This window comes from Toxotes jaculatrix, chromosome 14, assembly GCF_017976425.1.
Source record: "Toxotes jaculatrix isolate fToxJac2 chromosome 14, fToxJac2.pri, whole genome shotgun sequence".
NCBI classification, from domain to species: domain Eukaryota; kingdom Metazoa; phylum Chordata; class Actinopteri; family Toxotidae; genus Toxotes; species Toxotes jaculatrix.
In genome coordinates, this window is record NC_054407.1 from 15843666 (window position 1) to 16131395 (window position 287730).

Below are 287730 nucleotides of genomic sequence, written 5' to 3' on the forward strand. Positions count from 1 at the left end.
TGGCCCGGCAGCTCTGCAGAGGCCTGAGGATAAGCCTTAAGCCAGAGCACAGCAGATAGCCAGGGGTGAGGTGAAAGCTCTGACAATACGGTTAGGCTCTGAGGCAAGCATCCTGCTGCAATGGCAGACTACACCAGATAATGTGTCACACAGCAGTATGTTGGTGTCGCAAACAACAAGACCCTTATTCGCACCATCAGGGGAACCTTCATGGAAAGAATGAGAAAGTACGGAGGGAAGAGTTTGAGGGGGAAAGAGAAAGCAGAGCAAGAAATGAAAATCTCTTGAGTGGGATCTTAAGAGTAGGTTAGTAAAGGTGTGATGCTGCTGGCGTAGAGAATAGATCTTGATTTCTTTCTGTCCTTCCCTCTGTTGGAACTGGAAGGGCTGGTCGGATAATATAATTGGTTCCAGGAGCGGTGAATGATGCAGGGAGGGACTTTAGCGTACCCCAAGAAACCTGACAGTACATGCTGGAGAAAGAAAAGAAAAAAGGAAAACAAAATAAATGCAAGTTGACAGGCAAAGTGGGGGACAGTTAGGCTTAGTGTTATTACCATGACAAAGAGAAAAGAGCACAGTGTCTACTCCCTGCATGGAGGGTGAAGAGGTTTAAGGACAGAGCAGCAGGAGATGAGGAAGTGACACACTGAGCTATGTGTGTGTGTGTGTCTGAGTCTCTCTACGCTTGTATCAGCCTGCGGGTGTGTGTGCGTGAATCCGTGCATGCTCTCTGTCGCTCTCCGTCTCCCTCTGTCATGTGTATGTATGTAATCATACCTCTTGCAAGGCGTAGCACTTTGTCTGCTCTGATATTAATACTCTGTAACTAAAACATAACTAGGGAGTCTCACAGAGGAATCTCTCCACTTCTAACGACAGAAATGATTAAGTATGTTTGTTATATGCTCGCACAGGGCCTGAAGTGGTGTTACAGATTGAATCAGCCACAATAGAGACAACTATCAAAGACTGATAACTCCTAAGGGGCCCTTCAGGCATGCAGGAGACTGATTACTCCTCTGCAGGGCAAGAAGTGACATCATCTCTGGCTGGAAGCTGTTAGGAGGAAGGCTAGCAGAGTGCATGCTTCATATACCATCTTCACATGCCTCACACACAACTCCCAACATTAGCATGGAGACCGGTTCATGTATCCTTACACAGTTGGCTGTGCCGCTTTACATCAGCCAACCACATCAAACAGAAGAGGACAGGGTTAATCTCTCCCCATGGTAATGCCCAGAGGTTTGTGCAGAGAAGAGATGCAACTTTTCAATCTGCGAGCAATCCTCGCTGCCATATCTAATGACATGGCCAGCTGAAACCCTCTTTTCCATTCTCGCTATTCAATATTGAATCGAATTTAATCCATTAATAAACAGCAACGAAAATAATTGGATGAATCTGCATCAGAGTGCAGTCGTTCAAGAGTTTTATTCCAAACTTTGCTTTTCACACAGCATAAAACATTACTGTTGTCAACTGCTGCACGCATTACTAACAAAACAGAAAGAGGATTCAACCTTTTGTTGTATTTTTCAGGATTTTTGTTCTTTGAACTTTAAGCAAACTATTTAAAAATTATGTGAGCATTTTTTCGAATTAAGCTTGAATATCATTTCACACTAAGATAAAAGAATATGCATGAGAACAACTGCAAGTGGGAAAAGTGGACGAGTAAAAGCTTAATTAAAAAGTATGTTCTGTTAAACAATTTCATACATAGCTTCAAGTCATGGTTTCCATGGAGCAAAATGCAGTAAAGGCTTGAGACACCACGCTTCTATCTTCATAACATTACCTTCATCTTTGAAAAGGTATGAAAAAATTAAAAGCTTAATAATTTTATTGATATTGTCAAATTAACAAACACACACACACACGCGCGCACACACGCACACGCACACACACACACATATATATATATAGCTTAATATAAGCAGAGTGTGACCACTCGTACTGAGTACCTTCTCCCTGTGTTATCCATTATGTTGACTAATGTAGTATATTCTGTGTGGCTAGCTGGCCCCCATCTGACAGAGCTTTGCAGACTCTCATCAAAATATTATTTTGTTTTCATTTCTGTGAAGATTCTCAGCCATCCTCATGGTTAATATAAGAAGAGTTGAATCAAGGGCAACTGGACTTCCTTCCTAGATCCTTGACGATGCTTTACCTCTCATCCAAGAGGCTTCTTCAGCTCCGACTTTAAGCACAGAGGTTAAATACCTGGGAATCCCCACCAGTCAGTCAGAGCTGAAGAAGCCTCTTGGATAAAAGGTGAAGTATCTACAACCAAGTCCAGTTGCCCTTGATTCAAATTTTCTTGGATTCTGTTCTCAAAATCAAAATTGCATGGTCATCACTGGCTGTGACACAAACAGAAGGGTAATTCATTTTGTCATTTCTGGAGCCAATTATCTGATTAGGCATTATGTTTTCTTGTCTGGCTCCTTTGAGTGTGCTATAGAATTAGACTCACCATATCAGACCTTATCTGCTGATATTTTTATACGTGTTTGGATTTTCTTGCACTGAGAATCAGCATAAGCAGCAGGTCACACCACACCATATTGCCACAGACAGGCAGGTTATGTTTTCCTAAACTCTTGTTTTTGAGCACCACACAGTGTGACAAAATTCCCTCTAAAAACCCTCACTAAGTGATCCGCAGAAAGTAAGCGAGAACAGCAGCAGCACTGCTCCACAGTTTTATAACAACACTGCCAAGAGATTGACCCATCAATATGAATTTCATTGTATACAATAAACTGAGCACCTACGGCTGTTTCTGCACTGATTATACAGTAAACACTGAGAGTTACCAGACATCTATTATAGGAATTATGTTACTGTGAATAAGACAGGTGGTGACAACACGCAGCGATATGGATTTTTCTATAGGGTTCTGCACTCATAGTGTTTAAACAGACTACCACAGTTATCTTAACAAGATACCTGACACTAATATCAGTCAATTGGACAATGTTGTTATGTTATACTGATCACATTTCAGCTCCTAGTGACTGAAGTGTACTCCTCGACATGCTAAACGGTGTTAAGTGGAATTGTGCACATTGCAGTTGAGCATCCCAACTCATTTTACACCAGTTGTATTTCTAAGTGGCCAAATGTTTGTCCAAGCACAGGATAATGGGAGGGACAAATTAGGGGGTGTGAACTGACAAATGTGTTGTGTCATTATCAGCATGGCATGTAACACAGCAGTGGCACGGTGCAGTGTGAATTATACAGCAGCGAGACATTTAAGAACATAAGCAGTGTAGGGATTATGGGGCAGAGTCCTGGGTTGCCTGAACATGAGTGTCAAAAAATATTTCAATCACAATTATTGTGTTTTTGTAGCCACTGTTAAAAACTCCAAGTTATTATTAACTCTCTGGCTTATGATTATGTCAATCATGAAGAAATGATTGACACATCCTGTCACTTTTGAGAAGAAGTAAGATTTTCTATGATGTTTGCAGATAAGATGCTGTGTTATGAAGTTGGAAAGTCAAGACTTTGTATAAATGAACAACAAAACTGAATACTGCAATACTTTTGACACCTTGACATAATTGATATGACATATTTTAGATATGGCTATTTGTGATAAATGTAATATTTCAATTCAAAGTGGTTGTTTAATGTGGTTGATAAGGCATTTACACAATTAGAAAAAAAATCACTTTTAATGTAGCCTCAAAGACAATTACATATAAACTCTCATACCATGATAAAACTATTGTTTGTCCTCTCAGTGTTATGTCATACAATGCACCAACACAACAAACTCTAAAATGACCATGCAATCAATGCCTTTCTAAAACCGTGAAAAGATATAGATTTATATATTATTGCAGGGCTTTTGTATTTGATTGCACTAGATTTAGCTAAATGTACCTAATAAACTGAGTGTATGTTTACAGAGGTATGTAGATAAGCTGAAGTGCAATGTGACAGTTGGGCAGCTGTCTTACAAACTACATATGCAAATGATTAATGTTTAAGTTTTGCATTTTAATATAAAAAGCCAGATTTTTTTTGGACCTGTATTATCATCGCCCTTTTTATTTTTTCTTTTAGTGTAGCTATGCAGTTTGTCACATCTCTGATTAGCAGATTTGCAGATGGCCATCTTTCATTTTATTAAATTTAACTACTACTGCTATTAATACCACAACTATATTTTTATGGACTGTGTAACACTGTGAGAGAGGTCTGCCAGAAGGGCTTAAAGTGTTTAACTGTTTTACCTGTGAGTGAACAAAGGTTATTTTGTCTATATTTGGAAGGTTTTATTTATAATATAAATGTTAACTAGGGCACAAAGGAAGCAGGCACAGAAGAAAAAAAATTAATCGTCTTCTCATCTTTTTTTTTTTTTAATCTTTCTCATCAAGCAAAGGTTAACCTTCATCTGTGGCTAAAAGAAGGTTACAGCAGAAATATGCACCGTCACTGATTATTAAAGAAGAGACAATTAGATTTATAATGCAGCTAGAAAATTACAAAACTTAAAAACTCAGCATTAAGGAGAAAAAAGTTTGGAATTCTTTTGGCTTCCCTGTCAGTTTGCATTAGCTGTGATCTGTGCTCTGTGCTCTGTGCCTAACTTTGAACACAAGCAGAAAAGCAGCTTGTAACCCTGAGCGACAGGGAGCAGTCTGACTGCAGCCTATATTAAAAAAAAGTATAAAATCTCAGATCTCACTTGTGAAAGCTTCCCTAAATTTAGGACTAGCGGCCATCCTTCACCCTGTAATCAATTTGAAATAGTCAAGCACATACAACCCTCTGACCAACACCTGAATGGTAAACGTTTCTTGGCGCAGTTTGCCTCGAATGCAATTTGAGACAGGCTGAGAAAAGGATTTCACTTGCTTTGCCAACTTTTTTTGTCACTTTTCACCCACATGACAACAGCGTAGAAACAGTGACAGCATCAGTAGCAGCAGTGGCCGTATTTCTAAAGCACACAAATGAATGCTTAACACTTTACCCGATACGTTTTCAGTAATCATTTCTACACTCCTGTAGCAGTGTTAAATTGAATCAGCATGACATTTCTGGACATGCAGAGGAATGAAAGATTTTTTATTTTCCCTCCTGAGACGAAAACGCGCTTTCTCTTTATGCTACATTTCTCTGTATTTTTGCCAGTGAATGGGATTTCCATGGAGTTCAAGGTTTCTTGTATTTGATTCTTGGGCATTGTGCCAACTGCAGGAATACAGTAGGAGCAAAAAGAAGAGAAATGCATATGTGTTGGAGTTTAGTTTGTGCAACAAAAGAGTAAGGTTTTTTCTTGCATTCAAACTTATCAAAGAAGCGTACACTTCTGCTGCTGCAAAGAGAGATCATTGAAAAAAACTGCTATCATTTATATCCAGTATAATTCACATTTTACAAAGAATTGTCCTTTATCACTGGACTTAGGGAGGGAATACATACTAAATAATACTGACAAGCACAAAAAAATTCTTTGGGAATAATACAGGTCTATCATGTAAAAAAAATGAAGCTCATAAAGCAGCTCTCTGTTTCTTTAATACATCCTTGACCCTGCACCAAATTATCTTTTTAGCAGCGTATTTACTGCCAATCAGAGAAACGGCACAAAAATTGTAAAAAAATTAAAAAATTATCAATGTTTAATGTGTTTTCAATCCACATTTTGGTATCATAAGTAAGTTTTCAATTAAATTAGAACTAATCCTGATTTTCATCATTGATTAATCCACTGATTATCTCCTTGATTAACATAACGTCTTCAAATGCCTTGTACAGTCCAAAGCTCAAAGATATTCAGTTCATGATGATATAAAACAGAGAAAAGCAGAAAATCTTGGATACTGGAGAAGCTGAAACCAGAGAACAGACGAAACTCAAAATGATAAATCAAGTATCAAAATAGCTGCTGATTAGTTTCCTGTTGATCAGCTAATCAACTAATCACTGCAGCTCTAAATGAAATAATGTTGTAATTGTGAATGAACAGATACGGGACATCCACTTAAAAATCTTTACAGCACTTGACTTGCTGGAATTTCAGCAGAAGATTGGCAGAGTTTTGCAAAACCAGCAACAGGATGTCAGACAAAGGGAGAGGTTGGGATGCTGCTTGGCAGGAGATTCTCTATTTCTGCTTGTATTATAGACAAATTAGATACGCTGCAGGCCTACTTTTTCCCCCTATGGAAATGACTCGCATGGTGTAATTTAGGAAACTTGCAGTGGATGGCATAAATGGTCCACCTTCCCTCATAATCTGTCTTGCTGAAGATTTTCAGTCCGGCAATGAGGTTTCTGTTCAGAGCCACTGTGGCTGCATTGTTCATTGACTAATGGAGCTTTTTCTTTAATGCACAGAATAGACATTTTAGTAGCTAACTCTGCGTTCTCTGTAAACTTTTTATATTTCATCTCAATTGAATTCCAAGGATACTACACTTTTCAAGAGATATATTACCCCTTACATCAACTACCATTTCACCGGCTTGTCATAAATCTAAAAGGGATAGTTTTTGATTTAAAGCAAGTAAGGTAGCGAATGGAAGGAACAGATATAACACTACGCAGAGCTCATTATTGTGTGGCTCTGTATTCAGCAGGAGATAAATCCAGCAGGGTGGGTGCTCAGGCTAATAACTATTTTAAGTCCCAATAAAGCCCAAACATCTGATATGACTTAGGAAGCTGATAGAGGCTTGGCAAGAGGGAGTATGCACAAAATGCTGGAACCCTTTTGTCAAAGCTATCCTGCTACAAAATCCCCACAGATAGTCTTAATCACCTTTCTCTCATTTTATTTATTTATGTCTTATTAATGTTTGTGCATAGCACAAATGCCAAATCACTCGCTCTGCAGGCAGTGATTTACCGAATGTAAATATGGCAAGAGAGCAATTTCCCCTGCTCTGCCAATGTCTTCATACATCAAACCTTTTATTACCTGGATTTGATAATAGGGCAAATGTGGGGATAGTTTTGTTTTTGGCATATTTCCATTACATTTGGCTACCCTGTCTTTTTAAGCAAATAAACATGTGTTCCACTCAGTTTGCTAATTACTTCAATTGCAAAATTTGGACCAAGTTAACCTTGAGAATAACACAGATTTTTTGCTGGAAAGTACTCCAAACACTAGATTGCAAGTAAATTCTTTACACATGGTGAACAACACAGGCCAATGATTTACAAGTGCACAAAGTCTTCTTTGATAACAACATTTCTAAGATCATTTTTCACACTCGCTGGCTATTCATTAAGGGAATTAAATTCCCTTTTAAATATTTTCAGGATGCTTGAGGAGCCCATCTGCTGCCAAGGTGTTTGGCCACATTTACTTGTAATTTGGCATGAGTAACAGCAAATTAGGTGGTAACATCAATTTTTTTTTAATTCAGTTTCATTGACAGTGTGTGTCGGGATGTGCATTTGGCTACCAAAGAGGAAAACATTAAAAAGACACATTAGTAGCTGTCAGTAATGTGTTGCACGCATCTACAAACTGCTGACAACCATCTTTAAGAATGAAGCCTATTTAATTAAGACCACATCACATGTGTCACTAACACAACCTCCACAAATCAATCGAAATGCTCCTTGTCACTGTCTCTGAAACCCTTTGTAAACAGCCCTAATATGAACCACAGGTATTCTGCAACAGGGCACACTTGTCCTAGTGGGAGGTTGCACACACATTATCAACCCTAATCCTCTTATTTCCTTTCTCTTTTAAAAAATTTGTCTTTCCTCTCGACCTCATCAGAGGAGGTAGTATTTCTATACTACATGCCGTCTGGCAGCTGCTGCAAGCTCACACTTCATTTTGCGGGGGCTCCATGAACCTCAAGGTCCAGAGAAACACAAATAACACATGCCGCTGAAAATATAGAATATCTTTTTCCATGTGCTGCTCATCTGTACTTTAGGCTGAATGACAAAAAAGATCTGGCTGACGGAGAATGCTTTGAAGGTTTTAGTCATACCCAAATGTGCTGGTTTTCTTCTCATGCGCCTCGTCAAGGTTTCTCCCTCGTGCGTCTGGATCGTAGATGCTGGGAGAGGGTCTGGCACAAAGAGAATTGCAGATCAACTTCAGCTTGACAGTAGATGAATACAGCCAAGCACAAAGAGCCTAAACAGCGTTGCCTGCACCTCAACATAAGTAAGAGGCACACTTCATTTACCATGCGATGTGCAGAGAGGACACTATGCTTGTATATAACAACTATTTGTACATTTTCCTTATGTTTCCTTGGTATTCTCACTAAAGAAAACAATAGTTTGCTGTTTCATAACTGGGGCACATCCTCGTTGCTGGCAATAATCAGGAACTGTTATGAGAATATCATTAGAGACATTACAACATTCATGAAAGTGAATCTCCAGACAGTGAATCAGAGGCACATGGCGGTAGTTTGCAGTACAAAGCAGGCAGACAAGGCTTTACAGAATTAAGCAACACTGAGGGTGCTGCTGTGATTGTCCTTGCCAGGCATGATGTTTCCAGTATCTCATAAACAGACACCCACCCCTGCTCTTTTCATGCACTGGACAACCCGCAAGCCTCCAGTCAGCGATAGTACTAGGGCAAAAAAGGAGCTCATTAATGGCCGAGATCGAGGGAGGCAAGGAAGGATCGAGCAAGTGAACGGGTGGACTGCAAACAAGCAAATAATAAGCACAGTACGGCACTCAGATACAGAAACCGCATGATTTTGAAGACCAGCTTAAAACGTCAGAGTGATTTTTTTTTCTTTCCCAAACACAGCTGTGTCAGTTTCTGCAACTAAGATGACATTTTGAAGACAAAAAATATCTATTCCTGTTTGTTTACACAGGAAGAAATGTGAACTGGCCTAATTTATGTCCCACTTAGCACTGTGCAAAAAAATAATACAATTAAAACAAAAACACTGTTTTAAAAAAAAAAAAAAAAAAAAAAAAATTAAATTATTCTGTGACCATGGATGTAATTACACCATTAGCTCAGAGTAGTTGTATTTCCCTCAGTTTCTTTCAATCAGGTGCAGGCTGCTTTAACACCGAGCAGATGTTCTTGTCAGTTCAAACCCCACATGTGCAAAGTCTTTGTGAATGAAATGGGCAATTTAACAGCCAGAATTCAGATACTATGAATAATGAGTGTAATTTTTTTAATTCTCAAACTTGGTGTTGACGTTCTTTGTTAAATTTAGAATTATTAATGTTACCTTAGGATAATTAGACTTTTAGAAAGGAAAATAAAGTGTTAGACATTACAGGGCAGTAGACAAAATATTTTCATTTGCTTGTTAGACTCTTTTAGTTTTGTTAAACTGTATAAAAAGTCAGAGGTGATCAGGAGGGACTGTGTGCACTACAAATATGTTAATCATATATTATATATTATTGTATATTACTTTGAAACAGTCATTCACTAAAGCAGTAGTGAGCAGCCCACTACATTCATTCAACAGTTTATTACTACAAGTTACTTTACAGATTCATATGATAAAACCAAAGCATAATAAGCAAATGGTTTATGATGTATTATTATAGATTAAGCAACCTGAAGTTATGAGAATATAAAGTAAAAATTAACCTTTTTGAATGTAGGACTTTTACTTCTGTACTACTGCAAAAACAACCTGAATACATCTGTCAACACTAAAACAGTCACATAAACAGCTACACTCAAAAAGACTGCAACCACACACACACACACACACACAAAATCCAGTTCATGCAACTGCCAATACAACTTACAAATTACAGTGTATGGGATAGAATGTCACATTTCACTCCCTGTCTTTGAGGAAAAAAATAACTCCCTCCTGTATTTGCCATGGAGATGTTCTTTTTTAAACCACTCAGTGTGTAACAGACAGATGTAAGCCGTTAATAGTAGATTTTGAGGAAAACTCCAGCAAGTAGACTTAAATAAGCAAGATGATATGGGCAGAAATATGAAAACTGATACAACCATCACGTCTAGAAAATTTAATAAAAGTACAGCAAGAAACAAACTCTCTGTTACTGATAACAACAGCAAGAGCAAATGCACTGCTGCATTTCACAGAACAAAACCCATCAGCCTTTGTCACAGATGAGCTGCAGTGAAGGGAGACTGGTCTCCTGCAAGCTGGATGTACTTAATAAAATAGCCGCCGTGTGAGAGAAATCTAGGCCAGAGCAGTATTTCTGTTTACCGCTATTTACCCCCACAATGCACTCTAAGGGGTTTCTGAAAAAAACAACAACAAAAAAACAGGTGCAATATCTGCAAAATCCTGTTCCACCTTAGAAAAAAATTAGCACTGTTCTTGTCTTCTCTGAGCTCCAGATATGCTGCCATCAATAAAATCTGTTCCCTCTCTGCCATGCTTTAACCTCACATAAACCGCCTTTAATCAAATCTGCAAAACTTATATGAATGTTTTCCCCTTTAGATGCTTCGTACCCCCTTCTGCTTCCATTTTCTGTTTTATGATTTCCTATACATGTCAGCTGTTTGTCTCTATTCTTCTTCTTTATCTGTTTGCCTCTTTTATTCTTCTTCTGTTTCCTTTCATTCTCCTTCTGCCCTCACTTCACGAAGCTGCAAATCAGTAAACTTGCTTGAAACAATGTGATTATGTGGATTTGAATCGTCTCATTTTTTTTCTTTTCCTCAGCAAATAAGAGAAAAAACCTGAGGAAGAAGAAGATACCTAGTGCACTGAAGACATTACCAGGAAAATGAAGGGCCTATTTCATAGACATGGATTAAACTAATCCTGGTCTAATACACTGAAAAAGAGAACTTTGGCTGTCTGTCTGTGAAACCAATCCTTAAATCTCATTGAATTTAAAAGTCTGATATTTCTAATTTGCACTCAGCTGTATTACACAATATGGCAGACCTATCGGTACAAATGCTTTATAGATAGCAGAGAGCTGGGTCGTATAAGCTTCTATGTTGATTTACATTAACGTGTTTACGAACGATTTGAAGAGCAAAAGATTTACATTAAACAATAAACTCTGACGGCTCTTGCATTTGCTGAGCAGTCGCTTTGAACTTTCCACAGAATTCAATCAAAGAACGTTCTCCCTATATGATTTTTCCCCCATCTCATCGCTTTCATTTGCTTAATATATTAATCTATTCCCTTTTATCTATTTCATATTATATCAGACCTTTGCTGTATCTCTGCAGTGACAACCTATACAGTTAACTGTCGCCACAGTGTGAATTTTGCCCGAAGACAGAGAATTAATCGCTAAATCGTGATGTTCCCGTCCCATACATTTTTTTTTTTTTTTTTTTACATTTAACTGACACTTCTACACTGAGGGAGTTACAATGAAACAGCCGTCAAATTGTCTTCTTCCTCCCCATCTTTGCTTTTACACTGAAAACATTTCCCAGCTACCCACAATGGCGAATGTTACAATTGCATCAATTATTCATGATTACATGATCTCAAATGCATTTTGCTCCCTAAACACAGCTGACTGTGTGTGTGCATTTAGCTAATGTTGAGTCTGGCAGTATGTAAAATATTTAGGTGTACAAGCCCTTTATGATTAGAGGACCTCTGCACAAGATACTGCAGTCAATATTACAGCAGAAAAATGATCAATGATGACCACAGTGCTGGATATGAATAATATTTGCATTGCTGCCTTTGGATTGAGCCAAGCTAGAGATTTTGAGCTCATCTGTCCTTGACTCAAGTGTTGCCTTTATGCTGCATGTCTGGAATTCTTTGATGTGAGAACATTGCCCCCTGCTGATTCCCTTTTGTACACTATCAGACGCCTCCACAAACTATGCTGACTGACAGGAGACATGTGGGATGGGGTCACTCAAATGCTGCAGAACATCACTCTTAGTCTGACAACTTTTTTTTTTTTTTTTTTTGGTTGTCTATACTCTTGTGTCACTCGAGAGTCATTTCCCTGTGAGTTTCATCTGCAGCAGCAAATGTGTCACGTCCTGGATATGTTGTTGACATTTGTTTGGACTTCACAAACAAAATCACACTGGATAAAGTTTGAATGGTCTCAGTAATTCACACATATCCCAAATAAACATACATTACATAACAAAAACATACTAATTGATTCAGAGGCAGCACTTATTCTGACTGCAGCATTAAGGCCCACGAAAGCTTGGATTCAAATATTTCTCTATAGCATTAAATATTGATGAGTAAATAAAAAACAATTTAGAGGGGAAGAAAACATACTTTGGTGTTATTTATTTAGTTTAACAGCTGAAATCTCAGGTAAACTGCGTCACCAACAGTCATCAGATTGTGAGTCAAATATTGTTGAATCCTAATTGGTTAATGGAAGTAGATGACATCATCATTTTCCCAACTGAGCCACACCCTCCTCAACAAGGTAAGAAAAGCACAGACAATTAGTCAATAAATGATTAGCCAATTAATGGACCTGGCAATTGCCAGAAACTTAATCAGCTACCAGCTTGATAATTGATTCATCATTTAAGTACGTTTCTGAGCAAAAATGCCTAACAAACATAGTTCAAGCTTGTCTTATGTGATAGTTACCTGAATAGTTCTGGGTATTGGATTGTTTTTGAACAATTGTTTGATTGTTTTTGTTAGACATTTTTCAGAACCAAATAAATTAACCATTGATTAATTAATTGCCAAAACCTGCACAGTAAAATAACAGTTTGTTGACCCTATTTTGTCCTATCTGTCCCTCCGACATTATTTTTATCTGACAATGCAAAATATGTATAGGCATGAAGGACACTCTGCCAATGCTTTCTGACTTGGCAACAAGTTATCTCTGTATGCAAGCAACATCCACACCCTCAGAACGTACATTTTCTACTGCTGGGGACACTATTAGCCTGGAGCGAGCTTGTCTGACACCTGAAAAAACAGACATACTGATTTTTCTAAAGAAGAATTGCTGAGTGATATAATGGTATGCTGCAGTAAGCCTAATATACTGACTTGAAACTGTTAATTTTGCACTGGTTCATTGTGTTGGTTACATTTGTTACGTTGTATTTTTATCTAGCCACATAGGAAGATGAAATCCACATTATTAATCTCGCCTACCAAGCTCTGATTAGGGCTGCAACTAATTTTAATATTTTCATGCAAATTGTTTTCCAATCACTTGTTGAGTCTATAAAACATTTAAAAAAACAGTGAAAATGCCCATGGCAAGATCCAAGACCCCAGTGTGACATCATCAAACATCCTGTTTTGTCCAGCTACAGTCCAGAGTGTAAAAATATTCAATTTAGTTTAATGTGAGACAAGGAAAACTAGCGTATGCATAGCTTCATATGTTAGAACCTGGAACCAACAAATGCTGGGCAGTTTAGCTTGAAAATGACTTAAACAGTTAACAGAAAATCAAAATAGTTGCACACTAATTTTCTAACAATCAATGTGGATGACTCAGAGGTCTGAAACCAGGTTACAGACCAAACATCACAGACAGAAACTGGTCACATGACATAACCAAAACTGTTTTCACTCCGGTAGAAACTTGGACCTGACTTCTCATAGTAGGAAGGTGATTAAGAAAACTTAGTTTCAAGTACTTTAATAACACAAAAAAGGAATCAAGAATGAATGCTGTAAGCTGAGCAGATGAAAGTCAAAGCGTGAGCTTTACCATAAATTATGTGTTTGTTTCCTGATAAAGCATCAGACAGCAGCTGTCAGAGATAAAGTTCTTAAGTTCAAGCATGTGTCACGGTTCTACATACCATGTGGATTCTGTTTCATCTGTCAGCCAGGAAAGTATATATTTCATGTTGAAATTTTCATGTCTGCTAGTTGAGTCATCCAACATACTGGTTGAAAGACTCTAAATAATCGGTAAAATTGCCTGGTGAGAGAAATTGGTATTCTAACAGCAACCCTGCTTCCAACCGATGATAATCTGTATTCACGTAGTCTGCCATGTTAGATGAAAGCCTTCAATTAGCAGTCAATTCCATTCAGTATTTCCTATCATGCCAACACTGTTTACATCCACTGTCAGCACCCAAGGCAGCTCTCTGCCTGACAGTTGCAGGAATCACTCCTGGTGAGAATATGAGTAACCCTGCTGTGAACAAAGTGCAAAAACAAGTGTTTTGTAGTAATCAGAGTCATAGGTTTCTAATGTCTGATGCTCCCTACCTCGTGGCAGTAGATGTGAGGAACCAGAAGCTGAAGTGTCATCCTTTCAGTCCTAACCCTGGATGAAAACTGAGACTCCAGTGAAGAGATGAAACACCTCTGATGCTTTGATTTGAAGCTCCATGCTGGTGGGGGTCTGCGCAGGCCCTCAGCGTGATGCTTGTCCCCTCACCAGGTGTTCCCAGTGAAGACGAGCCAGTGATTGAATTTTGCTCTGCTACCTACATGACACGGGTGGATTCACAGCAAATGCATTCAAAACAATAGACTAACTGCTTCCCAGTTTAATGCACTTCAATAACATAGCAGGCACATAAGTCTGGGTAAGCTATGATAATATTAGCTTTGTATTTGTGTGGGTGGCATCATGCTATTATTGTGAACTGACAAGCATTGCCTTGAGAAATTCTTTTCTGAGGATAATAAAGCATCAGCAGTAGGCCTCATCTCTTGCAACTCAATAACCACACTCACACTGAGATGCTGAGGAGCCTCTCAATTCCTTTGTGTGTTTGTAAATTGGCCCAGTGTGGTGATTTCCATTCAGTGTCATTATTATTAATATTGTACTGAGGTAGTATGGGGGGGGGGGGGGGGGGGCAGGCACATAAAGAAACATATTTTCGAAGCCAAGAGCAGGCCAGTGGGAGTCCATTTTCAATGAAAAAGAGCTAAAGGCCAGTCTGTAGCGACCCCTCTTCTACTCACCCCATGTGTCTTGCTGGGTCAGCCAAACAGCGCTCCAGGTCAGCTGGATTTCTGGTGGAACCCTGCTGGACGAGGTGAATTGAAACAAAAAATTAAATCCTGTTTCATAGAACGTGGTGCATTCACAAAAACATTGTGTAAACACCAAAACAAACTGGCTAAAAGATGATAAAAGATGATCTGAGAGCTAACCTGTAGATATAATAATAATAATACAGACTACAAATGTGCAAATTAGAGTTGCAACAATCAATAAATGATTGGATTAGCCAGTTAACTGAATAGTTAAGACAGAGCAACAGCAACAAAACTGATTTATTGTTTAGGTTGTTTGTCACTGAAAAATGCCTGTTTCCAAGTTCTAAAATGTGCTGCTTTTCTCTGTTTTATATTATTGTAAACTGAGTATGCTTGATTTTTTTTTAAATAAAACAAGCAAAGTGAAGACATGTAATTGAGTTCTGGCAAAAATTCTTATCCACAGCTTTAGCTTTAGAGAAATGCAAAACCACCACAAAGAGACACAAAACGACCAGACACAAGATTACTGCAGAGACACACAAAATGACCACAAAGTGACACAAAACAACCACAAACAGCAAAAGACTGCAGAGACACACAAAATGACTACAGATTTTTTGCAAAATAATGACAGAGGCACTAAACAACACAAAATAATCAAAGAGACACTAAACCACCACAAACATGAAATGACTACACACAAAACAATCACAAAGAAACACAAAACAACAGATGCAAAACGTCTACAAAGACATACAAAACAACCGCAGAGAGCCACAAAATGAGAAACTCAAAATGACCACAAAGTAGCATGAAACAGGTGAAGCAAATTACCACAAAGAGACACAAATTACCTACAGAGACACACAGAACAACCACAAAGAGACACAAAACGACTACAGATAAGCGCAAAATGACCACAAAGAGCCGCAAAACGACCATGAAAAGGCAAAGGCCGGTATAGAAGGACTGGGGGGGCTTTTACCTGTATGTGCCCAGGGGGGGCATTTCCTCATAATCCGTCCATGGTCTCTGGGTCAGAGAGGGTGGTGTTGCGGTCTGCGTCGCTCCCTGTCAATACAGAGCAGGGGAAGTTGTAGCTCTTCACTGCACCAATCAGCTGTAAGGATACTCGGATGCCCTGCCCAAACAACACAGGGAGTAGCACTGTTTGCTGGAAGTACAGCGCCGCAGATTTAGATTGTATAATAGATTGGGTTTGTTAATCTATTTAAAGACTTTTTGCCGTGTTTTCGAAATGAGCGACGTTAGGACGGGTAACTTTAAATCTCGCTGAGACGAGGCGATCGCACAGTAACGTCAACCAGCCAAGTGTTAGCTACTGTTAGCAAGGTGTCAGATGTTAGCTGGGTTAGCTAACGTATGTGATAAACCGGCAGCCAGTCACAAAAAGTTGTTGTAGAAAGGCTTTTTAGGGAGAGTAATGTAATGCCGACAGACTGCTGAACATTTTTGTCTATTCGGTGTTAGTCAACAAAGCAAACAACCCGCACAGTCCGATGTGTTTATATCCGTCAGAGCCGTTGCGTGGTTGAAATTCAAGCTAGCAGGCGAACATTGAGTTAGCTCAGCTGCTACATAAACAACAACATCCACCAAACTGGACAAAACGTTGGATTTAGTTGGGTTTAAATCGGGCTCGGCGGGTTCGCTGACCCCTCAGAAGAAGATGAAGAAGAGAAAGGAGCTCAATGCACTGATTGGACTCGGGGACACCAAGAGAAAGAAGACTAAAAAGGGGTCAGGTCACCGACTTCTCCGAACCGAGCCGCCGGACTCAGAGTCCGACTCGAGCTCGGACGACGACGAGTTCAACAACATGAGCGGCGGAGCCAACTTTGGGAAGTAAGTGATCGACTTAATAACGTTTTATTGTGGAATACGATATGGTGTATTACAGCTAAAGTAGGTGATTAGCGGCAGAAAGATTTTGATAATCGATTTTTTATTTTAATCATTTTTCAGGCAAAAATGCCTGATTTGCTGGATCTCCAAATGCGAGGATTTGACTTTTTGTCATACACAATTGGTTTTGAGTTTTGGACTGCTGGTTGAATAAAACAAGCTGTTGAAATAGATTACCTTGGGGAATTTAAATTGCCGTTTTCCTACTGTTTTCTGGTATTGTTTTTCTGACAGAACAATTAGTTCATTGAGAGCATAATCGACGGATTAATCGATAATGAAAGTAATCATTAGTTGCAGCCCTAAAGTAAAAGAAAAACTGAAGCAGAGAGTTGAAACAACTGGTGGTCATTTTAAGAACAGTACTTTATACCACATCAGCTATATGAAGTCAGTTCAGGTAATCTGTCTATTCTAGGTAAAAGTACATTGTAGTTATAAATTGCTGTTATTAAATTATTGACATTACAGACTTATAGACATCAGGTTGCCAGTACATCGGAACCAGAGCACCTACTATTTAATTCTTCTTTACAATTCATACAATTTAATTCTTCTTTGCACAAATGTATGTATAGATTGGCAGTGAAAAATCCTGAATCCTGAATCCTGAATTTTGTTTTTCAGCTCACATGCTCTGAGACAGAAACAGTCCAATCTCACTTTGTCCAGAGTGCATCAACTACAGTATATTGTGGTCATTGTGCAGATGTCAAAAGAAAGTATTTAACATGACTTGATCAGTCTGCTTGCTCCTCTTCTGTACTTGGAGCATTGTAAAACAGAACAGATATATTTGCAGACTACAAAGATGGTCAAGCTTTTTTTCTGAAGCCTGATATCAGCCAAATTAGAAATAATATATTCTACATACAGCATGAGTATGATTTGATGATATAGTATGTAGCAGCACCGTCTTCTGAAGCACCATTTTTTTTATCACTAAGCCTCCTAATTCCCATAGCATAGCATGCAGTCTTCTGCATGTCTCCTTCATTATTAATGAAAGAGGCTGTGAAGTTGTAATGTCTAACGTTACTGTTTTTTCTTTCCCATAGAAGAAGCTACACGCAGTGCTGCAATGTGTGCTACCCCTTGTTTCTGTTCATCATACTCGCTGCCTGTGTCATGGCCTGTGCTGGACTCATATGGATGCAGATTGCTCTGAAAGAAGATCTAGACTCACTGAAAGAAAAGCTGCATAGCAGTAAGACTCATTATCACACACCAACAGTTACCTTGTGATTGTCATAAAAAGCTCACCGACCTTTGGACACTTAAACCTGTTAAATCCCAGGTACACAGCCATGCATTCCTTTGTTTTTAACATTGCTATTAACATATTGTAATGTCTTTTGTAACAGTGGAATCCAGCCAGAAGGTGTCATCAAGTGAAATACCAAAACTAAGTGAAGACCTGAAAAACAAGGAGAGAAGGTTTGATGACATTGAGAACGGGGACAAGGGGTTGAGCAAACTCTGGTCTAACCTAACAGAGATGAACAGAAAGGTCAGTTGTCATCTGTGCCCGGAGGGGTTTTGAAGCTGCATTGACATTCAATCTGTCACGGACTACCTAGAGGTCACAACAAACTGTGGAAGAATATCAAGAGTTTTAATGTTGGTCATACAAGTTAGACTGAGTCTGTTAAATGTGCTTGTGATACTCTGCTGCTGAGAGTCCCTGTTAAATAGATTATACCATACAGTGATAATAGAATAGAGAATAGAAATGATGCCAACTGTAACTTGAAGATGTAATGATGTGCAAGTCTTTTCTTTGGGTTGTGGAAACTGAGAATCAGAGGTGAAAAGGAAGCCATACACATTCCACATGATACAATAATAGCATGATATGACTGTACAGTTGTAAAGCAGTAGTGTTACTTCCTGCAATTAGAGAACTAGCAGAGCAAGCTTAGCTTTTTTTGGTGCCACTACGAAACCAGATTACTCTACGAATGGGGTTTGCAGTGAAATAATCTGAGTATCTATCATTGTTTTATAATGGCAACATTGTTTTTACTCTGAAAAAAGAGTTAGAGCTGGTAATACAATGACTAACTGTGTGTGACAGCTGCACAAATGTTTCAATTTCAGATATATTTTTAGAGAGAAGTTTCACACAGGTTTTAAGTTTGCACACACTGGAGTAAAATACTCTATTTTTATTCTACAAGCTTGCTTAGTCTTGATTTTAGGGTCATTAAAAAAATTAGGTGGCCAGACAGTTTGGTAATCCTGTCTTGCAGATGGAACTGAATGGTTTGTGTCATTTTACCCCTGCAGATCAGTTTGCTGGACTCTGCCGTAAACCACTTAAAGGCCAACCTGAAATCAGCTGCTGATTTAATCAGCCTTCCGACAACTGTTGAAGAGCTTCAAAAGGTAAAGACAAAGCAAAATGGAACAAGAAAATATATTTACTTCAGAATCTGTTTTTTACCTAAACATTTTTCAAACTATTTTTCTTTTTCAGAGTGTTGCTACAATTGGCAGCACACTAACAAGTGTCCAGCACGATGTGAAGACTATGCAGGCTGCTATTGAAGATCAGAAGAAAGATGACGAATTGAAGAAGACAACGGTAAATTCAAGCTAGTGATATTTTTAATAGTTTCTCACTTTAACACTGAACAGCTGACTGAGTTGGTATAAAAACTGCGTTTCCACTTCCCTGTTCTGCTTAATTAATTGTAATTGTTTGTGTGGCCTTGTAGAGTAACAGCCACATAGGAACCACCTTTTCTTTTTTTGCATTGTTTGTGTACATTTAATCATTCATGTATATCTCATAATGAATCAGCTCTTGTGACTGTTTCCATTCTTTAGTCACTGTGATGATAAATATTGTCTGCAGTGAGAGGGAGGTAGTCGATGAGAATAGCCTTAACCTTTCAGAATAATTTGTCAAACTGACAAACATAAAAGAATACAAGCTACGCTCCTTCGTACGTGGTGTTGGGCTGCAAACTCTAGTATTTCACATGAGCAAAGCCGATGGATTTTTCATGAGTCAAAGTCAAAGCTGGATTTCACTTATGCTGTTTGACAGCTTGTCTTTTTTTATTTACTTCTCTATGTTCGCTGCGGAGATTGCTAGAGACCACTTTTCTCCTTATTTATTATATATGTATGAATGTATTGACGGGAGTGTGTGTGCAGAAGACAAAACAGGACATTGTGCTTCAGTGAATTAGCTGAATAACTTGACGTACCAGTGTGTAATGAAGCACTTCTCAGCTGTAAGATATTCTGGTTCTTTTGCATATTTGTCTCACTCAGAATTGTGGCAAATGCACTTACATATGGCAACGATGACTCCGTAGATGAAATGTCACTTGATCTGCTTAACTGTAGCACAGATACAAACCAGAAGCGGCAGTGAACTGTGCCACTGCCAGATTAATTTGTTTATCTCTTTACCCAAGCAAGCATGCATGTTTTTTTTTTTTCACTTCTTCTCAGGCTTACATTGAAAGAGTCACTGGGTTAAGAAGGTCCTGTCATTTCTTGGACCCACGCGTTGGGTTTTCATTCATTATGCATGAAACAAGTGCCAATCTATTTTGGGAGGCTCAGATGCTTTAGTAAAACTAGGTCAAATATGTGAGACAACTGCAGAATGTTTTCTCCACTTTATTTTTTGTAAGCTAAATAGGATGGGGAAAAAGAGCAAATGACCAAATAATAATATGTGTATATTTTTTATGCAGTAACCTCAACAATTATGGGATGTCAGTTATGATTTGCTTGCAGGCTGAGGCCTCTATAGTCTGACTCTAATCTGTAGTCATGACTTAAGATTCAGAGGTATATTGCCAACTTTTAACTTAAGAAAATGAATAACTTGGTACACAGTTTGCTGTTTACCAGCCTAATCTCCCAGGACGCTTGATCCTCTGCTGGAATTCCCATGTTTGCACTCGTCTTAGAGACAAGAAATCTTATCCAATAGTAAGCTGCAGGTTGCTTTACATTTTTTTTTTTTATTGTCATAGGACATAACAGACCTGAGAAAAGCAGTGAGTGAGGCTAACAAGACAGAGGAGCAGCGCCACACGTGGACTGCTGAGCAGATCAATGTCCTCCTCTCTACGGTTGCAGATCTTCGTCAGAGAGTGGTCTCATTAGAGGATGCCTCAAAACAAAGTGTGAGTCACACTTAGTTTTTGATGGATTGTTCAGCCCAGAGAGTAAAATTCCACTTTAAATTTCATCTTCCATTCTTTTCGCAGTTAGAGGACAGAGATGCATCTGCTCAAATGGCAATCACAAGTGAAACTCCAGCAACTGAGACAGTGAAAGAAGCTACTACAACCAAAGCAACACCTGGAGATGCACAGGGTACAGTGTTGGATCATTCAGGCTGTCAATTAATTTGCCCTATGTTGCATTTTTATATTTTTTTCTTCTAATGTTTCATTTTCACAGAGATATCCACGCCCCTGGCAGAGCCGCACACAAGCAGACATCCACGCTTCTTAACTCCAAACCGCTCCAAGAGAAATGCTGAGACAAGATGTCCAAAGAGGGTGTCCTTGCCTGGTGTCAGTTCCCTGAAAGGTGTGCACTACAAAGTAGTATATCTCAGAATTCATTAAAGGAATATTGTGACATTTTGGGAAATACATCTGTTTTCTTTCTTGCCAAGAGTTAGATGAGAAGGCAGGTATCTCTATGGTAACCAACCGGCAGTCTAGCACAAAACCCTCTGTAAAGCTGCAACTCCTCATTTTTACACTTATAATTTTCAATCAGATCCCGGTAGTCGAGTTTGATAGCTTTGTACAGTACTAAAGCTATCTGTTTCCCCCTGTTTCCAGCCTTTATGCTAAGCTAAGCCTTCATGCTGGCTTTGGCCTTTATATGTCCTGCACAGATATGAGACTGAAATCAGTCTCATCTCATCTAACTCTAAGCAAAAAATGTCAAACTATTGCTTCAAAAAGCTACAGATAGAATTGTTAATACAATTGCGCAGTTCCCTCATCGACAACCTTGTTTTTGTTTTTCCTAATAATAATAACAACATTTCTTGTTTGCAGACTTGGAGGACGTCTTCCAGCAGGCAGGCGTTGGACGTAATGCACTCGGATTAACTTACCAAGACCTGAGGAAAGTATTTGGAACATCAACTCCTAATGCACGTACATTGGCGTGCTTTGACAATGATGGGGACCAGAGGTACTCCCTGATGGAGCTGAGAGCTGCTGTAGGTTTGTGAGCACATTATCACTGACAGCAGTGAACAGTATTGAAACCCAGTGGGGTCTGGGGGCTCGGAGTTCCCGACCCTCTTCTGTAATTGCTGCACTTTTGTGAACTGAATATTTATCATACTGATTGTGGAACAGTGGCGCTGGCATGCCCCCCTAATCACCCCTCCCTCCCCTCAGTCCATTTCAACACAACCTCAGCCACAAAACATCTTAAATTTTAACAGTTATCAATATGAGTACCTGTCTGCAGGATATCCAGCTCTTATTTTAGCAAATCCCTTTGAATATATTAATAAACCATGAAAATTAAGTGTTGTGAATGATTTTGAATTCCATTTTCCACACTGTTCTCAAACTTGCTGTTTTCCTGCACCTGTGTTTTGTTCTTTTTAACCAATCTGTCTCATTTTGATGTAACATTTTTGTGTGTTTAGCTTCTGTGGAGGCTGTAAATGTCAGTCTGTTGCAGATGTCCTCACCCATCAACAGAACCACCTGGTACAACTCACCTGAACCTTATTTATAGAGCTCCAGAATTTTATGAATGTTTACAAATGACTACTAGAAATAGACTTTTTTGTGAGACATTGGTTTTGTTTTTAGACAGTTTCCTAACTTATCTGAAACACACAATTGAGCATAAGAGTAAAGATTTTTGTATGCTCTTTTCTAAGCTGAATCTGAAGTTTCTGATTTCTTTTTCTGTTGAGTGTTTTTCTCATTTATCTTCAGTTAGTTGTAGTTGCTTTTGGGATCATGTGTTTAATCCACCTGTACATTTGTCTGTTGTTTTGTTTTTGCAGTTTTCTCTTCTGCATAATTTGAAGGGCTATGAACACTTTGAATCACCCAGAGAAGAATTTTGAAGTGGTAACTCGTGAGGCATATGTAGCAATAACAAAATTACTTAGATATTGCTTGATTAAAAATGCAGTAGACAGAAGGCACACTTAGCTCACAATGTGTAACAGGTAGTATAAGAAGCACTGACCATCATTCTTTACTTGATTCATTTTATTCCATTTCTATGGACCTAATAATGGTGTATTTACATAGCAAATTTGTCATACTCAAACATTGTTGTAATCTCAAAATGGTGTAAATGTATTGTCCACCATCTTGTGAAGGGGACTGGGTTGGTAAAATTTGCTTTACGGTCTTAATCTCAGCATTGTACATTTTTAAGATAATTCTGTTGTGCTTTGCATGTTGCTTATAATGTAACATGAACAAATAATTTATAAACTTAACATAGTCGACTACTTGTTTTTGCAGGACAATGGTTAGTTGAGCTCAAAATGTAATGTAGCTTTGGCCATTATGACTTAGATTTTGGGTCTGTGCTGCTACTGTACATGAGAGATTTTAAGAATGTGTTTTTGTGTGAGCACCAATGAATAAACACACACTTAAAGCTTTGTGGTCTGTCTGGTGTTTCGAGACATAAACTGAGAAGTTCTGTCTTCTGGTGGTGGTTAAATGTTTTAGTAGAATGTTGCAAAACACTTACATCATCACATTTAACCCAGTCTGAAATATACAAAAAGAAGCGATGAAGATGTTTTAACAAACATATTTACAGTTTTCTGACATACAAAAAAAATACCTCTCTTAGATGCTTCAACAACATTCTGGACAAAATCATTTCTCACAGATATTTATGCCAGTGCCCCTTTGGCCCTCCAGTCCCGGGACAAAAGCCCCAGCAGCTCCTCTTCATCCTCCTCTTCCTCCTCAATGCTGCCATCAATCTCCGTGTGTTGCTCCTTCCTGGACAGTGGTTTGCTTTTCACCACATCGCGCTTGTCTCTCAGCAGCTCAACCCTCCTGTAACACTCAATTTGTTCATCGATTTCGTCGATCTGACGTTCAAGACGGCCCTCCTCGTCGTCCTCAGCTACGATAGCCTCTGATTTTGTGTTCACCTGTCGTATCTCCTTCTGAAACTCTTCCCATTCCTTGTCCATTTGATCTTTGGGCGCGTCAACGTTGCGCACTTTGGCATCTCTTATTGGATCATCGAAGAAGCCCTCCGGCAGCGCCTCGGCTGTGTTTTCTTTCTTTTCTGCGCTTTTCTCCTGCACATCTGCTTTGAGGATGGACCCAGAGTGGGAGATGGCGGGTGTGGATGGGATGGAGCTGTCAAAGAAATCAGCTGGTAGTCCTGCAGCTTCAGCCCTCTGAGGAGGGTGGTTTGTGGTTCCTGTCTGAGCTGCCTCTTCAGCATCTGCTTCATCATCCTCTTCATCATCATAAACTCCAGCCAAGAGACTCAAACCTGCAGACTTGTGAGCAGAAGCAGCTTCCTTTTCACTGGATTTCTCAAAGAAGTTTCTTGGCAGCCCTGAGGTAGACTGGCCTGCAACCGGTGCTGGTTTCGCCTTTTTCCCGTTAACGTCCTCCTCATCCGATGCTTTTCTCTTCACTGGTTGGTTCTGTGGAGTCACTGGCTGACTCTTTTCTCCCTTCAGCTCAGCAACTTTCTCTTTGTGCTGTTTACCGAGGACATGAGCCGCCCATAGCAACTCGGACTTCACCTGCACACTGCACAGCACACAGCTGAGGTGCCCAAGGCTGTTGTATTTAGCAAAAGGAGACTCAATGCGCTTCTTGTCTGTCGATTGTCTTTGTTTTTCTCTCATCAAGCGCCGCAGCTCCTCTTGATTTACAACTTTCTTCCCTTTCTTAGCAGCTGCCATTTTTGAAAACAACTTGTGAGCGAGCTAGCGAGCTAGCTACGTGCTTGCTCTGAAGTGTGTCTCATAAAGATGACACTCATGCACGAATTCGCGTTCGAACTGGAAGGGGGGGTGTTGTTGGATTGTCTCGCGAGATTAGCCAGCTAGCGGAGACCGTTAGCTCAGCTGGTTCATTGTACCGTCTGAATTTTGCCGCAAAGCAAATTGAATTGATGCAATTTTAAAGCGTATAACTCAGAAGCGGTGGGTAAGACAACGATGTAGTCGTTTGCTATTCGTTCTTACTCTTAGCTGTATGTTAATTTAGTGCGTGTGTGTTTTGTTATGTTTAGTATTATTTTCTGCTTTCATCGCCGCACCCACTTCATTTTTTATTGTGGGCTAGCTAGCTACCAAACTCTGCTGGGAGCTAATGTTGGTTGTGGAACCGGACAGCAGGTGTAACGTTATTAGATCAACGCAGAGCAACCAGCTTAACAACGCTTAAATTGCCACCACGCTGAAATTAAATTATATTTGCGGATATTGCTAATGCTCACTAGTCCCCAGATTTATTCACCAGCCTGTAGCTTAGTGATTCGTTAACCTGGTAACCTACCACAGTCATCATGACAGGTGAGAAGATACGCGCCATGCGGAAGGACCACAACAAACAAACAAATAAAAATGAAGAGATTATGGACACTTATGAAGAGACCTCCAACGGCACTATTCCCAACGGTACCAGTAATCATTTCAAATCCAACAAGGCTTTTCAGAAATCAATCAAAACCTCCGTACTGCAGCAGCAGCAGCAGCTCAATGCAAACAACATTAACGGCAACCCATCATCAATTGGCACCATAGTCAATGATAACAACAAGAACCCAATAATCCTGACAAGCGAGGACTTGGAGTTCCCTGTTCACGAATGCGTGTTCAAGGGAGATGTGCGTCGGCTCTCCTCTCTCATCAGGACCCACAGCATCTCTCAGAAGGATGTACATGGTAAGCTTTCTGATATTACCTGATTGCCTTTGGAGTAAAAACCATTACATATGTGGTATTATTGATGTTTATATTTATCTGTATTTATTGTCCTAACGTGCTTTTCTTTTTAGGGAACACGCCTCTTCACCTGGCTGTGATGCTGGGCCACAAAGGTAAATCTGAACATTAGTGTGATCAAATATATTGTTTTTGTTTTTTATCTTAACAGCCTATTGTTATACACAGGATTAACCTAAATGAACAAAAAGCTTCTCAGAGAATAATCTACCAGTCTCAATTTGAGCCCAGAAAATTACACTAAATCTGCCGTGGTCCATGGCCTTGCATCTGTCATAATGTGGCTTTATCGAAACAGTTTAAGGCATCCTCATTAAAAGGCCATTTTTAAGGCACAGTCAGTTCTGCTATTCTTGCAGTAGCATCCATACTCCTGCAACATCTCAGCATGACTTTTCAGACCTCTGCAGTGGCATAACATAAAAGTGGTCTAATGGTTGTTTGATAAAGAGAAAAAAAGAATCTCTCTCCCCTCCTTGCTTTGAGAAGTGGCTCAGTGATGTGGTGTCTTTATTAAGTACTTCCAATCTGACTCATACTCTGAATTTGTTCAGATTTGGGGTCCCTTTATTGATTAAATCAGAGAGCAAATGGACTTGGCTACAACTAAGTAGTCTATGCTGATTTATCTGGCCCTCTTGAGTGTGGCTAAATGTATTTGACCTACCTTTTAAATCATACTTAGTGAATGTCCCAGGACTGTGCTAATGTACGGATAGTTCCAGCCCTGTATGGACATTTCTATCATGGCAGCGATGAACACTGGAGATATGGGATATCTGAGCATGCATAAACTATTATTTACTCCAGAAACCTATTTTTTGGTTTTTTTGTGTACAGAATAAAAGCAGACTTATTCCCATTTGTCTCTATGATAATTTGCTTCTCTTTCAGAATGTGCCCTGCTTCTGCTGGCCCACAATGCACCTGTAAAGATAAAGAACGCACAGGGATGGAGTCCTTTAGCAGAGGCCATCAGCTACGGCGACAGGCAAATGAGTAAGTTATGTCAGCAGTGCTGTCAATAGCTGTATGCTGTTCTGGGCTTTTCATAATTGGGATGTCAACCCTGAACATTACTACTTTGATATTATGGTTAATAATGTGTACATCATGTTGGTTTTTCACAAAGTCCCCCCAAAAAATCAAGGGGACTAAATACTTTAAGAGGCCACAGCATATGTGTGAGTGTTCAGATGCGACTGCTATCTCGTCAGCCCAGCTAAAAAGCTAAAGGCGGGGATTTTCTCTGAGCGGTCATCATCCAGATGGGCTGGAGCTCAGCCTGAATGATGGCTTAGTGTTAGGACGCCCTGAGCTTACAGCCTGGTCACCACCCTGCTTAATGATGCCACTGCTTTTAAATCTAACATCCACTGAAAAGAGATTTGCTGACCTTTTTTTTTTTTTTTTTTAGGTCTGTTGTTAATTTTGTATAATTCACTAAAGATAAAGGAAAATATGAAGGACAGGCTTAATTTCTAGTAAAGGCACCAAGCACTAAATAGTTTATCCCAGTTTTTGTGGCTAAGCCGAGATCACTAATTTCAGTTGTTGTTGTTTGGCTGTATAGATAACGTTATGGTGAATTATCAGCATCCTGATCTTATGTTGCCTCTCATGGGGGTTGTGAGGCCCAGCAGTTTGAGCAATGACCCTCGACCTTGTTAGTATGCGTCTCGACTCTCCGTGCCTGCTGTGGCAGGCTGGCTTGGGACTGGGACCAGGAGTTTCGCTTGGAGAAGGTCACATCACTCACAAGGGTGAAGGGGAGGCAGGGAAGCAGAGAGAGGGGGCTGGGTACATTCACACCATCAGCAAGGACATGCAGAGAAAGTCAAACTCTGACAGTGTGGTGTTTAGATTTAGATTTTTGGTCAGATAAAATGCAGCACACAGCTGACAAATGTAGAATAATGTGTTCCTAAAAGCAAATGTGTGGGTTACAGCTTTTCACGAAATACTGCAGTCTTGTCATCAGTCTTTTACACATGTGCACATTGCGTCAGCAGCTCGCTCACTGGTGGTCTGTGTGTGCAATGACGATCTGCCCGAATGCAGTGAGTGCCTCCTCAGCACTTATCTACTCAGTCCACATCCATTCTCAGTCCAGTATTTCCAGCCTGGTCAAGATAACCAGGGTGCATTTAAAATGTTATACTTTTTTTTTTTTTTTAGTTAATATTATGTTGATTTATTATGGCTGATCCGGCATCATTAAGTGTTTGCTGGTCAGTTTGTGAGAGAGAGCTCGGCTTCATGCGACAGTGCGTTCAGCTGATCCAATCAGTGCTACTGATGCATGTAATATGAAATATGTTGCTTCTGTACGGAAATTAATTATAGCAGAGTAGGAATGCTCACTCACGTTTATGTGTAACACTATAAAAATCTGCGCAGGGTGCTGGTTGAATCCTTTGGACTGTTTGTTTTTAGAGTTTCAAAACATCATAATGACACACACTCAAGTGGTCAGTTTATTAGGTACACTTGTACAAGCTGTTCTTCCCTGAAGTGTACTTTCATGATGCTAATAATGTTCAGGCTTTGTTGACACTGTCATAGAGGTGTTATTTAAATGACATGTTTTAGCATTGATGTCATAGTCACTGGTGGTGGTGTACTGGACTGCAGTATATTCAGAGGTGTTTTTGATATTCTGCGTTGGCATTTCTGTGCTGCAGTTTCTTGTTATTTATCTGCCGACAAGTATGCTGATACTGTTATACGTGTGACAAGCTAAAATCAGCCGAAACGATCAACTGTGTCCATGTGTCAGCCTGACAGTAATTGGGAAGCCAAGCTGTGTACTGTTTTAGAACAACTACGTTTTGAAAGTGCTGTAAGAAATTGGACTGCATACCTTACTCAGCATCATTTAGGTGTGAATGTGCATCGCTGACATGAGAGAATGACTGAATATATTCTTTCTCACCCTCTTTCCCTAGTCACAGCAATATTGCGGAAGTTAAAGCAGCAGTCCAGGGAGAGTGTGGAAGATAAGAGGCCAAAATTACTGAAAGCTCTCAGGGAGGTGAGGATCACAGCTGACTTCACTTCCACAGATGTTTCTGCCACACCAAACCCGTGTGTAGAACTGCTATCATTCTGCATCGCAGAACTTTCACTCCGTCATATTTTAAAAATCTCTGCAGGCTTTGATTTGCATAAGTGACTATTGCCCGTCCTTGAGGATGCATATTAATTGCTGGAATGCAGAGTGTGAAATCTTCGCTGTACTTTACTTTTTGTCTAACCGGTGAAACTATGATGCATCAGTTGAAGTTGCTTTTAGTCTGAAATGTTTCTTTTCTGTAGCTTGGTGACTTTTATCTGGAGCTGCATTGGGATTTTCAGAGCTGGGGTGAGTTTTCTTATTTCCCACAAATAAAAAGTTGTTTACATGCTCTATTGTCAAACCTTATACCAACACTTGTTTGATAAGACCAACTTTAATTTGAAGTCACTTTCCTGAGTTCCTCAAAGTTGCAGGATGGGTCAGTTGTGTTTTGTGAATCATCAGTAGAAAACCTGTAGAATGAAAATCTTGTAGTATCAGCCACACCTGAACTTATTCATGTTCTCATCTGTATCGTAGTGCCTTTGTTGTCCCGGATGCTGCCATCTGATGCTTGTAAAATCTACAAGCAGGGCATCAATATTAGGTAAGACATCAGATAGTAAAAAAAAGGTTGTTACTGTACCTAATGATAGAATCTTAAATCACTGAAAGTTTGAAGCAGCGAATGGTAGATATCCAGGTCGAAGATTTCTTTTAGATCTAAGAAGTAGGGCGCAACAGTCTTCATAGACCCTCTCGTCTCTTCTCTCTCTCTTTTAATTTAGACTTGACACCACTCTCATAGACTTCACTGATATGAAGTGTCAACGCGGAGATCTTAGTTTCATTTTCAACGGCGACGCTGCACCCTCCCAGTCCTTCGTGGTTCTGGACAACGAAGCGAAAGTGTACCAAAGAATACACCACGAGGTTAGCGAGTGGTAATCGCTGCATCTGTGTTTCACACTGTGTCATCAGCTGTTGAAGATGAATAGCGAGACCCAACTCTAAAACTGTTTTTCTCTAAGGAGTCAGAGATGGAGACTGAAGAAGAGGTGGATATTCTGATGAGCAGTGACGTCTACTCTGCAACTCTGTCTACCAAGTCCATCACTTTCTCCCGCAGTCAGATTGGCTGGCTCTTCAGAGAGGATAAAACAGTAAGGCTCTTGTGATAGAGATCGCAAACACAGTGAGACTACTTCATGATGAAAAACGGTTGCGTAAAGTTTTCAGAACTTGAATCCCCTGCACACCCACACTGTGTCTGATTGAACTTCTGCTCAGGTTGATGGGTGGAGCTTTGCTGGGAATTATGTGAGTTCACCAGCCTCCACATCCTAATAAGAATGATAAAGGTGAAATTATTCCTTGTCCTGCCCAAACAGGTTCAACGAAGCTGACTGGGAGAGCGAGGGAGATGCCAGTCAGACGTAGTCGTAGTCTGTATACGATCAAACAATAGACCAGAAAAAACAAAGGTGTAACAAACAATATTAGAGATATAGAGCCTCATTCAGTTTATTTGTCCCTGTAAGCTTTACCAGCTCCAACACCCATAATAGCAGGGCACTGGTACAAGTAAAACTAGATGAACTGCATCCATATTATTTACACTTGTGGTTTTCTTATTATTAAAACCACCTGTTTGGGTTTACCATTGGTGTACCATATGTTCATATGAACTCTTTATAAAAGCAGAGTTTTCAAACTGATTTCTCTTATGCAGCCTGTGCAGCACAGTCAAAGTTATATTGATGTCTGAAATGTTTTGTTGCACAATGACTCTGAAAGATCTGTGTGTACTTTATCGCCTCTCTCTGTTCAGTGGTTGTATAAACTTACACACATTTGACTGCTGATTGGGATGAGAGAAGATGGAAGAAAATGAAACCTGTAACCTCTTGTAAAGTTAGCACAGTCCTACGCTCAGGCTGCTCCCTGGCACATTTTAAGAAGCAGAACTTGAAATCGCTGGGTGACGAAACACCAAAATCTACTTGTTTTCTGTTCAGGAGAGAGTTGGAAACTTCCTGGCTGACTTCTATGCAGTGAACGGTCTGGTGCTAGAGTCGAGAAAACGGCGAGAGCACCTCAGTGAAGAGGACATCCTGAGGAACAAAGCCATCATGGAGAGCTTGAGTAAAGGAGGCAGCATCAGTGAACAGAACTTTGAGGTGAGATGAAAGGAAGCCAGCAGTCAGTCTTGATTCACTAATGTTAAATAGTAAAGGAGATCTGATGATTGTGATTATGCCGTTGACTGATATCTTCTTGTCCCCAGCCTGTAAGGAGGCAGTCCCTCACAGCTCCAGCCCCCAACACCATTTCTTGGGAAGAGTACATCACTGCAGAGCATGGAAAGTACGTATCTGGTATTTTCTTTGATTTCTTCAGTCTTTACCGTGATTAGTCAGTTATTCACTGCAGCTACAAGAAAAATTGTATGAACTCTGAATCCGAAATCCATGTGAACCACCATAGATTATAAAAAGCAATGTCTTTGTGTGTTTGTCTGTGTCTTTTCCCACCTTCAGGCCACCTCATCTTGGGAGAGAGCTTGTGTGCAAGGAAAGCAAGAAGAACTTCAAAGCTACTGTAGCCATGAGCCAGGATTTCCCTCTAGGCATTGAGTCGTAAGTAACATCCTTTCCTCCTTAGATCTATTTACAAAGCTTTCTGCACAGATTGATCCTGGGTGAATACACTGGGATACACTTGGGATTTTAGAAAAGGGTAGTGTGGAGATGAAATAATTCAGATCAGATAATTGGACCAGGTAGACGCGAGGGCTTCACTGATTGCGTGGGGGAGCCACAGATGAGATGCTTGCAAAATCAACTGCTCCATCATGTGACGACAGAATTTCAGTGTTTTACATTATTATTTAGCCCAACAAGGGTATGATGTTAGCTGTGCATGTGCTGTTTGAAGGATGGGGGGGGGGGCTTCTTATTTCTTTCTCATTTCCTATAGACTTATGTCTTTATTCATGCACCTTGTGGCATTTGTGTCAGGTGAAATTTTATTTCACAAAGTGCAGTAGCACTTATTTTCTATGGTTTCTTCTAGATCTGCAGTAGTTTGGGCTGTGCCTTCTGCTTTGGTCAAATAAATAAATGAAAATATTGATATTAGCGCACAAATAGTAAGGGAAACGCTCTCTACAGATTCGATTTGGATAAACCATTACAAATACTTTTGCCTGTCCACCAGACTTTATGTAGCCTAACCTAATCCAATACTTTATTCATTTTTTATATTTTCCAAATAATGCTTACATGGAAAGCCAAAATAGTGTTTTCTTTGCTGTGAATCATGATCATGTGAGAAAGAGGTTCATGGAGCGCAAACAAGATCTGAGGAAAAGAGAAATTGGTTGTAGAAATCAAATATGATGTGGTTTGTAATGGGTTACAGGCAGCACTGTAAAACATTACTGGGACATAATGTAGTAAATTGCTTCATCTCTTTTACTGATTGAACCTTAATGGAGCCAGCAATAAAACCCCACCCTTTATAATAGCTAATGGTTTGTAATGCCATTTGTGTCCTGTGCTTTATAATGTTAAAAATATGAAGTTCTTAGTACTTTTTTTAGTACAAGGTAAATCTGAGTGGTGGCAAAATAATAAATGATAAAGAAAAGAAAACTTACATCGCATAGTCTCATGTTTGCTAATCTTATCAGTTATTTCTCATCCTCAAGGATACTGTTTGAAAATATGAGCATTAAGTCATGAGTTTAACCACTGCATTGCTTAATAAGCATCCAAACCATTCAAGGATGGTGTTTGAATGAATAACATTTTAAATGTAATAATTTTAATACTGTATTACACAAGCTAACTAGTTTAACCTGGCATTCGCCTGGCTGATTAATCGATTAACCCATCAAAAGAAAATTAATCTACTGTTTTTAAACTATTTTTGATAGTTTATTAACTGTCATTTTACAACAGCAATAATTTGATGGTTCTCAAATGTGGAAAATGTTAGTATTCTTTGTTCACTCAAGATATCAAATTGCAGTTTGGCCTAATCCCCTTTCTGTTGCTGTCGAGACTTCAGGAGTTTGTCTGTACCTGACAGGAAATGTTGGCAAAGAAAAGGCTGTGAAAGAAAACTGCTGACTCACTTTCCACTGCCTGCAGGTTACTAAACGTGTTGGAGGTCATAGCCCCGTTCAAGCACTTCAACAAACTCCGTGAGTTTGTTCAGATGAAACTTCCTCCTGGGTTTCCAGTCAAACTTGGTACGTGTACGTCGATCTACTACTGTGTTCCTGTGTGTGGGTGAGCTTCAAGAGAACAGTCACAAAAACAACATGTTTTCTTCTTTGGTTTCCTCTCTCGCAGACATCCCCGTCTTCCCCACGATCACAGCAACTGTCACCTTTCAGGAATTTCGCTACGACGACTTTGAAGAGTCGATCTTCTTCATCCCTGCTGAATACAAAGAAGATCCCAGTCGTTTCCCAGACCTCTGACCAGTAAACACAACTGACACAAACAGGAATTGACCAGCGAGTAAATATGTTTGGGGGGTGGGAAACACAAATGAGGAATCTTGTATTAATTGTTTAATTGTATAAAAAGAAAAAAGGCAAGGAGAGCTGGTCTTATTGATCAGTTGTTATTCATTTTGCTGGTGGATCCAAAGCAAATCAATGCAAGCAGCTGTTACAGAGTGCCATCTCACATATAGATGCGTACGGGCAGTTGTTTTTGTGAAATGAGTGATAGCTTTCATTGTACTCGCTGTTCACCTACTGAGCAGTTATATCAGCTGCTCAGTGCTGCTGTTCTCTCCTGTGAAAGCTGTCAGAAAACTCAGCCTGGGCTCTTCATCGGCACCATTTTAATATTTACTATATCTCCTCATTTCCTGGGGCTGATGATTGAACTTTCATTCTTGAAACTGCACTGACACGGTCATCTGTAAATAATTCACACCTCATTTGAAATTCATAACAAAAAGAATCACAAATATAGCTATATCGTCTGAGCTTAATATTAATTTATAGATTAAGTACTATATATATATGTGTGTGTGTGTGTATACATAAACACACACATATACATATACATGTATACATATATAAAGATGCTCAAAGGAGTAACACTGTGTAGCAATACATTTCCAGTACTTAAGAATGTTTTTAACCAGCTGGGACAAGGTTTAGCATAAAAAAAAACACATTCTAACAGTTCAATATCCAGGCCTTTTCCCCTGTGCAGGATGCAATCTCCTGTATTTTCAGGTTAGCTCATGTTACCTCTCGACTGTCTCCATGTTTGTCGTGATAGTATGAATTCTGTGCTCAGTGTGAGTGACTAATTGTACTGTATCAAGGGTTATTGTATGTACGTTTGTGTGTGGGAGAACCCAGATGGGATATCAGGTAAACTGTTCTTTGTTTAATACTGCACTGATATAAAGTATATTTAAGGCATGCTACGGCTGTGTTGGCCTACTGGATCACATGCATCTTTAAGCTATATTCTCTCAACGATTGTTATATTACCTGCAGACTTACTGGTATTTAGATTAAGGAAAAACTGAAAATTGTAACACTAACACTTTGAAACACCTTTTAGTGCTTATAAAATCTCTCCTTGATGGTTGTCTGCGCATAATTTTTTATTTTATTTTTATTTTTAAGTCTAAGGAGAGTAAACGAAGCTGTGAAGTTGATATTGCTGGATATCCCAAAATTGCCCAGATGGGAAATAGTCTGATCCATTGAGTTTTCTCTGGCTTCAGCTGATATGTACTGCAACCATACCTACTTCACATCCCTTTAAATAAAGCACCAGCATCATGTTTCAACTGACTTTGTGCAAGTATAATAAAAAAAATAGTTCTAAATGATGCTTCCAAATACGGGTGAGTAATATGTCAATATCAGTTTGTCAGCAGTCAGATATTTTTTCTTCCACATCATTTAAACCATTAAGTACTTTGACTTGTCATTTGTTGAATTTGCAGGGTCATCCATAGCCCCAGTGTGCCTCTCCTGTGCTGCCATTACATTCGAATATCAGAGGTAAGCATCCGATTTTCTTAAAATTAATTACGTTGTGATCTTTGAAAAACCCAGAGGGCTTTTCCACTGTCACTCTTATGAAGGTATTTCCACAATCCTCAGACTCTTGAAACCATTTGGATGAAAAAATATGCGTATATCTACATTCAGTTCTCAGTTTATAATGTGCACCAAGCTAAGACTAATGCCATCTAATACAACAGTCCTATAATAAATCCTCTGTCATGAAGGTTTCAAAGGTCAGTTTTTGTTGAAACTGTTTAAACTGTTGATTCAACTTTCATGATCATTTTGGAGGCTGCACTGACAGGTGTTCCTATTATTCTGTCCACCCCACTCAAATCAGTGACATGTAGGTTAAATAACAGTTCAACAGCACCAGAAACTGCGGTATATTGTGATCCGATTTTGGGTTTGAGAGGATACTGCCCTTACGTCTCACACCCACCTGAGGTAAAAGCTGAAAATGATTAATTCAAATTCTAGGTTCTCCAAATAGGCTTTATTATAAAAGAAATCCTCGATAAAACAATCAACACTTTCAAATAACAAAGAAGCTGATGTAGTAACTGTTTCCAAAAAGATGGGCATAGAGGCCTGAGCTTCACACCACAACACCAAACAAAAATGTAAAGATACAACATTATATGAAGAAGAGACAAACTCTCACAACACAAGCTCAAGAAAGCAAAGCAAGCCTACTTCCAGTTTTAACTGATTTCATTTGTAGAGGCAAAAAGCATAATATGGATACTTTAACAGTCTATCATTGCACATTTCTGTGTGGGAAAAATCAAACACACTTCACATTTTAGATCCACTCCCGCAGGGGCAAAAAAAAATTGTTTTGTAGCACATAACCAAAATGGAGGGATAATGTGGGAAAAAACAGGATGGACCTCTCAGTCGCTGACATCCATGTCCTCTTCATGGTGATCGTCAGCACCGTTAACTTTGGCCTGCTTCATGGGCCGTGCTCTGCCGTTACCTTCTACTGACTGAGGAGACAAAGCAGAGTCGTCTGAATCCTTCCTGTCCTCCCTCTCCTTCTCGCTGTCATAGCCTTGTTCTTCTTCGTCGTAATCCCTGGTGATCTGTGAAAGGAAACCAATGGATGTGACATTTTAAACGCATTAACACCTCCGGTCTGGTTTACATCAGAACAGCAATGCTCACGGTGTGTTAAACTGAACAGTGTGTCTCAGATACGCTAAAACCAACCTTAACATCTCCTTTCTCGCCGTCCGATTTCCTCTCCCGCTCTCTTTCTTTGTCTTTACTTTTCTTTTTCTTGCTGGTGGAGTGTTCACGTTCCTCACGACTGCGATCTTTATCGCTCCTGCGGTCCCTGTCCCTTTCCTTATCCCTTTTTTTCTCCTTCTTATGTCTGTAGAGGGAAGAGAGGAAAAGTCTGAGCTGTCATAACCAGGATGCGGCCATGCAAAGTATATTTAGGTTGCTTTAGCAACTCAGGTTAAATTTATTTGGTCTGGACCAATGAAAAAATTACACATTGCTTCCTTTTAGTTCAAAGTAAGCCTGAAGTCATAAGGAGTAACTGAACTCATAGTCTGTGGTTTTAGCATGAATTCTTTTTTTTTTTTGTGAACTCACCTACATGCACCCAAATTTGTTTTGATTAAATATGACAGATATGAAATCACCCATTACCAAATTACTTCATCAGGATCTTAAAATAAGCCTAATGTGATTATGTGCTTTGTATTATCCAGAAATATTTCACATCAGTACACCAACCTTCGAGGAGATGGAGACCTGGAGCTTCTCCTTTTAGGGGACTTTCTAGGAGATCGGCTGCCGCTGCGACTTCTCCTGCGTCTCCTGTGAAGTGGAATGAGACAAAAACTGAGGTTACCACTGTATCATGACTTGGAAACAGAGGTCTGAGAAGCTGTTTAACTACATTTTGCTGAAGCACATGAAGAACCAGGATGTACTCACCGGCTCACGCTGCGTGACCTCCTGGTAGTGCTGTAGCTTTTGGGTGGTGTTTTGGATCTTCTTCTCCCAGAGTCATCTTTCTTTCTATCTCTGTAAATAAATGAAATGTTTTCAGATTTCACACAGGCTGTTAATCTCAGAAAGGAGGCTAAATGCGATCTTTTAACACAGTTAATCCACCTGGATCTGCTTCGAGATCGTCTGCTTCGGTCTCTGGAGTGGGTGCGCCTCCTGCGTGGGCTTTTGGAGCGTCTCCTGCTTCTCGAACCTGATTGTCGCCTCGACCTGCTTCTGGTTCGCCTGCAAACAGACATTCAAAACATTTAGCTTTTTGGTTTGCCGACAAAGTTTCTCCTTCTCAGCTGTTCACTTCATCAACAGAAGATTTCACCTGTGTCTTGAACGAGATCTGGACCACCTCCTCCTGGACCTGGACCGGGACCGAGAGTGCTTTCTTTTGCTCTCCTTATCTGCAGGGCAGCAAGACAGACACTGTTTAGGATTTTCAAGGTGCAATATTACACATTCAACCTGAGTGAAAGGTAGAAAAAATAAAGTGGTCTTAATTATGACTGCTTAATACTGCAATGCAGACAAAACAGACACTGTTAGGAGAATGCAAAGTCAACATCCTGGCAAGAAAGTCCTCCCAACTTTTGTCCACTCACTTCCAGGTTCAATAGCAGCAGAAATGAGTGACTGAGCCTCTCTGACTCTCTTCATGGCTTCTTCGATTTCTTTATTGGATGCATCAGCCTTCAGGCCTGGATTCAGGTTTAAGCCTGCAGCCAGAGGATTCAGTCTAAACAAAGGAAAATTCATTAGTTGACTCATCATTACCACAGAACACACCAACGCATCAGTTTCTTTACTTTGTCATTTAGTTTACAGACAACAAAATAGCGTCTTTATACAAACGTACTTTGGATCTGTCATGAATTTTAGCAGCTGATCAGCAGCCTGTGAGGAGAGAACGCAAAAATTATCATCAAGTACACTGCATATTAAACAACACACATTTTGGAAAATAACAAATCACTGTTATTCAAGGCGAGCTCTCACCTGGGGATTCATATTGGGTCCGGGGAAGCCAAATGCTGTCATTGCATCCATGTTCGGAGCACCAAAAGGGTTCCCTCCAATCTGGAAAAAAAACAACAAAAAAACATGCACACACAAGCATGTGAAGGCTCTTTTGTTTTGCTAGTTTGTTGTTCAGATCTTGGCATCTTCACAAGGGCTTATGTTCTAAATTTTTCACTCACCTATTGAAATACTACCTGTTCTCATTATTTAAAAAAATAAAACAATTACAGCACAAAAAAATGACCCTGAGGTGGGTTTGTTTTGTCAACTCAACTGTTAGCAAGTGCTCAGAGGAATGGAAATTTGAACATCTTTTGTCTGTGGCACACGACTGTCGTGTAATCACATTTTCAGGAAACACACATTTAAACTTAAGCTATTTTTATGTGACCCTGCAATGTTTGCTAGGGCTGCGCCAAAACAATAATTCAAAAATCGAGCAACTAATCGATTAATCAACTAATCATTGCAGCTCTATACATTAAATGTTTTAATGGTCAGAGAATCTGAACCAGACAGTGAATTTGAAGTCTTACAGGTGGATTAGGGATAGGGTTGGGTGTTGGTAGAAGTCCTCCTCCTGGAAGAATTCCTGCAACAGCATTTGCTGGCGCCAACAGTGACAAAGCTTTAGCCTCATCTGGAATAGATCCTACAGGAAAATAAAATCAGGCATTAGGAGAGAACAACAACTTGGCACACATCAACTACTGAGAGACATTGTGGAAAAAGACAAAGAAAAAAAGTCTTCACACTGCATTTCTTCAAATTAGGTTCAACAAAATGGTTACCTTACAGATCAGAGAAGAGTTCCCTTAATTCAACAAAATCATTGCAGTGACATAACTATTGCTGGAATAAATCACACTACTCCAATGAACACTGCCAAGAATATATCACCTGAACGTGTTTTTTAAGTCATGAACCAAACGTTAGCAAGCACAGCTGCTTCTCCAGTTGGGTGTGCCCTCAATTTTCATTTAGACGTTTACTGAAACAAGCGACTCACGTTGGCGGCTTCGCTACTAAAAGCACACAGAGAAAAATCGAGATACACACAACAAAGAGAAATTTAGGGATTTGGCAAGAACACTATACAAGCTATCAGTGTCTACTTACCAAAACACATTTCAGAGGATAAACTGGTTTATACACTAGATGGCAATAACAGAATTAAGGGTAGGTAGCGTGCCATTTGTACATCATTATTCTAGTATCCTTACCTGTCACTGCATCAATTAACCAAACCTGGACCGAAGATGAGTGGTTTGATTAATCTGCACTACCACAGTCCAATTAATGATTTATTTTATCATCTTTGTTTGCAATATGCCTCTGATTTTATTTAAAAATGACCCAAAATTAACAAATAAAACACCTCAAAATCATCTCAGTAAATCCACCCCCAAGAACAACTCTTTCACATAAATACGGACACACAGTAATGACAACATTTAAACAAAGAAGCACACTGGAGAGAGAAATTGCTGCAGGAGACAAAACTGTTGGATGGTATTTTCAGCAGGGCCTGGTATACAGGACTGGCTGAGCCAGGAAAAAGAACTGTAAAACACAACAACAAAAGAAGACCACTGTTAAAGAGAATATTGCACCAACATTATGTCATGATGGGTGGGTATCTTAGACAGCGTATGACGAGATGGAGTTAAACTGGTATATCAGACAACCAATCATTGACTAGTCTTCCCCTTTTTTAATCCTCAAACTCGCTCATACCGTTGAGATAATGTGAATTTTTTAAAAGTCGGTGCAGTGTCGGCTACCTGGGCACTCTGGTTTTTGCACAACTGATTATCAACACACAGTCTCTTTGTACATCCTTTTGCCACCAGACCCAAATAACTGACTGTCATTAACAGTGTTTTATCTCAGCAGTAAATTTTTACCATTTTTAAACAGGATGAGGCTGGGTATCCTCTTTTTTTAATGTTACTGTCAGTAAATCTCATGAAAAGGCCAAAGCCAACTACCAATAACAATATCAGTTTATTTTTATACTTCAACAGGAGTGAACAGTGTATTTGTTGGGGGCTATTTTCAGTGGCAGATTAATACACATTTGGTGCACTTGTGAGCATTTACAGCAGCAGCATGGTGCCTTTGGCAGTGACTCAAAATAAACTGAAGTGCCAGCGTTCATTATGAAGAACAAACAGTGTCACCCAGAGCAGCAGCATGGCTCACTGATGAGCTTTGAAAACGCTTTAGACACCGGTCTTTTTGTCTTTTCATAGGATTTGTTGACATTAAAAAATGAAGAATATTGCCAGCCTTATCTGCTAAGGAACAAAGCTTTGGCCATAAAATTAATGGCTAAGCAATGTTCAAAAGTGCTGCAAAATAGTGCAGAATAAGCACTGTTTCAGGCTATGTCATTGATTTCTGACCTTTATGTTCTAAACTAAACCACCTAGAAAAGGTAAATTAGACAGAGGGAAAGAGAAAGAGAGAAAAGGACACAAAAAGATAGGGGTGGGGCTTGAATGCTTGCTGGCCTTTGCAAATGTCTACAATCCCCTGTTGGCAGGCAGAGGACCACTTTCAGCCATCAACGAGGGGGCTGCTTTTGCCTTCTTCACTACAAAAATCACATACACACACACACACATACACACACACAAATAACAGAGAGAAGTTTAACAGTGGATAGTCCAATATGGGGGAGAAAATAAAATGCATATGGTTAAGAGTTAAAACAACTTCACTTCTGAACTTTGAGGTGTCAGCAGCGCCCACAGCTTGGGGGAATGTTCAACTCCTAGTCTGTAAAACAGATTTTGGTATACTGCACTTTCTACATGCAGAGCAAACCACTGTTTCAAGTGGAGACACACAGCTTGATATGTATTTCTCCAAAGATTAGCTCCAGTTTATCAAGAGAATTAAACTGTGGTGAGAAAACAGATATGGCATGTAGTACCACAGCATACCAAAAATCTGACAACAGAGGTCTATTTAAACGCTTTTTATAGACAATGGGAGGGAATGCCATTACCAGTATCGTTCAAATTATCTTAAAAAGCTCACATAAACAGACCAAGGTGAGTTGACTTGTGCACTTCACAAATGGGACAGATTAAATCGTTTTTTCCTCTAACGTCACTATTTCGGAGTCATGCCATTCAATCAACAACGACCACTCACACATGGGAATAATTATGAGACCAACCTTCAGCAAACGGGACCACGATCAAGGCTCTGTCCACAAACACAGTGTTGGTCAGATGTTGAGACACTCCAACAGACTCTGGCTCCTGGAACTTCACAAAGCACACCCGAGACGTCACCGGCATCGGAGAATCACTGTCAAGGAAGTAAAACATATTACATAAAACAACACAAAATTGCCAACAGTCATCTCAACACTGCATCTTGATTGTTTTTTTTAACCACATAATGTGGTCCAATCGTACCCACGAACATGAAGCTGGGTTCCTGCTCGTAAAATGTCAAGATTTTTCTCTTTTTATGGCTCTGTGTTTTTGACCATTGGCCAGACAAATCAAGCAGTCAGAAGACTTAATACTGGGTTCTGTGGCAGGCATTTTCACTGTTTTCCAATTACTCCAGAACATAATCAATACTTAAATCTAAAATGGAAATAATCCTTAATTATGTTCCAAATTAAAGTTTTTATAGCAAGTCAAAATTATGTGTAGTAAGTCCAATACATCGTGTGGCAAAATTAAGACACTTCAAACTTACTCAAATAACAATGAAACAGTGGGAAATAACAGATCCTATGTCCTAAATATTTCCTAAATATTTTTAAAGTTTCATCTTTTTCCTTCCATAATTTATCGTCTAACTTCACTAATGCGAAAGCCAATATAACGGAACTCATGGTACAACTCAAATTAAGATAATAAAAAGTCATAAATGAGTTGCCTCTCGTTTAAACCTCTAATATTTTACAAGCTACATTTACACTATAATTTAAGGAAACGATTATGTACTTTTGTAAAACACCACTGAGTCAGTTTACAATGAATTTGAATGTAACTTCAGGTCAAGTTAACGTCTGATATATTAGGTTACTGTTAGCTACAGGTCTGGTTAGCATGGGCCCGTGTCCCCGTCTCCATCCCCACCGAGCACCTTAAATGTTTGGCAACCCCACCCCCAGCTAATGTATGACTTAATTTCCATTATGAATAACTTAATAAATCGGCAGCCGGTCAACTCACTCTGGTGGGAATAACTTCAGCTCTTCGATGGTTCCCAGAAAACCGAACAGCGTCCTCATCTGCTCCGATGTTGTGCTCGGCGACACGTTCGTCACCTGGACTACCTTCGTGGTGTAATTCATTTTGCTCGAACCAAAACCGCTTAAACAACAACGCTAGTGTTCGCCACTGCACTGAAATTAAAGTAAAGGTTAACTACTGGCTATTAAGTTGGATTGTTTGTAGGTAATTCGCTGGCTAGCTGTTAGCGCTCTACTATAACAACAGGCTGTAGAACTTCGCCGCCATGTTCGCTACATGTCGACCAAAGTGCGCATGCGTTTACTTGAACTCCAGCCGTAAAAAATAACGATCATACATTTATTTTTTTAAAAATCGAAGTTTATTAGGTTTATTTGTTTATTACAACTCATAATCGGTCCATGTAATGTTAGTCATGCACACAAGTGTGTGCAAGACTTATATTATGAAGGAATAGTTTTGCCCTGCAGTCAATAAGCAGCAGAGGTCGCCCTGCCATTTTCTACATATGAACCTTTTTCACATACAGTCTATGATACAAAGATGAGCATACATTGGTGGGAAAGTAAAGCATGAAGTGTGTCTGACATACCAACCCCAAAAGAATGAGCTGTTCTTTGTTATCATTTAATTCAATCTGGAAAGCACTGGTTCTCTTCAGTTTTAAGGAACTGTAATCCTCATCAGTGGCGGTTCAACATTGAACTGCTCCCTGGGCGACTCCCCCTCCAAGCGCCCCCCCCCCCCCCCCCCAAGAAAAGAAAAGACATTTAACACAAACAGCCATGTTTTAACAATATTTATATTATAACAATCTCCATCTCCAACATTGTCAAAACAGTTTAGAAATTAAGGTTATCAGAAATTAAATAAATATACTCTATATACATAAAAGTGGAAACAACACTATTTATAATATGAATGAAATGTGCATTATTTGGAAGAAAGTCAAGGTGACTTTAGCCCACTAATTCTATTAGAGTACTGGATCCCCCCGTCCGTCCGTCCGTTCCCTTTCTCAGCCACCCCCACATCTACATATGCATTTTGATTGTTTTAAATAAAATTGTGAATTGAATTAAAATATTTTACATAATGTAGAATAAAACACAATATATGAATTACATAATGAATTTAAGTAAATTAAACATGGGTTTAGTTAGAATTACTAAGGAAATACAAAAAAGTAACAAATACTCAGAATTTTCATGCCGAAAGTGCTTATATAATTGATTTGAAATTACTAGTACAGCCAACTTAAAAAATATGTCTAGATTTAGATGAATGTATTGTGTGCAACCACTTTCAACATTAAAATTGAGTAAATTCAATGAAACATTTTTTCAGTGTACTCTATTATATTTCAGACAGAACTACATGCACTTTTACTTCACATTTATTTGACAAAATGACAAGATTTTTCTCCATCCAAATTACATGAAGCACTTATAAAATATCATGCTTTGTTGTACATTAAAATGACCCAACAGTGTATACAAGTACAGGTGAAACAATAAGTCAGTTGACAGAAAATGAACTGCCATGTATTTTGATGATCATTTGAGTAGTTTTTAATGCAGGTTACTTAAATGTGAGTATTTGTTGCTTTCCTTTTGAATTATTTTGAATTTATTTGTTTTTAATCATTTTGAGGTTTGGATTTTTGGTTGGACAAAGTTTTTACTAACTAAATAATCAATCAGTTTATCAAGAAATAATCATCAGATTAATTCATAGTGAAAATAATAATTATTTGTTCACCTCTACCAGTTACAACAATAAAATGTTCCTTTACTATTTCCTGTAGCAAAATTATTTTGGTCCTCTAATCTGGGGATTTACCCTTCAAAAGAAGTGTTTGAAAGATTAAGGCTAAATATAATTTTTGTTGTTGTTGTTGAATGTTTAGTTTTTCTATGTATTCACTCTCTTTTATTTTAGTAGATATGTTCTCTCTTAATGTTTTATTAATAAGAGAGTAGACTTAATTGATTCCCCTGGCTTGTACAAAGTTTGCCTGTTTATGTATGACTATTTTTGCATTGCTGTCCCCTTTCACATTGTTTAGTCCTTGCTATTTTTGATCCCCTGCAACAGCAAAAGTAACTGCTTTTGAGGTGTGATTGAGGACCAACTGAACCTTTGTCAGCCTCACTCGGTACTATTCGGCTGCCGACCCTTCATTAAGAAAAGAGAGCAAAGATTTTTTGGATTAATCGGTTATCAAAAAACGTTGCTAATTAAAGTAAGTCCACATGTGTTGGCTGGGGGCACCACACCACATCCCCACCACTGACAAAACTGCTTTTAGCAAAACTCTCTCTACTAATGGTGTTTTTTCCCAGGAGAAACAATACAGCTTTTGTCTCCAGGCTACGTCGAACATAATCCCTACACCTGGATTATAGCTGAACTGAGACAAGCAAGTTGAGGCATTTTGTGTTTGGACCAAAGAACAACTGGCCTCATTTCATCCAATTTGCAGTGTGTGCAACAGTCATTGTACAATGACACCTAAAAATAGCTGTGAAGGTTCACTGTTATTGTTGTTTCATAATGATTTTCAGATCCTCATTCCATTACTCCATTATTTTGGAAGATTGTTATTTAATCAAAAACGAGGTGGTGGTATTGTCCTGAAGTACTAAGATGTTTGTTTTTGGACAATGTGGCCTCAATCCCAAAGCTTCTTTTCACAAATTCACATCTCTAAAAATCTAAAAGTGTGCAATTAACACACATGTAGGCCACGCAGCTTATTCTTATTAGATATTAATGTGAATTGTACATATTGTGAGTTACTGAACTTAAATCTGTTCTTGCTTCATTCTGTTTTTTTAGCCCTACACATTGCATCAACATTCTGAAATATATTGCACTTGGTATGACTCAGCTTAACATTATCTTAAAGCACAAAATCTGAGCAATTGATACAACTGAAAAAACAATCACATGCACCATTGCAACACATTTGCCTAGTATGGTTCTCTGTAATAAATATTCTCTGCGATAAATCCGGTTTCAGAGGGGTGGCCATTGAGTCATCCATCAGAGGATATTGGCACAATGGGATTCTTGTTCACAGTGTGACATGATTGGCCAGGAGAAAGGTTTACAGGGCAGATTGCAGTGGCTGTGAGGGGGACCAGACGAATAAATACCCCAAATCCACTGGGAGATCAGAGGCTTCCAGTTCAGAAGTGACCCGAGGTTTTCTTAAGATTTGCTTTGTGTTGCCACAACAAGAAGGAAACATGGTCAGCCGGTGAGTTTCTCATGAATTACCACTAATACAAGTCTAGGTTTTTTTTAAAAAATTGCATATTGATTACCTATTTGAAAACTAATATGCTTAGTGACAGGTTTTGCCATGAGGTTAAATTTTATAACTTTCTATGATGTTATTTAGAACTTGTATAGACATTTCCACAACTTGACCCTGTGACCCTATGTGGTTAGTGTGTCTGCAGCTTATGAAGCTCCTCAAGGATTTAAAATCCCACACTGAACTCCTAGACTGTGAACTGCATGACCTGCCTTTCAAATAGTTTAACAAACAGACTCACACATTTAACTTGCTGGAAATTTCATCGAGTTTCATTGGCTTGGCTTCAGTGTTTGTTGATGTCTTTACTTTCCGATGGCAGATTTGAGCACCCAGCTGGTAACTACAAGAAGATTTTTGAGACATGTGAGGAGCTGTCTGAGTGTATTCCAGCAACAGTCACAGGTTTGTTTGCATCTTTCAGACAGAAATAGACTGTAGGCAAATAATTCTTTGTGTACACCAAATTGCACTGTTTAGGAAATTTACTTGTAGCATGAGTCTTTTTCTTCTTTCCTCTGAGAGCACGTAGCTGGCATCCAAAGCAGAAAAACTCTTAATGCATCTTTGCAAACTGATTTCAAAAACAACATCTCATTTGTCATAATTTTTTCATCATTTTGGTGTTTTACAGGTAGGATTCCTTCATTTCTGAAGGGAAGTCTTCTCCGTTTGGGACCTGGGCTTTTTGAGGTTGGAGATGAACCTTTCTATCATCTCTTTGATGGCCAGGCCCTCATGCACAAATTTGACTTCAAGAACGGGCAGGTCACCTACTTCCGAAAGTAAGACTTTAGGGACAACACTAATGCTTTCTCATTTTTTAGTCCATTTCCATGATTTACCATTTACCACACTCCAATCACAATAAACCACCAGATACTTGAAACATGTTTTGAAACACTTAAGCATCTTTGCTGGGAACAAATGGCTCATTTTTGGCATTGTGTTAAAAAACATTTTTTTCAAGGTTCATATGTATTGTTTTGAAATGAAATTAATTTTACTCTTACTCTTCCCTCCTGTGTCTCAGGTTCATCAGAACAGATGCTTATGTGCGAGCCATCACAGAGAAGCGTGTGGTGATCACCGAGTTCGGCACATTTGCATATCCTGATCCCTGCAAAAACATTTTCTCCAGGTGGGTTGCATCCATCCTGACTGTCGCCTGGATGCTCATCACTGTAGAATGCAAATTCAATTTCATCTTTTATCCACCATGATATATTTCCCTATCTTCTATATACTGCCGAATATGCTGTGTCTGCTTTTTTTTTTTAATCTCCGGACTTTTACTTGTGTTGGCTTACATTTCAACTCATGACATTACCTTTGAACCACAACTTTATTTGAAAAGTAATATTTTTTTTTCATTGGCAGGTTTTTCTCTTACTTCAAGGGTGTTGAGGTCACAGACAACTGCCTGGTGAACGTCTACCCTGTCGGTGAAGACTTTTATGCTGTAACAGAAACCAACTACATCACTAAAGTAAACACCGAGACCTTGGAGACACTGAAGAAGGTACACCACTGCAAACATATCACAGAATTTTAGATGCCAAAAAAAACTTGATCTTACCACTTTTGAACTTCAGAACTGTGCATTTCTTTATATCAAAGCCCGGTAAAATGTGTTTACTTCCTGTGCAGGTTGATATGTGCAACTACGTCAACATTAATGGAGTGACAGCCCACCCTCATATTGAGAAAGACGGCACGGTGTATAACATTGGAAACTGCATGGGAAAAGGAGCATCACTGGCCTACAACATTGTCAAGATCCCACCCACACAGAAAGGTTGGCATCAGCTCTGGTGTTACTGGGATGCAACAGGAAACCCATACAGTCACTTCAGTGGAAGTGTTGCCAAAATATGCTGGTGAATGATAATTCAGGGTCAAAGGAATCACAGTGACTCTCAAAAACCAAGCGAAATGTTTCATAACTGATAAGTCAGAATAGATTCAATTGTGTAATTAAATTAAGCACTGACTCCTTTGCTTTCCTCCTTAGACAAGACTGATCCCATCGAGAAGTCCAAGGTGGTGGTGCAGTTCCCCAGTGCTGAGAGGTTCAAGCCCTCCTACGTGCACAGGTGTGTGATTCTTGTCTGTATTCCATTTGGTGTGTTTTTGATGTTGTCACAGAAAGTTTCAGCAGTCTCACCTGATCAATTTCAGCTTCGGCATGTCAGAAAACTACTTTGTCTTTGTGGAGACCCCGGTGAAAATCAACCTGCTGAAATTCCTGAGCGCCTGGAGCATCCGAGGCTCCAACTACATGGACTGCTTTGAGTCCAATGAGAGCCAAGGAGTAAGAACTTGATCATCTTTAGTGGTTTATTTAAATGTGCAAACCTCTCAAATTATCAACAGCTTGCCTCCTAAAGTCTCATGATATCTATTTTGATGTGCTTTTTATAGACCTTGTTCCACATTGCCAGGAAAAACCCAGGAGAGTACATCGACCTTAAATTCAAAGGGGCAGCCATTGGCATGTTTCACCACATCAACACCTATGAGGACCAAGGATTCATTGTTTTTGACGTTTGCTCTTGGAAAGGGTGACTGACTCACTGTTATTTAAGCTTTCTCATATATCTCTTATAGTTTTCTTATATATTCGATACTGGTGTATTTGCATTGCTCACTATTATTTCTTTCTTGCAGATTTGAGTTTGTTTACAACTACCTCTGGCTGGCCAACCTGAGAGCCAACTGGGATGAGGTGAAGAAGGCGGCCATGATGGCGCCCCAGCCAGAAGTCCGCAGATATGTCATTCCCCTGGACGTCCACAAGGTGAGTCACCTGATTCTTTTCCATTCACACGGTCTTTGCCACCTACAGATGTGAAGTCATTGTTTTCTTTTTTTTTGTGTGTTCTCATCTTATTTTGGACTTGATGTAGGAGGAGCAGGGGAAGAACCTCATCAGCCTGCCGTACACCACAGCCACAGCGGTGATGCACGCCGATGGGACAATCTGGCTGGAGCCTGAGGTGCTGTTCTCCGGGCCTCGCCAAGGTATCAACACAACCATCAAACTTTATTTACTCAGACATGTTGGATACTTTACTTTTTTTTTTACATGGAAACTGTCTTTGTTATTTAACCGTTTTAATTATTTTTTTTTCTGTAGCATTTGAGTTCCCCCAGATCAACTACAGCAAGTATGGAGGGAAGAATTACACATACGCCTACGGCCTGGGTCTTAACCACTTCATACCAGACAGGGTATGTTGACAAAATGCCTTCAGTCGCATGTGATTCAACGTGTGTAACACAAACGCTGTTTCATTAACTGATTTCATTTTTCCCTTATGTGCAGATCTGCAAGTTGAACGTAAAGACCAAGGAGACCTGGGTGTGGCAAGAACCAGACTCCTACCCCTCAGAGCCCCTGTTTGTCGGGACCCCTGATGGGGTAGATGAGGATGATGGTACGTTTGCAGCAACATGAACACAATAGATTTAATTCTGCGCCACCTATGGCAGAAACCGTTTTATGATAATCTTGTGCTTTGCTGACAGGAGTGCTGCTGACCATTGTGGCGGCCCCCGGCTCCCAGAGGCCGGCATATCTCCTCATCCTCAACGCCAAGGATCTGTCCGAGGTTGCCAGAGCAGAAGTGGAGTGCAGCATTCCTGTCACCTTTCATGGGATGTACAAACACTAATGATGCATCGCTCAGGAAATCAACAGTAGTCAGCTATTGCAGGGTTATCAACTGCTGCTCAGTATTAGGATGAATAAAGACTAAATATGTCTGAAAAAATGAACCATTTTTTGTCAGGAAAATTATTGTATGTTCTAAACCAGGTTGTTAAAGAAAATGAAGATATTATTGTGTGAATGTTTTGGCCTCTCTGAGTCTAGACAATATGTCCCAACTTGAATGTGCCTGACATTTTATCCTTGAAGTGTCAGTATTGGTTTAATAAAAGAAATGGATTTGTTCACGGGCTGTGTCACGCTAATATTTCATGGTTGGCGAAATAAATTCATCAATATCAATACACTGCTGTTTTGTATTGATCTCTTATATGACATGTTCATTAGCTACTTACAAGGTAGTAGCGGAACAAAGTGACTAGTGATACTGTTCTTCATTTCGGGTCTAACTCTGTGTAAAAGTAAATATTTACTGGGTTAAATGTCTTTAAACAGAAAAACAGAAAATTCCTGTTCCAGACCCTGTGCTCTGATCTCCCTGATTTGCGTCAGACAAAAAAAATGTTGTTGTTTTTTTTTTTTTGACATTCTGATCCACATTTGCAGTGTTTCCTTAAAACAGGCAAACATTTCTTCAGATCCTTCAGGCCTCTGTCCCTCCTTCAGCAAATACAAGCAGTACCAATAATCCTTCAGCTTAAATTCTTGAGATATTTGTAGAGATTTCATATGTCACCGCACAAAATCTTATTATGGTCACATTTGAACAAGTGACCTCTCCATGTCCTTCCATACTGTTTTTCTCAAAGTTGTCTTGAATCTAATCTAAAAAGTCAAAGCACGCAGATCTTGCAGCACTGCAAAGCTGATTAACTGTGTCAGTGCTTAGAAAGAAAGGGCATGTTGCAATCCATTATTCTTTTTCAGTGTATATAGATGGATTATGTGGCCCTTCTATACACTGTCAGGATCTCAAGCAAACCATATGCGTAAGATTCATGTTCATAAACAAGGCGTCCATTTGGTCTGAGTGGTCTCATCTCGTGTTGACAGGGTTAGATGAGGATTTACCTTCTGTTTTTGTAATTATAACTCCAATCTCAGATGTTCCTTACAGGCTATTTTACTCACGTTTCCTCCCCAGCTGATGCAAGCCAAGGAAACAAAGCATTAAACATCACTAATATGGCTTGGGCTCGCTTGCTGTATCAGTCCAACGGAGAACCCTGATCACGCAGTCACGTTTTTGATTTCCCTGCCAGACTGTGGGATTGAATTAATGAAAGGCTCAAAGAAATATTTTGCAATCGTGTATTTTGTAATCTCTCATTTTAGTAATCATAGGGTCACAAACCTGCCCCTTCGTGTGCAATTAGTCCACTTTACAGACTGATCCCAACAGTTTTGGAGGAGATGAGGACAACTGCTTGTTCTTTAATTAAACAAAACCAAATACATGTTGTTTTTTCAGTTTATTATTTTTTTTTACACGAGGGCTGTTCAGCCTTCCAAAAAGAAAGAAACGAAACAAGATTACAGGAAATATTAATTTTCAGAATAAACTTAGGTTGAAAAACACAGCGAAGGAAAAGCTCAATGAAAAACTTAATATCTCAGTTTTAACTATCACACCATAAGAGAAGTCTCTCATACTCTGAAATTTAGCTGGGACAGAGGTTTGCACAGCCAGACTTCAACCAGTGTAACATTTATATACTCCCTGCCCTAAATAGACAGTGGATTTTACACAAATTTAACAAAAAGAAAAAATGTGACAGTAAAAGATGAAACAAGTAACAGAGGAAAAGACAGCCACATGACCACCAAACAATTCCACAAATACCAAAAAAAAGTTTTGTTTTTAGTAACTACTGCTACGGTGAATGGAAATAAAACAACAAAAAACATTTACTATAGTGTAACAAAAGATGTGACATATAACACAAAAAAGTGACACTGTATTAATGTGGATTCAAAACGATTCACCCCAAAATTTGTTGTGTTTATTTCTTAAAGGAATAATTTGACATTTTGGAAACATGCATGCTCGCTCGCTTGTCTCATAAAGAAAATACAGAGCCACAGCAAGAAGGTGAAGGACTTAGCTCTGCATGACAACTTGAAGCTAACCTAGCTCCGTCCAAAGGTTTTTAAAAATGGCCTAACAGAACCCCTGAAGTTCACTAAATAACATGCTATTCCTTATGTTTATCTGTAAATGAAACGAAATGTGCCGCTTTGTCGCTCTACAAGGAGTGACATGCTGTAACAATTCATTATTGAAGAGCATCTAATGTCTTTGTACAGATTAATGTTGGTAGGCATATTTTTTGACTTCAAACAGAACCAGACCAGCTCCAGTTTCCTTCTGATCGCAGTCTTTACGCTAAACTAAGCTAACTGACCCTCCATATATACCACACAGACACGTGAGTGGCATTGATATTCTCATCCAACTCTCAGCAAGAACAAGAACGAGCAGATTTTCCAAAATGTCGAATTTTTCCCTTAACTTTGAGCAAGCCTCTGTCCCTTCACTAACACACACAACACAGACAAAAAAAATGCAGCGGAACAAAGCGGAGGCTCACACTACTGAATCACAGATTTCATGAAATACATCTTCAGGCTTACTTCAACATGGTAAGTGACTACTGACAGCTCTGAAAATATCGGCTTTATCGGCTATATGACGTTTGCATCTCAGGAAATAAAGGAATGAAGTATTGATAGTGCAAGGTTATAAGGTACATATATTAATATATTGTTTTAGATACTGTCCTATAAGTAAAGTGCAAATCTCTGGATCAGATGAAAAGTGTGTGCAAGCATTTCTAATTTTTGACTGACTGATCCACCTGCCCATGCACAAATGAGCCCTTTACATTGGCTGCCAGCTACTTTACACACCGTCTGGTGAAACATTCACATTACACATCATCATTTTTCCCTTCAACTCAAAGCATTTTTAAAGTCTGGCTATTTGGAGAAGCCAAAGACAAATATCCTGTAGTCTTGGTGTCCATTATGTATTACTGTGTATTACTTATAAACTTTGGGTGATTTCCGTAAAGTGTGTGCATTATTTTTTTTGTGATTCCAACTAACAGGAGAGCAATTTCTTCCTCAGGTGTATGTTCCCACAACTCTAAAGTGTAGGCCCATTTTAACGTGAGATCAATATGTTGAGGAAGTCTTTGCTCACTGTTGCCACCTCAAATTTAATCCAACAGATTTTCGAACAACACCTCTTAGCATTTTGGTCAATAATTTGTTAATCTACTTGTCCATTTAAATCATGACTAATTGGGAATGAAGGTGAACTGGGGTCAGTTGGGGAGAAACACCACTGAGGCCAGCTCAAGTGGAAACGCACAGTCATCAAACAGCCCAAACAGCTCATACACAAACACACACACACACAAATATAATTCCACATGCTCACTGTCAACACTGGACGCTGCTTCAGCATGACAGACACACACAAACACAATCATGCAGGGTCGACTGGAAACAGTTTCTCACTGACTTGTGTAACTGATGTTTAAGACCAGCTTATTTAGACTTGGGGGCATGGAAGGCCAACATTGGGTGAGTAATTTCTGAAATTTTCAAAGTGCAAGACAACAGCCAACCTATTTTTCAGCTCCTCACACTCTATAAGGGGGCAGTTGTAGGGTTTGCGTGTGGGTTTGGGGCTGGAGGGGACATGGTTGAGATAAGCGTGGAGGAGGAGGGGTGAAAATCAGTTGGTCTCATAGGTGGAGAGCAGGGCAGCATCCACAGGCTCCATGCAGGAGGGACAGGTGAAGGATCTCATCAGCCAGTCATCTATACAGTCCATGTGGTAGATGTGCATACATGGCAGGAACCGGATGGGATCCCCGTATACAAAGTCCAGCATACAGATCACGCACCTGAAAACAAATTAAATTAAGAATTTAAATATACACTATTTAACACCACACAAATCACCTAAGATTTACGTTATTGTAATATCTCTATTTAACTTCAATGTTGTTCAATGTTTTGTAGTCAAAAAAGATGTATTACAAATATACAGAACTGAAAATTAGTCATCTAAGTAGTTAAGCAACAAAGTTACTTGGCAACAATATTTATCATTAACTAATCGATTAAGTCATTTAATATCAAACATTCTCAGCTTCTCAAAAGTGACAATTTGTTGCTTTTTTCTTGATTGTAAATTCAATATTGTTAAACAAAAAAAACCCAGTCACCTTAAACTCTGGGAAATTATGACATTATGGTATTTTTCACTGTTTTATTAAGTGTTTTAGACTAAAGGAATAATCAAAAACAAGACAGCTCAAAATTGTTATGGCTTAATTTTCTGTCATTAGTCACACAGTTACAAATATTTTTCCCCCTTCACATCATAACGCACAAGATTAAACATTAATCCAATTTAAAAGTGTCACAATAAAAACATTGAAGTTGGGTGTAAGGGTGTAAAAAATGTGTGAGTTAATATGGCCCAGCCCTACTGGCCTACAACCTCCCCCTGAATAGACATAACACACAGACACACTAAAGGCTCACTCTCTAATCTTTTTCTCAGAGCCGTCTTGCCCTCCATCATAAACGCCTTTAGGAAGGTGCTGGATGAGACCGATGCGCTGTGCTATACGGATCTGCTCCTCCTCTGTCAGCTGGGTGGCCAGACGGGCCTGACTAGGTGTGGGATGGTACATGGGCATGTGAGCCTGCTCCTGGAAACAGAAAAAAAACACCAACATTAAACAACAACAACAAATAGCTTGTCCTCTTGTATCAGATCACTTATATAAAGCTGACTGACATGGATAAACTGAAATATAAAGCAGCTGTGTGCTCTGGAGAACGTTGACAAGCCAGTTTGTGGAAATGAGACCTATATGTTTACACTGGTACAATTCAGGATGACTTAAAGGAGGCCACAGACATAAATCACGGGACACAGGTATATTCTCATAAACAATAACTACTATTCATTAACATTTTTCGTTTTAACTAACACTGAGCTTCCTAACTTTCGTCCTTCGTGTGGCTGAAACGCTTCCTTCCTGGAATAATAACCTGGGAGGTGTGTGTGTGTGTGTGTTTGCAGCCTTTCACCTGGTACGGAGGAGGAGGCTCCAGATCCGGATCCGTCCCGTCGCCGAAACTCGCCCTGTCTGACTGGGATTCATGAAGCAGAGAGATGTCGTCTGATGTCGGAGACTTGAGACAGTTGCCCATGTCTTCGTGTCCCCGCTCCTGTCCTCCTGGCCGACGTTTGAAATCAAAACAAAAAAAACCCCAATCTGATCTTGTTGTTGCTAAAGTTGCTCTCGGTGGCTAATGTTAGTTTTGTCTTTATACTACCCAGAAACCACGAATTTACACTCAGCTACCTGCTACGAAAGATACCCTGTGCATGGTTATAAAAATCCTACATAAACGTTAAATGTTAACGCACACGTCCAAACTAGTTTCTCTTCATGTTTACACGGGAAAAACAAAACAAAGAACTCCCTTGCTAACGACAGCTAGCAGCCGAGCTAGCTACTTTTTCGCCCGACTTCCTTGATAAGTGTCGCTCATTCCTTTATAAGAACCGGTATTTCTACAAAATATCTACTTCAGCAGCAACTGTGGCTGTTAGGCTGAGCGGTCTGACAGTTAGACCGCAACGACATCTCCGCCTTTTAACTTCGTGTATAACATTAAACAGTTGAGCTTCCTTGCTAGCTCTTAGCTCTTTCTTCAACGGGACGATATGTTATCGGTCCGTTGGATATGACGTAGGGTGAAGGTGTGTGATTCTGCGCCGGTGATTGGATGATTTCTGTTACGTATCGAAAGAGAGAGCCAAATCCCACCCCTTTTAATGACAACAATAATGTAAAAAGCATTGATTACTATTGGATAATGATTAATAGAAAGCATATCAATAAATGGATTGTTATAATAAATTGCTCTAAAATAGAATAAAATGCTTAGATGAAAAAAATCTAGAGTTACTTGAAGGTAAAAAGATGTAATGATGTACCAGACACCTTTTCTGTCTTCTGCTGCTTTACACTTATTACTTACTAACCCATATGATAAGTGTTAAAACAGTAGCTCTGTTCAAAGACGTAAAATGATTCAATATTCAACAAAAGGCAAAGATTACAGAAAAGTCCCAAATTATGACAGTTTTGTATTAGAAGTTTTGTAAACTGCTGCGTATACACTTATCCTTAAAGTACATTTTACTGCTTTATTGTAAATGTATTTATCCAGGTAAATCTTTTATTCATAAATGTGGATGTTCTAAAATGGAATTTAGCCCTAACAGTTAGTACAAAGACAATAGGAACAGAGGGATTTCAAAACACAATCTGTAGACCCCGATCCAGTTCTTAAAGGAGGCGGAGTTCTCAAATAAGAGAATCCATTATTTGGCAGAAGCGCATTTTGACAATGTGGTAGTGTGTAAAACAACATTTAAAAAATACCTGTATCTTTGAGATACCAATATTTGTGTAACAAATGTAAGTTCAAGTTCAACAAATATATTGAATCAAGCAAATAATAAATATACAAACTGACATTTTCCTTATGCACTTCCTCTGGTTTTTACAGAAACTGTTATTGCAATGCTCAAGGTTTCAGTGTCAAGGTTCTTTAAGCTTAACCATCCTTTGTGAAATAAAAAATAAAAAATAAAAAGACATCCAATAACAGTGGCTGGCAACTTGAAGACACCTTTATTTGTATATACAGCTATTGTACACATAAAAACCCACAAAGTATTTGCATTCCAGGAATTTATGATACAAATCTCCATGTTTTTTGGTTAAGTGAGTTTCACAGAATTGGCCTTCTTCAGGCGAATAAAACAAAGACACAAACCTTAAAATTAACATTTTCAAAGATTCCTTTATCTTTAAAGCTCGTCAGCTGATACTGTTCATTATGTTTTTTTTTTTTTTTCTAAATATTACAAACAGCATAATTTCTCTGTACATTATTAGTAAGTTAATAGAGTAATGTTAATTTGTGAAGCAAAATGTGTCATGGTGTGTCTACAGTGTTTCTACAGTCATCGTCTGTAATGGTTCATACAATATTCACAAGGAAGAAAAAAGGTAAAATTAGATGAAGGATCATTTGTTTTCATATCTGTTCATGGTAAAATTACACATCCAACAAGGAATGCTCTTTATTTAGAAGGTGAAGACCGGTAAAAATAAAAGAAACAGTTTTGAAGAATAATTAAATTTTAAAGGTTTGAGGTTTGGTGGAGGCATGATTTAACAACAACATAGGGTGAAATAACAAATAAGCATCTTTTCTATGTTATTCTATAACTGTATTCATATCTCACAACTTATCATGTTCATTACCAAAAGGAAAAAATGATGGGGAAAATCAGGCAGTTTTTCCCCTGCACATTCATTCATACTGTAAAAAAATCCAGCATTATTGAGGGTTACTTATTAGTATCCGCATTGTCTGGTAAAGTTTCAGATCGCCTCTTCGTGATGGCTTGCTTGATATTGATCTGGTCTAATAAATGGCAATGGTGTGATGATCACAATGTATTTACAAAACAATTCATTTATAAGAAAATGTAGTTACATATTCACACACCCCACAGATAAGTACTGTTTAGAGAAACACTGAATCATTTAGAAACCTCTTCAGAAATGAAAATATCTTATATTGACACGTGACATAATTTGATCCATTCATTTCATGTATTTTCTGCATCCCAGGACTATTTGAGATGTATTATTACTCTCTATCATCAAGTACAAGTCAGGAAATAGACCTTATTTATTGTCAGTGTTCTGTGTGAATTGGCAACTACAGTTTCAGGAAGTATTGTTCTTCGTCGTTTTGGGTTCACATTTTACCAAACATCCAGAGGGCTCATGGCCTCAAAGCATTGATGCAAAAAGAGTCACATTGACCTTCACTCTGTACACTGTTGTACAGCGTCCTCCTCTAACTCCTCTCTGGGACTCCCCCCTCCTCTTTCATGCTGTGCCTCCTGTCCCTAGCACCTGTCATCCTCCTCTGTGTCGCTGAGAGGATCACAGCCTGCGACTGAGGTCGTCTGCGCCAGACGCTTCCGAAAGTGTCCGTTGGGGACCTGCCAGCCAGTCCGCAAGCGCGGGCGGGCCGAGCTGATGGTGTTTGAGCGTCCCAGGCTGCAGGCCACAGCCGCCTCGAAGGTCAACGTCTCCATGGGACCGGAGGGATCTGGGCTGTGGTCGTCCTCTTGTGAGGCCAGGAACGGCTCGGAAGGGTAGCGTCGAGGTGGGGACGGGTGTCGGCCGGCCTCGGCCCGCCTCTCTCCTGAGACCCCCTCTTGGGTCTCCCAGGTGGGTTTGCCCCGCCTCATGGTCTCTGGGCTGCCCTGTTCATCCTCATCGTCCTCACCAACGGAGGCTTGTGTGCGACACACCAGTGGGGAGTAGGAGATGTGAGGGCGAGAGCGGGTTGGGGTTTGCGACAATGGTCTTCGGCCACTGGGGGTGCTGGACTCAGAGGTGGAGGGCACTGGACTGTCTGAGCTGTTGCCCTAAAGACAAGAATAAAGAACAAGAGGAGCTCAGATCACACTATGTCCCCGCTATGACCTCAATGTCAAAAGAACAGAAGAACACGTATGCTCACAGTACTACTCTGCCATTTGTAAGCACATTTATCAGAACAGGTGTATCAAAATCTAGTTAGATGAAATCAGATAAGTGGACAGAGTTTTTCCTGACCTACCTGTTTATCCTGTGGGTGTGCTCTCTCTACGCTGGAGGATCGTGAGGGCTGCAGGCTTCTCTCCTCTGAGTTACAACGAGATGTGTCTGGAGAGAGGAGGTGACAACGCTCCTTAGACCGGCCACGCTCCCTATCGCCCTGCTGCCAGTGTTCAGATCGAGAAACTAACAGACAGACATTCAGAAAAGGAGACAAAACAAAATTAACGAATAAAAGAAGAAGTGATAGTGACGAGTTTCTCTGTAAAACTAGATCAGTGGTGGGGTATGAACAGCGTGACTCAGGGTTAAACTACTAAACCACAGATGAGGAGACCAACCAGCTGCCTTGTAGCTTTTGTGACGAGGTCGATACACTCGCTCAGGACTCTTCTCCTCCTGCCAAAGACCGTTCGCTCGCTGATCCCCAACAGTGGACGCGGAGCGCTTCATGGAGCCACTTGCAACCTCCGTCTGCTGGCATGTGAAAACATACACAAACAAACATGCAAGCACAGGGTACGTACACAAAAAAAATATTATACATACTCTAATTACATTAAGATGATTTAATTCAAAAATAAGTGGACCAGCACAGAGTATGTTTAGCAATTCTTTAACATGCTTTATTCAGTACATTTTAGTCTTTCCTTTATTCTGGAGATGAAAGAGAACTGAGGTAAGAAGGCGATTCCGCATTCAAGGATCACACCCCGCTCTAACAGTTCACTGAGCCTTGATCAGACTCCCAGAGTAGCAAAAGACAAACCAAAAACTCTACTGATTTAAACTTCTCAGCATCTCGTGCACGTAAGGAACAAGGCACTTTGGCATTTGGAGCCCATGCAGCCACTGAAGTCCTCGAGATCCAGCCCAGAGGCCGTGTCGTGGAAGATGTGTGTACCTGCGACTCTACAGCCAGACGGGGCATGGAAGAGGCCCGCACACACAGGCCCCTCCCTAGTGGAAGCTCCAGTGGGGCTTCAATCCCCCTACTGCACTCGCCCACCTAGGTGAGTACAGAAACAAGAGAGGAGGGCAAGGAGAGACAGAGCACCAATCAGGCTCGTCCCCGCCAGGACTGCCTCTATACACGGAGGTCCAGTTCAGGTGAGAGGAGGGCAGACAAGCCATTTCATCACTGAGGATCATCTATCATAGCCATCACCATCCAATCACCGCCATCCAATCACCGCCATCCAATCCAATCAGAAGCTGCCAATCCAATCAGAAGCCATTCCAGCCAAAAACGGGCAGATCAACAACTAGCAACAGGAAAACTGACTTCAACGAAGAAGAGAAAGAGAGTGAGGTTTTTTAAGAGGAGGAAAGAGTCGAGAAGAAGAGCGAGAATAGACAATAAACAAAACAGTTTAACAGGAAAAGATGGGATCCATATTTCAGCTTGGAAGTACATGTAGTCATGCATGTTCAGGTCTTAAGAGCTACACAAACAGAGCCAGACAACATCTGTCCAGGGGGCCGAACACATTCCTCTGCACACTAATATGCAGGTATTTCGGAATAACTTAGTATTCATTCTTCTAGCAGGCAATGTGGACCAGTAAAACCAGACAGTATATACACAGCAAAACATCAACATCTAACAATCTGCCTCTGCTATTCCGACCTCCACGGGACTAAAACATAACCAAAGACAGGAACACAGAGAGTCAGCGATGCCGTGCTCTGCAAGGCACTGAGAGAAAAGGAAACAAGTTCATACCGTTTTTTATACGGTTAAATGCTTAAATAAATGTTGTGCTTTGTAAATTTTCTGCGTGAAAATCTGTGATTTAAGTCAGTGGCTCCCAACCTGGGAACCACTAAATATGACACAAAATATTTTTTGCTTTTTTTTTTTTTTTAGACTGCACTTTTTTATGTCTAAAAATTTGAATTAATAAAAAAAAAAAGGCAAGTGATTTAACTGATCTCAGCCATGGATGGATTACTAAATGGCCCAGCTGTGCACGAGCCCCAGGCCAGAGGCTCTGTTTGAAATTACTGTTATCATTTCTTGTTGGAAACTCACTGAGCTCATTTAAAAGTAAAAATGTCCTGATCAAATCTCAGGCTTTCTTTGATGTGGTATTTTGTATAAATACTTCAGCACTCTACACAAATTATACACATCTCTGCAGAGGAGTGTCAGTGTGGATCTGCTGTCGCAGGAAGGTTTGGACAGGAGAATGACAACCTCTGATCATCTGCAGCAAAATGCTAAAGTTCAGGTGCAGCATTTGAACCAGTGGCAGCACTTAGAGGTTCCGGTTCACCCTTTCAGTCTGGACATCTGGATCTTGTCCTTTTGTAGAAAAGGACAGGAGAGGGGGTTGGGGGGTGCCTTTACATGTCTGTGCCCAGCGGCTCATAGTCTCATAACCCATCCACGGTCACAGCCTCTACGCAAAGGCAACTTGTGAGCAAGTACACAATGCTTTGTTTTAAAGGGCTCTAAATCAAAAAGGTTGGGAACCACTGCTCTAAGACGCGGTTGTGGTATAAATGCTGTATGCTCACGTTGGCTCTCTTTCTTACCAGATTCTGCTGCTGACTTGCATCAGTGTCAGAGCTCATGGGCTGCAAGAACAGTTCCTGGGGCGAAATCGGGCTCAAAGCCACGAAGCCTCCTCTGGTCCTGCATCAGGACAGAGAAAAACAGTCAGCAAACACAAACAGAAACGCAAACACATATTTTAAATACACAGTTGTGAACATATTTGCAGACTCACAGGGCTGAACCGGCGCTGTGAGCCATCATTGGCAGTGGCTGGGTGTTGGACAGAATGTCCTCTGGGAGGGTAGAGGCATCCAGGCGCTTGAACATCAAGTTACTCTTCTGAAATGAGACACAAAACATGCAACAGATCAAACACAAGTCAGAGGATTTCACTCCCATTTCATTTTCACACTACTCAGGCCACATTTAGGAAGTTGAAAGGTGGAAGAAATACAAATATCTGCTAGAACTGGATGAGGTACTCTACACCCCAAAGACAAAGCTTTACATGAAACACAATTAAGTAACTTCTAGACATTTCCATTCCTCTCTGTTCTGTACACACAGTTCTGTGTGGTAACATACTAAAGAAAACCTAAGAAGGATTTTGATTCCTGTTTTTCTCTATACTTTTTTTTTTTTTTTTTCCATACAGTTTTTTGTTTTATGTGTTTATACATTTCCATATAATTGATCAGCTTCTGCCTTAAATGCATGTCACAGTATTGCAGAAGGAAATTACAATGGATTCAATGGAAGATTAATGAAACTGAGCTGTGAGATTTTCTAAAAATAGATAGCATTTGTGTATATTTTTTTTTTTAAAAATACACTGCAACTGTAGAACAGGGTGAAGAATTTCAAAGAGCTGACCTGAGCTTCTAGTTGTTGCCTGAGCTTCTTGGCTTTGTTCTGTTTGAAGTAGTCCATTATCATCATCGAAGCGTAGATCTTCCCCACTGTCATGTCCGTATCTGTGAAGGCAGGCACACTACATTAACTGTTACTGCGTGTCTCTCCGCATTACACTGAGTATTTCCTCCATAGTTAGAGCCAGACCTTTGTTGATAGGTACCAGTAGGTCCAAGGTCTTCTGGGGCAGATAAGGCCAAATGATACTGATCTCTTTCTGCAGTTCAGTATCCAGAGCGACACGGTCCTCGCCACCTGAGACGAACATTCAGAGTCAGACACTTTGGCAAATAGAATATGATATATTGAAAAAGCTGAAATGATTAGTCAGCCGATCAAAATTTAGTGGACTTGTGGTCAGACAAAAGATTCAATTTAAAGATGTCACATTGGGCTTCAGGATAAACAATCATGAAATCAATCAATTAAAATAACACTGAAGGCCAAATTCCATCCTTGCTTGTCAGTGACCCTGACCTCGAGCTATTTTGATTTCCAGAGCTGTGCGGATGAGCGACATCAGAGTGGAGGTGAAGTGGACGGTCATGTCCTCGTCCACAGGCATGTTCATCAACACCAACCTCTGACAGAGACCAAGGATGGAGAGAAGAAGACAGAAGGAGATTCATTCATTCATTATTTAGTCATTTAATCACTTCAGTCTACCAGCTGAAGTGAGAGACCGAATTCCAACACAAGACTCCACACAAAATATATGATACAGTATATAATGGAGGAGAAAACTCCTTATATCCAATTATTTGTTCTTTTTATTTTCTAAAATTTAATAATAGCTGATCGACATGTTAAATTTGACTCACTGGCACAGTGAAGTACACATCTAATTTAATGCCGTACGTGCAGACTGAGTTTTAAAATATTCCTTATGTGATCATCATCAGCTGATCTTAAAGCAAACAACTTCTGTAAATCTTTAAACTTTAGACAAAGTTTTAAATTCACCTGTATCCTTCAGTTTTATTGCCCTCGATTTGATAAAGAGTCTGTTGGTATGCTATCTTGAATACATGTACCTTGAATACATACATATTCATAATTTGTATTCCTCTGTCCTGTTGTGTACAGTATAGAGTATAATGGAGCCCCTTCTGTGTTTTCAGTACCTTGTAAGCGATCTTAGCAGGACATTTTTTGCCCAGGCCCAGGGGTGGCGACATGTGTGTTAACATCTCGTACATGGCCGTGTAGTGGATACGACCGCTTCAGAAGAAAACAGAAGCATAAGGTGGAGACGTTATTGAAAGGTCTGAAACTTATATGTAATACATATCAAGACAAACAGCTAGTTCCTATTTACAGTCTTTTCCTTCTTGTTTGACATTTGGAACGTGGTGTTCAAATATTTATCCACATACTGTTTTTTATTTTATTCCAAAAACAGTTAACTTCTGCACAGTAAAGTTTAGATACTCCTTTAGACCTGATAGAAACCAAATTGAGCTGAGCATGTCTGCTCACTGCACTGAAACTTTAAGGTATTTAACATCTCACACCCTTTGGCTGCCCTCTGCTGGATAAGATAGAACATGAATGTTGATGAGGAAAAAACTGAACATGTAAAAAGGTAATTTCTCACCATGCCAGACGATCATACTCCCCCCAGATGCGGACGAACTCGTCCAGGTGATGGGGACCGAGGATTGAAGAGTCTCGTGTCAGGTACTCAAAGTTATCCATAATGACTGCCACAAACAGATTTAGCATCTAAAGAGAAACATCAAAACAAGATTAGAGGAGGAAACCAGCAGAAAGAGGTTTTGCAGGAATATTACTGTTTTTTGTTTGAGCCCTGACCAGGAACGAGCTGAAGAAGATGAACGAGACGAAGTAGCAGTAAGCAAAGTCAGTGCCGCAGCCTCCCTCGTGGTCTGGAGACATGGTGAAGGGGGCGATGGAGGGGTCTGGTTCACACTCCTGACCCGCAAGACAGGAGAGCATGATCTCCTGCCAGGACTCGCCTGTCGCGCTCCTGGTGGTTTAAACAAAAATTGAGTTAACATCAAGTTAAGATCAACATTGCAAAAAAAGAGTAATAATTTAAATCGAACTGAATGTTTACTTAAATTTTCATCAGGCTGTGAACATATTTCTGATAAGCCCACCTGAACAGAAGCATCAGGGCGCTGAAGAACGTCTTAAAATTGTTGTGCTGATTGATGTGACTCTCATCATTCAGCTTGATGTTTCCAAACACCTGCAGAAAACAGGTCACTTCAGATGACTTCAGTTAATAAATAAATAAATAAATAAATAATACTGCTTATTACTAATTCCAGTCACTTATTCCAGTCTTATACAGAAGCCCTGTACATAAATTAATAATAAATAATGTTAAATTAATAGCTATTATCAGGCAGACTTTAACTGAGAGCCTTGGCAGTCTGTTATGTTATTTGTGATATTATGGGGTTTGATGTCATTATAAGTGAAGGGATACCTGCATTCCAATTATGGCATATATGAAGAAAAGCATAGCAATGAGAAGACAGACATAAGGAAGAGCCTGTGGCAGAGGAGACAGCAGAGACTGGTGGTTAGAAACTGTCATCAAGGCAAGAATTTAAATTTGATATATTGCCTGAAAAATGATTATAATATGTCCGACCTTAAATGATTGTACGAAGGTCCACAGCAGAATACGGATGGTGTAACCCTGTCTGAGCAGCTTGATCAGCCTGGCTGTTCGGAAAAGCTTCAGGAAACTCATGTTGATGGTGTTGACCGACTGGGACAGATGCACAAATGGTTGGAGAGAGAGTGATGCAAAAGAGAAAGGGAGAGAGAGAGAGAGTGTCAGACAGAAGCTTGAGACAGGATATAAAACACAGATGGCAAAATTCATCACAACATGACTTAAGTTGTGTCTGGAGGCAGGGATCGTAACACTCGAGGAAACTTGGAAAGAAAGAATGCTGCATTTAAAGCGGGCTTTTTTTTTTTTTTTTTTTTAAGGGTCACAACGTTGTGAAAATGAACGGTGTCTTGGCAGTGTCTTACCTGTAAATCCACAATTATCTCAGTGATGCTGCCAAGAACAGTGATGAAATCAAAAATATTCCAAGTATCTCGAAAGTAATTCTGCGGGAAAAAACATTTTTTTCATGATTTGAATAAGCGTAGACAAATTCCATAGTAGTTAATCCAGATGTGATCTAAATTGCTCCTCTTTAGTTGATTACTCACCACAAAACCAAATGCCATGATCTTGAGTATACACTCCATAGAGAAGAGGACAGTGAAAGCTGTGTTCAGGTGTTTCAGGACTGTGTCGTACGCTGTTGGAGCCGAGTGGTACTGAAGGGAAAAACATTAAGACGATTGAACTTTAATCACTAAATAAATAACATCACTACTGCTGATCAACTGAATGTGACAGTTATATTGAGCTTGACAGGATAGCTGCCACCACACCCACTGTTAAAGACAATCACCTGGGCTTTACATTGTTTTTAGCCCACCAACGGTTCAATAGATTTTAAAAATTATTATCTACAAAGCCATTAGTTTCAGTTAATTTCATTTTGACATGAAGATTTTAGATACTTAAAACTTGCTTGAGACCAGTAATCCATCACAGTGAACTTGTCATTGCCTTTATGTATATTTTTGTGAAAGCTCAATTATTGTCCTGTGGCACAGCAAAATTGAGCAGAAACTCCTCTGAAAAAAAAAAAAAAAAGAAAAAGTTGTTTGAAGATCCACAGATTTGTGAGGAAAAGCTTTGTCTTTGCTGTCATGTCTGGTGTCAATCAAACCTTGAGGACAAACTATAAATAAACATGAGCGCTATGAAAAGAATTGTGTGCATTTTGTTGGTCCTTTCATTGAAAAGTTTTGTCTTTGGCATTCGTGTCTCAAGGCTCATGTGGTGGTTTCTTTAAAAACACAAAGAAAACCGAACTTTCTTAGTTGAAGAAGTTGAAGTTCTTAAAGAAATAAAGGCAATTTATTAGAACTTTAGTTTTATTTTTGTAGCTTTGCCTTTAGCGAGTAAAGGAAAGAAGTCTGATGCTGAAGACACAATGTTTATTTTAGATAGCATTAACAGATGTTAAGGCTAAGGTTGTTGCCTAGCGATAGCAAAAACTTGCACATAGCCTCTTAAAGTCACTGAAAGTTCATTTTCATTGTCGACTGCAATTCATCAGTTTTAGTGCTATAAAATTCAAACATGTTAAACACAAGGTCTGACAGTTCCTCTACTGTAAAATGGAATATGCTTTACAGAGTTCTTTACCTTCATCATGAGGACCACAGTGTTGAGGGCGATCATGACCAGCACCGTGTACTCAAAAGAGGGCGATGCCACAAAGTGCCACAGTCTGTACTGGAAGGTTTGCCTGTTCTGAGGCATGTAGCGGGTCATCGGCTTGGCGCTGATGGCAAAGTCGATGCAAGCCCTCTGATGGAGAGAAATGTGACAAAACAGACACACAGAGCTGCAGATGATGCTCAAACCTTACATAAATTCGTGTGAACGTATCTGTGTGTGTTTGTGTGTCCGCACCTCGTTCTTCTCCAGACTGCACTCCTGAATCATCTTGTCACCCTGCTCCTGGAAGGTGATGATGATCAGAGCCACAAAGATGTTGACGAAGAAGAACGGGAAGACCACGAAGTAAACCACATAGAAAACTGACATCTCCATTCGATTCCCCCGACTTGGCCCCATGTTCTCCTCTGTTACATCAGTCGAGTGCTGCAGGACCCTAGCAGTAAAAACGACACTTAAAACCCCTCTTTGGTGGAAAACTGGGTCCTCCCAGTGGTCTCTTTATGGCCTTAACAATGCCTGTAAGTAACCAAAAGCAATTTTGGTCTATGAATTAGTGTATATTCTCTTGAAAGTACACTTACTGAGGCCATCCTTCTCCAGTTGAGACGGTGAAAAGTGTGAGAAGGGCCCAGCAGACGTTGTCGTAGTGAAACTCGTGTCTCTTCCACTCTCTCCTCTTCACCTCCTTCTTGTCTCTGCTGTAGTCAATGTAGTAGCCTCTGTGGGGAACAGAGCAGCCCGAAGGTGATTGGTTCACTTCACTCACTGATTACACCAGCAGTTTTAACAAAGAGGAATATATTAGATATTGTAAGAATAAACATTACCCTTTGTTCATACTGTTGACTAGTTGGAGTCTTTCTACTGTAAGCTATTTATGTCAGGGCATGTTTAAAAATTGTCCATAGCTCTGTCTTGTTTGAAGCTTAAATGCCATTAATGTTATAGTTATTTTGTAGTTCAGATTTATACACTTACTGGCACTCCTTCTCTGTATTCATGGAGCTGTCAGTGCAATAGAAGAACTTCCCCTTAAAGAGCTGCACCGCAATGACAGCAAAGATGAACATGAAGAGCTGGTACACAATGAGGATGTTGAAGACGTTCTTCAGAGATGTGACCACACAGTCAAAAACAGCCTGTAGAGGAGAAACACAAGAAGCACAGCGAGGCAAATAGAAGCTGTCAGAGATCTGATAAATGACACCAAAATGCCGGAGAGTGTTTGCACCGGGGACTTTATGTCATACCTTGAGTTTAGGAAGTCTCTTGATAGTTTTAAGAGGCCGCAGAACTCTCAAAACTCTGAGAGACTTTATTGTCTTGATGTCTCGGCCTTTGTTGTTCCTGTTAACATGGAAATACAGGACTTAGGAACAAAGCTGTACACTTCAACTGATGCACAAGGACACGTAGCATAGACACGTTAAAAAAAAAAAACAAAACAAAAAAAAAAACAGTAAAAGCATATCCACACAAGTGCATATAAAAAAAAACACAATGAAACGCAGAACTTCACCTTGAGTGTGTTTGTACAGAGCCCCGCAGGTGTCATGGGTAAAATATTTGAAAATTTTTGTAATTTGACTTAATTACTTGTGCACACAAAATTTTTATACATGGCTTTGCAGACCTTGCATTAATAGGTATGTCCTTGAACAATGAAATTGTGCCTTAACATTCCCTCAAATTAGGCTAACAGTGTTATTTTAGGTTAGCAGTTGAGTTTTAGTGTAGAGCTGCCCTCAAAAAACTGAATATTTCTATCAAGGTCATTGCAGTAAATTATATTATTCATCGTATTTGTCCTTGTCTTGCTATTAAACTGAAGCGTGAACTGAGATGTGGCTTTTTTCTGTTAATTACAGAGCAAAAATGAATAATTTGAGGGTACAAACCATTCATTAGAAGGTGGAAAAGACCGTCTAGTGTCAAAGATTTTATCCCTGCCACCTGTCAGACTCTGCAGTTTGGTGAGATTTAGAAAACACAAAAACAAATAAAAAAAAAACATTAAATAAAAAGAAAAGGAAAATAAGAAACGTGAAAATAAAAGAAATACATGGGAAGCGTATGTGAGAAGTTTACATTGAAATTTTTACCCCATCACATTCCTGGTAGCCCCAACAGTGACACAATCCACAGGAACAACAGAGAAAAAAATTGAGGCATAAAGAGAGATACACCGTGAGCACAGCTCAGAGGATCACAGCTATATTCACAACAGAGAAATTAACATACAGTACAGTCCTCTACAGTACAACAAAGGGCACAAAAGGTTTGGTTAGTTATCTGTAACACTGACGCTCAGAAAGACAACAGAAAAAACAAAATACTGTAGAGGCTTTTAACATCAGTCATGACGCACTCCACCCATGTGTCAACCCCCAAATTACAAGGAAATCCATCTTTTCCTCGTTTCTGCACCATGGTGCCAGTTCAGTCTGAGTTACACACTGCACTGAACCATGCATGCCACCATGTTTGCAGTTTTTGAGCTGCCCCCCTTTGTCAATGAGGCAGACTGCATTCTTTTTTTTTTTTCTTTTTTTTTTTTTTTTGAAGCTGCAAAAAGTGTCTTTGAGGAAAGGTTGTTTATAACAATACTGTATGCTCAGAAAATGATTTGCTGCAGTGAGTCAGTCATTAGTCATCGACAGGCGGCACTATATAGTGACTCACGTTAGAGCAAAGGCAATCAGAGCTCCCACCACCACGATGAAGTCCAGGATGTTCCACATGTCTCGGAAATAAGAGCCGTCGTGCAGAATGAGACCCTGGTCTATCATCTGGAGGACAAACACACACCCACACAGATACGTAAAGTGAACACGTTACATACACACAGGGACCAAAACCTTATGACTAAATCTAAAGTTGAATTTCTCTGAAAGTGTGATAGGTGTTTTTAAAGTGGAGAAAAGATGTGTTTCAGTTACCTACCTTTATGATCATTTCAAAGGTGAACACTCCAGTGAAGACATAATCAAAATAACGGAGGACCTGCATATTTAACAAACAGAAAAATACAAATTTAAAAAAGGTATTAGGTAACAGACTTTTCTTATAGTGCACACTCTTATTGCGCATCATCTCGTACACATACTCACATCCATACTACATACTAATTCCATACCATATGTACCGCATAGGAATACTCATAGTATACAGTTTTAGTAGTTAGTATGTAGTATGGATATGGGACACGCTGGTAGTGGTACAGCTCCAAAGGAGAACATAAAACAGCACAAACATCTTGGTCCTATCGAGTCAGAGTCAATCAACTTGTCACCATCCAGTTGGCATACTTCTCACTGCCTCTAAAAAAACCTTTATAGGATGAATCGGTGTGTTTATAAGCAATGTCAAAGCATAGCTATAGGTAACCATCATTACTGGACTGAATAGATTATAGAACTATGCAAAGATGCTGCAGGAAATGATTTAACTCTGGGTTCCATGAATCATTCAGTGCTCACAAATATGTGGTGCTGTTAAGAGTCCTGCATGCCTAAAAATACCTTAAAGGGGCACTCCAGAGATTTAGTACTACACTTCTGTTAAGTGACAGGACTGACAAGAGGGAGGGAGGGAGGGAGGGAGGGAGAGAGAGAGAGAGAGAGAGAGAGAGGGAGAGGGAGAGGGAGAGGGAGAGGGAGAGGGAGAGGGAGAGAGAGAGGGAGAGAGAGAGGGAGAGAGAGAGGGAGAGAGAGAGGGAGAGAGAGAGAGAGAGAGAGAGAGAGAGAGAGAGAGAGAGAGAGAAGCAGTCGAAAGAATGGGAAATAAATAATGTAACTTTTTAAATCTCTCACTCGTATTAGAGAAAAATACAGCGTACATTTTACTAGTGTGTGCTTATTTGGAAACTCTTGACACTTTCCATGATACTGAGTTGTGAAAAACAAACTGCACAGCTATTTCCCTGTCAAAACTGCTGATTCTCACCTTGTCTATGCGTGAAACCAAATGTGTCACGGCACATTGTTATTGACACAGTGTTATATCAACTTTAGATCAGACCTGAAGTGGTATTTTACAATGAGTAAATTTTGGTATGTTCTCAGTCATTTTTTCAGTCTGACTGAAATATTCAACCACTTGATTAGCAGCTCTGATGGAGTATACTGTAGGCAGATAAATAAATCAGTTGACTTTTCAGACATTCACTGCATTCTTAAGGTGTCACTATGCCTCAGAGGGTGGTTGAGCAGTACCTGAAACACCCCTCCTTTCACACCTTTCCATAATCAAAACAGGAGAAGAGGGGGATGTAGAAATTAGCCCAAAAGTGTGCACTGATAATTGTTACCCCCACATCAATTATCCCATCAATAATCACAATGTCCCTGACGGACCAAGCGGTATAGAAAGTGGATGGATTATCACAATGTGTCTCAGGTTTGAGAGCAGTAGCTAAGTTGTTTTGAGCTTCCGCTGGCCTTCAGTCTATCAAGTCTTCTTCAACAGCTTAACTCAACTACAATGTACTGCAGGATCTTTTTGTATCTGGTAAAGTTTTTTTTGTAAACATGGCATCAAACACTTGAGAGATGCATTCGGATCTCACCTTGTTTCTGTCTGAGCTGGTGCACACAGGGTCCTCAGCAGCCAGTGCAATGCTGCTCGCCACAATCACAAGGAGGATGGTCATTTCGAAATAGCGTAGCGTGACCACGTAGTGGCAGATCCTTCTGATACTGTGGATCAGAGCAGGGGGAGGATATTCATTTTTGTTTGATGAATGAGCACTAGGAAGTAGCACTAAAGACAGCAAAAAGCACTGCATTTTGTTTTATAATCAGTGACTTTCGTGGCTTACGGGTTGGAGGCCTTGAAGATGAACATGCTGTCTGGAGCCACAGGTTTGGGAGGAATCGGAGGTTCCTCCTCTTCCGTCTCCTCGTCTCTCTCTTTATCGCTTTGGTACGCCTCCAGCTCTTTACTGTTCACTACAACCCAGACAGGGGTGCAAAAGGACAGAAAAAAATCTCCTTTAGCTGTACCTGGACAGCTATGACAGAAAATAATGTGAGTCACCAGTGCAATGGATTCATCAAAAAAAAAAAAAAAAGACAAGTACAAGTGTGGCATTTAGATGTCAGAAACACCTACACACAGTGATACAGAGCGATACTGACACTAAATCCCACTTTATGATGCACAGCAAAGGAGTGTGACTGCAGTGGGAAGTGATCACAGCGCTACCTGTCATGGGTGTGAGCTCCAGCAGCGGTTGTGCAGACATTTCGATGGCCACGCTTCCCTCCAGGTTAGACTTGTCACGTTTGAGGGAGACGGGGCAGTTCTCGGACTCGATGGCGCTCACAGTGTATTCTGTGGCCTCTAAGGCAGGCTCCACTGGGATGTTTTGGCACAGGGGCTCGTACTGGTCGGTGTGCTGACCTGCACCCTGCTCTGACCAAGGGCAGTCGAGCAGCTGCTCACACGGAGGAGGGTCAGGAACAGCAGCTCTGAATTGAGAAAGAAAATAGCACTGAATTTTAATAATTGGAACACATCATACATGTTTTTTTGTTGTTGCATAATTATCTGATAAAATTACATTTGATCTGAATTGTCACTTATTGGCATTTACCCATGGGAGAGGATGCTATCTTTAGCCACACCAGTGCCATGGCTCTACAGATGGCAATGTCAGTCAATCGCACACTCACATCCATACTGATATTTCTTAACAAGTATTGGATGAATTACCATCAAAGGCATTCATATCACTCAGAAAATGAATTGTAATAAAACCGGTGAATGGCTGCTGTTTTTTAGTGCCATCATGAGATCAAAATTTCCATATGTACTTTGGTCTGCCTTTAAACCTACCTTTACAAAGTTTATAGACAGTTTCATATAATTCAGATAAATTACTGTTGCAACACTCTCTATTGCAGACATATTAGGAAGGAATCTTTTCACAGCCAGTTTGGAGAGAACATGTGAGTAATGTTTAGAGATAGAAAAAAAATGTGAACCATTCCTTTTAGCAAAAATAGAGAGAGACTCCAAGGTGCAAATGTCTTGCTGAGGGAAAAAATATATATAATATATTTCAGTGCCTTTTCACATATAAATACATGAACCTTACCTTCGACAGTCTTCTCCGACTTCTGCATATGGATTGACAATGCAGGTTCCACAATCATCTTTGACTGACCCTCCTTCCGCCTCTGCCTTCTCTCTCTCCTCTCTTTCGTCCTTCTCTTCGTTCTCATCCAGTATCTTCCTCTCCTGGCTGAGAGCTCGTCTCACTTGAGGCACCTCATGTGGCGACTGTGTACAGTCCAGACTCTTGGCTTCAGTGCGAGCTTCGCGGTGCCGGTGGCGTCTGTGCCGGGCCCCTTCGTCCGGCCCCTGACTGGGCCTGAACTTGCGGGCCATCCTGTGCCTGCCCCCACCTGTAGTCCGGTGGTTAGCGCCTCCTGTTTTCTCCTCACTCAGGTTTACCAGAGGCTCAGCCACCGGAGGCTCAGGGATGGGGATGGAGATGGACATCGGGGGCTCAGGGAGGGGCATCCCGACAGACATGGGAGACTCAGGCAGGTGAGCAGGACTGGCCTCCGGGGAAAGGGTGGAAACGTGGTGGGGGATAGTGGGAGTTTCAATGGTGTCCTCTGTAGGGCTGCCAAACAGCTCCTCTCTGCTCGCCATCTGCCGACGTTTGCGTAGCTGGTTGGCTCTCTGCTCCCACACTGACATATTAACCTTTCTCCTCCTCTCGCGCCGGTTGGCGAAGGCGTTGGAGCCATTGAGAGGCTGCTCGTCTGGGGCCCCTGTCACACCCTCGGGCTCCTCTGGGAAGGTTGGGCGACCTCGGTGGATCGCCCGTTTCCTGTATAGGTAGGGTCTTCTTCTCCCACTAAGGAGCATAATATACTTCATATCACTATGAAGCTACGACAGGCCCACGGTTAAGGAATTGACAAGAAACATTAAGACAAGTGTTCATTTAGCATACCAGTTATATCAAAGAATATACAGACAAAAAACAAAAGCTGCAAGAAAAGGCCAGACCTTTTCTGTGAATTTATAATGTTACTTGATTAGTAACACAAAAGATTTCCCATGGAAAAACAAGCAAAATACTTCAAGCTGAAAAGTACAAATACATCCAAAAACTCAAAAAATTAAAATACCCGAGAAGTGAGGACAGATAAAAAGGAAAAGAGAAAAACAACACCCACAAGAACTAAAAAAGGGAAGGTGCAGGATTAAAGTAGAAAAACTGTGTAATATCTAGAAAATAATCTGAATAATTGAGTAGGAGAACTGAAGAGAGAAATTCTGTGTGACAGGGATGCATACAATTATACTTACTGGTATTCAGATTCTTTTGTTGTCCATGTAATCAATGAGTGATTATTTGAAAACAAGACATTAGTGTTTTACAACATACACAGAACATTTGTTGTGACACAGAGCAAAATATATAGAGAGGAAGCAGGTTTAAAGGGGTCTGAGATCAGTGCTTTATGTTGCTAAATGTGGAAATGTGCAATTTTATGGCTGTTACATTAAATGTTTCTTATTAATTGTTATGCAGTGTCATTGAACACAACATTTTGGTCAGTGCCACATAACAGGCATAAAACAAAACGACATGATGGGACCAGCAAAACACTGTAATGCACATTAAAATCAGCATCTTGATAGCTTCAACACATACAAGACTAACATTCAAATATGTAACAGACAAATGATACATTCAGTGTCACAGCTAGTAGAGAGTGAAGTGTCTACGCAGTTACCTGTTTTACCTACTTTACTCTAAATAGAGCCTATGAGATTTTAGAGGGTTTGAAGGACCCAATCATGTACACATCACTGGTAAGCAAATCACAGGTTTTGGTTTGACTTCCCATCTGCAGGCAGCTCTGGATCTCTTAAAATACACCATGAACATCAACTTGCAGAGACTAAAAGCAACTTCAAAAGATAATTCATCACAGCCATCTTTCTTTTGGCAATGTTATTATCACTTGGTATTGCAGAAGGGAGCAGGAACTGCCAGCCAATTTGTTGTTGGTTTGTTCAGGTGTTTTGGAGGAACCTCAAACATCAAGACCAATGTGATAAATTACAACCAAGTTTCAAGTGTCTCATACAAATAAAGGGCTACCTGGAGAACAGGAACAACACATTCACTGGTCTGTAAGAATGTCATATTTCTGGAAAATAATTGCTAGCAAAGTAAATCCTCTCAGCTTGTAATTAATGGTGTAAAACATGCAGAAATAAATAAATGAGTACATTCCTTGGGCAGGCCAGGTCAGTGACTCTGGGTCAGCAGTACCCCCCCCCACCACAGCAGCTCCACTGTCACAGTGATGATCCTAATCAGACGAGTCATACTAAGTAGGAAAGCTTGACCAAAATCTGACACACTCCAAAGTGTGCCTCCTCCCAGCAGAGTGACACACTGAGACTCCCCACTGATCCCGACAGCCTCTGAAAAATGTCTCCTGCCCTCCCATTCCCGACTTAGTGGATCATCGGACCTGTGGGAAGGCCACCAGGTCACTGAGAGGAGCAGGAAATTCATTTACAAAAGAGGCTAGTCATAACCAATCACAGGCCTAGACAGTTACAGGAGACATCTCAGTAAAGCTGTTGAAGCTGTCTGTAAGGGGTCATGCTTTTTAGTCAAGCACACACGCACATTCATTATTGTGTCACTGATGCCTTTCACATGCCTTTCTTTCTTTTCTGCATTCACCATGCAGCTGAAGGAACTGGGGGAACACACTGTTTAAAACATTTGCCTGTTACACTAACAGCTCATCCTCAGAGAGTCCACAATCATTTGATTTTACTGACTAAGCTCTATTGATTTCACAGAGCATCTTCTCTCCAACAACAGAAGTAGCACAATGATCAAACTCAAGACCGCCACCAGTTTTCCCACAGCATCCATATCTTAAGTAAGTCTCAGTTTGATGTTTACACTGCATACATCTGCTGCAAAAAAAAGGGAATCACGACAAACTTTCAGTCCAATTCAAATTTTCTGATCTGAGACACAGTCCCACATCTGAACACTAAGATTTACTTAAGGGCTGTGAACACTTTGGGTATCTCATCTTAAAATGGTGATTTTGTAAATGGTTTATCAGTAACTTACTCAGAGATCAAGCCATCCCTGCCCCTGGCATATCTCTGGTTGAAGAACTCTTCTTCCTCTTCTTCATCCTGAGAAAGACAAAAAAAAGGGGCTTTATCAGTAAGAAGGGGCCAGTGAGAGATTCTGTCAAGTTGTACTATGGGATGTGGAGGATCCGGGACTTTTGGCTGCATGACTCTGCTTCAGTTTTGACTGTTCTTTTATTAATGTTTCCCATGAACCCCACAACTTTACAGAAGTGTAATACCAAATAACTGGAGTAATGTTTTTTTAAAGAATACTACAAGGTACCCTGCTGCGTTTTCATTTGTACTATGGAGCAATGTTGTTACGAGTGGGTCCCTGTTCTGTTTATATCATGCACAGGTGTGTGTGTGCAGGTGACGCGGCACATACTCCTGTCAGTGTTCACATTCACAGGACAGGAAGCCAGCAAATGCGCCGGCAAAGGCAGGGAATGAGAAGACTGATATCTACTGTAATAAACATGGATGTGATCGATGCATGTTGAAAAATAAGACATTTTTAAATGTAAATTGCAAAATTAATTCAAGAATGAATTCACTGGTAAACTACCAAATAAAAGATAATAAAAGTCAATGCAAACCTTTGTCAGTTCCTGTGCATTTGCCAAATTATCCACAGCGATGGCCAAGAAGACATTCAGCAGTGTGTCTGTCATGAAGGCAGTTAAGAACACACACACATACCAAACTATGGGAACGTATCCGGATTTGACTCCTCTATCCCTCACTTGATATGCATATTAACATACAGTATTAACATACAGTATTAACATACAGTATTAACATACAGTACAGATATACTGATTAAGTGGAAGAGTACAGGTGTAGACACTAAAGTATATCAGAGCTGTCTGACCACCACTGAGGACTCAGCAAGGATACAGTTTCCAAATAGCGTGAGCACAATGAAGTAGATCGATGACCACATGCCATACTGCACACCTCCCTGTGAGCGAATCCCATTGTACATTACCTCGTTCCAGTCCTCACCAGTCAGAATCTGTAGGCAAATTAACAGAGTTTGAGTCTGTGTATAGCATAAATGTTGTGTTTAGCATAAATAATCACAATGCTCGTATTAGATTCAAGAGAACACTGGCCTGAAAATAAAACCAAACAGGACACATACCCGCTGTCTACAAACCAGTTAAAGCTCTGGTATTACAAGTGGCTGCAGGATAAGTAATTACTATGTGTGCTGATCAAAACAATCTCTCACAGTGAGCTTGGTTTTGTAGCAGATCTGATGTGGATTCGTTCACGTTTCACTTGTCTGATATTCATGTGCGCATATGTGTGCATGGATGTGTGGGTTGATAGCGGAGGCAGGGGGTGGAGAGCGAGTGAGCAGAGTTGTTTAATCTGCGCCTGGGGTGAGAAATATCCCAGGGTGCAATGTGTCATGGAGAGCAGGCAGAATGAGGGGATCTGTGGGAGCCAAACCTGAAACACTGTCATGATGGCAGCTGGAAACGTGTCAAAGTTGGTGGGAGTGTAATCTTCAAAGATGAACCTTGAGGGAAGGCAGATAGAAAGCAGGGTCAGATATGACCAAGGAAGAATTGGAGGAGGAAGGAGAGGAGGAGGAGGATGCAGAGCTATTTTCATCCGGACATGTCATTTCCTCTCCGTCTTATCAAAGAAGCCATTGAAGAAACTGCTGCTCAGTTTGCAGGGTGTAGATACCATCTCTAAACCATGGCACGATCAGATATGTAGGTTAAAATATAGTTTGTAAATAAGTTGCACAAATAAAGAACATAAGAGATTTCTAATGACTGAGAAGCGAGGATTTTGACAACCTGAGGGCTTTAATTACCTTCCTCCGAAAAGCTGCATCCCCAGCAGAGCAAACACCACAATGAAGAGGAAGAGAAGAAACAGCAGGCTGATGATGGACTTCATGGAGCTCATGAGGGACACAACCAGGTTCCTGAGAGAGGCCCAGTACCTTGCAGAAAAAAATCACACAGGTTTTTTTGTGTCTTTTTCACCAGAGACATGTAAAAATATACACAAAAATATACTACAACCCAGGCCGAGGTGTCACCACTTACTTGGTGATCTTAAAAATTCTCAGAAGTCTCAGCGCCCTCAGTACGCTGATCCCAAATGACATACCAGGCCTGAAGAAGCCCCAGACCACCTCAAAGATGCTGCCAACAATGACCTACAAAACATGTCAGATATATACAACAAAAAAATCATTTCCAGTAAGCTCCACCTGATATGAATTACTTTGAGTCTTCGTTTTTTTTGTTTTTTTTTTTTTGGTGTAACATGGAGTAGTAATAATAGAAAAAGAACCTCACCCCACAGTCGAAGCAGTTGAAAGACGAATGGAAATAGAGCCGGAAACCCAGACCATACATTTTCAAAAACATTTCAGCCAAAAACAGCCCCAGGAAAACAAACTCTGCATAGTCTGGAGATGACACAGCAAAAAAAAAAAAAAAAGAAAAAAAAAAGCATTTAAGTCAAAGGAGATGTACCAAAAAACACATTTATCAGACATAACCTGAATTATTTTTAGTAGTAAACCAAAGAAAGAAAAAAAGTGAAACCCACAGAGGAAGATGGTCAGCCAGTCGGGCTGGTTGTGGTGGACGATGGCCACACAGATGGTGTTCAGAGCCACCAGACTGAGAACCATCAAGTAGAAAGTGTCCGTCTTCACCATGCGGCGGATGGAGATGCGTAACATGCGCTCTTTACGTCGCAGGTAGGCAGCGGGGCCACGACGGCCACTGCGGAAATTCATCCTCGATCGCGACATGCCTGTAAAGAAGAAGAAGCAGCAGGAGTCTGTAAAGACGCTAAAGTGCTCAGAGACAGGCGAAGAAGTAAAGACAGGAAGAAGTCTCCAGTGATTTACTTAACAGACTGAAATGTTATTCACTCACTGGCAGTAGACATGTCTGTGTACTTGTCGTCCCCTGGTGCTCCTCTCCGTGCACCGGTCTTCTTACTCGCTCTCTTTAGCACTAAAATGAATCAGCAAAAAAAAAAACTTAAGTTTAACAAAACTCTGCATTATTGATTTGTGATCAATCAGACAAGGAAACGAAAAGAAATTAATTGATATCTCCTGCTGACTTAGAAGACGTTAAAATGTCTCACTTACAGTTATTAGGCCAAGGTAAAACTAAGACCCCTTATTTAGTATTTATAAGTAGTACATAAACATTAACACAACATGATGATGATGCTATAACTCCTCCTGTGGGCAGCTAGAAGAGGAGGCTAAAGAGTTTATCTATAAACATGACAAACACTGTGTCCATCGCACAAGGGACTACAAGTCACTGCTACAACATATGAACCCAAAAAGAAAACATTGATCATAACATTACATACACATCTATTTAACTTTAGGTAAAAACAAATTGCGTGGTAATTTTCTGTGGTATAATCTCTAAAACTTTAGATAAATAGCTGTATTGGATACAGGTTGTCACGGCTAGGCCAAGGACTTGGACCCAAACGCACGACTCCACAGACGTGAACAAAAAAAAAAAAAAAAGGCACAAAAACAAAAAATACAAAATGCAAACAAATAAATACACAACCTGACTGGGAATACGATGACGAGACAAGAGCTAAGGGCAAGAGACAAGAGAAGCAACGAGACTTAGATACATTAGGCAATGGGCAACAGGTGAAACCAATTAGGGCGGGGCAGACAATCACAAAGGAGGGAAACGAGACAGACAGGAAGTAAAACAAGACAAGATACACAAGGGCAGTGATTTCAAAATAAAACAAACTATAAACTAAACGAGTTAAAAAGTCCACAAAAGAGTTCAGAACATTAAAGGATTCCCAAAAACAGCCCCCTCAGGAGCTAGTCATGACAGACGAGTTTCCACCAGGGATGAGGGAGCAGGTGTCGGCCGAACCGCCGACCGGAGTCGTTGAGCTGGCCTCTGCCGGACCGCCGACAGCAGACGTGGAGCAGGCTTCGGCCGGACCGCCGCCCGGAGTCGACGGGCCGGTGTCAGCTGGACTGCCAGCCGGAGTCGTGGAGCAGGCTTCGGCCGGACCGCCGCCCGGAGTCGAGGGGCCGGTGTCAGCTGGACTGCCAGCCGGAGTCGTGGAGAAGGACGGTCGGACCGCCAACTGGACACGTGGAGCGAAGTCGGCCGGGCCGCTGACAGCACCGTTGTCTGGAGGCTAGGAGCTGGTGTCAGCCGGACCGCCGGCAGGAGACTTGAAGCAGGTGTCAGCCGGACCGCCGGCAGGAGACGTGAAGCAGGTGTCAGCCGGACCGCCGGCAGGAGACGTGAAGCAGGTGTCAGCCGGACCGCCGGCAGGAGACGTGAAGCAGGTGTCAGCCGGACCGCCGGCAGGAGACGTGAAGCAGGTGTCAGCCGGACCGCCGGCAGGAGACTTGAAGCAGGTGTCAGCCGGACCGCCGGCAGGAGACGTGAAGCAGGTGTCAGCCGGACCGCCGGCTGGAGACGTGGGGCAAGAGTCGACCGGACCGCTGACGGGAGACTTGGCTGGGATCCCCGATGCAGGGACAGGGGAGACGGGCTGGAGGCTAGTAGGCCAGAGGCTAGCCGACTGGGAGGCTGGCTGGGAGTTTACATTACCCCCAAGGCACTTGACAAGTTCCTTTGCAAAACCCTGGGTATCGACCAGAGCTGGATCTGATAGGGACACCCCCATCGGTTCAGCTAGCTCTGAAAAACAACGCCACCAACCAGAGTTTTTCTAAAAAAAAAAAAACAGCTCTCGGAGCAATTTCCAGGCGAAATTCCTCGCCCAGTTGCTTGTGGGCGGCTGCTGGAACTCAGTATCCAGACGACGGGAGACATTCGAAAGCTCTCCACTCATCGCTTTCAAGTCTGCAAGGTCTTGGGACATGGAGCTTGAGCTTCAAGTCAGCCACAGAAATGGGGTTTGCTGGGTCCATTCTGGTCAGTTTGTTCTGTCACGGCTAGGGCAAGGACTTGGACCCAAATGCACGACCCCACAGACAGGGGGAAAAGGCACAAAAACAAAAAATACAAAATGCAAACGCAAAATCACTCTTAGCGAGGAGAAACACGGATCACTGAGCTAACAAGAAACAAAGTAACAAATAAATACACAACCTGACTGGGAATACGATGATGAGAGGCAAGAGACAAAACGTGTGGCAACGGCATAAGACAAGAACAAAGGGAAGCAACGAGACTTAGATACACTATGCAATGGGCAACAGGTGAAACCAATTAGGGCGGGGCAGACAATCACAAAGGCGGGAAACGAGACAAAGACAGGAAGTAGAACAAGACAAGATACACAAGGGCAGTGATTTCAAAATAAAACATGAACTATAAACAAAAACTAAACAAGAGTTCAAAAAGTCCACAAAAGAGTTCAGAACATAAAAGGATTCCCAAAAAAAGACCTCTTAGGAGCTAGTCATGACACAGGTGTCAGCTGTAGGTGTGATTACAGATCTAAAGTGTGTGAACTCACCATCTAACGGGGATCTCCCTGAATTTTTATTCTCCTCTGCAAGCATTACCTCCTCTGTAATGCAATAAAAACTGGAGGTTATACACAGACTCAAAGCACAATTTAAATCATCAGACATGGAAATATACATTTCAGGGTTGGATTATTTAGTGTGTCTGCAAACACTGACGGGAACAGAGGCCAAACTGATGTAAACGCGGCTTTGACAGGCCAGTATGACCTTCTTTAGAGAAAGAGCTCTTATTCTCTCTTACATTATCGCAATATCTCTTTCTCTCTCCGTTTTCTCTCTCTCCCTTCCCACACTCACCCACATTCCTGCACACATAAATATGCACAGCAGCTCTCTCGCACACACACACACACACACGTGCGTGCGCACACACATGCATGTAAACACACAGACGCACATAATATGCCCGTGTGCAGATATACATGCGCACAAATTTAAGTCAGTGAGTCAGTATCACCTTTTTCTCACCCTCTACTTGCGTGGGAGACAGCAATGTAGATTGCCATTACAGCACTGTGTGTGTGTGTGTGTGTGTGTGCAACTTTACTGAGCTACTCTACTGTAGGTCCAAAAACTCTGAAAGTGTCTGTAACAGAGCGAAAAAATATATTTATATATGTAGACTAAACCAGCTGGTAAATTATTATAGTTACAGATCATACAAAGCCTGTACATCTTGATTCTATCTCACCAAATAATAATTGAAATTTGTACTGAAATTAACAGAAGGGTTGGACTTTTTGACTAAAAAGACGGTTATTTGCTTTCTTGTTTTTTGAGGGTTAGATGAGAAAAAGCACTGGCAGCTGGTCAGCTTAGCTTAGCATAAAGACTGAAAACAGGGGGAAACGGCTCTGTCCAGAGTTCAAAAGTCCGTCTAATAGCACCTGTAAAGCTCACGGATTAACACGTTTAATACATACAAAAATGTAAAAACGAGGATTGGTATCAATCTTCTTATTTAACTCTTGGCCATTTATAAACAGGTTACCATCTTCCATGATGAGAACAGACAATACATGTGAATTAAAAACTGCATAACGTGGGAGTGACAGCACTTCTCATTAGGTGAATTTAGGGGCAGTTCAAGCGATTAGAGCAACTCTCCCATCATCAGAAGCTCACAGATTCACTCACTGTACTTCTAATCAAAATATCACTGAGCAAGACTAAATGCTGCCTGCTCACCCACTCACTGCATGCGTCTGTATACTGTAGCTGTATACCTCCACAAGCCTAAATAACAAGTGTGCGTCTACAGATGTAAAGTTATTCTGCTGCCCAGTACCTGCCCTGTCTATCCAGGCTCGGTAGCCGTTCAGTTCCCTTTCCACCTGCTGTTGGCGCCGCAGCTTCATGAAGGCCCTCCGGTTCTCCACCCTCTCCCTCTCCTTGGCGAATTCTCTAAAAACAGAGTCATAAAAACAGCTCTCATAATCCATAATACAGACAGAAACACCAGTATTATACACAGAGGAAGAGTCTCACTCACCCAGACAAGACTCCCAAAACCAGGTTCAGGACAAAGAACGAGCCAATGATGATGAGAGGAATGAAGTACATCCAGTTCCATGTGGGGCCCAAGGCATCGTTGGTCTGACATCCACAACATTCATTAATTCATAACAGCAATCAGTGGGATATTTTGTGTTTCACTTGATGACTGAATACTTGTGAATACTCACATTATAAAGAACGGCCGTCCATCCCTCCATGGTAATACACTGGAAGACGGTGAGCACAGCAAACAGGATGTTGTCGAACTGCGTGATGCCGTCATTGGGCCCGATCCAGGTGTCGTTGCAGTCATACTTCTCCGGACACTTCCTCACTCCGCACGCAAACGCCAACTCAGACGAGTCAACAGTCTCATTGTCTACGAACAAGAAGCACGTGGTAACTTTTACGGTCTTCTGTTGACAGATATACACTCACTGAGCCCTTTACTCCCTTTGCTTTGCCTCAATTCTGGTTTAAGTTTTATACACCATTGTCAGTTAAACTCGAGAGACTGTTGTGTGTGTGAAAATCCCAGGAGATCAGCAGTTTCAGAAATACTCAAACCAGCTCATCTGCCACCAACAGCCATGCCGCGATCAACAGTCACTGAGTTTGGATGAATTTTATGCACTGCACTGCTGCCACGTGATTGGCTGACCATTCATCAAATGCATGAATGAAACAGGTGTATAGGTTGGTGAGAGCATGTACTCAATGTCCACACAAACTGATTTATACATCAATCTGGGGAAGCAGGGCGCAGGTTCACCACCAGCCCCTGACTTTCCAGTGTACACTACAGATTAATTATATGCATTAAATACTATTTGACCACCATGATCCATGCACATAATCTACAAACGGTCATGATGCATGTGGTATACATTAACACCCCGGTCATGTCCTGTTTTCTCCAACCATCTGGTATCACCGTGCGAGTACCACCTCCACCCCCAAAACGCTGGAGTCTTAAAGTAACAGTTCACCATTTTGGTAGAAAAATTTTTATTAGATTTCTTGCGGAGAGTTAGATGAGAAGATTGATACCGCCCTCATGTCTGCTCGTTTAATACGAAGCTGGAGCCAGCAGCTCCGAAGCAGACACAGACTATTTTATGTTTTAAAATATGTCTGGAGTGGATCTTTAAACTTTGAATTTTGGAGGACCGATAGAGAGTTAAGGGATAGATGGAACTGTGCTTCAAGCCTAAAATCTTGTCAACTTATTCAGGTTTTATATCTCAACCCAATCCTTCAGTTGTGCGGGGGGATGACAGTAAATGCTATGGTGTGGCGTGTGATTACAGAGTAGCTGTTGACTAATTAAGCAGTAGCTAAATCAGCCGGCAACAACTCTAATAATAATACCTTTGAGCTCCCTGCTGCTATAATCTATGAAAGCCTCCGTTTCTCAAACAAAGATGTTCACACCCTCTGTTTGAGAACAATGCACAAACCACACATTCGGTATACCTGGCAAATCAGTCACGCTCAATCGTACATATTCCAAAAACAAAGCATGACAATATTCCTCTAAAGGCTTCACTACTGTGATGAAAGCAGGTGCGTGGATCATACCGAGGATGTCGACAGATGGCAGGCAGGTGTGGTGAAGCTTCCCGCTGTAGAACTCCAGACCGATGATGGCAAACATGAGGATGGCGAAGAACAACAAAAGTCCGATCTGAAGCAGAGGGATCATGGCCTTCATGATAGACTTCAAGACAATCTGCAGGCCTGGAAGTATTCACAAAGAGAGGGACATAACAGCAGGATAACATAAGAATAACACAGCAAACACCAATATAGTAGTTGATATATGGAGTCACTTGTGGCAGACATTGGCAGCTTCTGAATACTGCAAATATATCTGTGGGTTTAAAGGGGTTGTATGGGGGAAAAACAATATGAATGCTTAACTTGTCCATTTAAATTTCAAAGGGCCTAAAAATATGTGACACAAAAGAAGGTGCAGAGATGATCCTGATGGTTAACCGGTTATACCAGTTTGTGTGACCTTGATAGTGTGGTATTAGAGGTCAGTAACTGACTCACTGGGGATCCCGGAGACAAGTTTGAGAGGTCTCAGCACTCGTACAGCCCTCAGGGTTCGAAGGTCAACTGGGATGTTCATGTGGGCACCAGCAGTGGCCAAGATCCTGATGGACAACGCACACAAACACATATGTTACGCAGATAGCACACTGTTATCGTATCACACTGTGTCTTATATTATTGTTTTGTTAAGCCAGACAAATTAATAGCCATGACTTGTGATGGCCTGAAAAAGGAGGAGACATTTGGTTTAAAATAGAGAAAATGCAACAGGGACATAGTAAATGGGGAAAAAAAACATCCATTAGTAGCTAAATCTGGTGCAAAGCCTCTCTTTCCTTTCATGAGATTGATGTTTTTTGTCCATGGTGTGTAACAAATTTCACTACAAAAATAGGTAAAAGGCACAAATGGATGTAACTCAAGGACAATTCTGGAGATGAGTCATTCATTTTAAAGGAAAAATGCAAATAATAAAGTGATTACAGGTAACTGTGATGCCAGTGAGCGCTATTTAGTACACCAGACTTGTATGGTGAGAGACAAAGAATGCACACCACATACACCTGGCAGGCATCTCTACGCACATCTGCCCACGCACACATTGATGTCCCTCCACCTACACACAAACACTGAAAAACAGCATCAGGAGCAACTGACAGGCAATCTCTTACCAACGTTCACCAGAAATCACATGTGAATGTTTCTTGTAGCGATGGCAAAAGCAGGTTTTGTGTTGTTGTTTTTTTTTTTTTTCAATTGAGCATAGATAATGTTATAACAAGTAATTGCGCTGCAATAATCCCCCCAATTTAAAACTGAACATTTTCATTTAGGCTTCGTTTTTCATCTCAATTCAATATCAGACAAGCCAATTTGCTGGCCCATAACCACTAATGGTTTCACTGGGGATAGGGTCAATATCTACTGCTAATTTGCTATGTAATATTTTAACAGAGCTGTGGATGTTATGCTAGAAATCATAATTATTTTCCACATTTGTCCATCTATCTATCTCTCTCTCTGACACACAGATACAAATATACAAACTCATAAAATCTTTGGACAGTGTTGGGAAGCGTGGGGGAGGGTGTGTGTGTGTGTGTGTGTGTGTGTGTGTGTGTGTGTGTGTGTGTGTGTGTGTGTGTGTGTGTGTGTGTGTGTGTGTGTGTGTGTGTGCGTGTGTGTGTGTGAGCAGGGGGTAGAAAGCACATGGCAGAAACTCAAGTGTAAGCCCACGCAGAATCTCTCCTGAAACCAGTGGGAGGGAGAGAGGCCGAGTGAGCGAGTGAATGAGTGAGGGCATGTTCGCGCTAATGCGGATAAACCTGACAACGCTGTTCAAAGTGGTGAAAACGCACTGTCCAAAACATCGTGCTCAGGAACTGTTCTAAAAGTGGTGGTAAAAGTTTACCACCAGCAGCAATTGCCACAACACGTGCAAGACAACTAAACTATAAACCGGATCATGTTACGTGATTTTCATGATTGAAGGGTGTACTTTCTGTCCACACTAAAAAGGGGAGCTAACATATGACAGAGCTGATGAGGTACAGACAAGGTCAAAATGTTGGAAAAATTTAGAATTATTTATTATTACTTCACATTTTCTCTGTACTTTCCAGCAGTACACAATAATATTTCCAACTGATATAATTCATTAACGGAGCTGGACCGGATAAGCGGCCTCACATGAATGAATTAACCAACTGCAAAGGATTCATTTAAAGTTTTGCTAAAATCAACACTTGCTCTTGTTGAGCTGCCGAGTGTCTTCGCTTTCTAGCTTAGCTTTCTACAGGTCTGATGGTTCTGACAGAAACTCCACAAAAAAAGTATTGAAAGTCTCCTGCAGCACAAACCACCGTCACAACAATCCCACTTTTACTGTATGGTGGTACAGAGTCTCCTGACAGCTCACAATCACTTACAGAAACATTTGCATAGCTAGCATTACTGTCTACAGCAGGCAAAACAAGGGCCTTTTTGAGGAAATTGAATTCAATGCTTTTTAAGATTTTTTCAGGACCTGCAGACATCCTGGACAAATTCTGGATACTATTTACCCGTAAGAAGAATTTCCTGCACTGTCATTGAGTGGCATCTTTAAAGGCTCCAGCACCCAGTTGTAGGTGTATTTAAAAACGTAACCGATTAACATACTGTACGTACTTTACATTACATGACAGTGTTTCAAATTACTGTGGCATTTATTGTATAAAACCTCAGTCTAGGTTTTATTCCTGTGCTTTTGTTCTGTGCATGTGTCAAGACTGTTGTCTCTACACACACACAGCAGCAGCAGCACAGCCAGCGGCAGTGGAATATTAAATCAAATTAAAGTAAATTAGTCAACATGAAAAACAATAAACTCTCTTAGATTCTTTTCTCTTATTTTGTGGCACTACGCAAACAACCACTGTTACAGAGTGCGGTTATTAGCAGTAACTGGATTTTTGTTTGCATGAAAAGGTACTGAGCGAATGAGCGAGTGAGTGACTGAATGAGTGAGTGAGTGTGTCAGACAAAGAGACGACACAGCGAGAGCCACTGAGACGGAGCGGGAGCACAGGAGTGGGAGTCTGTGGAAATAGCCTTCAAACCAAATACACTGAACAAAGGCAGGCAACAGCACAGCTCCTTCAAGGCTGCACTTTGAGCACAGCAATTCAGTGGAGGCTCCCTCAAAATTAAAGTAAATATTCTGTCTGCTTGTGGTAGCTCATGAATCATCCCTGCACACACACAGAGGTCATTTTCTTTTGTTTAGTATAGAAATGGTTTTCCTGCAGAAAAATTCACTGTCGCAATCAGTTCTCATGCAAAACCAACCCTTTTTTCAGCATACATAAAATGCTGTATGCTGTTGAGTTCAATTTATTGCTATTTATTATTATTTATTATTGCTATTTATTAGGGCCCCTAAATCTTTACTTTGGTGGTTGTGTTAACTTTACAATGATGTAAATAATACTCTTTGCAAAGCTGACTGCTTTTTATTGGACTACAAATGTGTTCTATAAACTAATTTGCACATTACAAAAGTTTTTATTAGACATACAGTTTTAATGGTAAAACCTGATTGTTTCCTGGCTTACCCCCAAAAAATCTTTAAAATATATTCAGAAAGCTGGTGCCAGGATACTGACGAAGACAAAGAGGGTAGACCATACAACAACAGTTCTTACACTGGCTTCCAGTGTGTTAAAGAATAGAATTCAAAGTCTGTTGTTTATAAATCACTAAATGGCTCAGCCCCAAAATATATTGCTGACCTGCGTGTACATTATGAAACAGTCCAGCCTCTTAGATAAAAAACGAAATGGTATAGCATTCCAACAGTGACTCATGTAGTTATTACTCTGCCTGCCACACTTGTGAAACAAACTGCCAGAATAACTAAGGTGTACCCCAACTCTGACCTCCTTTACAATAGAAGCCGACTGAAGGCCCTATGAATCCATCCTTAAAAACTTTGATTTTATGTCTTCATGTTCATTTTTAAATCAAGATGGTGTCTAAATTTGCATACATGTTTGCACATTTGTCTTCAAGGATTCAAGGAATAACTACATTTGCCTGGGCTTGTTTATCCTGCTTCATGCCAGCACCTCCACTTGGCATAAAGAATTCATCATGATAGGCAGAAAAATGTAGAATCTCACAGTACAAATACTGATATCATCACTTTAGCAGAGCTATCAGTACAGCAACACGACAATAAAACACATGGGATAGCTGCACACATGTCACTCTTCTGACTCAACTAACAATCCAGCCACGAGTTAATGCTCATAGTGAGAGGCTAATCTCTTCCTCGTTGGCTCTTTAAGTGAAGCACTGTTGCACAGTATTGTACCAAACTGGCTCTGGAGAGGATGAATTCATTACATGCACAGAATGCAGCCTCTCCCACACACCTCCACCTACACTAAGAACACCACCAAAAACTACAGTAATCAGCAGCATCACGTTGCTCACATTTCAGCACAGTTCTGCATATGGTAATGCGCTGCTGAATCAACATCGACATAATGCATCAACAAATTAATATCTTTGAATTAAATCGGGTAAAACATAAACTATGCATCTAATGGCAGCATTAACAACGTTCTGATGAATTAGGTATATATATATATATAGATATAGATAGATAGATATATATAAAGGCATTTATTCACTATTAGTCATAGAACAAATGGCTGGGCGTATGTTTTCCTGAAGAAAACCCACCTGGGACTGTGGGCTATTGTTTATTCAGTTCGAGCAAAGTCAGAGCTGAGACCACTGCAGCACTCCATTATATCCTGAATTAGTTTTAAGAGTTACTGACATGGTTGGAAACACTTTTGGCGATGTGCTTTTGCCATTTGTTTTGAGTTACAGATGTGCAGTAAGACTGGTGTTTACTGGTGGGTTTGCATGCAATCATGTGCCACATACTGGTAAATGGAACTAAAACACCAACCAGCTTGCAGAAATAACACACACATGTGCACAAGGTTGGATTAATAAACTGACCAGCAAATGCTCTGAGGCCACAAGTTCGTGTGTAAAGTCTTTGTAACTACCACCTAGTTTCAAACTAGTGATTTACTCAATCAAGTTGCACCATAAAATTTAAGGAATGTCTAAGTTAAATACTGAATCTTGAATATTGAACCCAAAGTTCCTAGTTAAGTATATTACCACAAACAAACACAGAGAAAAACAGAGGCTGTGCAGTTGTATTCAAGTGTAGTGGTACTAGTTCTCTTCTGGGTCTCTGAGTAAATAATGAAGTTGCTGTGTCCTGTTTTGTGGGAACTTGGCGGGTATATACACACTGTACGGAATATGGGTTATGGGGTGGGGTGGTGAACAGGGGCCCATACGTGCACATTTAACGCTACAGACAAAAACTGCTTTGGAATGCAAAGACTGACACACAAGAGTGAGACTGTTCTCACTCCTGCATGTCTGTCTTTGTGCCAGATGGCTAATGAATCACTCCCAACTCCCACCCAGTTGTATTATTCATCCTGTCTAAAGAGCAACAATTTTAGCAAAGTGTCACACATTGCAAGAGGGACAGCAGACTGGGGCAAAGCTGCTATCCTTCATACGGCATGATGGGATACTGACACACACAGAGGTATGCGTGCAGGCGCAGCTGGGATCAATATCATTTAGGTCTGATGAAGGAGTTGTCAGAACTAATCTAACAACATGAGGGCAACAGGTTCACTGGTAACAATCTGCACCTGCAGCCTTATAAATGGAGTAACAAGCACACACACACATGCACAAGTCATCTGGGAGACATTTTATTGCTAATCAAAGCATCAGATCCACTTGTGCCAATCTGTTTGCCGCAGGATATAATTGACCATTTTAGGAATCCCAGTGATTTAAATTGGTTTGTGGGTGAGTTAGCTGTGGTCCTTTTTGCTACACACACTTCATTCAGATTAAGGATTTTAATTGAGCTCAGTGTCCCAGCAGATTCGCTTCTAGCAAATCATTAATATGAAATGGAATGAATGCCGCCAGCGCTGGCCCAGTGGCCTCGATTTTATTCCCAACCGGCCCCTATGACACGTGTGTTTTCTTTTAAGTCTGACTTACTTGTACTGTGCCACCAGAGTAAGAGAGAGAGTCGGAGCGTGTGTGTTTGTGTGTGTGTGTGTGTGAGGGAGTGAGCGAGGAGAGGAAAGCAGCATATGTGCTACCAGAAAATGTGTCAGATAGGAGGCAGGAAACCAGGTCGTCAGTTACCAATTCCAGCTGTGGCTGGAATTGGGCAAGATGATCAGTGTGCTGCAGAAAACACACTGACGACTTTGTGCATTAACAAGTGACATGATCAGTTGTATTAGAACGACTCATCTCTAACAACTGAGTTTACAGAAACAACAGCTGAAGTGCATTCTTAGTATCTTGACTGTAGCTTGTGCTCTGTCTTTAGTTCATGCACTCTTTGACCACCACAGACACACACTTATGAGGCACGCATTTCTGAATTCTTACCAGTTTGTGTTTTTGTACTTATTGTGCAGAAAATAAGGACTGAGACTGGGTCAATACCACAACTCGATAGCTATGAGCTCTCTGGACTTCATCAAGCTGTTTGCACAACTTGATCCTCTGGGCTTTAAAGCCCCTGACAAACTTTAAAACATTAAATATTCATGACTATATAAGTCACAATAAGAGGAAAAGTTAAAGGGAAAAAAAAAAATCACTTTTTTTTAACTCTTAAAACTTTTCATCGGGACTACGTGAAGGTGGTTTAATCAAATTTGATTGACAATACCGGCAACATAAGCAAACAACCCCACAACTGTTGTCCCATTTTGTTTGTTTCTAAATCCAGATAACACTTGCTTTATTTTGGTTAAAAAGGTGGCTGCCAAAAGTTTGTAAATTCCTTTTTTAGAAAACTGCCACTTACAATATCACAACATACAAGCAACACATTTAGCCATATTTTGGCAACTACAACAACTGGAACATACCGACAACAGTGAAGTGAATTATATGCTTCTGTAGATCTCAGTATTCAGATTCTCCGCTTAAGAATAGTTTTACCTCTTTGGTCCTTAAACAACTATTTAAATAAATCAATCTGAGCAGTTCAGATGGGAAATGTGTCTTTGGTTGATCAGAAATGTTAAAAAGGTGAGAAATGATTTGCTGCAAACTTTAAAGGATGCTTAATTAGAAAGCATCCCGCTAAAGCAACCAACACTGCTCAGAACAGATTATTAAAACCGACTGAACAATTTAACCTTGTAAATTCGGTGGAAATCTGCACAGCTGTTCAGCATTTAGGCCGGCACTAACTGGTCTGTAAACATGATGCCGATGTCCCTTTTATGTAAGAGGCAGGGGGAGAGATGAGATAGAAAGACAGACAGAGAAATATGAGATACAGAGAAAAAGAAAGATGTGGGTGTCAGGTTGAAATGAGATGTCAACACGCCGACAGCAATCTTCCCTGAGTGCTGTATACTGTACACTTGGCCATAAACAGCATACAAGTGGTAACAATGCTTAAGTCCTGCAGAATTAATTCACTAAATCCAGTTTATAGGGAGCAAATTAAATCTCTCATTATGTTTTTTCTTGGGTCTGTCTCTCCATCTCCCTTCCCCCTCTTTTCTTCTCTCTTTCTCTCCACCAGCCATCCATTCTTTCTCTGCTTTTGCGTAACATCTCCAGTGCTGCATTCACATTTAATTCACAGAGGTCCTGGGGGCGAACCGAAGCAGGTTTTAGACACAACTGCCAATCCACTTATCCACCCACCTATCGCTGACTGCAGAGCCTGACTGTGCCATGGAAACACGCATTTTCCTGCGTTTGTGTGTTGTGTTTTCCTGTGGATGTATGTAGTGTGTAAATGTGTATGCTTGTAGATTAAAATCCCATCAACATATCAACAATGGAGACCAGCCCATAGGGTCAGCCATTGCTAACCATGCAGCAATAATGTCAGACATGAGGTAAACAGCATGTGAAGGTTTGGAAGCCTTTAAACTGCAGAACAGAGATGCATGGAAAAATACTGATAAACGTTGACACAAGCAGAGTCACATGCATGAATGCGCCGACATAACTTGACAATCAGTGTCTGAAATTAATCATTTGGTTCAGTAGCCACAGCCTGGTAAACTAAAAATGAAGTCTGTCAAATTTAATTGCAGAATCAGTTGCTGAGCATTAATTTAAAACTTTTTTTTTTCACTCTCATACAGTCGGTGAAGTTTGTAATTCATCATGGAGTTCAACCAAATTCAAAATTAAAAGAGGGCAGTTGAAGGCATACCTCTCTCACACACACACACACACACACACATCCTTGTTTTACTACAACTGTGGGGACCCTTCATTGACAGCTAAATGCCTAACCCAAACCTGACTCTAAGCTAAACCTAACTCAAACCTGAACATTAAAACCAAGACTTAACTCTCAAACAGCCATTTAAACTTACAGGCATTTTGGTACCCACAAAGCTGCAGGACCCGAGACGTATAGTGGGCGCTTGGCTTAGGGACCCCAAAAATACAGTTAAACAAGCCGACACACACACACACACAAACACACACACACACACACGCATGCATGTACCCAAACCCACTCTGTTACATTTGCTTCTGACCTTTAACTAAAATCTTGTTTTTCTAATGTGGGCAGTGTGAGACAGTTAGAAAAAGGCGGAAAATATTCTGTATTTTTCTCATCAACAAATGAAGCGATGAACTGATCCCACTAACAAGCCAAAGCCTGATACTTCTTTCTTCTCTTCATTGTTGTCCAAACTATATTAAAAACACATTAAGCCATACTGTCACTCTGGGTAACATGTTTCTTTATTATAACGCAGTAACATACACACCAGAGCACCAGATCAGTGTATTAATTACACATGGAGCAACACCGTCACTCATTGATTTTGAGTCATGTCTCTGTCTTATCAGATGAATCTAAGTCTAACATCTACCCTCTTTAGGCTCTTTGGTCTCCACCAACTCCTGAGGGAAATATCTGGCTCTTTAGCTGCTACCTGATGTTCATCAGCTAGTCTCTAACTCAGTCTGTCTGCTGTTTGATGCTGAGCAGGTCGGGCGCTGTGGCTTTTTTGAACTTTTTTGACTGAAAACAGCTGCCTGCTGTGGGTGAAAACAAAGCTACGAGAGTGAACCAAAACAGGGAAAGTCGCTTGCCAGACAGCCAAACACTGAGCTGCAGATTTAGGTGATAACTGTCTGTGGGTTCATCACTATGAATGATCACTTTCACACTTTCACATTGTCATTTCATGCATTGTTCTTATAAAAACACCACTTACAACCAAACACTATTCATAACACTTTCAACAATAGCAACAAAATGACTTTAGTCCCTATAACACAGCAGCTGTATTTACATTCCATAGTAAATCACAGGTGCAATAAATAGTGTCAATAATAGCTGCATTCTGTTCAGGTGATTCAGATCCAGGTTCCTTGTATTGCACACTCTGGCTCGCTCTCACGGCTTACGTCCACACACTGAGCCACTGTTAATGTTATTAGCTAAACTACCTGTGCATTTTGGAGAAGATCTATGAAGAATCCAGACAGATGGAAAATGGGAGAAAAGCTCTGCAAGAAGTTAAGACACTTCTGCTGTGGCTTTACACTGGTTTAACTGGCTCACAGTCCGAGTATTAGGCAACGGTGGAAGAAGTACTCAGTTGTTCAAAAGTAAATTAATCAGCAACTATGTTGATCATTGATTAATTGTCAATGAAATGTCAGCTAATCTGTGGTTTCATCTGATTTGCTGTTTGGAATCTGGGAAACCATAATGAACATTTTTTATTTTTTAAAAGGTCAATACAGCAAATGATTAATCAGTTAGTTAATATATGATTGATTATCATCGTCATTTCAGTCTTGACTGATGAAATCTTCTCCTATCGAATGTGCATGCGGTGTAAAGTAGAAGTAGAAGTATAAAGCAGGAATTAAAAATTCTCAAGTGCAAATAATAAACAATTGTACAATTGAAGTTTTGTACAGTAGTTGTGTAAATGTTCTTGTAAATGTAAACGTTACTTTCCCTCACTGCAGAGAAGTGATATTTGTTCTCACCATTATGCTTGGTGAGAAATGGTTCAGGAGTCTGTTGACAATGTTTAAAGCAAACATTTCGCACTCTGTTGAAGATTCAGGTTGGGAGGGAGACCAGCTGATATCACTCACCCACTGAGCACGACTATGAAGTCCATGACGTTCCAGCCGTTCCTCAGGTAGGAACCTTTATGGAAAACAAAACCGAGGGCCACCAGCTTGATCCCCGCCTCGAAGCAGAAGATCCCGATAAAGTATGGCTCTGTCTTCTCCTGTGGGATTAATGGAGTGGAATGAAATGAATGAATAATAAAGCAACAGGTAGGCAGAGTCTATAGGGAAGAGAAGCTGAGCCGATGAACAAAGTAATTTATACTATTGTCATGAACATGGCCATGGTGCTACAGATTTAAGCTGTAGGATGTGTTTTGTGTCCACAGGGTGCACACACAAAATCCAGTAATTACACACTCTCTGCATTCAAAATCTCACTTAAGTAAAAATATAGATTATATAGGAAAGTAAAAGTAGTCATTAAGAAAATGGTGCCATTCAGTATGTTATGTAATTTACACAGTATATTATATCATTTACACAGTATATTAATGGAATATTATTACTGATTCTGTCATGTGTACATTCATAATTCATTTTAACAACTTTCAAGTGTCAGGTATTTAATATATAACAAACATTAATAGTGTTTTAATTGATAACATTTCATATATAAAATCTTAAAATACCCGTGGAGGTGTACAAAACTGTCCACTACCTTACTAAAGACCGGGGCTGTGACCAGATCACTCTCATGCTAAACACACAGTGTGCACCCTGAAAGGGAGGTTTCCATTTGGGGAGACTGAACATTTTTCACCCTTTAGCAATTTTTGCAGTTTATGGCACACAAAAAAACCTCTCATGTTCATTGCCTCATAAACTCCCAGTCTTTCTGGTTTGTTTTCCTCCCCCTTGTGTTTGCGCATATCATGATGACATTGCTCAAAAAGCTGTCTGTGTGTTGAGGATGTGAAAACAGATTTTGTCCTCACCAGTCTCTTTGCCATAGGGGTCTTATCCTCTCCTGGGAGGTGTTGCTCCAAGGCCAGGACGACACAGTTGGCGGTGATGGTGGCCAGGATCATGTACTCGAATGGTGTAAAGGCCGCAAAGTTAAGGGAAGCATTTTTCTCCAAATACAAGGACACAACGAGGCACAGAAACACAAACAAATGATGTGGAGAAAATATGGAAAAACCAGAGATGGATCCTTGTAGTTGTCCAGTTCACTGCACATCATTATACAAACAAGTCTAATTCTATGATGCTGAAAAAAACAACAACATATTCTGAGTTCAACAAGCTATACATGTTCATTTAACAGCAATAACTGTTTTTATCCATATGTACTTTTTTAATTGCACAAATATGTTAAAGTATATGTTGTGCTTGGTTCAGTGGAAAGGAAAAAAAACATAGATGGATGGATGATTAAATGACAGATGAATTATTGCATGGTTCATATTCTCTGGTATTGGAAGCAATCTGTTAGAGAGATTGCAGTATCCATGGCAACCTGCTTTTAAAAGTGCTTTTCATGAAGAGAAAAAGAGCAGGTTAGGGAGGGAAAGAGAGCGAAGTGAGTGAGTGAAGTCACCTTGGCCTGACTGGTCTAACTACATAAACTACAACAAACAGTTCTCAGAACTCCTTTCGCTGCCTACAGCTGACACCACGGCAGGCTATACTGTATGTAACATACATCCATTTCATGTTTCCTGTATGACAAACTCCAAGTAATGTCTCTGCTATTTAAGGAAACAGCCAGGGTTTTTAGCTTTAGTTGAATTTAATTTGAGGTTTCATCATTCTCTAAACCAACGCACTGTAAACACTGTAAAAAAACAAAACAAAAAAAAACTAAACTAAACTAAACTAAACTAAATAAATAACAAATCGACACATTAATCAATGATGAAAATAATCATTAGCTGCAGCCCTAATAAGATGCGTGTCTCCTGCGGGAAACAATGCAAAAGCCTGTAGAAATCAAGAGAATAAGAAAGCTGAATCTGAAAAATTCACACACATGATCTGAATCTATTAAAATAATGTTTTAGAATCAACTTTATTAGTTGATTCACTCATGCATGGTTCAACAGGAAAATGACTGTTTGGTTAATTGATCAATCATCTGAGTCATTTTTCAAGCAAAAACACCAAACATCACCACGTTCCAGCTTCTCAGTTGTGACTGTTCGCTGCTTTTTCTTTGTCTCGTGTGATAGTAAAAACTGTGATGGGGATTAGTCACAGCCCTAAAATATCAAAATTATATTTTTACTTGAATAATCTCAAATCAAATACCAAATATGTCAATCTAAAATTCTCAGAAGTGAACTCCTGCGAGAACATCCAATTTCATTTTTTGCAAGAAACATGTTGCAGGATTAATTTTATGCAGCTGCAACAATTTCCTCCAAATTCAGAACATGGGTGTTTGAACGTTTTAAAGACTTATATTTACCTTCACAGATATTCACACAGCTGAAACTGTCTACATGCACTGACATGTGTCAACCAGCATGCTCTGCATCTCACTATACTGTGCCCCAACACTTGTATGTGCTTGTGACTTTCAGTCCGCTGGAGTTCCCATGAGGCAGCTGCTCCTTGTTATTAATTTTCCTGCCTTCAGTGAAATGGGGTCATTGACTCACAGAGGAGTGCTGACACGGGGGCCTCAGGGACCCACACTGACTCACATTGACAAGTCCACACTGTCGCCATTGAAAGTGGTTGAAAAGAGCTAAAGTGGGAAATACTTAATAAATCTCGCCCACTCTGTTACTACTTGTTACCTGTTACCTTGCGTACCAGTCATTATGCATGTTTTAGACCATTTAGGACAAATCACATGCACTGCTGTTAACCTGTGCTGTTGTTTTAATGCACTAACATTTGTTTCAGTACAATATGAAAATGAACTGATTGACTCTGGATAGATGGAACAGGGTGATGGGTGGGTGTACGTCTTTCTTCTCAGTTATGATTGTTTCTGTATTTTTCACTTACTGATTGAATGACAATAACATACTCTTTATTATATAAAACTGAGCAACAACCAAATCAATTTATGGCTGCAACACGCAATTATTTTCATTGTCGATTAATCTGCAAATTACCGTCTCCATTAATACGTTAATCATATGCTCTATAAAATGTTGAGAAAATGATAGATAATTCCTCAAACACAATTTCCTACAAGGGGACATCCTGAAAATATCTTCTTTAGTATGACCAACAATCCAAGAAGAAAGGCAGCAAAGCATCACAACAGAGAAGCTGGAATTAGAGGATATTTGACATTTTTGTGTGAAAAATGACTTAAACGATTCTCAAAGTGATATTCTGTCTATCCAGAGATCAATTTTATTCGTGTCTGTATGTAGTAGTACACTGCTCAATAAAAATAAACAACTAAATCAAGCTTAGGGAGTTGTAAACAAATGAATGGAAACCAGAAACTGTATGACATACTCTTAAAAACAGTAAGCAATGAAGATACACTAGCTGCATCTAATTATACTTATACTTATTAATTAATGTGTTGACTATTTTATAGATTAATCTATAAATCTTTTAATCTATAAAACATTATAAAATAGCAAAAGAATGTCCATCCCAGTTTCTGAGACTCCAAGATGACGTCTCCAAATGTCTTGTTTTGTCCAAAACCCAGACAAGCAACAAATCCTCACACTGGAGAAGCTGCAACCACATTTTTTTCCCCTTAAATGACTAAAAAGGATTGATCAATTATCAGTAAATAGCTGTTAATTCATTTTCTGTTAATGGACTAACTGTTGCAGCTTTATTACACACTGTTTGCTAGCATAACTTGTATGGTTCATTAATGGTATAGAGACTATGGTATAGATCCACATTGGGCAACAGAAGTTCCAGCAGCTACTAAACTTGGGACAACTGTTATAACTCTCCAAAGTGTTTGTGCAGCAACATGCAAAAAAGAAATACCACTGCTATAAATTCATATGAATCTGTTTTTCACTTGCAATCTCAGAACATGGACACTATGTGCAAAAATCTGGGTCTCGCCCAGTCAATACTCTGACATGTGCTGCTTTTACAGCCCACGATCCACCACAGTACTACTGGCCAGCTCTCTCCCACATACCTCTGCCTCTGTGATACCGACAGTCACATTACCGCGCTGCCAGTGGCCAGCTAGTCTTGACCACTAGCCCCACACCCACACACCCACAGAGCCTCTGGTTAGGTAACAGTGGGAGACTGGCACGCTGCACTGGAGGGGGTGTAAGACAGGAGGAGCAGTGGGTAGATATGGCAACTGAGTGATGTTGTTGAACTGATTGTGCTATCAGAGAATTTAAACGTGCACACAGTCAGGAAATCACGAATTAGGTGAATAAATCAGGTAAACAAGTAGCGTAAGATGGATTCTTATGTTTGGCCTGTGATTGGTGAACATGATTTGGGCTTCATGTCCACATCACATGAATTTGCTGTGAGAAATAACCGACAACCTGACAACCTTCATTAGATCTGTGGAAGTTCAGGAGAGAGAAGGTGTTGGACGATGCTACAGCAGGAAGCAGAGGAAGCGCTGCCTGGTGGATTTGAACTGACACCTACTCATGGCCAGGTTCATATTCCAATGAGCACTAAGGCAGCAGAGATGTGCCTACATGCCTCCCCCACAGTGAGCAGAGCTGCCTCTAATGATCACCACATGCTAACTTTACGTCTTCTGCCAGCTCTGGAGCACATGGAGCCCACAGATGAATCAAATCGGGGCAAGTTACTTAGCAGAATTATTGAGAGTGCACTTCAGTTTGCAGTGGCACTTTTGGCACATTTTTTTTAGACATGGTTCAAGAATAAATGTGAGTTGTACTTTTAGTCTGCAGCTGTTCACATGCTGCCTGCTGCTGTCCATGGTGCTGAACTGACAACAGCCTCCCATACATTTACTCTGTAACTAACTATGAGAAAAGCACATGCAACTTTAAACATAACTCTTATGTCTGTACATGGAAGGATATGGCCATTCAATGATTCTCCTCGCGTATTTCCTAATGATGTTGTCCTCTGCGAATATGAAGAGCGACCTGTTGACGGTGAGGCAGTTCTGCCGGTGGGGGACCGGGTTGTACAGAGCCATGGTCCGGGCCCGCTGCGCCTTCGCTTGTTTCATGGAAGCCGTCAGTCCCGCCGCCGCCGCCGCGTCCTGCCCGTCCCCACCGCGCTCCAAGTCCCCATCCCCGGAGTCCACTGTGCTGGGAGCGGACTCGTCTCCAAACCGAGCCATTCTACAAAGAGATGAGGAGACGGTCGGCTTAGAGTGCGTTTATTTTACCACACGACTTCTAGTAAGGATAAATGTGAAGTGGAGCTAAGCGAAAAAAACAAAAACCAAACAAAGATCCACCTTCAATCCACTGACAGCTTTTCGAGCACCAAGATTCCCCCAAAAAGTTGGAGATTCCTATCACTCCATATCCAACAAGAAAAATAAAAAGGATTATATCATTCAGCCGGTTTAAATTTTAGGAAAAATCATCCATTTATTTAATGACGTTTCAGGCGCACAGACTGCAAACACTCAGCATCTCTGTTATCCCATCTGTATAACAGCGCGTAACAATCAGCTCTGAACAACTTTTAATGTGTGCGCGTCCCTAAACTCAGGCAGGGGAGGAGAAAAAAAAAAAGATCCACCGAGTTTACACCTTGCAATTTTCTATCAACATCCAAGCTGGTTTTGATCTGACAAACCGGCAGCTGCGTGATCAAACACTACTCTGCGCTCATCAGATGGAGAGATCCGAGGGAAGTCTTGGCAAACTTTACGCATCTCCTCGACCCGGTAAACTTGACAAAAGGGAAGATCTCATTCGAAAGGAATCCCGTTTAAAACGCGTTTAAAACCAGATTCTTTCCGAAACCGCGCGAACTTCTCCTCTAATCAGTCGGAAATGGAGCAAGAGGGCTGCTTGGACCGCTCGATCTTACAATCTCATCACCTGCTGGGATATTATCACGCAGTCAGGAGCACCGGCAGCCCCCTCCCACAGCAACATTTCATGATGGCGATTTCAAAATTCATCTGAATGAAAACTGGTGGAGAGGAGGGACGTATATTTTGTTACCATAGCAATTACAGTTTCCTGAGGATGAACAATAACATTTTCCAAAAAAAAAAAAAAAAAAAAGATATATACAGTAGGCTGTGTGGGTATGTGGTTCAAAAACCAATTATGTAAAGATGTTTGTGGGTGCTGTGCACAAGAAAAGGGGTGTGAAAATACATTTAACACCAAATAGTAGAAGCAGAGACAATGCACAGGAAAGGGTAACAAGTGTGTGGCTACAGCAAGCAAGTAAAACAGCTCATATAGAGGAAACTACTTATAGAGAAGCTCTTTATACACTGGCTTGACTCCTTACCTCCATTTAAAAGCTTTTGCTGTTTGATAGTCAGGCAGCATTGTCATATTTTCATTAATGGAGGCAGACTTGCACTATTAAAACATTTAAAAACTAGGCCATTGTGCTAATATTGGAGTAAAAGTCAGGAGTAAAAATAGAGCATGAAATAGATCTTAGGGCTGCTCCCTTTTTGAGGGAGAGGAGAAGAAAGCAGGGTCTTTTTCACGCTCAGTGCCACAAGTGAGACCTCATTAGGCAACTGGGCTCTCTCACTCCATCTGCTGCTCTCCTCCCTTCCCCACTGTTTCCTGAAGATGACCACTTCAGCCCCCACAGACATGATATTATTCAGCCGGGGGCTTGTTTTCATGCCCGAAGCTGCTGTTTGTCACAATTAAAAAACAAATCCAATAACAATTGTGAATTTCAGTCCTGACACAAAATATCACCATGCCTGGATGCTGACTGACAGACTCCACTATGCAGCAGCACAAAGCAGGTATCACAGACGGGCAGCGAGCGAGGGCTCAGACGGGGGATTGTGAAAGCAAGCCAAGAGAGAGTGACAAATTTATGCTTGGCAAACAAGTCGAAATCTGGGGGAGACGAGAGAGAGAGAGATAGAGAGAGGAAAAAAAATCGATTTAACAGGATCTATGAATAAGTCCCTAACTGAGCTTCAAAAACTCAACCATGACTCTGTTACCTCCTCTTCCTAATCTGCATGAAGCAGGCGGGCGTGTCACTTCATGCAAAGCAGGAGAGAAACAAAAGCCTACACTGACCTATTGAGTGGAGAATGTAAAAATAGCAGCAGGATGATAATTAGCATGTAACGTGGAGTTTGCTGATAGTTGATGCACTGTACTGAAAGTATCTGAACAGTATCTGAACATATCTCACAATCATCACCACTTTCTACTAAAAATGTCTTACATAACCCTTAATTAAAATTTAAAAAAAAAAATCATCTACTTATATGTTGCCCAACAAAAAAATATTTGTCCATCTCTGCAAACAGTACATATCTCTCTGTGTGAGTGTGTGTCTGTAGCTCTCTCTTTGCTGTTGTTTCCATAGCGACATAGCTCTCTTGAATTCCTGCTCCGTTCTTTTCATTTCTGCCAACAAAAGCCATGTTGCACAATAGAGCAACCTCTTCCTACAGAAATCTGTTTCTCCCAATACACACACACCTCCCTCCCTCCCTCCTCTGCATCAAGGTCATTGGACATCTTCAAGGAGGAATCTGACAGCGCTTGTCACTACAACGATGATCCACTGTTCTCCACAGATGACCAGATGTAGTCTGATTTAAGAGTGTTTGGCTTTTGTTCTACTTTCGCTTGCAGCCTACTCAAAGGCTTCTGAAAATAGCTGTGTAAACTGCTGGTGGAAACAGCAGAGATTTGCCTGGGCCTAATCAAACTTTGAACAAGCTGAACTTGCGCAGAATTGTTCATGATCAGCTGATTAAGGTGTACAAGAGGAGTACTTTTTTTTAATGACAAACAGATGTGCTATGGAGAGTACAGCAGCTTGGTATGCATTTTAGTCCAGGAAAAAACATCTATAGAAACACAGTATAGGGGAAGACAGATGAAGCGAGGCTGCAGGTGACACACGCTGTGAGTTAAAACGTTAATGGGTGTACTTTGTGCCAGAACTCTGAAGAGCATTTATATAATTGCAGACAGGCTTTCACCCAACATTGACTGGAGTGGTTTTAGCATTTTATTTTTCTCTCTGTTCCCTAGCAACAACAAGACATCCTCTAGTACTGAGTTATGTCAGTTTTATTCGACCAATAACTGCTGCTTCTATCAAGGCAGACCGGTGTGACACCGTGCCAGTTTACCTTGGGGCATATTTACATCATGGTTATGGTTTCAGAGCAATTGTCCAAACCTGCACATGAGCACTAAACAAGCCCAAAATGTCGAGTATCTGCAGATGAACCACAGAGAAAAGTTTGAGAGTGAAAAAAAAAAAGATACTGTCTCACACTTAAAAATAAATTATATGGATACGCCATTGATTTTTCTGAACCTCCACCTAAGGTCTAATAAATATCATTAATATTTCATTTGTCTTCATAAAAACCATTTAGAGTTTTGCAGGCAAGCTCAACAATTTCCAAACTCTACTGCTTGGCCCTGAAGGCATCATATGCTGCCTCCCTGCTGCTCTTCTACTTTGATTCCCTAGCATCCCCTAATGGACAAATAACCACAATACATGTATAGTAGTGCTCTGAAACCATTGTTTAGCTCTATGTCTTGGTCTGTTTTTTCTTTTTCATGTTTTCTCCACATTTTGTGCTGCAATTGTTCATTTTGTCAACTTTTACAGGCTGAAAATAAAACAATATATACACGTATTAGATTAGATCTGCATATGTGTTTCTGTACATGTGAGAAAAACATGGAATGCAAGAGCAAATTACAATACAACAGTGAAGTGGACATGGTGTAGGTGGTGGAGGTACAGTAAAGAGAAATCAGAGGATGGAGGAAAGAGGAGGAGAAGGAGGGAGGGGGCTTCTTGGTGGGCTGGGGGTTACGCTGATGGAGTACCACTCCACATTCGAGTGGCGGGAAGCAGATAATCAGAGCGATGTGGCTCCTCAGTTCAAAAGTTCACAAGCAAGCACCCTCAGCTCCACCATTAATAACGCTATCCAGCATCTGATTACAGTAAACCACAGCCAACTATGTTACACAGGCATTAAAAAAAACCTCACACACACACAGAGACACACACAAAAGAAAAAAACATCAGATCAACTGATGAAAGCAACGGGGAACTGATTTGGTGATTCATTGGTGGAACTAATAATAATACTTGCAACAAAGGCATCCGCATATGTATGGCCACTATGGATCACCCTTTGAAATAAGCACTTTGTAACTAAGCAACAAAATGCTGTGTTGTACTTTATACTGTAAAGGCTTATCATTTAAACCCTCTAACCATTTTCAATACACCCTTCAAAGGTACAAGGTGGAGTTTTTGACCATTTGTAGTATATTTTTTTTCTCTACTTGGGGTCAGTGTTTAATATTCACTCTCCTTTTAGCTCTGTTTTGGTCTCCACCAACTCCTGAATGAAATATCTGTCTCTTCACCTGCTAAATGCTCCACTATGTTCACCAGCTGGCACTCCTAATGTATCTGGAAATGATGGACTGAAACAATAAAGTTGTGGACCCTAAAACAAAAAAAAAAGAGCTTAAAGATGCTAAAATACTCCATAAAGCTGAAGGGAACTGCACAGTTTGTGGTAATTCTCCATGGATTTGTCACCTTTCACCTTACACATAGTCACTGGCTCCAAAATACTGAATAGCGGCAGTTTATGGAAAACAGTAAAGTGCTGTTTGTATTCAGTATCTACTCATTATATTATTGAAGCTACAGTATGTCACACTTCTACAGGTCATTTTAACGACTGAGGGTTTGACACAAGCAGCAGGAAAAGCACAGGTGTAAACAGTAACATCAGTGTTGCCTGCCTTCGATTTCCAGTTCATCAGCCCTGTTATTATGCATGGCCGCTCACTTTCATGACTTACTGAAACACTTAGATGGAACACAGCTGTCGTTAATGTTTACACCTGAGCTTTTTCTGCTATGATGAATCAAAATTTCTGCCACAACAAAGGTCTGTTGACGGAAATATTTCAGTCAAAGACAGCATTTTCTTTAAGATCGGTGTCTCCCTGTATCACCCTTGCAATGCTGGACCCATGAAACAGGTTCAACAGGTGGAACGGTTATACTGTATATACAGTACAGTATGTGTGTTCTTTTACCCCGGCACTTTCATCCTCCTCCATGGAGATTTATCATCTTTACATGTACAATTTAAAAGGAATCCTTTGCCTCTGAATCTCTTTTATACTTACTCCCACTCCTTCCTGCGGGCCTGCGGCGTGCTCTGGATTTTGTGAGCCTGGTGAGCCATGATGATGTCCTTCTGCTCCACAAGTCCTCCACGCCGCCGCAGCATACAGTGAGGGCTCAGAGACCCCGAACCCTGATCGGACGAGCCCTCCTCCCGACCGTAAGGCACATCAAAGCTGGCTGCTCGAGGGGGCAGCCCCAGGTACTCAGGGACGGCATGAGGGACCTGCAGAGAGCAGGAGCGAGCTCCCTGAGCGAGGCCATGACGGCCGGCGGGGCTGGTCTTCCTCCAGGCCTCAGGTTCGGGGAGGGACAGGGAGGACTGGACATGTGTCTCTCCTGCTGGACCACAGCTGGATGGAGAGTGGCGGCCGGGTGTGAGGGAGAGGGACTGGTCTGAACTGGTGAGCATTTCTACAGAGGTCGGTTGTTGGCAGTTTCAGCATAATGCTACAGAGGGAAAAAAAGGAGAGAAAAAAGACGAGTTGAGTCAAAGGTGGCAAAACAATAATTCATGAAACACTGCTCAGAAAATAACTGATATCCTGCCTGTTTCCTCTGTTTGTCTATTTTTATGAGCCACTAGTGACAAGTGTTAGTCCATCCATCCACCACTTTGGTCTAGAGCTTAAGTATCTCAGCAACTATTGGATGGACTGTCATAAATTTTTGACACTCATGGTCTCCTGAGGTTGAATCCTACTGACCTTTGTGATTCCATGACTTCCACCCAATCAGAACCACCAGTAGGTCAAAAACTCAGCATTAACTGTACTATGTGTTTACATGGGAAACATTTTACCCGCTAAACATCACGTACGCATGTTAATCTTAGCACGTAGCTCAAATCGCCGCTGTACGTACAGCTTCACAGAGCTGCCAGTATGGCTGTAAACTCTTGGTCTTTTATTCTCTTATGAGGCAAACTACAATGGGGTCAAATTTCCACTCACCCAAGTGACCTGTTGCATTGATATTTAAAAACTGAGCAATTTAAATCCTGAGCCAAATACCAAGCAGTCTCAGATAGCTAGAATAGGTTTAACCTTTCTGAATGTCTCACATTTTTAGAAACAAAATAAAAACTTATCAAAGGGTGACTGTGGAATACGGATGAGAAACATGTAGTAGATATGCTGACACTTCCTAGAACAAAAGAATGCATTTCCCTGCTTAATAGCGCAGCTTGAAATCAGACTGAGCGCCACCATTGTTCTGTACTTTTTCTAAATGATCCCCTCAGCCAGTGGGATCTTTGATACTGGATGAACAAAAGCTTTGAACCAGCAGCTATGCAGAAATAGTACCAGTAATCGTACTGGTGGGCGGAATAAGACTTTTTACAGAAAGCAGGGCTAGTAAAAGTAATAAGGAGACATTTGAAGAGAAGGGATGTTTTTAAAAATATCTCAATTCAGTCACATGCTTTGTTTTCAGAATACTGACCACAACATGACAAACCTTTATGTTCTCGTTGCTGCCATTGTCGGGCTAAGCGCGTATGTGTAACTAAGACAGAGAAATATGGGGGAGATGAGTTGGCAAGGCTGGAAAACAGCAAGTTTGAGGCGAGCCAGCGAGAGACAGACGAAACAAGGCTGTTTCCACTGAGCCGGAGCAGAAAGGAAGATGAGTGAGTGTGGGAGAGCTGAAGCAAAGGCACAGTGACTCACTCATCAGCAGCAGGGCTCCTCAGACATGAACTGGACACAGTCTGAGTTGAGCTCTGCCCTCAAACGCAGCACAGCGCCCGTCTGAAAGCGGGAGAGGGTACAAGGTCAGCGCACACATTTACACGGGTGGCTTGATGGCAGCTTTATGCTGCTGATGGGCGGGCTGCCTCTGATTTTAGCACAGCCATGCAAGTTCAAAAGACGTGTGATACCTTGTATTATCAGTCAGTTTTGTAGCCAGAGCTGTGGGGGAAATTAAATGTCAAGGCACTTTTATCAAGGGGCACACCTCAAAAAAAAAAAAAAAAAAAAAAAAAAAAAAGCAGTAGGAGCAACAAACTGGGATGATATGCAGAGTGGATCCATGATACGTGGGTTACTTATTTAAACAAAAATGAAATTAATGATGAATGTCAGCACTGATAAGGTTGCTTTATAGATAAGAGCATCAATAAGCCTACTGCAGCGTGCCTACTGCTGCAGGAGGCGTCCACCTTATCTGTATAATTCATTAAAGTTAAAACACTTGCGTGAAGATGCTCTTTTATTTTAAATTCAAATTTCTCCTTTCTACAGCTCCTGGCTGTGATCTGCTTCGCTTTAATTAGTGCAACCACTGTAGACATACTGGAACAACAGGCTCCCCCCCAGTCGTCTAATTTGTGCACGTCAGCTGCAGGTCGGCAGTCGTTTTAGAAATACACTGACTAGCCTATTAACAGGTATTGCTAATTAGGATGCTGTTTCTTTATTCTTCTGGAGTTAAGTGCTTGATGCACAAGCAAGTGGACAAAAAGGGGGAAAAAAGAAAAGAAAACACGGCAGCAGCAGCAGCAGTCATAAACAAGTAGAAATAGATGATTAAGACGCTAAAAATGTTGAGCTGGGGGAAGAGGATTAATGCAGAGAAGCAGCCCACAGGAAGCGAAAATATCAATTAACTAATGAAATGATTAATGAATTTGACAGCTTTACCTTGAGGTGACGCGCGCTCCTTCATCGTCAGAGAGCCCCGATCAGGTGGATCCTAATTTCAGCCCCCTCCTCGCACTCTGTCCAAGTTGAGTGGTTAGAGGATGATTTTCGCGAGGATTCCTTGAGTGATGATTACCGCTGTATGGCTATAAATACCGCTGGGTGGCTGGGAGCCAGAGGAGTGTAGCTCGGATGAACGTAAACAGGCATGGGGACAGGAGCGAGGCATGGAAATAATCCCAGTCATCTTCAGTAGCAGGCTGCCGGGGATGTGAGTCACTTAATGTGGCTCACAATGAATGGCCGGGTCTTCAAACTTCATTTTAAACAGTTCGTTAAAAATGTTGCAATGGTGGGAAGTTTTTTTGTTTTTTTTTTAAACCCGGCCAGAGATTAGATGAGTTTGTAGATAAATAGGTAGATGCAACAGGTCTGCAGCACGTTGTTCTACTTGAAACTCCGGTGGCGTGAGAACCAGATTCATGGACTCAGATGCATTTGCCACTAGATGGTGGACTAAAGCCACGTACCTGACACACGGCAGCTTCAGTGAAGAAGGGTGTGCACTAAGAGCAGAGGCGGTCTAAGCACCAGCAGAGAGAACAGTGTGGGTTTTACCTTCACCTCCATTCTCGTACTACAACAAACAGTATTAAGTATTATTTTTTTCCCCTACAAGTTCTCTGTAAGGGTAAAAGCAGGGCCGGCCAAAGCATTTCTAGGGACTGAAATATTTGTTTTACCCCCCCAAATATGTAAATAAGCACTGATGAAAGAAGTAGTTAGAATATTTCCTTAATTTAAAGGGACTATAATCATTTTTTAAATAATAGCTGCATCAAATTACTTAGAAAAAAAATAAGATACACATTGTGAAAAAGGTCGCAAGTAAATAAATAGAATTATCACCTAAATCTGCAGCTTCACAAAGCTTTATCACAAGTGTCGGGTCATTGTGCACTTGTCTGGTGCACAACTTTATACAGTGTTGATATGTAGTTTTGATTGATCGTAGTTTTCAGCTGCACCAGGCAGCTGCCTACAGGGGGAAAATGTTATGATCAGCCCCTAGGGTGGCTGTTTGAACTCTGTTTGGGACTTGAGCTTGATGTGGACTGTGTTGGACCTTTTGGATTTTCCCCCAGGATTCTTTGGTCTGTTTAGCCCTTGGTGAGTTTTTGAAGTCTTTTGGATTCCTGTTGAAATCTTTATGGACCTGTTGGACTTTTAAGAACCCCTGTTCTGGTTTCTGGAGCTTTCTCTAGTAGTTCCTGTTTTATTTTGGAATCATGTTACTCTGGTTTTGGTTCTTGAGTTTTGTTCAATATTTCTAGTTTGAGTTTGAAATCCTGATTCTTGTGTACCTGTTCCTGGTTTGGTTTAGTATTTCCTGCTTTATTTTGAAGCCCCATTCCTTGTATGACTGTTTGTAGTCTACTTCCTGTCTTTGTCTGCATCCCTGCCTTTGTAAATTGTCTGCCCCACCCTAATGTAGATCACCTGTTGCCAATTTACCCCAATGTATTTAAGTCTCAGTCTGTGGTTGTGTTCTAGTTTGTTCCTGCTGTTGTCAAGCCTGAGTCTGTGCTGGTGCCTGTGTTCTAGCCTGTGCCCGAGCTTGTACCTGCTGTTGTCTTCCCTGTGCCTGTCCCTGTGGTCGTGTTTGTTCCTGAGTTCCTGAGTTCCTGTTTGCACCCTGGATCCTGCCTGTGTTCACCTCCTGGTTTTGTCTCCTCGTGTTGATCCCCGTGTACTCCCTCTGGACTTTCATCTGTGCCTGGTTGGCCCCAGTAAGGACATTTGTGTGCATTTGTGTGTTCTTTTCTTACTTGGGTGATTTTTAGTTGCTTGAGTTTTGTTTCCTGGTCATGGACTTTATGCCATGGCTGACTTTATTGAGTTTAATAAAGGACATTATCATTATTTGTCTGTCTAGTGGTGTCTGTTTTGGGGTCCTTCCCCTGTGTTCTTGGCCATGGCCTGCGTAACAGAAAAGCTCTATGTGAAACCCACTGTACATTAAATGCTCAGCACCAAACACCAGACAGGTAAACATAGTGGAGCACTTAGCAGCTAAGGAGCCAGATATTTCCCTCAGAGCCAAAACAGAGTGAACATAGGAATCTGCCTGTTGCTGGATGTGTAAATAACCAACTGTTTGCTTAAAAGTTGATACTAAAACAATATACGTTTATAAGCTTATTGCAGGTTAAACCTTCACAAAGGCAGAGTTTATTGCAAGACTGTTGTATTAGACTTCATTAGTTGTAGCATGGTGCACCTAATAAACTGGCAAATAGGTGTATGTGCTTGGCAGAGATGGTTCCAGTGTACAGGATTGAGGATAATGCAAATTTAGATGTTCATTTCATTACACTTGGTGAATAAATATTACAGATAATTATATCAGCAACAAACTGATGCTGTCAGTTCAGTTTGTATCTTTAGTGTTTAAGAACGAGCGTATTGGATAAGAATTATTTAACCCCCTTCCCTGCCATCCCTGTGTCCTGTGTCTATACTGTAATGAAACTAGAGCCAAGGACAGAGAATACTTTTTCAGTGATTAAAAAACAGCCATGATGGTCTGTGTAGTTAATTAAAAGGTCAGCCGTCTTCATTTTTTTAACCAATCCTGTTATTCCCTGAGCTGAGGAAGAGGTGTTAGCAGTGGGACTGAGAGCAGTGCAGAAACCATCTGCTGCCACCAACACTGAAGGGTAAATGAAGACTTCAAATCCACGCATGCTACACGCTCACATTCAATTTGTATTTCTTTTCATCTGAACCTCTTAATTTTTGTCCTGGGACGACTTTGCACATCTTTGTCTTAATTATGATTAATTATGAACTTAGATGATGCTGTTCTTTCCATTCCCACAGCCCCACTCAACTAGTGTTTTTTAGCAGTGATAAAGTCTAGTTACCACTGACCAGAGGAAGCGTTCAGGTGTCTATAGACTGCTGTATCTCAGTAGCTGTTGTGAGACATGTCTCAGAGGATTATGCGACATGAAGGGCGCTGAGTATTTTCTAATGTCCTGATACCATATTGTGTGAATTAGATATGGATTTATGTAATCTAGCAGAATCATCTCTGTGAGGAAATAATTGCTGTCTTATCCTCTAGGCACATGGCCAAGTGGATGCATGAAGTGAAGACGCCAAGCAGAGAAACTGCTGCTATTGGAAGAGGGAAAAAAACCCCCAAACATCAGAATAAACCATCAGGTGTATGTATGTGTTGGGGGACCTGCATGCTGTTTGGTGCATGAGACAGTTGGTAGTAAATGGTTGGCAAATCAAATCTGGTCTGGCATGAGAGACTGCCCTGAGGGTGAACATCAGATTCGCTTTGTATGCAGTTTGGTTCACATTTTGCAGACTCTTGTTTGGTGTAATGCTGTTTTTCTTTTCCTTTTCTTCTTTTTTTGAGGTGTTTCAGATTCAGTTCTATTAATAGTCTTAACTTTTGTATTGTGACAGTTTGGAGGTGCTTTATTACAAAACTGACATACAACTTGAGTCTTTTCTTTTCATGTCACTTAATCCTTCTCCTTGACAACAACTTTTTACTGAACCACCTTTATTTATACAGCTTTTGTTACTTAACAAAAAAAGATTTTGGGATGCAGATAATATGAGGTGCTCATAAAATATGATGCTTTGTTATAAAATAAAGTACCTGACAGCTGAATGAGTCAACTGACAGAAAATTAAGCGGTAACTATTTTGATCTTTCATTCAAAGATGCCAAACATTTCATGGTTCCAGCTTCTCAACTGTGAGGATTTGCTTCTTTGCTTTTTCATCATTTTAATGATTTTAATTTATTTTTCATAATCTTGAAGACTAGACTGGTGATTGGACAAAACAAGCATTGTGAAGATGTCACTTTGGCTCTGGGTAATTGTGATTTCTCATTGAATTTTTACAAACCAGAAAATCAAACAAGTAAATAACTTAGATAACTGCTTACACATGAACACGACTAATAAACATCTGGCATCATGTATACAGTAAAACAGCCGCATGGCTATTTTTTCTGCACTTAAAGTACAATTTCCTGATTATACTTACTATAACTTCAGTAATATTTTCAGTGCAGGACATTATATTAAAACCTTCAAAATTATTTCAAGAATGCATGTTTGTTTTTAAACAAACAGAAACCTTCATCGGACTGCTCACAGCCAGTCGCTGACATTCACAGTAAATTCGAATGAAGCTACTTTTCTGTTTGAAATGTCAACAAAAACTGAAAAGCGTATTTTAATCATCAAGAGTCAATTTATTTTCATATTCTAAAATTCAAAGGACATAACAGGATTTGAGAATAAATCCAAGGTTGAGTGCACAAAAATGTTTCACTGCAAGCGAATATGTACAAGAATGAAATCAACAAATCTGTACAGAATTCAACAGGTACTGCATCGATATTTAGAGTCAACTTTTTTGAACCTAATAACGTAGACTAGACCGGACTGAAGATAATTTTTCTTTTTAAAACACATCACATTAATTAATTTACATTTTAGTGAACTTTCTTTGCAGAATTAAAAGTTCACTTTTAGTGCATTAAGGACCACTGTATGCTTGTTTGTTTTTCATACACTAAAGATTAAAATCCCACTAAGGTAATGTTATGTGGCCTCATAAACAGGCCAGTTAACATTAACTTGTAAAGGGTAACAAACCAAACAGACATCTTCTCTGTCTGTTTACCCAAACATGCCACCAATAAATACACTGGCTAGCAATTACAATTTGATTGTACTGTCATTAACGTATAATTAACGTGAACATTAGTGCGTCATATGAACATTAGGAATCAAAGGTAAAATCCTTAAATTGTTTTGTTTGCAGCATAAGGAATAGCTGCCATAAACATTTGGCAAGTTTTTTTTTTTTTTTTTTTTTTTTTTTTTTTTTTTCTGTCAAGCAGATAACCTGTAAGGAGCTCTCTGTTCAACAAGTTATACAGAAACAAGACTTTAGTCTGGGTGTAAATTATTAAGATAATTAGTTAAAAATTAGGGCTGGGTGATACAGACACATCTTTAAAAAGTTCATTGTGTAATTGTGTGTGTTTTTCTTTTTTCTTTTTTTTCTTTTTTTTTTACAATGTCCACCTGGCTTCCCCCACTTCCAAGTTGCGGTGACTGCTTGGACACTTGCTTGCAGGTCTAGTTACGATGTAGTTTTACTCACAGTATGTCAGTTAAATGATGACGACTGTTAGGAAAGGTTTTCTGGAAACGTCCCCCATTTTAGACACAAATATGCTCATTTTCAGAGAAAGACAAACAAAACAGTTGCATGATGATCCGACCAGGTATTACAGCAGGGTAGGTGCACGATCCAGCCAGAGTAAAATGAGTAACAACATGAGTGTTGAAGAATATTCATACACTTTGATCATCACAATTAATGTAACTCACCCAGCCCTAGTTTAACTTAACTCCAGGACAATTTGGGACCAATCACCTTTTCTCCCAGTGTCTAGTCCGTGAAACAACACTGCATTTTGCTGGAATTATGCCTCTACTCAATACAAGATACGATGGATTTGAAAGCTATAATTCAGTTCAACACTATGCGTGCTATAGAAGAGAAGCCAAAAACACTTACTATCAGTTTAAATAAAATCAAACATGAAACTGACCATTTCTCATAACACAGATGAGTTTAAATACATGAGTTACACAATTTTCTTCTTCTTTTCTTTTTTTCTCAGACCTTCAGTAGGGAATAACGAAAGTGCTCTGGTCAAACCTGTAAAAAAATAATTTATACACACCCTCGTCATCTGACCGGAGGGTTTCTCACAAAATTGTTGACAACTGTTTTGCTTATTGATGGTCCTCCCCCCAGTCACTCTGCTGCTTCTCGCCCTCGCCGCCCGTTGGTTGGATTAGTTGTCATTTGTTAAAAGGAAGGCAGGCAGGCAGTATGACGGTGGAACAGGCTGGGCCCGCTAAAGGCTCTGCCACCTCTCCCTCCAACTCTGTCCATGTTCCTTTCTCTGGGCTGTAGCAGATGGTAGAAGACTTATAGGCCCCCTGAGGAAAAAAGAAAATCAAGTCATTATCTTCATACCTCTTAGTGCTGTTTGGATTTCTAATTGGGGGACTGGAAAACTCAGTTTAATACCAATGCATGTGATCAAAAGCAGCATGGACAAATTAAAAAGGAAAAGTCTGGTGATTTTTATATATTGTGTCAACAAATTCCACAAAAAACCAATTAACTGATCCTAATAACAAGTATTGCCTCTGCAGCCAGATATAGCTTATTGCTTTCTGCCATAATGCTGCAGTGTTGTCCAGAAACTATTAAAAACACATCAATGAGCCTCACTGTTACACTGGGAGACACGTTCCTTCATTATGGTGAACATGGGCTCTGGACTTTATGTTGAGTCAAATCTACATACACCATCCTGCTGCCATACAGTAAATATTCAAATGTGTATTCACATCCACATGTGGATGTGAATACACATGAATACTGTGGCATGTAAACACCTAATCCAGGTTTCTGAACATTGTTTGTTGGTAAAGAACATAGAGGCTGAGATGGAGAGACATGAGCACAGAACTGCACATAGATGATCAGAAACCTTAATGCTGTTGATGATAATGTGTGGTGTTTCATGTTCCATGTAAACGTCATGGAAATAGACTCAAAACCAGGATGTGTGCATGTCAGTACTGTCAGTATTGGTTTTCTTTTTCCCTGGGATTTGTTGACAGTAACAAAAAATGTAAATATCATAAGCCTTATTTTTTTATGTAAAATAATCGAATCTGATCTGTAAAAATGTACCATGCTCCAGCTGTAGCCCCCCACGAGGAAGATGCTGTCATCCAGAACAGCACAGCCCGGGCCGCTGCGACCCTCCAGGATGGGTGTCTGCAGGATGTTCCACTGGTCAGCTTTCGGGTCGTAACACTCAACCAACATCACATCTAGATGGGAGAAACCTGTGAGAGGTGGAAGACAACTGTGGTAAAGTGATGAATTTAGCGCATTGCGTGCAGAATACATATTTTACCAACGAGCCTCTTACTCTGAGAAATCGGTTCGTACGTGATTAGAAAGTTGCTTGTTTAAGTTAGAACAGTTTTGGTTATTTCTATGTGCTGTTTTATCTGTGCTGTTCTTAGTGACAGTGTCCATCTTGACCTGTTTTCTGTTCATTTCCTGAAACGCTCGAGCACTTACCTTTCAAATGGTTTCCACCAATAGCATATAGACGGTCGTTCATTCCAGCCAGTGCATGAATAGCGCGCTTTGTGTTCATGTCCTGTTTCCTAGCCCACACATCCATTATAGGGTCATAACAGTAGAGCCAGGACACATACTCTCCATTGTGCACTCCTCCTGCAACAGGTAAACACAGAGCTGTGCCTTTAATAATCTGTTCAAATACACACCGTAGGTAGACACACTAGCTGCTCGTGTAATATGGTACTCTATAGGGCAAACTGATAGTCCTCTGTACATTAATCAATGTTATTTTTTATTAAAAAAATGTATTGATTTATTACTGAACCCAACAATTGGGTTGAATAGTTATGAATAAGAAATCATAGATGTCTTTCTATACTTCTGTACAGCCACTATACATGTATTTACAGAGAAGCTTGGCTCTTTTTTTAAACTTGACCTTTGTATTAGTTGTTTTTTTTTTGTTTTTTTAAATAAGAGATTGCCATGCCTCATAGTTAATATCGCCTTCTCCAACCAGCTCTATTCAAACATAAAGCTGGTGCCTTTGTTCCCTTCTTTTAGTTTTATATTGTAATCACTGGCGTGGTGCATAATACAGTACAATAGTCACGTCATAAAGTTCACAGATGATTCAGTGATAGTCAGCTTTTGGAACGGGGAGGACTTTGGTTTATGACTTTCTGCGTTGGTGTGATGAGTCTCTGACTGATTTACATGTGACAAAAACAAAAGATATCATTATAGATTTCAGAAAGCAGAACACATAGATGTTATATGGAGTTGGCCTTAAAGCATTTGTATTAGTATTAGTATGTTTATCCTGTGAGCACTTTGCAAGAAAACTTGCCTGGTGACAATCAAATCAAGAGGAAGAAATTTCATTATACGTAAACATAATGTGCTTCACATTAGAACCGACGTACAAACAATTACCCACCCAGTAAAAACAGTAAAAAAAGAAAAACACACATCCATGCCACAATAGTAAAGCACAGACAAAGACATGCACAGACAAACACACACACAGAAAAAATCCCACTCTGGTTTTTCCTGCCACTCCTCGATTTTGACCTCACTATCTGAAAGTGCTACATTAACTTGATTGTGCCTGTTCAGAGGATGAAAAGATGATGGGTTCACATGTTCCTGTTGTAAATTATTGTAATTTGTTTAGCACAAGGTTATGATACTACCTTTTGTGCTTTGTTTTTATTCCAGCTTATGATGTTTTGGCTTTGTTAACATTTCACATGAGATGTCACTTTTCAGTTTGTGCACACATATTTTTGTAGTTGTACGATGGCTCAGATTCAAAATCTTTCTCAATTAAAAGCACAAAAGTATTATCAAAATTCACAACAGGTTTCATAAGTAAAAGTGCTCATTAGACAGCAAAATGAATCTTGTTAGTGTTATACACATATTATGTTATGTTATTATGTTAATTAATTATAAATGTGGATGAATCACTGTGTAAGCAGCACTGATTTTGCAAGGGGTTATGGTAAAGGGTAGTTAAACTGCATACAGTCATATACTCCTAGATCATTTAATGTAAACTGTGGATTTGATTTTATAAATTGATCACGTTTTAAATATAAAACCTTAATCTGCAAAGTAACTAGTAACTAAAGCTGCCAAATAAATGCAATGTTGTAAAAAGTACAATATTTCCCTTTGAACTGTAGCTGAAGTAGAATAATCTGACTAGACAGCAAAGTTTCCAGCTGTGATAATAAAGATGATTAATATTGTATATTATAATGTGCCACTGACTTATGACACAGCAAGGTTTTAGTGGATGTGCTTATCTCTCGTTTTCAGAGGCTGAGCATTGCACATCATGTACCTCTTTTCAAGAGAATGCAGGATAATTGCGTGTGAGTGGCAGGTTCTTCCCTGACCTGATATGTAGATCTTGCCGTTATGTACTGCTCCTGCATGGGCGGCCAGAGGCTGCGGCAGAGACGACACGTAGTTCCACTCGTTAGTCTCCAGGTTGTAGGACTCCACGCTGGAGAGGTAGCCCGTCTCGTTCCTACCACCAATCACGTACAGGTGCTTATCCAGGCGGCAGGCAAAGAAACTGGCTCTCCTGAGGAGGAAGTGTCAACCAGACAACATCATTAAACCAGCAATGAAAAGATTTGTTGTAGTTTTGGTGTGAGTTGGAAATTATTCAGAAAAAACAATATCACGACCAAGATTCCCTCTTAACATACGTTTAGAGTAATAGAAAACACTAAATAGGTCTGTATGTGTATAATGATTCTAATGATTTCATATTTCCTGTTTTCTTTATCAATTAACAAAAGACAATGGTGGTATTATTAATCCATCAATATAACAATCAATATATAAAAAATATCAAATATAAAGACATTTAAACGAATCTATGAATGAACAAATCAAACACGAAAAAGGCTCACCTCTCCTGCATGGGGGGCAACTGTATCCAACTGTTGAATCTGGGATCATAGCGGCTGACAAAATTAGTGCTGTGCTTTCCTGCAGACAAACAGACATAAATAAAGATCAATGAAACTGATTACTCACATGACTTAGCTGAGTAAGAAGTTTCTCTATAGTACAATAAAGTTTAGGCGTTTTATGGCAGTGCACACGTGTAACTGGTGTGTAAGTCTTTGCCAAAATCTTTTCTACATACCAATCAAATGCACAACTGTGACTCTGCAAGTCTTCATTTAAAAATAAACATATTATGTGAATCTCACCTCCCACACATGCTGATTTTCAGTGTTAATATCTGCTACTTTTCACCGCAATTAGAGTTAACAAGTGTTGACTAAAGTCTTGTTTTTCCAATCATAGACTCATCTGGTTTTGTTTAAAATCTCTTAAATTGGTGTTGATTATACCCTTAGTGCTAAATAAACTCTACTGATTTCTACCATGTGCATGTGCTGCTACTGTACTACTGTGTTATTATGATACATTGTGGAACAAGAACAAAAGGACAGCATAAAAATTTTTGATCATTTACAGTCTTTGTTTCTTACTATGGTTATATGTCACCACTATTTCACAAAAAGCACTCTTAACACTTCCACACCACAAATATTTCAGTGTTAATAACAGTTTTTCTGTCCTGTGCCAATTATTGACAAGTGTTGATTGGAGTGTTGTTTGTCCACTCAGTGCTGATCTGGCTCTAGGATGAGTGTTTGAAACTAACTGAAAGCGCTACATTAACTCTGATGGGTTTGAACTTACATACACGCTGGCTTAGAGCGCTCTCTATATTAAGTAAACACGGGCAAATTTGCTGTGTGAAGTCACTGGAAAGCAAGACATTCATTCTGTGGTGTTACAGTACCGTTGGGGTTCCACTGGTCCTCTCCGCCCAGCAGCAGCAGGAAGTTCTCCACCTCCACCACACAGTGATGGGCGCTGTTGTAAGGCATTACTAGATGAGACACAAAAATTATGTGTCAGTCACAGAAACAGGACAGTGGTGCAGGTCAGTGGCAGGAAAATAGCAACGAAAGAGCAGTTCTGGCCCTCTAAAAAGAACATATTGCCCCCAGAGGAAAAGTTTTCCCTTTGGTAGTTTATATCAGATTTTATTATGATTTGTCATAAATCTACTGTAGACAACAATACATAAATACAATCTACTGTAAATCCCATTAAACACAACTTTGTATGTTGTAATGTTAATCATGAAATGAGGTAGTGGAGACAGCCTTAACATAAACTTTGGCCCTTAATCTACTAAAATTGCTTTAATTTATTAAACAAAAGAAGTTCATGAATTTAAACAGACTTCAGCCTGTCTGACCATTGCAGATCTGTGTCTCACAAATGCAAATGCACTCAGTTCTCAGTTTATCAGGTACACCTAGCTAAAATAAATGCAGTCTAATACAGCAGTCCTGCCACAAATCCTACCGTCATGAAGAGGTGTTAATTCAACTTCATGGCCATTTTAGGGGATGTTAGTTTGTGGGGCTGTTGAATTGTGTTGTGTTATACAGCACAGATGTTTCTATCATGTTGTCCACCTCAGAACCACCTCTGTACAGTGCAATACAGTTCAACAGCAGCACAAACTACACCCTCCAAAATTATCAGTTCAGTGAGCACCTCTCTAAAAAAAATTCCAATAAAACTGAACATTGAAACCTTTGTGAAGGGAGGATTTATTGCCAGACTGTTGTATTAGACTGCATACTTTTAGCTTAGTGTACCCAATAACCTACCAACTGAGTGTATGTACTAGTGAGAAAATATAGATCTGCCCTAAGTTTTAGTTTTATTCTTAAATGATTTCAGATAATAATCAAACAAACATAAACAGTAGGTCTGCATCTCAGCTGCACAGGCCAAACAAAAAGCCAAACAAACCAGCCCAGGGTTGAACCTAATTGCAGATCCCTGATGTAGGTCTACTAATCTGGTCAACAGATGTTAATCACAATTAAATGAGGTTCCTATTTATAGAATCTCTACAAAATGTTTTCTTAACTTTATTTGTACAGCCAGTGTTTCTCATTCAGTGACTCCTTTTATTACTTGTGATGCTGAGTGCCCTGTTGTTTGACAGGGGGAGCTCATGGTACACATTAATGTCAAGACTGATTTAATTTGCAATGTACTCTTACCAACGGGCCAGAGTGCCTGTTGTAATGACACAGCCAAACATCTATTTCACAATCTATTCTCTTCATCTAGCATTATAACATATGCCAACCATTCATCCAGTAATTGAGTACATCCAATAAACATAATCCTTAGTGTATCATACTGCTCATTATCTTAGCACAATTTAGCATAAACGGCTACAAGCCCACCGCTGCAGCAGGACCCCTCATGGAGAATTTTCCCTTGTGTATGTTTTTCGTGCTCCCCTCCTCTCCTCCATCTTCTTTTTCTGAAGTGACCCCATTGAGATGTAGAGAAATGGTCTTAGGTGACAGTCATAATGAACATGATCGTGTTCACTCAATAAATCTCAGGCCCGGTGCTTTTTGAGCACAAATCAGTGAAATGTTAAAGCCCACCTGTCTGTCTCCATCAGTCATTTCCACTGTCACCTCCCCACTGCCTGATGGATCACAGTTGCTGCAAAATTAGACAGCCTTGAATCTCATTTCTTTCCTGTTGGCCTCTCCCTGCAATCTCACTCTGGCTGGCTGACATGTGCCGGTCCTCTCTATGGGAGGGGAGTCTCAGATAGGAACTAATACTACATACACTAAACACAGCTTTATCTCGAATGAGGGGATTAGGATGCTTGCCTCCAGTGCACCTCAAAGACGAGTGCCATATGACTGCCAAATTCCCTTACATGCTATTTACATTATCATTCAGTCAGCAGTATATAGGACATGGATGGGCGGCTTTTTATTTGATGTCTAGTGACTTGTACTCATACTAAAAATCATCTTGTACCCATGTGAAAAGAAGATTATTGCTTTACAGTATGTCACAGGCTACAGTATGAGGAGTACTGTGGGAGGATTTGGGATGTTTGCCCTGTGTCTACAGGTAGCACAGATATAGGTGAACAGTGGAATAAGTGCCAGGTTATAATAACAGGAGTCTTGTGCAGTGCAAAAAAATAAAACATGACAATTTTCCTCCTCTACAACGTGTAAGAATTTACTGTGAATTGTCACCTGAGAAAGAGAAAGAAATCAGTCTGCATATTTGCCCCCTAAATCTTCCACGGTTAACCCCAGGGGTGAACAGCCATAGGAGGGCAGGATGAGCACATCCTCCTCGAGATGGACGCCATCACTCCAGTCTACAGTGAGCTCTAGGGCTCACTAGAGGGAGTCATAAACCTCTGCATAGAGGCACAGTCAGGGTCGGTTGAATGACTCCACAGCTAATGCACCACTGCTGCTCGAGCTCTGACGTGCCTTTAACACCATTACAATTGCATCCCACTGAGCTGAATTCCTTTGTTCTAAGGCATGGTGCGTGGATGAGGTCCATTTCCAAGTGTGAGACTTTAATATCAGGTTGGTTTAGAGAAGAAGCAGAGAATAGTCCAGCATTGTGGCTGAGCCTGTGTCTGCCTTTGTCTTCTGGTTGTCCACGCTGCTGTGGGTACACTAGATGGCAAACTTTACACTAGAATCACCGAGCAGCAGATATATCTGACACAACGAGAGGGATCAGATTCTTCCCAAATTGTGTTGATGAATGTCTTAATCAAAGGCTGTCCCTCTCAGGTTTCGCCTCATTGAAAAGTTATGATTGAATGTTAATAATCTTCTATTTCACATCCATTGTGTGGAGGCTACATCAGATGGTCACTGATGTGTTAAGGGGATGATTTTGCAGTTTTGTCCTTCCACTTGGCCACGGACCATTTGAGTGTTAACTTTTTAGTTTTGAGTGATGGAAATCCCTATTGACCTTTTGCTTGCTGCAGTTTATACCCAGGAGTGTGAGTTTAATGAGAAAATGACAATATAAACACCAGTGAGCTTCAGGCTGTTGTGTATGCATGCCTCCTTCAGTAAAATGCACCCTGTGAGATTTAGACCAAGACCGAGATTGAGCCCAAAGCTGCTGGTGAATTTAAGACACACCATCAGACACATCCCACCAGAATAAAAAACCCTCATGCCATAAAGTGAGGATATAAACAGCCCAGTGCCGAGCTGACAGAAAGCAGACCTATGGCTAATATGTACGAATGGAGAGACGCTGCTGAGATATGGCTCCAACCAAAACAAAAGGACAAAAACTCAATATATCTGGCAATGATGATGCAAAGGACAAATATGGTTTCCCATTAGCTCTTCTTTGACCTTTGCAATATGGCAACAATATAGTGGTGAGCCTTGAAAGGTCAGGGAAGACAGAATGAAAAGAGATCATGGAACACTTTACAGAGGTGAGTGCTGCAGGCATGTGTTTGTAAATTCACAAAGGCCTCAGATATGTTCTCCATGCGCACTACATTTTTTCCAATAGTTTTTTGTGAAACTATGACAACTTGCTTCCGATACAATACCACAAAATCAATATCATAAACTGTATCCTGGTATAAATCCCTACAGGTTACAGGATACGTCTTTATTTTCTTTTATTACTGTTATTATTTTTGTTTAGTCAAGTAAAATCATTATCTATTTTAACATTACATCTGCTGTCTCTCTGACCTTATCTGTTGGCATTCGCTTTACCTGATATAAACGTGATATCAATAGTGACACCGGGTCAACAGGTTAATTCCATGCTGTGTATTAGTATGTATGGGGTAATTCAATCTTTTGCAGCCTTTATTGATCAGTGTGAGCGGATAGTCGAGCTACATTTGAATGCTATGGAGGAAAGACGTCATTCATTATTGTTCCATCTCTACCACAATAGATCATTAGATTCAAGTAAATCTCATCATGCATCCTGCCAGCATATTTCAGCAAAAACAAGGGAAACCGGGCATGAAGCTCCACAGTGCTGTGAAGTCACGCTCTGATTAAAAACTTATATTAAAAGTGATAGTGATACATTATTACCTGAAGGATTTAGGGAACTCCTTCCCCTCATTTTCCGTGGAAATTAACCTGTGTTAAAGTCATCCATAGGAACAACTATTTCTCATCATAAAAGCCACTAACACATGATGCCCCAGGTAAAAAAAAAAAAAAAAAAAAAGAAGGGCAGCAAGGCGTTTGCTACTCACTTGTGAGGATCTTCCATGTCTTTTTCTCGTCGTCATAGTACTGGACCAAATTGCTGGGGAGACGATCAGGTCCAGGAGGCAAACCACCCACCAGTAACAGCATTCTCTTATTGGAACGGATTCTGTAATGTCAAAAGAGTGGGTGTGTGGACAAGTGTTAGGACACAGAGAACAAAACAGGTATTAAACCTTGAAATAAAACAACCAAAAGTCAAAGTAAGCACAACCTGCACCTGGACACCTTTAATTCCTTTATCTACTAATTACTTTGATAGTATTAACAGTTCTTGCCCAGCGTATTATAATTTTTTTTTACAAATGCTCGGTGTGTGAGTGAATTAATCAGTGAATGTAATAAAAATAAATGCATGGTTAAATGAATAACTCCTGCTTGTCCGAGTACTACTGCTAAAGTTGAGACTACTAATCAGGCATCACGTGGCCACGTTTATTATAATTAACAAAAAATCGCTCAACAGCGCACTTATCCTTTTGATGTGTTATTGAACGGTTATTGTACTCTCAAGATATCTTTTCAATTAGCTGTGAAGCGAGGACGATCCTGCAGGGTGCCATGCTGGAGGCTAAAAGCGCAATTGAGTACATAAACCTGCCTATACAATGTCTCCATTTCATTGGCTAAGGTGATTCATGTGACATCCCTGAGCCAGTTGTGAGATATTTCCTGCTGTTTGTATATGATATATAACCTCAAAGCTGCACACTTTACTCTACATTAATGACCATTATCTGGCTCCTAATGGATTTCAACACAAATCTACCAATTAATCACAATATGCAGTAAAAAGATTAAAAGTAGCTGGCCTTTATATTCAGACACGTTCACCTTTTTTCCCTTTTTCATATTTTACTTTTTTATGCTTGGGTAAATCACTATTGTCTCGGTACATTCTCCCTGCTACTGGCCCACTCGGAAGCGTTTTGGGGTTATTCATATGCAAATGAGCCCCTGGACATAGATAATAGTGATTAATTGAGAGGAGAGAAACAGTGGCATGTGAAACTAATTATGAGGATTCCTGATTCCTTGCTCATTTAGGTCCATATGTGGGAATAGATATGTTATTGGGACAATGTAGGAACAGATACATGTAAAATGATTCTGCTTTTAGATTTATTGTGCAAAATTAGATTTTTAAGTTTCAGTTCTCTGTGGCTCTATCTCTCCTCTGCTCACCCATATATGCACAGTGATTAAATATCTGAATACCAATTTTAAGCCTTGACCATCTATCTGTAAAACCAGCTCTGTAAACAAAATCTGACAACAGCCCTGTCAATCAATCAACTTACTGACAACACCTGTCTACTTACCAGCCCCTTAATAAAGTGCTGATCAGGAAAAACATGGAAGTAAACCATGCAGCATGGCCTATTTTTGTGTGAGTGAGGCACGTGCATCTAACCTGAATAAGGAGCATTGCCCGATTGTCCCTTAGTGAAACTGAATGCTACATTTCCTCCAATATAATACACACTCAAATGCAATAAATTCCCCTTGCCTTGCATTATATTTAGTTTATTGTGATATCAGTGACAGAGTGTCATTGTACTTACATAAGAATTGTTACGTAATTACCATGTAATTCTGGTAACAATTTAATTATAGCATTTCAAATTGTATTCATGAGTTCCCACAAATCAAATGCATAACCTTTATCTAGTTTGCTGCATCTTGTCTACACTGATTAGAGAGCAATTACACAGATGTGTGAGGAAATAAAAGAGTTGTTTTTCCTTCACTAAAACATAAGGAAACCTTGTAATCATGGATACAGTGTAGCATAGAGTAGATCAAACCCCCTGACAGCGGGCACTCATTCACAGGAAAACCCCCACAATACTCATTAACTGGGCCTCAATCCTCACACCTCTGACTGACCACCTACATGGTCTAGTCTACACAGGCGGTGGGACCAATACTTGAGTGAGTGGGCAACACTTGAGTTGGCAATTTGTTCAAATTTAACAAGTGGGAGGCATTTAATCACCTTCCGTCCACTCTCAAATAGCTCATTGCTCTGTGTGTGTGTGTGTGTGTGTGTGTGTGTGTGTGTGTGTGTGTGTGTGTGTGTGAACTTGTGTCTTTGCGTTTCTGTTTGTCTCTTTCTCACCTGCTGGCCATAGTCTGCCTGCAGTGCTGCCTGAAGGGCATCAGGTGGTAGTTCATGGCGTCCAGGAGTAGTTTCTGGCAGACAGGGTCACTCCTCATGAAGTCAACGGACTGCACCCTCTCCACCAGCTCTGGGGCAGGTATGAGGGCGAAGCGCAGCCTCTTCATAAGGTCTGGCGCATAGTGCATGCGAGTCTCCCGGTCATGCTCCAGCCAGAGGACTGACATCTGGAAGAGAGCCAGCTCTGACTCCACTGGGGGTGGCAGAGCATCTAGCATGGCGCACATCTCCTCAAAGTTCAGCAAGAGCACATCCTCCACCAGGTACTTGTTGGCCAGCTTCTTGGTCTCATCCAGTCCATGGAGTGCAGCAATCTTGCAGATCTGCTTGTAGTTCTGCACAGAGATCTGGTCGTTGAGGAACTGCACACTGAGTTTAGTAATCTGGGGGATGTTGAGGATCTTGCTGACTGACAGCACCTCTTCCACTGTGTCCAGGGAAAGAGTCACGTTGGCAGTGTAGAGGTACTCCAGCACTAATCGCAGTCCAATGGAGGAGCAGCCCTGGAGTACCAGGTTATTGATGGGCCTGGCACTGGGGGTCACCAGCTTGTCATCAGGAGAGGATGAGGGGGTCCCACTGCTGCCCTGGTCCCCTTTGCTCCCATCATTGTTGATTACATTATGGGAGGAGAAGAGAGATCTGAAATACTGGGAGCAGGATGCCAGCACCGCTTTGTGGCAGTGGAACTGCTGTCCCTGGGCAGTGAGAGTCACATCACAGAAAAGCTGTTTCCTCCATAAGAGATTGAGCCCATGCAGCAGGGTGTCACTGTGTGTTGGGTCAAAGGTGGATGTTCTATCACCCGATCTGGACATGACTTCCTGACTGTGAACGCCACCTAGGCAACAAATAAACCATGCAAGCCATTTACCTCAGGTCATTTATTTGCACAACACACGTAGCCTTACAGATGCTATCAGTCAACTATTACAATAGAAAACGATTTCTGGAATAAGTTATTGAACAGATCGACCGTCCATCCAGCGGGGAATAACCGTGGTGCCATGCCAGCCGGCGAGAATCTACATCCAATACGGCTTCAGTCGCTTTCAACTTTGAGCTCTGGTCGTAAAGCAACAAACAGAAACGCAGCAGTTCCCACAGCGAGCCACTCTTAGTCATTCTTAACTCAAGAACAAGATGGTTTAAATGGAGGCTGAGGTTTTTGAAGGGCGCTGTCAAAACAAAACGAGGATACGGAGATGCTGCGGCGCTTTCCCCCCTCGGTAACGCGGCTGAAGTTGTCGGATCAGGAAAAAAGAGACAACCGCTACGTTGGACGGATAACATGCAGCATTCAGCTAACACTTTATCCCGTCTCCTATCTTGCTGCACACCCCCCCACAATGAGGACATTACACATCGCACAGATTTACGGAGTCATACAAAAGCAATTAGTTTGTCTCCGAGCCGTCAGCAGCAGTATGGGTGCGTTTCGCCTTTTAGTCTACCTGAGTTACGCGGACGTGAGTATCGAAAAATATTCACTGAAATTCAGCTTTCGGCAAAGTTAAATGCAATATGCATCTCTCGTGTTTGTCGGGCAGCACAAAAGCTATTTCTATGTGCGTAATGTGTGCAAACTTGACACAAGCGTGCGGTAACGTTGTCGCCAGATTCACTAAAAGCGCCTGTCACAACTAAATGATGTGAGCAGCTTGCCTGAGAAGGAGCCAAACTTACCTGACTTCAGCTCTTGACAAAAAAAAAGAAAGTAAGCTTCAGGTTCCCAATAATCTCACTTGAATTTTCCTTTGTTCTCCTTTTAAGAAATGTCCTTTCCTTTAAAGTCTATGGTCGGTGGTGTCTCAGAATAACCATTGATTCCAACTCATAAAGTCACTATTTCAGGTTATTTGTTGACGTTGATCATTTGTTCTTCAGAATTAACAAGAAGTGTGTGAGTGTGTGAGAGGGAGCTGTGCTTTCTGCAAGAGAAGAAGAAGAAGAAATATACGTGTGACAAATTATGCTACCAAGAAACAACACATCATTATCCTTGGGCCTGGGGCTCAGTGAGTCGTAACGAGAGTAATAGGAAATCCACGGTTGGGGAGAGAAACGGTCGTGCATGGCCGGTGGAGAGAGACCATGCAGGGGTATGGATGCTGGAGAGACTCGCAAAATTATGGCTCAAGGCTATTGTAAAAACTGTCGAGCGTAAATGACTGCGATTTCAAACATCTATGGAAGAAAGAAAAGAGAAAGGGGGAGAAAAACCGAGTCTTTCCCTCGCTGTTATAGAGAGAACCGTCAAGTTTTAGTGCGCATTGCTAATTAGTCAATTTCTCTCTGCCTTCACAGCCCGACGACTTTGCTGCTGAGCTGAAACTGCTAATTTCTGGGACCAGCCTTTTTTTGGCTGTGAACTGGATGGATGAATGGCTTGTCTCGCACAAATGACAAAAAGCCCCTGCCTTAATCTCCATCGCCAAAATAACCCCTCATCTCATTCTGCTCCTGCTAGTCCTTCAAAAGAAGGTGCTCTACACAAACTCAAGTTTTGCATATGTATTATAAATACTATATACGCCATAATGTCCTCACTATGTTTATTATGTTTTATTAAAGCATATAAAACCTCCCTTTTTCATTTCCATGTGGCAAAAGCATCAGGCCAAATACACTATGAAACACAACACAGAGCCAAAGTGATGTAAAGTTATAAAGCAACATGCAGAAAAGTCTAACACAATATACAGTGTTTTCACGTGCTATTATCATGATCAGTTCATTGTTTCACAACCTGGAGGCCTAGCTGCAGGCCTGTAAACACAAAGGGTTGAAACCTAATACGACATCCAGCAGTGAACAGTAGTGTGTTGTATGTGAAAGTCCTGGTTGTATATTCAGATTCCACTTACTTTCTCCCACTAAGTTTACAAGACATGGTGAAAAATGAGATTCTCTCTTATGTGAATGTCCACTTCACCTTATGAATTACATCAAGCATTCAATAAACAACAACAACAACCCATAATCTAAAAGCTGTGAGCCACCCGGTAGATTTAGTCCTGTATTAAAACTCTAGTCACCCACATATCACATTATTTACTTCAGCCACAGTAGACAAACTCCCCTCACTTCTGTACAGGTCCTTTCTGAGGTCTGGATGACCGTATCATTCCCACGATCCTGTATATTCATGAATAATCAGGTGACGTAATCCTGATCTTGAACAGGTTAACACCAGATGTTTGCAGGTTCAAAACAAGCAAAATAACATACTTGCAAATCCAATCAAACATCGGTAGATATGACTTATTAGGACAGAATAAACTGTCAATTAAATAAAGAGCTCAATTAGAGTAAAAAAAAAAAATAAAAAACTTACATGCCGGACTCCCGTGGGACCAGAAGTGACAGATACCTCACAAGTTATGAAATGACAGATAAGGATAAATGGGTTTGTTCATGTACTATGAAATAGAGCAACACCATGCTACCATTGAAGCAATAACAGGCCACATATAGGTAGCATTCATAATGGATGGAACCAGAGCATTGTTTGATGTTTGAGTGTTTGACAAGCCTGCATATCCTCCACTTGTAGTTATACCGAACAAATTCATTCCACATGAACTGTGTGAGATGACTGATTAGATTGTGCACTGCATCTCAAATAATTATCACCGCTGAAGGAAAACTATAATGCTGTAGTATTAATTAGTGGGTTGAAACCACCAAGAAAGCAGTTTGTATTGTTGCTTACTATTATTATTGTGTTGCGGTATTTCCAAGGCACATCCTGTTATCGTTACTAGCTCTCAGTTAGCACTACATTACCCAAGTCTCGAGCGAGCTATTCTAACGCAATAAAATGACCATTTCCAACTCTTTCAGCTCTTTGTAGCAACTCAGTCTCCTGAGGCCACTGGTCTTCAGATTGCAGGGCGTTTATGGTTGTAAGTTGTTGCAGTGTGCAGGAGGGAGGGGGGGTCATCAGATAAGAGAAGAATTTCTAGACTAATTAAACCCTTTGAGACAAAGAATCACACTACAGTGATTTACAACTCTCTGTACCAGTTAACCCAACTCATATTTATCTGTCATATTACTCAGATACCATATCTACCTCTATGGGTAAAAAAAAGTCTTTTTTGTCCTTAATATTCTGTGAACAGGAGAGGGGAGGATATCAGAGTAAATAACAACACTTACACGAGATTTAAAGACTGTAGCACACTCATAATATGAGTTTTCAAGGAGACAAAGATCCCAGTCACTGACCATCTACTCCATACAGTGCAGTGGGATAATAAGCTCCTTATTTTACCCTCAGCTACTACACAACTTTCCCTGTAATGAATCCATTATGGCACATTTTCTCGTCGTTTATAACACCGCAATTTTGTGCATATAACAAAAAATAAAACCAAACAACAGAAACTGTAGACATTACTGTGGCCTTGAATAACTGATTAAAGAGTGAACATTTAATCTAATCAGTGCAATGAAACAAAACAAAAGGAGAAGCTCCAAAGTTGTGAATAGCAAAGTCTACCAGGCATAATTCCTTTTGCTGGCTGCTGCAGAGGGGTATGCTAAGATAGAAAGTATTATTTTCCTAAATGGAAGGTGTCAGATGGTCACGGAAATGTGATCGGCTGTTCAAGATCACTGCTTCCCATCTGCAATTTGTGACGTGTGAAAGATTCAGCCCAAATGTGCTCACCAAGCGTAAATCCTCAGCACTTTCTCTTATCATGGAAAAGCAAGATAACCAGCTGTTTACAGATCAGAGAACATATCATATTAATATCATGGAGAGGGTGATATCATCTTGTTTGTAAAATATTTTGTTAACTAAGTGTGGTGTGGTATAGCAACCTATAAAGTGAAAGTTGTAATTTGTGTTTTAGTAAAAGTATTGTAGTTTAAAGCCTTTTTCTGCTTAAAATATTAAAAGGGAGAAAACACAAAATGCTGCAGGCAGCCTCTTAAACAAGACTTTAGTGAAATAAAATTAAAGCAAACTGCAGGTTAGAGTAAATACTAAATTATAAAGCTTCCAGCAGTTACATTTAAATTAAAGTAACCCCCTCAATCCCATCTAAACTATGTCTATGTCTTAACACAAGCAGGGCTGCTTTGATTCAACATCTGTCTCCCTGTATCTTAAAAGTGTTCACAGTTATGTGTGAAATGATATGTGATATGACTTCTTAGCATATGGAAACAGCTACTATACAGTATTTTATGGGGTTCTGACTGGGAATTCCTGTTTCAGAGTCCCAGTAAACTGTTACTTTAACTGTCTGTAGCAATGGCTTTACCAGTCATTATCTCCTGAGAGCAGTTTTAACATGAGAGGAAAAAATGAGTTAACGTGCAGCACATGTTTAATTTATACACAGTAGGTGAAGAGAAAGTTAGAGGGTCAGGTAAAGTGTAATCTTTATGATAGCAGCTTTGGTTTTTATTGTGATGAATTTTGAAATTTGAGCAGATGCCGTCACCTGTTAACCTGATTAAATATATATTTTTCAAACATGTATTTTGATACTGGGACTGATTAGCGCTTGCTTGTCATCTCAGATGAAACTTAGTCAGAGATGATTCATAAAACGTCCACTGTGTAATAAATTGGAAGCACTTATATTTGCCATTCAGGGAGTATGGGAGGCCTGCTGTTTTAAACCCCTAGATCCCCACACATGGCGTAGCCACCACAGACACGGCTCAGAGAGTCAGCCAGCAGCCGGGAGGTGAGCAGAAAGGAACAGGCGGTGTCCCCTCCAGAGTGAGCACAGGAGCATGTGTGTGTGTGTGAGTGGCATTCTCAAATGACAAAAGGATACCAGTTGTGCAGTTCAGGTGGGAGGAGACATGGAGGTGGTATGGAGACTCACCTGAGGGAGAGTCTAGGCTGTTGGGACTGGGGCTGAAGAGGAGACCAGGAGATGTGTAGGGGCCGCAGGAGGCCACTGTGCCGTGGAGGAGGTTGGGGGCTGGAGGGAGAGGGGGCTGCTGTTGCGCAGTCTCCCCAGCGTGATGCATCTACCTTCAGGGTGGCAGCAGGCGTGGAGTGGGGTGCGATGGAGCGAGCACGGGCTCAGTGGCGCGGTCACCTAGGGACGCTGAAGCTGCTGTAGCAGGACTGATAGTTATTCCTTGGGAGAATTGCAAGATGAGCCCCATTGTATTAGCAACCCCCTTCTACTAAAACTGTATCAATGTTCTTAAGTCTTTAAAGATTGATGTTGGGGTGCAAAATATCTGACACATATCTTAAAAGCAAATATGGCATGGTTTTAGGTTTTATGTTTAGCAAAAATAAATATGTTATTGAAGTACTATTTACAATCTCTAAAACATAGTTTCTGTAATTTGCCATAATATTCTAAACTGTATGTTTCACTGTGAATCAGAATTAATGTTGTCAGAGTTAAACTTCAGTAAATTCCTTTGGCAATGGGAAGCCAGCAAATTATTCCATACTGATTTGAAATTCTCAGACATTAAGCTTTTTAATTTCCAAGCCATACTTTTGTCTTGCAACTGTTTGAGTCGTATCTTTTAGAAATTCTCTGTGTCTAATATGGTCAGCACTCCCAATTATTCACTCCACTGACAAGTGAAACAAATGGGACCAACCAGTGCATTCTGTATTATCTACACCCCTTGGATTCCCTGACAATAATTAATACAATGGCAAGCTGCTGTTACCAGCCCCGACGACATGAGCTCAACAACATAAGCTCTCCCTTTCCAAGAGCTCTTGAGAGGAAATTACATCCAGCAGTGAGGTCATATACATCGCGACCACTAGCAGCCGGGTCATCTCATACTACTGTCTGGGAGCCTAGATCAGATAAAGGTCCTATTGTAGGGTGGTGTTAACATCACTAGGTTATTACTCACATCATTACACCATCACTGTAAGGTGCATGGAATATGTCAAGAATAATGTGAATGTAGTCCTGACCACAGAGATATACGCAGGCTTTAACAGCAAAGACTGTCCCATATATATCAGGGAATTTCATTAATATACCACATGATCTTACTGAGGCAGCTGTGCTGGTATGGTCACACACCATTATGTAGAATTACTTCATTTCCTCATAATACAGAACAGGGAAACAACATTACTAATATATCATATAAATAGCATATACTGTAGGTAAGCAGTGTTGGGTGATTCAGGTGTATATATTTTTAAATAGAAACAAATGTCTGTCTCATGATAAAACATAATTAGATAAATACAGTCATATTTTTTGGTTTAACAGTCAACTGACCACTGTGTCCTTTTAAACAGTTGTCATGTAATCATACTAACCCTCCTTATTTTAGCCTGCAAGGATATTAACAGGTTTTTTAATTATAGTGGAGCACATTCCCCCAACATCCATTAAAGGAATGCCATGCTAATTTTAAATCCTCGCAGCAGGCATTGGCATCAACAGAAGAAAAGTGGATGAGTTTCTCTTTAACAGCTGTAATTTGTGTTTTCCAATCACCATGCTGATTTCTGCTCATTATACTCACACCGGTAAGTGAGCAAAGTTTGGATTGATTGACTCTAATTAACTAAAAAATGTTCCAAGCCATGGATTTATTATCATGCTAGCTAGCCACAAATGTCAGAGACTTTCACAAATTATTATCCTGTTAAGATAAATATCTTTGAAATCAAACGAGTGTGGAAACACAAGGAACATGTATTGTTCTACTGATGAATTTGTTTGGCATGTTTTCTGTGGAGTTCCACATTAAAGACTCACCTGGGCAAACACACAGTTCCAGTGTATTGTTAAGCCATACAGTATGACTAAATGACAGATGCTGTAGTTACCTAAACTTTAAAGGAACACACTCTCTAATAACCTACTGCAGTGTATTAATACAGTAGGGAATGAACAGCAGACAATGCTTAAAATTATTTTGTCAAAAAATATATATGCATATTCTCCAATAGACAGAAGATATTAACTGTAACCATATGCAGACAAACTGCCTGGTCCTCTCTAAGTAAACAGAAGACCTATTCCCTCTTGTGTGCTCCAAAACTTGGCAGCATCTCCCTCATTGAAATTTTAGACACAGTAGCACCTCTCTCCACTCACATTCTTTCCTTGACTCCATGAGCTCCATGGCTCAACTCTCCACTTTGCTCATGAACAAAGACAGGAAGGTTTGAGTGGACACCTCCATTTTCCTAGTTTTAAAAAAAGATCTCGAAACAGAATTTTGGTTAGCTTGAGAAATCAGAATGTTGCTCTGATTCACTTGGCTTCACATCAACAATCAGAAGTGGTCGCTGAAGTGAATCCAGACGAAACGGGCCCATCGTCTGCATGGTGGTGCCAGGCTGAAACTGAGAATCATGCTGCCTGTAAATCAGATTTTCCCAACATGTCCCTTGCAGAATATGCTTTTATATAAAGCTACAGAAATCTTCAAAACCAGCTTTGATGTATCACAGAATACAATCACACAGAAAGGCTTGGGCTGTATATTCCAACCTCATCATACTAAAACAAGCGTCTAGCATGAAAGAAAATACGTCTCTGCTGTCAAGTCGCCCCCCATCAGTATATCCACAGTCCACCCTCTTTAGAGTAGCAGCATTTTGGAGTGTCCACTTCGAGGCACGCCTGCAGATAAATGTGATGGCACCTAGTTGTGGCTCTCTTTCATTTATTTAGGGGATTGATTAGATGCAAGGAGAGTAGACAAATGTGTTGGGGAGGCACTTTCTTTTGAGATATTGCCATATAGTCAGTAAGGAATATGAGACAGACTGAACATTTTTCTCCTCAAGGTGCTTTTGGATATCTAGCACCATCATGGCTTTGTGTGTGCACGTGTCACTGGACAATATTATATAGTAAGTAATGTAAGTTCAAAGTAGAAAGAAAACTTCTTCTCTCACTTCTTTGCAGATAAAAGAGACTGTAAAAGTTTTAATATTTCTTTAATTTTATTTTTATCAATATTTCAATTGACTAAATAATAATAATCCTTAATTTGAGATGAAATGCTTTAGCCATGGTAATTTATTAAACTGGACCTGTGTTGTAGTCAATTATGTCTCCCTGTGGTTGTTGTGTCCATACTGCCCCCTTCTGTCTCCACTAGTAGGAGAGGCATCCAGCGTATCGACAAAACAACAGCATCTCTATCAACCAGACACAGACGGAAGGAGAGGGCCACATATTTCTACGGAGCAAACTAAAAGCATCGACCTTGACACCATTAAAATTGTGAAGAATATCAACAAAACCCGAACCTCTTTCAAGAACTAAATGACCATTACTGATTATAGATTCTTATATTTTTTTAATGAGAATTTTAATATTTTAGGAATCTGATAATATTTAGACAAGTACTGTTTATCCAGAAACATTTTTACTTAACTTTTAAGGTCTATATGGAGGAGACATTAGTGTTGTCTACCATTAGTATGACATTGTTGAAACATGATGAAACAAAAATCAATTTTCTACAAGTACTAAATGTGATTCAGTTACGATTCCAAATTGAAAACAGTGTTTCCCCAGGGTTCTTTAGAAAAGCCAGTGGATAGTGCACACGCAACATCCTTTTGTGCACACTATTTACCCCTGGATTGCTTCAGGCTAATGTCTCAATAATTTTCACTCCTTTCTCAGGTCCTTCCCACAAAGGACTTAACTAATGATCCATGGACAAAATGAAGCATTTAAATTTATTCATTAATCATTCATCTCCAGCTCATTGAAAATGCTAAACTTCCACAAAATTAAGATTGAATATTGAAAAGTGATTGAGGGAGACAGCTTTCAGAGAGTGAGGAGAGTGAAGAGAGTGGAGGAGCGCGCAGTGCGATTGCAAAAACAGGGTCTTTCCAGAGACAGTGGTCTTCACATGGGCATGGTCAAGGTGGCCAAGGTGTACTAAGTGCTAGTTAAGGTCATGGGGTTTCACTAGTTGTAATTAGATCTTGAAATCTGGAGAAGCGTAGAATTTCTGTCAACACTGCCTGTAATTATTCTCTTTTCCAATTAATGGTGACATAGATTAATTATCTGATGAGGCAAAGCCAATTGCAATCATTCACCCAGCTAAAATTAGATCAGTCCTGACAGCAGCATGAAAGTCACCTGTTTCATTGTTATGGATTTGCTGCAAGTAAAGAGGGGGGAATAGTGAAGCGTGCTAGGGTAAGTAAGTTGTCTGGTACAGGTGAATGTCCAATTACACTGCTATTTGAACTGAAGGCATCTACTCATTCGATCCAGGGGCATCTGGACTGGCTTGTTTGTTCACCCCAGCATCATCAGTGGTAGTAGAGTCATCTGTCAAGGCTTGCAGGAATGCTGAGATGAGCTGAATTTCTTCTGACAACCCCTCCTGTTTGAATAAGGGGGAAACAGAAATGAAGAGAGACTAATTAAGAAAACGCTGCTTTTGTAAAAAACCAATAACAGCAAGTCCTCACTCTAAGTGCATCCAGTGGTGAGAGTAAAGGTACCATCTTGTTCTTATTTTTGTGGGGAAGGAGAAAAAGAGGCTCCTGGTGAACCACGTCCAGGTTCAGTGCTCTTCTGTTTTAAAAACCTCAGCATCCAGTTTTTCTATTAAACTGCCTGGCACTGTCAACCAGCTTGGGAATCTGAACCGGCCTAGTCATGCAGAAATTCTCTGACTAACAATTATATCAGAAACAGGATCTTGGATTACTGTCCCCTGGGACTGGGGCAGTGGGCGTCTGCTCCAATCATTACTGGCCATTCAACAAGGCTCTGCACTGCTCTCCGCTGTTAGCCATTGTCAATTATGCCATCCCTAGTGTAAACTCGCAGAACACAAAGCTGAACTGCCAGTTCTGGCAGGAGTGTAACAGGATGACAGCCCGCCGCACCCCACTCCCACTCCCACCCCCACCCACACCCACCCACCCACCCTAGGGTTCCCCGGCCGTCCTCCCCTCAAGCTACTTTTGAGCAAACTGCCATTTGGCTTCTGATTCAAGCGCGCCTTAGCCGTGAAAGCGCTAACCTGACCTCGCTTATGTTCTGCTTGTGAGGTTAAGTGGACATGATGGATTAGTACAGGCCTCATCAGGATTCAGCCTGGTTTGACTCCAGTTACAACTGGTATCATTTCTATTGATTTCTTCATTTCTTTCTTATAAACTGGCAACTGATATTGATAATCTGTGCATCATTTATTGTGCTCTGCTTGGAGCCTTTGTATTTAATTCTGCCACAGACAAAATACAGAGTGCATTCTCACTATATGCACAGCCTGCTGTCAGTGCATTTCTTCATGGATCACATTCAAGGTCTTAATATTTAGGTAATCATGCAGATTGTGTGTTTATACATGCTCATAAACTCATAAAGGTTTACTTTTCTACTCATAAAGGTTTTTCTCCATGTGTACTTTTTGGAGGATAGACCCTGAGCTGGACTGTTCATGAGGAGCCTGTTTAAAGTGAATGCTTCCTGCTCTGATGGACCCTGTGCTGAGCTGTGACGGGTGACGGTGTGGTGCGCTTGAATACACCAGCTCTTTTGTCCTTCACACTCTGCAGCTCTCTGATAGCTCCTCCCCCTGTGCCCCACTCCTCCCTGCCTTGAGCTGTGATCTGCTGGGGCCTTTTGAGGCTGGGCCGCTGAGACATGGCTGCTCCCTGTAATGTCTGGACCAGACCTATCAAAAAAACATGTCAGCAGCCAGAGGAGGAGGAGGAAGAAGGAAGCCATTTAATAGTATTTGCACTAGGTACTCCCCTGGAAAACCTCTAATCAAATCTTAGCATATTTTTGCCTCCAGCATATCTGATAAAGTCTGATCATTTCTGGTGAACAACAAACCGACCAACAAAAACAAAGTAGGAATTTTACACAAAAACTGCACTGGCTGCAGCTGACAAATATGACTAGCTAGGGGTTTGGGATGCCCCACTGTTAAGGTGAAGAAGGAAAAAAAAAAAAAAAGGGAGAAAGTGATCCACAGTATGGATGCATACTGCCTGGCTCTGCAGTAATGCTGGACAGGACATTTCATAAAGATTCATCACTGTCCCTCTGTCCGCTTTGACCTCATCTCACGTCACAGCACAGATTAGACACCGATTATCTTCTAATTGAAGATCCTTACTTCTCAACCTTGCAGAATATGCTGCTACTCTTCTGCAAGACAGAAAGAAGGTTATTCTTCTCTCAAAGAAGCAGCAGTAATACAGAAATCTTCCATTCCATCTAATGAACTCGCTCTGAAATAGACGTAAAGTCGAAAAATGACCCTGGTAAACAGGAAGCATGCTTAAATGTTAATGCAATGTGACCGAACACAATGTGTTGTGTACAGTATATAGAGTTATCTAGAGAGGCAGAGCTAGCCTCAGACACGGGGTCACTGCATAGGCACTCTGGAAGACACATCATCCATCACATCACTCTGTGATCTCAGGAGTGAATGTATAGACTGTAATGTAAGAGTGCCGTCTTTAACTCCACCATAGCGGAGAGGCACAAAGCCTTGGTGGATGTTTGCCTGGCTGCCCTTGCTTGGCAAAGAAGACACAAGGCAACTGACTAGCCGGATGAGGCTCAAACAATGCCAAGCATAACATGGGGTTACTGTACTATGCAAAAGAATACGCTACCATCCGGCAGAATACCTAGACTGGGATACAAGTTGAATAAAGGGATTTGCCATTTAAATGAATAGTGACAGTTTGTGCAGTCTCCCTGCCTGTTTTACATGTATATGTACAAATACCTGGGCTGTTTTTATTTTCTGGTTGGTCTCTTGAGAGAGAGCCTGGCACCGGTCCAGTTCAGCCTGGCTGTAGAGGCTGCGTTGTTTGAAGTATTTCACCAAAGCTTTGTGCATCCTCTTCTGCAACAAAGAGAGCTAGGGGGAGAGAAGGCAGAGAAAAGGAATTGGTAAGGCAGGAGAGGAAATTAATGGCAGTGTTCAAGAAGAATGATGGAGGGGAATAGAGAAAGCAGTCAATAGCCCATTCTGCAGTACACGGGCCTGACAGGAATTTCACAGTCTCTTGGTTTCTCTGCCCACTCGTGTGCACTCATCAGAATCCAGTCACATCTGGCTGCCAGGATGGGGGGTTAATTTTCTCTAAATGCTTCAGCAGTTTTGTTCTAGCCGAGGCAAACTCTGTGACTGCAAAGCTGATGAGTAAAATATTTCTACTTCACCCAGTTTAACTTTATACCAATCCCCTCAAGACATATTTTACACATACACACAGAGTCATGAACCCCCCACTGAAACCAGAAATTATTCCTAGTCTCTTGGAAAGACATGCTGCTTGCTTTATTATTTGAACACAGTTTCAAGCAAAGAGGTTTAAATTCTGATAGATGCCATTGCTTTTCTTCCCCCTCCATCTCTCTACTCTTCCTACAAAGCTTATCATTGCTTGGCAATGTGTTCCCCAGTGCATTGAAAACTAAAGCGAATTAGCTCAGTCATCAGCTCCTGAAGGAAAGACAATAACAAGAATGCTCTTTATGGTGTACCCTGTTAAAACCCAAGAGCTGAAAGCTTTCACATAAACAAAGCAATGCTTACATGTATAGTAGATTCAAGAGGATTTTTATAAGAGGTGCATACTGGCAAGTGCTATCAGATGCTAATTAATCATGTATTTTTTTTTCTTTTACAAAGGAGAATTTTGTATTTTTGAATGTATTTATACTTGTTGAATTTAGATGAATTCATGTGCTAATGTGAAAACAAATACTTTCATCCATGCTTTAAAAGAAATCCAAACTCTAATATTACATAAAACATGTCAAGTGTGTCTTAACTGGGTAATTAATAAACAGGACACATTTCTTCCACTAAAAACATAAAAAGACTTTGCATGTTTGTAGTGGCTGAAAACAACTGAAGTTTACTGGTTAAATTCTCTGTATCTGAAATACAGGTACATTAAAGCTGCAATCTGTCATGTTTTTTTTAAAGTAATATACAGTATGCTCCTTAATCCCACCTGTTAAGAACATGTCACAGAAGTAAAAGTATGCAATTATTATTATATATTACACTCTTGGATTATTATTACTGAGGCATCAATGCGTAAGTTGCATTTTACTGTTTTACTGCTGGGTACTTCAATCTGTTCAGTGCATCACATTTTATAAGCTCATCATGTGTTTCATCTGTAAAATCTTTATCTGTAAATTAACTAATAACTAAAGCTATTAAATAAATGTAGTACCATAAAAACTATAAAATTCCCCCTATGAATTATAGTGGAGTAGAGGGACAAAGTAGCAAAAAAAAATGAAATAACATAATAAAAGTTTAATGTAAATTTTAACATGTGAATATCAACTATATTTAGAGCTATGAAGGTTTGGAAAATTTCGAATTACAATTTTTAATTCCCCCCTCCAAACATTCTTATGGGAGTGTTATAACCCACCTTGTTTTAGAAATAAGCTAGTTGCCAGGAAAGGTGTTCATAATAGAAGTAACCTTACAACTTAATATGTAACAAACATCTTTTTTTTTTGCATGTCTGCATGTCCATACTTTATGTTGGTATATTCTTAGGGCCTTTTGTCTTGTTTAGTAGCTTCCTTGAAATCATACTGAAGGTTGTTTTGCACTTGTCACCTGAACTGTGTGTCAGGGATGACAGTTTAAGGATACTTCAGAGATGGGTCCATGTGTGAAAATTATAAAAAATAAATAAATTATATAACTCACAAAAATGACTGGTGTGAGGCAACTCACACACACACACACTAATGTTCTGATCTCTAAAGTGATCCTGACAATGTAAAATGCATTTACCTTGTTGCATCCAGTTACAAACAAATCAATTACATTGTGTAATATGTGCACCAACTGGGACAGACATATGCAAACATTATAAGGATAATTGGAAATTTAAAACAGGAAAGAAGAGTACTTGAATGTTCCCGTATAAATCAGATTAAATATGATAGGCCTGCATCTACATTTCAGAAACATTGTTGATTATAAGCTTGTTATAAAAACTAAATTTAGGCATAAAACACTAGCCGAGAGGCTGCTGTTGTAGAAGTGCAGAGTTGAAACAAACAAAAATGGTGAAGGCTGAATCCAGAGTAAAAGAAAATCAGGCTTTGATCATGAGCGTGGAAAATCCTGTCCACAGGATTTTATTTTTGCATGCATTTTTCACTTGATAACATTCATGCAGTTAGATGAGGAATTGCTCAAGTAAAGGTATTAGTCATTTTTGGAACAAATAATATGTATTTTTCATTGCAGGAGCAGCGTGGCTTCTTCCTGGTGTTATGGTTGTCATGTGTAATTCTATTCCAGTTAAACAGTGTCAGAAAATATGAAGATTAAACAGTAAAATGCTGCTGAGTTGTCTCCCTCAACTAGTCAAGACCTCTGATGCTATTTTAACACTGAAGGCACATTCATTGTCTGATCTTAACCCTTGCTTGCCTCTGATCCCTGAACCAACTGCTGTGGTGAGCAGAGGCAAATTTGTAACACAACGATAATAAAATGTTTCACCTCTGACCACCTTACAAAAACTATAATCAGGAAAAAAGAGAAGTTATAGTATTTACATGTACCATCAACCTCTTGCTTTACTCCCCTTGGTGGCAAAACTACATAGTTATCATTACATTATGTCACATCCATCATCCTCCTCCACTCAAGTTATCTCATCATTATTAGATTGCTGCAGTAACCTCCTCACTGGTTCCCAAGCTAAAATCACTGCCCATGCAAAGAAGGGCTCTCTCGTCCTAAGGAGAATAACATGGACTAGAACATTATGGAACAGAACATATCAGCAGCAGAAATCGTATGCCATTAAACATATTTAAAAAGAAAGACAAAAGTTGTGAAATAAACAAAATTTAGCAAAAGGTCATATAAACCTTACCTGTGTGTAATAAAGAAAAGATTTATGTTCATGGTTTTTCTTGCTCAGTGCTGACACTGCCTCTTGTTTGGCCTCCACAAGGATCTTCTTAAGACATTCATACTCGCTGGCCAGCTGTTTGTTCTCTTCCAGTGCAATTTTTAGTGCTTCCTACAAACACACGAAAACAAAAGGTTTAGATAAAACAGGAAAGGCAAATAATGGGTTTACAGTAGCTGCTAAATAACCACCAAGACATAAACAGTTGCAAGATCAGCTGCAGACCAATATTGCACCAACTATTGTAATGAAATCAATACAGTGTCAGTAGTGATGCAGTGATCTGAGTTTTTGTCTCCTTATCCTGATTCTGGTACATCATGAAGTTTTCTTTTTAACTCTGTATACCTCACTGCATGGATTATTGTTGCATAAAAAATTGAGACAGCAGCCTGCTGTGACTGAATGTATCTGATAACCAAAAGGCTCAGCTGTATATTGACATTGGCAAAGAAAGCATATTTACAGTGATGTGGATCAATCACATCTGATTGGTCCATCATGAACTGACCATTTTGCCAATGCACTTGTAGGAGACCACAGCTACACTGGCAGAGGAACAACTGCTGAGGCAGCAGCATGTACAGTTCAGATCTAAAATACATAATGAATGATCACACAGATCGATATTTTCATGACCCACAATCTGCCATATACAGATAACCAAGATTTTTTTTAAACAGAAAAGGGACCTGGAAAGTCAATATACAACACTGTACATACCATATGGTAACAACACCATTTAGAAGATACATTAGTTGTACCACTGACCTGCTATGTGTGCGTACAATACAATACATGCATTCTGTATTTGTACTGTTAATTAAGGCAATATACCAGGCATACAACAATGGACTCTTTTCTGGGAAATCAAACAAATAAATCACAGTGAGTATGTGTCTCTCCGCATGTCCCTTTTTCATTTGAACAGTGTTTCGCAAGTACTGGATATGTGGCTGGTGAATATCTCAACTCTACCTGCAGACATAATGAAGTGTGTCTCTGCAGTAAAACAGAACAGCACTAAAGTGATGAGTTTAACCCAGCAGAAAGAGGGGCTGTAAACATGACAAATGCCTGCTATTGATTTCAGGTTTAATTACTCCATGCAGCACTGACAAAGCCCATCTGATGCTGTTGTGAAGTGTAAATGGAACAAATTACACTTCATTGCCCATAAGAAACTGATTGCGTCGGCAGTTTGCATTGTTTACTTTGTCCTCACCAAACGACAAGCCTTGATCAAATCAAAAAATAGGTGCATGTATGAAAGCTGAGGTCTGTTCAGATGTGTATGGGTTGAACAGAGATGACCACAGATTGCTAATGAGTCCATTTATTTCACCTTAATGTACTGTACTGTATTTATATATTTAAAAATAACCATCTGTAGACTGTATTTAATACAGCCACATGCAAACTCCCATCAGGCTATTATTAGTTATACTAACCTGTATCAGTTCGTGTTTAAAAGAACTGCAACCTACAGGAGCTTATGGGAGTATAGTATTGGGTCAGCATCTTTATAAGAAATCTCATATTTGAGAGTGTCTGACCATTCTGCTTCATGCACTGTGATTTCTGAATGCACACTCTGCTTATTATGTTATGCTAATGTAGACATTATGTGTGCTTTATATCGGTCCCTATGATTAAAATGACCAATTTCCTTAGAACTTCAGACTCACTCTGATCTTTTTATTTGGTGAGGAGTATTGTTGTTATATCATCTTATTTCGTCAAGTGAAAAGACTAAACCCTTTTTTGCATGGCTAATTTTTATCTGGCTAATGGGAGTTGTGTCTATGAGGAAGACTTCTAATTCTTAAATTGTCTCACACCAACAACTTCTTTAAAGTTGCTGCACTTGGATGCATGGCGGCTTAAGCTCCATTGCCTTTTCTTGTTTTGAACTAATGCATTCTTGATCACCGTTTAATGAAACTATATACCACATGGCGATTTCACATTAGATAAGCCATGTGAAACCCCCATCAGGAAAGAGGCTCTGGCTGGGGCTGATAATCCTGCAGATGAAAACCTTACAATAAACAGGGGTTTCTCTTACAAAGGAGTGTTCAAACACATGCTATTTTGTGCACAGTATACTCATGTTTTTACAAGAGACTATGTGTAACATTAATATAAAAAAGTCCTGATTATATGCTTATTTTATATTGTGAGCTATACGCTTATATTGTAAATTGCTATTGAAAATGTTGGCCTACAGGTAACAAAAAAGGAAAGGCATCTCTCCACAACACGCATCATCAAATTCGTCCAGACAAAAGACTATAACAACAGTGAGTTGTCATTTGTGGGAAAAGCACTTAAACAAGATGGCCATGGCTTGTAATTTTAATTGCACACGGCTCTTTTCTCTGCATCTTAAGGGAAGTATTGTGACAAGCAATGTGCTGACACTAATCCACAAATAAATAAACAATGAGATGTTTTTTACAGCTTGCCTCTGATTTCACAGTATATGACACAAATAGGCATGTACTTACAGAGAGTTATACTGAACAACATTTTGTTACCTTGGTGTCTTCCATTTCCTTTTTTCTCGCTGTAACATGAGCAGTGTGTGTCTGCATGGATCGCTGTGTTTGTTGTTGGCAGTTATTAATATCAGACTTCAAGGTGCTCATTATGAGAGCAGCTGATTTGTTTTTGAAATCCACCGCATCAAACACACTCCTGGAACGAGAAATCAAACATATACAACAATATTATGCCTCTAAAATTATTATGATTACTACTCAGAGCAACACATTGATTTAAGAAACATCCAGCCTTTTTGAAAAAAGCTGAATATTTAAAATCAAAGAAATACTAAACATTTTAGAGAAGAAGCTTAGTTATTTCTTTCGGTATTTATTCCTATCTTTACAAAAATGCTGACATTGCCATTGTCATCACCATTAAAAGTTGAGTATTTTCCAATAATTACAGTCATTTCCTTGATCTAAACAATTTAGTTTCGTGTTTCCTCTAAAAACCTAATCTTACTCAAGTTCCGCTATGACTTCTGGAATGCTTTCAACTATTTTTTCCATTTTATCTGAAGCATCTTGGGATTCTTTGCTCTTCTTCATAAGGTCACCGATCCTGCCCAGACTGTTGTCATATCGTTTTATAGTGGCAGCGTGTAAATCCTGTAAACAAAGAGTAGCATTAATGTTGAGAAAAGCCTACAAACCTCATTTTGTTTAAAGTGCTTAGAGCAAAAGATTATTTTGTTCAACCAAAAAAGAAAAGAAAAAATGACATGATAAATAGCTGTGACTAGCTTTGTGCTCAATGAGCTCTACTGAGTAAACCTGACTTAGCAGCTTGTTTTTCGACTCCCGAAGAATTTCTCCATGCAGTCCTTGACTTCTCTTTTCTTACCTGGGCAGCTTTCAGGTGCTCACATTTGAGTTTTTTCTCCTTCTCAAGGTTGAGTAACTTGTTCCTGTGCTCACACTGAATCTTTTCCAAATTTTCTGTCACTTTCTTGATTTTCTTTACAAACCAAAAAGAGATCACAGATGCAGTTGACTTTTAATACATTATTTAATAAATTGTTCCTCTTTTGATTTAAAATTATTTTCTGACTAAGATTAATTATTATCAGGCTTTGTCAGTACCTTAATTTTTGTCTCCAAAGCTTTTGTTGCTGAAGATGCATCTTCAAATTCTTTCTGAAGTTTTTCTTTGTTTAGCTCTGAGCTCCTTTGCTGTCGTTTTAGTCCTTCATTGATATTTGTACATTGACCCTGATGCAAAAGAAAAATTCAACATAAAATGTCATTACCCAAAAGTCTTAAAACACAGGAAAACAATTATGGGAATGTAAAAAATGCAACTGAATACAGCTATGCATTTAAAACTACCTTTATGAAACAGTTTTTATTGATATTGCACTTTGTGAAGCCTCCGTCTCCATGACAACATAGCTGTAAGCTTATACAGTCAGAGTGTTTCACACAAAATGAAAAAGTTTGCAGATTTCAATTTAAATCTACTTTGCATTGCAATTTTGTGATGACATTTTTCTTCCTTCTTCTCAGAGTGAGAATAAGAATCTGAAGCGCCTCATGGATTTACCTTCAGTAGTTCCAGGGCAGTCATTTGACCTGTCAGATCTTTCCTCAGGTTTTCAATCTCTTTCTGTGGAGAACAGACAGGACGCTGAGTAACACTGAGGAAAGAAGTTGGCATCTTACATTTTCCTTGCAAACTGTGACTGGTGCAGTGTACATAGAACATGTACATATGTTGTCACTGACCCTGGCCCTCTGTTCTTCCATGAAGGTGAGCTGCTCCTGCTCCTCCAGCTTAGTCTTGGTGACACTGTGCTGGGCTACAACTTGGGTCACTTCCTCCTTGGCTTTTTCCCACTGCTCGTCATTGTCAATGATTTTCTGGAGCATCTGCCTCCTCTCCTCACACATCTGCTTCACTGCTTTCTCACTGACAGAAATCACACAGTAAAGTCATAGTTAACACACGTGGCCTACTACTGTATATACTCATATCCAGCAGAGGATGTTCCGTGTTTCTCTGCTGTTTTGACCTTGACATTGTACCTCTCAGATATTTTTATCTTGTAGTCTTCAACATTCTGTTCATACTCCATGTTTTCTTTGCGGAGAGCAGCAAAGGCATTACGTTTTGAATGGAGCTGCTCTTCTATGCAGGAAACCTCGGCTTCCCCATTAAGTTTCTGTGGACAAGATAATATACAGTATGCCGCTGAGTGGATGCACTTATCCAAAACACCTTACAGTGCCATGGATTCAAACATTATTAGCATGCATAGCTCAAGTGAGAGTCCAATCTCAACCTTGGCAGCTGCATGCTATGCTCTACCCAGTGAACTATCAAGACACACACAAGTAGCAAAAGCAGCACCAACATTATGAAAAGATGTCCAGTAACTGAGTTTTTGTGACTTTATTTTGATGCTACTGTGAAGATACTTACAGATCTCTCAACATCTTCTTGCAATGCCATTAGTTTCTCTTTGGATTTCTTATTCTTTTGCATTTCAGCTTCAATTTGAAGTTTCAATTGCAAAATCTGGAATAAAAGCAGAAAAAGCATGAATTTGACTATTGTTCTGGACTGCTGAAAGCTACCTTTTTTTTTGAAAAACTGGAAAATGGACAATATCAGTTACCTGGTCTTTTTCAGTTTTCTCGAGCTCCATCATTTCAGGGATACGTTGTGTTATGGCAGCACACTTTTCTTCTGTAAGAGCAACTGTCCTTTCAGCATCATTTATTTCAGCACACAGACCTTTCTCAAGCATCTTCAACTGGTTTAAATCTTCCCTGGAGAGAAAAACAATTTTGTCTTTTGTTATTAAGTCGGTGGATGAACGTTAGGAATCACAGAGTAACTCACAATACATTGATATCATGATATTTTACCATGATAATGATAGTAGCACAACCCACATGATACACAATATATTGCAAGAATATAACTTACAACACATCATGACACCTGTGTAACTGTTGAGGGTTTTTTTTTTTTTTTTTACAAAGCAGGTATCAAACCTACATTTTGATATGAATTATGACCTGATCTTGGCTTTGCCAGCATCAAATAATAAATTTAAAGCATCACTGTTAAAGCAAATTTTGGTTTGTGAAATTTCCTTCGCACTTTGGTCCAGTATTGTCTATAAGACCTATGAAATCACAGTATAAATGCATTTGGAAATAGCAAATCCACATTATCATTACAGACAGGTGGACACAACAGGGCCGAGAATTCAGACTGTGCCCTACTATTTTAATCCTGTCTCATTCCTACTACTTTGATGGTGAATCTGTTTTTTCCCACTGCAGTTACGACAGATACTCACACTTTGTTATCCAGCTGATTCTTCATCATCAACAGAACATGGTCCAATGACAGTTTTTCATTTTTGGTGTCCAGTTCCATTTTTTTTAACTCCTTCTGAACCATCATGAGATCACTCTGTGTTTTTGAGTATACTTCATCAGCCTGAAAGAAGAAAGAAGGGGGTCATGGGCTTACGTTTTCCTCAGATATTATTTATCAACATTTTCCTGTTGTCAAATCATACTATGTAGAAACTAAACATTCTCAGTCCCATACCTATAGCCTCTACCACTACCACAAGTCAACACAGAGGCTATGCATTAAAGGGCTTTGACATTTTCTCTTAGCTTTGGAAAATCCTAGAAAATCTAGAGAGCCCAAAGCTAGCTATTAACCCTAGGCTTTCAGTAAGTCTGGTTTTAAGGATTCACACTTTAACATCAGAGCCCAGGGTAAACATTTTCAGACAACTCACAGCCAATGATTTGCTGAGATGTGATTAAAACAAGCAAACAAAACATTTCATTCGTTCTAACAGAGTCATTCTGGTGTTTCATTTAACAAGCACAGAGCTTTGACAGGTCACAGAGCATCTTCAGGTCAGTGTTGACCTGTTGCATGTTGATTTTTCAGTTTCTTATCCATAACTCTTCTCGCTACTGATACACTTCCATAGGATATTTGTATGTAAACATTAAGCTCAAAATACAGCCAAGTCTAAATCAGGTCATTATATTTTGATACATCCTGTAATAAACCTAAGAAGTAGGAAAAACAAGAAAGGCTAAAAGAAAAGTCAGGGATTTATCAAAGTTATTAGGATTCATTGTCTGGGGACTATGAACCTCTGTACCAAATTTAATGGCAGTCCAATCAATTGTTAAAATAGAGAGATTTTACTCTTCACCAAAGTGTTGGATGGAAACTGCACCAACACACCAACAAACATTGGAATCCCTAGTGCCATGCCACTAGTGGAGGAAAAACAGAGTTAGTAAAGAGCAAGTGGGTGAGTGAGATAGAGCTAGTCTGCAAGGGAGAAACTAGTCTGTATGAAACCACAGTACAGCTGCAATCAGAAATAACTGGGGACTGAGAGATCTTCATCCCATTCAGCTATAAAGTCAGAAGTACATTAACCTTTTCTGGTTTGGCTGTAAAAGAGAACCAGACCTAAAGAACTGTATTTTGCAGCTTGACACAGTAGAACTGTGTTAACAACAAACTGTTTGATGTTGACCATCAAAATTGCTGCAAATAATGTCAAAATAATTCAACTTCCACAAAAGGCAGCTTTTAATAACATCCCTACAAGTTACCAGCTTTTGTGGATATTCAAATATAAACATGATAATAGAATAAATAAAATTAAAAGCTACCTCTGCTTGTGTAGTGTTGATTTGATTTATGACGTCTCTCTGGAGGTCCAGGTTTTCTTTCACAATGGGGATTTGTTTTTTGGCAAAGTTGATGTCCTCGTGTAAGTGCTGGTTCAACAACTCAATGTGTGACAATTTTTCCTGGACCTGGTCAAGCTTCTCTCTTTCCAATTTTAGCTGCCACTTCAGTTCAGTGATGTCTCTGATGCAAGCCTCATGCTCTAGAAAAGCAATAGTGAATTTTAAAGTTTATTCATTGAAGCGTGGGACAACAGAATCACAATACCTCACAAGAAACAGGTCTAAGAAGACATGATAAACCGTCTTACAGTAACTGACCTTTCTGGACAACAAAAGAATGCTCTTGTTGCTTCCACAGTGAGATACTGTCAACTTTGTTCTCCAAAAATCTTTTTCTTCTCTTCTCTTTGTGGAGAGCTTCCTCTGCATACTGACGATCAGCCTCCAGCCTCTCAATCAGATACACAACCTCTCCAAGGACATCATTTATTTTATTTAAGAGTGGCGATAATGGACAACTTTCTGGAGGATGGAAAACTTTACAAGATTAGCACACTATATTGTACCACAATAACGGTCAAAAGTTTTAGAACACCTCCATTTTTCAAGTTTTTATTTAAATTTAAGCAGCTCAAGTCCTCTCGGTAACCTTAAATGGTGCAAACTATATGTGCCTCAATTTTTGTTGATTACTTACAACAAACCCTCTGTCTGTACAAAGGCAGGAACAAACTGTTACTACACCCTTTGACTAGTGTCCTATATTGTTATCAGAATGGTAAGTAACAAAGGAAGACAGACTGGTTGGTCAGAGATTCATCCTACAGCAAGATAATGACCCAAAACATTAGAAGAAAAGAACCAGACAGTGGCTTCACATGATGGAAGACCAGCACAGTCTCCAGACTAAAACCCCATGCAGCTGGTTTGGGATGAACTGGACAGAAGATGAAAGCAAAGTACAAACTACAAGGGCAACACAACAATGTCGGGACAAACTTCCTGAACAATATTTGATTCCCATTATAGAACGAAAACCACATGCTCGGCTGCTGAAAGAGTCAAAAATGTATATTAAATTTAGTTAAACAAGAAGATTCCATGATTCCCTGTTTCTAAAACCTCAAACTGTTTATTTGTTTTATGCTTTAATATCAGAGACACTAAATTATGTACATTTAAATAATGGAGGTGTTCTAAGACTTCTGACGCGCATTGTATATCGTAGGTAAAACATTTTGGCCAACTGACCAACTACAAAATGCAGGTGAACATAAACCTCATCCATGGAATTTTAATGGGATAACTGAATACTAGTTAGCATATAATTCATTATTATTGAGACAAAAGATGTGGACCTCTAACTGGGACTCAATTATCGTCACACTGATGCAAGGAATGAAACAACATCTAAACCCAGACATTCTCCATTTACATACTGCTCTATTATCTTCATGGTCAAGGCCAGTGTTTGCTTTTCTGTGACAGAACAATAACTGAGAGAAAATAATTTTGAAATGACTTCATGGTATTTGAAAAAAAATGTTGTTCACCTCTTGCGCTAATTGCGATGCCTTCGACAAACAACTCTGTAGACGTCACTGATTCAGTGTCTGAGTCTCTGGATTGCAATCTGTTGAAGAAGGAGTTTAACCCGAGTCACATTTTTACATCATACTGAAAATAATAAACAGGAAATGAAAACAATAGAAGACTTCACCTTAGAGTTTTGCTGTATTGGTGCTTGTGCTGGTCGAGCTGTGGCTGATATTTTCCATACTGGCGCAAAACAAAAGGGAAAAACAAAACACTTTTGAATTAATTTTTACTCCTATCAGGATATTTGGGTTTGATCACATCTGACATCCGTTTACCTGTTGACACCAATTTTCCACTGTCATCTTCAGCTCTTGCATGTGGTAAATAGCATTGTTGACACATGGTGAGGGACTATTGAGCAAAGCACAAGTGCGACGTCTACCAGAGCAGACGACTTGAAGATCTGCTTGATCTTGAGAAACACAAACAAAATACCAGAAACAACTACTTTCAGGGAGATAATGAAAAGCCAATCCTACCTACAGTTTTTCTTTACTAATGACACATAGCCTCTGAAATATTTCATAAATAACACGCTGATGAACCATCCATCAATGAAAAAAAGATCATAAAAAACAGACTTTTGTTGGAACAAGAACTCACCCCACTTCGTTAACTTTATTTTGAAAAGTAATTTCAAAAATGTATTTTAAAGATAAAGATTAAGATAAAGATAAAGATTCTGTGGTTATTTTCTTTCTCTTTGAGTCTGTTTGCGTAGACTGTAATACCCTGGAAGCATCAGTGAAAGAGCAGAGACAACTAATTTGAACATCTCCAGACAAACCCAAGGGCACACTTCTTAGTGGTGAAAGGACGCCATCTGGCTGAAAAAAAGGGTAAAAAAAAAACAAAAAAAACCCAAAACACCAGTGGCGCAGATGGCAATCTGCATGTTAATGTGAGAGAAATACTGACTTTTGTCCTGTGCTGTGACACTGAGGTGATCTCTCACAGGAGTTACTCACAGAAATTCCTGTAAAATTTCATTTGTGAAATAGTAAGTGAGGAAACAACCACCAGTATTGTACTCTTTAGAAAATCAGACTCTTTGGAAAATCATGTTGCAATTAACATACAGTATAATTCACATCAGTTTTGTGCTACTGACAACACTGCACAGAGATGTACATTATATGATGAATTCTCACTCTCTCTGTCTTGTGCAATAAGCTGCAGTGTCAGGTCATCAGGTAAGATCCCTGTCTGGATTTGAACACTGACCTCAAGTCTGCAAACCACATCTAAGAGGACCAAAAAGACTATTTTGGGCTGCAACTTGCGAGATCTGAGGAATGGGGGGAAATCTGTGATTCTCTTAGCCTTGGGTTGGGTTGTAGATGAAGAACAAGGGGGGAAACATGTTTCCTAGTGCCCAGTCAGTCAAGGCCTAAACTCCTTTTATACCTGTGGATGCTTACTCAACTTTGCAGGGTGAGGACCAGCCTTGGATAAAATGCTCACTCCCGGAGAGAGACTGACCAAGTGTATACACACCCACGGCAGTATCTCCAAGCATCAGAAGTGGTGGCGTGACATGCTCCACCTGTCTTGCCGAAAATGCCATGACAGTGACATTTGGAGTTATCTGGCATCTTTTTATGGACAGCATCACATGTGCAGGGTAGTTAATAGGCCCCTTCATTACAGCTTTCTGTCCACTATGTACAACAAGAGAGGTCAATACCACCATGTGTGGCTACAACTACAACTGTCAAGCACCTGCTAACAAATAAACTCTCTAAACAGTAATATTAAATAAAGGTCGGTCATCAACTCTGTATTCAGAACTAGCTGAAGCTTTCCCACCTGAGATGACACATGATATCGTTATTCTCCATTTCTTAGTAGAATGGCCAGTGAGTGAGCTGACTCAGACCAACACAAGAGCAGAGTTGAGGAAGAACTGACGGGGGGACTCAAAATAAAGGCCATCTGTTGCTGAGCAGTTTAGATGAATAATACACATCGAAAGAACCAGGTGGGGTAGCAAAGTGGTAAGGCAATATGTCAGCAGTGGGCTGAATTAGCTCGAAATCATAATGGCAGGGTGTTTTATAGCCACAGAGCAGGTCCATGTGAGTCTGAATCTGACATTTTAGATAGTTACATTTCTTTAACATCATTCAGTATTATTACATTAAAACAGCAGACTGGTCAGTTTCTAGTGTGCACATTTGTTTTTGGTCAATTTTATTGTAAACATAATAACAACTGAGAATATCAATTTGTTGTAATTGTTATGTTACATTACACCTGACAGCATTCATTGCTCTTTGTTGATTGGTGATTTATTGAAAAATAATAACATTGATAGTCGCTAGACTACAACAGCTACACACGACAGGAGCTCTGAGTCATTTCACTAACCTTAACTAACTAATTGCTCTTCTCACCTTGTTGACTGGGCCGTCCTTCCCTTGATGGGAATCTCAGGGGTTCAACGTCTGGCATTGCTGCAACTTCTCCGATATTGACGATAATATCACCGATTGTCAAGCAACTTTCCACCGTCCTGTGGAAAAGCTAGAGGCAGTTCCGTAAAATATTAACCCACATCCTCTGACTTATGCCAGAATCTTTCATTATGTCAGCAATAATTTTAACACCGGATAACACAAGTTGAACATCTGCTGTTAAACTATCGCACAAAGTTGGCTAACGTCAGGTAAAGTTGCAACTGATACCTTCACTCATCTCCGGATGTCGCCCTCTTAGCTAACGTTAAGTTAACGTTTAATTAACTTGGCTAATGACAAATTAATGAGCTGGGGGGGTCGTTGTCATGGCAGAAAGTGAAAGCGAAAAGTGGCAGGCTATCGACTTACTTGTATAAACACACTTTGTGCGGCCAGCTATCTGTTAGTCATCTTGGAGTCTGAAATCGCTCTTCTGTGTGACTACGTTGCAACTATCCTTAAAAAAGAGAGAGAGAGAGAGAGAGAGAGAGAGAGAGAGAGAGAGAGAGAGAGAGAGAGAGAGAGAAAAGAAAAAAAAAGTTGCTTTTTATTAAAGTTTTCTCCGAATGAATCAACTGAAGTTGCTGTCAATCTTCTGCGGCGGTTGCTAAGCAACAAGGGGCTGCTCTCGAAGAGAGCGAGTTGCGTTCAAGAGCAACAGTGAATGTTTGTGCTTTCGTTTTTAGCAGCACTGAGTTGATTCCTACTCGTTTAATAAGAAGTTGTGCACACGTTGGTAACGAATAGAGCAGAGTAGAATAGAATCAACGCCTTACTTCTCATAGAGATGGGAGTAAAGAAACATGGACTTGATTTAGATACTTAGCAATGACTGTGTAGGCCTTCTGTCATGTATAAACACATGCAAAATAAGTAAAAATACTTATTATGCAGAAAATGGTGTTTTTGATTAGTCCTGGTGCATTGATGTGTATACTGCATTTTACTGCTGTAGTTGTTTACGGTTGCCTTAACTTCACACACTGTTGGGTCACTTAATCTACAGCAATGCATCATAATCTATAAGATTGTCATATGTTTGTGGCATCGTTGTGCTGTGAGAGCCACTTATCTCTAAAAAGACATGCTTTCATGAGCTAAGACAAAACCGCTAGAACGCACCAATAAAGACTTGCTCATGTGCAAAGTCTTATAAAAACTATTGTGTTTGTAGTTGCCAAACCTCTGCAATCTAATGATTACTTTATTTAAACCTATAAGTAATCAGTTGGGGTCACTGCAGATATATGTCTAGAGATTATTCAGTATTTAATCATTCAAATTGTTACATAAGGAAATAATAGGAAACCACATTTGTGGTTGCCATGTGATTATGTTGAATACAGATTTAAAATAAGAGTTGTTTTTTATTTATTTTATTTTATTTTTTTCCCTGGCAGCGAAGAATTGTTGTAAATGTACTTATTTTGATTACTTTTTTTTCTACTCGCAAAGATTTACTGACACATTTTTGTTTGCATGACGTCATCCTCAAAAGCCACATAAAAACAGGAAAAATGCTTAAACTGGCCAATGATCGCATCACGAAAACATCCATGCATCACTATATGTAAATATGCAATATCCCCCCTACATCTTCTTCTTCGTCTTTTCTTTTTTTTTTTAAACCAGACTTTAACATTTTGCAGCCGGGGCGCACTGACGCAAGTGAAGAGATCCCGCATTACGTCATCGTGAAGGCCACACACTGGAGGTGAGCGCTGCTGCCTGTGTTCAGCTCAGCTCTGCTCTGCTCTGCTCAGCCAGTACGCTGCCCGAAAATTTCCACAACACGAGCTTTGCAGGAGAGCGGCACAGGAACGGCCGCCTCGCGCAGTGATGCAGCGCCCTACACCAAAGAAGCCCTGATCGCACCGCAGGACGCGACCGGCCGTCGGATTCCTGGAGAGAAAAACAGCGATGTTGCATGACATGCTTCGAAATAAATTCTGGTAAGTCTTGTGCAAGTGTGCTGCTGCAGCTGCGGGAGGCTGGCAAGCAGCAGAGGAGCGACCTTAACCTACTTTGTCACTCTGGGTGAAATGAGTTTTGCCGATCAAGTTTCCTGCGATAAAAACGCGGATATGCGAGGATTGAAAACATTGTAAACGAAGTCGTATATGCAGGCAGATATTTCTCTAACAGTGAGACCTTTGTCTCTCGTCCACACAGGTGTCTCTGGCGTGACAGGTGATGCCTGAGCTGATCATGGTACCATAAGGTGCCTGTTGCCTGTCTCGCTACCCTGTTACCTTTGGCCAGTGTTACTGTGGTGGAATTTTGATGGTTTTTTTTCTCTCATATGTCCAGAGGGCAATATGACACCGTCTATGCCCTGGAGTACATCTCTTTACAAGCTGGTGATTAAAATGCAAATGTAATTCAGTGTTGGCTATCACATCGCACATTTGCACATGCCTGTATTTCCACCTATTCCAGTGTTTGTAATATTTTTGTGACTTCACAGAATTTTCCCCCTCTAGTCTGTGTGGCAAACTCAGTAACAGTGCCATAAACAAAATGACAGCACCAGCAATCGTAAATTTGCAGCCGTGCTCTCATTTAACATCAGGGACCCCAAAGTTTTGGCCTTTTTGCAGCTGAAACCATGGTGATCATCAGCAGGCGACAGAGAGCGGCGGGCCCTCCAGCAGACATCACTGGCTGGTACCAGACAGGAAAAGAAAACAGTTTCACTACCTACACAGCATTTACTACAGCACTAAAGCACAACAACTGATTGACCTTAAGCCGGTGGTACGGCTTTTTTATTCCTGTCAGGGGATGGGATGCGGATGCCAGTGTAGTTTATAGTCTCGTGATGTAAAAATAACTCTGGCCCAATCAGTGGTAACAGCTGCGATGTACTGTACCGAGCCAGCCAAACACAGATTGCTCTGTAACTCAAGTTAGTGCTTGTGTTTGGAAATGTTGCATGACAATCTGTTCCAAGTACATCAGGGAGGACATAAATTAACAGCGCTGTCCTCTGTTTTATTGAGCTGCTACAGAAATAGACTCATAATATAAATAACTGACTAATAAGGCATTTTTTTGTTGCTGGCCTGAAATGCAGTTGAATATTTAGCCAACAGAAGTCCAACGATAGAGTGAGGCATTACTGTGAGACTCTTGGTTTGGAGCTTCGCCCCTGCCAGTCTCTCTGCAATGTTAATGGTAAATGATGATTTTCTCTTTTAATGGCAGTTATTTTCTAATGTTGCCGGTGTGACAGTGCCACAGAGAAAGAGTAATGTTTATTGGGCCCATGCCAGGAATGAGGTTTGGGGTCTGCAACTAGAGAGCCAGTAAAGCTGTGCAAGAATGTAGAGCCTTCTCATTTGTAGTTAAAGATAGAGGCAGCACAGGCTGCATCCTCGCTGACAGTTTCTAATTTCAGATATCTTCAGTCGGGTTCGTCCATTTGGGCTGCTTTTGTTGTAATGTTTCCTTGTTAGAACGGAGTTTCTAGAGGGAGAACTTGACTTGGTAATAACTCAGCTCAGGAAGGGGAGAGGAATACGAGCATGGTGCTTTATGAAAGGTATGTTGATCATCTTGTTCCCTTCGCCATCGTACAATGTCTATTGGCTCTGCAGGTTTAATATCTGCTCTTGCAATAGATTGTATCAATCTCAGTTATTTCCGAGACTGAGAACAGACTGCAGAAGGTCACATAGCTGGCACTCGGGAGGTGTTTGCTTGTGATGTGGAAAAGGGTATCGATGTTAATCTATAAAATAGCTAATATTTGTGCACTTTTTCATTCACTCACTCTGTAAGTGATGAATGAGTTCGCATATCCATTACTTTCAAGATGACATTGGGTGCGGGCAGTGGCCTGACGCTGCTGCGTATACATCTTAAACTGCTATTTACTGTTGTAGGGGCATTCATCATTGCCTTAACTGATGAAACAGCAGTTTATTATTTGTGTTATTACAGAGTTGTCATTTTGCTACGTCGCCTTATCATATAAACCAGAAAATTCAGACAAGTTTCATTTTCATGTGGATGTTCAGTTTTGTCAGGATAATGTGCCATCAAGACTTACAGATTACCCCTTTTTCTACTGTGGCTCTTACTGCTGTGCTGTGAGGTGACTTTCTTAAATGCTGCACTTGATTCTGCAGTTCCAGGTTACCTCATTATCTTTTCCCTCTTAAACTGGATTTCAAAGATTCATAGGGCTCCATAATTGACTTCTTGTACTGACAGAAATCAGAGGAAGGATTGCAGAAAGAAAAAAAAAAGAGTGCTGTTGTTTGCTTTTTAAAGCAAATTCTAATTTCTGGACCATGGGCCTCTGCAGCATAATATTTAGGTCTACCAATTACTGTCAGAATAATTTGCCTGAATGATTATCTTGCAGAAAAAGTGTTTTCGAGCCACTCGCCCAAGAAGTGCCACTGAGCTCTCAAATATCATCCCACTGAGCGTTATGAGATATGAGATATTTACTAGTGCACAAAACTTTTCTCAACAAACTTTGCTTGTCTGCAGTGGGAGGTGTAGTGTGTGTGTGTGTGTTGTGTGGAGGGGGGTGGGGGGGGCTAGCAGTATGTTTTTACGAACGGAGTGGCTGGGATCTTTGCTGCCATGGCAACAAACCACATGACTAGGTGTATTAGATTGCCTCGGACAGTGTGCAGTGAGGCATGGTGTGAGCATTCTCTCTGCTGCTTTGCCCCTTTGAAAGTCTTGTCCTTTTGCTTACTTAAGTCCCCCCACCCAGGGCCGAATTAACCTGCTATGTGGCCCCGGGGCACAATAAGCTGTGTTGCCCCCATGTTTTTCCATGCATGTATCAGTCAGTCACGTAATTTTACCTCCTCCCTCAAGCAGTGATTGTCCAGTCAGAGTTTAGCAACCATGACTTGGCACAACAGGCCTGACAGATCTGTCAGATTTCTCCATGTGTTGAAGCGGCTTGCACGGGGCTGCAGTAAGAGCTTTTCACCTTCCTTCATTTAAAGACTTTGCAGGGTGGTGCTGTCTATCTAGCTTCAGCTGATACACTGTCTGAAATTAAGAACCCGCTGTTCGGAGTAAATCCACCACCGTTATCCTTGTAAACTGCACATGTGCTTAGAGACCTTTCAGCTGCCACACTGTGAACTTGGAGTGTTTGGGCCCCTTGAGGGTCTGGTAGTTAATTGCTGTTTGCTAAGACATTATTTAACTGTAATTATATTAAAAGTAATAATGTATCATTTAAAGGGAAATGGCACGATACAAGTGTGAGTTGCATTACGTCAAAAGTACATAATGTTATTATAGTATGCCTACTATGTTAACCAAGTGCTAAGGGTTTTACAGCTGCAAAAAACAGTTCAAGTAGTTAATTTATACAGAATGAAGCAGAAAGCAATAGGAAGTGCATATTCAGTGATTGAACAATGCTGTAATTGGAGCTGTTTCTGTTAAAAGCTGGGGTACACAGGGTCTGACATTACTTTCTCTCTTCCTGACCAGAATGATTGAAGACTGCGGGCGGAGCGGTGACAACATGGCAGATAGAAGGCAACTGTTTGTCGAGATGAGTAAGTGCTCCGGGCCACCGCTCAGCGTGATCTATGCCAGACTGTTTTACACACTGACCATAAAAAAATGGAAAATTCCTCTCTGTAACTTTCATTTAAAGTAAATATCATGAAGACAAGTGTCTCCACTAGAGAAAACCAGATTGATTTTAAACACCAACAGCCAGGCCTCCGGTATGACCTCATGCTCTCTTACTATTTACAGAACACTGTTATGTGTAGGGACCCAATAATCAACACATTTTTAAAAATTCACCTCAAGCATTATTATAAAGAAATAAATATTATAACTGCACACTAACAGAGTTTATTATGGGTTAGTTCTTCATTTAATTCTGGTAGTTTCTTTTTCAAAAACATCCGAACTTGAACTACTGCATACAATTATTCTACTTATTAATTAATTAATTATAATTATAATTATAATACTTATTATAATTATAATATTATAAGTATTATGAAAGCAGGACACAGTCTGTCAATCAGGGCAAACAGGTAAGACAGTTATGAAATTTGCTGTCTGCTGTCTTCTTCAAACCTAATCAACAGCCAAGGACAAAGACTTTTAAACAGACTTAAAAAAATTAGTAGAATAAATTCTGTTGTTGTGAGAAAGAAGCAGGTTGAAAAAACACTTTAGAGCTTGAAAAAAGGTGTTTGATTATTTCACAATCAAATGGCTGTATTTATAATCTGACGGTATGTATTAATTAAAGTTCCATTTCTGTCTGTCAGTTTCCATTTGGAGCATTATTTAATGGCTGATTCTTCCTCAGGGGCTCAAGACTTGGATTCCATACGACTGTCAACTTACAGAACAGCCTGCAAACTCAGATTTGTGCAGAAGAAATGCAATTGTGAGTATGATGCACTGTACCACCAGCGGCATACATTTTGTCCAGTAGAAATGTTCATATACTGTTACCCTGTTTGCTTTCCAGTGCATTTGGTTGATATTTGGAATGTCATTGAGGCTTTTCGAGAGAACGGCCTCAACACCATGGACCTCAACGCTGAGCTTTCTGTGGCTCGTCTAGAAGTGGTACTGTCTACCATTTTTTACCAGCTGAACAAACGCATGCCCACCACCCACCAGATCAACGTGGAGCAGTCCATCAGCCTGCTGCTCAACTTCCTGCTGGCAGCCTATGACCCGTGAGTAACTCGTCACATGACGGTCGGCGGCTGGTTGTGTACTTTAACATCTGAGGTTTTGACGTGAGCTAATGTAGTGTGAAATGTGACTGAAGTGTCTGCCAAAGTGGAGTGAAAATACAGACTATTTACCTTAATATTGTCACAACATGCCTTTGCAGAGTGCATTTTTTTTGTGGTGGTAAAAGCCAAGTTAAACATTTCTTAAGATGATGATCACTCTAATTCAAGTTTTCCTTTAAAGGTTATGCTTTTCACAAAAGCAGCAGAGTTCATAGAGCACTACGTAGGCCTTGACAGCTCCATTTAAGAAAATCTATGACCACAATGTGAAATATATTTGCTTCTTTTAGGGAGGGCCGTGGCAAGATATCTGTCTTTGTTATGAAGATGGCCCTAGCAACCATCTGTGGTGGGAAAATTCTGGATAAATTAAGATGTAAGCAACACAACAAACCCTTATTTTGCTTTAATTGTGAAAAATGGAATTAAAATCACTCATTTTACCTGTAATAAATCAGCCAATTGTCTTTGTAAAGTTCACATTGTTTACAGTCTAAGTAATGTACCTCTTTGGAATTTAAAATATAAACTTATTAGTTGCTGTATTTTCTGTATCTCCATCTGCTAAGTCTATTGGTCCTAAAAGAAGACGCAGTGCCGGCCCAGCTCCTCATGGCTGGGAGAAGTCATTATTCATTATCTGAAGGAGAGAGTTTATTACATAATCTACAAAATCTGTGGGCGCAGTAACAACAGTTGATGAAAGAAAAAAGGAGGGTTGCTGGTGTATTATAACAACTGATTTGAATAACTGCTTTACTTTGATTTGTTTTCACAAATAAGTGGGATAATTGTATTGTGTAATGCTATAATTAGCCGACTGTGGTGGGAACTGACAATTAGTTTGATTAATTTGTTTAATGTCTCCCTCTATTGTTCCCAGATATTTTTTCACTGATATCAGATTCCGCTGGAATATTGGTGTACTCACAGTTTGACCAATTTCTGAGGGAGGTTCTCAAATTACCTATGGCAGTTTTCGAGGGACCTTCTTTTGGTTACACAGAACAAGCGGCAAGAACCTGCTTTTCACAGCAGGTGAGGGTCTTTTAACCACAAGAGTGTGATCTGTGATTGTTTTATTGTCGCCGTTGTGGGTGAATCTCACTCTCCCCTGTTCTGAAACGTCAACAGAAAAAGGTCTCCCTCAACACATTCCTCGATACGTTGATGTCAGACCCGCCCCCTCAGTGTCTGGTGTGGTTACCGCTCATGCATCGGCTCGCCAACGTGGAGAACGGTAAGACACCACACAGAACGTTTATGAATGGGGAAAGCTAGCAGGGCTGGGAGGATGTAAAGTTCAGCTTTGCATCATAATCTTGAGTCACCACACGCACAATCAGTCAAGCAGACATACACCATGAAACGCACACACGCCCCCAGCGATGATGACCCATAGGGGACCTTACACCCTGTGTGTGAGTGTGTGCGCTTGTGCGTATTTGTGATGCACTCATCATCACAAACCACCTCCATGTGAGCAGAAAAAACACTGTGACATGCTTACACATACCAAAGGACGGTTGTCATCAAAACAGGCTCAGTATACCAGCACGTCTGTCCTTAAATTAATGGAAATTAATCCTCTACTCACTGCAAAAAAATATCTGGGTTTACCGTCACATCTGTTTGTGTGCATGTGTTTGTGCATCTGTGTATGTGTGTGTGTTTGTGTGTCTGACCCCTCCTCTCCTCCCTGCAGTCTTTCACCCGGTCGAGTGCTCCTACTGCCATACTGAGAGTATGATGGGCTTCCGCTACCGCTGCCAGCAATGTCATAATTACCAGCTCTGTCAGGACTGCTTCTGGAGGGGGCATGCCAGCGGTTCCCATAGCAACCAGCACCAAATGAAGGAGTATACGTCATGGGTAAGGGAAGGAGATGGGAGGAGGAGAGGGGCGGGCTGAGGGAGGTGTGTCTGCACTGGACCAGTCATTGTGGCTATTTTCGCTCTGCTTCACCACAATGTAAGGATGCTGGATGTTCGATGCAGGTGACAGTGCTGCTGTTATGATACCGTGTGTTTTGAAAAGGAAGTAGCGTCCTCATGTCCTCAGAATCTGCCCCTCGCTTCTGTGTTTCCCCCAGAAATCCCCTGCTAAGAAGCTATCCCATGCACTCAGTAAGTCACTGAGCTGTGCATCCAGCAGAGAGCCTCTTCACCCCATGTTTCTTGAAATGCCAGAGAAACCTCTCAACCTAGCTCATATTGTGTAAGTTCATCTTCTCTCTTTTTTTCTTTGTAATACAGAAACAGAGGAATCCGGTTCTGCAGTCAGATAGTTTTGTTGTTTTCTGGGCCTCTGATTTCTATCTACAGTTTCAGATCAGATGTTAGATTTAAACCCTCAGCTGATACTTATCCTGAAGCTGCCTCTAAGTCCGAAGTCTTGGGTCAACTGATCAATAAGGCTTAATTATAGCCTTGGGAATGATTGTAATCAGCAGTGGTGCTGCTACCTTTTCCTTGACTTGACTGATGTTTTGTGTTTTCATAAATAAATAATGAAACCAAAGCCACAAGCATAGACTTGGCAGCACTGTGGTGGTGTCTGTTAAAGGCTAAATTTGGTATTGGAACGTAAAGCCACTCCTGGTGCTAAGAACTACACTATTGGCCTTGTCTATTTTTATTTCCTGTATTTTAAGACATTTTTTAAATGAAATGTTGAAGTTCTTCTATTAACTACGCATCGTCAGCACTGTTTCTAAATTACTGTCAACAAATATTTGGCATTTCTGTTCTGCAATTTTCAGTCAACATGAATTATATGTTGATCCTGGCTCCTGTCAGTTTAGTGGTGAACAGTTTTGGTTAATTTAACATGTTATTTCCTGTTTCTTCTTGTGTTTTTAAAACTACTGCAACTTTTGCATTTAGCGTGGTCTTTGAACTGCTGAGCTGATTGTAATGAATTATTTTCATTCCCTTCCTTGTTCTATACTTTCCTCAAAATAGAGACACGTGGTGAGTTTGTTTTGATTATTTAACACAGCACAAAATGTGTTTTTGTACATTTTGTTAGATTTTCATTCTTTGTGCTCCTTGTGCTAATCATAGTCCCATCCCTCCTAGTGTCCTTTCAGTACCCATCACTGGTTTCTGTCTGAGCACTTGCTGTGGTTCGTTCCTCTGTTCATTGCATGTTTTCATTGTTGGCCTCATCCAACATAACTAATTATATTCTACTTAGGTGCCACATTCTGTTACACATGCATAAAGGTATCTTCTGAGGTGGTAATTCAAAGATCACAAGCAATCCACTAGAAATCCATGACACTGAAAGAATAGAAGACAAAAGGAAAAGGCAGAGGGATTTTCTTTCTCTTGAACACAACAGGCAGGCTTGTTTTAAAAATATATGAAAAACTCATATTTGTTTCCTCCCCAGGCCGCCAAGACCGGTGAACATCACCAACGACTACTCACTCTCTCACTCCATGCCTACATCAGGGAACCCTTACTCCACCAAAAAGTGAGTACAACAGCAGGGACAATGGATGTCCTGGATTTTACAACAGATCTTTTCAGTTTGCCGTTGCTCCCTGAAGGCCCTGTGCCCTGTTAGACTCTGTGACCCACACTGTCTTTATTTTCTTGGCTTTATTTATTTTCTAGAGTATATGAGTGCGTGTGTGAACATTTGTGAATCACCATGCTTTTTTTTTTTTTTGTGGTTTCTTGCGCTGAATGTAAATGGCTTGCCTTACAGCAAGAATAATGATGTTGAGCAAAGAAAGCCCTTGACTGGGGCTGCTCCACATCTGTTGAAAGGGAGAGGGTAAGTGACACAGGTGTGCATATGAGAATGCTTTTGTAGCTCAAATGCATGTGTGAACTAATATAGATAATAATCATAGGGCATAAACTAGAGTGCTTATCGTCCTAAGGAAACTATTAGCAAACCAGTTTCCTTGTAGAACGGTTTACATTGTTGTACTCGAGGGTCTATTTCAAAGATGCTAGATGAAGCATGCATCATAAAGATCACTGGCCATTAGTTTGGAGTGTCTATTACACTCTTTTCAATCACGTAGAAATGGGAATTTCTAACAGCCAGTTTCTAATATAATCTGATTTGAATGTTACCCTCAATCTCCTCTATGTTGAAGTTACAGCAGTTAAATAGTATGAATTCCCAGGCTCATTGTTTATGATGTATGTGAATAGGTATACCTCTTTAATGAAATAGGATTTACTTTTTCAGTTGCTGTTTATGTTGTATCTTTGTAAGATAAAAGTATTGTTGATCCTGATTTTTTTTCAGTAAAAAAAAAATTCTTTGAGCTCCTCTGCACCTGCATTTGGTGAAAAAAAAGAGTTTCTCTAGGGAATGCGCCTCCCTTTCATGACTTATAGAAAAAGCTGCAGATGATGTGATGAGTGAGCGGCGTTCCATGGGTTATTCTCGATATGCATGTCAGAGCATCTGACATTGCGGTTGCTGTTTGCACAGGCTGAGAAACAATATAATACAGGGCGTTCAGGTGATGTGCCCTCTTGAAGTTGACCGGCTAGCTGTTGCACAACAGTGCATGAAGAGAATACCTGATTACATTCCTAAATGTACAACTAAAATTTATGAAGAAAAATGACTTAAAATAAATGTGAATGGTACTCTTTGTCCACTGGATGTGTAAATAGGCCACTTTTTGCTAATGCTTTTGCCATAACTTTACAGTGATAAAATGTCAACTGCCCCTAAGCCAAATATAAAAATATGTAGTCACGAAACCCAGCCTGAGATTACTCTGGCTCTTGTCCTAGTCTCTCACCTTCTTGTTTTTTTTTTTTGTTTTTTTTTTAATCGAATATATTACCTTTCTAATTCTTATTTTTCCATGGCTAATTCTGCTGTGGTCCTCCATGATGGCAGTTGGCATGGTTGCTACATTACAGGAGTTGGTGTTGCAGGTGGAAAAGGTGGAAAGCCTCTGCAAGAATAGAGGAGCTACATCAGTAACGACTGTGCGTGCTTGACATGTCTGGGGGGGCTGAATGTTTGACTTAAAAATAATGACCTTCAATAGTTTTAATAATAGAGCACTGAGTGATTGATGCTTGTAGAGCGTAAACAGTGCATGTAGCTCGTAGAGTCACTGGGCATGTCCTTAATCGTGCTCCTAGCCTTCATCAGTGGTGTCTCTCCCAAACATAATATGGCCTTGTTTCTCTCTAGTCACCCATGAATGGCTGCTTTTCAGCCACTCTCCTCCTCCTCCTCTTTTGTTGTGTTCTCTCCTTTTTGCTCTCAGCTTTCTCTCCCCGTCTCATCCCTCGTCCCTCTGCTGTCACCTGTGTAATGTTGTGTTTTATGTTTTGTGAAACCCTGCGCTGTTCCAGGTTGAACTACAACCTCGATGTTGCCGATAGACTTGCTGACGAACATGTTCTCATTGGCCTCTATGTGAAACTGCTCCAAAACAACCCCAGAACATGGTTAGTTGGTGTGCTGCTGTGTTTTGCCAAACACCAGTGGAAACTATGTGCTCTGCTGAACCGCCACCCTGCGATCCTTCCCCTAATCTAACCTTACTCTGAATGTGTTACAGTCCTAACGCTGCATGCTGTCAGACAGTTTTACAGACTAGTCCTTGACCTTTGACATTTCTGAGAACACATTATTGCCATTCAGCAGCAATAAATGTTACTGACTGATTTGTATAAAAAATGGCATCAAGAGAACAATATAGGTTAGGTTTGATTCCAAGATTAAAACTAAATTGTTCATATTTGAGTCCTTAAAAGAACTTATAAGTATATATGTATGTAGAATTAGATTTATCACTTGTCTCAATCATGTAATGTACATGTTGTTGTCCTTGGCTGAAATTTGTGCAAGAAAAACAGCAAATGGTCTCTTATTTGTCTCATTATGTCGTCTTACAGAAAATTCTCAGGGCAGATTAGTTAGTTAATTGGTACCAAGTACTTTAAACACTTTTAGCTGCTGTTTTCTTCAGATTCGACTGCCTCTTTATGAGGTAATCTCTAAAATGTGTTTGGTATGTTAGATCCTGTAAATGCTGTGTATTACTAGGAATATAGCATATTTTATAGCATATTCCTTACTTACAAGCAACATGAAAATAATGTTGCCTGTGTTTTCTCTGTGTGTGTGTGTGTGTGTGTGTACACTAATATTTTTGTGAGTCTTTGTGTGTCATTGTTGGTTAAATGGCATCTATCATGTTGGCTACCCCCACACACACGCATATCTTCCTGTGTGAGTGCATTTGAGTTTTACTGTATGTGTGCGTACGCATACATAACCTGTGTTACTGTATCAGTGATCAGACTGTATAAGTAGTCCCTCTGGCCTTTGAATACAAAGCGAATGATTACTTCACCTCCACATAACTCAACTTCATTCCTGCTTTTGTGGTTTTTACATAAGTAGCTCAGCATGATTACAGGGGCCTCCTCTGTCAGAGTAAAACCTGTGAAGCTTTTCCGATTAATCAGACTCTTAAACAAAATAAACTTTGTTGGATTTTTTGCTTTTTTTTTAATCCTGCATATTTTATATCACTGTAGCTATATATTGTTTACTGCGTCATGTTGTGACTCCTACCTCTATTTTCCTCTTGATCAGTTTGCTGGAGAGCAGTAACCATCAAGATGAAGAGCACAGTCTCATTGCCCGCTATGCTGCTAGACTGGCTGCTGATGCTGCGGTGAGATATAAATATATATAGATATATATATATATATATAAGACATTTATTGCACACAGTATAATAGCATCTTTCATTGATGTTCAGTGCAAAAATCTGTCCTTGATGAGAAAAGTCTTTAACATATGTTGCTTCTGTACCTTTGGGGGTTTTAGTGCTTTTTATTGCTAAGAGGAGGAAGGATTTTACTGGTGGTGATCATTTCTAAGCCGACATCTATGCCACTTTATGCTCTGATCAGGTCTTGATGGATGTCTGGTGACTTAACCGTTTTGTTCCCCCATGAGATATGAGATAAGGTAGTGAATGACATCATCCAGAGGTAAAGCCAGTTCACGTGATGTCTCTTGCTTGGTTTCACCAGCAGGCTCAACAGCAGAGGGTCCCCACAGACCTCCCCTGCTCTCTGGATGCCAACAAACAGCAGAGGCAGCTTATTGCTGAGCTCGAGAGCAAAAACAGGTTAGGGATGACCGCCTTGGTAATACTGTTCACCTCTTTCCTGTTTGTCTCTTCACAAAGTTTTCAATTCCACAACAAAAACAAATACTGACCTAAAAGCACATTCATTACTGAAAAATGTTATCATTATAAACAATGAATTATTATCCAAGTTATGACATTTCCTTACTAAATATTTACATTTTCAAGGAGGTAACTAACTGTATATATGTACAATGAAGACAAATTTTGTACATTTGCACATTTTGTACACAGTGGCAAATGTGCTTAAAAATCGTTTAAAAGAAGTAAAATAGGATGAGTCAAAGAAACAAAAAGAATCAGGTAAGATAACTTAACATTGAATGTACTAGCACATGTAAACATTGAAATCAGATCACTAAAGCGGAGGCAAAAGTTCAGCTATGAACAACATGAACAGTGAATCACTGCTTGTATATAGGTTTGTTGCTGTTAACGACAAACCCACAGAGAATTACCACGTGACTCGCCTTTTTCTTTAGATCTGTTGTGCTTCACAAAGGACAGTTTGACATGTCACAGTAGGAATAGCACAGGTGTAAAAGATCAAACACCTGAATAGAGCAGAGCCACTGTTAATGTTAGTAGTAACGCCTGTGCTTTTATGATGAGTCAAAATATCTATATGAAAAAGGCCAATAGCGTCTTTCATCTCCTTGTTTTAGTCTTCCATTTCTTTCACAGTGTAGTTTCCAGATGCAGCAGGCAGCAAAAAGCCTCTGATAAACCCACTGTACCTGTCCAGCACCGAACAATAGACAGACAACATTAGTGACTAGCTGGTGAACATTGTAGAGCAATTAGCTGCTATAGAGCCAGATATTTCCCTCAGGAATTGAGATAAAGCAAAATTTAGCTAAAAGGAAAGTAAATGTTAGACTAATAATAATAATAATAACTGGTCATTTGCCAATAATAATTTGGTCATTTGCCTGTGTATGTTTGTGCCCGTCACAGAGAAATCCTGCAGGAAATCCAGCGGCTGCGCCTTCAGCACGAGGAGGCCTCCCAGCCTCCTCCTGACAAGGGTCAGCAGAACCCCACTCTGCTGGCTGAGCTACGACATCTCAGGTAACTCTGCGACCTTGATCCATCCTGCTGCAGCATGTTTAGCTCAGACTGCAATAGAACCTACATACCTTAATTGCTCGCCTCTTTTACAAAGCAAATGAACAACATATGTTAGAGACTACAGATGCTCAGGATGTTTTTTTTTCTCATGTTTTCGCTGACATGACATTATGGTATCATCACACTGTACAACTTGTTTCTTCTGTTAGGCAACGCAAAGATGAGCTTGAACAAAGAATGTCTACTCTGCAGGAGAGTCGCAGGGAACTCATGGTGCAGCTGGAGCAGCTAATGATGCTTCTCAAGGTACCAGAGACATGTCTTTCATCTCTCTTCACTGCTCTGTAGTCACATACAGATTAAGTCGCCTTCATGATTACTGAAGGAAGACACACTCCTTTCCTGTCAGGAAAAATAAGGTTATGTTTTGTGTTTTTTAAACAACATTTGCTTCTTGGCCAAAATCAGTTATGTTGCAGTTTAAGTTTACATGTTTGTGTAATACTTCATGGACATGTAGTGCAGCTTGTGTTTTTTCTCTTATTTTGATGCAGATGGTAAACAATATGGCCAGATGATGAATATACCTTGTTTTACAGTTTCTCCCAGCTGATCACTGAAACTAATGTAAAGCTAACGCTGCACTTTACAGATGAGAAAACATGGGAGCAATTACCCAAAATGTCCATCAGAGGGCATCACTCTTTAACAGGCAAGCTCTGTTAAAGGTCCAATCTGTCTTTTTTTTTTTTTTTTTTTTTTACTTTTTTTAAATTTTAGGTACAGAGTATTTACATATTTAATTGAAGAGTGTGCTCTATAGATGAGAACCAAACATTTTGAATATAGGTCATATCTATCAGAAAAAGAAACATCATTACTGACTTGTGTTGTGTGTTTCAAAAAGACAATAGTTCCTCAAAGCCTACAGAAACTTCTTATTATACTGTCTTAAATGGGGAGGATGTCAATCTCATTAGCCTAAGAAAAACTTTAAAAATCCATTAATTCCATTATCCATCATTAAAATCCATTAAACTTACATGAGGACGCCACATGCTTGTTACGTCCTGGAGGAAATAGGGACTGGATTTCTTTCAGAAATACTCTGTGCAATGTGGTCGTTGTTTCATGAGCCATAAACCATTGTTTTTCAGCTGGAAGAAGAACGGAAACAAGCCGTAAGTGTGAAAACCGAGAGGCGAAAAGAGAGACTGAAACTTGGACGCATGTTTGAAATATATACTCTGTTCTGTTGTCAGGTGGACCTTATGTCTACAAAGTCTTTCAAACTTTTTTCTCTAAAAACTAAAGTGAAGAATGTTATGTAAATCTTCACTTTGTGTGAAATTTTGGAAATGTAATGTGTTTACCAAAAAGCAGCTTGTGGTTTGGTTTGTGGGAGCAACTGGAATAGCTTTTAGGGAGGTACATTTCTTTTGACAGCATGCTGAGCATTTGAAAAATGCTGTTTACACACAACTTAAACACAGCTTAATGACTCCACATACTGTACATTTTTAGCATGCATGTAATGTGTGTTGCTAACAAAGCTGTGGCCTCTCATTAGGCTTTAAAAACTATTAAGCTCGATTGTTGTGTCTGTTTTATGGGGTTTACATGAAGTTCTTTTGCTGTGATTCAAACCGTGAGAAGGAAAAGGGTAATTTGATGCGTCACTCATTGTGTTTGCCTTCATAATAAACCTTTTTATTCAGATTATATTATGTTTTTCTCACAGCCTTGCTTTAATTGCATGATTTTCTCTCCAAACAACACAGTGGCACCGCACTAAAACTGTCTATTTGTGTTGCAGACTCAGGGTCCCGGCTCTCCACGCTCTTCCCCCAGCCACACCATCAGCCGGCCAATACCCACACCAATCCACTCGGACTCTGCCGGCACGACCCCGACTCACACACCTCAGGACTCACTCATGGGCGTGGGAGGGGATGTTCAGGAGGCCTTCGCTCAGGGTAACACATTATGCAAGCATTTGGTAGTGGAAATAGTGTCCAAAGTATAGTCAGAGGTTGGACGCAATCACATTTCAAAACTATTTTTTTATCTGCTTTCAAGGTCCAAGGAGAAATTTGAGAAATGACCTGCTCATTGCTGCTGACTCCATCACCAACACAATGTCGTCACTGGTTAAGGAGCTGAATTCAGGTAAAAATGAATTTTTAAAAATGGCTCATGTTTGTCTTCTGCTGAATTTTAATACAACAACTGATTCGATTTTTTTTCCCACACAGAAGGTGGAAGTGAGACTGAGAGCACTGTGGATTCAGACTTTGGACGTGGTGACCTGTTGGCCACAACTTCTTCAGATCCCTTCATCACCTATAAACCAAGGTACTTATCTGATATAGTTGCGGAATGTGTCATCAGCAATTAGTACACAAGAAATAATATAAAGAGCTTTTGTTCTATATTTGGAGACAAAAAAGTTGTGAAGGAATAGATAAAGGTTCTTGAATGAGCACCTGCCATCATAAACAATCGACTGAAATCCACCCACAACACCTTCAGAAGGCAAATCATTCATTTTGGCAAAGTTACACCCTTGATATTCAAAACCTGATCTGATTAGTGTCTTTGTAAAACTTTCCCAGCTCATCCATTGTCCCTGCTTAACATGAGGAACTTTCTTTGGTACACCTTCCTCCTGAGAGTTTATTTGTTCTGTTTCCAGCTTTCCCAGATGTGTGTGAAAAATACCTTCTACATCAGGTCACCAGATTTGAATCAAACGTAATGGTTGTTATAAAAGATTAAAAATTTGTAGGACTTTGTTTGTTTTCAGTCTTAAATTGGAAATAACAATTGTTAATTCCTATTAAAACACAGTTTTATACCTCAGGTTTCCATGTGCCATCCATCGTTTGTCTTGTTTTAAACTGCCTGTTATCCATCAAAGGAGCTCCAGCGCTGCAGAGCAGGAGAGCTTTGAGAACGATCTGGAGCAGCAGTTGGAGGACGAGCTCAAGTTGGAGGAGCTACTGAAGCACAGGCAGGAACCAGACAAACCATGCATGGTGAGTCGTAGCTTTCCAAGACCGGAACAAATTGTTACTTGTCCTTTTTCCCCTTTTCAGTTCTAATTCTAACATGCTGTTCTGTTCTGTGATGGTGTTCATGTTGTGGTACAGGTGACTCTGCAGCAGTGACTGTGTTAGTCCATATTACTGGTGAGTTTCTGAAACTCATTCTTTGTTTGCTAGACTTTTTTTTTTAAATCAACCCATATACCGAATGCACATCCTTTAACATGGGGCGGCATAGGGCAGCAACTAACAATTATTTCCATTATCAATTAATCTGGAGATTTTTGTTTATGCAAAGTCTAACAAAATGCCAGAAAACAGTGAAAAATGCTTGTTAGAATTTCACACAGACCAAGATGACAACCAACCAACCAACGCTCCAAAATCCAAAGATATTCAGTTTACTATCATGTATGACAGAGAAAACCATCCATCACACGATTATTTAATTATCAAAATAGTTGCCGATTAATTTTCCGTTTAATTGATTAATTGGTTAATTGTTGCAGCTCTACATGGACGCTTCTAATTTTAACATTCACCAAAATGTTGAAAATCAAAGTAGAAAAAAAAACTGCAGGAATGTTGAGAACTAAACTTAGCCTTAAAATGTAACTGTGTAAATACAGTCCATTAATCAGTACATGCATGCAACCAGTGTTAACTGCTCCTCTATTTGCCTTCATCTGATTAGCAGTAATGGAAGAGCAACAATAAAATGTATCCTGCGCATTACCGATGCCAGACTTTAGCTTTCATTACAGTGTGTAGGCCATCCTTGCAGTCAGTGGTATCATACTTTTTGTTTTACTGGCTCACTACTAATAGAACTTCAGCTGGATCAGACAGAGATCAGATTTAGATGCCACAGTGGTCCTGTTTATAATGATGTAAGCCAGGCAATGTGTTTGGGTTTCTCAAAACCAGGATAAAGGATTATCCAGATTTTTTAAACAAATATATGATGCTTACATGTATAAAACATAAATAAAATAATGATGTAAACACACTCGGGCCTTTCTTTGATTTATAATGGATAATTTTGAGCACATCCATTATGCCATGCTGTTAATAGGTTTTGTATCCTTAACAGGTGAGCAATATGAAAAGCAACAATTGTAGAAGACACTGGATGGGACAACACTGGGCCGACGGTACAGAGCACTGAAGATATGAAGAATTTAAGTTGAAAAAAATTGCTAAATCCAACCATAGAATACATTTATGTAAAGATATATATTTTTAACCAACCACATATTTAAAGTAATACTGTGAGCTGATGTAAAGAGATTAAATACTGAGCTGTCTATTATACCACAGGTGCCATAAAAACCACATGATTTTGGGAATTTTTTTCTTAATTTTTAATCCTTTTTATATGAGTTGTCTTACAAATGTACAACAATACTGTTCATACAGGGTGGCAAACCTGATTCCTTCAAATCCTCATGTTTCTGAATACAGTGAACCAGGTTTAAGGGTTTGTCATCTGATTTATGTTATGAAACCTGAGATTACATTGGAGTTGAAGTTATAGATGATAAAGTTTGCAATCTTTTGTAAATGTTTAACTCTGGCCTGGTTACAATGAACAGATTTTGTCACTATTCCATAGATTTCTTACTGTTGCTGTTGAGTGGCTTTTGTATTGTTTTTTTTTTTTTTTTTTTTTGACTCGTTTTCGAAGCAGACCGACTGCTATTGACCAGATGAGTTTGTTTTATTTGATACATTAGTAATAATAATACACACTGCCTTAGCTGGTTGGATGACCTCTCAAAGGAGTTCATTCAAACTGTCAATGCAGCATGTAGCTAACAACAAAACACGCCTGTTCAGCAGCAATGCTAGTCTTCTTCACTGGAAAAATGAGGTTAAACTCATTTAATCTGATGCTGGGAAGTGATTTTGTCTGCAGAGATTTGGTCTGCAAATATGTACACTGTCTATATGTAAATGGTCAATTAAATATAAGATATAGATGGATTGAAAGTGTTTTAAAACACAGTGGAAAACAATGTAAAACATAGACTTCCAAATTGCTCAAATTCAAAGGTTTACACTGGTGAGGGCATTGAACAAATTGTGTTTACTATCAATGGTTTATGAATTAAGGTTCGATCATAGATCATCTGCCATTGTTTCATTTGTTAGCGTCAATGCTCTCACACAAATCTGTGCATGACTTGCACACCAAAATACACACTCTTGATGTATTTTCTGAGTGTGCGTGAAACTTTACTCAGTCACTTTGAGAAAAGTGGCAAGCCAATCTAAAATCATAAATGTGTGAAATATATCTAGTTTGATTTTTGAGCAAGTTCATAGCAGTGATTTTGCATGGTGGTGATGCATAATAAAGTGTTGACACAATATCACAATTTTTGCCTATGAACTCCTTTCCTCTTTCTTTTTCCATTCCAGAACGGCACACTTCAATTGGCTTGGTTTGGCAGTGCACATTTATTATCTGTCATAAATGCACTGTTGGCTGCCCTCAACCTATTGTCTATAATTCATCACATAGACCCACCATCTGAGGTAACATAAAAGCAGCCATCCAGCACTGAATCTCACAGTCATGTGGATATTAGGAGGGTGAATTTTGCTTTCATACTCAGGCAATATTATCAGCATGTGAATTAACTGATAAGAAGCTTTATTATTGTTATTATTATTATCAGTACTTTTTAAAGACATCAATATATGCCGGTCCTTTCAGCATTTAAAAAGAGTATTTACAATATAGACCCACAACATCTATCACTGGATCTTTACACAATTACCACAAACTGTCTACATGAAATCATCCCACAATATACTCTTAATCTGTTCTGTGTTGCGTATGCTTACAGCATTGTTAGCAAACTGCTTTAACAGTGATGAATTTTATTCCAAGCCTCACCTAGATCTCGTTTGTCCTTTATCAAGTGCATGACTGCACCCTGGTGTTAAAAGAGGAGGAATGCAGTTGTGTGAGTGGCTGGACATCATGTTCATTTAATCACAGACGCAAACAAATCACAAATTCACAAGAACCCACGGTGACGTTTTCAGATGTTATGTTTGATAAACAGTCAAAAACTGTTTAAAATAATATAAGATACAGACGAGCTGCAATTTTTCACATTTGAGAAGCTGGAACCAGAGAATTTTTGCTCCATGAAATCTCTTTTACAATGAATCAGCCATGGATTAATTGTTGCCAATTAGTTTTCTGTCGATTGATTAAAAAATTAAGTACTTTTTTCTTTTAGCTGTTCTATTGCAGCAGCACTTTAATATTGCAACTGTAATATTTTTTATTAGTACATTTACTCATAAGTACAGTTCTGAGGTACTGCTATTCTGCTACATTTCAGAGGGAAATAACGTACTTGGTTCTCTACTACATTTATTTGACAGGTGTAGTTGCTGATTACTTTACCAATTCAGATTTTAAAACCTATAATGAGTCTGTAAAATACGCTGCATTGTTATACAGTAAATGAAACCGCCCAATAGTAAATAAAACAGCTAGAATCAGCTCCAACAACTACAAAATGCTGTCTACATGATAAAGTATCACAAATAATCAATGGTATAGCAATACACCCCTGACAGAGCAATTTAGCCTGCATAGTATGTACCTTTGGTGGTAATACTTACATATTTTAACTTTAGTACAATTTTGTATTGAATGCTGTACTGAAGATCTGAACAGTTATTACGTCGCCGTTATTAGTTAATGAAAATATTTTCGCGTTTACCGGGAGGAAAAGTGAAATGACACAGAGCGACTAGACGGAAAGCCATCTGATGTTCTGAATGATCAACGCATCGAGACGTGATTGGCCAACTTCATGACAGAATTCACCAGCAAGCCAATCGGCTTCAACGCCGATGAAGCATTGTCCAACCAGATGCCGGGTTGAGCTCGCCGTGTAGCGAGAACGGGCGTTTGAGGGTGGGGTGACTCAGCCGGAAAAGAGCTTCTGGATTTTTTTTTAACACCTTGTAACCTGCGGAGTGGAGTTCACTGGTGAGTCCTTTTTGCTTTGCTGAGGAATTTCAGTCTGTAATTGTATTTGAAACCTGCAACATGATGTGTACATGCAAACCCCGGAACGTATTGACGTGGTTGTCGCTGGCTCGTACGGTGATGATGTTACCCAGGGTCAGGGCATATGTCGGCTGTCACTGTTCTGACAAAGTGTCGGCAGGAGCAAAATTAGCCTACTGTAACTTGGCGGTTAGCTGAACAAGATGTACTTCCGTCACTGTAAGTAAATTCTGGCTTGGTAAAACACTCTTTCTTTTTTTTTGCTCGGGCATTGTTTGATGTGTAGTAGCATGCTTAAAAATCATTGTTTTCTCTTTCAACTGTCATTTCTGACACGACGCTGAGTTAGCTTCATTCACTACAGCTAGCTGCTTCGTTACGGAGTTGCTTTACAAAATCACAGAGATTAGCAAGACCGGTCCCATGTCCCCCCAAAATCAGCAACGATGATGGTTAAAGCCATTTCAGAGCAGTGGGGACAGAGTGACCACCCTGGTTTCCTTTTTTTAAAATTTTTTTGGGGGGGGGGTTTAATAACAAATGAAAACTTTTCTGTCATGTCGTATCTTAAGGGCTTAATAGATGCCACTGTAATTAACACATGACAGATCAGTGCTCCCTCCTCACTGGTCCTGGTCCTCCCTGCCCTCATTTTGCTTCGATTTGAGGCTCCCCCAAGTGTTTGTGTAAACCACTGGCTCTATAAAATAAAATATTTATATACCTTTAATAATAATGGTATATTTTAACCTGTCCACCCTGCAACTCAGGGTAACGGTGACCTCTCTGCTATTTATTGAATGCTGGAGGTCTGGATATGCTGGGTGGAGCTGCCACCCCTCACCCACCCACTCTTTTGATTATCCTGTGCAAGAGAGCCATGGGTGAGATACGAATGGAGAAAGAGCAAGCACAGCTCTGCCTTTCCTCTAATGGAATGAACTTAGCATTAACAGACTGTAAAGCATCATATACAGTATCTAGGCTATGCATTACCAGCATGTTACCTGACCCTCACAACATTGACAGCAAATAAAATTAACAGAAAAGCAAAACATAGCACATACACTAGATTTGCAGTCTTTGTAATGACTTAATTGACTGTATGCTGAGTAGTAGAGTATGCTTTGCTTTGAGGGAATTTAAAAGTGTGCTCAAAGCTATGGTGGGCATATAAAGAGGTGCAACATCAACATGAGTCGTAAACCCTATTCCACATTAAGGGTGAACGATCTCCAGAAAGCCAATTATGAGAGTAGTCACTGTCCATGTGAGGACACTTCTTCTGAGGCTGCCATAGTTACTGTCAAAAACCCATCCCTTACCATACTCAGAATCTGTCCATTGCATCAGAACACAAAACATGGCGTCCACTGAGATCGCTGGACTTCACGCATAAGTTGGCTGATGTATATATCAATTAATTTTATTGTTACCCGTGCATGTAAGCCTATTGCAATTTTTTAAAGTCAAATGTTCAGCTAAACAGTCTTGAGCAGACAGACATTAGCATTGCATTAAGAAAATAAGCCCGGTGGTCCAGCAAAAAAGTTGAACTGGACTCAACTTCTGCTGCAATGCAGTGCAACATCAGATCGCAAAATACCGTGCTCAAATAAGTGCACCTTCTTGGTAGATTTGTTTCCAGTGTTGTGAAACCCTTTCTTATAATTATACTGTAAGCCATTTTGTAGTTTTTTGATGTTTAATAAGCCTTCAGATTCTTGGATCTGTTACCTAAACTTGAATTGAATTGAGTTACATCATCTCACTGGTACTTGAAGCAACAAGCCTGTAACAACACAGCCCTTTGAATGTATATTTATTTTCTTATTTTTTAATACGCAGTGTATATGCAGTATTTTCTGTCTGAACTCCTGCTAACACACTGACAGACAGCTGCTTCGGTCATTCCTTTTCAAAATGTTGGTGAGAAGATGCTCAAAAGTTTTGTGCTTTATTTGTAACTGGAGATATGTCTTTGGTTTTTCATTTTTGGAGACAAATTCTAGCTTTTTATTAAGAACGCCACGGAGGAGAATCCCTATTCAGGTGACCGTGTGAGCAAAAATAGGCCCAGAGGGAATGTGTCCCTCTTGTTGTGGCCTGATATTTACTCACTTAATTCTTCACTGTCTGGACATTTATTTAAAACAGGCTATGCATGCCATACCTCTCTGGTGACACTTTAAGGCCCTTCAGATTGGGAAGTGGCAAACTAATTTCAGTGACAACCTGGCTCTAGTTTTTTCACTCAACCTGGCAGTGACACACTCATGTCAACAAGCACAGATTTTCCCATTTTCTTGCTGCCAGTGAAGTTTAACCATGACATACTTTCACTATTTGCTGCCTGATACATAGTGGATAGTACTTAAAGTTATGTGATTGTGACGAGACCAATATGCCGCAGTTGTCACTTTCCAGTCTGATAGGGCCTTTGGCATTACTGTAGTGGTAATGTAGTACTGCATGCTTTTGGTTCTTAGTGGTGACGTTCCTAGCATCCACAGTTTGACCATTTAATGAGATTAGTGCTTGGTTGGGCCTTGTGTTTGGCTCTGCAGGAATTTGTGTAAAGACTGAAGAGTACTTTTGACACAGTCAAGTAAGGGAGGATGCCGAATATACCCCCCACCCCCAGACTGACCGCAAGCTAGCGATGAATATTTTGCATCTTGTCCTCTGCCTTGATTTATTTCTATTATTTTCACATATTTTAAAAACACTACACAGATAAGCCTAAATGCACATTTCGGTGTAAGGGTGAATTACTGTTGCCACAGTCGAAAGGCACAGTCAGCGGTACTTACTGTACATCTTCTTTGCTCACATGTGGCTTTTACAAGCTCCAGTCTGATTGGTTAAAGTTGAATAAATGATGATGTAAATTATGGCCACCATGTCATGGTGAAACACCATTGGAATTTGGAGTATGTGTATGTGGATCTTCAAAGCCAGGCTTTACTGGATGTTGTCTATTATTTAACAGAAGCTGACTTTAGGTATATGCATAAGGAAAATCATGTTAAATAACCATAATAGGCAAAAACAGACAAAGCAAAGGTTCCACGTGTAGTACAAACTTCTATTAGAAGACAATGGAGGTTAATATTATTGGGTAAAATTAATTATACTTTGTTTTAGATTTATCTATAGATAAAGATATAGAGAGATCAGTTTGAAAATGTCTAAATACAGGCCCTGTGTAAAAGTTCATGTGTTTCAGACCAAAAAGTGACCTCACCTTTGGCCTGATGGTGGCAGTAGAGTTTTAGTTATAGTTTAACTGAGCTGCTGACCAAGAGTTGTGTTGGTCAGTATATTTGACATCCTTGAGCTCATTTTATTTTCAGAAATGGATAGATCCAAATATTATTCATCATTTTGGGAGTAAAAAAAATCATTGCTGGCACTGCAACTGGAGGTGGAAGCATACACTTGATAATTAAAAAAAAAAAAAAAAAAAAGCCTGTTAAAGGCTCCCAGAAGATGCTTCCTTTCCACTATGGTAAAGGCTTTGATCAGCTCGTAGCAGAAGAATCAAAAATAAGTTGTGTTTAACAAAACATTCTTGCTTGCTTTTATAAAACTACTTGTTGCACACATCTTCACACAAAAAACCCCCAAGAGAAATACTACTGACACTTGAAAATGTTCAAGTATCGTTCAGGCATCGCTGGCAAAAATCTGAGTTGGCCTTTGGACTGATAAATGCTACATGAATTGCTCTATTGATCTCAAAATGTATACCCACTTCTATATCTCTATCTATTACGTTTAAATAAACACTGATATAGGAATACATGCTGCTTTTAACCAAAGCAGCAATACAATGAGAAAATAAGTCATAGGCAGAATAAGAAAAAAAAGCAGGAAAAAAATCAAGGCAGTAAAATATTATAGAACAATAAATATGTTTTACTTTTGCCCTGAGGCCTTTACAAAGGCTACTACATTAGTGGTGTTTGAGGCCATATGAATGGCTGGACATACTTGCATAAAATTCCTGTATAAAACACCATAGCTGTGTTGTATTAGCTGATGTTGTAGGCCAGTGCCGTTCATAGAGCTGTAACATCAATCAGTTTTCCATCATGCCTGTTAAATACTGTCACCTGCTGCTTCACTTATAGTAGCTTCTTAACCTTGATTACTAACCATGTGCATACAAGGAAGGAGAGAGCTGGCCTTGGTTAAACATTTGGATATTAGAGGTGTAATGATACACTGTCAGTCGCATCATTTGACAAATTTTCATTTTTATTTTAATACGGTAGAAATAAGTTTCAGCTGCGAATTCAATAGTCGATTGATTGATTGATTGGTCGACTGACAAGCATTTTTTCACCATTTCTTTGACATTTCATACAGCAAATGATTAATCGAAGAAATAATCGTCAGATGATGAATATTACAGCTACATTATAGTGTGTTATACACCATTTATTAAATGTTTATATACTTCATATAAATACTAAAAACTTAAATTGAAGCGTTACTATTGATTCATGTGGTTAGTAATCAAAACAGCATCATAGTACATACCATGTGTGGTCATCATTTTCATCAGCACCACTTTTATCTCTCAGGATCTACATGCTTTTTGTTCTTTTTAGCCACATCTGCTGGATGTTGTGGTGCCAAGCAACTGTTTGATTATCCTCTAAGGATTTGAGGGTGAAACTGGGTGGGCTGCATTTTCCTTTCTTTCTTTTTTTTCCCCCTAATCAAATTCATCCTCTCCAAGTTGATTGGGTATTGTCTCTTGAGCATTTGATGAGTGGCTTCGCAAAATCACACAAAGTTGATCTGCATGTCAAAAGCGACAAGCGTCAGGCATCAGACATTGATCTGATCGGCGGTGATGCTTTTTTAGCACACAAGTGATCAATGTGATTTGGTGTACTGAAATAGCCCAGCATAAGGGAACAGGCAGCCAGACCCAGCTGTCACGTGGTGCGGGGCGCAGCGACGTCACTAGGGCAGAGATTTGTGAAGAATAAGCAGACAGAGGCAAAGAGCCCCGGAGGTGCGGCACTTTCTTAGCGTTTGCATCGTTCCTGTTGTTTTTTTTTTTTTCCCCCGGCCAGACAGAGAACAGAGTATCTGTTCAACATTTTAAGAGACCCAAATGCCCGGTCCCACCCAAGCCCTTTCCCCAAATGGAGAGAATAACAACGACATCGTCCAGGACAACGGAACCAACATCATTCCTTACAGGAAAAATACAGTGCGGGGAGAGCGCGCCTACAGGTAAATCAGTGTAATGCCGCATTTGATTACATGTAAGAAAAAGATATAGTAATAAAAATAAAGATAGACACTGCTGCAGGCCGAAATCTGCATTCTGGCCTCCTTCTCTACGTCTGTCGGTGTTGCTCTGCACCCATCCGCTAATTTTTCCCCCCCGGTGTCTCTAGTCTCCTGTCATGTTAGCTCAGAGACTATGGCGTAAATGGCTCTCAAGTTAGCGTAATGAACCCTCTTTCTGCTGGTATATAACACCCTGAAATACTGCTGGCAGCAGTACAATGCTGACAAGTGTATTGGTGCGCAGTTGCACGGGCAGATTTTGGAGGAGCGGGCTGAAAACGGTGCAGCTTGTCAAATGACAGGAGCACACAGACAGCCGCCCCTGCTGCTGCTAGAATATTCCCATCGTGACAGGACACTTCGCAGCTACCCAATACCCCTCAGTATCACTGTTAGTGTGCGTTTGGGGTGACGGTTTAATGTGTAGGACCCCTGCTTACCTACCATACAAGCCTGGTTTCGCCCCCCTCCCCTGCTTGGATCCAGGCATCAGCCCAGCCCTGGTGGCTATCCCTGCCCCGGCTAACAAAGCATGCTAGCGGCAGCACATACATCCGCTTTGTTGACATGAGAGCCTCTGGCCCAGTTTCCTTCCTTCCTTCCTTCCTTCCTTCCCAGAGAATCACTAAGATGAGGCTCTGCTCCTGCAGTGCTGCCATAGCCCAACTTTAATGATTAGGGGTTATTCTCATCCTGCGCACCCCGGTGTCTGCTAGTGGATGGTGATGACGACGATGATTTAGCATGTTTTAATACTATATTAGTCGCTACCTTAATCCAGTAAGAGGGTCTTTTAATGCAGCTGTCCGGCTGTTACCCATCAGTGAAGTAAGCTGAAGCGGTCAGGTTTGCAGTCTAAATTTTTTTTTATTTTTCTCTCTTGTAGAGGAACTAAGGAAGATTGCTCGCAGTTTTAATGTATGAGATGGATATTACTGATTGCACATTCAGCTGGCAATTTGTTAGGTTCACCCAGTTAACATCAGTGGAGTCTAATTCAGCAGTCCTTCAATACATCCTACCTTCATGAAGGTTATAATGTTCAGTTTTTCTTAAAACTGTTTCAGAGAGGTGTTGATTCAACCTTATGGCCCTTTTAGCAGATGTAGTTTATGATGGTCAGATCTAAGGATTATTTTCATAATTGATCTGCAGAAACATTTAGTCTATTTAATATATCAATTTTTGCTTCAAAAATGACAATTATCAAAATAGTTGCCAATTGATTTTCTATCAATTTACTAATCAACTATTAGATTAATCATTGTAGCTCTACATTATCCAGAGAGGTGTTTCTTAATCAACACATCTCTCAAATGGTTTCAATAAAAAAATTATAACCTTCATGAAGGCAGGATTTACTGCAAGGCTGTTGTATGAGACAGCATTACTTTTAGCCAGGTTAACAAACTGGGAACTGTGCATATTGGTCAAACAACTACTAGTTGAGCTTTAAAGGGCTGACTCCCACAAACATACCCTGTTTTGTTGTTTGTTTGTTTTTTGCCTTGCAGTTAAAAGGCAAGACACATGATGCAAACTGCATACAAATTGTTGTTTGTATACATGGTCGGTTAAGTTGTAAAAATTTGTTTAAAATATGCTTGGGAGGCCAAGGGCTAGCTGCTCAGGTGTATCTACAGTGTGTGAAACACTGGGAATAATGCATCTTCTAATGTTTCTGTTACTCAGAGGTAATAATTGAAAATGTAAGCATTGTTTCAGTATTTTGTTGCCGGTCTATTTAAGTTAGTTAGTAGTTTAAGGATCAAAGTTCCTGTTCCCTGATATGTTTTCTGGCTCATTGAATGCTTTCAGTATATAGACCTTAATATCTCCAGTGCAAGTGGAGCAGGTGCTCTGGGACCCCAGAAGCCACAGTTTTGCAAGCTGATAAACTTGCACCATTCTTATCAGATTTTGCAGAAGCTTTCATTTACCATGCAGGTAAACTCAAATTAAAGGATACCTGGCACAAATACTAAGAGGACCTAAAGGGCTTGCTACAGCCCAGATATTAATCTAGCAAAGATTTACTATCATCATGAATCTTAAGGTTAGACGTTTATACTGGTTGGTTATGTATTGTATACTGAGATCATTTTGGCCGCTATAACATTTTCACATCGGCACATGCCTTATTCAGTCTACAGGTACAACTCATAGTTTTAAAATATATGTTATTGGAACCTTGACTGTGTAATTGTTTGCCTAATGATGTATGGCAGAATGTGCACTTTGCTCAGTGGGCACACTTGGAGAGGATTGGACACATTCACAGTATTCTTACTACCCTGGGCTTTTTCGTGGGTCAGTCTGGCCATGTGGATAAATGCTAAAGATCATATCGTGGTGCAGTCGTGCAGTGTGGCTGCCAAGAGAAAACTGAGCACTTTATTTACTGAATGTGATGTGACCTGAATTGTAAGTTGTTTTGAATAAGAAAATCTTTACAGCCAGTCAGTGCAAAGTACTTACAGTTGCTGGATTTGCCTAGCCTAACTGTTGCAATCAATCCTTTGTGTGGACATAGTATGTTTTTAGTTTGTCAGTTCCTACATGTTATTGCATTGCCTTTTTTCTGAGTGTTCTTGTTTTTCTGTTGCAGTTGGGGGATGGCGGTCAACGTATATTCTACCTCAATAACCCAGGAGACTATGAGCAGGCATGACATTACTGCCTGGGTTAACGATATTCTCTGCCTAAACTATACGAAAGTGGAGCAGCTCTCCTCAGGTGAGAACACAGTGAAAACCTTCTCTCCCGTCATCTTATCCTCTTCGCTGTCCTTGCATTGCATGTTTTCAAAGAGGCTGTATGAGATGGGAAACATGGTTTAGAGATTACATCTCCTGGGTTCAAATAATTTTCTGTGTAAGCTGGCAGTTAAAGCAACTTGTGGAAACATGCTCACCTCTCCCTGGCAGAGAGTTGTCTATAAATAAACTTGTAGCCTGCCGTGTTCTCCCGCTGTGACCAAGTAATCCAATTTCAATCACTCTCTGCCTACACACACAGAGATTTACACACTCACACTGGTTTAGGTGTAGGCTCCTTTTTAGTGTAGATCACTTTTTCTGTGCTCTAGTTGAATTTGTCTGAGCTGTATCTCATAGCTTCAAGTTATCCACCACCAGGCTGAGCTGGTGCCCTGCTTTTTTTTTCTTTTTTCAAATGGATATGATAAGTTATTATAAGATATTATTAAGTTTAAATAGGCTTCAGTTAATACTTGCCTTGCTACCAAGAACAGGAATTTAATAGTTTTCTTTTTAAGGAAACAAGGTCAATGATCTGGACACAGAAAAGGTTTCTAGGCTCTTGTTGTTCCAAGACAGGCAGACTTGATAATTCCTTGCGTATAGCTGGAGTCACTTATACACTCAACCAATATTTTATTACATCTTTAGGAGCTGCCTATTGCCAGTTCATGGATCTGCTCTTCCCTGGCTGCATCAGTCTTAAGAAGGTCAAGTTTCAAGCTAAATTGGAGCACGAGTACATTCACAATTTCAAACTGTTGCAGGCATCCTTCAAAAGGATGAATGTGGACAAGGTGGGTTTCGTATACCTTACTTCAATCTCATTCCGGTTATCTACAGTATTATTTTTACAACTTACTGTTCCACACAGTATGTGGTAGAATTTATATGACCCTCTTTTCCTTCTCCTTGAATCAGATTATTCCTGTGGAGAAACTGGTCAAAGGCAGATTTCAGGACAATCTTGATTTCATCCAGTGGTTTAAGAAGTTCTTTGATGCCAATTACGACGGGAAAGAGTACGACCCGGTTGCAGCCAGACAGGGTCAGGATGCCATTCCCCCACCTGACCCTGGTGAGCAGATCTTCAACCTGCCAAAGAAGTCCCACCACGCAGCCAGCTCCCCTACTGCAGGTAAGCTTCAGGTGCAAATGGTTCGTGTTGACCTTGTTGATTTTTATTTGCAAACGTTTCTTTTGCTGCAGTTGAATGTATGTGCTTTTATATGTTCTGAAACAACACTCATCCACCCCTGAGTAATAACATTTTTATTTTCTTGTAGGAGCATCAAGGTCAAGCTCTACAACCCCCAAGTCGTCAACACCGACTTCCCGACCCTCATCAGCCAAAAAGATCCCTGCCGCACCAACTCCCGCCAAAGGAGAGAAAGAACTGGAAGCACAAGTCACACATCTTACCGAGCAGGTGTGTTTATGGATTCTGAGAGTTCAGAAAGGACGAGATCTAATTTTATTATCTTTGTGAACCCAACAGCCAAAGTCTTTTCTCCACATCATTCACATGCCTCCCTCCAGCACTGTCTGTGGTCATGATTGAGCCGCAATGATGGCCTTTGTGAGTAGTGATTAGAGGGGTGGTGTGCTTTCATAGAAGAGACTGGAGGGTTGTGTTTCCACTCCCTGTTTTTGAAATAAGTACACAAACCAGGAACTTCATCAACCTGTAAATACAAAGAAAAGCTTTCTGTTGCTTAGTTATTATCCTATACCAAATCTTTCCAGTCTGCCCTTTCACTATTATGACTAGCTTCTTGCCCCAGGTATAATAGATACAGTCAGGGTATAAAGTAATTTAAGACTTGGTTTGCTATTGGATGAATGATATGTTATCTGACCTTGATCTAAATGAATATATATCTGTGTTAAAAGCTATGTTAGGAATGCAGATTTTCCATACTACTTGCATCTTGCATCCACAGGTGATCAGCAACACAGCTGGTGCAGCAGCAAGTCACAACTATGAACTAATTGTTTAACTGTTTGGTGTTTTCTCTGGCTGTTGTTTGTCTTGTGAAAATTAAATGGTGGAAGAAATTGAAAGTAAACATATTGTATACTTGTCAAAAAGCATTTGACAGGTAAAGCTTTTATGCTAAGTTGAGTGAGGACCTCAATCCAGATTCATGAGTAACATTTGATACTAACTCATGGCTCCGTTGTGAACTGTAAGAGCTTGACTGGTTTTGCAAAGAATTATGGTGGAAAAGGAAAGATGTGGAATCATTGTAGAATGCTGTTAGAGAACTAGGTACATATATAAGATACAGTTGGTGTCAAATGTATTTCTTTTTTTATTGAGAATCAGCACAGATACACAAACATTAGCAAAATGGTTTAAAAAATCCAAGAACAAGAATTCTTTTATAGGAACTGTACTGTATGTTAAAAATGTAGAGTTCCACGTACACAGTCCAGTAAAAAAGAGGCAGTGTGTATCTCGTGTACACACTCCCTTTTGAGATCCAACATGTTTCTGCTACCAAAGCCAAGGACAAAATTAAGATGAAAGTGAGCCAAAGCTTAGCTTACTTATGTCATGTAACTAGTAGCCAGCAAAAAACCCAAAGTATTTAATATATAATGATAGGAAGAGAAGTCCCAACTTTTGTGAAGCTTTTTTACTTGACTTATTAGAAAACCGATCAATTAATTATCTAAACAGTGATTAAAAACAATAATGATTGTGTTGCAGTCCATTGAATAATCAATTGAGAAACGTATGGTTTCAGCACTACTCTAGGTACATATGATTTGTGCACTTTAGACAACTTGTTTCAGTTACACAAGGTTTAAGTTGTATTTTTGCTGCTCATTTATCTCTGAGTCTTTCAACATGCAGCAGTTTGTTAGAATGAACCACAGCCACAGTCTGTTAAAATCAAAGAGAGCTTCCTACCAAAGTCCACGTAGTATTGTGTGTTTTGATACTGAAGCTTATGAATCTTATGAATTTTTGCAGGTGAACACATTAAAGTTGGCACTGGAAGGGGTGGAGAAGGAGAGGGACTACTACTTCAGCAAGCTGCGAGAGGTGGAGCTGCTGTGCCAGGAACAGGGTGAAGAAAATGCCCCGTTTGTCGATCGGCTAATGGAGGTCCTTTACGCCTCAGATGAGCAGGTCAGTGTGTGACCCTGGATTTGTCTGAGCAGGACCCAGCTAGGGGCTGTTTTTTTTTTCCTGACTTAGATAAGTTTTTGCAGCAGTAAATGTGTGAGCAACATTTTTCTTGGTGGTAAAGTCATGTGGAAGTTATTGTGTGGTTAAAGAGATAAGAACACCTTCTTTGTGTGTCATCACATGTGTTTGCCTCAAACTATACTGAGAGTCTGTGTCGCTTTTTTAGGAAAGAGGGGAGCTGGCTGAGGGTGACGGACAGGAAGTGGACCAGCAAGCCCACGAGGAGGCACCAGATGATCAGCAGGAGGAACAGGATGAATACTGACTGCCATCATCCCTCACTGCAGTTACACCCCTCTTTTTAATATGTGAGAACTGTTAAAGGATTTTTAATTTTTCCTCATGGTTTTTTTTTTTTTGTTTTCTCCAAGACTGAGCACATGAAGCAACCTCCTTAATAGAAGCACCATCACAGTTTTTATTTTTTTGTATCCCTCTGCTCACTGTTCGATGTTTTTCGTGACTTTTGGTGAACTGCCGTGGCAGGTTTGTGGTGACGACCTCCACCAGCAGACAAGCTCAGACCATCACAGAAGTTTCCCAGGGACTGTGTGGGTGGAAAAGTCAATTCAAATCACTACAGTAGATGTGATAAAATGCTGAAGTTTAGACAGGTACCTGTTACCTGTCAGTGCAAGTGTTAACTTCCCGGCTTCTCTCCTTTTCATTTTATTTTATTTTGCATATCAATAATATTAATCACAAGAATGCAATAAGAAAAGCCCTGAAAGGGCTCGTAGTAGCTCTTATTTAACCTCCTTCCATATGTTGCACTGACATTTGACTCTGTTTTGGACAATCTGTCCATAGACCCTCACCATATTTATTATTGTAAAGCCTTAGGATTAGTGCGAGATTCTGAATTGCATCCTCATGAAGGAGGACAATACAGTTGACGAATTGTGAATAAAGTGTAGTATAATGCCAACTTATGACTGTTTGACAGCTGTCCTCACAAATTACAAGATTTCAGATAATTGGTGTGCTCCACAGTGTGTTATTCACACCATACAAGGTGGTTTTGATATTAGAATTTACTTGGTATGCCATAAACATAGGGAAGAAAAAAACATTTTGTGGACTAGTCTTACTATAATGCAGCATTTTAAGTTTTAAACCTCAGCTGGAACTTGTGGTCTGCTCAGATTTCAGCTGTTTTTTGTTTTTTTTAAACCACAGGTCTTAGGGAGATGAGTCGGTTCACTGAGTAAATTGCCATGCTATATTCCAGTAAGTACATTGTATACCCTTTCTTAATATTGCATTTACTAATATTGAACTGGGCAGTGCACCATAATGCTTTAGTCATATATTATTGTGTAAATGAAAAGGAATGTAAACTTGTACTGTCAATAATTAATGAATGGTAAATGTTTTTTTTTCATGTCCCACTCATTATGCATTCCCCAAAAACGTGTTGCATGTTTGCATTTTATTTGTGAATAACTTGACCTGCTTTTTACATATTTAATAAAAAACAAGTATGTTAAGTGAGCTTTTGTATGTTTAACCTGCTATTTGAAAGATGTTGAGATTCGGATGGATTTGCTGTAATAAAATTATGTTTGGAGTCCATGGGAGTGTTGTGATGTCACTCCAGAATGAGTCAGGTTTATAAGAACAGAAATACTTTTACTATCAATAATTTATGTTTGAAACTAGAGGGCAGAGGCTGTTCTTATGATGACACAGCCTAGAATTTCAGTAAACTGAAGTATTGGGTTTCTCCAAGTATTTCACGAGGTGATTATTTAAAAAAACGTTTACAAATGTCCATACAAGCAGCATTTTAATGTAACTGGTGAAGGTAATTTTTACTATTTTAAATACAGCGTGTACAATATTTTATAATTTGATCTTATGTTTTACATGTAAACATTTTAATCAAAAAAGTCAGATAAATGTGGTGTAGAAAGTAGAATATTTACATCTAAATTGCAGCAGTGCAAAGTAACTAAGTACATTTACTTGAGTACTGAATTTCCGTGTAATCAAAGGTACTTATTTTCCATTTTATGTTTTATACCTATACTCCACTACATTTCAAAAGGGGAATATTGTACTCTTCAGTTCACTATATTTATGTATTACTTTTTAGATTTTGATTATACATACAAAATGTGACTAAAAGGTGATTTAGAATATTTGTTGTAGTGCAGCATACTCAAGATTATTTGAAATATTTAGAATTAGCTCCACTTTGGGTATCTTACTTATGTTAATACATCAGTGGCAATGATTCTCTACCTTGCAAGACTTTTACTTTTAACAAACTTTTTCCCTGCAGAAATATAGTGAAGTAGATGTATAAATAGGCGGAAAACTGACAAAGTCAATTAAATTAGACAGTAAGTACCTCAAAACTGCACTTCGGCGCAGTGCTTTATTAAATGTGTGCAGGTACTTTTAATCAGTGGAGCCTGGACAATGTTTTGAAAAGGAAGCCTACACAGACAAGCCGCCCGCCTCTGGTGCACGCTGTTGAATAATCAAACGCACCCCGCTTCAGATTGTGCAACCGCTACAAGTTTGTTCTTCATGTTAGTGAGTTTGCAAACCTCCACTTCACAACGGTGGCTTATTGAAATGGATGTCACTATGTAACCTGTGAACAACAGCGGTGCTCCAAACTTGCGTTATTTTGTCGCAATGTCTTCCAGAAAGGTAAGTTACCTGCTTGCTAGCGAGCTAGCGTCGGCTAACTTGCTAGCCAGTTCACGCTAGCCCCACTAGCTGGTTAGCTTTAGCAACACGTTATCCTGCCCGCCCACAGCCGAATGGAGTTTCTCTGTCAGTTGTGTATTACTAAATTTAGATTTTAATTATAAACAGCACGACACAGATATTCAACACTGTTTGCAATTCACTTGTCACAGCGAATCCCGGTAAAACTACCATCATGCATCAGCACCGGCGCTAACTTAGTAGGAGCTATCAAACAAGTGGTTTCATTTAATGGAGATAAACGTTTCTAATCTGGTTCCTTATCACCTTTTTGCCAATTTCTTTTGCAGCGCAAAAGGTACTCTAAGGATATTCAGTGTGTTTTCTTTCCGGATGATGTTGAACATGGTGTCCAGAAAGCGAGGAAAGAGCCATCAACTCTTTCATCCGTGTCCTCAGCGAAGAGTTGGGAAAAGTGTGGAGATAGCTTTTTGGACACTCCGGTGATAAAGGTGGGTAAAGTTTAGCGCATTCAGGATATCTGCAGGTCTTAAAGAGTCTTGTAAAATAGTAAAGAGCTCAAGATCCTCAAGATAAGGAATTTGAAGTTGAAAGTCTTGAATTTTATTTGATCCGAATATGTTTCTTGCTTGTTGTAGACAGAGACATTAACATAACTTTTGTCTGTAGGAGGTCTTTCTACTGTTGTTGATTATGAAGCAATGGACCTCTGGGCATAGATTAGTAAAAAAAAAAAAAAAAAACCATGCAGTATGTATGCCAATTGTCTTAAAAAGTCTTAAATTTTAATTTGTTGTTCACTGCAGAGACCACCTGTGCTATGACATTATGAATTGAAACATTATCCCCCTATGGCTCTAACACTGTTGATGGTGTTGATAAATGTTTGTTTTTGTTGCAGAACCTCAAGTCATCAGGAAGAAAACTGTCTGCGATAAGAAAGTTGGCACAGACCCCTGTTTTAGGTAATTTGTTGTTCAGACTAATAATTTTGTTATTGCCCAGCCCTAAAAACAGTCATGGTTAGGGCTGGGCAATATAGTGGTATATGATAGTCTATCAATTGTCTAGTCAATGTATTGTGTCCTATTGTGGGCTTTCTCAGTATTATGGTGCATTACAAAAGAACTACAATTACTATAGTATCCACACCCTTCATAAATGGAAGTGGAAACTACCAAGTAGAGCAGAAGCACAAATGGGAGCTCTTAAATGCCTGAGATAGTAACAGTGCCCGTGCATATGTTTTCCTACAGGTCTAGACATTAGCCTCTCAGCCTCTTAGTTTCTGATTGTTTAGCATTACCTGACTGTGATATTATCCCTTTGTGCATTTGCTCAGTGCAGCTGACTGTAACGAGGACCCTGTGGATATTGCTTGGAGCTCCAGTGACAGTGAACAATCTGATGATGAGACCAAGGAGCAGCATCTCTCCAGAGGTGTTGCACTGCAGCAGCAACGTCCTCATAGACCAGGGAGACTCACGGCTACAATTAAGTCTTACACCAGAGAACTGCGCATGCTCGGTACTGATAAAGGTAATTAAAGTCAGTCACAAGCTTTAGAGGTACTTGTAGTTGGGCTGAACCAAGCCAGCTGTTTCCCCCTGTTTCTGGTATTTGTGCTGCTCTATGCTAACTGACCCCTGTAGCATACGTACAATACAGACATGACTGTGATATAAATCTTCTCATCTAACTCTCTGCAGGAAAGCAGATAAGTGGATAGTGTGAACCATTTGTTTAGCTCAAGGTCCACCACCTTTTTGAGAGTTTTCTTTGTTGTTATGCAGTTGATTCAGTTTCGATAAAGATGGTGAGAGTTTACAGCTCCAGAAAAATCTAGTAAGTGGACTTTGAGTTAAGATTATATTGTCAAATGTGTATCCATAGTTCTTTTCTTTTCTTCCACTCTTCAGATGATCCTCTTGTTATAGACACAGACAGTGATCTGGATGAATCTGAGGAGGATGTTGAAAAGGACAGTGGGCAACAAATCTCTGACTGTGAGTCAGAGTCCTTCCATGAAAAGCCGAAAGACTCGCTGCTTAAACCCACAAATGTGAGTGAACTACGCTTATTCTGATAGAAGATCAAAATTATGATACACCTGATGCGCAGTAGTATGTGGGTAACATGATGCGGCCATTTTCTCAATGGTGTTATGTGCATTAAAGGACACTAGGTGGGGCTATACACCTTCTTAAACTCAATCCAGCTAATTTAGACTATAATGTTTCACATTAAAAGTGTGCATTTAACTTTGGAGTATACATGAGTCCTAGAGTCCAGTGGGACACCAACTTGATGAGCTGATGATTTTCAATTTTAGTTTGCACTGCATTAAAGACTACATTTCATGCTTTTTCAGTGTATTGTAAAACAATATTTCTGGTATTGTTTTATTTTAGGTTTTCATATCAGTGTTCCTTTAGTTATTTTTATTTTAAGTTGTTTTTATTGTGTGCTTAACCATTTCTCCACCAGATGGAGCATTTCAGCCATGTTTAAATGTCCTTAAAGGGCCTGACAGACTCAAACCAGCAGCTGCACTGGGCTCTTTCTAGATTCAGGTTCCAAACTGTCAAAGTTCACAAGCTGAGGTGGCAATAAAACACAGAGTGACTGTGGAGCTGCCACTTATTCACTTATCCAAAGCTGATATTAAGACAGTGGCTGGTGTATTCATGACAATAAAAATGTTTCCTGTTTTAAGGAAGACAGTAGTTTCTTTTGATACTCTGCAATTCAGGTGTGTAAAATATTTTTCAGTTTAGGGGAGTCAAATAAGTTCTCTGTTAATGACTGTTAAGATATTTTTCAAGAAAAGATGCCACACATCTGATGATTCCAGCCTCTCAGAAGTGGGGACTTGTTGTTTCCTTTTTGGTCTTACATTACAGTAATTGAATATTTTTGGAGTTTGTAAGGTTTCTAAGACAAGACCAGTCATTCAATGATGTCACCTCGGGCTCTAGGGAAATGTGAAGGCCATTTCTTGCTGTTTCCTTAGACCAAACTGTTGCTGGAAAAAATAATTAAGAAAATAACTGCTAAAACACCATGTAATATAATGCATACACTGCTTACACACTGAGCACAGCTCACCTGCTGTTTCAGTAATAATGGTGTTATCTTTGGAGTCAATCTTTTGTGGGCTCTTCTGTACACTCTGGAGACTTAGAGTGACTGTTCTTCTCAGAAGTCATTCAGAAGCAGTGTTTGTTAAAGGCAGGGCTCGCATGGAGAGAATGTACAAGGAGTGGTGAAGGTGTTCTGCACAGGTCCAAGATCACATACAAGTCGAGTGTTGTCGATCGGCTAGATGTGGCCAAATTACTGAGGCGATGTGGTTACCTCTGTAGTGGTTAATGAAACTGTCATTGAACAGGATAGCTCTGGTTTAAACCAGTAATCATCTGAATCATCACAGCGGAGTGCAATACCTTGCCTGCCAATTAAGCTCAGTTATTCATGCTGTAAAACACAGGATGAATTTAAGTAACAACTGTCTTGTGACGAAGATCTTGAGTGTGCAGGCTGTTTGTGGAGAGGAAGCCTGTCGACAGATTAACATCACCCCCGCAGACCCAGTTACTTCCTTTTGTCACAGTTTAATTTGCTGATATCAGCTCTCTGGTGTCAAATAAGATTTAAGATCACCTAACAGGGTGCTTGTGGTCAGGGGCCCACTAGAAAGACAGACTTTTTAGGTTCTTAGTTTTTCGATTATGGTTGTACCGAAACTTATGCATGTGGTATTTTTGACAGCTTGATTAATGCATATTCACTAACTGAAATAGCGTTTAGCTGTGTAGCAGGTGGATTTATTATGTGCTTTTGCCTATTTATCATTATATTCCAGTGTTTTGTTTTATTATACACATGGTAGGTTTTGATTTAGTTGGAACATCAGAATCTACAAACCTAGTTTTATTTATTTATTTATTTTTTCTGCCCGGAAAGCTTGCTTTCACACTGCCAATTGTAAATCAAACCGGATCTAGCAGGATGGAGCAGGGGAAGATCCCAATCCAAGTCAGAGTCCATTACTCCAGATAAATGCATGGCTGACTCACTTGACGTATGTCTGCCAGATTTCTGTGTTATTGTACTAGCGCCGTGAGTGGATAGGCGGAGCTGTGAGGGCCACTTCCCAAATGAAACGTGTTGCTCGGTCCGAGTCCCCTTGAGGACAGCCTCCGCCACATCAGGCTTTTCCTAGTTCAGGGCCGTGTCAACGGAGCAGGACTATAAACCTCTTTTTACTACTGTTTGTTCGGGAAAACATGCGAGTGGATGAGACTGCACAGAGCTGTGCACTTACAATGCTTTCAGTGCCGGGTGAAAACATTTTTGAGCCGGGGCCAGGAACATAGTGTTCCTTTTTTCTCTATGGCTGGTTAGAGTGTGACGTCTGCTGGCACTTCGCCTAGCAGGGTCAAGTTGATTCAAATAAGAGAGCACGTTGGCTGACAGAGCCTGGTATGCTGGTCTTGTCAGCACATGACAGGAACTCAGGTTTCTCATGGATTTTTCCATGAGAACTGATTCCCTCAGGTGTAGTGAGCAGTGATACAGCAAAAAAGATTGTTTTGTTACCATATCTTGTAGATTAATCAGCCTTCCAGTGTGTCAGTGTACCATAAATCGACCCACTGCATGTCTGAGTTTATTGATTTATTTTTTTTCATCTTTAATGACTGATTGTTGATGACTGAGGCCATTTTAAATGTTTAATATCTCCCTGATATATACTGTTTTATTATGTGTGATTTAAAACCTTAAAATGATCAAATTCATGCAGACATGACATATGTGGCATTGACATAGAAAACTCGGTCAAATTATTAATATTACTAATATTAATATTAATATTATTATCATCAACGCAGTATTTATTACTTTATCCCTAGGTGACAGAGCTAGAGATCTCAGGCTACGTGTCTGATGGAGAAAATACTGGTGACACAATTACCCCGGGCAGACTGGACTCTGAGAGCTTTCCTCTCCAAACTGGCGAGGGCAGCAGAAGGTCAGTCAGTGACTGGGTCAGATCTGCTCAGGCGATTCTGCAGACGCCTCAGAAGCCACTTGACAGGCAGTCCAAGACTCCTGAAGACTCCGCCAAAAAGAAAAGGAAGTTTCAAAGGTTTGAATTATGCCCTTGTTTTTAAGTCACGTCAGGAACGCACCGATCCAGATTTTTTTTTTGCTTTTGTGACACCAGGTTGCATATCTCAGCTCTGCGTATTCAGTTCCTGATCTAATACTAGTGCTTTCTTTTTCCTAGATTTAAAATTTGTGTTAAGTCACCAGTATCATTTTAATGTAAGGGTCAGCAGCCTGATGTGACCTAATGAATGTAACTGACAGGGTAAATGCAGTTATATAATGACATTAATGAAGAAGCTGCATTTAATAATGTGGATCAGTTGTGTCTGTCCAATATCCGATCTGCTGTATAAAGTCAGATTTAGATCTGATCAGTGCACATCACGTTACACACACGCACACACACTCGTTGGCATCTTTATTAGGGGCACCGGCAAAATCTAATACAATCCAATGCAACAGCTCGGTCATAGTTCAGCTTTATGAAGATAACAATGTTCAGCTTTGATTGACACTGTTCGAGTAGGTATTAGTGTTGAGCTGAACTCTTTTATACTGAGAAGTGTTTCCAATAATTTGCCCACCCCAGTTACAAACTTCAGGGGGGGTAAGAACATTAGAAACACATTTTCAATAAAATGCAGTCTCAGCACAACACTGCCGCTAACTACGACCTCATAAACCTGTACATTTGTGTCATAAACATATAGTTGAATTAATACCTCTGAAAAAAAATGATCATCCAACATTATCTTGTTCATGAGCGTACAGTTTGTGGCACAGCTGCTGTGTTGAGTAAAGTGGCCAGGGAGTGTATATCAAGTGCTATAGTGAACAGCTTCTTCACAGTAGCAGCAGACATAGCTAGACAAGATGTATTGCTTAGTGCCAGGTGACAGTGAAACTTTGGTGACAATGTTTCCACACCAGACGTGATGATGAAAGGGACATCTGGTGTCATGATGTGGGCGAAATGTCATTGCCATCTCCAAGCCCTCTGACTCTGACAGATGGATATCTGTCAGATTTGACAGCTTGTTGTCTGCATCAGAAAATCTTTTGTTTTTTCTCTGCATTGTGTATTTGTTCAGGTTGCATGTGCAGTTTTAGCTTATCACAGAACATAATCTATATCTGTGTGTGTGTGTGTGTGTGTGTGTGTGTGTGTGTGTGTGTCTGTGTGTGTGGTACAGCGGAGGTCTTGCTGAGAGGCTGAATCGACTCCAGTGCAGACAGAGGTCAGCTATTAGCTTCTGGAGGCACCAGTCCATCTCTGACACCTCAACAACAGCAACAGGTGATCCACATTACGCCAACCTACTTCATTTTAACACGCGCGTCTGAATCACCGTTCAAGTTTAACAATGAACTTTGATTTGTGAGTGGGATGAAGCCCTCTTTCTAAGCTGGGGAGTTTTTTTTTTTTCTTTTTGTGGTTGCATGGAGAGGCCACGCAGAGGAAGTGCTGGCTGTAGGTCGATCACTGGCTCTGAACTGTGAACCCAGTATGTAGGTGACAGGAAACTGCTTGCCTAGTTCTTTTTTTCTTTCTTTTTTCCTTTCCGTGGTACACCAAACCACTAGAATTCTTTCGTTTTTTAAGTATGTCCTTATAATAGGACATGCGCAGTAGTTTGAAAGGTGACAGTTGATGGAAAAGGAAAACACCCACCTGATGCAGCTTCAGAGTTTGTGGTCATTTGATGGTTTGATTAGTGTAAAGAGTGTAAAGAGGTTAAAATGTGGAGGTTTATACCTCATGACCCATTTCTTTACTCTGATCAATATTTTTTCTTTTCTTTTTTTTTTTTGCATTGATTCTGTTTATATAGACCTTGCAATCCACCAAGTCAGATGGCTTTCCTCTTGACATTTGTTTTTTTTTATAGAAAAACATGTAGCTTAGTGTACAATCATATTTTTTCACAAGATGTTCAATCATTCCACTTCCTGGCACAATCTTAATAATAACAACACTGTTACGTAACCAGATCGTACTGATATAGGACACCTGTTTATCTGTGTTGTAGTAATTTTGGTGTGTGATGTAAGAGCACTCGTACATGCACATGTAGGCGGCCTTGATTTGTTTCCTGACATAATGCTCTGCTTGCGACTTATCAGATCATTATAGGTCAAGAGGAGGACTTGAGTACTATCTGTGTTTTGGCCTGCTGCCTGAGGTTGTTCTGATACGTTTGTATTCTGGGACCTAAGTGCACTGAGCACAAATGATGCGCTTAACATTCGTGTTTGGACAAATGCATGTTACAACTTAATAGCTCTCTGGTGTTCCCTCTGATATAATTTATGCTTATCATATTAAAATTCCCCCCTCTGGCCACATTCAGGGATTAACATACAGAGACTCTAAACTGCAATGAGCGTGAGCCCTCGTGCTGCGATTTTCACAATGCAGTGTAATCAAGTCTGCACACAAAATTTACCTACAGCCAAGTTGCTCTCTTATCTCGGTTTGATTTATAACCTCAGGGCATTGTCTTGATTTTCTCTTCTTAATTTTCTCTGGTTGTCTTTATTGTCCGGGCCAAAATCACCGTCAGAGCCGTGGTAAAATTCCAAACATTTGCACATTGACCCAGTGGGATTTACTCAGTTTCATATCCACCTCAGCCTGAGTCACTTACGGCTTTACAGCTATGCAGTGCAAATTGTTCTGATGCTAAAAGTGAATTACTCTCATAATGCATAATGAGTCCCACAGAGAACAAGAGTCCGTGAGAGCATGAGCACACTCTGTACGCAGACACGCACTAAAACAGATACACACTCAACATCTGTGTTGTTGTTGCTCTGCTCTCCAGTGGACAGGCCTGGTGTGCTGGTGCTGGAGGTGCTGGAGGTTCATGAGGAGTGCAGCATGCAAGTGGCGCACTGTGAGCACCAACAGCCCCCTGGGGTGGGCCACCAACACAGTAACCCTGTGCCCGAGGAGAGAGCTCGTATGCTGGTGTTATTCAACAGAGAGACGGCAGCCCAGCTGATTCCTGTGCCCAGAGATATCATCCACATATACCCGCCATGGTGAGAGGATGCTATAAGTGTCACCCTTGCTTATTGTTGCTTCACCTGGATGTTTAGTCCTGACTGTGCAGGATGATCCAAGTGCAGAATTTTAGAAGGATGTGGAAACCTGAAACCTGCAGTGCACATACACATTTTTCAGCAGAGTAGGAGACATCTTGCGTCCAGCCGTTTTGAGTATTTGTACGTCTTAAAATGTGTTTTGTTTTTCTTAACTCTTCTTTTTGAGAGAAAACAAACCAAACACAAAACACAAGAATTAAACATATACACAGGGACCCAAATTTAACAGCACAGACTAAACAAAATGACTGCATCATCTCAACAGTGTTGGTTAAGACTATCAGCACAGCTCCAGTCTATTCTAGATAGGATCTGTAAAATAACATTTTGTGCATCCATACGCAAGTAGTTTGATGTGGATCTTTGGAGCTGTAAGCAGGGTCTGAAATTGGCACCAACTGCAGGAAAACTTTAATTTTGTATGGTAAATTAATAATCATTTTCCACTTTCATCTCTGCTTTAATTCAGGATTAACTGTTTCCTAAACATCGCCAATACAGAAAAATGCATGTCACATGCTTAAGGTAATGTCTTCAAATTGCTTTTTTTACAATTACAAAAAATACAGAAAGTTAAACAAAAACCTCTAAATTGAAACGCTATCAAGTGATAGCTGATTGATTCATTTTCTATTGACTGACTAATTGGTTAATTGTTTCAGCCATAAAACAGGAGATAAGTTTCAAGTTAAATCGTGTATCTAAAATAGCACGAGAACTGGGTAGGGTGACCTATTTGTGCGAAAAATGTACTTCATTCTGGTAAGTGAAACCCTTCCTTGCGTTTCCTTATTTTTGATTTTAAATTTAATCATCTCTTGGCAGGCGACCAAAAACGACACAAAAAAGACACAGTTACAGGCAGTTACACAATGCAAGACTGACTCACTACACACAGCATCTCACAAAATAATGCTGAGAAGCCATACTAGTGGACTGCAGATGAATATGTTCATTAAACATTGAAAAACTCCAGGTTAATTCCGTAGCAATCGTTGTTGAAGACAATTATTTATTTGTTTCAAGTGTCAACAGACTGTTCTCAGCTCACAATAGTAAGCAGCAAAGGCCCAGATGTGAAGAACAGTCCGCCACATACGGAGCAGAGAAACTGGGAGGGAGGGGGGCGGTTGTGTGTGTTTTCGGGATTGTTTTGGAGTTGGAGCGAGGCAGCAACAGTTGACTCCAGCTGTTGGGAGTTTGGGTTGAGTGTGCTCTGGAATATCCAGGCTGGCGGAAGCGCAGGGGCCTCCTCTGCGCTCTGACGTCACGAACAGCTCCAGGGAATGCTTCACATTCCTCTTCCTGGCAGTCGTTAGGTCATTTCCAGCAAGCCGGGGGAAAAAACACAGTAGGATTATTTTTTGGAGCATTTGGGAGCAGAGAGTGGAGGGAGCCAGAGGGCTGAGATTGAAAACACATGGTGGTTTGAGAGTATATCTGGCTTTAGCACCTCTCCTTCCATGTTGTATTCTATTCCTGAAATCACAAGATAGAGTAGAGCCCCCACTGCCCCCGCCCCCCACCACCCCCCAAAACACACGCAGTTATTCTTTCAAAGAACTACTTTTCATGTGAACATGCATCCTTTAATCCTCTTTGTTTGTGTAAATTACTTTCAGAAGTTGCAGCATTTGGTCTGCATTTTAAATCAATCAATATTTTAACTCAATAAAAAGTCTCTAAATCATAACAAAACAAAAGGAAAAACCAAGAAAAGCTGACAAGCTAAATATTCTCTGAAGAGATAAAAGTTTATCCGACTTTTAACAGCTAGAGGACGGGCTGAGGTGGAAAAACCCAGAATTTAGAGCATCAGCGTGGCTGGTAAAATTCCTGTGTCAGTCGAGGGTTTAACCTCCCCCATAATTCCTGCAGTGAGTAGGTTGACTCCTCCCACCTCCCACGCCTTGTTGTGAGTGGGCAGAGGACTGAGCGGAAATACCTGCAGGGATTATTCACTGACAAACTGTGACGCCAGCAGCCGGGGCCACTCCTTAACCTGGCTACCTGTCTGATGATGACAGCTGCCCACTCACCTGTTCACAGCTGGGTCACACTTCCTGTACGGGTGTTGTACCTGTTCCGTGAACAGTACGTTCTGCTCTTCTGACATTGAAGTATAGCTTTTACTGATTGCTGATCTCTGTTTAGATATTGGACTTATAAAAGCTGTTAACAGGCTTAATCATGAGGGCTTGTTTTTGGTTTTTCATAAATCAGTGTTACATTTGGAAATTCAAAGCAGTGATGAAAGACGTATTCGTACCGTTTACTATCAAAGTATCAAAACCTCACGCAGTGAAAAGACTTCATTTTAAGTAAAAGTCCATCATTCAAATTTCAAAGTAGTGAGAGTACCAAAAGTAGTACTTATTACACAGAATCACCCCTGTCAGAGGTTTATTGTTATATTGTTGGATTATTGGTATTGATTGATCAATACTAAAAAGCAGTACTTTAATGTTTTTGATGGTTGATGTGGAGTTTATTATAACTTGATTAAATATGACTGGATAATATATAATATTTGAATCACTTTTTTGTATTATTATTATTATTATTATTGAGTCTCTAAAATGTCAAAAAAAACACTGAAAATTCCTATACCACAAGTTAAGAGTGCTGAATCTTAAGATTGCATGTTTAGTCTGATCAAGACTTTAATTTACTGTTAACACTTTAATTAAATTTCCCCTAATTAGCATATATAAGCAGTATACAGACATTTTAATGTTTATAACATATCATAATTCGGTTTTATGCAGATATAAGGATTCATTAATGTATCTGTCAACAATAAGAGATAATAATTGACGATTTAGTAAAACACAGCTTAATAATATGTAAGATATGTCTGCACAGGACAGATTATAGTTGTTGACGAATACTGTACCTTAATAACTGTCTGGCAAACGTTAGTTAAGTTTTCTAGATAAATGACTAAATGTTATTGGCTGTCAGAGTGGATTAAGTGGATTAATTTTCGATTGACTAATGAATGAGTCATGCATTGTGTCTGCACCAGCATGGAACAGCATACAGTATGTACTGATGTGGTTGAATACATAATATTGTTGTCTTTTGTGCTGCTCGACTACATACAGTTCAGGGGAAGGAACCAGGAACTGTATGTACAGTCTTTTGCAATCAAGGACAGTAACACTGCAATGAGTACTACCTGTGCAAAGTTTAACTATGATTTTTAATTTTACTTGAGATATCAAATAGCTGTTGATTTAGTCCTGCTGTGATACTGTAGTTGGTGCACATTTCTTGGTTATTATGCCCAGTCCCCTCATTCTATTTAAATGTTGATCCTTTCAATATATAATAATTTCTATAGCTAATTATCATTAATTAATTAGGACCCCTTAGAGTTGTAAAAGGACACGATGTTTGTACTTAACTATTTCCATCAATGACAGTGGAGTATATGCTAGAAACACCTTTCAGTATAACAGAACATAGTTCAACAAAACGTCTTGGCTAGACATGCCTAAAAACATACCTAAAACTGGCAAGTGTGTGTGTATAATAAATTTGGTTTCTAAGTAGTCTTATCCCTTCTTGTTATCATTCTACATCCAAATAAATCGCTTCTTTCCCACTTATCAGTGTGTTTAATTTCTCTGGTTCAGCTATCACCACAGGTCTGAGACGAGCTGTGACATGTACGGCAGTTCCAGTCACAGAGTGCAGTTGGCTCTGAGTCAGTGATAAGCCATCATCGCACTATTATCCATTTCACATGTGGAAAAAATTAAGTCGTAACTCAAACTTAACTACAAACAATGTGCCATATAATTATCTGGCTGTCATCCAAGATCTTTTATTCTCAGGCTCGCTGCCACTCAGGTGTGTGTTATTTGTCTGGATGAGCTAAACTACTTGACCAGAAATGTCTTTTATGGTTTTAAGGAGAAATTCAGCGTCTCTTCTTGGCACACACAGATGAATGAAATCTTAGCTGGTAATGGTAAAATTAAAGAGTAGCACAAGAGCACCTCAGGTCATTGTGCATTTTGCTTTGTGTTTCTCATCAGCGAGCACTCAGCCTGTTTGATTGTGCTGGGTGTTGATGTATTTTTCCACAGATGATGTCACATTTGGAAAGTGTTTTCAATCAAGCTGTGCGGGGCTGCGAGGTGAAGCCTTTTAAGAGCCTCACTTACATGGAAAATTATGTTTTACCCCGGTAAAAGAGGACAAACACTTCCGTTGTGCATTTAAAGTTGCCTTGGAGGAGGTTAACTTATTTGAACTTGTACTCTGTGCTGGGTGGTACACAGCGAACAGACCTGTGGAGGTGGTTGGTACCTTATCTGAGTTTGACATTCAGACATTCTGGAGCCGTCAGCCCCCCTACGTTTGTGCAACAGCCTATTCCATTTAATGTAAAATCTGAGTTTTTGCATCTGTTATCAGCGTAATCTCAGCATAGACTGTTTATCATTGCCCAACACCTTAAATATGTTTAATTTCATGATGAATTCAAGGCCTCGAACTCAATTCTTCTGTGCCTTTCAGTAAGAAAGTGCAGAGTCGAGGTGTAGAATGCAACAAAAGCACCCAACCAACTGCTGTACTCTGAATCTAAAACTGATGCACTTTATCTCTTTTAGGCAAAGTCTTTCCGTAGAGTGCTTCAGCTGTGATATCGTTCTGAACACACACTTCACCCAGAAAGTCTTCTCTGCTTCCAAACCTGCCGACACGTCCATGCCAAGAAGCCTCCTCTCAGCAGAGAGACGCATGCCGTATTATTTGGGTAAAATATTCGGACTGCTGGAGGTGTGCAGGACCACTGAAGAAACCAGTGCCAAAAAGGTCTGTATGCTTCAATATCAAAAGGATCAGGCACACTTGCATTTAAATGCAAAATTTACCAGCCACTTTTTGACATTAAACATTTTTAAATCCTCATCATGCCTCTTAAACTTTGTATGTCTGTTTCAGTGCACAATCGGTCACTGTGAGACAGAAAAATGATATGATATCCAATAATGTCCTGTAAATTAGCATGTAAACACAGCCAGCAATGTGACGACAGCTTCAGTATGTTTGCAGGATAATTTGGCTTCCAGCCATAACATTTTACTCAGGTCTGACTGTTTATGTCTATAAAAATGAAACTGAGCTGTTGCACACTGGGAGGCTTGCCGCACTTTTCTCCTGAAGTTTGTAGTTATTAAGCAGCAGGTGCAACTGTGTGAACGGCAGGTTTTGCCACAGGGTTTATCTGGTTCACATTGCAGTTTTCTCAGACAAAGAATGACGAACTGTCTCCATGGAACATCCAGCCCTCATCAGACAGTGACAGTTATATTCAGTCCCTGCTGTAGCAATATCATGAGTTGTTGATCTACATATATCTTTGATTCCCTAAATCTGAATCTGTCTGCTTTCAGCAAATAGAAATAAATGAACCAAGTGCTTCTGGCAGATTAAGAAGAATGGTACTGTCGGCCACACCCTTATTCTAAAGAAGATTTCAAATACAAAATTGTACATCTAAGTTGCGATATTTGTTGACATCAAAATGCTTGCATATTACTGTGTAATGGTATGCACTGGTAGTAGAACTGGTGTATTATGCTTGTATAGTATCTTGCATAGAAAAGAGTATGAGCTTATAATTATGATGTTTACATTCTATTGAAGCAAAACTGTGTTATGCAAATGAGAATATGTCTAATTTAACAGACTGTTGCTCTTGCTTTTAGTGGAAGTGCTGTGGAACTACAACTATTATTTTCATTTTGTTCTAATGATCAGTTCCTCAATTACTAGACTGATCATTTCAGATATAACATGTCAGAAGACAGTAAAATAAAATCACTATCCCAAACTGCCCTATATAATTTATAGAAAGTATTTTCTCATTTCCTGTTTTCTCCTTTCCAGGATGCTGTCCCTGATGCTCCATGCAGTTTTGGAGGTTCAGGCATTTTGACATCAAGCCACTGCCTTTCTCTCCTGGAAGCTATTGAGGGACTGGGCCAGGCTGGCTTTGTGGGGCAAGACGTGGAGGTGGTGGTCCAGAGAGTTTACTCCATCCCTCTGCCTGACTGCTCTGCTGTGTCCATCCTCAAACCCAGAGTTCCCTCCAGGTCGTCCTCAGCTCCTCCTCCTGCAGAGAAAGGGAAAACCAGGTACTGTTAGACAAGCTGATAATTGATGGTCCAGTGAGGCTTTTGGTTTTGCATGCTGAGAGAGACTGGGAAAAATGACTCACATTTTATCTGCTGTATATGTTTCTCTCCCACAATATGAATTACTCTTTTTGTTAAGATTGCATGCTGGTTTCCTTGGTCTCAGGCCTTGCATGCTTCTCCTTGGTGGCAGAATGTGTCTCAGCGGTTGAGCTATTGTTCACAGAGCAGCAGGCCCCACAAAGTGCTCACACTGTCTCCAGCCATATGGCATTGCTTGACAAAGGACACAAATACTTCTAATTGAATCCAGCCCCTCTGAGCGATTCTGGCCAGTTCTCAGCAAAGACAGCATGATTTTCAGATTCTCGTGCACCAACAAGCTGGAGTTGAACTGATGCCTGTTCATACTCCACTGGGTGGAACAGGTTTTTTTTTGTTTTTTTTTTCTCCTGATAACTTTGATGCCCTAAAGAAAACCACAAATACAGTTTATTATGGGTGTAAAACTGTCAATAGTATCAGCCTCAGCATCACAGAAGAAATGCACAGTTGTGTGAAATGGAGACAGATTTATTTTATCTTTGGTTACTTTATCTGAGAGTGGAGCCTGGGCCTTGTAGTAATATTCAAATGCATGGATGAAATATAAAAAAAGATAGAAATCAGGCTCATGCATTAAAATTAAAAATATTTATTTACACAAAAATAGGCAGAGACCTTAACCTTCGACTGACCCTAAGACCATACCCCTGGCTACATTCACTGTGGGGAAAAGCTGAAGAAGTCCATCAGGTGGAAATGCTGGAGTAAAGCAAAGAGTTTGAAGAAGATTGTTTCTGCCACAATGGATCAGCAGGATATTGGGCTCAGCCCTTCTCCAAGGCACTGATGGAAGATAGGGAAGAGGTTTCTCCGAACCATGCCACCCAGGCCAAACCACTGGACCTGTGCATCCAGGCCAAGGTTGGTCCTGTTAGTCTCCCTTGCTCGGTTTTCCCCTCAGCGAATGTAGCTGTTCCCAAAACTGTAAATCGTGTTGTGTTGATTGTAAAGCAAAAAGAAAACATCACCTTTCTGTGAGCATTTGCTGAGTTATTAAATTTAACAGACTTTATTTAATAATTCTATTTTTATTAATTAACTGAAGATAGATGATTTTCAATAATAATTCAGATAACATGACTTACATTTTTAGAAATATAGTATGTTAAGATGTGTGGCTTTTTAAGTATGACTATGTGGTTACTTGCTGTATTTACCTTATTTCAACAAGCCTTCAGTCGTAGCACAGCCAGCAGAAAAGATTGTCAAGATTAGAGCAGCCAGGCTACATCAAAGGTTCAGGGGGGTGTGGTCCTGATTGAGTCAGGCTGGTGTGTGAGTGGGGACCTCGATACTGCGGCTCCAGATCACGTCACCAATGCAAGACATCAGAGCCTGTGTCCGGGATGTTTTGGCTTTGTTTTTGTACAGTGGGAGCAAGTGGAGACGTGTTGTCCATCATTAGTCATTGGCTGATATTAAAATAATGACCAGTGCAGCTTTTAAATATGTCCAAATTATCATTCTCATTCTGATAAAAACAAGTATAAAACAAGTGCATATTGTCTCCAGCTAAAGCTGTTCAAAGTGTCCTGTATCACTGAGGTGACTTTGAGGTTTACTCGAGTGGTCTTGTTATAGTTAATGAATCAGTGAGTGTTCTCTGTGAAGCAAATCCAGAGAGTTGCCTGGCCCTCCCCGGGCTTGTTGTTTTTGTCCTTTGCTGAGTAATAAAAGAAAAGTATTGGTTTCTCTAAGTGCAGGGGCCCGAGGGGCACTCTGTGGTGAAGGGAGGAGAGCCCCGGTCAGCTGACAAGCTCACTGACTAAATGAGCAGCGGTTGTAATATGACACTTGCTGCCTGCCATGCTGCCTCTGCAGCTGGTAAACAAAGGCCGCCCTCTGACCGGAAACTCTCCCGCCCTTCACTCTGTTTCTCTCCAGCTCAACCAGATTCAGCAGGCTTGGTTGGTAGTAAAAGGATGGAGGTGGGGCAGAGGTTAGGAGATGATCACAAGGGCTTCAGTTCAAAATATCTGAGTGACCTTACCTGCATATTGTGACAAATTTGAACATTGTCTGGAAAGCCTTCATATTTGATTTGTCTGCTCTTTTCTACAGTTTCTTTTCATTTTTTTGTCATCTTGTTTTTTTCTATCATATGGCAAAGTTTTAAAGGAGCTAAATGCATGAACTCCTACCGTATCACTTCTGTGCTTTTTCAGGAGAGATTGTTATTGGTCTTGCTGCATTTGGTATATTATGTTGCTTATAGTACTTTTCCAGGATGCATGCCTGCTCTGTGGAGAGCAGAGCAGTTTACTTTGCAGTCCACTGGCCTCATTCTGTATAAAGACAAGGACAGTTTGTACCTCTTATGTTGTGTCCCCATCCTCTATGACTCACTCCCCTGGTCAGCATGCTTATTTGATCCTTTTGTTGTTTAGCCTCTGTGTTAACACACAGGGGAGTGAAGCCAGAGTGATATTTATGCCTGAAGAATATGCTAAGTTCCCGTAAATTTGGAGTAGAATAAACAAGAAGATTAACTGTTTGCAGGAAGTGAGGAGAGGCTAGTTGTGTGTGTGTGTGTGTTTTTTTTTTCTTCCTCAGTGGAGAAGGAACACAATGTGCTGCAAGGATCCTGTTACAACCGTGTTTATCACTCTGCCTGCACTGATTGGTGCACAACACATAGGAAGGAATCCCGCCTGTCCGCCCCCCACCAATGAGACCTCTCTGCTGTATTCTTAATGTGTGGGTCGCTTACTTAGTGTGTTGCCAAGTAATGTTCATGTGCGTGGGCTCGCATGCGTACACAGTGTGACTGTGTGTGTTTGTGTGTGTGTGTGAAGGAGCGTGTGTGTATGTGTGTTTGCACAGACTCAGTGGATCGTAGTTCCTGGAAGGAAACCTGAGTTGCTGAGAATTTTCTGTGATCGCTCACAATAACAAATTCCTGAAAATGGCTTGTGACTAAAACTGGCCAATAGCAGAGGATTTTTGTGAGAGAGGGGTCACTGTTTGAGGAAGTGGGGCTCTGAACGGCTGAAAGGAGGGGACTGAATGGAGCTGTGGTTGTTTATGTCAAGCTGGTACCATCACGAATCATCACCCTTGTGTATCTGTCAAGTGTCTTATCAGCTTTCACACCAAGGTTTTTTCATGTTTAAACAAGCTCCTCTAAAAGTGAAAGTTTATTTACACTACCGGTCAAAAGTAAAACACCCACGTTTTTCCACAAACTGCGTTACTGCACCCTCTGATTCGTTATTAGGACAATACTGCAGGAAGTAGTTCTGTACATTGTTATCAGAATGGTAAGTAACAAAGGATGATAAACTGGTTGGTCATCCTACAGCAAGCAGTCCTGCAGTAACTGTACCGAAAGAGAAAGCAAAGCAACCTGCAAGTGCAACATATTTGTGGGAACTTCTGCAACAGTGTTAGGACGAACTTTCGGAACAATATTTCCATTGTAACGCCACAACTGTGTCCGGCTGCTGAATGAGCCAAAAATTTAGATTAAATTTACGACAGGGTCGCGGGGGGGAGCTGGAGCCTATCCCAGCTGACTATGGGCGAGAGGCAGGGTACACCCTGGACTGGTCGCCAGTCAATCGCAGGGCTGACACACAAAGACAGACAACCACACACACACACACTCACTCACACCTAGGGGCAATTTAGAGTAGCCAGTTAACCTGATGTGCATGTGTTTGGGATTCTGGGAGGAAACCGGAGTACCTGGAGAAAACCCTCGCAGGCACAGGGAAAACATGCAAACTCCGCACAGAAGAGCCCAGGCCGGGGTTCGAACCTGGAACCTTCTTGCTGTGCCGCCCCTTTAAATTTACAATTTAAGATTATATGATTCATTTTTTCTCTTAAAAAAAAAAAAGAAAAACAACTTTATTATTTATTTGTTCTTAATGACTTATTGGTTTAGCCTAGTATCTTTATACTGTTAGGTTAAGTTTATATGACCTTTCACACTTGAGGATCAAGTATGTGACACACTTTTAAAGATCAACACTTTCAGATGAATTAATGATGGTGACATACTCCATAAAAGTGTATTAGTAAACAGTCAACAGAGGGTTGTCTTTCCTGTTGACAACCACCACCCCCCACCCCTTTTTTAAACCTTTTCTAGACTCAACCATAAATCAGAAACGTAATCAAAAGCTCAGTCGATAATGGAAATAATTGTTGGTTGTGTCCTGTTGGTTACAGTTTTTATGACGGGGTTCGTTGTGGGACTGTGTCCTTACTCACTCCTACGGTAGTAAGTGTGATATTTGTGTTTGTGAAGAATGTGAATATGGTCGTTTTTCTGGAATAACATGGTTTTGAGGCATGTTCTTTTCTGATTTGTGTTTCCAACATGTCAAGAAGGGACTAGTCTTTGCTGTGCTGCATACTACCCATGTAAAAAGGGGCTGCATTCACTTTACAGTTTGAACTTACGCACTTGTGTTTACAGGTCCATAATCTTGAAAGTTACAGAAAACATTACATTTCTTGTATGTCAAACCTCCCTTGTGTAAACAAAATGTTGTATAGGTCTGATTTTTTGGATTGTGAATTAAGCAAACAACTGGGAATAATCTTGGTTAAAACACTGGCCTACGCCACCATAAGTCATGTCAGGAATGTTATTTAGATATCTATTTCCAGGTCTCGCAAAACAAACACAGACAGACCCCATGTTTACCAACAGAGGACATTTATAGGCCCAATCAGGTGGTTGAAAACAGTCTCAAAACGTTCCCCATGTCTGGGATATGGTCATGCATGCACATGCATGATGGGCACGCTGACAGCCCTCCTCCCTCTTCCCTGTTTTTTTTTTTTTTTTCTTCCTCCTCTTCCTCCTCCTGGACGTTGCTCGTCAAACCAGGGTATATGAACTCCACTGTTTACTCTCAGGGCTTGTACAGGGCTGTGCCTGGACTTGACTGACTGAGATACTGGAGCCTATAGCAGTTCAAGCTGTACGCACACTGAGAGCAGCAGGGTGAAGGAATACACTGCAGTTCACTGCTGCACAACTTTGTAGGCCAAAGGTCTTCTTTGTCAGCAGCAGCCTGTCAAACCAGCCACGAGTATTAACACTTCCAAATGTCATGACTGAGCCTAAACTGTATATTGTTAGTGTGTCACTGGGATCAGTGGTGTTTCATTCCTGTAAATTCTTAACTGTATAAATGGCTGATTATTTCTGTTTGGGGAAAAAAAGGGATCGGATTATCTGACTTAAAAAAAAACAGCATAGTTGGGTGAAAATCTGTTATGGTGGTTGACTTTCAAAACATTCCATTATTGTGAGAACTATCAGGACTTCTTGTCCACGTTGGTTTAAAAGTTGAGACACACGACTTTTTTACCATTATCTTGGAAAAAGTCACAAAAACCTTGAAGATCAAAATGTCGCTTCATGTCCATGAACATCTGTAAAAACTAAAAATAAATGTAGTGATGATCCTTAGCTTTATGAATGTAAAGCTACCATATGGGTTTTTTTGCCACTAGTAACACTAAGGAGCAGTAATTTTATGTATGACTTACAGTTTTGTTTGTATTGTGAACTTGAAAAAACAAAACACAAGAATACACCAGTAAGAGAGTGAAGAAGAAGAAGGCTGCTAGCTAGTAAACAATGGAAGTTCAACACTTTTGTTAGGCCTCAAGCATTTACACACACATTTCATGTTGTTGAGAAACAATGAATGTAAACAGAAACATTTGTCTGTTTACTCCACATGGTTAGTTCATATGAATATTTAGATCTGTGTATCAAATCAGTCTAATTTTGTCTCTGCATGTGGTGGTTTGTTTTTTGTTTGTGCTTCTCCAGGCTGTGCGTTCTTGTCCAGGACAGTTACGGCATGTTCAGTGTGGTCCAGCTGCACATCCTGCCCTGCAAGGATGACCTCCTCCGGTACTGCCAGAAGTGGCAGGGGAAGACCTGTGTGCTGAAAGGCATTAAAGTGGTGCAGCGGGTCACTCGAGAAAGGTGAGACCCATACTTTTCCCCCTACCCTCCAAGCTAGATGAGCGGAGCATTTCACCTGAATTTCAGTTCACAGCAACGGGTGAACTTCAACCTACGACAAATGCCAAGCTGTGATATGGATTTCTGTTATATGTGAGGTTATCTTATCTCGCTCTTCAGCCATCTGGGGTAACGATCCTGGGTAAATACCTGTGATACACAGGTCCTGATATGACGTGCTGGTAAAGTAACCTCAGTGTATGTGAAAGCTCTGAGCCTCAAAGTAAACCATCGCATGCATGTGGACATTACCTTTGGTGCCTCGTGAGAATCTGCATTATTATAAACCACAACAGAGTCACAGTTTTACCCTTGAATGCCATTTTGTAAATATTAACACCCACATTTACAATACAATGAGAAGGTTTGCAGCATATTATGCTGTCCTGCCAGCAGTACCACTGTGTTTACATGTAAAGTGATACTGAGGTGCACACTCAGTGTCCCTTGTGAGTTTCCATAGTCAGGATCCCAGATTAGAAGCAGTTAGAAGAACTGACATGGGAACATTTAGAGACAGGCAGGGGGTATGTTTACGTCCTTGGTATTTTCAATGCTACCACAGCCTATAATGTCTCTGGAGGTTGTCTGTGGTCAGACTGTGATGCTCACACATGGGCCGTCTTATTAGCTGAACTGGAAAAACACGTGGGGCTGGTTGTGATAAATCAGGCATTCATTTTTTCCCAAGTTTCTTAGAAACTACTGGACTGTCAGACTTCTAAGCATATCCTAATAATCCATACTTTGATGGGGTAGTTTGACATTTTGGGATTTTTTCTTTTTTCTTTTTTGCCAAGAGTTAGAGGAGAAGTTTGACACCACCATCATGTCTGTCTGTTAAATACAAAGCTACAGCCAGCAGACAGTTAGCCTAGCTTAGCATAAAGACTGGGAGCATGGGCGAAACTAGCCTGGTCTCATTCATTTAAACAGGGACACTGCGTACATTTGTCTGCCAAAAGATGCAACATCATCCAGCAAGGTATTGGTAGATCAACTTTGTAACGTGATTGCTGTTTTTCTCCTGTTTATCCTGCAAATGTTACAATGAAAGATAAAACAGCTGTCATCGTCATAACTTTAATATTTATAACTTTAGCTGAGTTAAAAAGTCCTGCCTCGGTTTAATAAACTGCTGTGCAGTATTTTGCACAGCAGTTGCTGGTAGGTGGAGTTTTTCCTTGAACAGAGATGGTCTAGCGGTTTCCCCCTGTTTCCAGTTGTTATGCTAAGCTAATGAACTATACCTTTCACCGTTTCCGCAAACTTATTTTTAATTAATTTTAGTTTCTGTAAACAAAAACTTATACAAATGCATACAGATAATTATAATAAGCGTGAACAAAAAAATCTAATACCAAAGCAAAAAAGTTAGAAAGAAGGTACAGAAGGTTCATAACCAGTGGATTAGAGGCAGAAACAATTTACACAAAAAAGAAAAATCCATAAATACAAACAGCTATGTATTGGAGTTTAACTGGTTCACCTATTAAAAATAAATAAATAAATAAATAAAAATAAAAATCAATCTTCCATAATCCCATTAATTGATCAGTTGCCCCAGCCACCCCTCAAGATAAAATGTCAAAAACTCCCTGGCTCTAACGTCACAGCTACTAGGGTTACTACCTATCCTCATCCAGTACAGGTATCAGCTTATTACCTTTGTTTCCATACAAATGACTGGAAGTCACCCTGTCACCTGTGTGAGCAGTTTGCCTGGTCAGTTTTACTATTATGGGAAGGAGTGACTTGCACAGGAAGTAGCATATTCTTGGATGTGTGCCAACCAAAGAAAAGATGAAGTACCTGAAAGGATGGACGGTGAGACTTAAGTTTTGAGATAACTGACCGGCATAAACCACTACTGGACCTTAGAGCTGAAAAAAAAAGTACTTAAATGTTTGCTAAACAAGTATAAAAGCTCAGTATCAAAATCAAAGTGTGTCAAATGAGTCCTGTTAGTCATTACTCATCCTTGAGCAGGCCTCACTGGACTTGAATGGGCTGCAGAACCGGTTCCACACAAAGAAACCCTGTGATTACGAGGTGACTAACAGGTTGTTAACCACTGACTGATATGACAGCGCCCACATGGATGAATAAGTAACATTGACCGGCCACCACGAACTCAGCAAGAGTTTCTTGGGAAACAGACAATGAATCAAGAGATCGACGTGTTCTGTCAGAGTTGCTACCCTATGTTTTTTCCCCCTTTTAATATTTGAATCCTTCCTCCCGGTATCAGTTTGACGTAAACAGAACATCATGAAAGCATGAGTACGATATAGCTTCAGTCTGTCATTACTGAGATTAAGAATGTGGTGAGAGAAGGCTACATGACGAATCAAGCATTGTAAAGTATAAAGGCTTTTTAAAATCACTTGTAATTGGCTCTCTAAACTCTGTTAGTGCACCACAATGATAATGTGATTTACAGAGGGTGTGAACTGTTTTTCCACCCTCAGTGTCTCAAAACCTGCTTGTCAAAACTGTTTTTGTGTGTATCTGCTCTGCCAGCCCAAGCATGCTCTCTGTTAAGTCTGCGTGACGTCGAACGAACAAGCTCTGTCTTAACAGATTCAGCTCCAAATCTTCTCACTGAAGTCCCTTATTCCCCAGTTTCTCCGTACCCCCCCCCCCCCCCCCCCCCCCTTTTCAGTGCCCCCCTTGTTACTCTTGTATTCCTTTTTTTGTTTCACTCTCAGGCGCACCAGGCTTTTCAGCCTGATCGACAGTCTGTGGCCCCCAGTGATGCCTCTCAGAGATCATGGAAACACACCAAGCATGTCCAGTGTAAGTTCTCACTACAACAGAAATAATGCATCTTAAACCAAGTGAGGCCTTGGTTTGGGAATGTGTTTTCACTTTTATACTGAAATCTGACAGTAATTATTGTTTTTAGTATCAATCATCTCTTTTGCGTAGTTGATTGATATAAAAATAAATGTGCAACTGCTGTGTTGTCTTTTTTTTTTTTCTTTTTTAACAAAAATGCATTCATTGGTTCCAGCCTCTTGTTATTATTGTGAGGATTTTCTGCTTTTCTGCGACACTGTAAACTGAAAATCTTATGGTTTTGGGTTAGACTAAACAAGTCATTTTGGAAAAGTCAGAAAAGGGCTTTAGGAAATTGTGACATGCATTTTAAGGACCAAACAACTAATGAAGGAAATAACCAATTGTTTCAGCCCCATTCAAGTTGTTTTGTCTTACCAACCAACCAGAACCTAAATGTATTTAGTTTATAATCACATTTGTCAAAGAAAGAAGAAAAGCAGATCTTCACAATTTAGAAGCTGGAATTAGATCATGCTTGGCATGTCTGTCAAAAGAAATACTCAAACGATTAACCAATTATCACAGGAGGAGCATTGTTTTATCCTCATAACTGGACTGAATTTCCTTTTTTTTTTTTTTTAACATCACTCATTCAGCTGACATTGTGCTCATGTTAGCTAATTCCTAGCTGGGAAGAGGTGATTAATTTTTTCTGGATAATTAAAGACATTAAAGAGTTGTCATTTCTGCATGTCAGCTTAAAACAGCCTGTACAGCTGCTTCAATCTCATCGAATGCTGGTTTTGTAGGAAGATGATATTGTCATTCTTAATCCCGCCTACAAAGCCATGATTGGTCAATTGTTTCTCTATCAGGGAAAAACATTTGCCAGGGTGCAGAACAGCTGAGATGTGGGTGGTGATGCAGATGTCTGGAATCAGGCTAAAATTGCTTCCAATTGCAGATGTTTTAATTTCCAATTTTATTTATTTATTTATTTCTGGAAAGCAAAAATGCACCAAGGGCTGAAGTGAGCTGGCCCTGAGACCTCAGTGTAATGCGACTTATATAACACATTCAGAAAGACAAAAGACAATATACAATATACAACATGTGCAGCATGTGGAAAAAAATGCTGCAGAGATCCACAGATTATCAAACCAGGTTTTTAAGGAGTTAAAAGTATGTAGGCTGGCTCAATTCAGTTTAAGAAAACACATTTCTTTACATTTAAAAAAAAAACAGCAAAGAAATAAACCATGAGGAAGCTCAGGAACTCACCAGTTTGACAACACATAAGTAGTATAATGAAACATACTGCAAATACAGTCAGCACACAGTTTGCATGTTTCCTGTGTTTGCAGTGCGCTGAGCTCTCAGAGCCACCTTAATAGAAAATAATGTTATATTTTTGAGGAGAAATGACAGCTCATTTGGAAAACCATTGCTATTGACCACACAGTTCCATACAAATTTAGGAGTGAGCATATTTTCTTTAACGTGGAGAGTATTTACAAGTGTCCCTTGTTTATAGGAGAGCAGACCTGCAGGTCCAGCTCTGAGTTTCTGCTACCTGCTCTCAGGTCAGGAGAGCTCTGTTGAACCCACTGAGGGGCAGTCTCTGTCCACGCTCTACCTTTCTCCCACTGGACAAACCTTACGAGACATATTGCAGGTGAACCATTTCTCACAGCACACACACACACACACCAATTAAAAAATTTGCTGCAGATTGAGATAACTTATCTTCAGTAGTTTGATCTCAGACTGTTTTTTTTTCCTTTTTCAGAGTGAGATGAAAACCTGTCGCTGCAGTTTTGTTGCCACTGTTATATACAAGAGGATGCAGGTGTTTTTTGTCCCTTTTTTTCCCCCTCATACCAGAAAAACACACATTTGACTTCAGCCAAATGAACAGAATAAACATTGAGCTCTCTGGAGCTCCTCAGTCCTCCTTCTGAGATCATTTGAACCAACAAACTGATAAAAACTTCAGCTCTGACGTCGAGAGCAGCATTCATATCACTGTGTGTATGACAATCTGTGTCAGGCCCGGGCGTTCTTTACGATTGATTGGTTCAACCTTTAAACTTTGACCAAGATGAGATAGCAGCTCAGAACAAACTGGTGGACTTTGCCTCATGCTCACACCACTGAACCACAGATACTCTTTTTAGCGTAGTTGCACCAGTAAACCAGAATTGTGTGCAGTTTGCTGAATGAATAATCTCGTCAAAGGTGTTCTCAGACATGACAGTTTGCATCTAATTTGTGCTTTGTAAGCGTTCGTTATGTAATGTTTCCCTTAAATTGTATTTTTCTAGGTCATTCTTTGTTTCTGAGTAATTCTCAGTGTTTTTTCTGTCTTTGTCGGCCTTTCTGTTTCGGCTTCAGAGCAGTGATGTAGGCCAGGGTGAGGTTTGGTTGGTGCTGACAGACCCCAGTCTTCAGGAGGAACAGCCCGAGAGACCATGCAGGCGAACAGTGGCCCTGTGCGTGAGCACTTCCTGTGTGCTCACTTCCTCTGTCCTCGAAGCTCTACATTCCCCCGCTGCCTGTTGCATGTCGTTCAGAGATGCCATCAAAGAGGATGGTAAATGTAACACAGTGTGGTTTATTGTCACTTGACATGTCATTCAACTGCTGTCTCCTAAATTGTTCCATTTTATCGGACTGTGAGCACCAGTCACCTTAACAGTCGTGGAAAGAAAAAAAAGTTCATCTACTCAAATAGAATTTTGGGGCACCTGTGATATACTTGAGCATTTCCATTTTCTGCTACTTTATTCTTCTTGTCTTGCAGTGGTAAAAGAAGTATTCACATCTGCTACTTAAGTAAAAATACCAATAACACGATGTAAAAGTGCTCAACTAAAAATTAGTTGTCCTGCATTGAAAGTTTTATTTATGTAAAATTACTTAAGTATTATCAGTAAAAGTAGTGAGTGTTCAGTAAAATTTCCTGTGACTGATATGTTATCATACAAGACATTATTAGATCGTTAATACTGATGCTTCAGTGTGTACGTGGCGTTTTGCCTTTGTAGCTGCTGGAGTTGGAGCTAGTTTCAACTACTTAAATTTGAAGGGTCATGCAGTGACTAATGAGGCAGGAAAGAAGGAAAAAAACCACAACTGTTCTACACAAATGTGGGTTAACTTTTTGTGAAATGTCGGCTTTTTGAAACAGTGTGAGAAGTGTATGAGGAAGGTGTCTATTTGGTGTGTTACCACCTGGCTCAGAGCTGGCAACAAAAACTGAGAGGCCACACACAGTAGTAGGATACAAAAAGTGATTTATTCCACCAAAATACAGTAGTTAAACATAACCATGAGATGTGTAAACATGACACAAGTCAGTAGTGTGTGGAATGTGTGGATGAGTGTTAGTGTGATGTTTTTGTGTTGTATGGTGCAGCAAACCAAAGTGACACAGGAGGGGGGTTTGTCTACCTGCAGGGAAAAAACAGCAAAGCAAAAATGGCAACCAGACAGAGTGGAAACCTAAAATAGAAAAGTACCACAAAATTGTACTTAAGTACAGTAATTCAGGAAATGAACATGGTCACTTTCAATCATGGGTAACTTGGCAGTTTAACAGTTTGCATACAAAGCCTTTTCGGGACCCTTCACCATAATGTTTGTCATGTCTCAGATATCTCTGAGTTGTCAGCAAAGAGACAATTCTCTTCTAAACTTCTCACATGGTTTCATTTAAACAACTATTCAAGGCATAAAGAGGTAAAATTATCCAGTATTTCACAAAAAAATCTAAGAGTGGAGAAAACTAAACAATGAATACACATTTGTGTAGCAGAACTTTTGTTTGTTTTTTTTGTCTGCCCAACCACATTTATCATCACAACCCATCAAATTTATTTGGAAAAGGTTCTATGCTTTTACTTTTGATATTCTAAGTACATTTTGTTGATAATACATTTGTACTTTTAAGGGGAACTCCACTGATTTGACACATCAAAGTCTGTTGACAGGTGTTGGGGAGAGCTAAAAACTACAAGCTTGAAGATGAGAAAAACCTGGGGATGTGGACTTAGAAAGGAGTGAGCTTACCAGACCTGCTGGCCTGAGCCTGTTCCTCATCTCTGCTTGAGGCTTCCTACAGTGCTATAGAAGTGCAGTGCTAAATCAGTCAAGTACCTAATGAAATATTTTTACGTTGTTGCACTGATACTTCTCCTCTGTGGCAGAGGAAGTACTCTGAGTTTTGCCTCAAGTAAAACTACAGCAACAACAACAGCAGTGTAGAAATACTCCAGAAGTAAAAGTCATCCATTCAGAATTTTACTTAAGTAAAAATAAAAAAGTAATTACAAATCCTCTTTGTGTAATACAGTTTTATTTTTTGTTATAGCCCAAGAAAAATGAAGCCACTTAATTGAAAAACACAAATGTTTGACTAATTAAACTATAATGAAAAGTCCTCATTGAAGCAAAAGTCAATACACTCATTAGTGAGAACCCATTATTTGATTTTTCTTTTTTTTTTTAAATGTTAAATAAGTCTGCCTTTACTTTTGATGACAGATTCGATTGTCCTCATAAGCATGGACGATACTGGTCAAATCTGTGGAAAGATGTTGTACCATTCTTTTCACAGATAATTCTTTTCAGCTGCTTTGCTGGAGAAGATTTGTTGCTCTACCTCTCACCTTAAAGTACTTCAGAGGTTTTCTATTGGATTCAAGTCGAGGGACTTGCTTGGCCAGGTCATAGTTTTCACCTCTTCTTCACAAACTTTTGCCTGATTTGCACCGTGTGTTTGGGATCATTGTCACATTGGAAAAGTATTCTCTCGCCAAGCCTCTTCAGATGGGGAGTCATCTTATAAATAAATGTAGTGGAGTAGAAGTATGAAGTAGCATTAAACAGAAATACTCAAGTAAAGTGCAAATACCTCAGAACAGTATTTGAGTACATGTATTTTCTTACTTTCCAACACTGGCTCAGCTTAAATAAAGGATCTGTGTACTTCCTCCAACCCTGCGTCCTCTCTGATCTGCTGCTTTGAGGATGAGCACAGTCGGTACCCTACATTGTTTATACTCATTTCATTTGTAATAACATTTCATTTTCAACAACCAGGTGCCCTCCTGTGTGTGGAGCAGTCAGTGGTTGAGGTGTGCTCTGTTGAGCCTGAAGGCAACCTCCAGTCCACAACAAGGCCAGAGGTGCTTTCTCAGTCGCTGACCGAGCCCCGGGCGCAGACCCTGCCCGAACCTGTGAGACTGGATCCCCTGAGTCTGGAGACCACACCCAACTCCCTCTGTACTCTCACAGGTCAGTTTCCCCCTCCTTTTCACTTGAGTCCTGTGGTTTTCATGCAACTCGCCTCATCTGAAGCCATTCCTGCAGAACATGCCCAATGTGTTCTTTTCTCAGGGGAAGAAAACCGCTTGTTTTTTTTTTTTTATATATAAGTTTACAGCTCAGCAAGAGGCCTTGATGTGGCTTTAAGGCATTTGCTTTTTTCTGTTTCTTATTCACTGTCCTCGGGCTGTCATTGTTTGGGACTTTAAGAAATAAAAGCACATGAAATATTGTTGGATTCACGTCAATTCCCGTGTCATTTTTCAGTGAAATTAACATGCCTGCTCCCTTCAAATTTCAATTGAGGGTGGCATAATGGGAAAATAACCTAGTGTAGAAGCCTGATGCAGTATTTCATCCAAGCCTCTTTTGCATATAACCAGTGTTGTTTCTATACATTTCTGAGCTTTATGAGGCTTTCTAACATCAGATATGAGTTGCCGCAGCTTTATGTTGAACCCAGTTGACTTTTTGCAGTGTTCATTAAAGTATTAATGAACTACTTTGTTGCCTTTATCTCATTTGCTTCAGATAACAGTTAAAAGTCATTGTTGTGAAGTATTGATTTCTTTCTTTAAAGCCTTTGAAACTTTCCAATTATGTAAATGTGGTGTAGAAAAGCTTTCCTAAATCTGATGATAATCTGCATCTGTCGACTTTGTGTCGCCGTTGAGGGCAAAGATCAAACTGTGAACCCTCTCGGTTGTGGCCCCTCTGGCCGTGCATGTTTGGTCAGGTGGCTGAAAAAAAATAAAACAAACATATTATCTTTTGCGCTCGTGTGCAAATAGTGTTTTCTGGAAATTACCAGTGGAAAAAGCCTCACACCGGAAAGTACAAGAACCATTTATCTGTTAAACTCAGTATCTTATTTAAGGTCCCATATTTGTGTTTGTGGGACAGCAGCTCTGGTTGTCAAGTGAGATGGTGTTTAGGCAGGGAGTAACGTCTCTTCTGCATTTATCACCACAATCGCAGATAAAAATGAAAGGGATGTGTTTATCTCTTACACCCTGTCAAAAACACGCGTAGATCATTTATCGGTGTTTCTTCTAGTTAGGCGTCAATATTTTTACTTTGGCATCCGTCAGCTGAAAACAGCAAGAGGTTGTAAATAAAGCAGGTTTTCACTAGTGATCAAATTTAAGTCTTACAGAGAAGTGCACTTTATATGGAAGTTTCCCAAAGGTGTTTTTGTATGTTAATGTTAACTCTAACAGTTTTATTTCTGTCTGCAGGGGTGATTGTTGGTGTGGATGAAAACACAGCTTATTCCTGGCCTGTCTGCAGTTACTGTGGAAGTGACAACTTGGAGATATTAGCTGAAAGGCCGTAAGTTTTCTAAATTAATTAGAATAGCTGAATATTAATCATCATGACAAATCAACACTTATTTTTTTTTCTTTCCCTAGACAAAACTTCCACTGTGTTTCTTGTAAGTCAGCGTTGGACAAGCCAGACACGAAGATTCAGCTGGAAGTGTTTCTCAGTTCTTCTTCATTGAGTAATTTCACTTTAAAGGTTAAGGTGAGAACACTATTTCTGGGCTTTTAAGTATGTGGTGAATCGAGCCTCATGAATCACAGTGTTTTAGGGATAGGCAAGTATTATTTAACAGTGTGTAACTGACATGTATTCATGACGAATAGGTTTGTTTTGATACCTCTCTTATGTTTGCATGCAAGTATGAGGCAGCAACCCGGAGTTGGTTAGCTTAGCCTTGCATAAAGATTAGAAACATGAGGAAACAGCTAGCCTGGCTTGGTCCACAGGTAACAAAATCCACCCACCAGCATGTGTTAAGCTCGCTGATTAACACATAATGTCTAGTTTATATAATCTGCACAAAACCAAAGTGCAAAAGCAACATTTTGACATTTTACTGGGGGATGCTGGACTATTTCTTGGAACCAGTCACTGGAACCAGTGACATCCTGGAGTCTTTGCTGGTTTCTTGACAACTGTTCCAAACTTGAAACAAACTTGTTGCAGACTGCTTTTACATTTTGGTTTTTGTATGGATTAAAGAAAGAAATAAAATCCGTCAATGTATGTGCATCTGCAAAATGGCTTTTTTACTCTAGACAACCTAGTGTGACTGTGCAATCAGAAAACTAAGTGAGCCAAACTGATAATATTATCTGTGTTCTTCTTATCGGCCATCTGATATTTTAACCCCCTCTATCAATCTGTTACTCACCAGAGAGCACGCTGTGTTTGGTTCAGCATTTATTCTTTATGTAAAACATTAAGGCGATAATTAAAAAGACATTAATTGGCTCCACACCTTTTGATCTCGCCGACAGCTCCATAAAAAGACGATCATGTCCATTCTGAACACCGCAGCAGTGGAGGGTAATGAGGTAGGTTTGCTTTTACAAACTGTTACATAACACCGGGCTGACCTGCACGGTGCATTGATCTTCTGTCAATATGCCCTGAAAGCACAGTCATCTCTTCATGTCAGGGTGATAAAGCTCTAAATAAATCCCTAAGTCATTGATGCAGTTGAAGGAATTTACCGACGTACCCTTCCTGTATTTAGCGATTGTTTGCATGCAGTTTTTCCACTGGAAATATTTCTATTGAATCTACAAATTGCAGACCATGATCGTGCGTTTTGCCTGCAATGGAGTTGCAGTGATTAGTCGATTGACAAAAAAGTTAATCTGCAACTACAGTGATAATCAAATAATTGTTTTAGTGGCTTCTTTTAATCAAAAATGTCAGTATTTGCTGTTTTTAACTTCTCAGATATGAGCATCTGGTGCTCTTTGTCACACAGTTCAGTAAATTGAGTATCTTCAGGTTTTTGGACTTTTGGTCAGACAAAACAAGACAGTTAAAGGTTAAAGGTTAGTCTGGCCTTTTATAGGAATGATTTTTCAGAAAAATAATCTGCAGATTAAACGATGAGGAAAATAATTATCAGGTGCAGCGTCAATGTATGAAGTAGGCATTAATGGTTGTCTCAGAGGAGCTTGTGAGTGCCGCATATATTCTTAGATAACCAGAATTAATGCTGACCAATATGAGGAGTGCAAAGGTCAGAGCCTTAAGTGCACTCAGATATTCTTGCAACCAAAGCAATGTCATTAGATTGAAGAACTATAGATATTTTTTTTTAAGTGCAGCTGCAGTAAACTCATTTTAAGGTGAAAGAGACATGTTTTAGCTTAAAATGGTCTAACAGTGTGAACTTGCATGTTTCACTGTGCCAAGTTTGAGTATTTTGATGGACCATATGTCTCAGTTCCCAGGTTACGATGTGGAGAATGTCCTGGGAAAAGAGGTGGGCCCCCTCCCCGTTTACGTCCGAGTCGTCACCAGGAAACCTGCCCCCTGGATCGGCCTGGAAGAAATCTGCCTCTAAAGGCTGTCAGGGCAAGTAGCTAATGATATCAATCCTCAGGCTTCAGCTGGCTCCAAGGACCTGCACACACACACACTAGGCCTTGGTCTGGGCCAGTTTAGCCTCCTCTCCTCCCCACTGAAGGCCTCCCTGACAGATTCAGGCTGTTCTGAAGTGAACGGGGGCTGCAAGAGGACAAGGTCTTGTTTGTGTTAATGATATGTGATCTTGTGGACCAGGAGTTGACAGCCCAAGGGTAGACCAGTGGCATGCAGTCTGTCAAAGCAGCCCACGTGGTTCATCAACTTGGAAGTGACTTTCAGAGAAGAGCTTTTGGGTGTAAACACATTTCTAAGTGGTCTTTTTTTTTCCATCTACCTCTGTATTTAAGATTACTGACACTGTGTCAATAAACTGCTGACTTAACTTTCTATTTCCTGTTGCACTTACTTCTTGTGAGAAAACACTCCACCTAAATGCAAAGACTACTCACAGACCAGGCAGCTTCTGCACCTTTTCAGCAATTTTATTATAGATTCCATAAACAAAAATGTTTTCAAGGTTTCATACAAACTATATAAAAGATCATGCTCTGGCTCTTATACAAAGTTTGGAATTATAAAACATGTACCATGTCAGGTATAACATCATATCATATAAATGCAGTGGTAAAATAATTTAATACAGAGAAAATCCCACAAAAAATATGGCAGCAACATCATATATTTTCCAGTGCCATTATGGTAAGCTTAAAATACATCTGGTACAGATGGTAAAAAAACAAAATGTCTCTTGAGGTATGTCTTCTAAAAGCTCAGTTCATAGAAGAGTTAATTTGTCACCGACTCTCTGCACTCGTGGAGAGAGCCGCAAAGGAGGAGTTGGGTAACTGCTTGAAGAAATCTCTGAGGCCGGTGAGCTCTCTGGTTAGCTGCTCGATAGTTTTGTGAAGCCTGTCGTTTTCTGCGCTCAGTTCAATCAGCTTCTGCTGCATCTCCATGTTGCGCCTCTTGGCTTTATCCCTGCTTTTCCTCACTGCAATGTTATTCCTCTCTCGCCTCTGTCGGTACTCCATGCTGAACCTGTCCACCGCCTTCTTCCCCTTCTCCCTACCCATCTTCCGCGGGGAGGACTTGGCCGAGCTGACAGCGGAGACAGGCTCCGGGGTCGTTGGGGGAGTCGGTTGTCCCGTGGGGAGGCTGACGGAGGTCTGGGCGCAGGTCTCGATCTGGGAAGGCAGCGACGAGGACATGTCGCTGTCACTCCAGTCGGACTCCTGCTTGATAGGCGCACTGAACGCCGGCTTATCCAGCCCGCCGTCCACCTTCCTCTCCGCTGCGTATGTGGCTGACAGCTGCTGCATGCCGCCGGGCAGGACGGAGCTCTGCATGTTGTAGAAATCCGCCTTCTCCTGCTTCACAGTGTTGAACAGGTCGAGGAAGAGCTCGTCGTTGCACAGCTCCAAGTTTGGCACGGCTGTCATCGACTCGATGTACTGGCTGAAGTCGATGGCACTCTCGTCGTCGTACATGGCAGGGGCGGTGCTCAGCTCCACCATGGTGCCGTCCTCGCCCGCTCCGTCGCTCCTGCTGCCCGCCTTGCAGACCCCCTGCTGCGGGCCGCCCAGCTTGGCGCTCTCGTAGAAGTTAGCAGGCTCCATCGACCAACTCATGTTGCATTGTGGAGACACGCAATGGGAGTCCAGGCTGTATATGTCACACATGAACTCTGGTGATTTGCACACGTGGTTTAGGAAGGAAATTAAACGCGTTGAAAAGAAAAAAAGTTGCACACAGATGTGACAGCTCTCTGCAGAATAACCATGCAGTGGTTTCTCTGTCTCTGCAGGCTCTTAACTCCCCTTTTTGAAAAAAGAAAAAAGTTTTTTTTTTTTTTTTTTTGGCTTTTATCCCTGGGTGCTGACTTTCAGGCTCCTGTCATTGAGGATGCTGAAACACTTCTTGTCACTCCTCTGAGGCATCTGTACTTTCGCACACTATTTTGTATCGTTTCCCCGCGCTGACGTCACCCGTGCCGCCCTCCGTTGAGCCAGTCACGTCCAAACGGGGTCACGTGTTGTCCTCTGACTCTCCATTTGAGGAGAGAAGGGGGTGTTTCACATGCCACCCACTTTTTACTACGATTGTATGAATGGTTCGGAGTTGTTTACATATTGTAGGCCCTGCTCCGGGTGTTAGGGATTAGCTTTAATTTGTCGGCCTATAAACGTCTGTCTCAAACGGTGGTGGAAGGAGTGCTCTGTAAAAACGATTCATTACCAGTAAAAGAATTCAAATTGTTGAAGTACAAAATAAAGGTACATAAGCAACGTGTGCTTAGAGTATAAATGCACTCATTGTGCAGGATGTTCCCTGTGTTACAGTATATTGTTTTAGGTAGTTAGTTGGTTATTGTGACATGCACATATAAGTCTTCAGTCCACACATTTAAGACACATGGATGGATTGCTGGATGGGCCTTTCAGGCACAGGTCCAGGGGCCCCTTGGCCTAACCGGCAAAATGTCACTAAAGAGACACATAACAGCCAAAAAGTGGCTCATGATGACTGTAAATAGAAGAAAAGTGGTTGCAAAGAGATGCTAAATGGCCACAAAGAGACATAAAACAACCACGAAAAGGTGGAAAAGTAGTACTTTAATTGATCGTCCTTTATAGAAGGAATGGAGGGCCTTTTCCCATTGTCTGTCCACAATAAGACACAACAAACATACTGCTGAAGTGGAGAAGCATTTGTCAAACAAATTCTTGACATATGCAAACAAAGGCTTTTGTCTTCTGTCCCGGGCTCTAAAAATAAAATCAGCTACAAAAAAGGTTGCAGCTCAGGTTTCTTCTAATTGTTCATACGGAAGACTCATCAAAAATTAAATTATCACTGATGCATTAACGTAAGCTGTACTTTAATCTTATAACTGGTCGAGGTGAAGCTCAGCGTAACAATTTTATATACTATTGGGAAATCTGTCACAGTACATCATATTTTATTAACTTACTATCATGCTGATTAACATCATGAGGATATGTGACAATTCACTGAGGGGAAATTACTTATTATGTAATAGAAACTTGATTTTGTGTGTATGCTGCATGTAAGCCAAACCAATACAAGACATTTATAAGTGAAAGCCCTGCGCTGATAATGTTCCTTCAGTAAAACTACATTAATATTAGTAGCAAAGTGTATTTGAAGTATGAAAAGTAATACTATGCACTGTACAGACAGGTTTGTGGTACAGGTATGGATGATAAGTTACAGAGATATTCCAGTCTACTTAATAGACTAATGTGTGACAATGAAGTGAGTGTATGTTAACTGTATGCTATATTCATCAACATTACATTATAAAAAAAAAACGTATTTACCCTGTTATAACTTGATTATTAATCAAGTTATTAAAATCATTACACATTGATATTTGATTACAGATAGACAGATAGTACTTAATTAATCCTAGAGGGGCATTTATGTGTTCATTATAAAACTCTCTACTACTCTTATATTATTATATAAATATTTTGTTTTATATTCTACTGGACAATGTTATAGTGCAAAAACAGTAGTCAGACAGTACACTGAAGGTAGTCGTTAACGTCTTAGGATAATGAACCACGGTGTTATCTTAAAAATCTTGTCTATAAAAAGCCGCCTAAAATGACACATGTCCTGACACTTCTCGGAAATGCTTCGATGTTTTTCCTCCTTGGAAGTGAGCTGTACTTTTCCTCTTTGGTGGACTTGTCTGAAAAGGAAACTGCGCCACATGGTGATCAGTGAACACACCTGCAGGATAAAGTCACATAACAGGCGCAGCATCGTCAGTGAAGATAATATTTGTACTCTTATACTCTTTCTTTTTCTTTTTTTTTTTGTTTCCAAATAAACTCACGGAATTACAGGCAAATCAACATTAAATACATCTGAGATCGATTTGGCAAAAAAATAAATAAATAAATTTCCCAACTGTCCACTTCTGGAGAGAAATTTCAGACTTCAGTACAAATCACTACTTCGGCCAAGAAGCCACTGGGTTTATATTATTTGTCTTTAATCGAGTTTCCATGATTGCAGTTATTATTATTATTATTATTATTATTATCATTATTATATTGTATGGTGAACTGTTTCAATAAAGATAGAGAGAAAAAAGGGTCATCCGCATCTGGACCCAACCAAGTCAGCTCAGGGTATCAGTGGGAACGAGACTACGCACAGAAAACGCAGATCGTATTCTAATTACCATATAAAGAAACCTGTATTTTTAGGAGTGTTTTAAAGTTTTCAATCTATTTATTAAGGCATTTAATCATGTTAAATTAAAGTCGAATCGGCAGAAACTCGGTGTGAACCCCCTGTGCAGCGAATGAATCGCCTCGAAGGAAATGCACCATTCTGGCCTCTCATTGGTCCAAAGTTCCCCGCGAAAATAACGTCACCCGCAGTTTCGCGCCAGATCTGCAGTGTTCGGACGTACATACAAGAAGAGGTAAGAATGGACTTAATTTAATGAACTTATCTCTTCTTAAACTGCAGGTTATTTTAGTGGGATCATTGTGTCGGTTCTTAAATATGTTTACTTGATTGTGCTTCAATGTGCTTTTTTATTTTCATGCTCACTTTTAACAGTTAAAACAGGCCAAACAGTGCAAGTAAGACTCTGCTCATTGTTTCCTTCTGCAGCCACATGTCAAATGGTGGAAAAGTTACTGTGAGCTGATCCAAAGTGTTCAACAAAAGCAGCGAAAATACAGTGTTAATGACTTAGAAACAAACATAAAGAAGTAACGACGCGATGTACTCACACGATGAAAGTTAACTCTAGTTATTATTTTGAAGAATTGAGTGTTGATTTATTGCAACCAGTCAACATGAGATGAACTGAAAAAAACTGCAGTTTCACAGAGAATGACATTGTTGTTGAAAAATAACAATGGAAGTGAAACTAAGGGACTAATTACCTTTTAACAACGTGGTTCAACTTGCATCCTGATTATATTCATAACCTGAATAAATATGCACCAACCACTGGAAAAATAGAGCAATCAGGATCATTAACAGTCATTATGTAAAGTGGTCTACTTAGAGACGTGCTTTTAAATTTAACTTGGCATGTAATGAGGTAGGGAAGTGGCAAAAACATCAGCATAAACATCGAAGTAGTCGACCCTGATGGTACAGCCATCCATCACTTTTATACTGCAGGCCATGCAAGGCTGAGCCTTATAAACAAAACAACATGAAGAGCAGGAAAAATAAGATCACCAGTACATCAACATTCAATATCCCACAGACTCAGTGGGTTAGTTCCAACCATCAGGCCCTTGTAAAATCATTTTAGGGGTGAGGTGAGGTCTTCCCTGCTCTCCAAAAGAAAAAAAGGCAAAATAGGCACAACCATACACATTTTTAAAAGTCATTTGGCATTTAGCATTCCGTTTGGCAGAACTGTTCATTTTCATCTGTTTGATCTTTAGATATTGAGGCAACAATGTCTTCCCCAACATCGACTCCTGGAGGCCGCAAACGTGGAAGGAACACGAACCCAGCCACACGTAAGTTCATTGGTTTTTCAACTGCAGTGCCACTGAGATTACCTTAATGTTGTAGACATGGGTTTCTGTCATACTTATTATTAACTTCTCCTCATGTTTTGTGTGTCCTCAGCCAGCAGTGATGGCCCCACTTCGCCCCCTTCTCAGAGGCGCAGAGGTCAGGATTCCTCCACTGGCGAACTGATGCCGATGCCCACCTCCCCGGCCACTGACATGCTCAGTCCTTCAGCACCTCAGGACACTTCTCTGTTCTCTAGCCCTCGACCATCAGGTACCAAAGATGACTAAATGCGCCCAGTTTAACTTAGTTTGGTTTGTTTTATCATTATCCAGTAGAGGTGCAGGGGACTTTTGATCATTTCTATCCCAATCTGTCCCTTTTTGACAGTCCAACCTAATGAAGTGGACATGAGCTCTCCTCTGATGTATGGGACCCCCAGCTCCAGGGTCGAAGGGACCCCCCGCAGTGGAGTGCGTGGCACCCCAGCAAGACAGCGCCCTGATCTGGGGTCAGTCAGGAAGGCTCCTCAAGTCGATCTTCACTCTGAGCCGGTCAGTAGAAGAGTCGAAATCTACTGTGTTGATTATGCTCATTATATTTGCATAAGCCAGGATAACTAGTTAATAAAAACAACAAGCGCACTAAAATCGCTGTTCACATTTCTTCACAGCCAAGTGCTGATGGTGCAGTAGCCAGCGAAACAAACGCAGGCCAGAGACTGGTGATCTGGGGGACTGATGTCAATGTAGGGACCTGCAAGGAAAAGTTTCAGGTATGAAAATAAGCACACTTCTAAGCTTTTTTTTTTTTTTTTTTGTAAAGATACCCCTGATACTTTATCCATTAGACTTCATGTTTACCTGTTTTGTGCTGCTTTGCTTCCAGAGATTCCTGCAGAGGTTCATTGACCCGACCTCCACTGAAGATGAGAACGCTGGTCTGGACCTGAACGAGTCGCTGTACATGCAGAAGCTGGAAGAGGTATTGTACTGACTCATGTGTTTATCTCACTGTGCTCTGAGTGTTGAGTAGTTATGAGATGATATTTTAAGTCTTAATATCACAAGACATCTTAGGTTTAAGTCCATCTTACCCATTGATATTGCTTTTGTTGTCTCACAGATCAGTGTTGTTGGTGACCCAGTGCTGAATGTGAATTGCCAGCATGTGCAGTCCTTTGATGCAGAACTTTACAGGCAGCTCATCTGCTACCCACAGGTAAAGTCCCATATTTTTTTTAATGTTATTCTCGTTACATCATGTGTATTAAGAGTCGGTTTGGACAGTTTTGATCCAGTGGCTGGTTGACAGCATATTGCAAAGTATGTATAATAAGTAAGTTATTTGTTTCCTTTGCAGGAAGTCATCCCCACCTTCGACATGGCAGTCAATGAGCTTTTCTTTGAGCGTTTCCCAGACTCTATTCTGGAGTACCAGATCCAAGTCCGCCCCTACAACGCCCTGAAAACCAGAAACATGCGGAGCCTGAACCCAGAAGGTGTGTGTGTGTGGATTCATAAAGCCAGGCCAAGTCACTGGCTGTCTACAAAGTGAAATCACACTTATTGGATCCTACCATTTGCAGATATTCCGTCCCATATTTAGTGTGGGATTTTTGTGAACATTCTTCTTGCTTTGATAAAATGTGAGGTATCAGCTTTCGGCTAAAGCTTATGCGTGCTTTATGTGTTGCCTCCACAGACATCGATCAGCTGATCACTATCAGTGGCATGGTGATCCGCACCTCACAGCTCATACCGGAGATGCAGGAGGCTTTCTTCCAGTGCCAGGTGTGCGCCTACAGCACCCGAGTGGAGGTGGATCGCGGGCGCATCGCTGAGCCGGCTGTGTGTCGCCATTGCAACACCACCCACAGCCTGGCGCTCGTTCACAATCGCTCAGTCTTTTCAGACAAACAGATGGTGAGAGTTTGGTGGGGTTGAGGGGTTGGCATTTGGGGCAGATTGCTTACAATATATGACACCTAATCTCAGAATATGTTAAGCGGTGATAAGCAATGTGTGACTGTTGAGGTCATGACATCTGTTCATTTATTGATCTTCTTTTGCTACAGATCAAAATCCAGGAGTCTCCTGAAGACATGCCGGCTGGTCAGACACCTCACACAACTATTGTCTATGCTCATAATGACCTGGTTGATAAAGTGCAGCCAGGAGACAGAATAAACATCACGGGTATGCATCTACTGCTTTGGCTGCAACTAATGAGTGTTATCACTAAGGAATTCATTTTTAATTTGAATCGTTTGGTCTATAAAATGCCACAAAATGCTTAAAATTGATCATCACAATTTTCCAGAACTGAAGATGAAAATTGCTGATGTAATTTTCTGTCAGTCAACTCATTGTTTCAGCACTAATCACTTCACTGGATTAGTGCAGCGAATCGGTCCGTGTTTCACTCGGCAGAAATCCTGACAGCTTCCCCCAAATTTCCCTGCAGGAATCTACAGAGCAGTCCCCATGCGCGTGAACCCCCGCCAGAGCAACGTCAAGTCCGTGTACAAGACTCACATAGACGCCATCCACTTCCGCAAGACGGACGAGAAGCGTCTCCACGGTTTGGACGAGGACGCAGAGCAGAAGCTGTTCACAGAAGACAGAGTGCAGACCCTGAAAGAGCTGGCAGCCAAGCCAGACGTCTACGAACGCCTCTCCTCTGCCCTCGCACCCAGTATCTATGAGCATGAGGACATCAAAAAGGTGTGTGTGTGTGAGCGAGTGAGAATGGATGCAAGCCAAAGTATGAGCGTTAACCCTGTACAACAGTAATCACAACACGCACTCATGCTGGTTACTGAAATTAACACCCAATATGTGTTTTTAAGGAAAGCCAATAGAAATCTAACAGAGTTATGTGACTTAATTGGCACAGCAGACATTTTGATAAATTGCATCAGGAAAAAGAAAATGGGTGTAATTAATAGCAATAACTGCTCCGTTCATACGGGTTTTCTAGTTTCAGGACTCTGGTATTGTACATAGAGCTTGCTGGGCCAATTAAATGTAATGCCATTAGTGTTATTAGTTACACATGTGTTTCCCCTGCCAGGTCAGGTTATTAACAGGCTTATTACCCCCCTCTGTTTCTTTCAGGGCATCTTGCTGCAGCTGTTTGGCGGCACCCGTAAGGACTTCAGTCAGACCGGCCGGGGTAACTTCCGCGCAGAGGTGAACATCCTGCTCTGCGGCGACCCCGGTACCAGTAAGTCCCAGCTGCTGCAGTACGTTTACAACCTGGTGCCCCGCGGCCAGTATACATCAGGTAAGGGCTCCAGCGCTGTGGGTCTCACCGCCTACGTGATGAAGGACCCGGAGACCAGGCAGCTGGTCCTGCAGACTGGAGCTCTGGTGCTGAGCGACAACGGCATCTGCTGCATCGACGAGTTTGACAAGATGAGTGACAACACGCGCTCTGTGCTGCACGAGGTCATGGAGCAACAGACCCTCTCCATCGCCAAGGTACATTAGACAAACGTGTGTAGAATTGTTCGAAAATGAAAAAAGAGGATGCAACATGCATGCATGATGTTTCTCACTCTGGTTATTTATTTATTTTTATTTTTTTTCCCTGTCTGCAGGCTGGAATTATTTGCCAGCTGAATGCCCGCACTGCTGTGTTGGCCGCCGCCAACCCTGTTGAATCTCAGTGGAACCCCAAGAAGACCACCATTGAGAACATCCAGCTGCCTCACACACTGCTGTCCAGGTGAATATTATCAGTGAGGACAGTCGCACTGAAACACCTGACAGACAGTAATTTACATGAAGTTGATCATGGTTTCCAAAGTCATTACTTCTAATCTAAAACCACATCCTTTACTAATCATCCACTGGTCGTCTGAATCAATAATCAAATTTACATGAACTAAGAAACTTTTTTTCTGTTCCCTCATTACAGCAAAGTCAAAAAACTTTTCAAATATTGTTATACTGTAAACTGTATAACAAATGTTTAAGTTATAAAACCTACATTTTGTCCTTTCTATGTGCTCATAAATAATAAATGTCACAGATGTCATATAAAATCTAAAACCTTTAGCTGTTTCAGTCTTCAATTTTCAGAAATTACAAATTGACACCTGACCTAACATTGTGCTTTTTCATGAGGACTTCATGATTTAGTCTTTCATCTGTGTCTCTCAGCTGGTTTTTAACATTGAGTTTTTGTTCTCTACCAGATTCGATCTAATTTTCCTGATGCTGGATCCCCAAGACGAGGCTTACGACCGCAGGCTGGCCCACCACCTGGTGTCGCTGTACTACCAGACCGAGGAGCAGATAGAGGAGGAGTTCCTCGACATGGCTGTGTTGAAGGACTATATTGCATACGCACGAACGTACATTAATCCAAGACTGAGTGAGGAGGCCAGCCAGGCCCTCATTGAGGTTGGTTTGCTGGACCCATTTCCACAATTTATCAACATTATGTTGAAAGTTTCCAGAAAGATGTGGTTAACAAAACACCTGTTGGCCTTAGGTTTAGTATCAGCCCTTGTGACCACAGCTGACCTTGTGTGTGTGTGTTTGTCCTCAGGCCTACGTGGACATGAGGAAGATAGGCAGCGGTCGAGGCATGGTGTCCGCCTACCCCAGACAGCTGGAGTCCCTGATCCGCTTGGCAGAGGCCCACGCTAAAGTTCGCTTCTCTGAGAAGGTGGAGACCATCGACGTTGAGGAGGCCAAGCGGCTTCACCGCGAGGCCCTCAAACAGTCAGCAACAGACCCCAGGACAGGATTTGTTGACATCTCTATTCTCACAACAGGTATGTGGGACATGGCCTCTGGAATATTAACTCGTTGAAGCTTAAAGCCATTAAATGGCTTGAAAAGTTTTTTTTTTTTTAATTACTTCATAAATAATTGATTTATTTTTTGTCAGTCGATTAATTGACTGATTTTGTCAGCTCTGTTTGGATTGACAAATAGAAGCAGAATATTTCAGTATATTGATTTCTGATCACAGGTATGAGCGCCACCGCCCGCAAGCGTAAGGAGGAGGTCGCCCAAGCCCTAAAGAAACTGATCCAAGCCAAGGGAAAGACGCCTGCCATGAAATACCAGCAGCTGCTCGATGACCTCAGAGGACAGTCTGAAACTGTAAATATTTGTTTTGCCTTTCCTTGTATTTGAGAGTCTGAGAGAAATCAATGCAGAAAATTAATTTTCAGTTCTTCAGATACTGTGCTTTCAGTGCTATGAGAACAGTGCGCTGACTTTTAAATAATAAAAAGATGAATACAATGTTGGTAGTAAAAGTAAATTCAATCTAAGAGAAAAACTATGAAAGTATTTGTCTTTTAACTTTTCAACAAAATATTTTTTTTAAATCATACATCCATCCTCCCGTTTCTATCAGTAATGCCACCACTTCCTGTAACGACATCCTTCTTTGTCACTTTGTTCTCAGGCAATCACTAAGGAGCTGTTTGATGAGGCGCTCCGAGCCCTGGCTGATGAGGATTACTTGACAGTTACTGGAAAGACCGTTCGTCTCCTTGCCTGAGTCACACCCTGCAATTATGTACAGTCCTTAATTTTAAATCCTGTGCTGTGTTGACTTCTTTTCTTGTGCTGTAAAATATAAAAAAAAGTTTGTATAATTGAACTACCATATGTTTTCTGGGTGTATTAGATGTTTGAGCATCCTGGATTTTTTTTTTGGATGGAAACATGATTCAGAGATACCAGATGACTCATTCAAACTTCAGTGTGTCCTGTTGTGATTAAGAAAAACAAAACAAAACAAAAAAACAAGGAAACAGGACATGTACTGGCAATTAATAGAGCTAATATTTAGTTTTCAAGTAATGCACTTGATTTTTGTGCTCTGGTGGTTAAAAAGCTCTTTTCTTTCAACTTGTACATTGTTATCACCAAGCTTCTCTTTTGTTTTTGAGATGTGTTGAAACATACAGTATGTTCATTTTGTATCAGATTTCTAAATACTCTTTAAAATTGAGAACTCTGACTATTACCATAGTCGACTTGTCCTTGTAGCTTGTATTGTCTGCTTGTTAATAGAGAGAAAATAAAATGTTGCTCACTCAAGGTATTTGGAAAGCTTTTATTTTTTCCAGTATTTGTACTTGACTTTAATTCTAGTTTTCCTGTGATATTTTCCCTTGTTGTTGAAAACAAATTAATCTGCGCTCTCTGGCAGTATCATACATTATGTCCTGCACCAGGTTTCTCTGGTTCTTTGTTGAAGCAATGTGGTGTTTACACAGTAAAATATCCAACAACTAGAGACTTGATATTTTTACGACTGAACCATTTCATCAGATGGAAATATTGTGAAATATTGTATTGTGTGGCAGCCAGTGGCACAACAAACATGCACAGTCAGAGGGAAGAAAGAATTCCACTCCATATCAACAAATTCTAGATGCAAATATCCTCCAGTCAGTCAAGAATGTTAAAGTAAAATGAGACTGACTTCTACAACAGGACAGCAGGCCAAAGTATTCCTCAAAATCCACCACGACCAACTACAAGAAACACAAGCTGAATCTTATGAAACGGCTCTCATTGGCCCCTGACCTGAACATCATTATAAAATCTGTGGGTAGATCTTAAACATGTTGTTCATTCAAGGCAGCCTAAAATATATATTAGATAGCTCTAGAATTTGAGTTATCTGTAAGAAATGAAAAGATGAAAATATCTAAATTAAGAGTAGAAGGTAGGCTATTATTAGAGTTAATACTCTATTATAACTATTATTATTGTAGGAGGGGGGTGGGGTGCAGTTGAGTGCCCAAAAGTTTTGCGCATGCCACATATTTAGGGGAAAAAAAGAAGTTTAAAGAGAGGCTTGTTTTGTGTATGTGGTTTTATTTAAAGCGGGTTAAAGGAAACTGTAATATGCACGTTCAGGAGGAGGTAAAGAGTCAGGAGTATAACTGTGCTGTCTGTCAAAGACCACACTGACCGTGACCAGTGAGCGCACAGTATGAACGGCGGAGCGGTGTGAACAGGGCAGCTCGCAGTGCGGCGATCTGCCGGTTTTAACGGCTGTGATGTCACACTTGTGTGTGCTTCTGGACTCGGCAGAAGAAGAAGATGGCGGCCTCCTCAGGTTTGTGTGCCTTCAGACTAACATCCACAGCGACACGAAATGCAGCTGAGGCCGGGGTCGGCGCGGACATCTCGACCAGCATGCGTCTTCGTTTACCCACTTAACAAGTTTACAAAATTGCTCGCGGCTGTAAATTCGTCGTAAATGTCTCTTCTCGGTACAGCGGTGAGCCTCGCGGGAGCCGTCTATTTCATGGAGCTACCGTGTTGGCTAACGTAGTTAAAGCGAGGCGTTGTGAAAAGCTTGTCCCATGAGTTAGCTGAAATAGCTTAAGGTGTCGGACATAAGCGTTAGTATTGCTAATACTATCATAACGTGTTACAAAGAAAACCCATAGTCAGTATAATGTGATTCGAAAGTTTAATTCGCTGTGCAAGTTTCCTTTTACGCGAATACTGTAAACAACCGCAAACGGCATTAGCTAGCTTAGCTAACTTAGCGACTAGAATATTCCAACACGGCGCGGTACAGTGTCGATCCAAATATGTCCGGATAGCCAGTCTCTTTATCTAAATAACCTTGTCTGTCTGTATACGTCTCTCGAGTGCTTTATTAGCCATTGAGATGTAGTAATTTATATGTAGCAAATACAATGTGCGGAATTTGATTGCTTCTCTTGTGACACGCAACATGACGGTGACGGAAATGTTTCAGTGCAGGTACTAGTCCCCTCTGCTCTCGTTAGCACTCCACTTGCTAACGCTATTGTCCAAATCTAACTTGATTTCGATTATTTAACTCTAGGAGCAGATTCAGGAGACAACCCATGCGTCTTCACATGAGGCAGATTTTTGTCATTGTAGGGCGGGGAGCGGAGGAACGCACCCGATTGATTATAACGTTACAGCTGCCGTAGTTGGCACGCTTCGTGTCAGCAAATAGTCGGAGCCCATGCCAGCGTTAGCGCTCAGCAGGAAGCGTGGTTCTCAAAACTTGCAAAATAAACTCTTTGAATTACAGAAAAAACAAAACGATCTTTTTAAGTTTAATATTATCACGAGGTTTAATTTATTTTCTTATGCGTGAGTTTAACCATACGCCACGGAGATGTTACTATAAAGTGGAGAAGTGGTTTAATCATAATCGAAACTACCTCTGAACGAGTTGTGCGACCTGCCCCTGATTCATTTTTAACCCAACCTAACAAGGTTTAAGTTACGAGTGCCATAGATAACATGAACTGAAAGGCGGACCGGGGACACCGAAAGGGCAGTTGTAACTCTTGAAATGTAGTGAAGGCGAATGCTTAAAAAAACAGAAAAAGACTTTGGAGTTAAGTGAGTGACTAATTTTTACTACACCTGATGCCTTATTCTGTCTGAAACCACATTTGTGCCTTTTGTGTATTATCTTTGCCGTTTGTTGTAGTTCTAACTATACATGTCAGTCACCTTGTTTCTTAATTTGACGTTTCAAATTATTGTAGGAACAATCCTGATTATACCTCTGCATTCTGTCTGCCATCATGTAGAATAGCATTGGTCTTTACTGAGCATGTTTGCGCCAACATTAGCTGGCACACACTATTTTAACAACCAATTTCTGCTTCTTTTAACTGCCTCAAAATGTGCAAATGTGATTTTATACTTACATTGTATATTCCTTTGTTAGAGCTTGAATGATGAAAGATTTTTGAGACCAGTACTAAGAAGTACTAAGAATGTAGATATATGTATATCATAATCAATATCAAAATTAAACTCCAGTATATGCAAAGGTAACCTATGCATTAAAAGAAAAGTCAGAAGTAGTGTGCTGTGTGGACAGGATTGTATAATGAACACACAGTATATTGTATAGGTGAAACTCAAATTAATCAGGCATTTTACAGAAAATAATTGTAAGCTAGTTTTCTCAAGTCTTTCATCAAACAAGAATGCTAAACATTTGATGGTTCCAGCTTCTGCAGTGTGAGCTGTTGTTGTTTTTCCTTTTTGTATTAAAATAAACAAATTATCTTTGGGCTTTTGGATTGTTGGTCAGCAGTGTAATTGATAATGTAATGTAATAATTGTTATTTGCAGCTCTTGTACCTTTAGCATTTCTGCTTTAGAGTTTCTTGTTACTTAGCAGCTGGCACATGTGCAGCTACCGGTGAGACTGGTGAGCTAAACTTAGCCGATAAAGTACCGAAATCTTGAACAGCTTCTCGTGAGCAAATATCCTTTTGGGAAAAAAAAAAGGAAAGGGAGAGCTCATGTGCCACTTAAGAGTCAGTCCTTCACTGTGGTCGCTGCACACCAGATGCGAAATATTGATTTTACAAACAGATTGGTGATGTGAGGATGAGTGTGATGAATGTTGTCTGAAATTGGAGGATGTGAAAACGAACGCTTCATTGGCAGGAGAGAATTTGAATGTTTTCACCATGTCTTCTGTCTCAGTCACTTGGCTTTCTTAAAACGCTCTTTTCACTTCCTCTTCTGTGAATTTGTCTGCAGGATGATAATTATGAATAGCGGTAGTTTTACTTAAGTGCTGTCCCGTCAACCTCCACCACTCCTCCAGTCATGAGCTCTAAGTGGTTCATCATTCACACCGCCGTGAGTGCCTGTCAGGCTGTGTGCTTAATGCTGAACGTCTGAACCATCTTCCGAGAACATTTTTCCAATAGCTGAACATTTTGATTGACTAGTTTTGAATGATGTTATTATCAACTTGGCTGTTACGACATTGGTCATAAGACGACTGGGTCATTTGTTAAAAATCAGCAGTACAGGCCCATGTGCTCCAAATCTCATGACTGTTTCCAAATGGCTGTCAAGAGTGCAGATTTTTATTGAGCTTCAAAGTTCAGCAGCATCAAACGCTGTATCTTTAGTAAATGTCTTGTGAACAAGGTATCAAATTAGATGCAGTTTCACAGTTCGTAGATGAGAATGTGCTGTATGGAGTGGCCATGTGCGTATAGCGCATCAATCCACTGAGTCATTTCTTTTCTTGTATCAACCAGTCCTGTCTTGCACATGCTTCGTGCTCTTACACATTTGGATGCATTACTTTTCTGTGACTAGAAAGATGAAAAATGTGTGTGCATCAGTTTTCATGAAAGGACGCACAATTGGAGCACCCACAGTGACAAAATGCTTGGACAGTGGTGTCGCAGTTCTTTTTCAAATGAAAACTGTCAATTTATAGGCTTGCAAGTTATGGTTATTTACAGTCAGGGCTGGTACTAATGATCATTTTTCTCATCGATTAATCTGTTGATTGCTTTTTTACATTGGGTAATCATTTAGTTCTGGCGTTTGTGTTTTAAGACAAAAATAGTTACTCATTAATTCATTCCTCCTCCAAACCTGTTGATTTTAAAGTCATGTTCATTATGATGTTCTCTTTATGCAGATTCTATTTTATTTTTTTTGTGCCGATCCGATGGAAAGAGCGTGGATCTATGGCTTTACAGCACTGCATGGTGTGTGTGTGTGGCTCACTAAAAATAAAAGTGCCTAGTTTTCATAATAAAGGAACATGCCAACAATGAATGTCTATAGAACAGAGGATAGATAGAAGATATATTGGCTACTACCTGTTAGTACAGTCAGTTCATGGTTGGTTTTAGTGTGTCCATGAAATATGTTGACAGTAAAAAAAAAATCTATCTTTAAAATCTAATGTAATGCATATTCTGTTTTTGTTAGGAGTTAAAGTTCCACGCAATTTTCGCTTGTTGGAGGAGCTTGAAGAGGGGCAAAAGGGCGAAGGTGATGGCACAGTCAGCTGGGGCCTCGAGGATGACGAAGACATGACTCTCACACGGTGGACAGGCATGATCATTGGACCAGCAAGAGTAAGCAGAGAGAGCTCAGCATGTGGATTGTCCTTCAAGTACTGAAGTACAATACTGTCTGCTAATACTATAACCGATATCAATGTTGTTTTTCTGTTTCTTCTTGTTTATTTTTCAGACCAATTATGAGAACAGGATATACAGTCTGAAAGTGGAATGTGGACCTAGATACCCAGAGACAGCCCCGACTGTTAGATTTGTAACAAAAATTAGCATGAATGGGATAAATAATTCCAACGGGACGGTAAGTGTCATCACGGAAACTGACAAGGTTATAAATGAGTGTCAAGTTCACAAGTTGTTTTGCGTTGCAGTTTTGTGATGCTCAAATGTGACGTGCAATAACTCACTGTCAGCAGTCCTGTCACAATGACTGATATGGTGTGGTTTTCTTCCCCCCCCCCTTTTGTTTTGTCTCACAGGTGGATTCACGTAGCATACCAATATTAGCAAAATGGCAGAATTCTTATAGCATTAAAATTGTTCTTCAAGAGTTAAGGCGTCTAATGATGTCCAAAGAAAATATGAAGCTTCCACAACCTCCAGAAGGACAAACCTACAGCACTTAATCGTAATGGATTGTGTCGACCCTCTGTCTTAAACCATACTCTCTTAGAAATATTGTGTAAAATCATCAAGAGGCTCACTTCGCACATCAACAATATCGTCTGCAAGAGCAAGATTGGACTTTCTTATTACATAGCTCATTCAAAAGAAAAAAAATGTCCCTGCAGTTAAGCACTGAGTAGATAGTTAAAAGACTACAAGACCACAGTTATCCGCCTTTAATAAAGTTTCTTTGACAATGACTTTTATGTTCGACCTGTTCCAGCTTGAGTGGGCTTGAAGATGGAAGCATGACGCCACGCAGAGGCTGTACCAGAGTCCCAATAGTTTTATGTTCAAACGACTGATCACTGAAGTAAACAGCAAGATGTGTGTACGAAGGCATGTTCTGTAACTAATACCTAGTCGAAGAGAAGCCACATTTTTGAGTTGTTAGTCAAATTTAGCAGGTTCATTGAATTATCATGCAGATTGCTGAATATTGAACTGTGGCTGTAGTCTAAAAGTAGTGTCACAAGGTAAGAAAGATTTTTTTTATAAATATATATATATATCTGTATTTGACACGATACCAGTATGTTTCTGTTCTGCAGCTCTTTGACATGTAACAGACGTTGAAGCCTGTTCTGTTCTGAAACCCTTGCATTTAACTTCTAGTGAAAATGGCAGGTGTATGAACTTGTGATTTTCTGGAATTAAAATCACTGTCTGCGAAAAAACAAAACAAAAAAAACAAATCTAGAGGTTGAAGTTTATTTGACTCCCCAGCTCCACCTACAGTTGCCAGTTTTTCCACAAGAGGGCCTTAGTTGACAAGCTGGCTACTGTTGGCAACAGGACGCACAAGTCATGCATTATGTTGTGAGTAAGCCCTCGCTGTTCCCTGTTGGGCCATGTAATGGAAACCAGGTTAATGAAACGGCTGGGTGACACCACACTGCAGATATTTGATATATGCCCATTAGAATAATATAATCAAAATGCTATTTATTTTAAACTGCGGTTCTCATTGTGTGGCATATTTATTAGATGAACAAGCCTGTTTCTTTCTGATTGATAGTCCATCCAAACCTTGTTATGTTGGGCACTAATTCTTCTTGTTTTAGTCTGTGAACACTGCACAGTATTTGGTAGTAGATATCCAATGTGGCAGTGAGAAGGGAGGGTACTGTTCCCTCTGAGAATGTGACCTTTTGTTGCTTTTCAGCTGTTTGATTATTCATAAAGTTTAATTAACCAAATGGGTATTTTAAGAAAATTCGCCACAGATGGTGAATCTTCTGTCTTCAGTACACTTAGTTTATCTGTTTAATTGTCTATTGCTAAACATTAAGTTGCTGAAGCATCTTTGAATTTTAATTTTTAAACACTATTTACTAGGAGAATTGAGCAAGACCTCATTCTGTATTCCACTGATAGCCCATGAGAGTAGTTGGTAGGAGAGAGGGGGTTAATAGCGTATTTTGGGGGATTTCTTCCAATTTCCATTTCCATTATCCGCTGGCACTAGACTGACCGACTTATTACGGAAGGATTAATATTTGATGGTTCAGACACAATGTACCATCAGTCAAATCACTCAGTTGACATTTCAGTTTGTTTCCATTTTTTTTAAATAATATGAACACCTTAATGATGGATGTTGAGTTTCGGAAGCTACAGGCTCTCTATGTAAGCAAGCTCAGCTCTTGATAAATCTGTGCCCTCAAAAACATTCATGGCTCCATGACAGTGTGTGCCTGTGTGTGACATCTAAAAGTGATGGACTGTGGTGGCTTCCACATTCGACCCGTGTGACCTCCAGGCCATATATCTCCCTCGCTGCAGCAGAGCCTGACGCCGTGCAGCTTGTGTTGTCTCAGGGCTGGGATGTGCATTCATCTGTTGCCCCCCCCCCCCCCCCCCCCCCCCCCCCCCGCCCCCATTATGACCTGTACTGTAATACTGCCACAGCAGCATGGCAGGAACTCGTGAATCGTGTTAACTGTAGGAATTTATCAGCATTTGCAGATCAAAAGCTTTTAAGTCTTTCTATTTTCAATCTACATTTGGTTAGGGTGAGCTTTGTTGTGTGTTGCACAGTTATCGCTTCACTGCTCCTCATAAACAATCAGCTCAGAGCTGTGTCCCCTAGAGGGCGCTCCACGCTCATGTATGTCCTTGGCACTGCACTGTGAAGGGGCTTCTGTTTAGAGGACATGACTTGTCTGTAAAGGCAGTGCCACTGTGATGCTTCCAGGCCCCATTTGTGCATGCTGTCATTATTCTTTAGAAAAGTGACGTGTTTTGCAGTTTGCTGTGGGGAACTACAGCCCGACTGTTTGTAGGCTGCTGTGCAAAGGCTCTTAGCTGGTGTCCCTGTCTGTTCTTATGAGGCTATTGAGGTTGTACACATTGATAGATAACCACTTTGTGCCATCAAGCCATTAGATCTATGAAAGCAAGCAAGATTTCTTATTACAGTTTGTGTGCATACGTGTGTGTGGGTGTGAGATGAGTCAGTGTTTGCTGCGGAGGATGACCTCGCTCTTCCTCAGTCTGTGCGAGACGAGATTTGACTTTCTAGATGTGACAGTATATGGGCCCAGCTTCCATAAGCTATACTGTCCTTGCTTGTTGTTTATTTTTCCCCACTCCTCTCGGATGTCATGAATATGAAATCAGAAGTGGCTTGTGTTGCAGCCACTTCACTCAGCAGCAAAGTCATCCCCAAATATAAAAGACACCGCCCCAGGTTGCACAGGCTCAATCCTTTATTCACCACATGTACTTCCAGAGTAGACTTCTCAGAACCTTTGCTCATGATGACCACTTTTTTGAGACTCTCATTTGAATAGAAGTAGAAAATCCTTACTTGACTATTTAACCTCCAGCCCCATCAGACTAATCTGAATTTCAAACTCAGGCACCTGCATAAAGCACCAGCTGAAGCCACACTGGAAGCTCACTGAGCTTATTATACTTGTACCACCGATTCTATTTATTTTTATTTTTTTTTTATAAGGTGCCATCTGGGCAAAAATAGAGTTATATTGCTTTGGGTTGGAAGGGACTGAAGGCAGAAAGCTGGAGAGAGCTGTTCAGTGATCTAAGATGGGAAGGAATGTGGTGAGGAGGACATACGTCTCGTCTGCCGGCAGACTGTTGGAACCAGGGCTCCACTCCCGGACCTCTCACCTTTTGCCCTGAGGGGCCAGAAGGTCGCGTCTTGCTTTTGTTGATACTGTAAAAAGCTTTGTCTTCTTTATAGCTACTGAGGGTAGAATGTGTCTGTCTTCCTGAGAAACTCCCATTTGTTCCCATTCTCCAAGTCCTTGTCATAACTTACATTTTGAGTTTTACAGAGACGAGAGCTCATGTGGAGCTTTGGATCTTTGGATATTGGCTTTTTCATACTCTCAAATATAATATCACCCTCAAGACTCCTATTGCAACTATTTACAAATCTTAGTTCAATATTCTCTCTCTTTTGGCTCTGGTTTGTGGTCTCTACAAATTCTGAGGGAAACTTCTGATACTTAAGCTGCTAGATGCTCCACTATGTTCACCGACTATTCACTGTCTTTGTCACGCTAGTCACAAAACAGTGAGCTTAAAGAAGTTAACATGCTTGTTTGTAGACCTGAGGGTAACTACAGTGTTGGCCTGTTATCTTTGAGTTCATTACTGAGCGACCATTTCATAATACCCAGTCGTTTGACCCAGTCTTGATAGAAAAATATTAATTAAGAGCAGCTTTAACTGTTTTTACCAGACCTTCAGGCCATGTGCAGATTGACTATCTCAAAAAAGGGGAGATTTGGCCAGCAGTCTTAAACTTCCTTTATCAGTTAAAATAGCTTTTTAAACCCCAAACCTCGGTTTCTTGTTTGGTTTTCAGATTAAACAATATCCTAGAGTCTTTTTTTTTTTCATGTATTATTAAAAAAGAAAATCAGTAACAATAACATTGTTCGTGTAAGCTAATTACCCGCACAGTTTTTTGGGGGCTTGGAAAACAGTGTGTCTGTTGAGTGTTTTAAGTGCTGTATTTACAGTGAGATAAATGAATGGCCTCTTCTCTCACTGTGAGAAAAGAAGACAGATTGGAACCACATGTCTCTTGCACTGCTGGCTCTCTGGGCTATTGACATGCACTTCACAGAGCCATCCACATTCGGATACGCCGCTGCAGCGAGCGCTTGAGGTCATTTATATGCTCACTGATGTTGAGAGACTGTAAGACTCATAGAGTGACAGTCTGGTGTTATAGGAAAGCTTTGATTTGAATCTGCTGTCAGCTTGTGATGTATGGATCACGCAATCTAGAACATGGATTTAAAAGTCAGCGTGACGCTTGTAACTGCACAGCCTCATCCCGGGTCAAAGTGACACAGAACAGGGCTTCTTACAAAATGTTGCAAAAAAAAAAAAGCAGGAAGAAAAAAAAAGTCCAAATCGTCTGTCTGTGTACTCACTGCATTCCAGGTTATTTATACAGAGTGAAAAAACTGTGTAGACTTCATGTCTCTACTTGGTGAGAACTATTAAATTACTGGTGGATGTTTTTAATTACTTCACATAAATGTTGGAGCGCAACACTTCTCCAGTGTTTGGAGGAGGAGGGGTGGGGGTGGTGGTGGTGGGGAGGGGGGGTCTATAATGTCTCACATGTTAAGGGAAGCACTGGCTTGCACTTAATCATGGTGGTCCCTGTGTGATTCTGGTGTTGGAAATGTGGCTTTGTGAGAGAAAAGTGAGCATTCCTTCTGCTGGCGCAAGGGAGAGGAAATGGGTAATAAAACCAGGGGAAAAAAAAAAGCCTCGGCGGCGTGCTGGAGCCAGTGATTCTGGGATCCACTTAATTGCTCTTAAATGAAAAAGATTTTTGGCTTCCCATTTGCTGTGTTTAAAGAAAAGTCAAGTCAAATCCCACATGTATACCAGCCAAGCGGTGACTTCTCATCCAGCAGTATGAGCACTAATCCCTCTCTTTCAGTGGTGCCATCGGTAATATTAATATTGAGAAAGCTGCTGTTCACAAGCAGCAAACGCCAGAGGAGGCAGAAATTCAGCTCTTTTGCTCATTTACTGAGGCCAGAGAAGTCACTGGGGAAAGAGGATATCAATACTAGTTTGCTGAATGTTTTATCTCTGTGGTTTCTTTTTAAGCTACTTCCTGACAAACATGACAAAAAAAAAAAAAACATAATTATCTTTGCTTTGAAATTATTAACAGCAATGTTTTTCTTTGGGAATACTCAGCTGTTATATCAAAGAAGTTGTGGTAATTCTCCTTATAGCTACAGCTAGCCATCATCAGTGGTGGAAGACGTATTTAGATGGCAAGAAGTACAGAAGTGGTAGCAGCAGCAAAATGTACTCAAAGTATCAACATCAGCAGATGTGTCAGAGTTATGGATCATTATTACTGACTTACTGATTTAAGAAAGTTGCTTCATATTTTATTAACTGATCATATCGTTTGAATATAAAATCTTAATCTGCAAAGTAACTAGTAACAATAGCTGTGGCGTCAAAGTATAAAATACCATAAAATGTAAATACTGTGTAAATGTACAGTACTGAGCTCCGTTTCACCAATAACCATTTTTTTTTTAGTTTTTTCGTAATTTTTTTTCACCCTACTACAGTGTCATTTTTTTCAATTGGGCGACCTGCTGTTGAATAAAACATTCCAGCAAGCCTTTTCCGTGTTGCCATCATTGACCATTTTTGTTTCCGTGTGTGATGGCCGGGTGTGAAGATGCCACTCAGGGAGCCATTAAGGCCTGAAGTGCCACGCTAAGCTGTCATGTCGCGTCAGCCGTTCCTTTTGTACTCATTAATTGTTGAGAGAAGTGTGTCACATCCTGTCAGGCTGACTGCTGGTGTCCCTCTGGTCACCCCTCAGTGCCCGGTGCCCGCTGATGCTATTGTGGCAGCAGTGGCCACAGAGGACAGGAGAGCCGGGCCCTGCAGGATGTGAGACAATACTGGGAAGGAAGAGGAGGGAATCCCGGAGCTGTGTGCAGAAGCCGGGTCAGCCGAGTGTCTCTGAGAGCACTCCCCTGTGACTTCTTCCCTCCTCTTCCCCCAAGGATAGACTTTGTCATCATCTCACCTTTAAATGTGAAGGGAATGAGAATATCTTTTTTTTTTCATGCTTCCTCACAGGTTTTGTTTATTCTTTATTTCAGAGGTCAAACCATTTGGTTAAGGAGAATTCACTGTTACACTTTGTTACACCCTTTTTAGTAGTTGTATATGAACAGTTGACTAATTTATGACCCTGTACTTAGGGATATCAAAAGGTTATTGTTTATTTTACTTATTATTAAGTGTTTATTGTTTGAAGCTTTTTTTTTTTCATTTAAGTGTTTGCTAATTCTTAGATCCTAAACATTTTCCTATGTTGGTCAGTGAGGACGCAGGAGAATCTGTTTTTGTTAATAATATGCTATCTTCATAATTTAGCTCAAGATAATTGTGACACCAATATTACTTGTGATGTTTGTTTTCATCCTCAAATTATCAAATTCGCTGCTTAGTTATATCAACAGCAATCTGTTAACTACCTATCTGTTAACTACCTAATGCAATTTCATAATAATATTCTTATTGTGAAATATTATTTTATATAATTGTAATCATTTTGTAAAACAGGAATCAATTTAGCGATAACTTTTCTAAGATATAAGGATAAACATTTAGATGTATCAGATGTGAGATAGCTTTCCTGTGTTACGTAATTTGGGTGATCTTTTTCCATAGGAAGTGCATATGGAGAGTGAAAAAAACGAATTCACTTGTTGTTAGTTAACAGCCAAGACTTGACCTCTTAAGAGATGTAATATAATCCAAATGAAAGACTTTACAACACCTCTGTGAACCCAGTAAGCTGCTTGACTGTTGAAAAGAACCCAGACCCTGTGTGTTCATATTAAAGCAAAAGTAACTACATAAGATTTTTTTCATGTTTCCACAAGCAGTTTAACCACATATAGCTCTGCTGCAGGATACAAGCAGTGACCACTTCTGTCTGACTGAAAACAGGCCGTTACAGTGGCCGTGTTATTATGGACCACTGCGCATGAATCAATGCTTTAGCAGTGATAGACTACATGGCACGGATGGAGAATTAATGAAGAAGAATCTGCGGTGTCGGGATGCGGTCGCAATTTGCTCCTGCTGAGTGGCTGAAATGCAGTCACACAATAAAAAACTGCAAGACCAACCTTTTAAGGTTCTGCCTCTGGCCACTTGAAAACGTGTCTCTCAACCACAAAAGATGATGCACTGGGTTGCACTACAGACAAGCGGGGGAGAAAAAAGATGTCCAAATATTTCCATGGCTCCTGTGGCCTTCTGCTTGCATAGTCCTGGCATGAGCTCATCGGTGTGCGGCTAGTTTGTGCTCCCTCAGCACTGTTCTTTCCCAGTCTGTAAGTATCAATGTCGACACTAACTAGGCACTGACAAAGTCCTCTGAGCTCTCTTTCCCACTACTTGCTAGACTGTGGCTCCACTTGGTATTGAGGGTAGAGGTTTTCATAAAGGCAGATTGTATCTTTGTGTCACCTAATACTGAAAAAAGTGCAGGTCACGCTCTCATGTTTGACTTAATATCTGGAACACTTTGTGCAGTGGTCATCCTCGGCCAGGAGTCTGGATGATAGCTCCATTTATCATCAGTTGTAATAAGGTATGCATGCTTTGTGGTCTGTAATGTCTTTTTAAGTGAGCTTACTGTATGAAACAGTTATTTCTTTAATTCCCTCTCAGCAGTTATTTTTGTAAGCTCAGATCCAAATGGAAAAAGTTGTCAGACAATGTTGAGAGGACCGTCTTTTGAGGGATAAGCATTCTTTTCAACTGCAGTTCAAATCTCCCAAAGAGTGACTCTCTTGTGGTATTTAACCAACGAATAAATTGACATGAAATGTATTCCTGATAATGCAAACATCGGGAACAGAGGAGCCAGAAATAACTCTCCCAGGCAAGATGTGGAAGAGATTAAGGCTGAACCAACGAAATAAGCGAGTGGAGGCGGGAGGTTGGAAAATGAGATGGGGGAGGAGGGAAAGAGGAGAGGTAAGAGGAGGTGAGGAGATGGTGTCTGCAAGGGTGAGTGTATGTATGCGTGTGTGTATTGGGGGGACTCAGTCCATAGAGGGTTTGGAGAGTGAGTCGCGAGGCGAGAACTTAGCCGAGAGGGGGGTGGCCCTGTGAAAAGGAGCTCATAAAAGTCACATTTGTTGGTGATACATGAGGAAGTGAAGCCAGCTTTGGCACATGTGTCTGTGGTGCTAAATTAACTGTTAACACAAATAATCAAAGTGCAGGGCCCATTGAGCACTGGCGCCAGTGAAATGAGGGGGAGAGGCTGGCTCGCTTCTCTCTGAGAAGTTGCAGCAGGCTAGTAGTGAGCTAGCAGGTGGAGGTCTACCAGGGGCTTTCACAGGACGGAAGTGCTTACAAAACAGGCTGACCAGCCCACTGACAGAGGAAAGCACCGCCGCACTCCTGCTTTCCAGCTATTGTGTGGAAGCGTGCTTCTCTTTTTAGATCTTTCTTTGTAAAGCGTGACATCTCAGAGTACAGAAGGACGTGGCACCAGCAATTACCTCCGTGACTGGCTGATGGTAATTAAAATGCCACTATTGTGACCTTGAGAGTTTTGGTTAGTTTTTGTTTTTTTTATCCCAGCCTTCCTGAGCTGCCTCATTGCAATAGCTCAGACAAAACCATATGGCCACAGAGTTGCTCTCCGTGCTGAGATTATCTCCCCACTGCTGATACTGGTGGGCTTTCTGTGACTCAAGACAAACAACAAGCTTGTCTTGAGTCACAGAAGATGAGTAGTGCTCTTTTGTACATGCTCATATTTAGGCATAAGTACGAGCAGAATTAGTGACACCTTTGAAATCACTTCTCAAAACGTATCTTTTTAAAATTGGATTTTTTAAAAGTTTGCACACTGATTTATTACCAGCATGTTTTATCTCATTTACTATTATTGTTTTTATCTCATATTATTGTTGGATATTTTTTTCCTTTTTAGTTTTAAATTGTTTTCAATTGAATAATTTTATCTGCCTCACTGCAGCTTTGAAATGTTTTTTATCCTGGTTCAACTATGTAAAGTATTTTGTATTTGATAAGTGCAGTATAAATGAAGTTTATTGTTTCTATTATTATAATTTAATTCTCAGCACTTACATCGGTTGTTCCTAACCTGTTTGGCTTAGATCCTCCTGTAGGCACAGTTCTATCCTTTGGGAAATTTTCTTAGTTGTGTTTTTGCAAATAATTAAATAAGAAGATTAATGCCACTCTCAAGTCTATTTGTTCAGATTGAAGGTGGAGCCAGCAGCCAGTTAGCTTAGCTTAGAATAAAGACTGGAAACAGGTGGAATCAGCTAGCCTTGCTTTGTCCACCAGTCGCAAAGTTCATCGTCATCTTCATAACTTTATAAGACCATTTCAGCTGCAGTTTCTGTTGAGTCAGAGAGGAAAATAAACTTTGGAAGAAGTAATGCAGGAATCCGGTCTACCAGAAAGTTCTTTAGCATATTTCAAACTTCCCCGCATGTTTTGGAACAAAGCCTGTCGAGCGTCCCAAGAAGCTGACACCATGACACTGAATACGTGGGAGGCCATTAAATAATCCCTTCACTTGAGTAACAGTGAAGCAAGACATGAGGAAAATGATGATCCACTCCACAAGATCCAACCACTGGTCACTCATCTAAGCTCAAAAGTGACGTCAGTCCCAATGTATGAGAAGCTGGCTGTTGATGAGCAGATGGTTCCATTCAAGGGAAAAAATAGACTGATGCAATACCTGCCAGCAAAACCAAAGAAATGGGGCTACAAGGTTCTTGTCTTGGCTTCCTCTCACACAGTTTTGAAATCTACACAGGGAGAGTTGGCAACGTTGTCCTCCGCCTGGCCCAGCCTATACTCAAGCTCTTCTTTGACAACTGGTTTATGAGTGTCCCTCTTGTGCTCACACTGGCTCAGCATGGAATTCACTGCAGTGGTAGTCTGCGTGGCAACAGACTACTAGACATCAACTTGATGTGTGATGCTAAGGTGCGGCTGACAGGTGAGATTGCAAGCGAAAGATGATCACCAAAGTCTCCCGCCCAGCTTCGGTGAAAGAATACAACAAGAACATGGGTGGGATGGATCTGCTTAACTCACTGATTGCGCTCTACCGAAACACAACCAGATTAAAGAAGTGGTACCACTGGCTGGAGATCCACTTCCTGGATATAATCATCAAGATCACCTGGCTTCTCTACTAAAGAGACTGTGAGGGCTCTGGCATGGGAAGGAAGGAACAAACGAAGCTGTATACCTTCAAGCCATACATCACTGAAGTGGAAAGGGCCTGGAATGAAAGGAAGTTTGTCCCAGTTCCACAATTGCTGATGAGTTTGAAGAGAAGCAGAGAAGAGGATCCGCTGCTCCAATTCTAGTCCCTGATGTGCGCCTGGATGCCACAGCCTACTGGATGATTATGTCTAAAAGGAAGGAGAGATACAACATACCAGGGTGCACAGGTACACCAAAAGCCAAGTGTCGCAAATGTGATGTCCACCTGTTTTTCATTTCCACCAGCAACTGCCTCCTCAGGTTCCACACAGGATAGAAAAATTTATGATGGATATAAGGGACCCCCCAGCTCCCAAGAAATGGGGTGAAATTGTTTTCACCCCAAAATACACATTCATGCCATAGAGGGTTAATCATCTTGTGACTCCTCAGATTTGTGTGCATCTCCATGTTAGCAGTCATTACATTACATTATACTTTACACACCTTTTTATTTTTGTCTACTTAATACATTGTACGTACTTGTGTTTTTTTTCCTTTAATTTACTTTCCCTGTGCAAAGTCTGTGGGGACTGTAATTAAGAGCTAAACCCTATACTCTGTACGCTTGTGTGAGTGACAAATAGGTCTTTAAATCTTGAAAATAGGATAGCAAAGGCTTTGAGATACAAATGTGTTAGATGATGATCAGTTCTGGCAAAAGCATATGAACAAAACTGATTAAAACTTGTATTTTTTCAAAACATTATCTCATCCCCACAATGTATATAACATTGAACTGTGTTAAAAGAAGACAGAAAAGAAAACAGATATAGATGTAGTTCTATTTGCAAAGTTCTTATTTCACACATGACATATTAGATGCTTTTGTGCAAAATTAAAGAAATGAGCAGCATTTGAATTTGAGATCAAACGAATAATCTTTGTCTTTACGAGACCATTTCAGCTCGAGTTTTCCCCTTGCCAAAAACAGTCAAGTCATGGGGGGAAAATAAATACAACAATTTGGAAAAAGTAATACCCTGCAGCTTTGTGACATCAGCACAAAAGAAGCATGGCCCCTGATGCTCTCCACTTCCCATGCAGCCCACAACTGGGCCGTAGACCGAGGTTGCCTGGCGCCACAGTCATCATGTGTGTCAGTCACTTGCAAAACTCACTGTTTTCCTTAGAGGATGAGCTAAGCTCCTCCTTTAGCCCTAACGATTTATTTTAGACTCCAGCGTCCAGAGACCCCCTTTCTTGAAATCCCAGTTTATCTTGGCCATGTTGTTTCAATGTGAACCAATCAGCTTAGCCTCCAGTGGAATGTCCCCTGAGACTTGCCTCGGTTTCCCAATAGGCCCATTCATTTTGAGGACACAAGTTTAACATCTGGTTTGTATTAACGCTCCCTACAATAGCTCTCATCTTGGGCTCAGTCGCACAGGAGGGACAGGAGGGCAATCAGTCTTTACAGAAATTCTATTTGATACCAAGACATGTGTAGAAATAATTAGCTACCTTTTTAGTAAAGATGATTATGAGATTACATGATGCATTTTTTTGAAATTTTATGAAAAATGTTTATACACTTTTCTTGCCATGAGTTAGATGAACAGATCAATACCACTCTCATGACTAAGATTGTTATTTTTTTTATGTTGGTTAATTGGACAACACATGATTAATTACTCAGTGTTGGAGGTGGTTTGTTACCTTAAGACAGAGCCAGGCTATCTTTCCCCCCCTGTTTCCAGTCTTTATGCTAAGCTAAGCTAGCCAGGTCTGGCTCCTGCTACATATTTGATGTGCAGACATAACAGTGGAATCAATAATCTAATTTAACTCTCAGCAAGAAATTAAATACTTGCATTTTCCAAAATGATGAACTATTGTGATAATTTAAAATTATAGTTATTACCATGTATTCATGTATGAACCTATCTCTCTGTCTAGTTAATTCAAAGGTAGCTGGATATCTTGTGCTTATCTTGGTTGACCTCCAAGTGTGTAAAAATTAGGCTTTGTGCCGCTGCAGAGTGCTGTGAGGACAAATTTCTGTGATACCACACAAGAACACTTTGATACTCTGGTAATTAGCCTCCATGCTCCAAGTGTATCCAGATGTACCATTGTGGGGGGTTTGTCCTTCGTGAGAACACACTGAACCGACAGGTGCACGTCTCAGGTAAAGGCTGCTTCTCCCAGCTCCTGATAATGGAGAACTTTTCCCTCTCTCCTCCTCCCCTCCACGAGTATGTCCTTCTCACTCTCTCTGCCTCTCTCTCCCTTTATCATCTGTACCGCCCTGCCAAAATGCATGCCAAATGAAGAGCAAGGAGTGGAAGAAGGCAAGGGTGCTTCCAAGGCTCTTATCTGAGTGTTACTGAAATCTTCTTTATAGAAATAATTCACTTTAGTCAACCTTCAATTAGGCTATGCACAGAAAAGTGTAGCTGTTTGACCGCAGTGTTAAAGCATTTTCACTTTTGCTTTATCATGTAAGCATCTCAGTCAGAAAAAAAATCTATTGGGCTTTAAATTAACATTGTTCTCCCAACAAATTGTATCTCTGTCTGGTGGAGTTCCTGTTTAACTTAATGGAGCATTTAAAATTATGAAAATATGAAAATGAATTATGAGCTTGTTATCTATTGTTTTCCTGGCCCAAATTGCTTTCTTGTTATTCATAAAACGACTCAGGCATATTGTTTATGTCTGCTTCAGTTGTATTTACTCTTCTGTGTCTGTCTATTCTCACTGTAAAGCTGGAAACAATGAACCCTCTACTTGTAACCAGAAACTGTTTTGTCAAAGGTTTATAGATAACATCAGCAAAATCCAATAGACCTCCTTAAATCTTTATTGCTCTTTTGGATCATAGGCTATTCACACAACCGATGAAATTGCTTTTCACTTTAAATTGCCTCTAAGCAACAAAACAAGGATTGTCGTGCAGCTTCACAGATCAACACCACACTTTTTCTTCAGTCTGTTCGAACAGGGTTAATCCAAATGCACACCTCACAGATGGGACACATTTCCACATTACTGATGTGATATAATGTTCATTCATCCAGTGTCACCTCTCTGGCTGGCTTCTTACTCATCAGAACCAATGTATCATCTGGTTTTACAAGGTACAAAAATTAACCGTTTCTCTCCCAATATGTCAAAAGAAAGAAATGTACATTTCACCTGAGTATAATTTCAAGAGTATGAATTTGATTGCTAAGGTAAACATTATTTTATCTGTTTAATTACCTAATTCTGTGTTTCTTTGTGCATAATCTGCTCAGCACTAGTTGTGGCAGTCTTTATTTGCACAAGTAGCCAGCCCAACAGAACAAAGAAATTTTATACATTCAAAATTGTACTGTAACACATTAGCATAACATAGATGCAAAAATAGAAACATAATTATAAATAAAAACAATAAAATTAAAAATATTACTCACAAAACAGTCCTTATAATAACCTGTCTAATGCCTGGATGATCTACATCTGGACTTCTTCAGTATTGTTTTCTTGCAGAACATGAGGGTGGATGTTAAGGTCACAAATTCACAGGCAGTAATGTTATGTCAGACTTCATATCAAATCCTGGCCATGCTCAGCCTATGGCGTCTCTCTGAAGCCCAAACATTTTGACCTCTGACCCCCTGGGGGGTTTGGTTTACAGCCAGAGTTAACAGTGCTGATAGCATGCTGAGAACCTGCCCATTTGATCCAGGACACCGCTTGCTCGGGGCTGTTTTACAAGCGGTGCCATCCAGTAGGTTTTCTGAAAAATATGCATCTATAATTCTGTAGATAACCATGTGCTTGTTTTGTTCCCATTTTGTTCTATGAATTCATGTAGATATACAGCCCAAAAATGAATGTACTGAGACACAACAACAGAGCCTTTCCATGAACTAGATTTTCAAAAGTTGTGAAACAAAATATGTATTTAATGGTCTGGCGTAGTTCCAGAGTCATGTTTATGGTGTGTAAGTGTGGTAGGTAATGCCATCTAGCAATTATGGGACACAGACTGTGATTCTTTTATAATGTTGAATATACAAAAGAGGCTTTATAAACATTACAGGTCACTATCTGCTTATGTGCTCTGTGATGTAGACTTTCTGGGACTTCTCAGTGGTGGATGAACTGGTGGGGATTTCTACAATGGGCAAGGTGTAGGTGATCATTAGGGGTAATGTAAAAAAGTCCTGATATGTTTGCAGTCCTGAAAGCTGTGTTACTTAACTCGTTTTTTTTTTTTTTTCAGATTTACCATTAGAGTTTATGAGTAGTCACAAATGGCTTTATTAATGGTTAATAAACTCCTTTTTAATACTTTATACACCAGTCACAAACCATTATTAAAAGCAACTTGGATGCTTATGTTTTCAAATTAAAAAAGGTTTCTAGTAATTGCTTCTAAATGATTATAAAGTAAATTGGTTATTGACTATTAATAAAGCTATTTGTTACAACTTGTAAATACCTTATAAAAAGGGTTTTATTTATATCTAAGTCTTACTAGCTCTGTTAGTAACTGCATGTCACAGTCTTCAAAAGCAGAGGGAGTTTGCTTTTTTTCACATATGTGGTTGATAACTTCGACCTTTCGATACAAATGTTTATACATGTTTTAGTCAGTTATACAGTGGGTATACTTGATATTACTGCTGACCTTCAGGCAGCCGCTGGTTTCCTTTCATTTCAGTCCAGAATGAAAATCAGCTAAGGTAATACATCACACTGAAACAGGTCACCTTTATTTGTCGGGGTAATGTTATCGTTGAGTGGTAATGCAGTGCAGACTTCTCAAATCAACACAAGCTTTGTTTGTCTAAATTCTTTAGACAAACGAAAGGCAAATATGGATGTTTTGAAAAGGACAAAATGAGTTTGGAAGCTACTTTTATTACAAAGTTTGTTGTTTGGCAGCTGTCTCAGAGGTGTTGAATATCACAGTATACAACACATCACAGTGGCTCAAAAATTAGTTCATGCTTACAACTGTTTTACATTGCAAAGATTACAGCACAGATAAAAAATAAAGCAAACTACAGCAAATGTTCCTTTTGGTGGATTAAATCTCTCAAAAAAGTTGATTTTCATTGTTTTAAAACAACAGCATTGCTGAGCTGAAGAATCTATAAGCTTTGTTAAGAATCAGAAAATAGCCAGCAGAATGTAAAGTAGATGGACTTGCACTGAATTGGCAAAATTATGCAAAACCACCAGTGTGACCTTTTGAGTAGAACGGAGACGCAGCTTATTAAGGATGTAAAAAGGTCAGTAAAAGTTACATGAGCTACATGTTACATGACCTATCTAATGCAGTACAAGGAGGAGGAGACAAGAGAGCTCAGTGTGTGCTGTGTTAGACATGTGATATACAAGTCAATCATGAGATTAGGAAACTCATGTTGCTGCTCACAGACGTGTATTGTATTCATCTTAAAGATTTTACTTTGACAGACAATTACCAACATGTAATCAGTGTATTGAGACTCCAGAATAATTTAAGCCACTGATGCAACAACTGATTGGTAACACAGGACTGTGCAACAACATGGTATAACTTTCTTTTGACGGATGAATGGAAGTAAATAGCAATCCATCTTATGAGCTACTGAAACAACAACAAATTTGGTCAAAGGCCAATTCTGGTATCCGTCTTAACCTGCAGGGTTGTAACTTCATCCCTAGAGAGTTAACACTTGATATCAATTTTCTTTCTGGATCATTTTTGTCCTCTTAATTGAGATAGAAAACCATGTTGTACTGTTGCCTGAAACTGATGTGAGGTGATGCAGCGGTGCTTCTGAGTGAGTCTCACTTCATAGACCATTTGTCTTCTTGATGGCCCAAAGTATCTATGCCCTCAATTTGATGTCACAAACTTGAAATGGAGGGCACAACAGATAGGTGTTATTTCACCATGACATATTGCCTCCAAAATGGTACAACCCCCCCCCCCCCCCCCCCCCCCACAATTTAGGAAAGCCGCTTCCCCTGTCTCTGTAGATTTAATGCTAAGCTAGGCTAACCATGTTCTAATTAAAGCTCTAAATTTAACACGCACTCACAATATTCATGCTCAGCTTTTGTCTCTTGGGAAGACACTGGGAAGACACATTTCTTGGTGTTTTTTTGGCAAAATTATTAACAATAAGTTTAATTTTCACAAAAATCAATCATACAGATGGACTACACAATGATACAAATCTATAAGCCATACTGATTTTGACTTTAATGCTTCTACAACTCACCCAAACAAGATTGATGACCAATGTTTGAAAGCAGACACAAAATGACAGAACATAAAACCTATAGTACAAGTAGCTCAGGGCAGTGCTGCAAGCAAAACATGCTTGATTAAAGGTACTTAGGTAAGGTAATTACAGTCTGATTGTTAACAGGTACAGGTACCAACTGGGTGCTGTGTAGCAACCCCACATAATTCCAGTTTGTTGACTACTACTGGAAAGTATTGGTATCCTGGTTTAAAAGTAATGGTAGCACTATAAATCCAAGTTTATTTTGTGTTCCAGGTTTAACAAACATTTTTTGAGTCCATAACGTCTGCTCTCAGTGGAGCAGCTCCACAAAATATCAAATGAAGCCATCGCAGATAAGCACAACGGCCATCTGGTTTCTGGATTTGGCAGTGAGTGGTCCATATCTACAACTGCCCATGATCATTACTTAAATATGCTTTTGTGTGAATTATGCTTTAATGCATGACATGAAATTGCAAAGATAAGTGAACTGATAGTTAGCAGTAACATTGCATAACGTCTTTGATGCTGACTTTTGGTGGCGCCAATAATGAACATTAAGTGTATTTTTATAAAAATACCAAATTGAATGGAACACCATAAAGAGAAAATAAAAGAGCCTTTCTGATCAAACAATGCTTTGTGAGAATGAAGCTAATAAGCTCTAAGTGTCCATTAAGAGGGCTCCACATTAACTACCTCATCCCAGACTCTTTTACCACACGTTTATTTCCCAATTAGCAGTAATCCTGTGAATGGCTGGCAGAGGATCTTGCTAGCCTCTCTGAAATAGGCTACAATTAGACGCATTGTATTGAATTAGCATTGTGGAGCCTGACGTTGCGCTCCTGTGAGGGCTAGTGTTTTATTTGTCACCTGGGAGCACTGCTCTGAGGCCAGGTCACAGCTCCACACAGCAGGGACCCTGTAAATCGCCTGTTGCTGCCGCCTAGGCTGACCTGCAACAGGGCTGCCATTCAACCATCTTGTGAGGAATGTCTCTTGCAGCAGCGGGGGGGTTGAACGGAAGTTAGATGTGGTTTAAAGGGAACAGACGGATGAACCGTGTGCGGACAGTGTTTCCTTTGAAAAGCCATTCAAAGAATCCTTTGACAGAGACCATGTCAGCTGATTACATGTCCTTTGACTCTTTTCTCTGGTGTCTAATGTGCTGAAACACTAAAACCTCTGGCACTGCAATATATTATTCTATATTCTGCTTCAGTTAGTACTCTGTTGCAATGAATAACATAGCTATGTTTATTTGTCAAGTACAGTTTTGAAGTACTTCTGTGCGAGTTTATAGCCCTACCATAACACATTTCAGAAGGAAGTTTTGCACTTTTTACAGTGATTTGACAGTTGTAGTTTCTATTTACTTTCAGATCTAGATTATACATTCAAAACATGATCAGCCTATATATATATATATATATATATATATATATATATATATATAGATATAGATATAGATATAGATATAGATATATTGATATAGTATATCAGTTAGTATAAGTTTTGATCTTAAATCTAAATTAGTCCAGTGGTGACTCGTTGCTGCTGTAAGTACTCTAGGTTAAGTTTTATGTTATTATGTCTAATACTGTTTCTATTGTAAGATTGATACAGTGCTTGTAGAAACATTATGAAGACACCTTATTACTGCTTGGTGGAATTATTAGTGTTTTTACATTAAACAAACTGTTAACCAGGCCACAGGAGTCAGAAGAAGGAAAATTCTGAGGTGATTAAAGGGGTCAGTCGGGATTTCTGGCTGAAGATGGAAAAATGGCGTGAGACACTCAGACTCGCTCTCTGCAGCCAAAAACACCACGACTTGTGCGTCATCAAATTACCACGAGTGTTGCCAGTCTCAATTGTAGGGTAACATAATGAGTGTTCTTTGCTGTAATAGCGAATAATTGCAATTCTAATGGCATGGCATATTTGTCTTCAGCTCTGTATTTCTTCCGCTTGATTCCAGCTTATCAGTAACCTTTCAGCCTAATCATGTTTGAAGACTGTATTCACAAGACAGTAAGAGTCACGAAACATTACAGTAGTTGTATGAGCCTGTGATTACATTCATCCTTCTGCAGAACCACTATCATCAGCTCATTCTCCAATATTCAAGTACAAATGATGAGAGAAATACTTGAGCAAGAGTTTCTCAGTCAGTTGATGCTTGCTTCCAGCTAGCTGTGACAGTGAATAGCCCATGACTGGAGCACAATTAGCTGCAGCAGCAGGGGGCCAATCTTAACAATGCTGTTGTTTTCCTCTTGCCATTGCGGTTCCGTTTTACTGCCATCCTAAGCGCATGTTTTCACCACTGTTTTGTATTTATAAGGTACGCAGTTGGAAGAGACAATGTAATTTAAGTTAAAAAAAAATACAGTCAAATAAAAATATTTATCACATTTATTTTTTAGTGTAGTTTGGCTGGAGGCAGTATATGTCACCTGCAGGAAGGCGAAATGTTCTATATCTACTTTGCATTGCTGTGAAACCATATAATGTACCACACTACACATTTCAAATGCAGTCAGGTGTCAGATGCATGAACTCATACATGCTGCAGCAACCTGCCGTAAGGAGCTAGAAGTGTAATGAAACGGCATGCTGAGGTGACCTGTGCCAGCTTGTGGTTGGACCTGTGAGTGTGTGTTGCTGGGTAGAATCGGCGCAGTCAGGGCCGAGAGTTGAAAGGGTGAGGGTGGCGGTGGCAGGAGTGAAGCAGAGGAGCAGTCAAGGATAGACCTCCAGTGTTTGTGGAAGGAGGGAGGCTGGCCAGCTCAGGTTCTGGAGGGACTGTGGGGCTCGTGGGTTGGCTGGGGGAGGGTGTGGTGGTGGTGGCGGGCAGGAGGGTTTTCTAACCTAGAGACTGTAACTCATTGTAGCCTGACTCCACTGGCTTGGGTGGCAAAGATCGTGAAGTCCTGGACATTCATCAACCTGCCGAGGAGGGCCGACTGACTGGAGCCAGGGCCTGTTTTCTTCCCCCCTTCTTCTCCCTCTCACCGTGTCAATAGGATCCAGTGCAACTGTGCCGAGGCAGCCGCCCTGAGGAGACAGACCCGGGTCAGTGCAAATAATCAGGCCTCTGACGCCTTGCCTCGTTACTGGGTATGGGGAGGGGGGGCCTTCAATGTTGAGCGTGGGGGATCCCAGAGGAAACCAGGGACAGGGGGTCAGGCAATGGGTCTGTCTTTGGGAAAAGGGAAAAGGTCACAATATGGGCATACCTGGAGAAGGATATCAACATAAACATACATTCAGTGTACTGTTGGTTTCAGTTTTAGTCCAACTCTTGAGGGAATTAGTTTGAATACAAGGCTGCAACGCTGTGTGCAATGATCTCTCCTTTCATATAGCAATACTATATCTGAAGACTTCATCATACACGTTCATATATGTATAAATTGAATTCGAAACTCAGTTACATGGCCAATAAGCCGATCTCTCCAGGAGAAACCTAGCATGGGAAATGAGTTTTCTCATATCCTACACCCCAGTTATAGACACCACATTTCCTGTATACTGATGCTTGAGAAATCCTGTTACTTCAGAAATCCATCTATAATGGCATACACACACTGTACAATAATAACACTCATTTCATGTTGCACTGTGTGAGATGGGTCTGAAAAATCTCGATGTTAGATTGTGTGATAAATGTTGAATCGCAGCACAACTGTTTAAACAAAACATGCAGACACATCAACTTTTTTCATTAATCTTTGCTTTAATATTGAAAATGTAGCAAAACAATAAGCAAGCTTTGGCTACAGCGCTGGCACTTTAATGCAACAACAAACCCCAAAAGAGGAAGAGGAGGTGACTGTGGCCCCAGCTGCAACCAGGCAGGGAAACATAGAATTCTGCAAGATGAGTTTGATGGAAATATAGTTTTTAGCAGTAGCATTATGCTAAGTTGCCAGTACAGTGTTGCCAAACTGGGTGGGCAGACGATTTGGGCTACTTCCTGTACAATTCAGACGGTTTTCACAATGAGACTAGACCAGATTCCAGTGAATCATCTTCTTATCATGGTCTAACATGGTCAGTATCATCAGTAGAATCAGTGCCCACTTTTAGTGAGTATGGTATTATCACACTTTTTGATGGTTATATTGAGGCACTCACAGTATTTGGTTAAGGTAAAGGAAAGATCATAATCTGGATCAATATAGAAGAAGTTCACACGCTAAATTGGCTGTCAAATATTTTTGATTCACAACAGTGAAGATTTCACCACACTTCTCTCACGATTGTCCACTTTTGTCTGGGACATCCCAAATTCACACTGTGTAAAGGACCCTTTATCCTTTTACTTAAGTGCTTGTAAACACACTGATTGTTGTAAAATAGCTTTTAACTAGGTGACAGTTAAAACAAAAAATGACTGGTCACCCACTTAATCCCTTTGTTATCTGCAGCTTTCTCATGCCTCAGACTGCTCTGTGAGACAGGAACATGGCTGACCTTTACAAACATCAGATGGGAGGAAACCACATTGAGGACAGAGTTAAAACATTGGTCTGGACATCGGGGCTTCACTCTGTAAGTCATCAGCAGCTTTCCTATGACTTGGTCCCAGTGATAATGGCGCTGAGTCAGGGCCTGAGCTCTGAGCATGGGAAAATGTAAAGGGAGGAATGTGCGGGGGAAACGCTGTCTGCCCTGATGACACTCCAGAGTCTGCTCCGTGTCCTCTCTGAAAAGAGCTCCATCTTTACTGTGACTCAGGCCTCATGTATTTACATTAACTGAATGATGTAATGTTGCTAACAACCTCTTCTTTCTGTATTTATACTTTGGCACTTCTTTCTACTCCTGGTCACCAGCGCTAACTACTTGTAACCAGTAGCAGCTGTGTAAAATCTCTTTTGAATCTGTTTCTGTTTCATTTCAAGGCTTTTGAATCATCTTGTTTCTCGTTTTATGAACTTGTATCATTTTTATTCACTAGGAGCTGGATGATTTGATTTAAAGCATGCTGAAATACCCCGACTGTGACCTGCTTCCACACTCATGTCTCCATTTTCAGCGGCAGATACATTTCTCTGCGAAAGTCATCATTTATTCTCGCATCGACGTCATTCTCCTCTGCTCATTTGCTGTCCTGCCGCTGAGCCAACTGAGCTCATTATCCCTTTGGATGAGAATATTCAGACATTTGCAGCACCTTTTGTGTGCGTTAACAGTGTCTGTCCCCTGCTACTCATCAGTTTCAGTTTTGAGTTCTCACTTCCAAATATCCTCCCCTGCCCCCCTTTTTTTTTTTTTCTCTCCCCTGCAACAACACCCCCTCCACACCACCTCCACCTCCCCCAGGACCTCATGGGAGCTCAGCAGTACAAATTTCCGTTTATACCAGTGGCTGGGGCTGACGACACCGCAGCGCTCTACCCCACAGATTGACGAGCCCTCAGATGCCGATTTACTGTACATGGCAGCCACTCTGGAGCCGCCGCACATCTGGAGTGGAGTACGCTTACTGAAAAACAGGGGCCAACCTTGGCCCAAACAAGTGTAGCAGAGCAAAACCGATGAAAGGCAGCCCCCCCCCGCCCTTCACACACACATCCTCAGAACCTTCTCTCCCCTCTCCAGAGCCCAGATCTCTCAAGCTATTACAAAGACCTTGGAAGGACTGGATTGTGTAAACAAAAACTTGAGAGAGGCATTAAGAGACATGCTGGAGCTAATGATGTGATCGTGGTGGGAATGTCTTCACCATGGCTGCTGAAGTCTCCACTTTGAAAGTGCGACTGTGTGTGTGTGTGTGTGTGTGTGTGTGTGTGTGTGTGTGTGTGTGTGTGTGTGTGTGTGTGTGTGTGTGTGTTGCAGCTACACAGTCAATTCTTGGCAAAAAAGTGAACCAGCTTTGACAAAGTTTGCAATAGGAACACTTCCAAAAGTGACAACTTTAAAACAGAGAAAAAAAAAGAAGAATGAGGGATTTGAATTATACATAAATTATATGTGACACATTTATTTCCTTTACATTTCCTGAGAACTAATTTTATTTGACTTGTAGATGTGACTAAAAATACAAATATTAAAAAAAAGAAGTATAGAATATAAAAACATAAATAATTAGATGCCTTGCAGATTTGAAATGATTTCACAAACTGATGTGGCATCCAAAAACAACATAGGAAAGCACTTGGCTTCCTGTAGGAACTTCGTATTTTGTAATCTCGTCTTTTGCAATTTACAGCTGACATTGTTCCCCACTAGAAGGAGAGGTTTCTTCAAACTGGGACCACGCCAAGTCAGGAAAAAGACACTGTAAAATGTCAAAACATCACTCGTCGCAAAGGAGAAGTAGAGTCTGCAACTGGCTTCTTTTTTTACAGATAATTATACAGTTACTTCCCTGTCACAAAGTGAAGTTAAATGTATTAAATCTCCAAAGTCACAACCCAAATTTTCTAGGTTATTGTTATGTTATATTCTTCTGTCTATAAAACCTTAAAACAGGCTGTGTTCAGCTCTCAAAATGTGCTCCACATCCTGCTTGTATTACCCTCAGATCTGGTTGTTACTGAGCTCAAACCACAGAGACGGCGTCAGGAGTCTCTCCTGTTCACCATATTGAAAGTGTGTTACTGTGTGTTTGAGAGCGTGTCAGTGCGTCTGTGCGTCTGTGCTTGTGTGTTTGTGTGTGAGGTAAAAAGTGTCAAGGAATTCATTGTCTGTTCTCCACCTGTTATTATTCTGGTCCCAATCAACCTGCTAGCCAGTCTGGAGCCAGTGGCCATCTGGAAACACTGCTCTGTTTATAAACTTGGCAAGGATCAGCACTCCGGGGCTCTGACCTCCCACACAAATCTGGAAACAATTAGAGCAAGACAGTCTGGCTGATTACTGCGAAAGGGCCCAGCGTGGATCCCACTGACGGCTGTGGGGACGCCAGACCCTTGTTAGAGAAAATGCGAACTCAGTACTACACAAAAACCCTCGCACCATTATCACACACACACTTACACTTTCAAGATCATGTATCTTTTCATCTGGGGTCTCTATTTTTGTATTTATGACCTTTTTTTTTGTTCTCACAGACGGATGGACACACTAAACCACCCACATGTACAAACAAACACAATTTATTGATCTTTTTGCATTGTTCGTAGAATGACTTGCTCCTCGCTTTTATTTAAGGAAACTGGCTCCCATAACCTCTGTCCACAGGTTGACTCATGCTCATGAAAACTGCCAACGTCAAATCTAAATTTAGAAATTGCTTTGAGAGAAAAAACAATAAAAGGAAAAGAAAAAAATCTTCAGTTAGATAATGTTTAACCTTTCCTCAGTTGCCATAAATAACCCTTAAAAACCTCAGATCCATCATATACACACACATTTACTGTGTCTGCGTAATATCAAGATGCTTCAGAGCCTGGGAATCAAAGGCAACTCAAGCTGGTGACAGCTCATGAGGGGTTTCCCTTGCAAAAGAGCAGGGGTTGACATGGAGGTCACTCTAGATCATGGAGTTATTGATTAGTTGTCTGCGTCGCTTGCATCCTTTATGCCTTCACAAAATCAGTACAAAGATTGTCCCGACATCCTATATTGTGACTCATAATTGACAAACAAGCGCTTGCGTTTACACAAACATTTGATTAAATTTTAATTAAGTGGATTCAATTTACAAGCATTAATTTGCAATGTAATTTCTGCACATTTAAGCAAACAAAAACCTGAAACTAATTTTTAAAAACTATTTCCTCATTGTGATGTTGTAAACTGATGTCTGTGCACTGATCCAGGGTCAATATTAATAAGACACAGCAAAAGATTAATTAACAGCGCATTTTTTTCCTCTTAGAAAGGTCTTATTCATTTCTCACTCAGTATTCAGACCAACATGAAAGCTCCACAAGCTTGATTGTGCCGGGATCTGATTATAAATACCCAACACGCATTCATCACTGGCAAATATCAAAGCCATACATCAAGTACTGAAAACTTACATGATGCACATTTTGTTGATGCTGTTTGTCCAGCGGTTTCTGTCTCACTGATTACCAGCAGTTTCCAAGTTATTAATAGCCTACATTTTGCCATTAAAACAACTCCCACAAATGAAAGATCCCGTACATGGAGTACTGCCTCTAAAGTATTGTCCCCTCTCTTGCTTTTGGAGATCCAATAATTAGGAGGATAATGAATCAAGATGATAATAATGATGGTGAATAATTGCTCTCCCCATTTCTCTTTCCCTCCCTCATTTTCTCCCTCTTGGTTCCCTTCTTTTCTCTCTCTCACACATTCAATCTTTTACAAGGATTTATGGTATTCTGTTGCACAGAGCATGTGAATAAAGCAGGAGGGGCTGCTTTTAATAAGCAAAGATTATAGGAAATGGGCCCAAAGCCCAATAGAACATTTCCAGCTGGAAGTCCAGCCTCTGTGCTTAGCAAGAGTGCAGCTCAGCAACTATAGTTTAACAAGGAGGGAGATGGAGATTGAATGCAGATACTACATTACATGGTACTTTCCTATTTCTGTTTCATTACTTATGTTGTTGGCTGAGCTGCTCCTGTGCTCCCAGTGGAAGAAGAAGCGCTCAGATTCTTGACTTATATGAAAGTACCAATATATTCATCTGAAAACACTCTATTAAAAGTAAAGGTTTTTGCATTTTAAAAAAAGTATTATCAGCAAAATATGTTCTTGTTGTCCTTCATAGTACCAAAAAAACGTAAATCTCTGAAAACGCTCTGCTACCTTGCTCTAGACTTGACGTTATTGTTGTGTCACGTTGCCAGTGACGCGAAAGAAATCTGATTTGAGTGGTCAGAGCGGCCTGACTGAGACGCATCTGTAGAGATTTGATTGGAATCGCATTTCAAACCACCTCCAAATGTGGTTTGGATCAGATTTTTTAAAAAAAACTGCACTTTATGTGGTTTTTTTGCCATCCAGACTTTCTAAAATCAATCCGGATACAAAGTAGATATGCCAAAAAAAATGGATTTGGGCTGGCAGCCTGAACAAGGCCTACGTTTTGTAGGGGGGTCAGCCAAAAAGGTTGGGAAACACTGCTTTAATCTTTAACACTGTATTTTACTGTATCTTATTATATGTTTTTATGTAAAGCCTGAAAACTGCAGACATGTCGATATTGCATTCTCAATTTTGATAGCTGTCACAAAACGTGGTGGTATTACGCACAATGTTGACATCAACTACTGCTACTACCAACAATACCATCCACATTAATCAGTGACATTAATATTTCATATGTCTCAAACTAAGGAGGAAATAAGATGAAATTAAATTTAACCTTTCCTCATGATTGTGAGATCAGGGTCTTATAAATAGAGGAAACTGCGTCATAGTTGTGAATTACCCTTCTTTTAATTATGAATCTTTTCTCATAATTATGATATAAGGCCTGTAGTTGTCATGACTAGCCCCTAAGGGGGCTGTTTTCTGAGCCCTTTTTATGTTATGAACTCTGTTGTGGACTTTTGGATATTTTCAGTTTTAGTTTAGTTTTTATTTTGAAAGTATATTCCTTGTGTATCATGTCTTGTTTTACTTCTTCTCTGTGTTTGATTTCCCACCTGTGTGATTGTCTGCCCCGCCCTAATTGGTGTCACCTGTTTCCCTTTGTCCTGTGTATTTAAGCCTTTGAGTGGTTTCCCTCTGGTTTTGTCAGTTCGTTTTTTGTCTCATGTCTTGTCTCATGCTGAGTTTCATGCCGTGTCCCATGCCTTTGCCTCATGTTTTGGTCTCCTGCACTTATTTTTGAATTCATCTGTGGGGTTGTGCATTTGGGTCCCAGTCCTTGCCCTAGTCATGACAGAAGTATTTTTTATTTGATGATTGCGGTGAGCAAAAGTACAATATTTCCCTCATACAGTAACATAAAATAGTAACTCAAAATGGCACTTAAGTATAGTACATGTACTTATTTTCCTCCAATGTATAGGCCTAAATCCTGAAACCCATCCACTTATATAAAAACAATGTTTAAAGAGCAGTATAGTTATTGCACTACAGTGCTAACAATAATGACATATGACATATCTCAGCTTGAAGGTCAGAGAAAGAAGCCCAGGTTTTCATGAGCAGTTTTAATAATGTCAAGTGACTTATGAATCACCGTCACTTTGATAACGTGACATGGATTCAGAAGTTAGTAATAGCTCGGTGAATCATTGCAGCACTGCAGTAATCACTTCCTCAAACCCTTCAAACCCCTGAATATCTATAGAGTCTATAGTGTCATTAGCTATCAATTATTCCCACTTGGTCATGTGTGTCCTCTAAAATTAGACACCATGCCACTGCTTAGGAAATTACAGGCTCTTTGACAGTGCCAGCCTCATTGGGTCACATGTACAACACAGAGCTCATGTTGTCGAAACGTTGACCCTTCTCCTTTTTGGAAACGTCAAATGTGGAACAGAAAAAGAGTGAAAACAGGATCCTCATCGGGCAGCGTCTGGTGCCTGGAGCTGGTGTATTTTTGACGTAGCAGAGGAAGAGCGAGGGCAGTGTCCTTCCTGGTTTTCTACAGCTTCCTGCACAAACTGGAATTTGATTCAGAGCCACTTGTTACATTCACTCCCAATGCCATTGTTTCACTAGCCATTGATCTTTGGTGATTTGCGATTTACTTCAGCTGACTCTTGTAACTAAGTACATTATACTCAATCTTCTATTTAAGTGCAGTGCTGATATACTTTACTTGAGAATGCTTTATGCTGATTTATACTTCTACTCCAGCACATTTCAAAGGGAAGCTTTATACATAGATATAGTCACTTATTGTTTTGCAGCTTAAAGGCTCTGCACACCCACAACTGTTTTTTTGAATTACTCTTATTTGATCAGATCTCTAGTCAGTGAGTGTCCTAGAACTTACTTTCATATACAACAACAAATATGTTTGGAAGGAAATGTAACTGCAACTGTGTTATAGTTCCAGTTGTTTCAAATGTATATATATATTTGGCAAGTTCTTGTCATACTGAACATATAGGTAAAATCATTCACCGATATTTCAATTCCATTCAATTCAATTTTATTTATATAGCGCCTTCCACAATCACAATTGTCTCAAAGTGCTTTACAGAGACCCAGAGCCTGACCCCAGAGCAAGCACTTCAGGCGACACTGGCGAGAAAAAAGCTCCCTATATGTTTCTTCTTTTAACAGGAAGAAACATATAGTGATTATAGCATTATTAAACTTTTTATGGTTATGTTTCACACTTGGTTAAGGTTTGGGAAAGATCACAATGTGGTTTAATACAGAAAAAGACACACTGAGACACAATGTGTTAACACATATCTGAAACCACCCTAACCTTGACTAAAGTGCTTTTGTTGTCTAAACCTAACCCCAGAGAGGAGTCACGGTGCAAACCCCGGTCTCTGGCGTCACAGTGTTGCGCCCACCATCCACCCTGACCTAATGCAGCCAGCAATTATATTTGTCATCAAGACATAACTGGGAAAATCAACAATTTAAAAATATATAACTGTAACTCCTAGGCAACAGGGAGTCTGCATTGCCTGGGGATGAACCAGTTGTCCACCCTGAGTCCAACACCTCTAACAGCAGTGCAGTGCTGAATCAGTGCAACAAAACCAAAGGAAGGGGGATGGGGCTGTCAGTCAAGAGTGACGGCCCCATCACCCTTCCATTTTTTTTCATTTTTTTTCTTAAACTACCAAAAAGGATAATAAGTAGTTAGTTGGTCCAGCTACAGCTTCAAGTGTGTTCCAGTCACATGCAGTAATTTGAGGAAAGGTCTGCCAGGTCCCATGTGGAATGTTATCAGTGAGCTGCCATGCTCATCAGTATCACACAGTGACTAAACACATCCCAGCCTTGGATGTGAGGTGATTGCTCTTAATTAAAAAGCTTGTTTTTGTCTATAATAAGCAACCTCTGCAGAATTCAGACAAATTTCCCACATTCATTTCACCTTTTTGCAACAACATGCCGCTCTGACCAGCCAAATACCAAATGTGTGTGTGCGTATAAACAACACATGCTCATTAGGATGAATAAACACACCTGTCTGTTTGGGTCCAGGTGTTCCCTGCAGGTGATGGTGTACTGCAGCTCTGCTCCAGCTGGTGGCAACAAGCCCTTATTTCATCAGGTGCAACAACTGGCTTACACTCCTACGCACTGCAGGTCTGGCTGAGTCATAAAGGGATGCTATTTAGCTGGTTACAGGCAGTATGATAAACATCTATGGCCCAAAAATCTGCCATCAGAGAGTAAAATGTTAAATGCCCCTTTGTACATAAGCGTTAGGCGTTTTATTAGACTCAGAATAACTTTAGTGTAATCGGTTCAATTCATTTATTTAAGCACCGTTTAGTGAGTTAAAAGAGCCTCATTGCAGCAATTCTGCATATACTGTCTGATCAAGGATGGTTAATGCTGGCATTGTTACATTTTTAGTTTTGGTTTTCTTGTTAAACCTATTGCCTTTTTTAACAAAACAGTCCAGCTTTAGCAGGCACTTTGAGGTAGTCCATATATCACCATTGGGCTTGATTGATACCCATCCATAAACAATTACTGAAAAACGACCCACTCAGTGCAAGTTTGAAGCAAGTCTGACATTCTCCTGGAAATCCTCTACTCAGTAGGTTCATGTCATTCAAATTAGACAAGCTGCTGGAGCTTTGTTTGACACACAGAATCCAGGATTTTGAATGTTCATGCTGTAAGGATTTATTCCTGCAATTCATCCATTAAATAACAGTTGAAGTAAAACGATATGATTTATTCGCAAAATATCATATAGCGCAATATTTTGAACAAATAAAGTTTGATTTATTGATTGATTTATACACACACGCACAGATGGACAATTCTTTCTGATGCCTTCAACAGAGCAGGTCAAAAATGCTGAAAATGGCAGTGTATTACAATTAGAGAAACGTTGAGGCAGACACATGAGTGAGGAGGGCCACAGCAGTCAAATAAGCTTGTTATCAAGTCAAGTCGAAAGAATTCAGGAGCGCATGCTGGGCTGAGCTAATCCGGCTGAATGGAGATGCATTCTGTTATGTCCAGTGGAATCCTGTAGGTGGAGTGGATCCTCCTTCCTGTATGTTCCAACCAAGCACGACACATGATCATCAGTCCACCATCTGAAACACACTGATCCGTCCGCTTGTAATCACCGGTCCTCCTCTTTATTGCCTGGGAATATTGAGCTCTACACGGTCACACCAGCAAGTCTGTTTGATTAATGTTTCAATTAAAGAAAGGCAAGGGGGGAAAGGTTAGTAAGTAGATGCAGGGAGTGGGTATTATTATTGGGAACATTTTCTATTTGATTATGTTGGATGGGAGTTCAGGAAAGTTCCTCTCATAGCTCAAGCAACCCCTGGACAGCTGGAATGAGAGTGGAAAAAAAGAGCATAGCTAAAGGAGAGGGAATAAATATTAGAAAAGTTGGGACTGTACAGGAGCTATGAAATATTCTTGTGAACATTTATGGGAATAAATGTTTAAGCTCAGATGCGTGTAAAATATCGTTTTGGTTCTGAGCTGAGTTTTTTTTATGGCTATTTTAGGGCTTTCTGCAGTGAGCCAGCTGGCGGTGGACGCTGTGGAGGAAGCAGGTGTTCCAGATTTGAGTGGCAGGTGGTGATCTATGCAGATCTATGCAGCCAGAGTGGGCCACCAGATAAATCCATAATTTCTTATCACAGCAAGCTAGAATCCACAAGACTAACTGAAGAGCCTGTTGGTTTTATTTTATACCACATATGCATATAACATGGGCCCATTTATGTTACAAATATGAGTCAAATACACATAAAAAGTGGGCAAACATGCTGTGACACCTTTCAGTTTTAGTGAAAGGAATAATTTGACATTTTGGGAAATATGCTTATTTGAGAAAATGAATGCCACTCATGTACGGGAAATATGAAACTAGAGCCAGGAGACAGTTGTATCAAGCATAAAGACTGGAAACGGGTAAACAACTGGCCTGGCACTCTTCAAAGGTGCAATAATGCACTTACCAGAACCTCTAAAGCTCACTAATTAACAGGTTATATCTTGCTTCATCAATCCGTGTTAAAACCAAAATGTAAAAACAATGAGGGGATAGCTATCTCCACCCACGTTATGCTTCGGTTTTTATTTGGCCATACAAAAAAGATATAATGTGTTAATAGTGAGTATTAGAAGTGCTGGCAGGTGGATTTTGTTACCTTTGGACAAAGCCAAGCTAGCTGTTTCCTTGCCCTCAGTCCTTATGCTAAGTTAAACTAATGGCCTCCTGGTTGTGGCTTCATACGTACTGTACAGATGTGAGAGTGGTATCGATCTTCATCATGAAAGCAAATGTATTATCGTAAAATGTTAGTATTGCTTTAACCCTGTGAGACCTGAACTATGAAAGAATGGTCAGAAAATTCTAATTTTTCAAATATGAACTCTTTATTTGTCCCTTTGACAAAATGTAAAAAAAAAATAATTAAAAAAATAAATTCTAATTATATTTTTTGTTTGTATCACACATGTCAAAACATTTGGAAAAGTGAGGGGGGTCCACCAGGAGTCAGTATACGAGCATAAGAGTTCATCTAAAAGGGTTAAATGCAAAGTTTATGCTTGATGGTGATGCAATGAGTCCCAGAAATGTGGGTATCATATATGATACGTACGGGCTCACAGGGTTAAAGCGCCAATAAACCGTGAAGAAAATCCAGACCCTGACTTTGGCAGGTGAAGCCAATTTTCCATTTCTACCCTTCAATAAAACCGGACAATCACAACACATAATCCTTGCTTGGGAAATCAATCCCACCTTTGTCCTAAAACTGTGATCTCTAAACACTAGCTCTGAAAGTATTTACTAAAACAGTGGTGGCTCCAGGCTGCGTGTTTTAACCTGCAATCTGTGCTCAGATTCACAGCTCGCAGCACAGGAATGCAGGGCTTTTCTACTTGCTTGGGGTGGTGCTGTCGCTCCCGCTGTCAGTCTATCATTATTCCAGAGTCGACACAAACATACATGCGTGCACGCACTTGCACACATAAATGTGTACACAAATACTGCAAGGTATCGCATTGTATACTGTTTCCTGAAAGATTTGAGCACAAAAAAATCCTCACAACATGATATTATGGAATGATGAAAATGAACATTTAAAAAGCTTTGGAAAGTGTTTTTGGCTCATATAAATCATGGATGACTACGAATGTTGTGTCAACATTCATTCTTTGTTCTTTCGGACCACACCAGAGCATATTAATTGAAATGTTAGCTGGGCGCCATACACACACAAACAGTCCTACGTTCGCACTCATTAGGATGATGATCACACCTGTACTCTGTATCTCAGAAGCTCCAGTGATCAATGAGACTATGAGATGAAAAGGCGAGGGGAGAGAATTCTTTTCGCGGTACAGAAAGTGATTCCAATCAATTTGAGGAGAGATACACGCTGCTCTGCTGAAAGTGTAGACTATTACATCCTTGCCTCAAATGGCAGCTGATCTTTCTTAGAAGCGCAGAACAAAAAATCGACTTCTCTGCAGCTCCCTGACCAAATTCAGACAAAAGTGTGGGCAATGACAAAGAAATGTGGTGCCACTTTCTGATAAAGCACCATTTATAAGTTTTTAAAATCTGTTATTAATTGCTATATTAATTGATTTATAAATTGTCATTAATTCATTCACTAATACTTTATTGATCAGTTATTATCCATTGACATGAACAACGTTTATTGTTCATTATGGAGACCACACCAATGGGTTGTTTGAATATGTATGTTAATGATGGTTACACCATAATAAGTCTACACTTTTAAATGTTAATAAGCAGGTTATAAGTTATTTTTTGTCCAGATGCTCCTCAGCCCTTTTTCCAGAAGATAATTAGTCAAACTATGCATTGGAGAGATTTCCATAACCAGTTAAAGAGCTAGAAAGACAAGCAATGTCTTGCTGGCGGAGGTAACCGATCTATAAAACATGTAAATGATGTATTCAACATTAATAAAGCTGTTAATTACATCTTATAAACCCTTTTGTAAATGGCGCCTTATCAGATAGTGGTGCTAGATATGTTTACTTTGCTTGCGTGTATATCTACTTGTATAATCCTAATGTGTGCCTCTGTGTGGATCTACATAATGTGTGAGCATGAGTTTGCGCTGACATGATCGTTCTGACAGACTTTGAATGCTGCTGGAGGCATTAAGCTGACAGGCTAACACTGTGTCTCCTTCCCGGTCAGGTAATCCACCTTACAGGTCACCATCCCTGGATATCTCAGGGGGCAATCTGTATTGTCTCTCTTCCTGGTGCATTATCATCATGAGGTGAGAGGACCAGCACGCTGGATGACCCCCACATTTATTCACAGTCTTGAAGATGCAGGAAGCTGCAAATGTTCAAGGTAATTACTGTGAATCCATTTTTTTCTGTCTAGTAGTTGAATATTTCCCATATTCTCCAATATTTATACATTTATTTCAAAACATATCCTTTCCTATATGCTTTAATGACATTATGTGCTTGATTGTGTTGTACAGCTTCATGCCCACAAAAAGGGCAATTCATCACATTTCTCAACTTGAAAAAAAAATTCTTTTGTTTTGTAAGGAAAGCAGGGAAGTGGTTTTTCAAGCGATGAACTCTTAACCTCTGCCTTTGGGCTCTTCATGGAGGAACTTCCTGTTGTTTTCTTAGTTACATGGATTGAAAACTCTGAATGGGTTTGGAAGAGCCTTAGCCCTTGGCTATGATTGTAAAAAAAAAAAAAAAAAACAGATAGCTGAAGGCAATACAAAGATACTTTTAAGATAAGCGCTACTTGAACGTGTCCCCTTCAAGACTTGAGCATCCAGTATGTCTTAATAGATGACTAAGTGGACGCTGAATGTTTAAGATAATGACTGTCTGCAGTTCTATGATTTATTGTTCTTTGACTGCATTAAAAATGATGTACTTTGACAGGATTTGAATTCCTGTCTGAGTGAAAACTGGTCAGTCGTGTGGGAAATTTTATATATGTGGGCAAATACGTTTTTGGCAGCTCATTTTCAGTTTAAACTTCCTATGTTTGTGCAGCTATATTTCCCAGTAGTGAGAGCGCCTAAGTCCACCATGCAAGTACATGTCTCAGGAGATTGAGTGACATCCCCTGCTTTTAAGAGGATTTTAGTTTGTGAATCCAGGGAGATGGACCATGGCGCTAATCTATTCTGACACTGCCATGCTGGTGGATCTGCTATTCATTCAGGTAAAGCAAACAAAGAAGGGAAGGCTGATCGTTTTGCTTACTCTGCCCTCATTGTTAAAAACCTCCACATCTTCAGGCGTCCAAAGTGATAATTGCAGTTAAACTTTGTGGGTTTTTTTTTCTTTACCCATATCCTCACATTTGCTCCACTGGCTGTTCATAATCACATAAAAATTGTAACAGCAGCATGTAGTATCGACACTTAAATTAGCTGCTAATAAAATGCTCCAGGTTAGGTGGCTTAAAGAGAAATATTTAAATTCCTGTGACTCCATGTTGGTGGGCATCGATGCAATCTTTGATTCCCCAAACCAGCATGAGGGCTAAAAATCTTTCATATCATCTCACTCAGGGTTTTTTTTTCTTCCTTTTTCTCTTTCTTTTTTTCGCAACACAGGCCAAAACAGGCTCTGGATCTTAAATTTCATAGCTCAGATCAAACTGCAAACATCCTGACATGGATTTTAGATAAGTTCTGGCTAAACACTACGATAGAGAGGAAACTCACTCTCTCTCGGTGCAGTATGTCAGAAACGAGTTTGCATGGAACATCTTTGAACCTAAAATATGATTGCCTTGGGCCTTCTATTGCCACTCCTACAACAAGAAAATGTTTTCAGCGAGTGTAGCACATGGTGAGTCACATCTTCTTCAGAAGATTCTTCTACGCATTTTTCACACTGAATCTTTTCATTCGCTTTTTTTCCTCACTCAGACTCTTCTGTGCAGATGATTCCTGTTGCTCTGTGATGACAGGAATCCCACCTGACATGGCCAGACTTGCAAGCTTACATTCGTCTGTGATTCGCTGTACTATATAGGCTGCTACAGGTGCCTCTGTGCCGTAAACAAGGGAGACGCCAATTTTTAATCAGTTCATCCTTGCACACTGGGGCAGAGGCATGAATACAGTGAGGGCCTAATGAACAGAAAGACTGGTTTTATTAAGAAACGCAGCCACATTTCTGACTAACTCGTCAGTGGAAAATAAGAATCTTCTGCTTCACAAGTGCCCCAGTTATTATGTACCCTTTTAAACTCTGGCTTTAGGATTAGTCCACTCCCATAAAAACTAACATTTTGAGTTTTAAATATAACTAAGCACTCTGTGAATGATATATGCCTTTATTCAAAGTCTGTAAATGCTTTTAGTGCTTTTTTAAGGGTGGAACACAAAAGAGACAATCCCAGGGATTGTAATTGCTGTTATGATGTATTATCTTCCACATTAACCTCCATGACAAGCATCACAACAATCCTATAATTTTATGTTGGAGCCCTGGGATTTTCCAGTTCCTCCATCACATCTTTAGAAGTGCAAGTCATAGTATGCGGATCTGGTTAGCTTTTCAGAGCAGGGTGGTGACTGACTCCTCCAACTTGTCCTGACAACTCGGCAGGTTGGGTACTTCTCAATAGAAACACCTCTGCAGTGTCACGTCTGCTACCTGCACCTGCCACAGGCAAGTGCTTCTGCCTTACAAAGGCATAACTTAATGCCGGAGCAGGTCCCAGCCTGCATCCCTCCCCCCTGCATCCTCTTACTCAGCCCTGCCTTGTTGTTCTTGCTGCTTTATTGTCAGACCACAAGGAAGGCAGGAAAAAGTGCCTCCTTGACCTTCTTTGGTCATTTTCTTTGCCATGACTTTTGCATGAGCGACTAACTTTTACCCTGGAAGAGCTGTTGGATGGTTTCCAGCATTGAGAATCTGCTGGAGAATTTGAAATCCTCCAGCCTGCTGATGTTATGGCTCACAAAGCGAGTAGTGCCCGATAATACTGTTTACAAGCAGCTCACAATGTGTCTTGTATATTAGCGTATCCAATTTGTTTTCTGTACTGGTCCTGGGTGCTCTCTGATCAGGTGGGGATAGCTAAGCTTTATTAAAAGCTTCTTTCAGAGATGCTACCGTATTCCTCCACTATATCTCCCGCAACTGAAATGTCAGATTTCCATAGTTTGGAGCAGTGTAAAATGAAAGCACTTGAGCAACAGTGAATCAGTGAGACAAAAGTCAAAACATGATCCCTCTGTGCTCATGATAACCCCCCTCATGCATGCCCAAACAGATATTATTTTGAATTCCTTCTCCTTTATCTCCATCTTCCTCTGCATCTGCTGCCAATTACATCATCATAATGCTCAAGTTCCTGTTTCCTCCCTCTCTTGAATGGCTGATCACCCCTCAGTGGCAGCCGAACAGACCCGCAAAGGCATAAATTTAGAAGGTGCACGTACCAGTTTATGTCTGAATGGATGAAGGGGCGTTATTAATGTCAGGGAGATACACTACATATTAGAGAAAGAGAGAGTTATTCTGATCCAGAGGGTGGAATTCATTTCATAAGCAGGAACCAGTTAAAATGTATTCTCTAAGGCCCTTAATGTGTACAGGTGGTGGACAAAATAACGGGGACACCTCTGAATAACTTGTCTTTTTAAGGCTTAAAATGTTTAGCTTTTGTTGACACTGAACCACATAAGAGTTCATTCAAATCTCATTTTAAAGTAAAGTCAAGTGAGTTTGGTTTCCGACCACTCAAATACGATTTTTAATCATACATTTGCCTGTAAGGCTTTACAATCAATACGACATGACAATGGTAATGACTTGACAAAACCCTGAAATATTCTGGTATTCATATTATGTCATACAATTACCATTTTCATAAAAACTAATTGTATTATTTGTATTATATAATAGCTACTAGACTTGCTATCTATCTATCTGGAATAGTTGTTTAATGATGTGTTCAACACTGCTAATTCTGACAAGATTTAATTATTATTTATTTTGATTTCTCAGTATTATAATACAGAATGTGTTTTAGCAGTGATTTATGAATGATGTCACTGACATTAAAATGTAAAAATCTGTAAAAGTGAAAAGGATTTAAATTAGAGTTTATTCTGGATACTTTGTAGTATTGTTTAAAAATATGTGTGCAGCAGTCTGGATCTGGCTTATATTGATTTGTAGTGTCTTGTAATATAATAAAAAATTTGATCCATTCATTCATTCATTCAAAGAGCAGAGATATATATACCCTTAAATACAATATGGAGCAGAGAGATTGTGGACCATCTTTCAGGTAGGATAAAGGTCAGAGTTTCTGGTGCTGAACTGGATTTTATCCAGTTCATACATATTTCTGTTATTTTGTCCACCCACAGCCATTTCTGTCTTCTACAGGCAATTTTTAGACTGAATACAATAATGGTGCTTGGCCTAGCTGAGGAGCAGAGGCTGAAGTAATGTATATATATTGAAAAATTCCTTCTTATAATGACTGGTGCCGGATATTTTCACCTCTCATTGTGTAACTTTATTGTATTTCTACTTTGAATGATGGACAGGAACGCAGGTCAATAAGATGGTCACACTGCTGTTCTTTTCTTATTGTGCTCCACGAAAAAGCCAAGTCATTTGTCATTGATTTTTCCCCTGACTTGCCTTAAGATTACTCTCCTTTGCTCCTCCATAATGCCTAATACCTCTTCGAGAGTACAGAAAAAGAGGGCAGCTACACCTGCGGCTGCTGAACAAGTGTATCACTGTCTGGGCGCTCTGTCCTGGCTTGTCGGGCCCTCTCCCCAGGAATGTGTGGATGAGACAATCAGGTGCAACAGGCGCGTGGCAGCTTGCTGCAGGGAGAGATAACCTGCGCTCAGACACCGAGCAAAGAGTAGTGAAGGACTTTCCACCCTGTGGTCGACACCTCTCTAAAACCCTGAGACATGCCAGTACAGAGAAAGCCATGTGACACATGAGCGAGCGCTGTGGCTGATTTCTAAACGGCTCCTGTCCAGGACTAATGTCTGTGGATTCATCATCGTGTAGGTTTGCTCGACTATCCCAGCATGACTCACTCACAGGGTGGAGTGCTGTGAGATTTAGTTTAGCCTGAAGGGGAGAAAATTTCATTTCTATCAAGGAAAGGTCATGAGCAATGTTCCAGCTTCACAGGAAATGCATCAACGCACATAATTGGATAACCTATCAGTTTTGGGGGCACCGTGATTGAAGTGACACTATTTGCCAGTGATATTTGGTCAGTTGGATTGGAAGTGAATGAAAAATGATGAACGCCAAGTAGCTCTTCGCCTGCAAAGGACCAACTGTTGCTGTAGCATTAATCTTTTATTAGAATGTGGCTACAAAATATTTTCTGTTTGAATATACTGACGCAAGAGTTGTAGAGCTTTAGGTGCCAGTATTGGGTTACATTTATGTATAAGTTGCTCAAGATCTAATTATCTGTCTAATTTCCAAAAAAAAATAGCACAGCTGCATTATTGTTTTCATTGGCCGGTGATACAAATAACCACATAACCTCTAAACTGTTTAATTTTTAGAGAGTTATGAACTTCCCCTCCAGTCACATCCTCCCCCCCACAGTTAAACAACTTAAGTCTTGGGTCACAATGTGGTTATGTGCTCTTTTTTTCAACACAAGACATCATAACCCTTCACTTGTAAATTTAGATTAATGGTCTGATAACAACAGATCTTGTATGTATTATCTTGAGGCATTTTTGTTAAGCTGCATGATTTTTTTTTTCCTTCTGAAGGGAGTATTATTTACCACTGAAACCCAAGCAAGACGTTTTGAGGAGAAAACGACCCCTCTCAAGTGTTCATTTTTCCAGAATGTGTGTGTTTTTGTTGTCTAGGTTTTCCTTGGTGGCAGTGAACAAAGCGTTCTACTGTGGAGTAGTTTCAGCAATCGCAGACACAGTGTCTGTACAGGGAGTTCCTGTCCCTGGCCCAAACCCACAGACCAACAGCAAAGAAGGACAAGGTCAACCATTGCCTCTGCTTTCTCTTGGCATCAAGGCAGAAGAGCTTTACCTCACCCTCAAGCTGTATTCCTCCAGGCTTCATGTCAGTGGGTTTATTTTGCAGCAAGAGATGAAAAGCAAACAGTAGAAATTCATAAAAATAAGTCCAATCAACTTTTATTAAGGCAAATAAAAAATCATGATGGTTTCCTTTGGGTAGTACAGCTGAAAAGAAAAAGAGAGTGGGTGGGGGAGGCAGTTGCTTCAAAAGTCAATGTATTGTGGTTACTTGTTTGTTGCAGTGTCTTTTGAATGACAGTTTAGAGCTTAGCGCTAGCATAATTCAAAAAGTTTTTCTTTTTAAGAGCACATGCTCTTATCCGCATTCTCACCGAGCAAAGAGAAGGCCGATAGAACTCTGTGCAGACTAGAAATTGGGGGCAGCAAACCTTGCTCAGTGCAACGGTAAAAAGCCCATCTACCAGCTCCTCTAAAGCTCACTAATTAATACATTATGCAGAATCTAGTTTGTTTAACCCATACACAAACTACGAAGCGTGTGAAAGTTTGAAAGCAACACATTCCAGTTTACATGCTAAGCTAATGTAACTGGTTGCTGGTTGCAGCTTAATATTTATCATGTAAACTCACAGCAAGGAAGAGAATAAGCGTATTTCCAAAAATGTCAAGCTGCTGCAGAATTGCAATCAGTGAAGCTCTCACTACTGCATCAGGCCGTCCCTAGCGCAAATTGCAGCTGTATGTATTCCCTCTGTAGCCTCTTCCCATTGCTCTGCTGTTACAGTCAAACCCTGTTTCCATCCATTCCATTTGCTGAGGGTCTGGCAAAAACAGAAATTCTGAAAGTGTAGTATGGAGAAGATCCATCATCGCAGTTTTTAGTGAACGTACAGGTAAGGTAGGAGGCCTGTTTGTGAAACATTTTACAGTCCACGTTGGTTTAACTATTTGCTTGGGTAAGACCAAAGATTACGAGACAGTTATCAGAGGCTGGAATTCCAGACTATGCTGCACATGATAAGGGACGCTCAGCAGTTGTAGAAGATAAAAGCAGAGACACTCACCAATGAAAACACCACAAGTCTTATCAGATTGCGATACACTTTGTAGATCCTCCCTAATCTGTGTGTGTACTTCCTTTGAAAAAGCTTTCACTGTCACATTAACTTTCTGCCATATGTGATTCGTCACCTTGGTCTGTGTCTGGCAATTCATTTTATTTATTTTTTTAGTGAAAGCTTTAATTCATTAAAAAAAAGTATTGATTTACATTTTTTCAAATTAGCTGTGTGCTCCAGTGCTGTTCAAAGCAGACAGGCAATTATTCTTTCACAAGTGAGAACATCTATTAAATCTGGATAACAATCAAATTTAATTGTATCAAGTTAAAAGAGAGCGTGACAAGATAAATATCCTAATTGTGCAAAGATTTTTTTTTTGAGGTGTGTCTCTGCAAAATAATAAAAAGAGTCTTCCGTCAGCACAAAGGGAACAGGATTTCCTGACATGTTGCTCTGTAATATGCTCAAATGATGCACATGATTATAAACATACACCTCATAGGATGTTACAGATGATGCAAGACTTATTTTCTGTGATATTACTCTGACAGAGAACTTACACATCCTCTCTGACAACTGCACCAGGCCTGCAGGGGGATGTCTGGCCTTTTGCAATGCACCAATCTCCGACGTCATTTTAGTTCCAGATAACAGAGTCCATGCACCGGTATCAGCGAGGCTGGCTCTCCACAAGGCTTCAGCGGCATTATATGGAATCTGACCTTTGACTTCATGCTAACACCGACCTCATCAACATGTTTGGAGCCGGAGAAACAAGATTGTACAAGATGATCTATGACAAAAGCAGCATTGTGTGTTGAGACATTTAAACCTGAGAGCCTGATATACATTACCAATTTTCCTTTTTTTTCGCAATTACTCTCAAGGTGTCTGCAGTGTATTAGTATTCTAAGAGCTACGAAAATCATGTTTTGGCTACTGAGTAGGTTGAAGGGAGGGAAATCTCATTATCAGACACTCACCAGTGAGCTTGAGTAGTGTGTGACCAGTAGTATTTTTGGACTCTGATAGATTTAGGCTTGTTTTTGAAGCTTTGATTAAAATTACAGCTGCTGAAATGTAATTGGCAGTGCAAAACCAGAAACTCATTCCCATTTATAAGTTTGCAGATTGAGGAGATTGCTGATGGACAGCTTAAACCCTGATTATGACTGGCATGTTATGTAACTATACTGCATAAAGGATTAAAGTATATGCCTGGTGAAGTTCTAAATTTTTTATTGTCGGCATACCCCAACAAAAAGATCAAAACCAACAAAGAACTGAACTGAACAAATACTGCTTATGTAGCTGGAGAGCCTGAGATGAGTTTACTCTTCTCTGCCGCTGACCTCCATTGTTTTAAAACTACTGAAAACACTTCACTGAGACATATACCTTCATTTCCCATGGAACACAATGTTGATCCCTCAGTCACAGTCCTGCTGCTGTAAATATACACTATTAATACACACCAAATGTGTATTAATCCACTTTTACTCTTGTTTGAGTTACATGGCTAATAACTACAGTGCCCAGCTGTTTTAGGAAATGACTTCACCTTTTTAAAAAAAAAAAAAAAAAAGAAAGTATACATTAATTTCCTGAATGTAAAGATTTATGTCTTTAAAAACCAGTAGGCCTGGGGCTTAGTTGAAAAATTTAGGAGTATTGACACAGACAAATGTATTGTTGGCTTTGGTCTTGTCATGGTATTTGTAGACAGTAACAAAAATATATATTGTTATTGCGCCTTTACAGGAATCATTAATCATTTTAGGAAATATGTTTATTGACTTTCTTGCTGAGAGTTTGCTGAGAGTATCTAACTTCCACCTAAGAAATAAACAGCACATAACTCCCTTTAATACCACAACATTAATTAAGTAATATTCCTGTTTTTTATTTTGTAAAACAAACAAACAGCATATATGTTAGGAAGCTTTTCAGAAGCTTATAGGTGGACCATGTTACCTTTGGACAGAGCCAGGCTAGCTGTTTCCCTTTGTTTCCTCTCTTTATGCTAAGCTAAGTTAACCAGCCGTAGCATTATATTCACCATACAGACACAAGAATTTTCTCATCTAACTCTCATCAAGAAAGCAAATAAGCACAAGTACTGAACTATTCCTTTAACTCCCAGTTTAAGTCTTAAGTCACTGGTTCTTTATCAAACTCCTGAACCAGCAGAATTTGATAAAGAGAATGCATTACCATCCATTAATGTGGCAAAATAACAGCTTAAAATCATTGTCTCTTTGAATTATGTAACAAAAATTGTATTTACAAATTGTACTGCTGTGCTTAACAAGTCTTTGATGTGACACCCCACAGAGAAAAAAGCACACCAGGCCTGCACTTCTTGATAACAATACAATTATAGGACATTATTGGCCATGGTTGCTGCTTCTTTTAACACATCATGCCCGTGCAAGCAGGCCCCCCTTGGGAGCTCCCTTGTCTACACCACATCCTAGTGAGTAAGAGCAGCTCCAGACGCTGATCTACTCCCGGCCCTGCTTACTTCTCCACACCTACCCCACCGTGTCATCACGGTCAGGGCTACTCGCTGAGCCGTAATTACCTCGGGCTGACACACACAACAAGGGAGATGCCTTCAAGTAAACACAGTCCAGATTCTGGCCCAGCTCACTTCAAAGCTGGAGCATGCTGATAACAAAGCAGACCCTGGAGAGTCCCTCTCCCCTCCCACAGAGAGGGAGGCCGGGGCTCGGAGGGGGGTGTGGGGTGGGGGCGTGATAGTGGCGGTGGTGTGAGAGAGAGAGGAGGTGTGAAGTGGCTTTTGACAGCACAGCACCTGCTGCGTCTTCACTAGCAGGCAGCTTCTCGCCATTTGTCTCTACTGACTGGTTAGCTTGGACTAGGGGATTATAGAGCTGGAGGTGGTGGTGGTTTAGGGGGGGGGTCAACCAGGAGGCATGTTGATGGGGAAAGGTTGTGTTGAGAGAGGTGGGGGGATGTTGTTGTGTGATCGGACACGCCTTCTGTCATCCCAGTGGAACATTCCAGCCGTATGTGGCAACTAACACTACTGTTGTGGGATGATGACGTGTCTGCCCCTACAGGCCCTCGATTCATATCCATTGCTGTGCTCAGCGGCATGTCTCATACTGACGCTATCATCAGTGATCTCAGTCCAGTGGGTTTTCAGTGTTGCTTCAATCACAGAGGCCTAAATTAGTGCTAATCTGAACGTCATTAGCATTATCTCCTAATACAATCCAAATGCTGCTTCTTGCCTTTAAAGTCACGCCTTATCCCACATCACTCAGTGTCTTCTCGGTCTCTTATCAGCCGTGGTTTTTCTCTGCGGCTCATGACACAGCTGGATCTGGTCTCCTGTGATCAGTCCACTGGAATGAAAGCATCGGTGCAGACCAGGCAATCTCCGAAAATACTCAAAGGCTGCGGTGAAGGCAGAGGAATGAACCAATGACAGACAGTATTTATGGCAGGGAAGACTGTGACTATTAGCTTGGAAACACAAACAATCTGTTTCTCGGAGGGGGATTGTAATATTGATGCAGTGTTTATGAGACTCCTAATTGCAAAATATCGCTCCATACAAGTGTTCAGCTGCCTGCTGTGTTATGTTTGAAATCTTAGAATGCTGAAATATTTCCGACTCCTCTTGAAAAACAGGAAAATAGCAAGAGCAAGTTCTGCTCAACATAAATAAAAACCGACAGTCCCAGCGGAGTTTTCCCTTCACTGTGGACACTTTTGTTGAATACTGCTGTAATTGCTGTTGTATCTGTTTTGTTCCAGTGATGACAGAGAAATCTTGAGCCAAAAAAAAAAAAAAAAGTCATACTTAAACTGTTTTTTTAAAATGACTGATGATATTCTGCTATGCTGATGGTATTTCATGGTGCATAACCACATCAGAATGTGTCACCACACTGAATTCAGCATTTTGTAGCCTATTTCCTCCACTGTTACTTTTCAGAACTTGCACAAAAGCAAAAGAATTTATTCAAATATCTGTTCAAGTAAAAGTATCCCATCAAACCTTTACAACTGATCTTTTTTTGGGCAATCACAATACAGACAGACTTCACACAGGGTCCAGGTTCAGGATGTCAGGTTCTTGGTTTCTTGGCTCATAAATCTAAAAGGGTAACTCAGCTAGAAACTGAAATCAAAAGAGATCAGAAATTAGATTCTTTGGTATTAAAATTTTGGCAAGAAGAAAGTTCTCAAAGGTTACTACAATCAGGGGTTCATCCTTTAGTAAGCATAAATATCACAAGAGACCGTTCATAAAACAATCTTAGAGGGAAGACTCACTTTTGACTGGTCACAACCTGTTGACATATGCAACATGTGATGAGTAAAGATAGGTTTGTTTTAAAGGTGCACGAGCGCAAAATAATGGAAACCACTGATTTACAGAGCAAATATTAAAATCTTTAATAGACCATGACTAAATTTTAAAGAGCACTTAATTAAAAAGCACTTTTCAATTACTACAATCAAAACATACTTTAAAAAGTAGAATTGAGACATCAGCGAATACACTGATTTATTTCAGTCCATTGGAACAGTCCTATGTTTATTACTACACTTGTGAGACTTTTCTTTTTAATTGCTGTTTACACTGTGTCAAAGGTATTAATTTAGGTCTTCTGGAGTTTCTGAGCTATAGTTTGAGGTGTTGTTGCACTGATTGCATTATATTGCAGAGTGTTTTTGATTTTACATATTTGTAAATGAGGAGGACAAAACATTAGGAGCTCCTTTCCATATACCCTAATCTGCAACGTCACAAAGTAGAGCCTCAAAATGTACCACCAAACAGAACAGACAACAAAAAGTGAACATTTGACATCAGGTAGTATTTACTATATGTATCACACTGCATAACATCTTACAGGTGTTTCTGGTTTTCTAGGAATGACATTTTATGTAGTACAGCTGTTGTGATGTGTGACTTGGGTATGCATTATTCAGCAGTAAAGACACAGATTATCTACATAACATCTTTTTTTCTTTTTTTTTTTTTTATATCTGCCTTGCCGAGCAAAGGAGTCCTGCCCATTCCCAGAGAAGCTCCTCTGGAGGCTCATGTCCTGTTGAGGCTTGTCAGCAGAGTACAATACCCAGAGTCTGAATAATGTGGCCGGGAGCTAGTTTATTCAAGCACCTTTTGTTTGCACTCCATACTCACCTTTTCCCTCCACTGATGATCAGATAACCACTAGACAGAAAAAAGAAAAAAAAAAAAACAGACTACCTCTAGAGATGCCCTGGCTGCCACTGGCTCTTTGTAGAATGTGTCACAGTGGATATTGTAGACTGATTTTTATACCATGTAAAGGTTTGAAGCTAACACCTCCATCTAAAAAGTCCAAGTCCAAGTCCTCAAAGCAACATTTTCAAGTCTTAAAGGTGATGTGGATGGCGCCTAATACCACTCAGAGACCCAATGTCATGCCAAACTACAGGGCAGGCCTTTCTCAAGCCCCCAGAGTATTCAGTTTCACTATTTACCCATAAGTTAAGAGAGGTCATGCCGTAATGTGTGTGTCCCCGAACAGCTGCTCTTTGATGTCAGTACCTGGGACCCAACAGGGACACGCTTATTCCTATGACAAGCTCACACAGTTTGGATCCACTGAGATTTTTGCCTCGAAGGGATTGTTTGACATTTTGGGAAATACACTTTTTTGCTTTGTTGCTGAGATTTCAATGTCAAGATCAATACCGCACTCTGGATATGTCTACTGCCAGCCTTAACTTAGCCTTAGCATCTAACTCTTGGCAGGAGAGCAAATGAATGTTAAACTAGTCCTTTAAAAAGTCACAAAAATATCACATCCTCTCCTTTTCATTTCATTTTTAAAACCCTCATTAGTCTCTCTTGTTCCTCTGTGACTAGAATAAGCAGCGTACCTAGTGCCTGTGTGGTGCTAAGAGCATCTCTGTTGTGTTTTGCTGTTTTGTTGAGGCTGTTCATGCTGTTGCTGTGGAGTGTAAAACCACTTAGAAACGGCTGGTGGCCAGACAGCTTTCCCCAGCCCTGATTCATCATAATTAGGTCACTGGCTCGGTCTGCTTGGCCTCTCAGGGATCATCTCGCACTCACACACCATCACATACACCACTGTGCTCCACCGATGCTGCTCGGAGATAATCAGTGATCAAAATAATACACCATGATGAACGTGAAGCAATCTTCCTCGTATTTACCTGCAACCTCTTTTTATCTCAATCCACGTCTCCGTCTTGTGAATTCATCTCCAGCCCTATCTCCTTATCTGTCTCTTCCTGTGCGATTAGTATAGATTCAGAGAGTGAAATCAATCAGGGATAATAGCTTTTACCTCACGTCACCTCATCAGTGGACGTCATGAAAAGTGCCCTGTAACATTTTCAATATTCAGTATATGTAATGGATTGCAAAAAAGAAAAACATTAAGATGCACTGTGCTTCCCACAATAGGTAAACACAGTGAGGATATTAATCTGAATAAATGACTTGGGACACAGCTGTACAATTACAAAGTAAATCTCATTTCCGTGATGGTTATTTGGTCCTTTAAAGTCTGGTGCGTTCTGTTTTGTAATTTCTCCTCCTCATCTGGATGTGATTGAATGCATCCACAGTTGTGATTGGACCCAAATAGCTGGTGAATATGCAGCTGGCTTAGACCTGCCCACTGTTAATTTCTTGCTCAGACCCGAGCTGATTGTAAAATTGTATAATCACCTCTAAAAGCTGAGATCCACAGTAGGGGGATGCGGTGCCCAGCCTGTAAGAGCTCACAAGCTGGATGGAGTTACCTTAAAGATCCCGGGGGACAAACAACCATGTGTGCTGTAATTAAAGTAAACATTTACGAACTCTGCTTATTTAAAGCTTCTGACGCTTGTTTGTATACTTTATTTCCCTGAATTCTCACTATTGTTCACAAGATTTGTCCTTTTCCTCTTATATCCCTATCATTTACCAATACTGTGACTTTCTTTTTCTAAATTTGTAAAAGACAACTACTTGTCTAGAACTATTTGTGCCTAAAAGTCATTATGATAACCAATTACTGACAGCCTAGCATCCTGTTTGAGCACAGACAATATTTGTGAAGCTCCGGTGGGATCAATTTACTTCTAACATCTGATGGCTGTCAAAACATTCTCTGAAAGAAGCATACGAAGTTTTGTGTTGTCTTACTAAATGAGGAAAACATTAATATTTCATGTTTTTTGAAAATGCTGCTGCTGAAAATAACGATCAAAACTGTCTTCTTGTTGTGAATACAAAATGAAACACCTTCAGTAAGATCTATTTATAAAGATAAAGTAGAACAGGTGGAACACAAATTATGGGGCTTTACAGATTGAAAAAAATCCCTATTTGAGTTTGTTTTAACAAAAAAAAAAAATGACCTTGAATATTTTTTCTCTAAATGTTTCCCATGCCAAACATCAGATGACATGCAAAGAAAACTTCAGAAGTTTCGAAAAGCTCTCTTTTCCCCACTGACACTACAATGGAAACCCAGTCTTTTCAAGTTTTTTTTTTTTCTCTCTTTTGGAGAGCTTTTTCAAAAGATTCGTTTCCTGTGGTTGGTAATGCCGGCATAGAGGATAGAAGACTTTAAATCTGCCCTAGTCTTTTAATCTGTTTGAGTGAGGATATGACCTGAATTTTGCCTCTGCAAATGAGAGGACAGACCGAAATTGGTTTAAATGAAAATTGAGCTCTATCTGCTGAAGGAGATGCTCCAGAACAGCTACTAAATGAACATTGTGGTGAGTGTGTTTTGCCAACTACTGTTTCCAAGGTCAACGCTGAACTTACAATCTCAGCTTCAAGCCAACATCAACAAGAAGTCCTTGAAGTGCTCAGGAAAATCTACAAAATTGAGCATCTACAATCCCATAACAACTGAATAAATGCCATCTGATAAAGAAGATCATGACTGAGAGTAAGAAAGCGGGCCTTATGGATTTATTGAGTCTACAGCCATACAGACAGCTGTGGGGCTTTTGCAGGTATCTGGTCATAATTAAAAATTCTGACAAAATTGCAGCAAAATTAAACATTGTGTTTACAAATGACAAAAAAAATGGTTGGCCCAAAAATTGATCCCTGAGGAGCTCCAGATATGATGATGGCTCAGGAGAAAGCTGTGTTTCCACTGGTGAAATAAAAGTTTCTGTTTGAGAGGAGACAGATGAATCAGTCAAGCGAGGGGCAGGTAATACCACCCAGTGCTCATAGCTTTCAAATTTAAATTGGATGATCAACGGTGTCAAAGGCAGCTCTGAGGGCTAAAAGGATTAAAAATGAGCAATTTGCTGCATCTGCTTTTCAAAGAATGTCATCATCATTATTTAAATTAAAAGCAGGTTCTCTCCACTTAGTGTGACAGCGGCTTCACATCAAACCTCAAGTCTCCTGCACCACTTTGTGAAACTGACAACCATTCAGAAGTCCCTGTCAGAATCTTATTAGTTACATCTGATGATAGTCCAACATCACCTTGTCCTGACATACAGCAGAGTGGACTCTGTGAATTGACTGTTCCTGAGGCATGTGGAGGAACGGAAGTCGAAACCTAAGGTTAATCACAACTGTAAAACAAAAGATAAAGATAAAAGTCACAACAGTTTGAGAAAATGCTTCTAAAATCTGTCCACACAGGTTTGTCAAGTAACACTTTAACCTTCCTGTCTATTCAAGATTCAGTTTAATTATCATTACGCATCATTATGTACTCTGTATATTATATACAAACTTAATAAATAAACACACTATAATGTGGTTACAACTTTAACAAGTAACTTCAACTCCTCTTAGCTACGGCTGGAGTATAAATAGCTAATGAATGATCAATAACACAGTATACCTTCTCTCACAGTGTGTTACATACCATTTATTAAGTGTTAATGAACATGTATTAACCATGCACAGGTCTCAAGGTCTCAAGGTCATGTCACTCAAATTGACAGGTAGACCTGGCAAAACAAGTGGAGGCCTAGATTTAATCTATATGAACTGTGGATGTAAAAGTGGAACAGAAAGATTAGTATTGCTAAAGGCAAAGTGAAGTATCGGCATGTTTTAGGTATTATGTAGTTAAATAGCAGCATTGTCTTTGGGGAATGTAATCATGCTAAGATATAAATAAAATGGAGGGCACAACCTCTCTATCTGTTGTGCAGTTTCACATTTAGCCTGAAAACTTTCTTCTCAACTTCACTGCCTCTGTAGTTACAGCTCTCAGCCAACACATTAACCAGTGCTTAAAAATGTCCTTATCTCTGCTCACAGCTACAGTATAATGCATCTGTGTTAAACCGTTTGTTGATTGTTTGTGTACTGCTTAGAAATGCTAAATAGGGGGGCTTTAAATAAAGTGTTACAGGTTTATCATTTAGCTGTTAAAGAGTGAAAAGCTTTTATTAAACGGACAACTTTCAACACATCAAATCATCTGTGGCCACAAAGAACCGTGTTGTTTACAGAGATGATCTTTTGCATGAGCTGCGGTCATGAGGTTTAGTGGGTTGAACATTAAGGAGGAAATACAATCAAGTAAATATGATCACAGGACCCTTTGACAGCTGACCTCTGCTCAACAAGAAGGCAACAAAAAGAGACCACGGAGCTATTGATTAAGACAACACAGCCTCGTCTGTCTCTGCCGGACTCTTCACTTCAGCGATCTTAATGACACACCGAACAAAAATCATTTCTGACCTACATGTAGGGTCAGCAGCTATCATACATGACTTCAGCCTGAAGTCAACACATCAAACAGGTGGTCGGCGCCTCGCTTTTTTCCCTAATGCAATTTCTTTAAAGCCTTTAAACAACTGTTTTCACCCCTTTACATTAACCCCTTTACTTTAATGAGATAAATACATAAGACTATAAGACACAGAGAAACTTCAAAAGAACTCATCTTCCCTGGTGATTAAATTAAGCTTTCTTGATCTGCATGAATCCAATTTATCAACAAAATGGAGCGCCGATGCAAAGGACGCTGCACAATTAGAGGCAAACAGTATTATGTGGAGAATATGCACCTCCAGCTGAAAAGCAGCGCCATTCTAAGTAGCTACCCAGTCACTTGAAGAGACAACAGAAATGAAAGGGACTAGTCTTTAACAAGATGCAGGAGCTCAATAAACAGGCAAACATTCCTCCAGGCGGTCAGAGTAAAGGGGAATACACAGTCATCTCCTTTCTGATGTGGTGGGGCTAGACAGGAGGGCTGGGGATCACTTCCCAGCTAAGACAATCAGACCTCAGAGGACACCCTTAACTTTATTTGTTCCGCTTGATGGTCATAAAGGAATCATACTCCCTGATTCACCATAAAGTCAGCAGGTGTCTGAGAGTCGTGCCCCGCTCCACATCTAACACACTGTTCTCTGAGGCTGTTTTGGATTTTTATGTCGCCCTCGGCACTTATATGAGCAGAATGAAGACATTTATTTTACATGTGACATAATGTACGTGATAGAAAAATGAATTCATGCTTTGATGATGGCCAGAAATCAAAATGGAAGTTTGCCAAATTAAATGAATAGACAGCTAAAATGAAGAAGACAGCAGAAAAATCATGTTTTATTTGCACCAGAGCTGCAAGAATGGTCAATTATCTGATTGTTTTGATAATTGATTAATCATTTTAATAATTTGTCAAGCAAAAAACCCAGCATTCTCCAGTACCAGCTTCTTAAATGTCAGGAATTGATCCTTTTCTTGTCATATTTGAGTGTTAACTGAATTTCTTTGTGTTTTAGACTGATGGTCCAATAAAACAAGCAATTTGAAGACATTACCTTGGGCTAAGGGAAAATTATTAAAAGCATTTTTCACAATTTTCTGACATTATAAGGACAAAAACAAATCAATTAATTGAGAAAATAATCAGCATATTCATCTGTAATGAAATTAATTGTTAGTTGCAGTCTTAATTTGCACTGAATATAATAGATCACTTAATTTGGGCTTCAGACATGTTCATTTTAGCTGACTCTTGGGAAAGAACAAATCAGATTTCACCTTATCTTCATAATATTTCAGCGAGAAGATTTTCTTTTAATCTAACTGCAAAAACACCCACAGGGTATCTTACCTGCGTTCGGAATCTATGGATAAACACAACAGTGCGACTATTAACAGTCTCCACACCTAAGAAATATTTGATCTCACATTCCTTAACACATCCTCTAATAGCCATATGCTTCAAAAACAAATGAGTTCCTGCTCCCTCTCCTCCCTTTCTCCTCCTACTATCATCACAACAGCTAAATCAAATATTCATGTTGGAGGGGAAAGCATTTAACACATTGTTGTTATCTGAGAAATCAGTCATGCAGTTAATTGTTGTTGTAAAGGGGAAATCTTGCAAGATTATGAAGCTAATTGGCATTATGCATTCATGTTTTCTTCCCTCTCTGACACCAGTACGATAAAGGGATGCCTATGGAGGGAAAGATATTAGATTCTCCAAATAATAGTGAGGCCAAACAGCTTCAGTATCTCAGCAGTATTAGAGTTTAGAGTGCCCTCTTGATGGCACTTTCCTTTTATGAGGGAAATGATCTGAATAATAGGAGCCGCTGCTCGTAACATTTCCACATTAGGTCATGGCGGAGGTTTCTGCAGTATCAGTGGACCCGTGGCTGTGGTTTGTATCCTCCTGGTTGCACCTGCTTTTCAGTGAGGTTGAAGAGCCCTGGAGCCACCTGGCCCAAACCAAAGAGCAGCGGTGAACACCTGGAATAACTTGACGATGACTCACAGCGAGGAGAGTCTACCTACAGGGGAGTTCAGCCCCTCGCAGCCAGCAAAACAAGTGTCTGTTTGTCAGTTCACATCTTTCAGGTCAGCAGCTTTTGGGCATTAGGGCAAATGGGACCACACTCTGGGGTTTGTTAGAAAGAGTACAACTTTGACTGTATCCCTTAAGGCGTTGCACTTTTTCTGCTTGAATCTCTATCTGCCGCAAGTACACAACATATGGTAAAAGACAACAAAATGTAGCCTGAGGAAGTCTATTTAATCCATGATGGCAAGGATCCCAGAATTCAAGGAGGTTGTCAAAGCAAATGCAAATTTGGGCTTTTTGTGAAAACATATTAAAATCTAGATATCAGAGTTTCCTCTGAACCCTGCACTGATTGTTGTGATTGAGCAGGAAGATTAAAAAAAATATTTTTGTCAAGTTAGTTTGACGACATGAGTTTCATAATGAGAATTACTTTTG

The 287730-nt window shown here is 40.2% G+C and overlaps 15 protein-coding genes across 39 annotated transcripts; 8 read left to right on the forward strand and 7 right to left on the reverse strand.

The window, feature by feature from the left end:
* Window positions 1-16013: 16013 nt before the first annotated feature.
* On the forward strand, window positions 16014-23457 carry efcab14 (EF-hand calcium binding domain 14). 2 transcript variants are annotated; one of them, XM_041055383.1, is made up of 9 exons: window positions 16014-16757; window positions 17879-18024; window positions 18182-18327; window positions 19107-19205; window positions 19297-19404; window positions 20819-20971; window positions 21056-21164; window positions 21252-21383; window positions 21866-23457. In XM_041055383.1, exons 1-9 carry the CDS (start codon window positions 16582-16584, stop codon window positions 22042-22044), a joined length of 1248 nt encoding a protein of 415 aa, XP_040911317.1. In that variant the 5' UTR covers window positions 16014-16581; the 3' UTR covers window positions 22045-23457. The 2 variants fall into 2 exon arrangements, with proteins under 2 accessions (XP_040911317.1, XP_040911316.1); XM_041055382.1 differs by having other exon boundaries at window positions 16015-16757; window positions 17876-18024.
* znf830 (zinc finger protein 830) lies at window positions 23448-24787 on the reverse strand. Its single transcript, XM_041055384.1, has one exon. It carries the CDS (start codon window positions 24736-24738, stop codon window positions 23698-23700), a length of 1041 nt encoding a protein of 346 aa, XP_040911318.1. The 5' UTR covers window positions 24739-24787; the 3' UTR covers window positions 23448-23697.
* Window positions 24788-24908: 121 nt separating this feature from the next.
* LOC121193691 (ankyrin repeat domain-containing protein 13C-like) lies at window positions 24909-54277 on the forward strand. Of its 2 annotated transcripts, XR_005895305.1 has the most exons (14): window positions 24909-25725; window positions 25839-25880; window positions 26680-26784; window positions 28734-28819; window positions 29104-29149; window positions 29384-29450; window positions 29632-29776; window positions 29875-30006; window positions 30862-31023; window positions 31131-31210; window positions 31384-31482; window positions 33001-33101; window positions 33205-33904; window positions 54257-54277. XR_005895305.1 is itself a non-coding variant. In XM_041056126.1 (13 exons), exons 1-13 carry the CDS (start codon window positions 25347-25349, stop codon window positions 33333-33335), a joined length of 1575 nt encoding a protein of 524 aa, XP_040912060.1. In that variant the 5' UTR covers window positions 24909-25346; the 3' UTR covers window positions 33336-34678. The 2 variants fall into 2 exon arrangements, 1 of the variants encoding a protein (XP_040912060.1); XM_041056126.1 differs by lacking the exon at window positions 54257-54277 and having other exon boundaries at window positions 33205-34678.
* On the reverse strand, window positions 35383-42443 carry LOC121193692 (serine/arginine-rich splicing factor 11-like). Of its 4 annotated transcripts, none has more exons than XM_041056127.1 (12): window positions 42152-42443; window positions 41134-41267; window positions 38480-38595; window positions 37920-38000; window positions 37780-37817; window positions 37526-37659; window positions 37249-37327; window positions 37038-37157; window positions 36858-36947; window positions 36654-36737; window positions 36117-36282; window positions 35383-35989 (listed from the first exon to the last, which is right to left on the reverse strand). In XM_041056127.1, the coding sequence occupies exons 1-12, from the start codon at window positions 42271-42273 to the stop codon at window positions 35798-35800; spliced, it is 1356 nt and encodes a 451-aa protein (XP_040912061.1). In that variant the 5' UTR covers window positions 42274-42443; the 3' UTR covers window positions 35383-35797. The 4 variants fall into 4 exon arrangements, with proteins under 4 accessions (XP_040912061.1, XP_040912064.1, XP_040912063.1 ...); XM_041056130.1 differs by lacking the exon at window positions 42152-42443 and adding an exon at window positions 38844-38968 and having other exon boundaries at window positions 41134-41268; XM_041056129.1 differs by lacking the exon at window positions 42152-42443 and adding an exon at window positions 38844-40727.
* Window positions 45427-49174, forward strand: rpe65a (retinoid isomerohydrolase RPE65 a). Its single transcript, XM_041055196.1, has 14 exons — window positions 45427-45437; window positions 45820-45902; window positions 46132-46282; window positions 46531-46638; window positions 46878-47019; window positions 47148-47295; window positions 47512-47593; window positions 47679-47811; window positions 47922-48061; window positions 48168-48297; window positions 48407-48521; window positions 48637-48731; window positions 48826-48937; window positions 49029-49174. Exons 1-14 carry the CDS (start codon window positions 45427-45429, stop codon window positions 49172-49174), a joined length of 1596 nt encoding a protein of 531 aa, XP_040911130.1.
* LOC121193694 (RING finger protein 11-like) lies at window positions 50628-54922 on the reverse strand. Its single transcript, XM_041056131.1, has 3 exons — window positions 54289-54922; window positions 53734-53903; window positions 50628-53087 (listed from the first exon to the last, which is right to left on the reverse strand). Exons 1-3 carry the CDS (start codon window positions 54409-54411, stop codon window positions 52916-52918), a joined length of 465 nt encoding a protein of 154 aa, XP_040912065.1. The 5' UTR covers window positions 54412-54922; the 3' UTR covers window positions 50628-52915.
* A 2280-nt stretch (window positions 54923-57202) lies between these two features.
* On the reverse strand, window positions 57203-98761 carry LOC121193662 (voltage-dependent R-type calcium channel subunit alpha-1E-like). Its single transcript, XM_041056077.1, has 47 exons — window positions 98495-98761; window positions 94460-94565; window positions 93543-93682; window positions 83811-83914; window positions 83334-83492; window positions 81941-82131; window positions 81748-81851; window positions 81544-81659; window positions 80243-80296; window positions 77677-77757; window positions 77342-77551; window positions 77086-77198; window positions 76831-76943; window positions 76593-76724; window positions 76217-76286; window positions 75656-75773; window positions 75355-75422; window positions 74748-74815; window positions 71715-72485; window positions 70820-71085; window positions 70434-70563; window positions 70182-70311; window positions 68558-68617; window positions 68297-68403; window positions 67717-67728; window positions 66865-66961; window positions 66593-66753; window positions 66196-66333; window positions 65846-66047; window positions 65576-65740; window positions 64522-64632; window positions 64336-64416; window positions 63944-64063; window positions 63776-63841; window positions 63441-63532; window positions 63133-63307; window positions 62915-63042; window positions 62442-62538; window positions 61795-61900; window positions 61465-61572; window positions 61279-61379; window positions 60638-60744; window positions 60444-60543; window positions 58807-58911; window positions 58244-58379; window positions 57925-58088; window positions 57203-57730 (listed from the first exon to the last, which is right to left on the reverse strand). Exons 1-47 carry the CDS (start codon window positions 98758-98760, stop codon window positions 57203-57205), a joined length of 6777 nt encoding a protein of 2258 aa, XP_040912011.1. The 5' UTR covers window position 98761.
* Window positions 98762-112356: 13595 nt separating this feature from the next.
* klhl14 (kelch-like family member 14) lies at window positions 112357-124931 on the reverse strand. The gene is made up of 9 exons (XM_041055652.1): window positions 124922-124931; window positions 123473-124373; window positions 121338-121459; window positions 117009-117098; window positions 116101-116179; window positions 115576-115766; window positions 113663-113821; window positions 113264-113421; window positions 112357-112497 (listed from the first exon to the last, which is right to left on the reverse strand). Exons 2-9 carry the CDS (start codon window positions 124348-124350, stop codon window positions 112357-112359), a joined length of 1818 nt encoding a protein of 605 aa, XP_040911586.1. The 5' UTR covers window positions 124351-124373; window positions 124922-124931.
* Window positions 124932-132850: 7919 nt separating this feature from the next.
* LOC121193340 (coiled-coil domain-containing protein 178) lies at window positions 132851-150736 on the reverse strand. Its single transcript, XM_041055576.1, has 20 exons — window positions 150679-150736; window positions 148558-148694; window positions 148404-148462; window positions 148237-148316; window positions 147002-147205; window positions 146663-146883; window positions 145303-145445; window positions 144610-144763; window positions 144414-144509; window positions 144017-144153; window positions 143717-143900; window positions 143535-143597; window positions 143075-143203; window positions 142836-142949; window positions 142455-142600; window positions 141983-142142; window positions 139404-139553; window positions 136256-136390; window positions 133752-133876; window positions 132851-133648 (listed from the first exon to the last, which is right to left on the reverse strand). Exons 1-20 carry the CDS (start codon window positions 150734-150736, stop codon window positions 133594-133596), a joined length of 2550 nt encoding a protein of 849 aa, XP_040911510.1. The 3' UTR covers window positions 132851-133593.
* Window positions 150737-152373: 1637 nt separating this feature from the next.
* On the forward strand, window positions 152374-171161 carry dtna (dystrobrevin, alpha). Of its 16 annotated transcripts, none has more exons than XM_041055003.1 (24): window positions 152374-152693; window positions 156217-156284; window positions 157061-157141; window positions 157226-157439; window positions 157793-157878; window positions 158386-158540; window positions 158637-158742; window positions 159208-159374; window positions 159595-159719; window positions 160466-160474; window positions 160899-160982; window positions 161220-161288; window positions 162851-162946; window positions 164103-164184; window positions 164549-164646; window positions 165625-165738; window positions 165948-166044; window positions 166896-166919; window positions 167555-167714; window positions 167818-167907; window positions 167994-168093; window positions 168659-168776; window positions 168891-168929; window positions 169879-171161. In XM_041055003.1, the coding sequence occupies exons 2-23, from the start codon at window positions 156218-156220 to the stop codon at window positions 168906-168908; spliced, it is 2160 nt and encodes a 719-aa protein (XP_040910937.1). In that variant the 5' UTR covers window positions 152374-152693; window position 156217; the 3' UTR covers window positions 168909-168929; window positions 169879-171161. The 16 variants fall into 16 exon arrangements, with proteins under 16 accessions (XP_040910937.1, XP_040910934.1, XP_040910935.1 ...); XM_041055000.1 differs by lacking the exon at window positions 152374-152693 and adding an exon at window positions 154152-154285; XM_041055001.1 differs by lacking the exon at window positions 152374-152693 and adding an exon at window positions 154152-154285 and having other exon boundaries at window positions 164552-164646.
* A 1587-nt stretch (window positions 171162-172748) lies between these two features.
* On the forward strand, window positions 172749-185677 carry mapre2 (microtubule-associated protein, RP/EB family, member 2). Of its 2 annotated transcripts, none has more exons than XM_041055958.1 (7): window positions 172749-172806; window positions 180752-180879; window positions 181554-181699; window positions 181824-182040; window positions 182189-182331; window positions 183886-184044; window positions 184271-185677. In XM_041055958.1, exons 2-7 carry the CDS (start codon window positions 180759-180761, stop codon window positions 184367-184369), a joined length of 885 nt encoding a protein of 294 aa, XP_040911892.1. In that variant the 5' UTR covers window positions 172749-172806; window positions 180752-180758; the 3' UTR covers window positions 184370-185677. The 2 variants fall into 2 exon arrangements, with proteins under 2 accessions (XP_040911892.1, XP_040911891.1); XM_041055957.1 differs by lacking the exon at window positions 172749-172806 and adding an exon at window positions 177799-178083.
* Window positions 185678-186608: 931 nt separating this feature from the next.
* On the forward strand, window positions 186609-219165 carry spidr (scaffold protein involved in DNA repair). Of its 2 annotated transcripts, XM_041055416.1 has the most exons (20): window positions 186609-186768; window positions 187119-187280; window positions 187691-187754; window positions 188137-188328; window positions 188709-188851; window positions 191706-191941; window positions 193098-193201; window positions 194730-194949; window positions 199638-199842; window positions 200920-201167; window positions 207073-207231; window positions 209982-210069; window positions 211589-211729; window positions 211844-211903; window positions 212449-212647; window positions 215158-215352; window positions 216621-216714; window positions 216795-216909; window positions 217689-217745; window positions 218636-219165. In XM_041055416.1, exons 1-20 carry the CDS (start codon window positions 186754-186756, stop codon window positions 218753-218755), a joined length of 2817 nt encoding a protein of 938 aa, XP_040911350.1. In that variant the 5' UTR covers window positions 186609-186753; the 3' UTR covers window positions 218756-219165. The 2 variants fall into 2 exon arrangements, with proteins under 2 accessions (XP_040911350.1, XP_040911351.1); XM_041055417.1 differs by lacking the exon at window positions 217689-217745.
* Window positions 219166-219244: 79 nt separating this feature from the next.
* cebpd (CCAAT enhancer binding protein delta) lies at window positions 219245-220714 on the reverse strand. The gene has a single exon (XM_041055419.1). It carries the CDS (start codon window positions 220455-220457, stop codon window positions 219573-219575), a length of 885 nt encoding a protein of 294 aa, XP_040911353.1. The 5' UTR covers window positions 220458-220714; the 3' UTR covers window positions 219245-219572.
* Window positions 220715-223119: 2405 nt separating this feature from the next.
* mcm4 (minichromosome maintenance complex component 4) lies at window positions 223120-230400 on the forward strand. The gene is made up of 17 exons (XM_041055418.1): window positions 223120-223240; window positions 224229-224306; window positions 224419-224577; window positions 224695-224858; window positions 224978-225079; window positions 225193-225288; window positions 225430-225525; window positions 225667-225805; window positions 226009-226229; window positions 226382-226502; window positions 226771-227030; window positions 227424-227789; window positions 227909-228036; window positions 228509-228716; window positions 228865-229093; window positions 229294-229427; window positions 229738-230400. Exons 2-17 carry the CDS (start codon window positions 224243-224245, stop codon window positions 229831-229833), a joined length of 2583 nt encoding a protein of 860 aa, XP_040911352.1. The 5' UTR covers window positions 223120-223240; window positions 224229-224242; the 3' UTR covers window positions 229834-230400.
* An 870-nt stretch (window positions 230401-231270) lies between these two features.
* On the forward strand, window positions 231271-236007 carry ube2v2 (ubiquitin-conjugating enzyme E2 variant 2). Of its 3 annotated transcripts, none has more exons than XM_041055421.1 (4): window positions 231271-231408; window positions 235050-235198; window positions 235317-235442; window positions 235621-236007. In XM_041055421.1, exons 1-4 carry the CDS (start codon window positions 231393-231395, stop codon window positions 235765-235767), a joined length of 438 nt encoding a protein of 145 aa, XP_040911355.1. In that variant the 5' UTR covers window positions 231271-231392; the 3' UTR covers window positions 235768-236007. The 3 variants fall into 3 exon arrangements, with proteins under 3 accessions (XP_040911355.1, XP_040911357.1, XP_040911354.1); XM_041055423.1 differs by lacking the exon at window positions 231271-231408 and adding an exon at window positions 232590-232685; XM_041055420.1 differs by lacking the exon at window positions 231271-231408 and adding an exon at window positions 234769-234823.
* The last annotated feature ends 51723 nt before the right edge of the window (window positions 236008-287730 follow it).

Coding starts and splice junctions, on each gene's coding strand:
- dtna (XM_041055000.1), top strand. Junction 164,185..164,548: donor GACTGGCTGCTGATGCTGCG/GTGAGATATAAA, acceptor TGGTTTCACCAG/CAGGCTCAACAGCAGAGGGT. Junction 165,739..165,947: donor GCTGAGCTACGACATCTCAG/GTAACTCTGCGA, acceptor TTCTTCTGTTAG/GCAACGCAAAGATGAGCTTG.
- ube2v2 (XM_041055420.1), top strand. CDS start 234,784: ATGGAAAGAGCGTGGATCTATGGCTTTACAGCACTGCATG. Junction 235,199..235,316: donor TGATCATTGGACCAGCAAGA/GTAAGCAGAGAG, acceptor TTTATTTTTCAG/ACCAATTATGAGAACAGGAT. Junction 235,443..235,620: donor TAAATAATTCCAACGGGACG/GTAAGTGTCATC, acceptor TTTGTCTCACAG/GTGGATTCACGTAGCATACC.
- LOC121193340 (XM_041055576.1), bottom strand. CDS start 150,736: ATGCCAGACGTTGAACCCCTGAGATTCCCATCAAGGGAAGGACGGCCC. Junction 148,317..148,403: donor CAATACAGCAAAACTCTAAG/GTGAAGTCTTCT, acceptor CTTCTTCAACAG/ATTGCAATCCAGAGACTCAG. Junction 143,204..143,534: donor CTGCCCTGGAACTACTGAAG/GTAAATCCATGA, acceptor CTTTTGCATCAG/GGTCAATGTACAAATATCAA.
- LOC121193691 (XM_041056126.1), top strand. CDS start 25,347: ATGACAGGTGAGAAGATACGCGCCATGCGGAAGGACCACAACAAACAA. Junction 29,150..29,383: donor TTGGGATTTTCAGAGCTGGG/GTGAGTTTTCTT, acceptor TCTGTATCGTAG/TGCCTTTGTTGTCCCGGATG. Junction 31,483..33,000: donor TTCCCTCTAGGCATTGAGTC/GTAAGTAACATC, acceptor CACTGCCTGCAG/GTTACTAAACGTGTTGGAGG.
- cebpd (XM_041055419.1), bottom strand. CDS start 220,457: ATGTGTGACATATACAGCCTGGACTCCCATTGCGTGTCTCCACAATGC.
- znf830 (XM_041055384.1), bottom strand. CDS start 24,738: ATGGCAGCTGCTAAGAAAGGGAAGAAAGTTGTAAATCAAGAGGAGCTG.
- mapre2 (XM_041055957.1), top strand. CDS start 177,962: ATGCCCGGTCCCACCCAAGCCCTTTCCCCAAATGGAGAGAATAACAAC. Junction 181,700..181,823: donor AAAGGATGAATGTGGACAAG/GTGGGTTTCGTA, acceptor TCCTTGAATCAG/ATTATTCCTGTGGAGAAACT. Junction 182,332..183,885: donor TCACACATCTTACCGAGCAG/GTGTGTTTATGG, acceptor GAATTTTTGCAG/GTGAACACATTAAAGTTGGC.
- LOC121193692 (XM_041056127.1), bottom strand. CDS start 42,273: ATGAATTACACCACGAAGGTAGTCCAGGTGACGAACGTGTCGCCGAGC. Junction 36,738..36,857: donor AGGTCACGCAGCGTGAGCCG/GTGAGTACATCC, acceptor TCCACTTCACAG/GAGACGCAGGAGAAGTCGCA. Junction 35,990..36,116: donor GCGAGAAAGGAGATGTTAAG/GTTGGTTTTAGC, acceptor TTCCTTTCACAG/ATCACCAGGGATTACGACGA.
- mcm4 (XM_041055418.1), top strand. CDS start 224,243: ATGTCTTCCCCAACATCGACTCCTGGAGGCCGCAAACGTGGAAGGAAC. Junction 225,806..226,008: donor GCGGAGCCTGAACCCAGAAG/GTGTGTGTGTGT, acceptor TTGCCTCCACAG/ACATCGATCAGCTGATCACT. Junction 229,428..229,737: donor TCAGAGGACAGTCTGAAACT/GTAAATATTTGT, acceptor CTTTGTTCTCAG/GCAATCACTAAGGAGCTGTT.
- rpe65a (XM_041055196.1), top strand. Junction 47,020..47,147: donor CCTTGGAGACACTGAAGAAG/GTACACCACTGC, acceptor CTTCCTGTGCAG/GTTGATATGTGCAACTACGT. Junction 47,594..47,678: donor AAGCCCTCCTACGTGCACAG/GTGTGTGATTCT, acceptor GATCAATTTCAG/CTTCGGCATGTCAGAAAACT.
- efcab14 (XM_041055382.1), top strand. CDS start 16,582: ATGAAGAAGAGAAAGGAGCTCAATGCACTGATTGGACTCGGGGACACC. Junction 16,758..17,875: donor GGCGGAGCCAACTTTGGGAA/GTAAGTGATCGA, acceptor TCTTTCCCATAG/AAGAAGCTACACGCAGTGCT. Junction 21,384..21,865: donor TGGTGTCAGTTCCCTGAAAG/GTGTGCACTACA, acceptor TCTTGTTTGCAG/ACTTGGAGGACGTCTTCCAG.
- LOC121193662 (XM_041056077.1), bottom strand. CDS start 98,760: ATGGCTCGGTTTGGAGACGAGTCCGCTCCCAGCACAGTGGACTCCGGG. Junction 83,915..93,542: donor TTCATAGTCGTGCTCAGTGG/GTGAGTGATATC, acceptor GTTGTCCATCAG/GATCTTGGCCACTGCTGGTG. Junction 83,493..83,810: donor ACTTGTCTCCGGGATCCCCA/GTGAGTCAGTTA, acceptor GAATACTTCCAG/GCCTGCAGATTGTCTTGAAG.
- LOC121193694 (XM_041056131.1), bottom strand. CDS start 54,411: ATGGGCAACTGTCTCAAGTCTCCGACATCAGACGACATCTCTCTGCTT. Junction 53,904..54,288: donor AGCCTCCTCCTCCGTACCAG/GTGAAAGGCTGC, acceptor TTCTGTTTCCAG/GAGCAGGCTCACATGCCCAT. Junction 53,088..53,733: donor TCTGAGAAAAAGATTAGAGA/GTGAGCCTTTAG, acceptor ATTTGTTTTCAG/GTGCGTGATCTGTATGCTGG.
- klhl14 (XM_041055652.1), bottom strand. CDS start 124,350: ATGTCCAGATCGGGTGATAGAACATCCACCTTTGACCCAACACACAGT. Junction 117,099..121,337: donor GACATGGAAGATCCTCACAA/GTGAGTAGCAAA, acceptor TGTCTCATCTAG/TAATGCCTTACAACAGCGCC. Junction 112,498..113,263: donor GGGGCTACAGCTGGAGCATG/GTACATTTTTAC, acceptor TTTTTTCCTCAG/GGGGCCTATAAGTCTTCTAC.
- spidr (XM_041055416.1), top strand. Junction 188,329..188,708: donor CATGCTCGGTACTGATAAAG/GTAATTAAAGTC, acceptor TCCACTCTTCAG/ATGATCCTCTTGTTATAGAC. Junction 216,910..217,688: donor ATTTCACTTTAAAGGTTAAG/GTGAGAACACTA, acceptor TCTCGCCGACAG/CTCCATAAAAAGACGATCAT.